The sequence below is a fragment of the Diadema antillarum genome, unplaced genomic scaffold, assembly GCF_040938485.1.
Source record: "Diadema antillarum isolate AM-2024a unplaced genomic scaffold, OU_Dant_1.0 scf00000089, whole genome shotgun sequence".
Classification (NCBI taxonomy): Eukaryota; Metazoa; Echinodermata; class Echinoidea; order Diadematoida; family Diadematidae; genus Diadema; species Diadema antillarum.
Genome location: NW_027270978.1, coordinates 695,283 through 910,646, shown reverse-complemented (window position 1 = coordinate 910,646; position 215,364 = coordinate 695,283). Strand labels below are relative to the sequence as shown.

The 215,364-nt window shown below is 39.8% G+C and overlaps 6 protein-coding genes across 6 annotated transcripts; 1 reads left to right on the top strand and 5 right to left on the bottom strand.

The window, feature by feature from the left end:
- Positions 1-1,064: 1,064 nt before the first annotated feature.
- LOC139718117 (monocarboxylate transporter 13-like) lies at positions 1,065-4,655 on the bottom strand. The gene is made up of 4 exons (XM_071629601.1): positions 4,466-4,655; positions 3,439-3,579; positions 1,779-2,642; positions 1,065-1,309 (listed from the first exon to the last, which is right to left on the bottom strand). The coding sequence occupies exons 1-4, from the start codon at positions 4,653-4,655 to the stop codon at positions 1,065-1,067; spliced, it is 1,440 nt and encodes a 479-aa protein (XP_071485702.1).
- Positions 4,656-11,863: 7,208 nt separating this feature from the next.
- On the bottom strand, positions 11,864-27,471 carry LOC139718133 (transmembrane protein 209-like). The gene is given in 15 exon segments (XM_071629617.1): positions 11,864-11,918; positions 12,577-12,650; positions 13,548-13,642; positions 14,253-14,367; positions 16,260-16,357; positions 17,190-17,315; positions 18,042-18,138; positions 19,369-19,610; positions 21,109-21,198; positions 22,341-22,470; positions 23,509-23,649; positions 23,652-23,773; positions 24,557-24,753; positions 25,839-25,986; positions 27,350-27,471. Coding segments are annotated over 14 exon segments (1,725 nt in total). The 5' UTR covers positions 25,982-25,986; positions 27,350-27,471.
- A 25,922-nt stretch (positions 27,472-53,393) lies between these two features.
- LOC139718143 (aqualysin-1-like) lies at positions 53,394-68,372 on the top strand. The gene is made up of 10 exons (XM_071629627.1): positions 53,394-53,437; positions 54,241-54,353; positions 54,791-54,913; positions 55,553-55,676; positions 55,986-56,125; positions 59,228-59,366; positions 63,639-63,823; positions 64,709-64,880; positions 67,562-67,691; positions 67,943-68,372. Exons 2-9 carry the CDS (start codon positions 54,246-54,248, stop codon positions 67,687-67,689), a joined length of 1,119 nt encoding a protein of 372 aa, XP_071485728.1. The 5' UTR covers positions 53,394-53,437; positions 54,241-54,245; the 3' UTR covers positions 67,690-67,691; positions 67,943-68,372.
- Positions 68,373-74,463: 6,091 nt separating this feature from the next.
- Positions 74,464-81,490, bottom strand: LOC139718132 (aqualysin-1-like). The gene is made up of 8 exons (XM_071629616.1): positions 81,383-81,490; positions 79,624-79,746; positions 79,099-79,222; positions 78,363-78,472; positions 77,570-77,708; positions 76,507-76,691; positions 75,906-76,077; positions 74,464-74,570 (listed from the first exon to the last, which is right to left on the bottom strand). Exons 1-8 carry the CDS (start codon positions 81,488-81,490, stop codon positions 74,464-74,466), a joined length of 1,068 nt encoding a protein of 355 aa, XP_071485717.1.
- A 9,845-nt stretch (positions 81,491-91,335) lies between these two features.
- On the bottom strand, positions 91,336-181,708 carry LOC139718115 (E3 ubiquitin-protein ligase HUWE1-like). Its single transcript, XM_071629600.1, has 79 exons — positions 181,626-181,708; positions 180,667-180,759; positions 168,375-168,581; positions 167,522-167,595; positions 167,220-167,361; positions 166,397-166,477; positions 165,704-165,751; positions 164,347-164,415; positions 163,522-163,621; positions 161,548-161,648; positions 160,714-160,775; positions 159,203-159,291; positions 156,934-157,014; positions 155,796-155,884; positions 155,154-155,255; positions 154,599-154,821; positions 153,914-154,015; positions 152,916-152,996; positions 151,854-151,960; positions 151,132-151,309; positions 150,147-150,238; positions 149,480-149,682; positions 148,609-148,666; positions 147,567-147,743; positions 146,951-147,196; positions 145,889-146,541; positions 145,441-145,563; positions 144,517-144,590; positions 143,891-144,048; positions 142,880-143,212; positions 141,243-141,353; positions 140,449-140,544; positions 139,591-139,787; positions 138,916-138,997; positions 138,166-138,306; positions 137,670-137,788; positions 137,222-137,300; positions 136,021-136,188; positions 134,535-134,691; positions 133,801-133,903; positions 132,336-132,576; positions 131,606-131,792; positions 130,849-131,010; positions 130,038-130,282; positions 129,221-129,478; positions 128,244-128,472; positions 127,345-127,680; positions 125,549-125,629; positions 123,618-123,682; positions 122,966-123,104; positions 122,124-122,240; positions 121,186-121,271; positions 120,550-120,766; positions 119,054-119,131; positions 117,821-118,031; positions 116,807-117,099; positions 114,696-114,904; positions 113,798-113,888; positions 113,224-113,440; positions 112,647-112,738; positions 111,896-112,210; positions 110,979-111,036; positions 109,933-109,973; positions 107,859-108,079; positions 107,136-107,445; positions 105,669-106,765; positions 104,138-104,336; positions 103,267-103,376; positions 102,263-102,411; positions 100,885-101,231; positions 99,828-99,967; positions 98,929-99,198; positions 97,878-98,301; positions 97,038-97,371; positions 96,211-96,423; positions 95,364-95,469; positions 93,930-94,229; positions 93,253-93,443; positions 91,336-92,088 (listed from the first exon to the last, which is right to left on the bottom strand). The coding sequence occupies exons 1-79, from the start codon at positions 181,668-181,670 to the stop codon at positions 91,986-91,988; spliced, it is 13,926 nt and encodes a 4,641-aa protein (XP_071485701.1). The 5' UTR covers positions 181,671-181,708; the 3' UTR covers positions 91,336-91,985.
- Positions 181,709-186,466: 4,758 nt separating this feature from the next.
- LOC139718114 (protein O-linked-mannose beta-1,2-N-acetylglucosaminyltransferase 1-like) lies at positions 186,467-214,952 on the bottom strand. Its single transcript, XM_071629599.1, has 16 exons — positions 214,839-214,952; positions 210,894-211,057; positions 207,837-207,961; positions 206,530-206,582; positions 205,049-205,099; positions 202,421-202,635; positions 201,710-201,782; positions 200,802-200,964; positions 199,448-199,569; positions 198,480-198,570; positions 197,609-197,802; positions 192,499-192,690; positions 191,813-191,983; positions 189,133-189,309; positions 187,768-187,831; positions 186,467-186,689 (listed from the first exon to the last, which is right to left on the bottom strand). The coding sequence occupies exons 1-16, from the start codon at positions 214,885-214,887 to the stop codon at positions 186,467-186,469; spliced, it is 2,127 nt and encodes a 708-aa protein (XP_071485700.1). The 5' UTR covers positions 214,888-214,952.
- Positions 214,953-215,364: the final 412 nt, after the last annotated feature.

The following is a 215,364-nucleotide window of genomic DNA, read 5'->3' as shown; positions in this document are numbered from 1 at the left end:
CGATCGTTTCACACCATCATTCCATAATCCATGTAAGGAAAACTTACAATGTTCCTCAATGACTGCGTTGTTGAATGTATCACATTCCGTAATGTATTGTAGTCCCATTATTGCTCACGCACACACGCACAAGTATACAAACCGTCAAAATTACTTTATGGTTCCCCCCATGTTTCGACCCACCGTACGCCACTTTACATATAATAATAATAATAATAATAATAATAATATATATATATATATATATATATATATATATATATATATAGATGTGTGTGTGTGTGTGTGTGTGTGTATGTGTATATTGTGTAACATATGCATGGTCTAATCTTGAGCCCCCTCCAATGTTTGCCCCCCCAATCCAAAACTGCTTCCGGCGCGCCTGGCGTATTGCACGTATAGTGCGCAGGTACCTATGATAAAAACTTAATTCAATCAACACTCTAATGATGGTGATTGGGTACTATCAAATAACCAGGTACACTGTAGTAATTTGATGTTGCATCATTACCGTAATATTTTTGTTTTTCGTGAAGGTTGCGCAACGTTCAACTATTACTGATAATGTGTTTATGCTTTTATATCCCTCCACTGTGTGCACGCATGACCTGCATCTGATAGGTAGCAATCTCGACAAACAAAGTAACATGATATATCTTTTACTTGACTTGTCATTATTGAATTAGCCTTCGCCGCATGTTTGTATACGGAATCTTGCTATTGGGCGTGTGGACGAATCTAATTACCGGTATGCGCTACACAGTGTAGATTCCTAAACTACGAACGCAGGCTTACGGGAGTTACATGGTAAAACCCGTGAAATAAAAGCGTTTATATTTCTGCTGCTAACGTCCAAATCACAAGCTATGTCACTATTAATATGTTTATTTCTATAATCCTTCGAAATATTCTTTAAAAATCCAACAATGTTTCCAAAAAATTATGAAATCGAAGCCACTTCGCACACAAACAACACACACGTCATATGCGTATGTCTGTCATCTTAATCAGATATCAACATATAACATGATAATTACACATTGTAGGTCTACTTTCTGCTTGACTTAACTTTGAGTGGGAATTAGTTCTACAGACGGAACGTAATCGTACAACTTGTCGGTGTAATCGCTTGGCCGCGGGGTGTTTGCGCCTTCGCTCGTTCCTCCGTTCTGATTTGGCGCCTTCTCTCTTGGTCTTTCCCATCTGAAGCACCTGGTCAGCAAGATCAAAATCAGGACCCCCAACCACTGGACACAACCAGCGAGGATAAACGGTAGGTCGTAAGAGCCCGTCTTGTCATACAATAACCCTGTACACGACAAGAAGGTTAAAAAAACACACAGAAAGACGATCCCCATCAATTTGATGAAATTAACTGAAATGTTGAGATTAAGCCCTCAAAATCTCGACTTTAACATTCATCCACCATTTTTCTATTATTTCTGAGATTAACGTCAGCAGAAAATACATTGTGTATTTGATATTAACCCGACCGTGTGTAATTGACGTTGATTCTCTGTTAGGCCTATTACTACTCTGTTATAGCTTCATTTAAAAAATGATTTGATTTGAATTTTTGTTAGCCCTAGAAATCATTTCATACATGCTTGATTATGTCATAATTGCTGATTTTGCAAACCATTTTATAAACTGGGTTTTGCTGAGTAGTGCCTACTCGGATAAACTGACATGAGAACAGGAAATTGGTTTCCAAGATTGAATGTATTCAGAAATATCCTTAATATTAGTATTCATCGATAATTAAATTTCATTTTTACCCATCAGTTGAATGCCAATTAGCGCGCCGAAACCTCCTAGACCGACCACCATCCCAATGGCGAGCGGTAGCTGGGATATACGGACAAACTCGAGACAGACCAGATTGAACATGGGGAAAACTATTCCCTGTCCAGTCCCGAACAGCGCCACCAAGACAAGCTGCCCGGCGTAGCTCTTCGCAAGGGGACTTATGAGGGCGCTAGTTCCCATGGCGCCCACGGAGAAGATGAAAAGCGTTATGGAAGAAATGGACCCGCAGTCCAGAAGCGGTCCGTGAAGCAGGCTAGATACTGTGATGCAGATACCCATGACAGTTAGTCCAAAGCTAGCTCGGATGTTGGATACATTTAAATCGCATACAAGCTTTGAAGGGATAAACATTACACATGCCGCTTGACCGGTAAACACGAGAAATGTGCTGAGGAGATAAATGTCGAAGTGAATGTTGCGTAATAATTCCTTCAGCCCGAAGGTACGACTAACATTTACAAAAGATGACAGGCACAGGCAACGTCGTTGCGAACGGGGTCGATCGCTGTCAACTTTGGAATCGTTTCTGTCATGTTTTACGAGTTTCTTCCTCCTACTTTTTGATTGCAACGTCCTGAGCAATAACTGCTTTTCCAACTTCGACGGTCTGAACAGAGCGCCGCAAACGAGAGTATTTGCTGTGAGTGCGGAATGTACTAGGAGCGCACCCTCCCAGCCATAAGTCTTGCACAGCACTGCGAGGAGGGGCCCCATGGCCAATATTCCTACGCCTATGCCCGTGTAGAGGAGGCCGTTCGCCAGACCAAGCCGCTTCTTGAAGTAGAGACTGATGATAGCAATTGGAGGTGGGAACGCCATTCCGTAGCCAATGCCTGGAAATAGGAATAAACTCCATTAGTCATCATGTCACTTTGATTCACCTCTTTACCATCTTTTCAATATGCAACCATAAAAATACAAAGACATGATAACATACATGAAAAAAAGGCCCATGCGTTCGAAACCAGGCAAACAAGGCCTCCGAGTTCGACACTAAGCAAAACACAAAACGACACAAACAAACAAACAAACAAACAAACAGACCCACGAGACCTACAAGCCTCGTGATCTAATGTCGGTCTCATGGGCCTTATTTATTGCCAAGTGTAATGACTCGAGGACTGTATGACTCATGGACTTTTTTTCCAAAGTCGACACTAGACAAATATAGAGGGCGCTGTGGCGTAGTGGATAAGACTCCCGACTTCCAGTCGGAGGCTTGTTGCTTCCGGTCACCCACCGAAGTGTATCGGATCGCAGTCTGATGAATCCGACTTGTGATGGTCGACTATCAGTTCAGTGTCAGCCATGTACGTTGTGCATGATCCTCATCGGACGATCTTGCCTCATCGGATCGCGCCCGGCATGTCTGATACTGACTTCTTTAGTCGACCAACACAAGTCGGATTCATCAGACTGGCATTCGATATACTTCGGTGGGTGGCCGGAGGCAACAAACTTTGCTTCCGATGAAAGACCGATGAAAACAAATCTCTGTAAAACGGGGGTATGAGTTGTATTGACCAAACTGCTCTTCTTTAGAACCCAACTAAAAATCCCTCTCTGTCATCCATGTATTTCCCTATACACGAATACTCCCAAAAACATGACATGTGTCTGTTCTTATACCGGTAAATATGGCGAAAAGGTGCAGATGCCAGAGCTTTGTTGCGAACGCTCCGAGAAATGTTGCTAATGTGGCGATGAAACCAGACAATAATTCGACTCGCCGGCAACCATAACGGCTGCACAGGGCTCCTGCTGGGATGCCTGTCAATGGAAGCCAAAGAAAACAAAAATAAAAACAACCAATAACGAACCGAAGTCAACGTGATTGAAAGACGGAGACAACGAACATCATATTATCGAGTATACCTTGTTTGGAATGCCATGGTTTGTATTTTCATTCTCTTCAATGCTCTGCAATTACTTTAATCTAAGATTTCATTCAACCCCTTTTGACATTGACGTAATCCCAGAATTTGGTGCTTTCATGTACCATATACGTAAATTGAATTTCTACTAATCTATATTGTAGATTTCACATTATCCATTAACGCTCATCGAAATATTGAGTGGATTTTCACACTAAAGGGCCACCAACATACAATGGGCCTATAATCAAACAAGTTGGGATACCTGGATCCCTAACACTGAATCAATAGTGATTTTATGATATTTATTCATTCAATTCAGTTGAATTGAATTGAATTGAATTGAATTCAATTCAATTCAATTCAATTCAATTATGCTTTCATCCAACAAAAAGGTAAATGAAAATACAAGAATACTTACAGTAAAAGTAATTACAGAAAATGGAAAAGAACGATCTACAGAATAGCGGAACTGGTAAGACATAGATCCCTTGAAAGACAAACTGCCAAATCATGGTATATGTACATATCTAAATCAGTGGCGGATCTAGGGGGGCACCAGGCGCGCGCCCCCTCTTTATTTTTTGTTAAAACAAAAGAAATAAAGAGAAAAAATGGCGGGGGAGGCGTGCGCCCCCTTTTAATTCTATAAAGGCGCCTCCCCTTTACGGAATTCCTGGATCCGCCCCTGTAAATCAATTATGTCCTGTACTTTGTTTGTTTCATTACATGTATCTGGCGAATTTCTTTACATTGGGCGTATGTGTGAGAATTTAGCCTACCGACTAGATGACTGATACAGCTGAATTCGCTGGAGATCGCAGCCAACGCCCCCGCCCCCACTCCGAAGTGGTCCTGCCACTCGACCAGGTAGACGCCGAGCGTCTGCACAAAGCCCGCGTTGAGGAAGTTGCAGAAAAAGCCCGCCAACACCACCATCCAGCCCCACCCTCCGTCAGGCACGGACGTCATAGTAGGGGGGGGGGGGGGTAAGGTCACTTAATTCACTTAGGTAAAAAACAAAACAAATCATGAATGAAATTATATATATATATATATATATATATATATATATATATTCATATTATGTATACATATTATTATCATATGTATACGTATTATATAATATATGTATATATATATATATGTATATATATATATATATATATATATATATATATATATATATATATATATACATGACGTGTGTGTGTGTGTGTGTGTGATATTAGGGCCTACATGAATAGTTTTTTTTTTTAATGGAAAGATAGAGTAAGAGAGAGAGAAAGGGGGGGGGGGGGCAAGCCGGGGAGATTGACCGGAAAGGGAGAGAGACAGAGAGAAAAAACAACACTTTTTGTTCATGTTAGTGCCAGAGAGATGACTCTGAGGTATAGAAATGGCAAAACACCTGTACTTCAAATAACTGAAACGATATATCGTCAAACTTGACGAGTAAATCTACGCGCAGGAGTTGAAAATAAACGTCCCTTTGCAAGTTACTCCTCACGACTTCTAAGTGTCTGACTGCCAGAAATTGTCCATTACGAACTCGGAAATTTCAGATTACAATTTATCACTCGAACGCCGCAATTTCTTAAATCGACATGTTACTTAACAACTTGCAGTGATGACATGAAACATATGAAATTGATGGCTATATCACCAATATCGTCCCTCATGTTACTTTCCCGGTCGTCTGCACGCACCAGTTAACCCTTTCAGTGCTTTGAGTACCAATTGACAGAGGAAACTCCATAGCGTTGTACACACTGTTTGAAGTCCCTGGCACAGATAGAGTTAATCACCAAAGAAGAGCTTGCAGCAGTCACTATGGATTCTGAGAATCGACAGCGTGTTTCATGTCATGTACAACATGTAAGGATGAGAAGAAAATCTAAATGTGTCACATTCCATATGTCATGGTAAACAGCAAAACATTATCTTGATATACGTTTACTACTAAGAATGTCTGCACGCACACGGGCTTCTGCGTAGTAAACCTTTATACGACCTGTCAAACTTGAAAGGCAGTTGTGCTTGTAATGGTATCATATGACCAAAGTACCTGATAAGAAGCGATCTCCACTCACCTTGCCTATTATATTATCTGTGCGAGATATGCACAATGCACTGCAATGACGATGATACAGTCGATCCCACTATGGTTTGATGTATCGAGTATTCATAATACAGTCTGTACCTCCACTGTCAACGCCACTACTTCAGTCAAGCAACTTTAGTCAGGAAGGCGCCACACATGTACCGTAATTGGTTTTATGTCCCCGACTGACCTCTTATGTGAAGTAGGGCCTACATCCCTACGGCTACATGTAATACACGTACAACCTGTAACCAGTTGCTACCTGCAGCCACTTTAGTAACTATTATTATTGAGTTACATTTCCTTTAATCGTTCCTATAAAAGATTATTAATATGGCGACGATAATAGCATATATTTTTCTACGGTGTTCGTGCATATTTTACAAGATTTAAAAGCAACGCTGGTTTAATAGTCCAGTGGAAAGCGGAAATAACGGAACTATAACGCACAAAGAAAATATTTTGTTTTCTTTGAAGTGAGGCTATGATTTATGACTGATCCAGTGCGTTGACCCTGTACGTTCACAAATCATATTATTCTTCAACACGGTTGTTCCTATGATAGGCTCGGTCTGTATTATATGTAAAATGTGAAGTTGCGCTTTACAGTTCACGCAGATCAGGATATACTGCAAAGGTATATGTCATGCATTGCAAATGATTTGCAGTTAATGAACTTTACTATACTTTGTCTTAGTAGGCCTACCTTTGACAGAATTACTTTTAGGCCTATGTATAAAATCACGCTCCATTGATAATGATGATAATTAACAGTGGTTATAAAGCGCATAACACATAGTGCATAATATGTCCCAATGCGCTCAAAATGGAAAGATTATACAAAACCATACAATTCTAATTACATTGATGGTACCGAGGTTCATGAAACTTTCTTAAGGACACATAACATACCTTGTATCTAAAATTCGTTAGCTATAGTTAATTACCATTATTATTGGCCATATTTGGGAATGACAGTTGGTAGACTGGTAACAAATATACTTTCGTCGAACATCCTCAATACACAACGGGAGGTACGACGTTCATTACTACAGTTGTATCTTTGTTTGGTAACGTCTGTATTATATACAAACGAAGGTTTGCTTTAGAATCGGAAGACTGACTGAGTGGTTGGAGCGTCGATGCCATACGTGATGGTTTCCAATTCACCAACAAATCATTTACTACTAGTACCTTGCTGAGTGTATACAAGGCACTTATTGGTCAAGACATTCGTTGTTTGTTTAACAGAACTATTACTACTAATATCTCGCTAACACACTCACAGTAGCCCTACGTGTATACCTGCAAAACTTTTTAAAGATATTCTTCTTCTGCAAATCCCAGCACGTGAAACAAAAATGAATAACATTAGGAGACCGAGCATTCACCAGTGCAACTCCTATATCATGGAGTATTACTGTAGCAGAGACTCCAACCCCAAGCACCTTCTGATCTGGAGATTCTCCCGCCCGAAACCCCTAGCAAACGGGAGACTCCAAGTTGATGTGTGCGAAGCGCGAAGTTCCCAGGATTCTAGATGTTCTCTGGTGCTATCTAAGGCTTATTTTTTCAACATACGATAGAAATAAGTAAGAAATCCTTTCCACCGGGAGACACAGAGCCAGGGCGGGAGAAATCAAATCTCAAACGGGAGAACGGGAGATTGTGCAAAAATGGGCTTTCGGCGGGAGATCTCCCGTCGAAAACGGGAGAGTTGGAGTCTCTGCTGTAGGCCTATACCATTAGACATTAGAGCATTTCTTGTAGCATCATTCAAAGACCTACAAACGCATCTTGTCATTCAGCTGTTCACTGTACTATGTTTAAAAGCTTCTCTGGGGGTGTTTCACAAGATTTGAAGTCGATCTCAAATGTTAAGATTGACTGAAAATTATGGTATGCCATTGGTTTCCCTCTTCAGTTTCATTGGATTTTATTTTTGGTAGAATCCATTTCAAATTATGATAAAATTTACAGAAAATTCCTCTGTCTCTTATTTTATTTTGTTGTACATTGTATTTCAAATACCTGCATGAAAAATTCTCAAAAATTGTCAGTTTCATCTGGAAGTTATAATATATCATTGAAGACACACGCAGCATACCATGATTTTAAGTTAATCTCAAAATTTAAAATCGACTTGTGTAACAAATTCCAGTTCTTGCAGCGCAATAGAATAAACTTGATATAGGCCTACATAACTTACTAGTAGGTTCTGTGTTTATCAATGAATATATCACATTAACCTTATCTGTAACCAGATTTGTGATCTGCCGAAATTGGTTCATTGATTTCGTTATACTGTAGGTAAAAGATCTTGAACTATATTTTTGATTCTTGGACGTGTAAAAATAATTGGAAGGACAAAGTCATCTTGTTTAGTTGCGTCTGTTATCACTTGCAATTGACATTTTTCTTTCCAAGCGATAGATTTATCCACAGTTGATTATGGACAGGAGCTAATGTGGTTTAGGCCCATATCTATTGTATTTCATAAGCACGATAATGAAGAGAGACATTGCACCATCGGTTAGGTTAACTGATATCCCCAAAGTGGCTTTGATGTACAGCTGTACATCTAAATACATCTATGGGTACAAGTGTATCTATAGCCTAGACAAATCATTATGGATATACTTTGTTTACTATAATTGGTGCAATTCAGACAAGATTTATGATATTAGTATATAGCCAATATACACCCTAAATGTATAATATGAAAATAAATTGCACTTGGGCTAATCATGCATTTGTCGTGCATTAACACCCACACACCCACATAATGCTCACATTCACCCGATCACTCTGTGAACATCCGCTCCCGTTCGACGTACAAAAAACATGACAAATCAAAAACACACACATACAGTCCATTGTCGTTTTCATGTTTTTTGAAGAATCAGGTCTCATATCAGACATTAAAAAAATAAAGGTCAGAGATACTTTTTAGCATGCTTCAAACAGGATTGGCCTGAAATATCTATGGAGTACAAATCTACAAACTTCACCCTGCAGTGGAGTATAATAATGCTCTTCGAATTTTCAAGTACAGAGTACACGTACCCATTTTAAGCACGGATGACAAATCGCTGCACGTTTACGCTCAGCCGATACAGATCGTAGCTCAGAACAGTTCTCCAATTGACTCACTTTTTTAAAGCATGCAGGGTTTTAACCTTCGAGCTTTATCTTCACGTAATTAGCTAGGCCTATAAGTGATGTGTGTCGACAAACACGAGCCATATATTTCTGTTAGATGTACTTCTGCTGGATGTGATACTGTGTCATGATTTGTGCATCTTATATAATTGAGAAATAAAGACATGTAATAAGGTTAGTGAACAATGAAGTCATGTACAATGTACTTCCAAATACATGTACACGTTGTACATGTTTACCCGAGCAAATCCTTACACACACTTGGTTTGTTCCTCAAAGAAATGAACCTGTGGGCCAAGATCAAACTTGTTTTCCATGCTCAGTACAGTACATGTACTTGTACTCCAATTGTGGCTAAATTCAAAAATTCAAATCCAACAAGATTTTGCACAGGAACATAACTGATTTCAAGAGTGTTTCAAGACTGAAAACAGAATCCACATTTACAAGTCATGCTTTGAGTCCAGTTTAGAATTTATTGACAAAAGTACAATGAAATTCATTTGTAAAAAAAACCAAAACAAAACCTGATGACACAATCAAAACACAATGACAAAAATGGACTCCATTCACTCACGACGAAAAGTACATTACACATACAAATTCACAAATGTTGGCCTCTTCTCAGGGATGTTTGACAATTCTAACTTTACAATTTTCTCATTTATCTGCAGTCGGCAGATCATAACATCACGCACCTTTCACTATTTTTAAACAGACAAGCAATCATCCTGCCTATATAAGACACCATGTTATTAGCCACGTATGAAGTTTGTGGGAATTCTCCCCATCGCATATAACTACAAAATCTCAAACAGCAGCACTGGGGCTATCTACTTTCTGTAACAATGTTTCAACAACGTTGTGCCCGTGCACGCTCAGCGCGAGCTCTATTTGATTATGCCCAAAATACATGGAGCACTTTCTTAATCTCCAAACTACCCATAGTTTGACAACTTTTCTCAGGAGTTATTAAGTGTTGGTGAAATAAATACATGTATCAAGTTATAAGCTCTAAAAGTGCTTTTTTTTTTAAATCATAAAGTGACAATGCTTTAGTCATGATAAAAATGGAAAAATTAGATGCGATTACAGCATACGTGTACATGTACTAACATTCAGTAGGCACAATGAAAAGGTCCAAACTTTTTATTAAATTTCTTTTGATATTTTGTTGACTTCCACATAAGTAGGTCCACATACATGTATTTCCTCTAGTCCCATGCATATTCTCTTATGTGAGTTTTACTGTTATATTTGCCCACTGGGGGAGTCAGTCTACCGTTTCCACATCGAAAGTTTGTCAGTTTGTTCGATAAAAATATCCAAGAAATCTGTTTTGAAGGTGGGAATCATGAACAATCTCTGCAATTGCCTCGCAGCTCTGAAAATATGAATGTCACGACTTTCCATGGTCTTTTTCCATACAGGTGATCATTGTGTGAAATCTCCAGAACAATAATTCCAGCAAGATAGTATAATGACCTCAACAGTGCATACTTTGCATAACTTTCGCTCTCAGTTGCCATGTCAATCAAAATAAGAATAAGGAAGACAAGGAGATCACTACTTGAAGATAAACTGATGAACATATGAGCTGTGATGCGAGAAACCGGCCCTCAAGGCCATAAAATACCGACAATGAGTTTTTACCGCCATATTGTGGAATGAACTCTGACACATTTAGATATGTAAACTGTTTTCTGAAATTCTACTCCTAAATGCCTCGATTACTGCATTAAAAAAAAGCACGTTTTGCCCAAATGCTGCAACTTTTTTGATGCGACTATGCATTCACACTCAGCTATCTAGTTGATAACACTTTTTTTTTTGCGTGTATTGGTTTGTCAAACTTCCGCGCTGTTTTATGGTGTTTATGCACAACAGCACTAAACGGCCCTTTTCTCGCGTCATGGCCCATTAACATGTATATTTTTTTTCTTGGTCCTGTCCACACAGGGATATCTTCAGAGACTCCAACTCTCCCGTTTTCGACGGGAGATCTCCTGCCGAAAACCCATTTTTGCAAAATCTCCCGTTCTCCCGTTTGAGATTTAATTTCTCCCGCCCTGGCTCTTTGTCTCCCATTGGAAAGGATTTCTTACTTTATTTCTATCGTGTGTTGAAAAAAATAAGCCTTAGATAGCACAAGAGAGCATCTAGAACCCTAGGAACTTCGCGCTTCGCACACATCAAGTTGGAGTCTCCCGTTTGCTAGGGGTTTCAGGCGGGAGAATCTCCAGATCAGAAGTTGCTTTGGGTTGGAGTCTCTGTATCTTCATCACAAATTCAGGGCAACTGTCAATTTCAATAAATTTAATGCACAGTTGCCATGGCTACATCTGCCTATCAAGGTCACTGGGAAGCATTTACAGTGGACTCCCGTTATAACAAAGTCCTTGGGACCTGCAGTTTTCTTTGGTTATATCAAAATCAAAACAAATAGACAACAAAAAAACAACCATAGATCGGATAATGTTACGGCCTGAATTTTCACTTCGTTGCAACTGGAATTTTGTGTATATACTCGTGTCCGTTATAACGGGAGTGCACTGTATTTAAAGTTGCTGACAGTATTCTTGGAAATGGCACACTGGCTGATACTGGGAGGCTGATACCAGTATCACTTGCGACAAAGGATTACACTTTTTCATCTTTATTGATGGATATACTATTCACAGTTGCTATCGGCAATGACAGATGCCACAGATCATCGACCGCCCCTTTCTTTCCTTGACTTTTGTTACCGTCACATTTCTTTCTTTACATCACATTACTCATGTTTCTCTAAACCTCAAAACTTTTCCATCAAGTTCATGGTTTTCTTTTCAAACGAGTCCATTGTATGAGATGGATCATTTGCGTCCCTCGACGTGGCCCTTGCTTTGGTAGTCCTGTTTCCGACTGGCCAGTTTCAGCTGTCAATCACCCACAGAATATTCACCCCCGATGGACCCAGGTTGACTCTCCTGTGCAGAAAACAAAGAAATATTGACATGGAAAAGACTTTCACATAATATTTCTAAGGATACATACTACTTCTCAAAAGGAGATTAACGGTGCACTGGAAAACAACTTAGCTGTGGTACATAGACTGCTAATATACTGTGGATGAAAATTACTTGTAAAATACCAGGTTATAAAGCGAGTTGATAACCTACGACTTTTCAGCGAGTATTTTGATGACTCAGATCAATTGCCAAGGACTTGAAAAGGGGTTTTCACATCAAGAGTGTTTTGAAAACACACTGTTGATGAAAAATAAATCTGGAAGGAACAGATTTTTGTATGACAAGGGAAATGCTAGAACAGACACACATTACTATGACAGTAGAGTCATGGCAGTGGAATAATCTCCAGCATGAACATTTTTGCAAACTTGACTCTATTGAATTATGGCAACCCACCATCCCCTCAAAATGCAAATATTACTTGAAATATCAACATCCACTATGCACAAAAATAATCTTATGAATAAAAATAGAGTCAAATTCATTAAAATTGGTTCAGCATGGTAAAATCAGCTGCATGGAACTTTTCACAGAACGGTTTTGTAGGAACCTTAGAGTATGGAAAATGGACACAGGACAAAGGAATCAAATCGGACACAGGAGGATTTAGACTCACCCGAGCATTCCATTCTCCTTCGTCTTGATGTGATGCAGAAAGAGGAGGATGGCCTGAAACATGTTGCTTCTTCCCTGCATGGAGTCAAGAATACGACATGTTTACTATTGTTGTTCGTATTTTTATTTTTCCATGGGGGGGTTACATACCTCAAAATTTTCAAATTCTCAGAACATCACACAAGCATTACTGTTAAAGTGTAAATTTCCATGCCTTTCGGGTGACAAAAGACTAGTGCTAAAATTAAAGTACACAAAATTCTTGGCTTGGTATAAACAATTCATCAAAGGAAAATTTTCACTTTTACAGTAATACACAATATGGTCATCTTTTTTTTTCTTTTCTTTTCAAAACCTACAACAGCCTCTTCAATGGTCCATCCTGCTCTGCCAAAGGGCCCTTGCCACTAATATTACCCAAAAGCATTGCATGGTACCCATTTATACACTTAGGTCAAGAGAAGCACTTGAGGCCAAACATGTTGTCCAAGGATAGAAGCGCTAGGCAGGATTTGAACCCCGAACCGTATTGTCTACAAATCCAGAGCCTTCTCCATCATATCACAGCACTCACACGTAAGGACACTATACTGAAATGTCATTTGAATAATCAGAGAAAGAGAGAGAAAAGAAGATGTAATCTAAATGCTTGTTTAAGATACTGTACACACCAAATATTTCGTGAGGTTTTAATATTTTGCAAATTTCATGTTATTTGCAAAATTAAAACCACATGGAAATATGAACTTTGATACCGACATAAACGTGACGTGCACGCATACATTTCTCCGGTCAGTGTTGTGCTCACCAATCCCAAATTTAACCACTCGCAAAATTGTTGGGAAGTCCGACTTGCGAAAAAATTAGACTCGCTAAATATATGGCATATACGGTAACCATGTCCAAACTATTGTCACCGTTTACAATGAGTACACATGTGGCCACTGGAAGGTGGAGAGAAAAATATGTTACCATTGGAATGTCCCACGTGTCATCACCGAGGATCACTTTGAAGTGCGGTGGGTCGACCTTCGACTGGTAGAGCAGCAAGTTCTCCCTCTTCAAGTCTGCACGAAGGATAATTGCTTCGAAATTCATCATTTGCTCTTCAGTTTTGTCAGATCTTCATAACATTTTACCTGATTTTGTTGATTAAGGCCAATTTGACCCTGATGACTTGTTTATTTGTTTTAATAGTCAATTTACTGCAAGATGTCAACATTAAGTCACATGATCTACAAATCCCCTCCCCCCATTAGTCATAAAACACCTTCCAAAAGTGAAAATCAGACTAAATTTCTATAATCTTGAGTGTGGGGATGAGACTCCCTTATTTGAAAAACTTGTACACCATTCCATTACTAAAACAAAAAAGACTGTTTTATTCTTAATACAGTCTTGTAAGAAAAGGCTTTAAAGTGTTAAACTGAAACAAAACATTCACAGAATACAAAATGGGAAAGCAAATTAAGATGTATGCTACTTACATTATCATAAAGCATTCATTTGATTTGGGTATATTGAATGAAAACCTACACTTAAATATATTCAAAGAAAGTGAAAAATCATGTGTGTATATCTGAATGCAGAACCAACTATGCACAAACAGACAGACATACACACATACTAGTTATACACACAGACAGAGATGAAACAAACGAATGCAGAATGTGGTACCAGGTTTGTCTGGCGTCTTCATGAAGTACTGGTCGGTGAATGTCTTGCCGTCTGGGTGCTTCGGGTGGGGTGGCAGGCAGGAATCCAAATAGGTACACAGAGCATGTAGAACCAGCTGAAAGCATAACCAGGAAAAAAATACAGGGAGATCTCGTTATAAAACGACCTAAAAACCATGACAATAACTTTGATATATCAGGTTTCTCACTATATCAGTGCACAAACACACAAAAACATCATCAAAATATGACAAACTCGAAGCTTCAAAATCATCTTGCTATAAAAGGGCTTTGCTATATCCAACTTCTTCATTATGAGGTTCCACTGTACAGGTAAAGGTCACTTTAAACTAGTTGCTTTTTAAAAGCAATTTAAACACAAATCAACCACAGCTGATTGAATTAGTGCAAAGTTTTGCTCAACAGGATGACAATAACATATTTCAATAACTGGTTTGAACCTACCTGGCTAGCCAAATACTGGGACAGATTTATAGTGGGTCTGCCCAAATGCCAGCTAATATCTAATCTAGCCTCTTTGGCTCAGCCAAACTATCAAATTACTATCAGATCATTTCAAAATATACTACTATACATTATGGTGCAACTACTAGTGGCCAACTGACCATACTTTTTCTTTTTTGCAAAGTAAAACTATTTGGGGGCTGTGAGAATTTATGGCAGTAATGGAATCATTCATAAAAGAGTTTCCGCCTTTCCATCTGCTCTGTTTTCATCCCAGGATAATTATTTTTCTTAAAAGATTACATAAGAGATACCATGTATCCAAGAACAAAGTCATCACAGTAAACAACCTGACCAACAACCTGTATGTCAGAGTTATCAATCCAACATTTCATTAAAGGTACTGTTGTCACACTCTGTAATTCCATAATTTAAGCCGTCTTTTATTTACCAAGGTATTGCAGAACTCTAGAAATTTGTACAGTAGCTCATTGATTTTCACTGGTGATCTGAAACATACACCAGTCCAGTGAATAGCCCCTCCTTATCTCCAACTCCTCATTACCTTCCGCCAAGGGAGGAGGTTATGTTTCCGTCAGTGTTTGTTTGTTTATTGGTTTGTTTGTTTGTTTGTCAGTATGCAAAATAAATCAAACATTTGAGAACGGATTGGGATGAAACTTACAGGAAAGGGTGAGAATGACACAAGGAACGGATGATTAGATTTTGGTAGTGGTCCGGGAATTTTTTTATGGATTCTATGAAGGATTTTCGATATGTTGGCAGGTAGGGCCAATGAACTTGGAGTTCAAGCTTCACATTTATTGAGGGTTGCATTTGCACACTAAAGTGCATGCTCTAGTTTTTGCTGGGGCGAGGCGCGCCGCGGAGCCAGAAATTGAGGACATAACAAAAGGCTTCAATATTGGAAAATCAGGCAATTTTCAGCATATATATGTAAGTATAGGTGGAAATCACTGATTTCTACGGAAGAACAAGATCAGGGGTGGAAATGACCTGCTTTGTGGAGGTCTGCGCTCTCAGAGTGTTTCTCTAGTTGATTGGGTGTTGTGGCTCATCTATTTTTTTTTTCCAAGCAGCAGCAAGTACTCTAAATGACATTAACTTCAACCCTGTCCATTTCCTGTGTTGTCCATTTCCTGTGTTGGTGATCACCACTATAAAAGATCTGAATTAACATTTTCAAATCTTAATGAATTACAGCTCAAATTGGGCAAATTCAGAAACAAACCTTGTTGCCATGGCATTTGATGTCATTCTCTCTAAACAAACAAACTACAACCAAACGACTCATCAGTTCATCTTTATAAAAAGCATTCAAAGTTACTGCATCAAGTTTCAACCTGCTTCACTGGGTGCTCACATAATCGCTGTTGAACGTACAAACAGCGTAAGAAGGGATCATAGACCAAATTGGTTAAACTTAGCCCTCACTGCATTGACTTCAGCCTTATCACTGGCATGAGATATGGAGGATGGGGTAATAAAACGATTCTGTCGATGAACAAGTCAAGGGACTCACCACGCAGTCAGTAGGAAGGTCTTTGTGCCACTTACGGCCTTTCTGCTCTCCCCCTTGGTCCCATCTGAACTCGCATAGGTAGCCTCCTCGCGCCAATTCTGGACATGGGATAATATGCAAGTACACCAAACTGAATGCTCCAGCTAGACTGGTCTACACCAGACCAAATATGTGACACACACAAAACTGCAATGCACTGTCAATCTGACATCACAGCCTGTCAAAAAATTCACACTAATTCTTTTCGGGACAAAGTGGAGCCAAGACACAATGGGAGATATGGTTTGTGATTGACTTTTTCTCTTTTTCTTAAGGGGGAGGGGGGGGGGGGGGCAACAGTCAGTAACCTTTGACCTTGGACTTTGAGGCATTTTGCCTGGGACAAGGTGTTACAAAATCCACCGACAGCTTTTCTTTCTTGTCTTGCCTTTTCTTGGGATTGCCTTTCCTTTGACATGCCATGATGGCTTTATTTTCTTTTTCTGGTAAGACAGCTAAGATTTGGACAGGTCATCAATTAACTGATTACCTGGCAATTAATGAAATAAGGTGATTTTCACCCAAATTTGAGAAACAAGGATAGTTCTGAAATGTGAGTTACGGATAGAAACAACCAATGTAAAAATTTGATTCAGTATAATCAATGTTGAGGATTGTTGGATATACAAAATGTGAACAACAGTTATGATGAAAAATTTTTCTAGACTAAACTGTCTAAAGTTATGGTATAGTGGGAAAAACAGTGATATCTCCTTATATTTTAGTCTTCATCACCAAACGTTTATATGGTAGGATGTCTTGTGAGACAACTGACCTACACATACGCATCAAATGTGATATCTCAAACATTTTTCAAATTACGGCTCCCAATGGTAAACAGTGCCTCTAAAAGGCAAGAGAAAGAGAAGAAAATGAAAATGGATGCACTACCTTTGTATCTCTGGATGACATATTCCTGATTGGGCGAGACATCGAGATAGGACAACAGCATGTTGAGGGAGGGCACGTGCTGGCTTTTGAGGATGGCTATCTGTCGAAGGGCCGATATACTTGTATCTGGGTAAACAAAAAAAAGATATGGGGATAGGGGAGGGCAATATTCTTAAGATGCTATGAGGGGCTCAGTAATAACCAAATGCCTCAATATTCTTTTAATGAGTAAGCCCTGCACCATGTCTCTATCACATAATATATCATATATCACATATATATCACATATATATTATATATAACATATATATCATATATATATTATATATCACATTTATATCACATATATATTATATATCACATATATATCCCATATATATTATATATCACATATACATTAAATATCACACATATATCCACCAATATATCACATATACACGTATCAGCCACAATACAGATATCATAGTCAACAACAATGGAGTGAAGTGCATGATGGCTTGCACATTAGGGATTCACTGCTGTAATATTTCATATGATAACCATTTTGATTTCTACATCTCTAGTTGGTTCATCTCATATCAAAAACTTTTGTGACTTGGACATCTGTGACTTTATAGACAGACAGGTTTTGTCATCCATTTCAGCTCAATCAGCAATGAAGGCATACACATCTTTCATTTTGACAGAATGCTTTTACACAACACTTGCAGACCAGTAATCTACTTAGTTTTATTGGTAAATGCTTTACCTTATGGTGTGATAACCAACTGCTGAGAGGGTGACTTATTTTTGGTGTTGTGTTTATGAGAAAAAAAGGATTGTAGGGTGAAGAAGTATCCGCTATGGTCTTACCTCCTACTTGAAGGTCCCCATGGCCAAGTCTCTGCAGGCCTTTGTTGACTTTGCCTATCTCCTTGACGACGGGAACCAAGACAGTCTGGCTCAGCCACTAATAACAGTCACATTGAAAGACAGCAGAGCACAGAGTTCAGGTCTGTTTTCGCAACATTCTTCAACATTCCAAGAAACCTCATCCTGGTACATTCTAGATCATGACTGGCAGCGAATGGAATATTGCAAATGCGCCACAACAGACTTGAAGATCTTGACAACTATGAACATCTTAAAAGAGCACACGAAATTGTCGCATTTGCTGCAGGCCCACTTACTGTACAAACTGCCAAAGGAACAACCAGAGGGTAACTATGGAAGGCCAGTCAAGCCATAATAGCAAGATACAGAGTGTCTATCTGTTCAATATCATTATGCACGTATACAAATGCAGCATTAAAGTAATGCATTTTAAAAAAAAGTACAAAAAGTCGGGAAATGAGACTTAATTTCTAGACAGGATCAAATTCTGGGAGAGGAGATTTTCAGTTTGAAATGACATATTATGACTTGCCAAAATTGGATGTTCCTATTAAAGTGGCATAGCAAAAGAGGGAGGAAAGTTTCAACACAAGAGAATGCTACTTCTGAGAAAAGGGGCTTTGAATTTAAAGCCCACGGAAGCAAAGAGTTATCTTTACTTATGTGTAGAACAAAATGGAGGCTTCCAACTCCCAAAGCAGTCACTGCTACAGCATTATCATATGACAATAAATACAGTCTATTTAAGATGTAAACACTCAAACCATAAGTATATTGTATGTTGTTTTTGAATGCTCATCATACACTGAAAAACAATCATGGTAAATGCAATACTACAGCTCATTCATTTCCTGTATATTTTGCATTTAAGAAAGAGCATGAAATTGTTTCTACTTTCATGCTTAGTTTGAAAATGCAGTATGAAAAGTAATGGTTTAGGGTTCATTTACATATTGTAAATCCAAAGTTTTGTTATTATGAATACAAGGGGCTTTATTCTAAAGGTTGAACATTGCAAAGGTTCAATATTTCAAGATTTGTTACTTGAAAAGTTTGTAATTTTGATTATGAAATAAAATGAAGTAAGATTTATTGTTCTGAAGGTTTGTTGATCCAAAACTGCAATGAGGTTTATTTCAAAGATTAATTAATCATAAGGTTTATGATAATATATGAATTATATCTATGGACCTGAGGTTTTATTTTTTTGCTAAGAAATTTTATTATAAACCTTGATCGTTATAATGGGAGTGTGATGTATGGGCAACATTACGTCACACTTAGGTGATTCTGGTGCAAAACTCACCTGTCTTAGATTGGCTATCCACCGGTCAAGGGTTTCTCGGTCAACCTCCAGCCTGTCCCACACTTCTTCTGCTCCGTATGTGGCCGGGCAGTCCTGGTCATCCTTGCCACGAGAGGCCGGTGACTGTGGTGACCGACTGGCCAGCTGATATTGGTACTTGCCCAAGAGGTAGGTGAAATCGGCGGCAGACCGATTGTACGCCCAGTAGGAGGGGCTGCTGCCGGGGGAGTGGTCAGGTGTTCCTAGGAATGCAGGATATAAATCGTTTCAAACATTGTTGAATATCCAGCCATATAATTTCAATCAAATGGGAACCGAAAAGATCTTTAACATTTGACTGTGATGCTATACTGTCAAATACTTCATCATGCCAGGCAATATAACATGAACTTTTGAATGAACAGTTATGACACAGAGATCATATCTACAGGAAGTTCCCTGTGTTACAGGTAGAAATTTTGAGCATGTCACCAATACTACAAAGAATGCACACAAATTGCCACATGTTTCACTATTTCACCAAGTACAGAAACACACTACTACATATTATTATTACTACTACTACTACTACTACTACTACTACTACTACTACTACTACTACTACTACTACTACTACTACTACTACTACTACTACTTCTACAATTACTATACTTTTACTGCCATTTCTTCCAAAGCTACCACTATATAGATGATGACTGGCGGGGGGAGGGAACATACCGAATGTTCCACCCGAAGGGTTTGAAATTCTATTGAGGGAGGTTATAAGTCCCAAAACGAAGTCGCGGGACTTATAGCCTCCCGAAATAGCATTTCAAACCCTGAGGGTAGAACGTTTGGTACATGTTCCAGACAACAAAAGTCATCATATATTATATGGGTTAGTCAAATACGTCAACATCAACGTAACTACCCACCAGCACAATGCACTCGATCGCTCACTCGCGCAGAGCCAAATTCACTGTGTGCGCGGTCCTATAGGCCTTTTGTCATTTGTTACGTGAAAATGTTTTCCCATGGGTGAACATTACAAAGAATGTTTGCCCATGGGAGGAACATACCGAATGTGCCTCCATCACGTGACTGTGTTTAGCCAATCACTAACCGGTATTTGACTAACCCATTTAATATTTTTATTTGTAACACTACTCCTCTCACTATCAATATATTACTACATATTGCACTTTCAGCAGGGTCACTTGAAGCCTGCACATATACTGTGACTAAAGTTTGCAAAAATTTGGTGTTTGGTCTTTTTCTTTTTTCCCCCTGAGATTGTACATTAACAGAGTATGAATGTATCCCCAAAATGGCTTCGACCAAGTGACCCACTTCTCATGATTGGGTATACACCACTTTCGATATACCAAGAATGACAACAAACAACTTGTGCGAAGCTGGCTTGTGAATCGGTGTGAATGCTTTGCATGTGCACAAGCCTTTAGTGTACAAATCTAAGTGGTGATACAGACAGCACCTAGTCAGCATTAAAAATTCACTCGCACTTCACTGTTCTTTGTGAATGACATTTCTTGTGTCCATCAAAAGGTAAAGAAGGACTATATCTGATAGTTTCATAAAATTTCAAAGCCAATAATGGAAGGAAAGCAGATAATTTTGTCTCAAAGATATGTCGACCATGGAGTATCGTGGGTTTGTTTTTACCCCAACCCCAACTACATACCAGGATGTCCGACCATGAGAATAGTCAGCTCATCATGGCTCACTTAAAATCCTTCTCACCGAGGATATTTCTCCTCTCCTTGTCTTCATACGACTTCAGATAGCTGCTCAGTGACGCTTCGTCTGATATGGTAGTCTCTGGGGTCATCACTGTGATATGTGGGAAAAGAAAATGTCAGGCAAACAATTTTCGAGCCTCATTACGGCAATACTACAACGATGTCAAAGGAAGGATGCTCAGGCCTGAAGGATGAAAACCCCCATTAAAAAAAGAAGAAAGAACAACTCTATCGGTGCATTTTGTAATGTGTGAAGTAGAAGACACACGAAAACGTCTCCTCTGCATCTATAAGCTATTAACCCGTTGAGGACGGGCCAATTTTGCGCTAACACATATTTCCCATAGACACCTGCCTGAGTATACTCGAGACTGGTCTTCAACGGGTTAAAACGAGAAATAAATTCATGAAATTTGTGGTAGACTCTCTCACACCTGTACCATTCTCACAAGAGACTTGGACATCATAGAAGAGGCTTTTAGACATTCTGAACTGGGGCTTGCTCGAGAATGCACAAACCCTCTAAGAGGGCAGCTCATTTATCCCAAATGCAGTGAAATTGTACAAGCAAACTTTGCATTAAGCCCAGAAGCTCTGACTAATCTGGATATTTTAGATCCAGACTACAGCCGATAATGCAGATCACATTTTGTAGTGTTAGAAAAGCAGTTGAGAGCTTGGTATGTATTCCTGCAACTAAGCACTCTAGGTCCTGCTATTTTAACCCTTAGTTTTGCAGTAGAAGAGTAGATATACCCCATTTCTTGTCTTATATGGAATTCTTTAAAAAAAAAAAGATTTCTGGATCTAAAATGGCAAGACCCCCTGCCATAACACTCCTCACCCCCACCAAAAAAAAAAGAAGAACAAAAAAAAAAGAAAGAAGAGGAAAAGAAAAATAAGCATACACTGCATATTCCTTTTTTCAATGCTGCTATTTCCTAAAATGTGTAAAAATCCACACACTTCTTTGCATAACTTAGGAACAGACTATAAATCCCTCAAAAAAACAACAGAACAGACAAATCGATACTATCAAAAGCAAGTCCTTATTGGTGGATTTCATAAATTGAAAAAAAAAGAAGTCAGCATAAAGTGAGCATCAAAAAGATGGAAAGAATACCCCCACCCCCACCCCCCCCCCCCCCCAAAAAAAAAAAAACTAAGATCATGCACTTTTCTATAATGTTATTCAAAACTGCACACAGGCCCTTCTGTGATACTTGGTCATACTTGGGGAGTGTCTCGCTGGTGAGGATCTATGCCTCGGTCGGAGCAGACTTCCCCCACTACCACTGGCATCACGGAGGAGGACGGACGATGACATGTTCTGGGTTGGCGTTTGAGAGGCTGCGCCGAGGGTCTGCAGTGTACAACAAGGCACGGTACAAATAAAAACAGAAGACAAATTGTCACGCACTGAAAGTCTGCTTACTGTGAGAAGTAGAAGGTCTTACATCCAGGTCAGACAAAGGTCAGACAATATTTGGACAACAACAGAGCACTATGCCAAGCAAGCTTCTTGCTGAGCCAAAACATCCTACTTTTCAAAGATTTTTTTTTTTTAAATTGTGACAGGATGTTATGACATGCTATATATGACATTTCGCTGATATGGTGACTGAGACAATAACTCTTTGTGCCATGTTCGCACGCCTGACTCAGTCAACGGCGTGCCAACTTCGCACATTCTGCTCAAACGCACAAAGCCACTAAAACTGATCAATAAATCGCCAAATGCCACAGTACAATGAAAGCACTTCTCATGATTTCATTCCTGTCACAGGTAGCTTGATTTTATGTGGTGACTCTGGCTATCAAGCAGTGTTCCCTATTGGATTTGTGAATAAATTTTAAGTGTTTGGCACTGTTTTGTGTGGAAAAGTAATGCCTCTACAATAATCAAGCTACTGGTCAGTTGAAAGAAAAACGATCATAGATTTGTCATACAATTTATATCAAAGCAAAGCTTGGCATATTCTCTACAACTTCGCTCATTGCATGTCCAGGGTAACAAAAATCCATATTTAATTTACAGATATTTGAAAAGCAGACTGTTTCTCTAAAACATGACTACATCGCTGTCTCAGAATAATGTGGCACTCAGGGGTTTACACCATGGCACATAAAGAGTAAATACACTGTAGATGGACCTTGGACAACACATGCCCCTGCCTGCCACTTGGATATGCAGCACTAGCAATGAACCATAACATGCACACATTAGAAACAACAGCCAAGAGGGGGGGGGGGGGGGGGGGGGAAGCAATAATATCATTAAAGGAAGGTTAACTCAATGTACATGCATAATCACCTGGCTGAATGACTGCCCAGATGGAGATTAGGGGGAGGGGGGAGTAATTGATATTTTTAAAACAGGATTAACTCATTGTACAATCACCTGGTTGAATGACTGCCCAGACGGAGACAAAATGCTCCCCTGAGATGAGGGGGAGGCACTGGGGGAGAACTGGCTGGGGAAACTGCGGTTGAGGCCCAGCTGTCCGCCCACGGGACTGCCGCCCAGTGCGGCTGATAGGGTGGAGGGGTGGAGTAGAGGTAATGGCTGGGTGGTTTGAGAGATGGTGAGGAGGATGGCGTGTGCGGCGCCGAAAGGCTGGCGGGCGCTGAGGCGATCCTCTGGCGAGAGACTTTGAAGCCAACCGCTGCAGCAGTGGAAATGAAAATGGTACACAAAAGGCACTGCCTGGAAGGGTCTGGGATGCCTCAAAGAGCACTACTGTATATCCACACACATATTTTTTTCGTACAGTACTGCTTCCGGGGAGGGGGCATTTTATCAAGTGTCAGTTATTTCCAAATGGCAATTTGCTCTCAGCCAATCAGATGCAAGGATTTCAGTAGCTTGAAACAGTTGTCAGTGAGTGACAAATGCCCTGAGCTTGTACTACAATTATAATATCAGGAACGACTGCACTTGTGATTAAGAATCACTGTGGCAAATGAGAAATTCATTTTCTTATTTTGAAGAAAAGCTAGTGATTTCTCACCTCTGGAGACAACACACAGCACACTCATACTACGGACAGGAGGCACCAGTACTTTCTTCAGCTGCTAATCTCACAAATTTCAGTCATCTCACAAAATGTGTCCATGGTAGATAAAAACACTGTGAAACATATTGTAAATACAGTATTAGAAATCAATGGTTGCTTCTGAATTTGATTTGAACTGGTGCCTCAACTACAAATAGGAAATTTAGGAGCATCACAAAAATATACCCCTGATGATTGATAAATAGAATTCATTGAAACCTGAACAGACAAGATGAATGGTATTAAACTGTAATGACATCTGAGTACAAGAAGATTTTACTGGTACACTGTAACGTGTGAATAACTCTAGCCGATAAGATTAATATATGGTACCCTATTACGGACACACTGCAAGCAAGACAGTCCTCATTACAAAATAGTCAAACGAAATACCATGGTCATGCACTCCAAGGAGACTCTTCTCGCTGGGAGACAAGGAGATCGGCTGGCTGACTGCTTCGAGGGTGGGCACGACGTACCGCCACAGATCCACCAGAGCGTTGAGGGTGAAGAGCAGGCTAAGCGTGCATGTGACGTACCACAGAGATGGGTGAGTCACATCGAAGAAGGCTGCCGTGGAGTGGTAGGTCCTGAAGGGAATGCAGACAGTAATTGTTTTGGATCCAAAGTGATCACCAAAATGACCATAGTTTGTCTGAAAACAACCAGCATCTTGTTTGTAACCCCAATGGTGAATGGGCTAACCAGTACTCATTTATTGCTCCATGCTGTATGGGGGGGGGGGGGGGGGGGGACCACCAAAGGGAAGAAAAAATACACCACCAACATGTCATCACCACGCAGAAGATCTTTCATGATCAGCCCTACTTAAAACCATAGGTTTTAACACCTTTTTAGCATGCTATTTTCACACTTCTATCTAAATACAACTGAACTGTATAATTACCACAACACGATGATAAGACATGATTCTCATGCATGATGACGCATGTGCGGTAGGGAAAATAACTGATTGTAGGCAATAAGTCTGTTTTCAGGACAGTGCAGTTGGACATACATGTACATGTACATGTAGACTGGATACTAGTAGAAATCACTTTGCTTCTTTGCTTGGAAGAATAGCAGCAGATCACAGCAAGTCCTACCTGTTCAAACATTGCCCTAGGGAACAGTAATACTGTATTTCAAGTGATAAAAATTTCACGTTTGTCTCATCAAAAACCAATTTTCCACACAAATGAAATGCATGTTTTGTTTATCTTATTTCGAGCTAAGATAAAGAGAGTGTGTGCGTTTGTGCGTGAAAGTTCACTGCAATATCTATCAATATTTAGAGCAATATGTGCATTATTTCTTACTACATGCAATTTGTAATGAGCAGCGTGGTTCGGGACTAAAGTAGGTTTGATACTTATATGTATGCAGAATACCTGTACAGTACATTCTTATGCCCAGTAAACCATGGCCCCATTTCATAAAAAGTTGCTATGATAGCAACTCTTTCTGGAATGACAATTGTCATGGAAACGACAAGAATCCAGCTTCCTGATTGGCTGTTGCCATTTGAAGAGCCATTCCAGCAAGAGTTGCTAACCTAACTTCTTTTATGAAATGGGGCCAAGATGTGTGAGTCTGGTGGCTGAAACTACGTACACTGTATGTATTGAAGATTATGACATAAAAATTGAATGGCAAAGGGGGCTTTGGGGCTTACATTTCCAAGAAGCACACGACAGCCAGAAAGAGGTTGATGCCAAACCAGATGAGCGCTCTCTTGGCCGATTTGTTGCTGAGCTTACGCTTGAGGGTGTCCCTGGCGATGGGAGTGGTGGCGTTTCCTATCCCCGTTGGCATCATCTTGGCTGCAACAGACAAGAAACAAATTTTGCATGCATTGTTTAACCAACAGAATACCACAATAATTTTGCTCCAGAAGTCATTGTCTCAAAAAATTATGTAAACATTTCCAAAACTGACATAGAACTACCTATGTGTTGCCAATTTAAGGATCAATTACATGATTTTGCAATTGAATATAAGGGATTAAATAATTTGGTGATCTAAGTGAACAATGTTATAAGACCAGAACAGGGCTCAAATGGGAGTGATTCTAATCTATGTCATGAAGTAACAAGAATACATGACCATAACAAAAATAGAAGGAACACATAGGTCTATGTTTTTTTTTTCTTTTTTTGAGACTCAGTGCCAGTGGGTTAACATCACATATCCAGGGATGCTCACAGTGAGGATTGAGACTATGAATGCAATGTGATTTCAAAAACAACTTATTCTATTAGTGAGAACATAAATTCTGGATGTAACTTGCTACCACCATTATCAAATCTGGTATTCACTGCCACTGGTAACAATACTAACATGGCCTTCATTTCACTCTAATAACAGGTTTAATAGACCTCTAAAAAGTTACTACAGAAATCGAAGAGAAGATCACAGAGACTCCAACTCTCCCGCTTTCGACAGGAGATCTCCCGCTTTTGACAGGAGATCTCCCGCCGAAAGCCCATTTTTGCAAAATCTCCCATTCTCCCGCAATCCCGCTTGAGATTTAATTTCTCTCGCCCTGGATCTGTGTCTTTTTTGTCTTCGTATGTTGAAAAATGAGCCTTACTTTTAGATAGCACAAACCCCAAGAGAGCATCAAGAACCCTAATTTATTTCAGAGCTTTCAGGGCCCAAGTGGGCCCTCGACCCCAGCCCCAAGGAACTTCGCGCTCATGATACGCGCTTCGCGCACATCAAAATTGGAGTCTCCCGTTTGGGGTTTCAGGCGGGAGAATCTCCAGTCCCAGATCAGAATAGAAGGTGCCTGGGCCCTGGCCCTGGCTGGGGTTGGAGTCTCCGAGATCATTTGTGAAAAATACATTCTTGTTTCTTATTTCTATACTGGTATTCATGCAAAGTACTTTGCCAATTTATGCCGTAAATTTAATGGCTTACGCGCTAACGTTAGTGCTTGTGATGTGACGTGTGACCAGATATCAGATCACGGACACGGTTTGAAAATAGCGCGTCTACGACCAGTACCAGCTAGATCTACGTTAAATAATGGACAAACGTAAAATGACTCTAACCAACGTGTATACAAATAGGTGGGACAATGTTGATGCAAACAAACGGAAGTTTTTTCGGTTAAACTAGCGCTGTGAACAGTCAGTATCAACACAACTCTTTACTTCAACATTAAGTCATATAAATACCTACCAATTGTATGGTATTAACCTAAAGCCACTCGAAGAAATACAGCACCACTACGATATCGAGAATGATCAAAAATATCAGAAATTCAAATGCAAAGGTGAGGTACCGGAACACTTGCAACATTCCGCACGTGAAACGAAAGTAAAGAGTATGGAAGGCCATCGGGCAAAATTAATTGTAAAACGCCATGGTAAGAACCAAAATCTCTCTGCACAGAACAGTGATGTCCTATATCCTGCCCATATTACATTGTATGTTGAATGTCATTGATAGATAATGTTAGACCAGAAAGTTCCATCAATATTGGACTATGAATGTAAGAAAGTTTAGTATGACAGTGATTTTCTTTTTCTTTTTTTAATGATGAGCATGGTCACTAGTTCACAACTCCATTTAATTCAGTTGAGATGATGGCGTCATCGCCTTTTTGCTTTTGTTGTGCGATTGATTCGCAAGTCACGTGAATGAATGAATGAATGAATGAATGAATAAATGAATCTGTATAAATAGATAAGTTGATAGATATAAATTGATAAATAAATACAATAAATAAATATAGATAAATGAATAAATGAATAGAATGTGGCGAACTGATCACTGTTAAAGAATCATACATCCAGTTAGGTATTCATGGAGTAGAACAAAAAGAAATAAAAATGAATTAGGCTCAACTATCTCGATGTTTTGTGTATAAGCATTCAATCAGTCCCTCAAAGTTAATGCTTTGGTCATAATAAGTAGCAACTCCAGCCCCTTTTAACAAAAAAACAGCACCACTGCTATAGAGTATTGTCACAAACCAGCATTTGACGCCGCCAGGATAGGCCTACAGCCCCACAACTCTTCCTTCTGATGTCACTGAGTGGCAAAAACGAAACTGGGTGAGGATTTCTTTTAGTCAGTGGGAGGACTAGGCGGCCACATCATCTTCGTTCCAGGGATGCGTAGTGATTTTCACCTCCATCGATCTGGAAACTTTGCGTTTAAACGCAGCTCCAAAAATCAAACGCAAGTCCTCCAAATCTCATGCAACTTTGCTTTTTAAAAACGCAATTTGAATTTCTATAGCAACGGGACCGGGATCTCCACATGCAGTGTCTATCCTGGAGTGAAGCAAAGTTATAATACATGTATCTATAATAATAATAATATTTTTTTTAGTTCATTTACACTCATTTTTAATTCCTACTTTCATTTTCATGAAGCGTCAATCACTCTTTAAATCACTTGGCATACTGTTCTATTGCTTAAGGGCCTATTCTATAAAATGAACCTGGTTCGATAGTGAGGATAACAAAGTACATTGTTAATGAAGCAAAACACCATAAAGCTAACAATTGGAACTTAAACTTTAAGTTCCTAGTTTGTTACCTTACTGCTACTAATGTGCATCACCTCCGTCTTACCATCATTGTCATACTGTAAACGTGGAAATTTTCTTGGTGTTGAAATTGCCGGTCGCGTATTTCGCACAACCAGAAAATAAAAGTGCGCGAATATTTTCGCTTGCCATTATGTTACGATAGTTGAAAACTCTTCGTCTTATCCGGCCGAGCGCTAAAAAAAAGAAGAAGAAGATTATGATAACTCGCGCTAAAATAACGACTTTTACACTATACGATGCTACTCCATAGTTAGAATGACGATGACTGTTTTTTTTTTTTAATGTAGAAAACATTATTATGGAAACCTTATCGAGTGCTTTTTGATTTATCATGACCAACGTCTCAAGAGTTGATACATTTTTGACATTAAAGACGATACGTAAACAGGTCATGATTGTGTTCAATGTTTTGAGGATAGAGTACTGAAACTGTGATTAATGTGAACGTAGAGGAGCAGTACAGCAAGACTTCAACGTGTCCAACCCAGCAGCTTGTGCTGAGCTTGGAGCATGTAGGCGCATTTATACTATGTATAAATTTCAAGTTGCAATTTTTATGTATTCTTGTCAAAATAATTTATTACCAAAGTTTCTTTTAGAGTGTTTTAACTGAATAAAAGTGTTCATAGTTATAATACAAGAAATTTACATTATTTTCATTTGCCACAAATTAGAACATCTGTGTATAAGAGATCTGTATTTTTCTCAGGACCGCTTATTTGGAATCATTTGCCAGAAATTATCCAGAAAAGTCAAACTTTAAACTGTTTTAAAAGGAGATATAAACAATATTTGTTGAATAATGTGTAATAATTTTCATAGGAAACTATATCATTTATCAAATTGGAACATTGCGTGTATTATCAGGTATTTTGTACATTGTAATTCCATCCAGGTATAGTGTTATGTGATTACTGCATGTGTGTGTGTGTGTGTGTGTGTGTGTGTGTGTGTGTATTATACGTTTAGGTTATAAGTGTTATGATTATCTCAGGGTCTCAGCTTATAAAGGCCTCGGCCTTTCTGCTGATTCCTTAACACTTGCATAATTTCTCCTTTTTCTGCACAAGTGTCATGATCTTTGTATTGCCTTATTTTGCGATGTATCTTTGTATGTTTTATGCCAAGTGTTAAATAAAAGAACTGAACTGAACTGAATTGAACTGAACTGATGTGCATCATCACCGCTCAATTACACTGGTTGCCTGTATAATTGACAAAAGAGCCGCATATGAGATATATATTTACTGGTTTTTCATTGCCAACACATTCTGCTCCTAAAATTTTCCTGTCTTCCTATGCCGTTCATCTTATAAATGCGCTCGGCCATGGATACTATAAATCTAAGGTGCACAAAATACCAAGTATAACTATAGACTGGTGGACGAATAGTTTTTTTATATTGTGGGACAAAGACATGGAATACCTTGCTAAAGGAACTCGTTAATCGCCCTTATTGGTTTTAATATTTATCAAGGTTTTTTTTTTTTTAATATTCGGTCTATAAAAATATTGTTTTGACTTTGTCATTGGGGCGAATCTTGATGTAAAGCGCATTGATCAGTTTATTTGAAATGCACTATTAAAAGACCACTTATTATCACAATGAATTTATTAACATAAACAGTCTATAATGTACAATAATTTGCCCAGCAGTCGAGATAACACTACGCGAAACTTAGTTTTGTTTCCGGATAACTTCCAGAACTTAGAGAACACAGTCACACTATACAGATAAAACTATACGCGTTTCATTCACGTGATTCAAAGCTGCCCGAATACAGTAGTTTCGGTCTCGCACAAGAAAAACAAACAAGCAAACCAATGTCATCGATTTTTCACTCTATGTGCATTCAAATTCGTTTCTTTGCACCTGTGGAAAAACTTGGGTAAAACGATTTCATGTTTAGGACTCTCCAAATTAGTGTTTGATAATATGCCTCGAAATGAAAAGTCAAAAGTTCAAATTCAAGTTCAAGTTCAAGTTCAAGTTCATATTCATTCGTGTTTTCCACAATATACAAACATGAATCTCACTTTCTTAAGTGACAAAAACAATGCATACAATTGTACAGAGAAGACAACAATAATAGGAAAAAAAAACGAACAGTAGCGATACATTGCAATAGTTGCTAAGATAACGAAAGTGAAATAGTTTTCAATATATGCACTGTGTGAAATAGTTTTCAATATATGCACTGTGTGAAAAAAAAAAAAAACGTAAGAATGAAGTTCAAATGTAAGCATGAAGTTCCAAATCTCTGCATTTAAGATTCAAGATATCTTATTGTCGTGTAAAAATATACATAAAATTTGTTCTCGGACATTGGTCATAGGTGTTGCAAACAGAACGGCAATCAAAAGTATACAGAACCACATGCAAAATATTCACGATGAAAGTCATTACATGATACATGCATAACAACAAAAATACTGAAGATATTACACAAGATATTTCCTGAAAAAAAAAATATATGGATAGAAGAGCATAGGCGGAAGAGTAAATAATACAATTTATTCTTTTCAGAGGAAGTTTTCAAAATAGCTCACTTTTAATCTGGTATTACATCTTGTTACGTGCGTTGATGTGTATATTAAAAAATAATCTTCAGAATGGTAATTGATACTGTTACCAGTGATCCCTCTGGTGTAATTTATTTGCTTTTAAATGTATATCGTAAACATGTTCACAATATTATTATCTGTACATATTGCATACTGGAAATAAATGTCAGCGAATAGAATTTGAAGCAGAATGAGAAGAAAAGACGAAATTCATTCTTATGGAAACTGACAAAATAATTATTTCATTAACGACATGCAAGAACAGCCTCTGCCAAGAAACTGATCGAGTATTACATGTACCAAGGTAAAATTTTGCTGCACTCACCGAGAGAAAAGGGATAAAGACCACACCCAGTGTACGCTTTGATGGTAAACAGGCCACGCCTTCGTCCGATGCTTTCAATGCAGCAAACGTTAGTGATTGGCTGCACCGATCGCTGCAATCATCACATGCTCTCGCGACGTCATCATGACTAGACAAAACTAGGGTCATTTGCATACTAATATCTCTGTTCATTCCAGAAGACAGAATGAATCGCATTTGTGGATACGTAATATGATAGTATTATTCGGTATTCATTAAAGTTATACATTTTGTGTTACTGTTATACCGACATTATGAGCTAGTGATGTACATTCTTAATTGCTGAATAAAGCATGGGGTGAGAAGGGAAAATACGTAGAAAATAAAGTTAAAAGACCATATAGACGTTACAATAGAGTTCACAGACTTGGATCCCAGGAGCGTCCTTTGTGGAATAATGTTGATAAAACTCATGGCGTGGGAATTTAAACAGCTTGAATGTCATGATAATTATTTTCTGGCTGGAAGATAATATGACTCTTCATTAGCATAGAATAACAGGCAGTTTCTTGCTGGAAGGTTGTACGTGCAATTTTTATCGGAATAAGCAGACAAAGTTCACCAAAGTAACGTGGCGATTCTAGACAAAGCACAAAACGAAGGAAGCTTTGGCTTGACACCCAGGCACCCATAAGTCCCTACATGTCAATGAACTTTTCTTTAAGCATTACTGATGAGTTCCATTCCGCTTTCTTTATGCTCAGCATTCAAAATTACACTTAAAACACTAACAGTTCGTTTAATTTTTTGGCATTTTTTTTTCTTGTATCAGGGAAATGGCTCGATATCTCCTTTCACCACACTCCGTTTCCATGTCTTCTTGAGAATGATGATAATGACAGTGACGACACCACCACCACCACCAACAACAACAACAATAATAACTCTATTCAGTGTTAGTAAAAGTTGTAAAAGTAAAAGTGTTAGTAAAAGTTAAAAAAAAATTCCTGAAGATTGTCATCGGTTGTCATTTTACGCGCATTCCATTTCGTGTGTTTGCATTGGTAGAAAGAAATTGATCAAACGATATCATGTTTAGAGCTTTCAAATTCGTTTCCATATGCCTCAAAATCGATTTTCTGATGTTCAAATTCGAAGGTAGCTATTCAATTTTGTGGATGGGAATGAATTTTCAAATGTAATAATGCATTCACTCAAACAAATTATCCTTATCAACGAACGTTTTCAAAACAGCTAACTTATTGTGGTATTACATGTTATAAGTGCACTGGTGTGTGCAATCACAAATCAATTATGGGATAGATTTGCAAGAAATAGAACAAATGATTTCTGTGGTGCAATTTCTTTGCTTTTAGATATAGGCCACGTGCACGTTCAAAATTATTACAAACTGTTGCTATCTGTATTTTGTATACTGGAAATATATGTCACTGAGCTATTGAATTTTGAGTAGAGTGAGAAGAAACAACGAAATTCATTCTTATGGAAACTGACAGAGTAATTATTTCATTAACGACATGTAAGAACAGCCTCTGCCCAGAAACTGATCGAGTATTACCAGGATAAAATTTTGCTGCACTCACCGAGGGAAAAGGGATAAAGACCACACCCAGTGTACTCCGTGATGGTAAACAGGCCACTCCCACGTCGGATACGCTCATTGCAGCAAACGTTTGTGATAGGCTACGCCGATCGCTGTGGACTGCGCGACATCATCAATGCGCTCTCGACGTCATGACGCGTCATTAATTGTCTACACAAAACTGGCGTGATTTGCATATTATTATCTGTGTTATAGCCAGAAGACCTACGTAGTAATGAATCGTATTTATGGATACGTACTATGTAATTGTATAATTGTCCGGTATTTCTGAAAGGTATACTTCTTATGTTATTATCGACATTATGAGTTAGTGCTGTAATATAGCATGGGATGAGAAGGAAAAATAAGTAAAAAATAAAGTCAACAGACTGAAAACAATACAACTGGATTCACAGTTTCTGAGCGTCCTCTGTGGAATAATATTGATAAAACTCATGGCGTGGGAATTTAAACAGCTTGAATGTCATGATAATTATTTTCTGGCTGGAAGATAATATGACTCTTCATTAGCATAGAGTAACAGGCAGTACCTTGCCTGGAGGTGGTACGTGCAATTTTGATCGGAATAAGCAGACGAAGTTCACCAAACGTGGCAATTCTAGACCAAGCACAAAACGAAGGAAGCTTGGCTTGACTCCCAGGCACATATATTCCCATGAACTTTTCTTAAGCATTACGGTTGGGTTCCATTCTGCTTTCTTCATACTCGGTATTCAAAATTACACCAAAAGCACTAAAATTTCGTTTAATTTTATAATCATGCATTTATTCTTTTCTGGCATCAGGGAAATGGATCGGTATCTCCTTTCACCACCTTCCGTTTCCATACGTCTTCTTGAGGATAATACAAAGCTTATATTGCACATATCACTACCTTAGTGTCTCTATGAGCTTTAAGGAAGAGGGATGAAAATGGAAAAAGAAATATACTCTACAATGTACGTACCGTAGATGCAAACCAAAACTCATTCATAATTCTGTTTAAACAGAAATGTCTCGAGAACAGTTTTAAACTTAAGCACTGTGGAAGCTTCCTCTATACAACACAAAGTGTGGGAACAGCATGAGCGAAAGTTCGCTCACCATAAAACTTGGTTGTGATAACAGGACATTTGAGAATTACGATGATGACAGTAACGACACCACCACCACCAACAACAACAACAACAATAATAACTCTATTCAGTGCTAGTAAAAGATGTAATTCCTGAAGATTGTTATCGATTGTCATTTTACGTGCATTCCAATTCGTGTGTTTGCATCAGTGGAGAGACATTGGTCAAACGATTTCATGTTTAGGGAATTCCAAATTCGTTTTCATAGGTTTAGACATCGATTTTCAGATGTTCAAATTCGAATGTAGCCATTCTATTTTGTGTATGGGAATGAATTCTCAAATCTAATAAATCATTCACACAAACAATTTATCCTTATGAACGAAAGTTTTCAAAACAGCTGGCTTATTGTGGTATGACATGTTTTTAAGTGCACTGGTGTGTATTCACAAATCAATAATAGGATGAATTTACAATACGTATAACAGATGATTTCTGTGGTGTAATTTGTTTGCTTTTAGATGTATGTCACTTGCATGTTCAAAATCATTAATGTTGCTATCTGTATTTTGAATACTGGAAATATATGTCACTGAGCTATTGAATGTTGAGTAGAGTGAGAAGAAACGATGAAATTCATTCTTATGAAAACTGACAGAGCAATTATTTCATTAACGACATGCAAGAACAGCCTCTGCCCAGAAACTGATCGAGTATTACCAAGGTAAAATTTTGCTGCACTCACCGAGGGAAAAGGGATAAAGACCACACCCAGTGTACCCCGTGATGGTAAACAGGCCACTCCCACGTCGGATACGCTCAGTGCAGCAAACGTTTGTGATAGGCTACGCCTATTGCTGTGGACTGCGGGACATCCGTTGCGCTCTCGACGTCATGACGCGTCATTTTGTCTACACAGAACTGGCGTGATTTGCATATTATTATCTGTGTTATATAGCCAGAAGACCTACGTAGTAATGAATCGTATTTATTGATACGTATTATGTTATTATAGTATTATCCGGTATTTCTGAAAGCTATACTTCTTATGTTATTATTGACATTATGAGCTAGTGCTGTAATATAGCATGGGATGAGAAGAAAAAATAAGTAAAAAATAAAGTCAAAAGACTGAAAACGATGCAACTAGATTCACAGTTTCTGAGCGTCCTCTGTGGAATAATGTTGATAAAACTCATGGCGTGAGAGTTTATACAGCTTGACTGTCTTGATAATTATTATCTTTCTGGCTGGAAGATATGACTACTCATTAGCATAGAGTAACAGGCAGTACCTTGCCTGGAGGTGGTACGTGCAATTTTTATCGGAATAAGCAGACAAAGTTCACCAAACGTTGCAATTCTAGACCAAACACAAAACAAAGGAAGCTTGGGTTTGACGCCCGGCCACATACATGTCAATTAACTTTTCTTTGTACACTGACGCGCTCCATTCCGCTTACTTTATACTCGGCATTCAAAATTACACCTGAAAATGTGAAAGTTAGTTGAACCTGCAGATGCAGGTAATTTTTCTTGCATTGGGAAATGGATCGACATCTCGTTTTCCCCACCTTCCTTTTACCGGAGTGTAATTTTTACTGAAAACCATGAATTCATTTGCATGTATTGTGGTTCGTACGAAGTGTACATCCGTTATGCTGTCAATCAAAAACAGAGATCATAAATCAACTTCCATTTCGTTAGTATGAAACGAATTGTCGACATTTTCATAATTCTCCTTCATTTAGAGTAAACTAGGAAAATGGCATTGAGGAATCATGTTTGTGAACCTTATGGAAGTCAGTTAATGATTTCTGTCTATTCAAGCAAAATCAAATCAAGTCTATGTCATTACGTCCAATACCATGTTACATGCCTTTTTTTCTTGAAGTTGCTCAATAAATATCTCTTTAGGAGGGATTTTGTATTATATACCATCGTTTCTTTGGTATGTAAGAGTGAAGTAAGAAAAAACACACAGAAGAGATGGAGGAGACACCAGCTAGATGGTGTAAGAACAGCACGAAGTGTTTGGGGGGTCATCCCACAAGACCGACACCCACGAGTCATGCATCCCACGAGTTCGACACTGAAAACAGGTCCATGAGTCCTGCAGCTCTCTAGTCATACAGCCCATGAGTTCGACACTAGGCAAATAAAGCCCATGAGACCAACAATATAAAGTGAAAACAGCCCATGAGTTCGACAGATACAACACGGGGATTAATGTGTCGGTCTCGTGGGCCTTGTTAGCTTATTGTCGAACTAATAAGCTGTATGACTCGTGAGCTGTATGACTCGTGAGCTGTACTACTCATGGACCGTATGACTTGTGAGATGTATTACTTGTGGGCTGTATGACTCGTGGGTGTCGGTCTCGTGACGTGCACCCGTGTTTGGTTGTTTGGTGGTCCTGTTAGACGCATCCTTTCGAGCTTCTTCCCCCTGAAGTGAAGCTGAAGTGAAGTATGAGTATGTTGAGTTTCCTAAACAGAAGACACACTTTATTCATACCTGATCAGTGAGGTATAGAATACTCCAAGGTAATCTTTAAAAGCAGTTTTGATCAAATCTATGGTTTTAATCTAAAATTCGTTTGTGGACTTTGTGGATATACCTTGCACTCTCACGCGTCTGAATGTCTGCTTGCGTTGTGTTTATGGGAACCCAATGAATTCAGTAAAGGCGTCAAAAATGGGAGGCATTTATGATGAAGCAATGTTTAAATCGTTTCCCTAATACATCGGGGTCCTCCCATGAGCTCAACATTCACTAGTGAAACGGCCCACGAGCTCATGGGGTCATCCAATCTATGAGTTCGATACTAGAGGAAAATAAGGTCCATGGATTTAGTCCGACACTAAGCAAATAAGGCTCAGGAGCCTGACACTGCCTATGATGCATTAAGCCCCACGATAAAATGCCTGTCTCATGAGCTTTTTTGTCTCGTGTCGGACTCATGGGCCATGTTTACCAATAGTGTCGAGCTCGTGGGCCTTGCTTATGTCTGACTCATAGGCCTCAGGTGCTTATTGTCGGGCTGATGGACCGTCTTGATCGCGAGTCTATTTTCCTGATGTGGATCTCGTGGCCTTATTCATTGGTGTCTAGCTCTATAGGGTTGTACGACTCGTGAGTTGTATGTCTCGTGGGCTGTATCAAGATGATTCGTGGGTTGTACTGGACTTGTGGGCTGTTTGACTCATCGACGTATACTCTTGGCTGTCGGACTCGTGACGTGCACCGGCCTGTATGTCTTATGCTACTCTCCACATAGGCAAAATGTACTGTGATTTACGAATATTACACATTTCATGTATGAATATAAGATTACGAAATAAGCAGTCAAAAGATTGAAAACGTTTCATATTCATCACAGTCAGTGGAGCAAGGAAAATTATCTGAGAAATATTGTTGATGAACTCGTGCGTGGGAATTAAGACAGCTTGACTGTCATGATAATTGTTTCTACTGGCTCGAAGATATGATTCCTCATTTACATAAAGTAACAGTCAGTACCTTGCAGAGTTTGGTCAGGAAGGAGCGGTAGGTGCAATCTTTATTGGTAGAAGCAGATAAGTTCGTCAAAATGTGACAGATCCAGGTCAAAACAAAAAATTGAAGAAAAGAAAATGCTCCCGGAGCAACTGCATATCAACGAACTAATATCTTTAAAAATGCTGATGAGGTCCATGCCCCTTTGAGGAAAGGAATTATTAATTTACAGACACAAGTCATTTTTTCCCGAGTAACACTGACATCGAAAGATACCTGCTTGCCTTTTTCTATCGAGTGATATTTTACAGAAAAAATGAATTGACTAAAAGCATTTATGAAATGAAAGTCACCATTTCTTAGTTCTCTTGTGTCATTATGTGTAGCGTAATGTTACATGTTATGAAAGGTAAAGTGTTACATGCTTGTCTTGAAGTTGCTGAATTGGCTCAATAACATCTGGAATATGGTCTTACAATGATGTAAGATGTAAAAGAAGAACAGAACAGATGGGTCAAGGACCAGTGTTATAGCATTAATCCGAAGGGTATGTTTTGCGGACTGTTGGTTCTGTTAGACAGATCCTCTTTCGATTCAACGACTCTTCCATTTCCACTGAAGTGGTATAACGAAGATATTATAGGCCCCGTCACACTTCAGCGTATAAATCAGCGAATGCCTAGCGGATGGACAAAATTTGGCAAGGTCCAGATACGCTCAAATCCGCTCGAATTCGCAAGCAAAATGTGGTTTTCGAACGTTCGCCGAACGAAGGATGAGCATATGCTATCCGTGTTGCGAGCGGATAAAGTAACGAATGGAAGCGAATGCGTAGGCCCTACAGTCCATCCAACGGATGCTGAGCGGACAAAGCGAATGAGCAGCGAATGCCCAACATATGCAGAGCGATACTGCGGCGATCACGTGACGGATTTCGGCTGACGCACACTTCACCAAATCATTTTGAACAGTGACAGTGTCAAGTAATGTTGTGACTGTGAAAATGGCCCCAAAAAGAAGGAAGCAGAAGTAACCACCAAGTACTAGTACTCCTGATGTCACTACCCTCGACAATCCTCAAGATTCCCCTATTAAAGTGCACTTCCTTCTGATGATCACGTTGACGCATGATGTTGGTAGTCCAACATCCTCGATCGCGTCTGGTGCCTCCAACTGGAGTAGAACTTTCACAATTCCCAAATTCCACGCAGAGATTCCCATTTCCTACAGGTACGTGACTTTTATAGCAGCGGTTTACAATAATGTTCTCGATACAAGCACTGCAAGTGCGGTTATTATCTACCATTTATTACTTAATGCCAGAATACGTTTAATGTCATGTAGGGGGTGTGCCATAGTGGATAAGACTCCCGACTCCCAAACCGAGGACCCGGGTTCGAATACCGCCTAGTGCTTACATCCTTGGGCAAGATTTTTTACCTACGATATCCTTCTCGACCCAGGTGTAAATGGGTACCTGGCAACGCTAGGGTAATAATAGCAGGGCCCTCTGGTAGAGACAGTGGCAACACTGAAGAGGCTACAGGCTGGGTAAATAATACCTTTTTCTTCTTGTTGTTATTATTGTTATCATTATCATTATAATCATTATGTGTGCTATGAATATCTATTTGTTTTTTTTCCTACTTCATTTAATTAACGTGTGTTGCTGTGCAGATTTGATGGGCGAATTTGGACGAACGGCGGACGAATAAGAAACGAACGCAGAGCGACCAAAACTTTCGATCAGCGGATGCTAAGCGAACATTGAGCGGATTGTCATTCCGTTCGTCATCCGCTCAAGATTTTGGACATGTCCAAAATCAAAATTTGGCTCCGGCGGATCTCTGCGAATCTCTGCGAACAGCTAGCGGATACAGCGAACGTCAAGCGGGTCACGAACGACGAGCAACGGATGTGAGCGTATCTCCAAATTTTCGGATCCGCTGGGCATTCGTTGGCTCGATCCGCTCTAGTGTGACGGGGGCTTTAAGTAGCATATCCATTAGAATAACTTCGAGTCATGTATAATACCGGGTTACTTGGTCCAAATTTATACATCTTAATATGAGTAATGTGACCTTATAGTCATACCCAGGATTTGAAATTCATGGAATGTGTCAGGCACAGCTATACACAATCAAAATTTGCATATAACATCGGCAAGTGAGTCCTTGCACGTTATGGATTCCAGATCATTCATGAAAGATAAATGGGATGCAGTCACAATGAAGCAATGAATTAAATACATACAAGCGGCCAGCACAATGTATGGCACACATGTACATGTGTAATAACTATTGTCGGATATCAAGGTGAAGGTTAGGGCTATAATTATGTCTATGCTATTACTGACATGATCAAACGTACCGTCATCATGGAAAATTAAAAATTTGATGTATGCATGATGTATGGATAAAATAAGCTATTAAAATGTTGAAAACGTTCCAACAGGAATCACAGTCGTGGAGCAAGGGACGTTCTCTGTGGAATATTGTTGATGAATTCCTCGTGCATGGGAATCTAGACAGCTTAACTATCATGATAATAATTCTCGAGCTGTAAGATATTGACTTCTCATTATAGCATAGACTGGCAGTCAGTATGGTTTGGCGTGGAAGGTGCAATGTACGTTCATGGCACGCGTGTGTGTGTAAGCAGATAAGTTCATGAAATGTGACAGATTCAGGTCAAGAAGAAAATGGCTGGATGAAGGAAGACATTGTCCGGCAATAGACACCTGCATGTCAGTGAAATAATATTTCTCAAATAGTGATGAGGTCCATTCCGCTTCATACTGAAAAGGAAATCATTAAACTTGCAGGCACAAGTTATTTTTTCCTCGTAAGGAATTTGCATTCCAAATCCATATTTTCGTGAGTTTACTGCTCTGTATTTCACAGAAATCATAACGTTTGTGTTATTTAAACTTAGTTTGGAATGTATTTTCCATTTCCTATGGTTCTTTAGATTGTTTCATTACGTGTAACGAAATACATACATTTGTTTTGAAGTTGATGACTTGGCTCATTGAATACGTCTGTTGTGAACGGGATATTTACACCGATATGACTTGTGTGGGAAGTTAGAAAAGGAGAGAAGATAATATGAATCAGAGACCAGCTGGGGGATGTATAGCAACAATCCGATTGTTTTATGGTCTGTTGATACTGTTAGACCGTTCCTTCTCGAGTCTTCCACTGTCATTCAAGAGGTATTATTATGGTGACTAGATTTTGTTTCAGAAACGGCATACTGTGTTCATGAATTCACGAAGCAAGTATACCTGTGGATATCTGTGGGACAGAAATCACTTAGGTCAATTTAAAAAGGGGTCTTATTCAAATCCATGGTTTCAATTTAAAATTCGTTCGTGGACTAAAACAAGCCAGAGAAATTAGAAAATAATTTATGAAAGGCGCGCCTAAACAATGGCGTACAGTTATAATGAAGCAACCAATGAGTAGTGTTTCTTTATTTCTTTCTTAATTCGTAATAATGTATATGTATAATTATACTGGCAGATAGATGTAAGGGGACAGACCGGTATGTCTAATGCTATTATCGATACAAGCCAAATGTACTGTAATTATGGAATACTGGGCATTGTATGAAAAATGTATTATCAATTAGTTAAAAGACAAAAAGCGATAAACCATGTTTCACAGTCTAGTAGCAATTCACTCTAAAAACACCCGGGTCAGAACTGACCCGGAAAGGGTCCGTTGGGGTCACACACCGTTCCGGGTCAGAAATGACAGGGAATGGGGTCAGATGAGACCACATTCAGAGTCACGAATTGGCTCAGGATGAGCCCATTCCGGGTCTTCATGACCAAATTCCAAATCATTTTTTTTTTGACCAGGAACGGGGTTTGACCCCAACGGAACCTTTCCGGTGAGTTCTGACCCTGATGTTTTTAGAGTGAAGGAACATTCTCTGTGGAGTACTCGTGATCGATTGGGAGTTTAGACAGCATGACTATCATACAAACCCTGCTCGTACTTATGTCCTACCTAGAATATTAACTTCCTCTAACGAAAAAAAAAAATTAGCAGATTCGGCTGGATGGTCTTTGCCTCGGCAAAGGCAGGAGTACAGTTAGCGAAAGATCTGGAAACCAGACTGTACAGACCCGTAGCCGGGGGAGGGGGGGGGGGGGGGGAGGGGGGGAGATAGGGGATTGAGGGGGGAGGGGGAGCGGGGAGTGCGTCGGATGCGTATGCACCCCCTCCTATCGGAAAGGCCCGCTTTTTCAAATGAATATATTAAAGGACGTGATAAGCCTCATCACAAACACACTAGTTTAATGTGTAACTTTATTATTAACCGTTACTGATTCATTGTTCCATATTCCACATTTACACAGAACTTTACATTCCATCTGACTACAAGATTGAAGATAGTAGTTCAATACAAGATAGTCAATTCGGAATAATACCAAAGATCCTATACACTAAAGTAAGATCTTTCATAATACCAATAACGTTATATGAGGAACCCATAATAAAAACCAAAAACTTGTAAAATGTATGCTCCACAGTAATTATTCAAGAGTTCAGTACAATATGTCAAGGATAAACAACTGTGTAACTTGAAAGATGAATAAAATGAACTCATATAAAAGAAAAATTAAACTCATACAAATATTCACACTTACTCTGATGCCCGCATCAATCGAGAGCTGACCTTTGCCCTGAAATAGCACATCTCAATCCGCCTCTGGCAAGAGTGTTGTGCGAATATTGAACCGTAGTATTTACCAGCCTGCTGAATTTCAATTCTAAAAATGTAAAAAGCTTCCTCATGTGGGAGGAGACCACACACCCCTTCCCAAACCTGGTCCATAGCCTTTGGTCCACCTGAATAAACTTATAGTATGTAAGTGAACATACATGAGAAAAAAGTGAAAACACGCATACAGCTGACCAAGCAGTAAAAGATGACACGATTTAGCCATTCAAATTGTTCCTGAATATTGCTTCTCTTTACTTTAAGTTAAGGGCTGCAAATTTGCGAATTTTTCACCAAAGCAAACACAAGATCGTTGAAATAAAGTAAAGCAGTCTGGAGTTAGCTCATAGGCACATTGGTACGAATGACCTTCCTCTTTTCTCAGTCGGTTATTCATTCATTCATGTTTTTATTTTCATTTCCATCCAATATACATAGGTAATACAAATGTCAAATGATAACATATCTTGTAACATATAATGCATCTTGTTTCGTAGAGGACTTCGAGGAAATGAAAATTGAGGGGCTGCTAAAAAAAACGAACTTGTATAGTGCAATCCCCTCACTAATACTCACGTTACATTACTACATAGCTTACAAAACTACAATACGTGTACCATACAAGTTAATCACTGGAAGTATACACTTTTCATTACATCGACGGTAACATGAAGCATACGCATTCACACACACACACACACACACACACACACACACACACACACACAGAGAGAGAGAGAGAGAGAGAGAGAGAGAGAGACACACACACACACACACAAGAGAGTATCATAGGGAGATAGAGGGAGGGACGGAGAGAGGGGGAGTAGAGAGAGCGAAGGGCAGGTCAGTATTCTCGATGCAGGGAGAAGAAAAAAGAACAACAATTCCAAAACAGGCAAACTAATCATGGGGTACATATAAACTAATCACATATTTCTTTAAATTACTGGAAAATAATTTCAAACTAGTAGAATCTTTTATATTTTTCTCGAGGGAATTCCATGATTTTGGGCCACTGTAAATAAACGTAGATTTTACTGAAGAAAAAAAAAAAAGTTCGAGTAAGGGGCAAATGATACTCATCTGTTTGACGAGTGGGGTATTTATGAATATTGTTGTTATTATTATGAACATTTTTATTCTTCTTATTAAAAATAATATTCATATTTGGAGCACCTCACTCGTTTTCAGAGGGACAAAATGCATATCACAATTTATGGGATTCATCAATCCTGTTCAAACAAAGAATGAACTTGAGTAGACCACATGACCAGAATGAACAATTTACACTTCGAAAAGCATCAATTTCATTATTTTGCATTAGTTGTATTTACAAGCTTTTTTTATCGATAGGGCAAATACCACTTTTGTTGTCAGGGGGATGTGCTGGCAAGCAGCATGTGTAGGTATTACAATCATGAATAATCATTACATCATAGATGCTTATCCCAGTGAATTTAAAGGGGACCTCCAGACGATTTTCAGACTTATACATTTAACCAACTATACAGTTAAACTGATTACAGAGTTTCAGAATTTATAGCGACTGGGATAAGGAATGAGAATGTTTTCAAAATTATAAGAAATTGTAATGAACAAGGATGATGACATGGTAACCTCACCATAAGAATGCATGAGTTGGGTCTCAAGGAAGCAGAACACAAGAAGAAGGCATGCACAGATTTTTCAAAGGTGAACTTTTTGAGCAAGCGGTATTGTAATGAAATTACACTGCTGCATTTGTGAAATATGTGAGGCTCTGATGTCATCAACACTGGTTAGTGGTATTTGTTTAAAATTGTCAGGTATTATTGCTTTCTCTTCTCAAGGACCATAATAAATTCCACGAATTTATACATAGAGCTGCCGATTTATGCACTACATCAGAACCGGCGGAGCGTTTTCAAAAGTGTGTGTGTGTGTGGGGGGGGGGGGGGGGACCACTTCCTGGTTTCATGAGCTAACAAGCAAAAAATAATGTCCTCAGCTCATCTTTAACCTTTCATTTTCGGGTTTCTTCAGCTGACAAGCACAAAAAGAAAGGTCTTCAGCAGAAAAACAACCTTACTGTGCTCACACATCTCTATCTATTTCTTTTTAGTACAGTTGTACCACTTACGTACTTCTGGGTTTAAAAAAAAGTGGGGGAGGTCCCAAAGCGATGACACCTTATGTATTCCTTTGTATATTTATGATGCACAAAGGGGGGGGGGGGGGGGCTCCCCCCCCCCCCCCCCCGCTTCCATCAGCCATGTACATGAAATGAAAATCGTCTGGAATGCCCCTTTAAAAAACAACATACCTGTTTGTACGAGTGACCATTTACACGTATTCTGTCCATGCCGAAAGTGGAACTGCGAACTTAAGACGTACTTGAGAGAGTGAAACATCCTCCATCTTCTCTTCATCTCCCTAAATTTGATTACCAGTGAAGTCGCACATGCCGATCAAGAAGTGCCAGATACCATGATTTATATAGCCATTGAAATTCCATCTGAATATTTGATTGTCTCACTTTCTTGAGAATATTCCAACATGTGAAAAGCACTCCCCTGTTGAAGGGGGACACCTCCCCCTCCTATGTGGTCCACTAGAAGTTCCATAAAGTCGTAGTGCATAGTGAAAAGATGCGTACAATTGATCACAATGAATGTGCCACGATTTAGCCATTGAAATCGTTTCTGAATATTGATTTTCCTTACTTTTGGATTGAAATATATTTCATAAAAGTGAACACCAGACTGTTCAAATTGATTACAGGGGGAGGGGGCGGGGGGGGGGGGAAGCGGGGGACACCTTCCCTTTCTTTCTACCTCCATGATCCACTCTTTATACAAAGTAAAGACGCACAAGCGAATTACGAGGTGACGTCATGATTTAGAAACATGGTCAAGAAACATGAACAAATTTCACTAGTTCTGATAAGCTTACACTGGTTTCCAGTCCAAAGTCGGATTCAATTTAAGATAATTGCTGTTAGCATTTGAATGCTTCTGAATGTCTGCTCTACATCATTTGAGAGAGCTGCTTTAATCTACTCACCAGAGAGAACACTTCTTTCGAAAAGCAAAGATTTGATTGTTCTTTCGAACAGAAGAACCAAATTTTATGGAGAACGAACATTTGATTTTGCTTCTAACGCTTCTACTCTATGGAATAATCTTCCTCAGAATTTAAGACAAATTAGTGATATCAATAGATTCAAGTCTGCTTTGAAAACGCACTTCTTTACAGAGTAGGCTAACATGAAGCTTGGTACCATTACGGTGATTGGAATTGTAAGTTTTGGCATAATTGTTCCGTGTTTTTGAGCACACAGGGACAAGAAAGATTTATTAAACAATGTGTGTTATGCGCTATACATGCACTGTTAATTATCATTACTATTGTTATCATTACTTAGCCATTCGTTTTTTTATCAAATTTGGTCGTCACATAAATAATCAAAGAAAATACTATGCATATTTTTAGATACATAAATGATGGTGTTTGAATAAAAAAAAATAGAGAATACGAAACAGTTCATCGTGTATAAACACATGTTCCTTCATACAAAATCAAATGGGAAGGAACAACTGTTAAAAATGCATGACTTAAACCGACGCTGTTGGCATATAATAATCGTGATAAAAAACTCCAGGAATCTTGCTCCTGTTGCCTACACAATAGTTCCCATCACTCCCATTTCCCCTCCTCTCAACCTACGATGAACTAATTTAAAAAAAATATAACCCAACAAATATACAAACTTGCTTAGCGGCATTGACATGAAAAAAACAATTTAGAACCTGCGAAAATACAATAGCAGAAAATGCACCAGCAATGAGAATATCTTAATGAAATAAAGAAAAAATATTGCGCATAATCATTTTATAAATCATCCTTGGCATAATTATGATATTGAGTGTAATTGTTACAATGTCTAAGATTTCAAACATGCCAGGTAAAACCCTGTTAACCCTATATAGCCCAAGCTATTTTGACCCTTCCCAGGCCCAAGGGGAGGCACATTGTGCCCCCCCCCCATATAACTTTGTTATTGTTTGATGTTTCATCGTCATATTTGGCACATGGGTAGAGCAACTCATACTCTACATGACAGCATACTTGAATTTTTTCAAGGTCACCCATAGAGGGCGCTATTTACCAAACTATAAAGAAATACATAGGCAATATGCTAAAAACATGATTTTTCTGTATAATTTCTTTATCCCCAGTATATATGTCTTATCATAGACCAACATTTTTCATATTTGCCATAAATGATGTGCAAGTCAAAGCTCACTATTTGTTATGGTTGAAATTTCTCAAGGTCACCACATGGGGGCGCTATTCATAACAAAATAAAGAAATACATTATGAGACCTGTGATGTATTGTTTGGGATAGGTACATGCATAGTTATCATATTTCATATTCCCATAAAATTGGGATTTTAAGTTTGCAGATTGATAATGTGATAAACAAATGATATTAGGTGTAACTTGGGTGAAGGAATCAAAATGACACAAAATAGAACAGCAATCTTTGGAAAATACTGTTATTTTCAAGTATCTCTATTATATCTATTGTTTTATTGTTATATTATTCTATTGGGGACCCTATCCCTAAACCTAACCCTAATCCTAATCCTAACCCTAACCATCAAACCCTAACCCTAACCCTAACCCCAACCCTAACCCTAACCATAACCATAACCAAAAACCCTAACCCAACGTTTTTCCCATAGGTTTAACACGCGCCATGCCCCAATCTGTGCCGTCTTTAAAAAAAAAAAATGCTTCCGGGTAAGCTACGTGGGCTTGTTGCGAGTAGGGATTTTGTAATTCCTCCACGCAAGAGAATTTTCTGAGTGCGAACAAGGATGTTGGCGAGTTCCGTACTTGCGTCTTACGGCTGGACGCGTGCTATTTACCTGTTACTTGCGTGTATTCCATGTGACCTGCGTGCTTTGAAACTGATCCATTTTCAGGAAGCCTTGCGGGTTGACTTGGAAAAAAAATGCTACCCGGACCTCCCAGCAGCTGGTCCGCACCTGACAGTATCTATCACGTATCTTGCCAGTAGTTGCCCGGAGGTGCGCACACAAGTCCGATTTACCCGCAGCCAAGTTTTGAGCATGACCAAAACTTTTCCGGGTGAGTCGCGGGGATTTCAACGCAGGTACTTCGCAGTCCATGTGTATTTGCGGCCAAGATAATGACATTCTGTGGGTTTTCTGCCATATCAAATTCCTTCAGAGGGATTCCTTCACCGATTTGTCAGCCCTCACTCGCCACCCATGTGCTTTACACACAGGTCACACGGAAGTAAAACGTAAGTAGCACGGGTCCAGCAGGTAAGACGCATGCGAATCTTGCCCAAAATCTTGTGTCCCTGCAAAAAAAATAATAATAATAACTGTCCTCATGCGTGCTGGAAAATCCCCAAACGCAACAAACCCGCCGAGCTTGCCCGGAAAGGTGTGACAGGGCCTAAACTTGGCTGCGTGTGAATAGGACTTGCGTGAGCAACTCTTGGTAACTACGGGCGAGATACGTGCTAGGTACTGTCATGTGCGGGTCATCTGCGGGGACCTTCGGGTAGTAAGCATTGTTCTTCGCAAGTCGCACGCAAGGCTTGCCCGGAAAAGTGTGACAGGGCCCTAAAGGCCGTGTCACACCTTTCCGAGCACGCGGGATTGTTACGAGGAGGGATTTTCCAGCACGCAGGAGAATTTTCCGCGGCGGACAAGAATGTTTGCGAGATTCGCACTTGTTTCTGACCTGCTAGATGCCTGCTACTTACCTTCTACTTGCGTGTATTCCATGTGACCTGCGTGAGAGCTTTGAAAGCAATCCGTTTTCTGTTACAAACAACTTACGGGTACTGAGAAGTACCTGCAATGGATTTGCCTGCGAGGTGCAGCTGGTAAGGGTCTCCTAATGATGTTCTGCGTGTAGGCCTACCTCTGCGAGCAAACCCCTACGACTCACTCGGAACAAGTTTGGCGCATGCTCACAGCCTTGTCATACCGTATCTAGAGAAGTTTTGCGGTTTGACTTGCGGGTAAACAAATTTGCTATCCGGAGTTCTCTGCAGTTGGTCCGCACCTGACAGTAACTAGCGCGTATCTCGCCTGCAGTTGTCCGGAGGTGCGCACGCAAGTCCGATTTAACCGCAGCTAAGTTTTGAGCGCGACCAAAACTTTTTCCGGGTGAGTCGCGGGGATCCCCGGAGAGGTTCACGCAGAACGTCAGTAGGAGGCCCTTAGCGGCAGCACCTCGCAGGCAACTCCCACGCAGGTACTTCGCAGTCCCCGTATGCAGCCAAGATAATGATGTTCTTTGGAATTTCTGCCATTCCTTCAGACGAATTTCTTCTCTGACTTGTCAGCCCTTAAGCAACTGGCACACAGGTCACACAGTATACCCGCAAGTAGAATTTTAAGTAGAACGCGTCCGGCAAGTAAGACACATGCACTGACTCGCCCAAATCCTTGTCCGCCCTCAGAAATTGCCCGGTATGCTTGCCCGGGCGACTACGGGTGAGGTACGTACTATAGGTACTGTCATGTGCGGGTCATGTGCGGGGACCTCCGGGTATTTAAAATTGTTCTTTGCAAGTCGCACGCAAGGCTTGCCCGGAAAGGTGTGACAGGGCCGTAAGAATATTGATATGAAAGACGATTGAAAGGAAAGAAGAGGGAAAAAAAAACACCCAAGACAGAGTGAAACGGGAGCTTAATAACAGTTTATAAATAAGATAACATGTTTAGCATCAACAACACTATGTGACACTATGAGATTCCAAGATGAAGCAATGATGATAACTGCGACTATGAATATAAATTTATGACCATGACGATTACAATGATTATGGTGGTGAAGCTGATAATTATGAAGATGGTCATCATGTTCAAATTGACGAAATTCTTGTGCCGACTGGTTTGTATAAGGCGCCTGTCCGGTGATTAAAAGGTCGTAGGCATATTGTAAGTAGACGAAGTTTTGCCAATTCAATTCAAGTTGCATATGTTTAAGGTCAAAGGTCAGGGTCAGTTTCACTTTATATTTCCCATATTTAGGTGCCTATGCATATCTGAAAGTATTTTCTCGAAATTTAGTGTAGGCGTACAATTACATTATTATGTATCAATTACCAGAAAAAGATTCTCTAGGAAAAGTGTTGGGAAAGGGGTCACTGGTCAAAGGTGAAAGGGTCTAGTGAAATTGTTCAAATGTCACTTTTTTCTTGGGTGACACTTCGTGGTAGATGGTATGGTATGGTATGGTATGGTATGGTATGGTAATTTCCGTAAATATAAAAATCAACATTACAAATCATGTGATACAAAAAAGGAAAAGTGTTGGGAAAGGGGGTCACTGGTCAAAGGTGAAAGGGTCCAGTGAAATTGTTCAAATGTCACTTTTTTTTTCTTGTGACACTTCGTGGTAGATGCGTATGGTATGGTAATTTATTTCCGTAAGTATAAAAATCAACATTACAAATCATGTGATACAAAAAAAAGGAAAAGTGTTGGGAAAGGGGGTCACTGGTCACTTCGTGGTAGATGTATGACAAGTGTCGGGTTGTCCGTTTGTCCTTATGTCCATAATCACTATTTTGGTTACAATCGCCGGGAAATGTACAAACATTTCGGCGAAAAATGTACAAACGTCTAGCAGGGAAATTTAAAAATCTCTAAAACTGTGTCAACGGGAAATGTACAAAAGCAAGCGCACAAAACATTTACTTCAACGTTACTACGTTCTGATGGTAGACAAACGCGATCTGTATCAAATCTTTGCCGTTTACATTTTCCTGCAAACCCCACAATGGACTTTTATCAAATCTTGCAGATAGCATCCTTAAGATGATAGGATCTCAATCCGTTGAATGGGGGGGGGGGGGGGGGGAGTGGAGTCTCAAAGTCACAAGATTATGGATTTTCTATCGTTTTCCTTACCTCAGCTCTTTCTTAAAAACCCTGACAGCGAAAACCCCACAACGGAATTCACCAATTTGCCAGTTATGTCCTAGTATCTTACTTTTTTAAACCTCCGCCACGAAGTGTCGTCGGAGGCATTATATGTTTTATAGTTGTCCGTCTTTCCGTCCGTCCGTCCGTCCTTTCGTTCTTCCGTCAGCCCGTTTGCCCGTCCGTTTTGAATTTTGTCGAGGTATCCAAATGAAACTTGGCATGTGTATGTATGAGTAGATGAAGTTGTACCTATCAACTTTAGGAGACACAGACTCAAGATCAAAGGTCAAAAGGTCACGGTCAAATGCTCAAAATTTCACTATTTTCCCATACATATACAATGCCTGAAGGTATTTTCTTGAAACTTAGTGTGTACATGAACTACCAAATAAACATTCTCCAGAAAGAGTTTCGGGTCATGAGGTCAAAGCTCAAAGCTCAAGACTCAAAGCTCAAGATAAAATGTTAACATTTCACTTTTATTCTCCATAGGCGCCTATATCTTGCAAATGGTTCAAGGTGCATTCATGGAACTAAGTACATAAAATGGACAGTGATTATGCAGGGAATGGGGGTCACGGGTCAAAGGTCATGGGGTCAAAGGTCAAGGCCAACTCCTCATTTCAATATTTCCCTTATATCTGTGCAATGCCTGCAGGATATTTCTTGTAACTTAATACATGTATTACCCAATAAAGACTCTCTGGGAAGTTTCTTGCCAAAAGCCAAAGGTCGAAAGGTCAAAAGTTAAGTGAAACTTGCTAAATTTCACTTCTTCCTCTATATCTTGAAAGTGACTCAGAGTATCATCATGAAACTTAGTACATATTTATGCATTTGTATATCTGACAGTGATTCTCTCAGGAATTTTAGGGTGACAGGGTCAAAGGTCAAGGGTCAAAGGCTAGGTTAAAATGCTGAAATTTTCCTATTTAATACTGAATTTATACCTTTTCTCCAATCCTTGAAAATTACTTATTGCATAAACTTATAAAAGTGTCAAAAGTCGAGTGGGAATTCTCAAATCCCCAAATACCTACACTCTTAGACAACATACATGAAAGTAAACATTCAACACAGATGTGACAAACCTGTTATTTAGATTTAATTATGCCAATTACATGAAACTGTCGTCACACATTGTCAAGAGACGTACCATAGACCTAAAGGGAGAATCATGCATTATGGTGGAGGCACACCAGTCGCCATAGCGACATTTCTTGTTTTCAAAGAGCATCCCATTAGCATGGGGAGATGCAGCGGGGCGTCCCACGAGACCGACACCATGAGTCATACAGCCCACGAGTTCGACGTTGAAAACAGGTTCATGGGTCATACAGCTCACGAGTCATACTGCCAACGAGTTCGACACTTGGCAAATTAAAAGCCCATGAGTTCGACACTAGGTAAAAACAGCCCACGGGTTCGACAGATACAACGCGGGGCTTAATTTGTCGATCTCGTGCGCCTTGTTAGCTGAGGTTACGGTCACAGCTCAGAGCGGCGACCGACCGAATTGTAGCCTGCTCGGCCGCCGCTGAAATTCTGGCACTGCCCGGCAGTTTTTGGAGATGTCGAGCAGGCTATAAAATCCCAGCGATGCCCGAGCGGTGCCCTGTCGATTTCCCGTCGGTCACCGGTCGATTGTTGTTGTTGTTGTTGTTGTTTTTGTTGTGTATTTCTTGGGGGAAAGATCTTCACGAAACACAATTAATTAACAGACTCTAATATACATATATATATATATATATATATATATATATATATATATATATATATATAAAGTAGTCAATTCTAGTTGTCAAGTTTCCATCAATAATGTAGGCCTATACTCTCAAGCATATTGCATTAAAAAAATGGTGATAGATAATTTCTGATCATGTTAATGTCGGGGTATTCCATTTCATTGGCTATGTGTCTTTGTAGTTTCTTGAGTCCCTTTTGCGTTTGTGTGTGTGTTTTTTTTCTTTTACAGATATACATACATAAATACATACGTACATACACACACACATACATACATACATACACACATACATACATACATACATACATACATACATGTAATAAAAAGTGTGAGGGTGCGCGTATATGAGATATTTTCATCTGTTGCCCCAAGACTCCTACGGCGTTTTGAGAAACGAAAAGGAAAGACATGAAGTATTTATGGTCTTGACGATTTTGTCTGGAAGTTTACATGCTTTTCTCGTGAAAGAAACTGAAATTAATTTCTACAAACGACAAGAGCTTGCAATATAATCATGCCATCAGATCAGTGGTGTGGATCCTATTTCTACTCATCTGAGGATCAATATACATGTATCTTCGAAACGAATCGAATTGTCTTTCCTTTCCTCTTCATCTCCATAATGATCCGTCCACCAAGCAACATCGAGTTGCAGTATGAGCTGTGATTATCTGGATTCTGATGTGCACTGTTTGTCCTTCGTTGATGGCGCTATTTCTTCGGAGGCAGCTGGCACCGGCTACCGGTGCCAGATAATGATGTGCACAAGAGGTCTTTGACTTCTTGTCAGGCACTTAAGAAATACAAAACGATCCTGCTATTGGTAACATGCCAGTAATTTTCCATGCGTGACGTGAAACGTTACCTTTGAAACATTTACACTTTGATACTTGTAGGCGTAAAGGTTAGTTAAGGTAGATCAAAAAGGCGATTGTCAGCAGGACACCGACCAATCATGTAATCGAAAGCTGCCAATTTTCCACGCTAGACCTGGATATTGCTTTTAACTCTTCTATTGAATGATATTTACTCCATCGCTAAAAAAAGACTGAACTTTTTTTCATCCCTTTGATGCAGAACATCAGATAAAGACGTGAGTCAACAGGAAAGCGATGATGTTATTCCATGGTTCGAAAAGTATAAATACGGCAGATTATTGCACACACATCATCAGCTTCAATCATCGAGCTTCAGAATCTACTTCTGCTTTACATCAACGGTGAGTTTGAAGTTTGCTTGTTTATCTCTCCATATTATCACAATACAGTTTTGATGTATAGGCATTCTCATACTATTTCCTTTGCAGTGGGGCGTCTGTGCCATCAAATCCATCCTCCTTTCAGGAGGCTTTTCATCTTTATCCATTGTACATGTTTTTCTTTTCTTTTCTATCAGAAGAGATAAGTAAGTTAGTGTTCTGTCTGTTTGCATTTGTTGCATACTCAGAAAGCCGCATCACTTCGGTGATCCTCATATTTTATTCCCATGTTGAATTCTCATATTTTATTCCCACGTTGAATTATCATTCGGATCTATATCAGGTTTAAGTGTGTGCGTGTGTGTCACATATACACACACACCCACACGCACACTGCTATAGCTTCTGACCACACAAGTATTGAGAATTAAGGGTTTCTGGGACAAAAAACGCACTCGGGCTTTCTATGGCTCCGTCAGTATATAGAGAGCATCGGACCAGCAATCCGGAGGTCTCGGCCTCGAATCCCGATGGAATCTCATTTTCTTTGCTCATTTTCCACCAAAAAGAAGTAAGAGAAGAAAGCAATTTTCTCCAAACACATGCTAACAGAGCGTCGATTCTTGCCACACATTAGAATCCTAGTCCTCACTCCATATCGCTGCTCCTTTTGTTGAAACGTATTACAAGAGCATACGATTAGCATCCTATTAGCAGCAATAATTGTTTTTATCTGTTAGATTTTACGAGCACTAAACAACACGAATCATCGGCCTTTGTACCGGAAAGCTAATAATATTCACTGCATATTTGGCTGTCCCCAGACAAGATGCGTGCTTTTCTCGCTCTCCTCCTTGTGGCTGCTGCCACAGCCGAGCTGGCCCCACTCCTCAAGAACTCGGAACCCATCCCGGGCAAGTACATCATCAAACTCAAGGTCAGTATATAGAGAATGTGACTGACTTTTTTTCCTGCTCAACATCTTTTTTTTCTTTTTCAAATTTGAATGTCTCCTGTATGATTCATCCCAATTCACCTTTGATGGATTCTGTTTGACGATCGAAATGATGTGGCGTAGCATTTATTACTGTGTACTTAGTCATCCCAGTGTCTACGTACAGTTTACAGATCAGGGGCCATGATAAGTATTGTTCTTTGTTTGTTTGTTTGTTTGTTTGTTTGTTTGTTTGTTTGTTTGTAAGTTTAGGGGTGGGAAGCTGGTTGTTGTTTTCTTTAGGAGTAAAAAAAGCCCGGGGGTGGGGGGATTGGGACGGTCTCGGTCCCCTCCCCGCTTGCAGGTAAGTCATTGCTGACCAGAGGTTGACTCAAGACTCTTTAGTACAGTTTGTCTTCATGATTTCACTCTCCTCATAGGATGAGTTCGACGTAGACGAAATCGCTAGTACCGTGAGACTCACCGGCGGTCGTGTTGGACACAAGTACCGTCACGTCCTGAACGGATTCGCCGCGGAGCTTTCGGACAAGGTTCTTGATATCGTAAGTCTGATACAAAAAAGAGACACCTTGGATTTGTATCCATTATGTAGGTATTAGCCTTAAAACCATTTTCTTGCTGATGCAAACACTGAATGCACTTTGTTAAAAGTATTCCGATAAATATATTTTTAAGTGTAACTCAGATCGATGCACTTGTTAAGCCAGCAAAGACGTTTGATAGTCTCTATACCAGTGTTTGAGAAAGTAAAAATAAATTGTAACATTGCTTTTATTAGTAAAATACTATATTAAACATGTATTACTGAGGCGGTCCTCCGATCTTCCTGATTGCATATTCTGTATAATCCTGCCGAGAGTTGTACTTATTTTTCATAGCTCGTCCTACTGAAAAAAAAAAAAATGTGATGACACATGCCGGGGTTTATACATTGCAGAGTTATTGCATTTGATCGTGTTCTTTTCTCCATAAACTTTGTCGGGTCTGGTATCAGAAACTCCCCCATCCCCATTCCATCTCCTCACCCTCTCCCATCCACTTAATATCAACCTCCCTTTAACCTCCCTTGTCCCAGTCCGCTCTTCCGTTCCTCCTCCACGAGTCCTTTTCAAAGAGAAACACTGCTGGCATCACTTCAGTGAGTGGTTCTCAACTCGATGTTGCCATGAATACCCTTACAGGTCCGCAGCCTTGCCGCCGTTGAGTACGTGGAGCAGGACGGTGTCTACCGCACTCAGGTGACCTGGGGTCTGGACCGTATCGACCAGAGGGACCTGCCACTGGATGATACCTACACGACGACTAGTAAGCAAGACTTGTAATGCAATTGACTCGTCTGAGAGCGATGGGCTGTAGAGAAACTAAATTCAGACATTCCATTCCGTTTCAAAACCGATTTTCATCAAATGAACTATAAATTCCTCTTATAGAATTGTATGTTTATGACGTTTCATACACTGGTCGTTAAAGTATCTCGCAAAAAAAAAGTTGAAAGCTGAATTCTCACCTCAACCAATACTATACCATCCCTTTAAACATCAACCCTATCATCATAAATAAGATAAAATTAGATGGTCGTTGATTTTTTATGTTGATTTTCAAATGGCCCCACAGAAACCGGAAGTGGCTACACCGTCTGGGTGATCGATACCGGAGTTCACGATACTCACATCAACTTTGGGGGCCGCGCTGAGCAGGTGGTTGATTGTACTGATGCTAGTTCCCAAACTTCAGAAGGTTGTATAGTCGGTGGCGTAAGTTTTCAGCTTCGATGTATTACTAGTAGTAACCAGCCCCTCTCATATGTTTGTCTGTTGTTGTTGTTTTTTTTTTTTTTGGGGGGGGAGGGGGGAGGAATCACCTTTGTTCTGAAGTTCAGTTTAAAACCTAATTTCAACTATTTTCAGTCCATGTCCTTTTCTGGACTTCTTTCCATGACGTTACTGACCAGTAGGCTCCTACTGATTTTTTGTCAGTAGTCACTTTCCCATTCAGGTGTTCAACAAGACCACTCTCAGCAATTGTTACCTCCTCCAAACAATCTGTTATCATTGTGCATGCAAAATGTGTTACTGTAGTGTGTTCAACCGTTCTCTACAATTTGTTATCTGCTTGCCCTATAGCTGTTGCCTTCCTCTTTAAACTGTTTTTACCTCCATTCCACAGAGATTCCTGCTCATCAGTCACTCGTCATGAAGCGAAGTTTGTTGCTTCCGACCACCCATTGAAGTGTATCGGATAGCAATCTGATGAATGCCACGAGTGCTTGTCGAGTATCGAGTCAGTGTCGGACATGTCAGGCATGATCCTCACCAGACGATCTCGCCTCACCAGATCACACCCGACATGTCTTACACTGACATGATAGTCGACCAACACAATTCGGATTCGGACTGCTATCAAATACATTTCGGTGGGTGGCCAGAAGCAACAAACTAAAACGCAGCATTCTTTTGCTTGCTTTACTTAGAGCAAAAAGGTTTGAGAAACGGAGTCACAACAGTCTTATTCGCTTTGATCCCATGCTCGAAGCCGCCACTCAAAAATATTTGAAGTATGTGTCAAACTGGATCTGCCACCCCCCCCCTCCCCAGATTCACGTCTCATTACATGATGACCAGTCACTGTCTAAGGAAGATATGATATGTCTTTATGATGGTAATTACTTTTCGCTATCCCTACTTACAAACGATGGGCGGTAGACTATGGTAAAGGCACGGGGGTGTGCGAATAGAAATTACTCAAATATTGCTTAAATAAATATCAAAATTTCTCGACTGTACGTGTTTGTACGCTAATCTGACATATTAATCTATAATGAACTATACTTGTAGATGATACCATATTAGTTTCATATGGCGGAAATTGGCGGAAAGTGATAAAACCGGCTTTCCATGAGGGTAAAATTTCAAACACTTTCACAAAATACAGCTCAGATGTACACTTTTCCGATGTGTTGGCTCAGTGAGTAGAGCGGCTGCCCTCACAATCGGGAGGTCGTGGGTTCAAATCCCGGCCGCGTCATACCAAAAGACGTTAAAAGATGGGAGTTGCTGCTACCTTGTTTGCCGTTTAACAGTTGAAAAGGTTAGAGCAACGTCGATCTGGCGCTGCTCAGTGGCTGCCGGGCCCACGATCAATTGGGCAAAAAGAATTTCAATTCTTGGACAATAAAATTTGGAGTTTCTATCCAAAACAATTATTATTATTATTATTATTATTATTATTATTATTATTATCATTATCATTATCATTATTATTATTTTCGAACGGAATTGACTTTTGTTTTATATACTTTATCATTAGGTGAAATTTCATTGCATTTGATAAATATAAGAGCAGCATATACCCGATATTATGTTAGCGTTAAAAATAAATCTTCAGATTGCTCAGAAAGATGGCGGCTTTAAGCATCGAACATCAAAGGCACAATGCACTTGTGGAATTCTTTTGTCCATCCATAGAAAACTAACAGCTGATTGAATAATTACAGTCAGTTGTAACTTCATCTCTCGAACCTCCTTGCTTAGATGGTGAAGTGGAGTGTTTGTGTCCGTTGTGCATGTGGTTTCGACCGTGTTCAATACTTTGTTAACATCCCTAACATGTCCCATCCGCTTGCGTTTGTATACTTGAGTAAGGGCTGGCAGCATTCCTCTTTGAGAATCCGTCATATCTTCCAATATTCTCGACCTTATTGTTGTTGTTTTTTCTTCAGAAAACTCGACTTCATTTCGCGATGCTTCCATATCTCCCCTGATCCGTTCATTTCCCGCAACCTCGGCGTGTAGTTTAGTGTTGGGTGTATAGTTACCATTCGGAGGTCTATCATTCTGAAATGTGTCGTCATTATTGTATTTCTTCCCTGCTCCACCTTCTCTTTATCTCTTCCAACTCGACTTCAGAAATCATCGATTTACCCTTATAGCTCTGGCTTGGTCAGCTAATCTCTGCACTGATTGCAAACAGTTCTTCTTCGTCCCAAAGGCGCTTCTTGCGCTGACGATAACCTCTCTTTCTCGACTCGCTTTTGAAGCAACACTTCATTACAATTTTACTGGTCGTTCTACTCCACTTTCGTCTCTGCACATTGTCAATCATTTCCTCATGTGGATCATGGCAAGTGTATTTGGTTAAGTCCAGGAGACGCCTGACCATCCACGTTTCTCCTGACGGGCGAGAGTCGGTTCATAGAACTCATATCCACCATTAGATTAATTTTCTTTTACATCCTTTATATCCATCACTGTTATCGAGTGAGATTAAATAGGTGTGGACTCACCTAACTCAGGCATGAATTGGGGTCCATTCTGTCCGCAGACAGGATACAGTAGGCAACTTTCAGCAATCTGCTGTTTCATGTTCGTGTGATTATTATCACCAAATCTTTTTGTTACTTGTTATCGTCGATTGTGAATCACACAGAACCTGCGTCTCCAGTTCTCTTCCCGGGTGTCAAATATTATATTATTATTATTATGGTTATTATGATTATTATTGTTATTGTTATTAGTAATATTATTATTATTATCATCATTATTATCATTATTATCATTATTATTATTATTATCATCATCATCATTATCATTATCAATACTTACCGTAAATAGATATTGGCAGACACATATGAATTTACCAACAATCTACAAAACTAGCAATCGATTAAACGTTATATTTTCTTCAAGTTTCTTGTGGATATGGCAGCGACAAATTACATTTTTTAGTTCTTCTTTTATATTCCATGTACGCGTGTAGGCATTATTCAAGAGGAAAAGTCTTACTGCATGAATGAATTACCCGTAATATTATCTTCGTGTCCGCTACACCATGACTTTTTTTTTTTCACGACACATCAGTCTGATGAGAACGGTCATGGCACCCACTGCGCTGGTACCGTGGGATCGAACACATACGGCGTGGCCACGGGGGTTTCTATCAAGGGTGTCAGGGTGCTCGGGAGATTTGGCGCTGGTTCCACCAATAGCATCATGGCAGGTATTCTTTCATCTGTTCAAACAGCACTTCAACTATACATAATTTCGTCTTGACATCTGTATCCGAATGTATCAGCCCAAACTGAGCTTTGTCTTTTCAGTGGGTCCCTCCCTTTTTTTCACCCAATGCATATTGACAATTATTTCACTTTCGTTACTTAAGCAATCATTGTAATGTAGTCTATATTGTAAATTTTTGATTATTGTTTTCTTTGTGTAAATTGACATGTATCATTTTTGTCATAGAAGAAAGTGAGATTTATGTTTATATATTATCTTATTGTGGAAATAACGAACTGAATTTGAACTGAACTGTCGTTCGACAAAAGGCTCTTGAAAGGGGTACACAAAAATCATCATTATGCAAGAAATTCAAAAGGTCTCTGAGGAGATTTTAAAGTTTGATCTGCGAGGCTCCGTCAGGCCCATGATTCTTGGCTAATCTCTTTGTTGCGCGTCATCAAATTTCACTCAACTGCCTTTCTCTTAAAAAAGTTTAATCCCATTACGTTAGACATCTGATCATTCACTCACGTTTCGGTCTATTGCTGTTTCTCCCTCTTGCTTACCGTCGTTCAAAAAAACCCCAAAAAAACAAAAAAACAAAAAACAACGGATGATCGACATGCATCATTTCTATATGGTCCATAATCCCAGCTGACGAGCAACAAAGAGAAATACGAATCATGCGTCCTATATCTTTTTTTTTTAATTCAAGTTTCATATTCCACATTCTACATTCAAGTTTCATATTCCATTTGATTTCGGAGTAAAATATGTATAACACAACATTCAATTTTAGACATAATTTCACAAATGTATAAGGACATGTAATAATGATGTGTAAATATGAGGAACCTTCTAAAAAGCAATGCTTGCAGGATGTGGGTTCCAAAGAAATAATATAAGCGTTAAGTACAACATGCTAATTACGAAAGATGACGAAACACAAGCGAAAATCGGTAAGTCGAGATTATAATAATAATCATTATATCTGAAAGGAATAAACCAAAAAAAAAAAAAAAAAGGAAAGAAAAAAAGATGAACTTTAGGTCTACACTGCCAGAGATTATAGTTTGGCTCTTTTCTCACTTTGCCATCACACGCAAATTTCCTGCACGATTATATGCATTGTACTAGGTGTTTCAAAAAACATTTTCCACTTTTGATTCATAATAATTCATAAACTATGTATCAGATAACACTGTCATTGATATGAGTAATATCTGAATAGTGTACAATTTGGTTGGAGGTGGTTTGAATATGAGAACATAAATCAGTTTCATGAAATCCATGATTAATTTCACAGTTAGGTTCCAGATTTTGCTCTATTTTCAACCCTCTGTACAAAATTTCACTTTGCACAGGGGTCAATGGGTGTGTATGGGAGTGTGTGGTTAACACCCTGACAATAGTCCTAAACAATGGTTAGGGTTTGAATGCTTCATTATTTATTCATGAGAAATTCCACTATCACAACTAGTCTTTATTCAGCCTCTAGCAGTATCTGTGTTAAGTCAAACGCCTGCCGATACTGTCGTTGGGTCTCGACAGTGCTCTCCCTACTTCTGAAAAACGAAATTACAATGAATACCTTCTGTTCTATCGTAAACATGGTGACAGGAAGCAAAGAAAATCAATTAGAGTATACACTTGTGTAAATGGAGCCTTAAATACTGTGAAACATATCGCCCCAATGATAAATGCTGCTGAACTCTTTACCAAAAATGATTTCTTTTTATCAAAAAGCGAAAAATTTGTCAGACTATTCAAGTTATAGTAGACAGTATTAAAATGAGGAATTTAAATCCTTTATGCTTATTTATATCCCAAATTTAGTGATATGTGAAGCAAAAATTGAAAATGATTGCCAGCTAGAATGGAATGTGGTGTTTGCAAGCACATAGAAACGTGTGCTTCCTTTTTCCATGTGCATGCAGGTTACCCTTTACCGTGCATGAATCCAGACTAGCAGTGCCCAGGGCAATCCACATGAATTATTGATCAAGCATTCATGTGCCTGGGAGCACGAGACTGACGCCTAGTCAACAGGTGGTTCAGGCATGTCCATTGTTCAGGGCCATTGTCAGCACACACTCGCATACACATCATTGGTTCCTGTGCAAGGTTCAATTTTTGTACAGAGGGTTAAAATTTGACCAAAATCTGAAACCTTGCTTCAAAATCAATCTTAGATTTAATGAAACTAATATATGCTTTCACATCCAAATTACCTCCAACCAAATTGTACACTATTCAGCTATTATCTATATCAATAACAGTTTTATCGGATGAATTGTTTTTGAGCTATTAATGATCAAAAGTGGGAAATGTTTTTTGAAACACCTAGTATGTCAGGGATATCACTATCATAACAACTGGTCCTAAGAATGGAAAAATCTCTTTAAATCTACTATTCTTTTGTACCCATTAGTATATTCTATATGCTCTAAATATTTATGGAATAGGCCCCTATGTTATGTTTGAAGATATGATATCATATGAATATATAATTGATTTACAAATGTTTGCGAACATTTGTGTGTGTGTGTGTGTGTGTGATTTTGAGTTAAAGTCCGGTAAATCGATTAGAAAAGTGTTTAGTAGATGCTGTTTATAGTACAGTCCGACTTCTGTTATCCAGCCATGATGGGACAGGCGGTCATTAGGATTTAAGCAATTTGGCCCATTATAAACGATATCTTTATATGTGTACGTGCAGGTTTAACCCATAAGGTAGGTAGTCTTCACCTCAACAGTGGTGTAATTTATTAGTAGGCTCTACAGGATGCTTAGACCTAATTTATGTTACAGTTTGTTTGGGGTTTTTTTTCATGGAAATTCTTATTCAATTCATAAAAATAATGTTTAAGTTGGGAAAATAGGTGAATCGTGTGCGTTTCGTAGAAATTTTAACTGAGTTTGAAATCACTTTTTTTTTTCGTGTTCACTGCGTGAACATGTCCTGCGAGAACAATACATGGCCGGATAATAGAGGTCGGACTGGTATTATAATTGCATCACACGTGATTTTCCTTCACGATTATGCATTATATTTCAGGGATGTCATGATCTGTAACAACTGGCCATAAGATTGAAAAAAAAATCTCTCAAAGTGTCTATACGCATTTGATATGAGTGTATCAACCCGTTCTCTTGTAATTGTGTTTGTAGATATTTATAAATATTTGTTTTGCAGTGATATCTAGTTATTTGTTCAAAAATTTGTTTTGTAACCTGTTGAGTGAATATTGTTTATTGTATATGATCGTGTATTATGTTTTTAATTTTGCTGCGTACATTCTCTGTTAGTCACTATAATAAAACAGCTTCCCAGTTGAAAGCATCCTTTTGAATCCTTTCACAAAATAAGATAAACTCATACTAAAACTAAAACACCCTATCAGCAGGTTTACCGTACATTCATGCTAAACCAGTCCCAGCCCCAATAAACATAATATTTAAGTTTTTGTTATCTTAAAAGGCATGTATAGTACCGCGCGCCTCCCGGGCTCATTCACTTGCACCAGCACTCACCTCACTCACCTCATTCTCTGTACATAATCAGTGTCTATACAATTTTTGTCTTTTCTTTTGTTTTCCATAAGTATACATGATGTTTGTTTTGCCCATTTTCTTTTTTTCTTCTCTTTTAAGGCTGTCGTATCTTCAAGCTATATGCTTTTTTTACGACTGTCTTCTGCATTCACTCTCCCAATGCATGCGCCATAATTCAGTCAGATCATTTGATCCATTTTATCCCGAGTGGTTCCTAATTGACGAGTTGTCTTATTCTTTTCTTCAATCTATACGCGTATATTTCAGTTATGTTCGGATGTACACACTGTATGTTTTATTGTCTTGAATATAAAAAAGAAATGACTGTATTTCATTTGTAATACATATTAAATGCAGAAAATTCCCAATGAATTCATTTGAATAGAATAGAATTGAATTGAAATAAGTCATTTACCTTAACTCAATCCTCATACTCATATGTTTTTAAATGATGGACCGTTTACTCATGCCTCCAAAAGATTTCCAGAAATTAACTGATTTTTTTTTTTCTTGATGGTCATAAATTCTACTCGGGCCTCTTCAAAACTTAAATAATACCCTAGTATGCCTTTTCTACATGTATGTATTAAAATGATTTTGTGGGTGGCAGTAAGAATTACAAGTGAACGCATTGCCGGGATCTGGCTAAAGTTCAGATTTGACTCAAGTTTTCTACAATTCCGTGTGCTCTCTCGTCTTCTGGTGTAAACCACAGGATGCGACTACGTCGTAGAGAATGCTGTAGGCAACGACGTTGCATCCATGTCTCTTGGAGGAGGTGCATCCACTTCTCTCGACAGTGCTGTCGCGGCCATGGTCTCAGCGGGTGTCCCGACGGCCGTTGCCGCTGGCAACAGCAACGAAGATGCATGCAGCACTTCTCCAGCACGCGAAAGTTCGGTGAGGATTCTTCACCATATACCAGCTGGCCAACACTTTCGAACGTTAGCTGAGAACAGATGATTGAAGCACTTCCACTATGGTTTTTTTAATATATTCCAGTACACAAAAATGTTCAGCATTGCATTTTTAACATTATCTTCCAAAGTCCTTCCCAACGATGAAAACTGCTTAAAAGTAGCTGCAGACATAATTATTTCTTCATTTAGACTAGGATTTGATTCTATTATGGGGTTTTTAAAAAATCGCTTCACAAGAAATATTTTTTATGTCTGTGCACCTTTAAATTTTTGGCCGGCTTACATGCATAATCAATGTTATTATTATTTTTACTTTTTCATATTCTCCTATTTTTTTCTAAACCTTATAGAATCTAAAGAGCTATTTTGAAAGTGGAGTGATCATGGTGCTTTTACTTCATTATATTTTTTTTCGACTGAAATCTTTGTTGTTTATTGTTGATATAAGCAAATATGTTGCATCTTTGTTTTCATGGCTAGTTTTGTTTTCTATTATATATTGTGAAACGCATTCAACCTTAGGAACCAACTAGTATCATACAAGCATTGATTGCTTTTAGTTGGTGCCATCGTAATTATTTCACACTCTTATTCGTAATGGACCTAAGCCTTGGTGCCATCAGTTACTTCAAGATAGCATGTGTTGTCTGTTTGCTTTTATTACATTGCATTTATTTTTTGAAGGTGTACGTTTCTATGTCTTAAATTGTGATATGATGATTTTAGTATTGTTTTGTCCAGTGATATGCATGGTATTTGGTTTTGTCTTGATACATGAGAATTCAGTACAATTCAATTCAATTATGAGTTTCACTGTTTCCAGATATTTTAAGACATCGTTCTGTTTATTTCCCTCGTGCTCTAGGCCATCACCGTCGGCGCCACGGACAACTCCGATAGGCGCTCCTCCTTCTCCAACTACGGCTCCTGCGTCGACATCTTCGCTCCTGGTACAGACATCACCTCCACGTGGAACAGCGGCAACACGGCGACCAACACTATCAGCGGAACCTCCATGGCTTGCCCGCACGTCGCAGGTACGAAATATGGTTAGCCTTTTTGTGGTATACTAAGTACTTAGAAATAATTGCAAATTGATATCAAACCCCCTTAAAGGCATTTTCACATTTCATTTGAAATAGATACTGTACCTATCTTCACCAGAGTCGCGATGATGATTGAATTTAAAGGCTTGCTGTTTGGCAGGAATTGAGAGAGGATGTTGTGTTCTACTTCATTCTTCCCGCAGCACATTCGAAATCAAGAACTTGGTTGACCTTCTGAGCTACATTGTCCCACGTGTCTGGCATTGTGAGAAATTAAAGCTAGGGGATAACTTCGCTGTCAGATTATTGTGACATGCTCAAAGAGAGGGAAAGAAAGAAATAGATAGTGCAAAAGAGAAAGAGAAAGAGACACTTTGTGAGTGACTGGCCGTATTATTTTCAATATTTTTCATTGGTATTAATGATGCTTTCCATAGATAATTTTAAACGTGACAGCAAATTTCAAAACATTTGTATACTTGGGTCATTCTTTTTGTCTCGCCCACCGGAGGTGAAGGCGAGACTAAGGGATCCAAATGGCGTCCGTCCGTCGTCCGTCGTCCGTCCGTCGTCCGTCCGTCGTCCGTCACAAATGTTAAAGTTTACCTGCAAGACTCTCTTATGATGCATAACTTGGTAACTGTTACAGCAATGGCAGCCACACTTTGGTGATAGAAGCACTAGGGGTATCTTCATGTTATGGTGTTGTCAGAGGTCATGTGATGATGTCAAAGGTCATTTGAGGTCATATATTAAAGAGTATGTGCAAGACTCTCTTTTCTATGTTAACGTTTACCTGCAAGACTCTCTTTTGACAAATAACTTCACATAGGTTGCTTGGATTACAACATAACTTGGGTCATAGATGCACTAGGGGTACCTTCATGTTATGGTGTCGTTGCAGGTCACAGGATAAGGTCAAAGGTCATTTGAGGTCATACGTTAAAGTTTACTTGCAAGACTCTCTTATCACACGTAACTCCGCACATGTTGCTACAATGGCAATCAAACTTGGGTGATGGTAGATGTCTCTTGGGAAATTGAAGGTAACCACAAGGTCAAAGGTTACAGACAGGGGTCAACGAACTTTTAGGGCCCAATGTTAAGTTTTTAGGGCGCATTTCGTTAATGGCTCATAACTTTTGATCCCTTTGTCCGTTTGTCACCAAACTTAGATGGAAGATGTCCCTTGGGGAGGTGAAGGTCGTCACAAGGTCAAAGGTCACAAACAGGGGTCAACAAACTTTTAGGGCCCAATGTTATGTTTTTAGGGCGCGTTTTGATTGTGGCTCATAACTTTTGATCCCTATGTCCGTTTGTGACCAAACTTGGATGGTAGATGTCCCTTGGGGAGTTAAAGGTCACAGAAAGGGGTCAACAAATTTTTCGGGCCCAATGTTAAGTTTTTATGGCGCGTTTCGATTATGACTCATTACTTTTGATCCCTTTGTCCGTTTGTGACCAAACTTGGATGGTAAATGTCCCTTAGGGTGTTGAAGGTCACCACAAGGTCAAAGGTCATAAGCAGGTCAATTAACTTCTGGGAGTTATTAAAAATATTAATTCCTTGTACGCGAATGGGCGAGACACAATTTGGTGATTGCCTTGTTTATTTGTATAGACATCTTTCTTTTTTTTTTAGCCAAGCCTCCACAACGTTGCAACTAAATTCATCGTGAATTCATCGTGGATTCATCGTGGATTCATCTAAACAGCTTATGCAATCTCATTTCCTCGCTGCAGTGTGTTGACTCTGCCCAGGATTACTAAAACAAAAGAAAAAAAAACACAAACTGACCCTAATATCATCCCTATCAGCATTCGATCAGTTATAGTTGTCACTCGTTTTCATGTAGGCCTATTTCATATTTCTAGTGTGTCCATTCCCAGCAACCATGAACGATGTCAATGACTATACACAAACACCACGTTTTGTTGTGTTTGTGTTACCATCGTGATTATGATTAAAGGGATAGTACAGTATTGGTGGAGATGAGAATTGGGCTTTTAACTTTTTGCGAGATACCAAGAAAACACTTATGATATAGTACAGAGCATACCATTTTAAGAGGAATTCAAAGTTTATTTGATGAAAATCGGGTTTGGAATGAATGAACCATCCAAAAACAAAGTAAAACAAAGGGATCGTAATAAAGTGTGGGTCCCACACTTTATTAGAATCGCTTTTTTTGGATATCTCAGCCATTTCAAAACCAATTTTCATCAAATAAACGTTGAATTCCTCATAGAATTACATGCTCTTTCATATTTCATAAGAGGTTTCTCATTATCTTATCAAAAAAGTTAGAAACCTGAAATTATGTCTCAACCAAAACTGTACGATCCCTTTAACATAAGAAGTCTCTACAGATCTCGTCATAACCATTATTTGATCCTACGCAATGTATAGCTACTTCCATGGTCATTATTCTCAAACTGTACGCTTAATACTGAATGAACTGAGACATTAGTTTTTCGTGGTCATTAGACAGAGTGACTCCAATAGCTGTCTAGTACATACAGTGACATACGATGAATGATTACTCTCATCTCTGCCCCTTCTCTCTCTCTCTCTTTACGTTATTTTTAAAGAATATTGTATGGCAATGATACATAACTTTAAAGGAACACAGAGCAACTAACACATCTTCTCATGTCACCCTCGTTTACAGGAGCTATCGCCCTCTACAGCGGTAATACCGCCGACATGCTGTCCGGCGCATCTGATGACAAGATCGCCGATACTACTCTGAGGCCCATCGGAAGCGGATCTCCCAACAAACTTCTCTACGTTTCGTAGAGGTACAGGCATATTCTCTTTCCTGTCAATATAGACAAGAAAATAGTTAGAAAATAGATCAACCCCAGGAATCCTCAATCATCATGGTTATGTAAGAACGCATTTGTACACAGCATTGTTACTGAAAAAACAGTCAACCAAACTTACCATAAGACAGACTTCTACCTTATAGGCCCTATTTGTATGACTTGTTCAGTCACATCGATATGACGTCATCGACGATATCAAACTACCTATTGATTTCGTCTTGCAGATGCAGATGCAGATGCAGAAAAGACGGGATGTGTCAACTGGACCGTGACGTAAACAATGGACGCTGATCTCTCTCCGACACAGATTTGATGAAACAATCATAATGATGTTCGAATTCAAGTTCAAGTTCATAATTCATTTTTCCTCCATCTCCAAAATGATCAATACAGTACATACGTACCGTGTGAATAAAAGGAACGAGATGTCAACGTAAGCGATCAAAAAGAAGGGAGCATCGTACTTTTGATGAGATTAAAGAAGTGGAACATGTGAGCGTTGAATAATTGAGGTAGAAATGGGAGACCCACTAAAAAAACAGAGATTGATGATTTATAGTTCTATGGGTTATGGGTTCAAAGCATATTGGAAGGATTGAAAAGGATCCTTGAAAAGATGAAAAGATATTGAATGAACTTAAAGAAAATTAGAGAAATAGGATAGAAAATGAGACCAAATCATGATTTAAGAAAAAAGATAAGAACAGTTTTGCTGTGCAGACTGGTCTGATTGAAAAGAAATAAAGTCACAATTCCCAAGTAGTGGTAACTGATGGCGGATGTTTTCGTTTCGTTTTGTCGTGTACTCCCTTTAACCAAATACACGCCATGGATGTTGTCTGATGTGCATTGTACAACCATTGTGTTGAAAGCATGGGTGAATAGGGAGTGTGTTTGCTCTGGTGCATACGAAGAGCTTGCTTCCAAAAGGCGTAAAATCCACTAAAAAAGATGATGGATTTAGCACCTTCTGGAACCAAGCTCTTCGTATAGTCCTTTAAGAGGGAGATGCCAGTGGGGGCAAATACTATTAAAGGTAAAAGAATGTGACGCATGAGGAAAATCCACATCAAACTGAGAATAAAACATCCGATCCAACGATTCCATTAAGATCATCTAACAAAAATAGAGACATTCACTCGCATGCAAGCATACACACAAACACACACACACACACACACACACACACACACACACACACACACACACTTCTCGACTCTCATGCAGGAACGCCCATTATTTTGTTTTTCAATACCACCAGTGGTGGATTGTGCGCTTGCTCCATTCTTAATGGTATCATTGATTAGCACGTGACGTTTTTCACCAATAATGAAAACAAAACAAAACAAAACAAATCAGACTTTGTTTTATGATGTGCATTGGATGAGCTACCCATACTCGTTGAGAGAAGCCCATAACATGAAAATCAATGCAACGAGATCCTTATTATGGGCTAATTGCATCCTAATTGGGGCATATTATCGATTGATTTATATTACACTGCAGTAGTTAACCAGAAGGATGGAGGGCTAGTATACGCGCACGGTTGTGAGCACGTATACATGCATGACTGTGTGTATGAAGAACGAGGTTACATTATTCAGTACAAGTATATAAAACTGGACCCATGGAAGACCATCTAGCGCAACTGAATTCCAACCATTTAGTCAGTTGGAAAATGAAAAAAAAAAACAAAACAAAACAAAACAAAGAAAAAAAAGCAGATAAGCAAACAGGCAAGCAATGAAAGAAACCAACCTACCACTTATAGTATCGTTGTGTAACTTCTCTGGTGTGTTCTAATACCGTGTGAAGAGTGCGTAAATGTCTGTTGTTTGTGCATATAAGTTTGTTTGTTTGTTTGTTTGTTTGTTTGTTTGTTTGGTTTGTTTGGTGGGAGCAAATTATTGTTGTTCCAAGATTCATAAATCATAAATTCTGTTATTATCCTAGGTAATGCCCACGATCACGAGATCAATGCAGATCAGACCAAAATTGCTATATCATGCACAGGAACACCACATCAGGACTGGTATACGTTTCCAGAATTGGATTAGCTAGCTAGAATTAAATGTGTGTCAATGTATACCATTATTATTATAACAAAATATTGACTTAAATAGATAAAGCAGACAGAGAAATTTCGTTACATTGACGGATCAAAATTTCAACCACAAATTCATGCAAATTACGATCCAAGACAAATATTTCATCTCCTAGTCCGTGCAACTCTCATGTTGGTTCTTACACATACATCCATATATACAGTGTATATTATACATGTATAAATAAACATACATGTAAATATATACATATATATATATATATATACATTTTTTTCAATAATCTTTATTTGTTAACATTCAAATCAATGCAAATATGATATTATCAGCTGATTCTGTTTAAAATAGAAAAAATACACCATTTTTACCCAAATTACAACAATGCTTTACTCAAGAGGTACCAAGAGGTTCTACTTTTCTTGCATAAATATTACTTTCTTAAAGATTAAAATTAGTCGTCAAACATAAATACACCCATATCTAGTTACTCGATTATAAGAAACGATCGAAATCGAAACGGTGGAAGTGTAGCCATTTATATTCGGAATAGCATTTGTTAAAAAGAAGAAATTTTAATCTCGAAAATCTGGGAAATTCTCAATCCATTCTCTTTTTGAATTGGTACAGGCCGCCTAATTCTGGACGTGCAGTTTTAGATACGCACGAAGATTTTGCTTACATTCATGGGAAATTTCAACTGCCATTCAATTATCATGGGTGATACAAATTAGGATATTTATAGAAAACCGCATACAATAGTGTATGAATATAATCAGATAATCAGATTAATATCATTTACCGATTCTATCATGCTGATAGTACGAAATGCACCAGAGTTACTGAAGAGACAGCCACTCTTATTGATCGTAATTATGCTGACAAAAAAACTGTGACTGTGTAAAGACCTCGGGTGTTCTTGAGTAACCAGTAACCATGGGCGATCATTTTATGAACTATCTGAACTGGGAAACATAGGGTTTAAACCACCAATGACCACAATTATGCAACCTTTAGGAAGTCAAAGAATATTGACTGTAATACACTTCAAAAAGATCTCATGGAGCAAGACTGAAATTGGAACTTGCCATAATTTAGATGACGCTGTTTAGAAATGGGAAGAAAAGGTATTGCTAGTTATCAACAAGCACATGCCTATAAAGACAAAGTGTGTGCGTAAGAAGTACTCTCCTGGCTAAAATGAACCAATTTTACGTTGATGAGGAAAGGGACAAAGTTAAAAACAATTATACAAAATAACGAAAAGTTGTGGAAGGAATATCGACTGCTGAGAAATGAAATCACAAATGCTAATAGGAAACTAAAAAACAAACAAACAAACAACACCAGTATAATATAGAATAAAATTGTCTGAATGTTCTAGAAGAAATCTGTTTGTGTTTTCATTAATGACCTACCTCCCATTTTCCAGTCATGTCGTGTTCAACTTTATGCGGAGGAGACAGTTATTTACTAATCCAACAATGATGTTACAGTTTTGGAGTTCATTTTAAACAGACAAATGCAAGTTTTGGATCAAAGGATGTCACATAACAAAATTATTGGTATGAGATTTTAGTACGAGATTTATGCTATCTATGCTAGACGTAAAAATAAGAGATACCCAAATTCGAAATGTTGAAACGACAAAATACCTTGAAATTTATATTGACGCTGAGTTGAAATGGAATATTCATGAGGATAAAATGTGCCAGAAATCAGAGGATTAATTGGTTTTCTTGGAAAGTCAAGACATGTTGTAAATGAATCAGACTTGAATTTGATACACAAATCCGTTATTCTGCCACATTTTGATTACGGAAACGTTATCTGGCATTCCGCTCCACAAGGTTCTCTGTCAGCCCTTCAAAAACAGAATAGATCTGATGGTCCCATATCGTGCAAGCTTTGCTTCTTAGTGGGACCCTCCATTTCCATCTTCATCCTTGTTGACTTGTATTACATGCTTTATGTATATATTAAAAAAGATATAATTGTGTTTTTTTTTTCATCTGTTACTCATTTTCATATGTACTTTGTTAAATCACATTTTGCAATTATTACAAATACCCTGTGCATATACATTGTAAATAATCTATTTGATTATTTGATGGAAGTGAAACATAAATTTGAATCTTGAATCGCTTTGTGAATGGATAATCTATTGCCCAATGAAATTCATAATGCGTCAATGTTAAGATCTTTTCAAATGCTGCTATCTGATCATTTTGAAAGAGCATTGTAGAAAAAAAAGAAAAACAGACACAATGGAGTATCAAACGAAAAAGCCGCTTTTATATTTGTGGGGAGGGGGTAGGCCTTTTATGAGTCATACTTCCTTTTTGTAGGTTTATTCTCTTTCTCTTCTATTCTTTTCCTTGCGTTGCTTTTCTGTACCTATCTCTGATTATTGTTGACTCTCACTGTACCAGTCCCGTAAATGATTTTCATTAAGGATTTTTTTTCTTTTATAGTTTTGTGTATACAGCGTATTATTCTTGTATTGTAAATACGGGACCCTGTGGAAGCACAGTCATACTTTGCAGATACGGCTGAACGGGCAAACCTCCATTTCTTCATGCTGTACGTAAATGCAGTGTATATCTGCAGAGACACACACAAACACATATTGGGAAAACTACAACTACAAGTTATATATATATATATATATATATATATATATATATATATATATAACGTGAATTTCTGTTCAAATGCATGCATATTGGTTGCTATTTTGCTTTTATGTTTATGTCTCATCAAGCCCTTGAAAAAGGCTGGTGAAACAGCCGAAAGCTTGGGGAATAAAGGCAAGAGTGAACATCACTGCAACGTCTATACTGCAAGTTTTCTTCCGTCACACACACACACACACACACACACACACACACACACACACACACACACACACACACATATATATATATATATATATATATATATATATATATATATGTATATATATTTGTGTGTATGAGCTTGTGTGTGCTATACTTACATAATAATATTTCTGTATAACGTGTGTATGCATGTGTGTGGAATTGACTGCTTGGCATCAAATTTCAGATTTTGACTCCTCGCAATGAACAATTACAAACGCAAGTACGCACATAAAGGAAAGTATACGTCATGTTTACGTATGCACGCTCATACCACACTCATCCTCCTTCATTAAAGGATCATGCCGGACAATTGTGACACAAATTGGTCGGAATTTTGTCAAACAGATGAACTATTTTACGAAATTATCTTCAAAACAGTCAGATTCATTTTTGAAACCTCAACCATCATTCGGAATTTCCGAGGCATCTCGGGTTTATGGTTATAGGTCTCCGATCTCGACCGAGTCTAACAGAAATCGAATAATAATATATGATATGTTTTTTCTTTTGTTTTAATATTTTTATGGGAGATGGTTGTTGCCACTTTCCTCAGACTTTATGATGTTGACGGGAAAATGGCTACATATTAAATTCTGTTCTCAGTTTGATGTTTGATTTCCTCGCGGGGGTATATCATTCTGCTTTAGCTTTTCTTCATACTTAAGTGGACGTGACGCCTTCTAAGACTACTAGGGCCTACAGCGCATCATGTGAAACACATGTGCAAAACAAAACACACTCATCTGTTCTCTCACATGGTTGTTAAAATAATTCACACCAAACAATCTCCTCAATTTTTTGGGTCAGAGACAGTACACGTACCGTAAAGAGACAAACATTCAGCCATCAGATACCACTACTTTGGAAATGTGAATTTATTTTCATACCCAGTTTGTTCGAATGGCAACACTATGCATCTTATGCTACTTTTATCATGGTTTTATAGATTCTGATTACGTTGTATTTGAGTTAAGAATTATCATTGGCTCTGTCACATCAAATCTGTGTCGGAGAGGGATCAGTGTCCATTGTTTACGTCACGTTCCGATTGTTACATCACGTCTTTTCTTTTCTGCATCTGGAAGAAGAAGTTAAAAGATAGTAGTTACATATCATTAATGACGCCACAGACGAACTCGGACAACACATTTACACAAGTCGTACAAATATGAGGTAGAAGTATGTCTTAATTATATCAAGTTTGGTTGACTACTTTCTTATAACAATGCTTTGAACGACACATTTACACAAGACAAACAAGTACGTGCTAGAAGTCGTAATTAAAGGAGCATTCCAAAAGATTTAATGATATTACATCATGTAGTACATCAATGAACATCTCCATGGAAGATTTGTGGAATTCATTGAGGTCCTTGAGCGGAGAAATCAATGGGGCTTACTCTGAAAATCAATTACAAATTACGCTGAACACAGATGATGACACTAGGAGCCTCACATATTCCAACAATGTAGCAACGCAATTCATATACAATGCCACGTCCTTAACAAGTTCACCTGTGTAGAATTCAATCATGCTTTCTTCTTTTGTTCTGATTGCTCGAGACCCTACACATGCATTCTTCCAGTGAGGCTGCCATGTCATCATCCCTGTTCATTGCGATTTGTTATAAATTTTGACAACACTCCTAATCCTCATCCAAATCACTGCGAATTCTGAGACTCAGAACCCAGTATAACGAATTTATAGTTACCCATACGTAAAAGTCTGAAAATCATCCGGAGGTGTCATTTAATGTCATTTGATATCAAGTTTGGTGATATTTGGAGAAAAATAACCTACCTCTACACGTAGAGAAGTTTGTTGAGAGATCCTCCGTCATTAGAGATCTTGTTATTGGACGTGTTGGCCAGCATGGCAGAAGTGCTCTTGCCGTAGAGGGCAATAGCACCTGTATAAATGACAGAAGAAAGTGATTATTGACAATCATTTTTTTTTTCTCTCAATTAGTTACGAAGAGAGAGATAGAGGCTGATAAAAGCGAGTGCAAATTATTCAAAGTGTACTGTGGATGTATGTCATCAGTAAAAGTAGAAACATTGCCTATGATCATAAACAATTTGTTATAATGAGGAGAATGCACTTTTGAAACGTCTTACATTAGTTATGACATTGTTACTATAGAAAACTTGGTGACACGCTCACAATTTTCTGCAACTTTTTGTTTTTAAGAAGAATATACTGTACTAACATGAATACAATAACAACACAGAGATTTTGGTAAACTAGATAATTACAATTATTTTTGGTAAAATAATGCAATGCTTCTGTAAGTGTAATCATTACCGCTTTTCATGACGACTGGAAATGAGCACAAAGAATGTATATGACAAAGATCAGCTGATCGAATAGCGATAAGCGTCCAGATTATTGCCTATAGGAAGACACTGGGCACCGTCGATGCACTGCATCAGGTATAATAGATTGCTTCAACTGTTTGAATAAATGAATTTACGAAACATTTAATATCAGTTAGATTTCAAAGACCGATATCTGAAGTCTTTATCCTAACATTGTGATGGCGAAGAAAGTGGACTTCTCCTGATTGCTCACTGATGACGTTTATACAGATGAATGAAAAAAACACTCACGCATACAAACATTTTAAGATAATATGCTGTCGAGATGAAAAACTTCTAATCTAGTGGCAAACATTAAAATGAAATTATAAAAAAGCATTGATCGTGGTAAATTTAGTCCCGTACAACGTTGTCACATTCCACAACTATTCTAGCAAGAAGTTGTTTCTTTTTCACAGCTCTATTTTCACAATATACGTAAAAAAAGAAACAACAACTGGCAGCCTATACAGGACCACGCAGCACAGATATCCCACCAAAATGAAATACAAGTGTACTTGATTTCCGATGCGTTGATGTAGAGCACAATATCCTCTCGCAATTTCCATCAAAGTGCGAACTTTTACATTAATCATCACCACGACAACAGTAATTCCAATTTCCATATTTCATTTGAAATGAAATATATAATAATACTTGATATTACATTATATATTTTGTTTGGAATGAAATGTAATGATACTTGATATTACAGTATATTACACTGCACCTTCCCTAAAGGTAAGTGCAATGTAATATACTATCATAAAATCAAATAGTATAGTATCAAATCATTTTTTATTTACAATGAAATGTGAAAATTGAGGTTGGATATCTGTCAGCAGTTGACCCAAAGTAACATAGAAACCGAGATCCTAGCTATGTACCTGCGACGTGCGGGCAAGCCATGGAGGTTCCGCTGATAGTCTTGGTCGCCGAGTCACTGTTGTGCCACGTTGAGGTGATGTAGGTACCAGGAGCGAAGATGTCGAGGCAGGAGCCGTAGTTGGAGAAGGTGGAGCGGACATCGGAGCTGTCCGTGGCGCCGACGGTGATGGCCTGCAGCATGAGGGGAAAAAAAAGAAGAAGAAAGAAAGAAAGAAAGAAAGAAAGAAAGAAAGAAAGAAAGAAAGAAAGAAAGAAATGTCATAAACATTTGAATTGACAATTACAGAAGTCTGCATGATGTTGTATTCACAAAGCCGGCCGTAAAATGGCATGGATACTCTACAGACATTGACAGATGCAACATCTTTCTGTCGATATAATGAATATTATTCAACTGTTTGTTTAGCTTTGCAGAGCCAAATTCCAACATTATTGTTGCGGTACCGCAACTGGTTTTGAGTTATTCTCGTAAAGTTTGAATGTAAACTTAAATAATTTTAACATTGTGAAGCTTGGAATTTATATGTATCTCCCCGAACAGATACACTACGGAAGTATCTAATCTCAGCTAACTCCTTAAGGCATATAGTAAAGCCTCACCGTCGAGGTGCGAGCGGGGGAATAGTTGCACGCATCAGCGTCGTCGTTGCCAGCGGCAACGGCCGTCGGGATACCCGCTGAGATCATGCTCCTGACAGCCCTGTCAAGAGAGCTGGATGCGCCTCCTCCCAGAGACATGGACGCGATGGAATTGCCGTCAGCATTGGCTACGACGTAGTCGCATCCTGCGGTTTATACAAGATAAGAGGAGAGAACACGGGATTATAGAAAACTTGAGTCCCAACTTTATACCAACCAGATCCCGACACTGCGTTCACTTGTGATTCTTAGTGCCATCTACAACACTATTTCGAACACATACGTGGGAAAACCGTAAAATTTTCTAATGTTTTGAAGAGGCAAAAGAGTTAGGTTCATACACATAAGGAGAGACAATTATTTATGAATTTCTAAAAATCTCGTAAAGGGTTTAGGAATTGATTCATCATTTCCAAAGATACGAGTGTTGGGATAGATTTGAGGTAAATATCTTGATGAACACAAAATGAGTGATACTCCTTAAATGCTGTGTAGGTTGTTATTCGTTAGAGCTGGGCCCTGTTTCATAAAGCTGTTCGTAAAGTTACGAACAACTTACGAGCGACTGGTGATCAGTTCTGATGTGCTATACTTATCAGAATTTCCATAATTCTGCACAAGAACTGATCACCAGTCGCTCGTAAGTCGTTCGTAACTTTACGAACAGCTTTATGAAACACCCCCCAGTTGTCAGAGATTAAGACATCCCTGAAAGACAGTGCACATTAAAGCTTGCAAGAAAGTACTTGTGGTGGCGAGGCTCAAAAAAACAAACAAACTTTCGATTTAGATTTAGATATGGAACGAAAAGACAAACGATGAAACACATAAAGCCGAGAACTGTAAAGGCTTCGGCAGATTCCTTTTGAATTTCTTGCACATGTTTTGGGTTTCGTTGAAATCTTTCGACATACTTTTTTCTTCGCCCGATGTGCTCTGCTTGTCATCTGGACATTCTGAACAGATATTGATATAGTCCAGATTATTACGTTAAAATGATATCAAAAGAGGGGACGGTGTGTACCGCTGATGATGCCACTGGTACTGCCGCTGCCAAGGCAACCGAGTGTCTTGATACCCCTGATCTGAACTCCGGTGGCCACACCGTAGGAGTCTGATCCCACGGTACCAGCGCAGTGGGTGCCATGACCGTTGCAGTCTTCCTGCGGTGTGATTATCATCAAAGAGGAGAGGTGTGTCCATAAAATTTGGTGTTGCGGACTGTTATGATGTATTTCGAATGTAAATATTTTTGTTTCGTTGTAATTCTTTATCCATAACTCTGAAAGAGGAAATATCTCCATCTTTAACTTGTTGAAATATACCTAGGTCTTAAAATGTAATGTAAGAAATGCAACAAGTGTCATCTCTCGCCGCCAAATCCGCAAGGAGTTTGAAGAAAGATTTGTCCGTTGCCAGTATCACATATTGCTGTAGTGAACATAACATGTGTTTGCCAAAGAGGAATGCGCATTGCGATTAGCTATGGAGTAATGGCGAATTTATAAAGTCGATAGAAATTATACAAATTCCCTCCCAAGAAGGAAGTTTGAAATTGGAACGAATATTCAAATTTATTGACTCCATAAATCTCACTTTATTAGTATGTCATTTTAAGATAAACACCTTAATTCTATATTACTCATTAAACCCTTTGAATACTGGTAAGTATTGGCATGGAAAGTATCAGGAAAAGACATCAATGACTAAAAAAAAAACCCAGAAAAAGACGAATCTCCGATTAAACTTCCTATTTCATTTTGCTGTTCTGTGTAGTTGTTCTGCACATTTATAGATAGACCAACTCGGAAACTTACGTTGACACCTCCGGCAAAGTTAGCCACCTGCTGAGCGCGGCCTGAAAATTCGTTGTGAGTATCGCGAACTCCGGTATCGATCACCCAGACAGTGTAGCCACTTCCGGTGCCTGTGGGGTCATTCCAAAATCAATGTCTTGGGTCAATTACTTCCCGTGTCAACATTTTGTTATATACAGATCCTCATGACATGATCTAGGTAATTCATCAAGATTTTATTTTACTTTATTTATGACCTCGAAGTGTTCTCACTTCATTTCAGTGTTCCACGTCGTACAAGCTTGGCTTTTTAGTGGAACACTCTTTTCCATCGTAATTCAATTCAATTCAATTCAGTTCAATTCAATTCAATTCAATTCAATTCATCGTAATGATTACTTCCTTCTTTTTTTTGTTAAATGACAACGTGTCCATATTTTGTTTATGTATCATTCGTGCACATATCTTATATTGTGTTAAATGAAATACCCTTATCATCTGAATGAAAAGCAATTAAACTGGCACATGTACCGCTTTCAATCATGTGTTTGTTTTTTGTTTTTTGGAAATAAACTATTGAACTGAATTATTGTAGTGATGATGTTGTTTACATTTCAAGATCCTAAGTTTGCTTCGGGAGTCTATGATTAAGCTCCTTGTGTGAACTGGATCAGTCTCTTGCGTGTTTTGTTTCGATGAAAATGTTTGGTCGCTGTTTTGCTCCCACTTTGCAACCCTCACAAGTAGTCTCTCTTACCCCTCGGTCCATAGTAGTTGTTCAGAGGCAGATTCCTCTGGTCGATACGGTCCAGACCCCAGGTCACCTGAGTGCGGTAGACACCTTCCTGCTCCACGTACTCAACGGCGGCAAGGCTGCGGACCTGCACGGGTAGCGACATCAAACATGCGTTGGGAAACTTAACAAATTAATATATTATCAGTCAAAGTGCCGTGTTAATTCATGAAATGCCTCTGGCAAGCATACCTCTGACTCATTCATTGCTGACAATCTTACACCAGGTATTCTTGTATCACGAAATATCACAATATCAGAATACTGTATCACGAATCAGGCCCATTAACGCTCTGTGTTTGAGTGCACAAGACCTACACATGCAGGCATTCTTGTATATCACGTCTATATCATAAATCAGGCCAATTAATCATCTGTGTGTTTGAGTGCACAAAACCTCCACAGTGTTGTACATAGGTGCCTATATTGCCCAAAGTCCCTGTTACTGATAGGGTTAAGGGAGTGTTTTAGCATGTTTCTTCAACTTACGACTCGAAGAATCTTGTCAGACAGCTCCGCGGCGAATCCGTTCAGGACGTGACGGAACTTGTTTCCAACACGACCGCCAGAGAGACTGACGGTAGAGGCGATATCGTCGACGTCGTACTCGTCCTAAGAGATTCAGGAGGGAGAGGTCGAATACGTGATAGATAAGACGTGAAGAATTTTCCAGAGTACGATCGTGAAACAGTTGTACTGTAGTTTTACTGTAGTCCAGAAGGTGAAAGTAAGGTCTATGTTGTTCAATCTAAGTCAAAATCTTGAGATTAAATTCTCGAGATTAAAATGTCGCCTCCACAGATTTTGCCATGTCCAGCACGGCCGGGAAGGGGAAGGGTGTCAGCCACAAAATTCCAAAGCATGATTCGGAAGGTCATGTAAAACTATACGTACATCATTGCGAGAGGTTATGAATCTTGCAATCACAATATTATTGTAGTTTTTTTTTTTCGTGTGGCGCCGATCATTTTTGATGCATTTTTCATCGCCATTGTCCCTTCCACTTAACCACTTCAAGCAAACCTCAAGAGTGACATTGCACTCAAGTCATTCATGTGGCAAAAATATAACAGTAGTTCATCTTTAGGATAATTTTGTGATAGCTTCTTCTCTAAAAAGTCTTCAATGTGTGAACATATAGATTTTCGTCAGTTTCAAAGACTACACTAAAAAAAAAATGTCACAGGTTGATTTCAAGGAAAAAAAACCCCACACCAATATATCCATATAACAATACCAGAAACTACGTCTGGCGAGATAAAGTGTATCATCAAGAACATATATATACCTGCAAACCTTCCTTCACAAACTGACTGAAATTCATTATCACTGGTACAAATTATTTGTAACAGAATGATGCGATATTAACAGTTTATTCATGGAGTAAAGAAGAAGCAATCAAATTATTAGGAATGATGCATATCTTATTTACATGATGACCCAAGAAATACAGGTCTCGAGACATTTGAATCTCTTGTCTACAACGAGTAGGCCTAAGGTGTCGTGTTTGTTTACAGAATATGTCAGCATACAAGAAATAAATATTATGAGCACAGCACGCATACACACAAGCGCCCATTTATACTGAGACTATCGTGCAGCATATACAAAAAAAAATTACAACGGGACCCCCCGCAATGATATCTTTAAAAATAGTGAATCAATCTAAACACAAATTCAGGGTATGAAACTATAACTCATTGCCCACATCTTACAGAGAACCCCTTTCGATTTGCTTCAGTGGTCAAAGAGAAATGAGGAATTTTGTAGAGGATGTCGGGAATCCCTTTTGTCCAAGTTCTATCTATTATTCACGCACTAGAGCATTGAATTGCTAAAATTGGAAAAATTAGACTCATGACATGCTTTACAACAATCTACATTTCTCTGTGACCGCTTAACCAAATTGAATGAGGTTTTCTGCAAAATAGAGCTAGGATGTTATATTCTAAGGCCCCGAGGTACCACTTAGACAGGTCGATCATTTGGATGTTATCAATTCGAAAATTTGATTGTAATTTGTTGAGGGACATACTGCAGTATGTCCCACAAAAATTACAATCAGATTTTCGCATTGATAACATCCAATATTATTATTTTTTTTCAATTGTGTTTGCATTCATTGCATTATTTCGTGCAATTATGTATCTTCAGGTATACAAATCTCTCTCTTTTTCCCCTATCCCTTTCTATATGTTTAGTACAATCAGAATTAATGAAAGAGAAAACTGCGCTCTGCAGCACTGACCTTGAGTTTGATGATGTACTTGCCCTGGATGGGTTCCGAGTGTTTGAGGAGCGGGGCCAACTCGGCTGTGGCAGCAGCCACAAGGAGGAGAGCGAGAAAAGCACGCATCTTGTCTGGTGACGAACCCCAAGGGAGAAAGACATCGATTTCACAGTAAAAATTAAACATATTCACAATGACAAGAAAGACATATCTTGCTTACAGATTGATTTCTTAAGAACCTGCTTATATTTGTTTGCTGGATTTGTGATGCTCCCAGCCGGTAGTGCTAAATGATTACTATTCGAATCACGAGAGGTTGTGGAAATTTTGGCTAGTGAACACGTGCTAGAAAAAGTATATGATTTACTTGCGAGACACGTTAAGTCGAAGGTTATACACGCTATATATGCGGTCTTGTGTATACATGATGCGTCTATTGGTAGCGTAAGAGGTTATCTATTACGGGCACCACTTCACAAGTGGTGGGCTGTCACACTTTTGACAACAAGGATTTTGTTATTTATTAGAGGCATTGAAAAGATCCAGGCGGCTTTTTGAAAGGGGAAGCCGCAGATCGGGCCAAAGTGAGAATACGTATGAGTACTCCGGGCTCCTCAGCGGGCTTTTCAAAGGACCGCTCAAAGGGCAGGTGAACGGCGGCGCCGCGGTTGGGCCGCAGAATGTAATCTGTCAAGGCGCCTAAAACGGCTGCGATGCAGGCTATCCGTGAGGTTGGACCGTCCATTTATTTCCCCCTATTCCTTGGTCGGTAAAAAACGAAAGCACATGCTACTCGACGACGAGCTTCCCCTAGCAATGGATACTCACCTGGGACTTGAAGTTCACAGCCGAAGTGTTCAGAAGACTCTAAGGAGACACAAGACGGGTTTGGATGTCTGAGCGAGAGAAGAAGGCAGCTTATATAGAAAATTTCGACCCTTCTAATTTTTGAGCTTCTCGTCTTTACCTCTGCCTTATCACTGAGCTGAATGTTTAAAGGAAAGATTAGTGAGCTTTTCCAAGATGATTATTATGATGAAACGGTACAAGGTAACATTATTGTCTCTTGTCAAAGGAAAGAAAAATTAAGTAAGAACAAAAATAACAAAGGAATACAGAATGTACACAAAACACGTCTGTGTTCAGAAATTATAAAAAAAAATGTAGACAGGCAAATAATTATTGCGTAACATCGTCACTCCTAATCATAGTAAAATACGACACAGGTGAACGTGTTCACAAAGATGTACGACCTCAGTGGCGGATCGGGGGCGCAACCGGCGCCCCCTTTATTTTCCGTTAAAACAGAAGAAATAAAAAGAAAAAATGAAATGAAACCCGGAAGTGGCACCAGAAATATTAGTTGCGCCCCCTTTTACAGAATTCCTGGATCTGCCCCTGCGACCTTCATATGTATTCACCTATATATGAAACGTTAGATTCGGTCACTGGGCTTGATGGAACAGTCAGTCCTTTTGGGCAAGACTTCCACACCGTGGCAAATTATATACATCTTCATCAAATTTGTTGTGTTTGAATGAATTCAGAACAATATACAATAATTTTACCAACATTTTTTTTAATCAAGAAATTATGTTAGCTTTGTGATAACTTATAGCAATCGGGGTTGGAAGGAGCTTTGTTGTCGAGTACAGCGTGTTTGCAGTTTCTTTGTGTGTGTGTGTGTGTGTTTGTTTGTCTGTCTGTCTGTCTCCGTGTGTCTGTTTGTCTGTCTATGTGTACGTGTGAGGGAGAAAACTTTATGTAACATTTATCTGTTGTGGTTCATTATCATTCATCCGCGTCATCCACATAAATGTTCAATGATTTCATAGGGTTTTTATAATACCGCTATCTACTAATGATCTCCCAATTACAAAAACCCATGGAGCTACAACGTGTGTGTTATAGCTCCATGCAGAAACGTAGCGTTTGGATAATCACACACTCACATTTGTTTTCTAATCAACTTCATTTCTAGAATGGGAATTTAATGTGGATCGATGTGTTTATGCCTTCGACACGAAGTTCTGCCGGAGGCAATGTGTTTGTCTGTCCTTCCGTCCGTCTGTAATCCGTTGTGTGGATTACGTAACAACAGCAATTCGAGGTACACGCATGAAACTTGGCATTAAGTAAAAAAGAGAAGGTCATATATGCAAGCTGTGTCTAGTGCACGTCACGAGTCTGGCACCCACGAGTAACATTTATTCTCACGAGTTAGACAATCCACGAGTCATGCCGCCCACGAGCTCGACACGAGGCAAACAAGCCCCGTGAGTAGACCCGTGTGACCCAATTCTGTAATGTAATAGTTATGTAACCATTGAAATACACACCAAAAGCGAATTTTAATTAAGTAAGAAACGATATAAAACCTATTTGAAAATTGATTGATAATATTCTGAATGAAATTGATAATATCTAGCTGATTATTTTTATCTTTGAAATGAAAACATACCCAACAGTCAAGATAAAGGAAATCTATCGAATGCAAGACTTAAATAACAGAGAATAGAATATTTTAAAGATGAGTTATAAATGTCTATTAATGACACTGCCGAAACAAATAAGAAAATAACAATTATCGTTGATAGTGAAAATGTGCATTAGGTCTGATGTTGATGATAGAACGTTTAAGTATAGAGGCAGTAAAGACAAAAAAAAATTAACAATTGCTTACGTGTTTTTACCTTTCCTGATAAAACTAGGAATGCGGTTATACCGACCGGTATGTCTCGGCCATAATGCATAGTTCTCCTTATAGGTCTATAGTACATCATGACAATGTGTGATGACAGTTTCACAAATTAGCAAAAAATAAAAAATAAAATGACACGTTTGACACAATGTGTTGAATGTTCACTTTCCTTGAATTATATAGGTTTATTTGGATGAATGACCATATTTTCTAAGAGTGCAGGTACATGTATTTTGGGATTTGAGGATTTTTACTTTAGTTTATGCATTGAGTAATTTTCTAGGTATGGAGGAAAAAAGCGTAATTTCAGTAATAAACACTAATATTTAAGCATTTTAACCCGGCATTTGACCCTTGAACTTTGACCCTATGACTCTAAAATTTCCAAGAGAATCACTGTCAGACAGAACATGTATAAATATACTAAGTTTCAGGACGATACCTTGAACCACTTCCGAGATATGGAGGAAGGAGTGATATTTAGCTCATTCACATGACCTTTGACCTTTTGCCCCCCTCCCCCCCAAAAAAAAAATAAGGTTAAAAAACAAACATAGAATCTCTACTGGGTAATACATGTATGCACTAAGTTTCAAGAAAAATCCTGCAGGCATTGTATAAATATGAGGGGGGGGGGGGGAAAGTGTTCTAGAAAAACTGCAAACAAGACACTTTCCGAGTTTCCGTACGTTTTATGATCCAAAACTTCGGAATTATATAGAAGAAAGATTGCTCTTTCAGAAAATGTGAAAAACTTAAAGATTGACTAGGTTGACTTATTTCACCTATTTCTAGTCCTCACGTACAATCGGGTTGTGCGACTTTTTGTTCGTTTTGTGATGCACGGTCACAAATATGAGGGAAACGGGAAAATTTGTGGAGTTGACCTTGACCTTTGACCTCATTACCTAAACTCCCTCTAGAGGGTCTTTATTAGGTAATACATGTACACACTAAGTTTTAAAAAAAATACCTCCAGGCATTGCATAGATATAGATATGGGGGAAATAGTGAAATTTTGAGCATTTGACCTTGACCTTTGACCGTGAGCATGTGCACCCAAAATTTGACAGGCACAACTTACCCACTCATACAAATACATGCCACGTTTCATAAGGATAACTCGAATGACTTTTTAGTTACGCTGTCTACAAAAAAAAAAAAAAAAAAAGTTTACGGACGGACGGACAATCTACCGAAAACATAAAGTGTCTCCGGAGGCATGATAAAAACTTCATCAGTTACAACCATTCACAAAAAAAAGGAACACTGATTTACCATATTGTCGAGTATCAGTATTGAATATATTTTCTCGAATGTCAAAATTTTGTATTTATAGCAGATTAATAGAATTTTATTTTGACATACTTATTAAGAATCAATTTGAATTTAGCCAAAGCAATCCAACAGAAACAGCAATTGAATAAAAGAAATGGTTCTATAGATGAAAAAAGAATAAAGCGTTACCTGCTTTCATTAATTTCATTAATTCTCATTAATTCAACTGTAGTGTTTAATATCATAGATCAATTCAATTTGTTACAAAATGTGTTGTTACAGTATAAGAACTAGGCTCATTTAAATTAATTATAAACAAGATATCTCACAAATCATTAACAACTATGAAACAATACAACGGTCTCTCCTTGGGCCTCCCTTTTTGAATATGTATTTAATGATTTATGGAATGAATGTTCAACTTGGTAGAAGTAATTGTATATTCTGAATGTTGATAAAGCTATCTACATTATTTGGAACAAAAACAATTGAAATTGACAGCAATTTGAATTTTAAGGAACAGAGGTAAGGAAATAAAACGTTTGAAATATTAAATTTTCAGGAGTCTTTATTGATACGTAATTATCTTGGGACCCCCATGACGATCACATATGTTCAACCATATCTCAAAGTATTGGTGTTCTTTATCAGCTACAATCCCTTCCCCCCCCCCCAAAAAAAAAGTATTCTTTTGTTTCATCCCACATAAAGTTTGGGAGTACTGTTTGGGGCTGCACTGCATGGACAACCATTGCTCGCATTCATAAAATTTAGAAACGAAGTATTCTTTGGACGATCAATTCGTCATATCCAGCCCTCGGTAAACTTTTGTATTTCTTCAGATGCAAAATTCTACCCGTTCAAGAATTTCATAATCATTCTAAATTGAATTATTCCATTCGTGATTCTAAGATCGGGAAATGCCCCAAAATATTTATATGATATACTTCTCTCTCTCTCCCCCCCTCTCTCTCTCTCTCTTTCTCTCTCTCTCTCTCTCTCTCTTGATAATTATTGTATCATGCAAATATAAATATCTCAATAAACCGGACTTTTTACTTTTACAATTACCCTAATCTTTGGAAGACCCTTTTCCATCAATCCAGAGCAGCATGACTAATTTGATCTATCAAAAATGATAGGGTGTATAATTATGTTTATATATTATAATCATAATTATAATAAATATTCATATATACATACATGTTGAGATTTTTACGTATTGGCTCCACGAAGAAATGAAGAAACAAACTGGTAATGCATTTTTGGCCAATAGAGAATGAGTTTATTCGACTCAAATTTTCGGCGTCCTATGCCTTCTTCAGAAAAAAAAAAAATATATATATATATATATGAATTTTTCTTCATCCTTTTTCTTTGTCAAGACTCCTGAAGAAGGCGTAGGACGCCAAAAATTCGAGTCGAATAAACTCATTTTTATCTATATATATAAATATTTTGTACTTTATGACAGAGACCGTACTTCAAAATCTTCAAAAATGGACTTATTCGGTCTTTGCGAACAAACTCTTCATATATATATACAATGTATATATATATATATATATGTATATATATACACACACACGCGCATAGGACTGATCTATTTTCATTTATATCATACCGTTTTGACGAAATGTAACTAAGGTTGTATGTTTGACTCAGGCATGCTTCCTCCTCTGTCTTTGTTCTCTTTTCATTGTTTCTTGCACCTTTGTTTTATCACATGTGTGAATTTGTTTGATGATTGCCTTCGTTGAAATGTAATATTCGTTTGTGAGGGATCATTTCCAACAAGCCATGTATTGTGTGACAAATGTATTTTGAATTGTACAAATGTCATTATGTGAAATAGAAATCCCCTCCCCCCCCCCCAAAAAAAAGAGAAAAAATATTGCCACATAGTAACATGACAGGCAAAAGTGGGTGACCTTTGACCTTGACTCGACATTTTAGGACTTTTTTTATTATTATTAACTTTTCTATTCTTCTAACTAACTGATATTCCCTAAGTAGAGAAATGACTCGACATTTCAGGATTTTTTTAAACTTATTTCTTTTGTTCTAACTAAATGATATTCCCAAAATAGATTGACCCAGACTCAACATTTCAGGATTTTTTTTTCAAAATTATTTCTATTGTTCTGAATTATATTTCCAAAGTAAGGTGACCAGTGACCTTGACCTTTAACAACTGTCACTTTCAAACAATTATTTCTACCCTGACAGCTATCTTCCATTATCACTACCATGCACCACTACCTGAAGAAATTCCATTATTTTTTATTTATTTATTTATTTATTTTTTTTTTTTTGGGGGGGGGGGAGGGGATGGTGCAGCACAGAAAGTACAATGACCTTTGACTTTCTTAATCATTTCACGAAAATAACAAACTATTTTTGTCCTTCCACCAAATTATCACAACTACAGTGGACTCCCGTTATAACAAAGTCCTCGGGACCAGCAATTTTTTTTTTGTCGTATCAAAATTTCTTTATAACTGAACAAATTAACAATAAAAAACACAGAGCAGAGAATGTTGCGATCCTGAATTTTACTTCGTTATAACCGGAATTTATTTATAACCGTGTTCGTTATAACAGGAGTGCACTGTATTATCTTATTCTTATCACAACTGGACAGTCCTAAATGAAGATACAGTTGAAAATTGCTAGTTTAGCCCAAGTTCTATGATCTTTGACCATAAGGGATTTTTCCCAAACTCTACTCAGCACACCTATACACCACCTAAAAGAGCACATCGGGGCCAGGTGTAGAACAAAGGAAATTCAAGTGACTTTCTGAAATCACGATAACAAGATGTGGGATGGATGGACGGATGACAAAACGAAAACAAACACAGACAGAATGGCAGACATAAATCCCCATACACAATGCCACTGTTACCTTTTGAAGGGAAGGGAAAAAAAAACACCAACACACATGCATGCATGAAGACTACTCAACGCAAATCAAATAAACGTTTGTAAAATCAAAATAATCACAGCGAAATCGGTTACCTTCTTTCAATAATTCATATTTAATTGGCAATGACCACTGAGTTCTCTTTCACATTTGGCATTGGCCAGAGAAACAACTTAATTTCTTTTTAATCATTCTTCATCAACTACCCTTGAATACAGGTAAGTGAAAGATGAGACGTCTGTACAAAGTCCTCGTCCAGAACAATAACAACAAAGCAATAAACTTTCAAATCTTGACTAGAGATAACTTTTTGTTTGTTTACCAAAGTGCATTGTTAACTGATGCAATAACTTTATTGCTTCAAAATGCTTACACACCATCCCTTAAAATATCATACCATAGTCCTTGTCAACATACAAGGAAATTTACAAGTGCTCTTAAATCTACACCATCAGAAACCATCATTTCAACCTAGTGGTTTCATTTCTCTCTCTTTGATATATTGAGCCATTTCACCACGCCCAATGCTTGAATGTATGTTAACAATCTCCTCGAAAAAAAAGAAGAAAATGTACACTTGCTTAATTCATGTGCAGTGTATCACAGCACTGTCAATTTAAAGGCTGATAAGGAATATACGACATAATGACCAAGCCATTTCCGAGAGAAAAAACAGGTAGGCCTACAGGGCTTCCACAAATTAGACAAATTGTTTGAGTAATCAATATCCCGTCTTTCTGCATTTACAAATTCTCACGCATGGAAACACCTCCAACAAGGAACACGTACGTGACACATCACTGTTTTGTCACGGGACGCCGCTGGCTCGATAAGATGCACTGCTATGACACAAGGCATTCGCCAAGATGCGTCTCTGCTGTGTGCAACCAGTGTGCTCTTGACAGTCACGCCCTCGCGCAATAACGTTATGTGGGCAATGATACAAGACGTCTGTCATAGAATAGAACGAAGAACTAGCTGGCAATAGAATTGCGTGTGAAGACTGCATGGCAAGAAAGGTTTCACTCCAAACATTGAGTGAAGACTCGAGTCCTTTCAAACAGCATCAGGTTCACATTATAAATAGAACTACTGAGAGCCTTGGCACTAGCTATATGACATATAGAACCAACGTAGCATCGGTAACCATAGTAACAATTAGGCAGTCACATTTATCCTACTTCCATTGTCAAATAATTGAGTACCATTAGTGGGGTTTTCTTTGTGTGTGAGTGTCCTCCCAATGAAAAGTACAATGGTGAGAAGCAACTACGCAACTTGCAAGCATGAGCAGTGCATTTGTTTCTTTTTAATTATTAGAAGGCATCTGCATTAAACTGGAATTACTGGTTTCTCATCAGCTTCATAGATGCATGTCTTGGGTCCCATGGCATAGACAGTGACATGACATTTGCTCCTGCGACAATTGCTCCGGTCCTATTTTCTCCAAGGACCTAGGATTGAGGTTAGGGTTATGTTTGTGTGTAGAATTACTGTTTGGCTTAGCACGTAAACACTTGATGGGAGCAATGATTATTGTCGCAGGAGCACATGTCATGGAACCGGCATTAACAAACTTGCAATAATTATGATCTACAATAAGTGAGGTACATGTACATGTACTATGGCAACCCTAAAAGCCCAGACTGCTCACTGTCCATAGCCCTGCTGTTGCCCAAAAACATAATAATTATGTTAGTGCCAAATGTGGTTATTACCAGTATTTCATTTCTGTCAAATTCTACCAGGCTCGTATATAAATGTTCTATATGTATATGGAGAAATAGTCAAGGAAGCTTTTCTGATACAACTTGTGGGGCACATATCCGTTGGGGGCCAGTTGGACTGATTCACATGACCTTGCGTGGCCTTCCATGCCTTTTCCAGACTGACTAATGCCGAATATAGATAAAAGAATATCATCACAGTTTGCCCCTTTGACGAAGGCTTAAACAAGGAGATTTCGCCGATAATCATGAGATCTATTCGCCTATTATACATATCAGACTTAATCATCTTACCAACGCATGTTTCAAGTTGCATATAAAGTAGTTACATAAGTATCAATATCATTATCAGAAACTGAATTATATTCTTCAAGACCACTCGTAAAGTCTTTTCAATATTTGCTCCAATCATGCCTACCACGCTTTCAATGTCAAACGCCCCAAACCAGCCACTGCCCCGATTGTTGCCCTCATATCCAAAGCTGTGCACAATGCCTCTTTGCTCAGTGACGTGTATCTGAAGGTACACTGACGACACAGCACTTATGGAATTCGTAACTTTCCCGTTTCGTTTGTTCCCTCATGGCAAAAAAAAAAAATACAACCCCCCCTAAAAAAAACAACAACAAACAAACAAACCAAGATGAAATATCAGACACTTAACAATAAGTCAGGTATTAATCTGCAGCTCTCTTCATGCATGCACTGTTGCAACGCAACACAGATGAGATAAAAAGCAACGTTTTTCAGTAAAGCGTATCCAACCTTTGAGAGGATGCAAAAACAATGCTGGCGCTTCCTTGTCACAAGAGCATACAGTAACAGCTGCTGTGTTCTCAGAGTATTCTCAGGCCTAATCTACAGCTTTGGCGAATTCAAAGATAGGATATCACGAGTGGTCCAAAAATACCGCGGACACACACAAGTGCCGACAGATGGTAGTCTCTTATACGTTTGCCCGCAAATAGGACCAATCTTTCCTTCACATGGGCAACAACAGTGAGACATTTATGATAATGTGTAATAACATAGAGATATATGTATATTTTCAACAATTGCAACTACGCACCAAAATCGAGTATAGTGGAAGCACCCTGAAGCTTGCCTTTTCAAGTAAAACCCTGCCTTCTTGTATTTCTCACACCTTAACATATACAAAAGATTGCAGTCTCGGGACTTTCTATCTATGCCTTGCACCCATGTACATGGCAGTCTGACTTGATACTATATTTTTCTCTCTCAGCATTTAGTATAAACAAAAACAAACATTCACAATCAATGATTCAGCATATTCACTCCCTTCTCTCCCCCCCGCCCCCCATCCACCCCCACCCACTCTCCAAAATTCTTAGTTTCAAACATGCACAGTTCCACTGCAGCTCAATCACGTTTATTGGCAGTAAACATAGCACAATAGGCCTTGGACTCGCTAATTACCACTTGATGGTCTCTTTCCTGTGTTCATCACATATTTGTGCATATCACTGGCAATAGCAAGCTGCCCGTTCACCATGAGAATTATACACCCCAAATTCTTTATTCTGAACTGGTGTACCTTTCAGCGTCAACAGGTGACTGATTTCTTGCAAACCTCTGACAATAGGCTTTGTATGAGAAAGCGGTCAGATGCACTACGCATTGCCTTGCTCAAAGTGAACCTCGCACCGAACTTCCCTTAGCCAAGGACGTAGTCATTTGGGTTTTTCAACATGCTATTAAGATTTTTTCGTGGAGATTTAATGAAGAAAATGCCTAAAACAAAGTCAAGAAACATAAATGACTCCAAAAGCGTTCAGAACTAGTTGCCCTTTGCCGTCTCACAACTTGATTGCGTTGGCCTCGGTGAACAATTCCAATCAAAAGACGTTTTCCTTTGCGCATCTACAACCGTCTGGATAATAAGTAGACTTGATTGAGTTAGGATGTCCCAGTCAAGATGTACTTCAAGATGAGCCATAAAAAGTTCAGCATGCAGGAACCGGGCCAGCCTCAGGCGAGTCCAAATCCCTCGGTGCACTCCTCAATGGCGAGAAGGAGCATGCGTCGTAGCTTGTCGTACGTTTCATAGGCCGGCAAATCAAGCTGGTTGAAGCTGTGGTGGGTGAGGGGAGGGAGGGAAAGCAGACACAGGAAAATTTGCGATAATTGGCATGTATTTTTCCTCTTTGTCCGTAATACTTCAAATCCGGTGTGAGATTGTCTTACAGTATTTTGTGAGATGGTAACAGTAACATTTACTGGTTTTCTCCGGTATTTTCCTCTGCACTCACTTCTGGAAAAAAAACTGTTTATATAATTTTTCTAAGACATAAGTATACAAGACATATTTACATATACATGCACAAAAACATACAAAAGAAAATAATATGAAGCATCAATATAGAATTGGGGACATCTAAAATCATAATAAAACATTTGAAAGAATTTTTTTCCACTGATGTGGAAGAAAACATTGAAGTACAGATCTGCAATTAGGGCTTGCATAAATTCATGAAATATTTGTTTTGAAAAGAAAAAAAAAATCATCCTGCCTGTCTACGTTTCATGAGAAGTCTTTTAGTGTACATACTGTACCCGCTGAAATTTTCGCGTACAGATATTTTCACGAATTGCTACTTGGAGGACATTTTCGCATGTTGTTAATTTCGTGGTTGCGAGGGTCTAACTGAACTTAGTCATTTGCGCATTGTTATTTTCGCGATTCAAAGGTGATTCATAAAATTCACGAAAATAAAACCACAGCGAAAATTTCAGCTCGTACAGTAGTCTTCAGCAGGACCTTATGATATGCTGTTTTTGCTGATGTACAAAGGGGCATATACATTTAATGCACTATGTAAGCACCGTTCATCATCATTATGGAGTCAGATATGCAACAAAATTTGGTGCAATCCAAACTCGTGAGACGGAGATGTCCTAGAGACTGGTAAATGTGACTTATCACGTCCAACATGTAAGATATGGGTATGGGGAGCCTGTTGTCTATTAATATATGCCATGAGAAAACTGTAGTGTGTGTGTGTATGTGTGTGTGTATGTAGGGGATGAGTGGGGGGGAGGGGCAGTGATGTCCTAGAGAAGGGTTGGTGTAACTTACATTGTAACATGTCTGACTTGCAATATGTGGGCTATGAGAAGCCTGTAGTGTATTACTGATAATATGAGCCATGAAAAGCCTGTAGCAAGTGGGGGGGGGGGGGGGGGGGGGGAGGCAGAAGGGGCAGAAATTTCCCAAAGACAAGAAGATGTTACTTACCACGTGTGCGCTGTGGGCAGCCTGTCGGTGGAGCGGTCATCCCTGTGGATCTGGAACTTCTGTGGCCCATTCATGCCCTCCAGTGAGGAGAAGCCTTGGAGGGGCACCTTGGACGTACCCGTCACAAACTGCACAAACTTGGCACGGGTGGCCTGGTCGAAGGAGCGAAGGGCCCTCCAGAACCACTGAATCTATAGCAATTTAAAAACACACGGAAATGCAGTATGGTAAGCCAAGGAAGTTTGTTTGCTTGGTTTTTTTTTCAGAGTTCCTTATCTTCTCAACTTTTACAAAGACTTCATCCTGTTACTCGATCCAATTTACTTGAATACGTTCCAGACTTTGTAATGCCTCGCCTACGCACCTCAAAACTGTGAAATATAATCCGAAATCAAGCTTACTGAAATAATTTCCTTATGCTCTTATTGCAATTTTCGTAAGGAAACTTTTGAGCATAGACTGCAATGAAAAAGAGAGAAAAAAAAACCACATTACGACAGTACAGAATTTATTCCCCTTTAAAATGCAAAATATGGTGTTTGCATGAATGAAGTAAATATAAACATGCAAAGAACCGTTGGGGAGAGAGCCAGTTTAATTTCTAGTCTTGTTGGTGGACGTAAGGGCAGATAAACTATTATGAGCCCACATCCCCTTTTCCTCTCCTCTCTGATTACCTGTAGCGAGTTGCTCTGGTACTTGTGGTACTCCGTGTTGGCCTTGAGGTCGTCGACGTCGATGGTCGGAAGGCCGGCGATGAGGAGCTCCATCTCCTGCTCGTTGAAGATGCCGATGAGCTTCTTGGGGATGATGTCGTAGAAGCCCTCCAGGAAGCTGTCGATCTGCTTGCGGATCGCGCCCGTCATCTTCATCTGGCACACCAGGTGCACATACTCGTGCTTGTTCTCTTCCGTCACCATGATGTTGCTGCCGTTGAACTTGAGGTCCCGCGCCTCCGTCACTCCAAACTCTTCGATCTGTCGGGCGAGAGCGGCAATGGGTCTCATCAAAGGGAGGACACTTGACACAGGTTCAACGACACGCTTAAATTCCCTATTCTGAATCTTCTTTCTATTCACTGCCTTTACCCTCTCCCCCTCTACTGTGTCAAATCTATGACTATTTCCTCCACAAACGTTGCAACACGTCAACATTTCCAAATAGAAAAGCACTCCGAGAGCGCAGACCTCCGCCAAGCAGTTACTTTCCATCGATGATCTTGCTCTTCCATAGAGATCAGTGATTTCCACCCACTGAAAAATTGCCTGAGATCCCCAATATAGAAGCCACTGTTACGTCATAAACCCTCAGATGCGCGGTGCGCCTCGCCCTAGCAGAAACTAGGGCACACACTTTAGTGCGCGCATGCAAACCTCAAATACGCTCAGCCTGAACTCCCAAGTTCATTGACCCTACCTGCCAAAATATCAAAAATCCTTCATAAATTCCCTAAAAATTCTTGGATCATTACCATAAGTTAATCGTTTGGTACTTGTGTCATTCTCAACCTTTCCTGCAAGTTTCATCCCAATCCGTTCAATACTTTTTGAGTTATTTTGCACACAGACAAACGAACGAACCAACCAACCAACCAACCAACCAACCAACCATCGGTAACGAAAACATAACCTCCTCTCTTGGCGGAGGTAATAATGAAAATGAAATAAAGTAGAGGATTTGGGAAGATAACTATCATTCACTTCTGCAAGATTTTGTCTGACCCCTGTTCCAATCTAACAACTATCAACACCTTACAGCACAACAAACTATATCACAAACGTTGCAAAAGAATGAGTGAACAGCATGTACATAAAAAAAAAAAATAATAATATGGGAGACTAGACAATAACATTTTCCCTGGGTCAATACACTTTTTCCCTGGGTCAATATACTCTTTCCCTGGGTCAGTACACTTCACATTTCCATAAAAATCACATGGGTCTAACTGTGTTGACAAATTAGCTCTGACGGTCCAACAGGAACCCAAGATCCCATTCATTCCAGGCTTGTTTGGGCAATATGTCAGCAGGAGGTGGGGGGTGTTGGGCAGCTAATTTTTTGATAGCCTTAATATCAATTCCCTCGGGCCCCTGCTTGCTGCAGCCACGTACCTCAGTGCTGAAGGAGAGGTCGTAGCCTAGGTCAGAGACATCATGCTCCAGGAGAAACACGAGTCCCTGATAGAAGGCATAGTCTTCACTCTCCATGTCCGTGTATCTGGGGATCAGAAAGAGAACGACAGATTCGTCACTCACAAACGCTCATCATTTCAAGTAAATCAAAGCAGCCCCGCAGAAGAGTCCAAGCATCAAATTTCGACCCCCAAATTGAATTGTGGTTTGTGACATAATTCGGCAGAGTTTAAAACCTCTTTCATTTGATGTAACCATTTTTTTTTCTTTTTTTCTTTTTTGGTGTGATTTTTTGAGCACACAAGCCTTAGGGCCCTTCTGCTGAGCAGGTGAAGATTTTCTGTGGAAAGCGCAATACCATGAAATGTCCAAACTGAATACTGTAAAAGTGGAAATTTTCGCTGTGTTGAAATTTTCGCGCATTTCGCGCAACCAGAAACTAGCACGAAAATACAGATTAGAAGACATAAGTCTTGGTGTGCCCAATGTGTGAATGGATGAATGCACTTCTTCCTGAAATTATGAGTATATAATACCAATTTCTCCGTCCATTGCTATATTTTGTGATTGCAAATTCAACCACTTGCAAAATTGTTGGGAAGTCTAGATTTGCAAAAAATTTGATTCGCTTAATATATGACATATGCAGTAGTTAAACCCGTCTGCATGTTCAAGAAGTGCTCTGCAAGGTCTATCATTATTTCACAAAAAAGTTGGAAACTTGATGCCCCATCACAACCATAACTGCACCATCCCTTTGTAAATAATCAACACAAGTGGAAACTTCCAACTGGTTCAATGACGAGCACAGAGAAGAGAAACTCACTTGACAGACTTTCCGAGGATGTGCTTGTAGAACGACCGCGAGAAGTAGCACTCCAGGAGCTTGTTGTCGTAGATGGCCTTGGCGATGATGCGGCCCACAAACTTGAAGTAGCTGAGGTGGTTGGAGTTGCAGTGGGAGGATGGGTTCGGAATGTAGGTCACGCGATCACCCGGGGAGGTGCGGAACAGGGCGTACATTGGGTTGAAGATTTCTCTGTTGGTGCCAAATGTTACAAATCAATTGAAGTGTCAATTCCAATTCCAATTCATTTCAACAACTTAAAAAGGAAACACAACAGTAATATAGAAATTCTGGCAAAGCTAAATTTTCTATGAAAAATGCAGTTTTACAAACAGATTGAAAGGATGACAGTCTTTCCAACAGCAGTTCTCTTTGCTTGCATGCCTTAGTTTTGACATATCAGTCTGGGGAAATGCTTCAAGAATTTGGTTTATTGTCAAACAATTATACGACAAATTTTCATTTAATTACTATAACACGATGGATACATTATACGTTTGAGGACAAATGGTTAGAAAGTACCAAGAGTCACGTGAGTGCTCTACAACTCCATTAGCTAGGATATAATGGCTGAATAAAGAACCCCCCATGCACTTACATGTATAATAGCCTTGATGTCAAATCATGAAAACATCATCTCACAAAAATGTCTGTGACCTTCTCATTTGCCAAAACATCTGTATGCAAATATAGCAGCTTTTACAGTACTTCAGTCAGACATTGCTCTCAAGATGAGCTCTGCACCATTTTTTCTCAATACATTGAGAAAAACAGAGAAACTTAGTTTAAGTAGACATGACACTCACTTGGAGATGATGAGATACCACTCCCTGAGGAGACCACCGGCATCCTGCCCCTCCTCCCCTTCAAAGACCACGTAGAAGCGGTTCTTCCACTGCTCGGGGGTGCGCCGGTGGAGCTCGCGGTACGAGTCCTCAAACACGTGCTCCCGCCTCACGTGGATGGCCATGTCCTCGCGGCGCACGCCCTCGTCCGCCCGCTCCAGCTCTTGCCGGAAGTAGCGGCGCTTGACGTCAAAGTCCAGGATGCGGACGTGGTTGACCAGCACGGAGAAGGGCCCCTCCGAGAGATGGACGGTGGACTGCCGGAGAATCTGGTTCAGCACATTGCGGTGTTTTTCTACATGCAAAAGCACAACATGAGTAACAGAGAAACAATGGAAGATAGGTATTAAATCCACTTTGACTGAAGGTACCCATAGAGGTTAGTACAAGCAACTCTTGTTTTTACAAAGTCCTTGGGACTGGCAGTTTTCTTTCCTTGTGTCAAAAATTCCTTTTCACCAAAAAAGTCAAGTTTATAAAGATATATAGAAAATAATGTTGGGTCTGCATTTTTAACTTCATTGTAAAGAAATTTTGTGTCTGTTATAACGGCAGTGTCAGTCACGGCAAACAATGATAAATCTAAATGAAGATGACACGGTGAAAAGCAATGACCCGGCAGTCATAGCATAAATCATTAAAAACTCTTCATATTCCCATGTTGCCATGAAAAAAAAAAATCATGTGATCAATAATTAAGAAGCAAAAAAAAGACAAAAACAAAACAAATCAAAACAAAAGGATTTGGAATGGTTATTATGCCTTCCCATTCTTCAAGAGTTCAACGAGTGATCTCCCTACCTGCAAATCGGAGGAACTTCTGCGTGTCGTTTGGCATGTTCGGGGTGACGATGGACGTGACTGAGCTCTCCCGGGTGAAGAACCCGGGTGGGATGATGCCAGAAGCTGGAGTGCTGGGCACCGGGGAGATGGGGCCAGTATCCGAGGCGCTGGTCGTCAGCCCCTCCCTGGCGGGGTGTGAGGAGGAGGAGGAGGACGAGGAGGAGGCGGTAGCCGCGGCGGGATGGGAGGAAGACTCCGCCCCTGCCTTGGTGGCATCCTTGTCGGAGGCGTGCACGAGGAAGAAGGCCTCCACTGCCGGCTGCAGGACCAGGACTGCATGGGGGTCGGGTGTGAGGGATAGCTCCGTCAGGCAGGTGCTCAGGGTCTCCCACAGATCCTCCAGCCCCAGGAGATCACTGAGGCGTGGACCATCTTCCTCCTCCTATAGGGATAATGATGCAGATTAGATACATTTTTTCCCTATCAGCAAAGCTGCTGCCTGACACCACATAGTGTATGGCATCAACACGCATTCCTATATTCCATATCCAAAACTGCTTAACACACCTGATCACACAAAGGAATGTTATATCTGTCTATCTGTACAACTTTTCTTCCCAATGCTTCTCTTCTCACTATTGTTTATTAAACCTCTACATATCTTTATTTGGGTAAGGGGGCAGGGTGGTGTGCAAACAACTTTCTTACTTCCTCTGCAGAATTCAGACCATAGCATACATGCCACTTAGCCAGACACCAAAGCCCGCTATCATATTTGATGTTTAGATGCAGAGAACATGAATGCCAGAGTGGAAAGATGAGGCTATTTTGTTTTTCTTCCTTGAGTCATTCATGACAACATATGTTTCCTCATCTCAGAAGTCTGAAGTAGCTACAGGGTCTGCTGGCATGTAAATCCTACCAAGAAGACAATCAATTAGTGATACAACAGTGTGAAACTGCTCATTAACCCTTTCTTTGCCAATGAGTCAAATGTGCACAAACATCACAGGCAAATCTATGGACAGGAAAATCATTTTGACATGCAGAGGGTTAAAGAGAGACCAACCTCCTGCTTTTGACTGGCCTGACCACTGGTCGATGCCTGCCGCTCCAGCTGGGGAGAAAGAGTCCCTTCTGGCGGCTGGACACTCTGGTCCACCTCCATGGGGGTTTCCGTGGGCCCACTGAGGGCACCCCCAGATGGCGTGGTGTCGGCCACCCCTGGTGGCTGGGCGGCACCAGTTGGCACGGTGGAGGGGAGCTGCTCTGACACTGGGGTGGTATTGGCCGTACCAGAAGGGGTGGTGGCGGCTGAACTGCTCTCAGCACCAGATGCCTACAAGACCACAGTGGATTGCATTGTTATCAGAGGCAAAACGTTGATTTGCCAACTTGCTCATGTAGAATCATAGCTACCCAGTGTCACTTGTGCTGGATTGTTTTCCAGCATGCCACATGACACATTTCAGTAACAAGCTTCATTTCAGCTAGGTGGCATTTGACATATAATAACATTTATAATCTCCAAAAGCTTTATTCATAAGCAGAGCCTACTTGTGCATTCCCCTATGTCCATTACTTGCAACTGTAAAACTTGAACATAGAATACATAATTTCAATTTTATTTCCATATGGTAAATCTGTGAAAATGATATAAATCACCAATGACTTAATGTCACTCCACTTGTTACTCACTGAAACGATATCTCAAGAATTAAACCCCACACAGGCACAAACTATTTATATAATGTGAGCTTGGTGATTTTCATCTGGTATTGCACAAACCAGCAACAAGTTTTCACCTTTTTGTTTTCATGTGTGATGATCCAACATCTCCTCCAAGTCAGAAATAAATTTTGTACATTCAGGGATACTACACTATGCACGGTACTACAGAACATTTCAGTCCATATGCAGGTTGCATTACAAACAGATGTGTGCAATTGATGCAGTCACTCCACTCACCCCCTGCGATGTCTGGCTGTTCTGCCGATCTGTCTGTCGGCTGCTGGCGGACACCGTGCTGCGTCGGCTCATCATCTGCATCAGCTCGCTGGCGTTGGTCTCCAGGGCAGCCACTGCTGCGGCTATGTTCGGTCCTCCCACTGCAAAACGAGGGGAAATGGTGGACTGACTTGTGAAAACCATGTTCAATGTCATCACACAACACATTAAACCTGCTTGAATGGATGGCCAATTACGTCATGTGAACATTTCATTTCACAATCACGAGAAAGCACCATTCCATAGATTTGAATTCACTGAAAATGCTAGCCTCTAAGAAAGGTTACACAATGCCACCAACTCCAACAAAGCAAATCCTGCTGAAAGCAATTACAACAAAAATGATACTGAAAGGGTTGTTTCAAGTCATAATACTACTCAAAATGAAACATCCTCCTCAGTATGTGCCTCGGCGCAGACTTCAAAACAGCAGAGACTCCAACCCAAAGCACCTTCTGATCTGGAGATTCTCCCGCCTGAAATCCCTAGCAAACGGGAGACTCCAAGTTGATGTGCGCGAAGCACACATCACGAGCGCAAAGTGCAAAGTTCCTTGCGGCCGGGGTCCAAGCTCTAGGGTTCTAGATGCTCTCTCGTGCTATCTACAGCTTATTTTTCAATATACGATGGCAATAATTAAGAAATCCTTTCCAACGGGAGACACACAGCCAGGGCGGGAGAAATTAAATCTCAGGCGGGAGAATGGGAGATTTTGCAAAAATGGGCTTTCGGCGGGAGATCTCCCGTCGAAAGCGGGAGAGTTGGAGTCTCTGAAACAGATATCTGAAAAAGTCTTAAAAATATAGAGCAGATAATAGAATAGATCTAACAACTAAAGTGTGTACATCTAACTCACAAAATATCAATGTCCAGCTGAAACAACTCAATAAAGCCACATGTCAACATACACAAGAACAGGGTTTGGGCCTCTATTGTAGAAAGTCATTATGTGCACTTAAACTTTGAGTGACATGTAGAAATAAAGACCATCACAGATTTGGGTTTTAGGAATACTCACGTCTCTGGATGTCAGCCACCCGCTTGGCTTTCTTGGCCACCTCCCGCAGCTGTATGATGACCTTCAACATGCGCAGGAGGAAGTTCTGGTTGGACGTCTTGCCCGTGAAGAGCCCCATGGACTGGAGCCGCAGCTCGAAGCCAGACCGCTTGGTGCCCGTGGCCGGGGCGGTGATGACGATGTTGGCCGCCGGGTTGTAGCGGTCCGCCACCGCGCCCTGCTTTGGCATCTGGCCGGATGTGGAGGCCTCGGTCACGGGGCTGTCATCGGAGTCATCCGAGGAGGTGTCGGCTTGCTGCTGGCGAGACCTGTACTCCTGTACTTGCCCCAGCAGCTTCACGATGTCTCTGCCATTGAGGAAAACAAATGACATTTTAAAGCAAAATTCAGTATACAATGTCAGGAGAATCCAAATGTCCATGCACAACAAAATTACCAGTGACAGAAATGCATGAACTGAAAGTCTGAGGCAATTATTCAAAATGGTGTCTTTACGCTTTCTGACATACTATTGAGTGTTGTAAATCCTGTCACATCATCTGTGTTTGGCTTTTTTCCAATCAAACCTAAAGGATTACATCAATAGTCTTTATTTAGATGAGATAACAAAACATGAAAAAAAAACTGTAAATGCAAACAAATTGATACTGTAGCTGCAATTCTTTTTTTTTTTTTTTTGGGGGGGGGGGGGGGGGGGGGCAACTGCACACAGCACATATATCATAGAGTGCACAGAGCACACACAGATATATTTCAGGGTGCCTTTATTTCAGGAATTTCCAGAGTCAACTGATTTCTTCCAAATCAGCAAACCTAAATCTTGCCTTCTCCCCCAAGTGGGGAATTACTAACTATGCTTCTTAAACAACAAAGCATTCCCTTTTCTTTTTACACATAACACTGTTTCTCAATCACAAATTTAACCACTTTAACACAATACTAATGAAATTATTGCATTTCTAATTTTCTTCCTAGAGTGCAAATGGATGTCTAGAATGTCCATAGTCAGATGCACGAAGACTAAGCAGTACTGGGTGCTGTGCAGCAATAATTTGCAACGGTTGCATTTTGAGCATTCCCTGGTATCTGTCGAAGGCAGTACAACACAACCACCACAAAAATGTTACACACAAATTCTGGGAGGCTTGAGCTCACATCTACACACGTCTACCAAAGTGCAAAGCTGTGACTGATAATAAAGAATGTATCAAATTATAAAGTGCATGTACGTGTAAATAGAATAGTGAAGAGTTATGTGCTGTAAGTCTGAATTCCAATGATGATATGGCTGGAGATTTCCTGACATCTATTGAAATGGAAAGTTCTTCCAGTTTGGGGGCTGCCAAAGGCAAATGCTCAGTCCCCATGACGGCCTCACCTGCACAGGGTCTGTCCCAGCTCTTGGGCCCCTTGCAGTAGGAGTCTAAGAACTGCCTCCCGCGTGCTGCCGTGCCCCCGGGACAGCTGCATCAGCATGGTGGTGGCATCCTCCAGACCATCCTCAGAGCAGGTGTGTGCCGTCAAGACCTGCAAGGGAGAGGCAGGGGTGTAAACCGAGGGGAACCAACATTCATAGGGGGGAGGGGGAGCCTAGTGGTTGTAAACTCTACAAGTGATTTGCAGATTAAGAATCTTTCCAAATGTGGGACACACAATAACTGGATAAAAGGTTAGCTGGTTGAAACCCTTTATTTTTTTCTCTCTCTCTCTTTTGACCTTGTAATCAGGTCTCAACGCATAAAGCTTCGAAAGTCAAGCCAGTTAATAACATTTATTCCTATTTCCTTTGGAAACATTACAGCAACATTGTCGCATAAGCATTCTACAATCAAGCCATTCCCTGTGTGATTCTTAAATCACACTATGCTTTCCACAGGGCCTACCAAGCTCCCCGAGTCAGGGGTCATAGGATCAGACACACAACACTTTTTAATGGCTTGATCTGCAAACAGCCGACTTCCAGCGAACATCATGGCTACAATCTGACAAACATGCCTTTGCAAAGAATTTCCTCTGCAAAATTACCATGCTGACCTTGGTTAGACAGCAAAAGTAATTGGATTCCACCTTTTACAGGATGGAAGTGTCACAGCAGACAGCAGTAGAGTAACCCCCCCCCCCTTTTTTCCCCTTTTTTTTTGCCATCTGGCTGGATGTCTTAAGCTCTCTACGTGGATAGAGGGATGTTTCATCAAAAACAATTTGTTCAATTCTTAAGTCAGTACTGCAGTGTATGTGCTGACACATGCCTTTTGATACCACATACCAACCACATTTGCCTAGAATTGATCAGGACTTTTAGAATGGGTTGACATCTCCTCCTACACAATAACAAACAACAAACAAACGGTCAAGAAATCCTCGATAGGAGAGTACACAAACCTCGACAGCCAATTGCAGCAAGTTTTCGTCTATCAAGGTTTTCTCTGGTGCGGCAGGCTCTGCCTTGCTCGTTGACTCTTCCTCCGGAACGGATTGAGTGTCTGGTAGCTCTACAGAGATAAAACAAATATTGTTGCAGAGTTGTTATCTCGCAGCTCTACACCGTAACCTCCACAAGATACTGACAACATAGACATGATTGAACATGGGACCTCCTCTCACCTAGAGATTAATTGTACTAATACAGTGCACTCCTGTTACAACGAACACGGTTATAACAAAATTCCAGTTACAACAAAGTAAAAATACAGGCCGCAACATTATCCACTCCATGTATTTTTATCGTTTATTAGTTCGGTTATTACGAAATTTCGATATAACAAAAGAAACTGCCGGTCCCGAGGACTTCGTTATAACGGGAGTTCACGGTATAAATAATGTATCACAGATCATTTTATACCAATATATAAAACTAGAATGCAATGATACACTGGTATGGGCTTTTCAAAAAGAAAGATAAAACAAACATTTCCATTTCAGCATCCACTTAATGCAAGTATCAAATATCTAATATAAAACAAAAATTCCCATGAATAATATCATTATGGAACCATTTAATTTTCCTCACAGCTACGCTGTTCTATCAGCTACCAATTTTACTCAACATTTATATTCTTGAGATATGATTCTTGTCTAGGGAGATTTTTCAGTTCCCACCCACACCATTATTTATAATAATATTATCATCATCATCATATCATCATCAGCAACAGCAGCATCATCATCATTATTATCATCATCATCATTATCATTATCATTATCATATGTCTGTCACTACTCCAGGGGCATCACCTTAAGTCACTGCACATACCTTGTGATGCTGTGTCCATTGGACTGCCGACAGGGGCGGAGTTTGGTGACTCGCTGGGCTCGCCGCCACTCTGGCTCCTGTTGTTCGACTGGTCGCCACACGAGGGAGCTGCCACGGCAAGAGCCGATGATCTGTTCGAGGAAGCCCTCATGGCAGAGGAAATGGATTGGTTGGCTTGACGGATGGCAGCAATGGCCGTCTGTAAATGGACAGAGCATTTCATTCAGGCTGATCATCAAAACTTCCTTTCCAGAGTAATGGAGCGGTAGGGTGCAAAAGTTATTGAAGAACTACACTTCAAACTCAAAACATTTCTCAATCAAGATACAAATACAAATACATTCATTAATAACTCACTGAAGTGTATCCTGGATAAGATTCATCTGATTTGTGATTTCATAGAAATTTGTTCTTCTTTCACATGATTGTGAAAGAAGAATATATTCTTATCACTTAAGTGTAATCTTATATGAAACCAATCATCAACTGTGAATCAATTTTTAAAGTGACTACGCCTCTGTGATTCCGATTACTCGATGCATTAGCTCCTAGCAAGTCAACATGATTATGAAACAATGACACTTTAATATCTACCACTAGTTACAAGTCTGTTAATTTGCTTGTGTTCTGAGTGGATTATAAGATATAAAAGCAACTGAATGCAATTCAGTTCAGTTAAATCATTTTTTTTTTACATGTTTTCAATGCACACGGGCATCAGTCACAGCCAGAAATTAAAATTTGATGATGTGATGGCATCTTTGCCTGACAACTTTTGCAGCTCTTCTAACAGCATGCAAGGATGCTCGATCCATGATCTAGTAACAATCGTTACTTCGTGTTGATACAGTCACCTCAGAGGGCACTGCACTGTAGCAGCCAGTTTGCATATCATTTCGTCTCCGGATGTGACATCTGTTTTTCACATATTGTGTAATTTCATGGAGTATATGTGCTGGCAAAAACGGATGTGCAAACTTTATTCAGTTTGATGATACATTTTCCGATATTCTTGACGATGTCTACCATATCTACATAAGTGTATCTATGTTTATTGCTCTGTATGTATGCATTCTATGTATGTACCGATGTAATATGTATGCACGCAAACAAAACAAATTTCTGTAAATGGACAATAAAATAGAATTAAAATGAATTGAATTGAATTGAATTGTTAAGTTTACTAAACCTTTCCAGTATTTTGAAGTGAATTCAATACAAATGTGTTTTTAAGTGAGGTTTAAATTCCAAGGAGGAAATTTCTCTGACTTCAAAGTCAACTTGAGCACTTCACTTCACACAAAATAATAACACACCATGCTGGGAGAAGTTAAGTGGGAATTTCTCAAGAAGTAGGAGATGGATGCGGTAGGGGAATACGCTTTTAGGTGATTTAACAGGTAATGCTGGGATGCACAACATGGAACCATTTCTGTAGGACCATTTGCCAATCTAAAATCAAACAAGCACACAAAAACCCAAACCCCAAACTTTCAGATAATCTGAAAAAAAAAAGGCAGGGTAGACTTACTCCAGGGCCTGTCCTGGACTGCTGGCTGCTGCCTTTGTCTTTCTCTCCGTCCGGTAAGGAGCTGGTCACCATGGACAGGAGGTGAAGCAACTTGTCCGTGAGGGCCGTGCTTCGTTTGACCACAGGGTGCGACAGCATGGCCATGAGCTTTGACAGGGCCGAGTTGCTTGTGTCTGGGTCCTGGCCCTCTTTCGCTGCGGGGACGGTGGACACGCGGGAAGTCACCTTGCCTTTTCGGCCTTGGCTCGTGTTGTCCAGCCGCACCAGCAGGTCCCAAAAGTCAAGTTCTAGTTTGCTGCCTGCTTTCGCATCACTCTGACCGGCGACAGTCTTGCCATCATCAGCTGTTTCTTGGCTTGCTCCAGTTGCTGCTTTGCGATCGCTACTGCTGCCCGTACTACTACCGCTCGTTAGATTCAACAGATTCCCTGGAGGATTTTTCTTGGAGTCTTTCTTGCTGGATACTGGAATAAACTGGTACGGGAATTCTTTTGCTAAAGCTAGGAGTGCATCCAGGACGTGCCTGCACACCATGGGGGCAACCTGAGGGTGGATGCAAACGAGGGACCCCTGCTTGTCCGAGCTCTTCTTGCTTGAGCGCTGCACCTTGAAGACGCTGGCACGGCATCCCAGTGCTGCGTCCATACTGATCGACAGCCAGGATGGCTGCTGGTACGCCTTGCCCGACATAGAGTCCATTCTCTGCACGGAGGCCAGCGGGTCACCTTCGGCAATGCTGTGTTTGCCGTCGGCCTGCGCCCTGCAGGACTTGGTGCGCTCCATGATGCTGAGCAGTGCCTGGAGGATCCACTGGCGGGTGGGCTGGTGGAAGCTCAGGTTGCGCAGCACCCTCAGAAGCCGCACCAAGTTCAGCTTGGGCTCGTTGACAAAGAGCAGCACCAGGAGACACGTCAGGGCCTCCAGGTCCACCAACTGCCTGCCCTGGTTCTGGGGGGCAGCGCTGGAGACCCCCTGCCTGGATTGACTCCCGCCGCTACGGTTTGACCCGCTGTTGCCCCAGCCCCATGACTGCCCTGTCTGCCGCGGCACCGACAAACGGTAGTAGTTCATTCCATGGCCAAGTCTGCCTTGCAAACCTGTAAGACATAAAGAATTGCAGCAACATTAGACCACAACCATCAAATCCTAAATAAGACGTGAGATGCATGGGAGACTAATGACATGCCTTAGCTTGCAAACATCTGGAACATTATAACATGACAAAACTTGTTACTAAGAGCAGATTCCAAATGAATATCCTCCGATAAACATATAGGATACAGTCATAAAAGGAGAGGAACAAAAGTCACTTATACTGACTGGATTTAGAGATGTAGGGTTGGTGAAAAGTGTTGGGTAATATCTATATATACTCTCAAGTCTCTCAGTGAGAATGAAATTAGGAGGATGATAGGGTGACGACCCACGAGAGTGGGGGCGCTACCACTCCATCCTCCTGTGAAGCACCTGAATAGCGGAGGATAGCACTCAGCATACCGGTCTCCCTCAGAAGTCTCTCCTGCATGAGTTGGCGGTGGCGCAGCACGCGGTCCAGCCGCAGCGCCTGGGCCTCGGCCGCGATGTCGGCGGGCAGCACGGCCAGGACGCTGTCATCCATGTCAGCGAGCACCGTCTGGCGCAGTCCCGGGGGAAGGTTCTGGATGAAGGCGGCGGGGTCCACGGGCTCCGCCGGCACCACGGAGGCTGACGGGGTGGAGGCGGCAGTGGCTGCAGCTAGCGTACGCCGCTGCTGCTCTGCACGCTCTTGGGCAAGCACCTGTTGGCAGACGCAGTCGACTCATTAATGTTAATTTCCACATCATTATTACCAAAAGTTTACAACATTCCAAAGGACGAAAAAGTTACAAAATCTAATGACTAGGTCAACATTTTTGAGCATCATTAATGCTGGTTGCAATGGTATCAGAGAAGTGCAACAAGCACAAAGCACCCTGTAGCCAGTTCAGTAGGGATTTGTATATTCATCATCTCTTTTACATCTTGAGGGCAGACAAAGCTACTTCTTGCTGAAAGCAACTTCTTGCTGAAAGCAATAACATACTTTTGCAAAAACAAAAACAAAATAAAAGAGAAATAATAAAAGGAGAGTTTCATGCTGTGTGATGGCTTGCACTTGCCAGGATAATATGACATCACAATTAAGACTCTTTGTGATGTCTACAAACTGACCTCTTCTTGTATGTGGGGAGGGAGGGCAGCCAGGAACTCTGGGTTGACCTGGCTGAGGGAGCTGGTGGAGGGGTCTGCCTGCGAGGAGGGCGGATTGGAGGAGGGGGCCGACGGAGGTGGCTGATTGCGTATCCCAAGATGCTCCTGGAGGACTTCCTGCCGGATGTTCTCCGGGAGAGCGGCCAGGAAGGACGGATCCACACCCTCCGGCAGCTGGAGACCTGACACAGCAGAGGAGGAAGGACATGATCTACCCATTCATATACAACAAGCCCCATCGGTACAATCGTTCAAGGCACTTCTTAAAACTCACCCTTTTCCATATCGATTCCTTCCCCGAGTTAATGCGCTGAGTGTAACCCAATTATTGTATGTGTTTATTTACTGGTACACACGTTGTACATTGATGTATGTCATGTTATTCTTACTTGTATTTTGACTTGTCTGTTATCCCTCGTTTTTCATTATTCTTTTCATCTTTTCCCTTTGCGCTTAGAAACATTGTATTAAGTGCATTACAAATGTAATGTACTGTAAAAGTGGAAATTTTCGCGGTGTTGAAATTTTCGCGCATTTCGCGCAACCAGAAACTAGCGCGAAAATAAAAGCACGCGAATATTTTTGCCTGCCATACGTTCCTGTGCGTGATGTCTTGATTCTGCGGAATTAAAAACACGCAAAACTCTTCTGACCCGGCCAAGCGCGAAAAATTAGTCACGCGAAAATATCCACTTTTACAGTATTATTTATCTATTGATTTATTATAAAAAATGCACAGAAGAGATGTGGTCATAGCTCTCCCTGCTGTGCAAAGAGGAAATCCCCCCATATGCGCCTATTCCACTTCTCATGGCCATATACAGGACTCAACATTAGTGGAGCCTTGTGGCCCAGGACCACTAAACATTTACATAGGGCCACCAAGTATCCAAGAAGGCTATTTGTTGATGGTCCAATTGGGCACTTACGATTCAACTGGATGATTATGTCCCTGTTTATTACTGGCCACAGCATTTCTTTTGTGGGCAACTTAAATTTCATATTTAAAGATTTCAGTAGGTGTAACAGGCCACCCGAGAAAAAAAAAGTTCAGCGTCGAGTCCTGCATATGTGACCCTGCACCACAAAACCAACAAAAAGTCGCCAGACATGGATTTTCAGTTAAGGGCAGATTCTGAAAGAGCAGACTCTAAGCTTTAAAATGATGTATTGCTCAATTCAAATGGACTCCCCTAACCTACCTAAATACTGGAAAGAAAGCAAACACTCTGGAAAAGTGTGAACTGAGAAAAGAGGCTCTGAAGTACACGGTCTATTTAAGCGTTTAATCTTTACCAAGCCGTGCTAGCTGTGCCATAAAAGGGACAAAACACTGGATGTAAACAACCGGAGCATCAACAATAAAGGGATTATCAGATTAAGCTGAAATTGAGCATGTTCTATTAGCACATTCTGTCCGTGATTAATGCTAACTTTCAAAGCAGTAGCGTCATCCTTTCAAAAGTTATTAGACTTGAAAGTGAAGAGTGTGCAAAGGATTTTAAGACATGAAAAGTGGCCACTAAGACAAGCCTGTTCATTCTACTCTTTCCCAAAAAAGAGTTGTAGACAAACTGCTAAAAACACACTTTACCATTTATGTTATGATACCAAACTGAAGAATAATATAGAAGAAGGATAGCTCTTTAAGAAAATATGAAAAACTCATGATTGACTTGGTTGAACCATTTCACCTTTTTTGAGTACTCCCTCAAAATCAAGGGATGCGACTTTTTGTTTGTTTTGTGGTGCACGGTCACAAATATGCACATAAATGTCCACATACACTGAACAAACATCCACTGTTTTCTCTTTATGGGGTGCATAAAGCCACATAATCACACAAAGAAATTTCAACAGACATCCAAAGATACAGCAATGTTCACCACGTAAATGAAATCATAGAAATAAACTATTATTTCCCCGAATTTGCTTTGGCTCGGTAGCAGTAAAAGGCAACACAATAATGAGACTATAAACTCCATCATATCAGCCATAAACACATTAGCAGAGATAAGGGGATGAAGATACATACCTGTCACAGCGCTATCTGGTCTACCGGACGATGAGGCAGGCCTATAAGATGCGAGAGACAATAATTCAATTGCTTTTATTTTTCATGCATGAAAATTTCATATTCATTTCTCCCCTTACCATGCAAAACAGGTTTGTATTAAATATGCAAATCAATCATCCATCAATCAATCAATCATGATAACATGACACAGGCTGCTGTTGGAAAACTTCACAATCTGTCAGAATATTGCTGCTCCCTAAGCAAGTCCCTCTTGAGGTAATATCAAAGCTCAAGTACAGCTGTACAAGAACACAGGCTGAGACACACCCAACAGAGAACTAGTGTAAAACTGTGCCTTTCTCTCATAATCATAGAGAATAAGTGCATATAAACATGAACATCCTCCCAACAACCCACAACTTAAACTCTGACGTTCAAAGTACTGACAAAGTACATTTCATTGAAAAAAAAAAAATATCACAACATACTGTAAATGCAGAAATTTCATGGTACATTGATTTTTGCGCAATTTGCCCTACTTCAGGCTAGAGTGAATTCTAAAACCTGTGAAAGTGTCTCTTCACAATTTTCTCTGCACATTTTGAATGGGTTGACAACTGCGCAGCACCAATTCAAGAACCTGCAAACATGTTTTTGAGTCGCTCAGCACGAAACATTAATCACACGAAAATATTGATGTTTACAGTACTTTCATTATTCTCAAAAAATCATACTGGCAGTTAGAGGCATGAATATTTATAAAAAAAGTTTGAAGAACTTCCTTTTCACAACTGTGCTCCTCCCATGACCTGGAATGTACAGGTATATGCAGGTTCAGGCATGAAGAGCAGACTACAGCTGATTTCTTCCCACATATTTGTCTCTGTTTTTTAATAGAAAGTTATAGTAATTCACTGATGCCGGGATAGTTATTTCAAGACAACAAGATCCCAGCAAAAGCTTCGTGATGACAATTAGGATAATGCTATGCTGGGGCTCTCACAGACAAAAGTTCTGCCATGGTAAAAGGTAGATGAATAAAGCAATATCTCAGTGCAGCTCACCTTTCACTGCTCATGCTGACTACTGGCGAGGAGGTACCCTGTGGGGCAGCCATGGTGGCTGGAGAGAGCGTCAGAGAAGGAGAGAATGAATGAGACAGAGAAAGAATGCATTAGAAGAATGCAAACAATTAGAAGGTAAGTGAAGTCACATATAACACAATCCCACGGTCACAATTATGTCACAACCATTTTTTTGGAAACTCAACTATGAAAATTCCCATTCATATGGTCTTGAAAGAAAATGCTCTTCCATTGCCTGCTCCTGACTGGCATGTATTGAAACATGAAGAAAAATAAAAATGTTACGAATTCAACAAGGAATATTTCTCCGTTGAGTGCCGTATAAGCTGTTATTTTCACATACACATATTTTCGCGAATGAGGTCATGGACATTTTTATGAGATGTTGCTTTTGCGAATCGACATGGAAGCTGTCATAAGTGCACTACTACACCAGCGCATGGCTGACATTTTCGCGAGTTGTTAACTTTGTGCGAAAGAGCTGAAGATTAAACCCTTGCGAAAATAACAGCTTATACAGAAGTACTATCTTGGCAACAGAGCTTATGGCATTCAAGAGATAGCACACAGACATGTAGTCATTCACCATCTTTTTCATTCATTGACATCTACAGACTGAAAATAAAGGTTCATTTCAACTTGAGAGGGAATAAATGTAACCTTAATGATGATGAAATATTCATGACAGATAAAACACTTGAACACACAATTTACTGATGACTACAGAGTGAAAGCCGGTTGTGACTACAGAGTGAAAGCCAGTCCCTGTGTGAGATGATAAAGCCAGTGAAACTTCCAACAGGCGCATGTCAAAGAATGTCAGCTGAGAAAAAATTGGCAGACTTATGGGGAGGGGGAATGCACAAATGTGTGAGAGGGGGGTTGATATGGCTTACTTATGGGAGCAGCCATCGGGTCAGACTCGTCAAGAGAGGCGAAGATCGATGAGGAGGTCTGTTGCGATGGCTGAGGCACTGATGCGGGGCTGGTGAAAGAGGTGGTGGTGGCGGCGGCCGATGCCGCCGTGGCCAGGGCAGTGGTGGCCACGGTAGGGGTGGTGGTGGTGGACATGGTGGTGGCGATGGTGGTGAGTCGCGTGGTGGCCGTGGCCACAGAGGCAGTGTTGGTGGTAAGGGTGGCGGTGACGGACGGGAAGGCATCACTTTGGGGTGTGGCCCGCATGGATTGGGGAAGGACTGATGACCCAGATGCTAGGATAAAGAAGGTAGCAGTGTGCCCTTGATAAAATCACTAGTACATTGAGAGCGAACAGATATGCAATCCAAAATTCCATCAATGCTGCCAGCCCTCGCGTAGATGAATGCCATGATCAAACAAACGTAGCACAGACTAATGACTTTTCACAAACTTCCATTGTTGTCAATAAAGTCGCTGTAGGGCATATCATCAGTATCTTCATCATCACACAATTAATGACAATATCCTGAAAAGGTACAGTGCTGACAGACAGAAAAACGAATTTAGAGGAATGAGGCAACTGCGTGGATATTCATATACTGAACATTACAATGAATAAAACTATATAGTTCCTGTTTGAATGAAGTGGAGACAAGACATAAAGGATGTAGGAAGAGGTAACCTTCTGATGGAAGAAGTGATTAAAAACAATCTCATCGTCAGGCTTACCTGATACAGTGGATGTTGGAGCGGAGGTCGATGCAGTGACGGTCACTAGCTGGGGCATGCGGGACAGCTCAGCGGGAGCCGCGGGCGACGAGCTGGGGAAAGATGGAGTTTGTTTTGTTATCATCCACACATCTACCCATCTGATAGCATTCTATATCAGGGCAGCCACTATTCCCGCAAATGAAATCAGGAAAATTCTTGTAGACTACACATATCTCACTGCATCAAACGTCATTCCAAAGTCATTGAGAGTTTCGCATCCTCTCCAGTATCACAAAAGTGAAAGATTTTTATGTGTCCCCACACAGCAATTAACTCTTTTCGCACCACAGTGCAAAAAAATGTTGTTGCAAAAATTGATTTTCAAAACTGCTATTTTCTTGTATGTGAACAGGACTCTGCTGATAAATAGGTGCAACAGCAAGCACTTGGTTTTTTACTTTCACACTTCATGGTCTTGTGAAGCATTTGTTTTATGATTGTGATGTGTTCACACTTGTCAGGTTCGACACACCTTTCTAGCTATTTACACGACACTAGCCAATGGCTACCGGGCTGCTCCAAATAACGATGTTACCTTGAGACTGCGCCACTTGCATAGGATGACAAAGCCTCAGCCTGCTGACTGCCTGCCGGCGTGGCTGACGGCATTGCAGCGACAGTGGTGGTAGTGGAGCTTGTGGTGGTGGCCGCAGCAGTTGAAGCGGTGCTGCTGAGCGTCGCTGCCGAGAGTGCCGAGGAGATGGCGGTGCCAAGGGCAGACTCGGCCACGCTGGCAACAAGTTGACCCATGTCTACATCCGTGTGGAGAAACAAACAAAATACAAAGATTGACGAGAGAGTACAATGGCTTCTGTAAAGGTACTGTACATCCAGAAATATTCACGGCAAGATATTTCTGTGAACTGGACCCGATAGCCTTTCTTGTGGCATGAAATTCTGGAAATTTTGGAAATAACATTGATAATTAGAATGTTTTTTAAACTCAAATCAGTATTTTGGATACTCAACATCAATGAATTTGGAGGTTTTTGAATGTATGCCAATTGAGATGCGGGGTCTTGTCACCCAAGGGACAGTATGCTGCATTCTTTTCAAATATTTGATACCATCAGTTCTGGGACCACTACAAATATGGGGGGAAGTCATACCTCTTCCAGAGCTGCTCGCTTGAGAAGACTCAGTGGTGGACAGGTTCTCGGCGCCTTCTGCTTCTTGAGCTTGTTCACTGCTCTCTCCAACCTGCCCATCAAAACATAAAATAGACATATTGAAAATGAAGGTCACTTCTCTATTTTGGATCTAGGAGGCTGTTTATCAAAAAAAAAAAAAAGATTTAACACAGTGTGCCCCATTGTGTGTTCCTATGAGGTTGGTTCAACCCACAAGAAGTTGCATACCATGCTGTTTTTCTGTCAGACACAGACAAAACTACCATTTTAACGCAAAGATCTCTGTCGATGGGATATAAATCTTCATGAATTTCACTAGCAGCCAACTTAACTCATATTTCCTTGAAAATCTCATCATCATTCCACATTTTCTGCAAAACTCACTGGACACTGTGCTTTGGTGGCAGTTGCTTCTTATCATTAAGTACAGGACAGGCATAAAACTGCTCAAGTTATCAATTAAAGGGGAAGACTAGTAACTGATCAGTGGGAATCAGTGGGAATGCTGGGGGATGATTGTTCCAATCCTTGTGGATTCATTTTAGAGTACATTATATATCAATCATTGTGTGAGAATTATTTGCTTCAGAACGGTCTCATATTCAAATAATGTGCAGTTTAATGTTTCCAGGTTGGCATGCCTGTACAGTGACGGGGCATTAAATTGCACATTACTTGAATATGAGACCGTTCTGAAGCAAATCATTTTCACACAACAATAGATATATAATGTACTCTAAAATGAATCCCACAAGGATTGGAACAATCATCCCCCAGCATTCCCACTGATTCCCACTGATCAGTTACTAGCCATCCCCTTTAATGCCACAGTCCTTTTGCACAGCACGTCCCCAAAAACATAATCCAAACAACTGACCTCCATGTTTTCTTCCTTTTCCTTGCTCTCCTCTGGAGTCTTCATGGCGGAGTCCTTGGTCTTCTTTGTCTCTTCTTCCGCTTTCTTGGCCTCCTCCTCGGCCTTCTTCTTCGCCTCCTCCTCTGCCTGTTTCTTCCTCTTCTCCTTGCGCTCTGCCAACTCCTCGTCCCGATGCTTCTCCAGAACCTCAATGATCTCTGGCTTCAATGCTGAAGGAGGAACAGAGAGGGGATCGAGGTGCTACCAATTTGGCTTCACTTGTATGGAATCAGCAAATTATCTTATCATTATTTTTTTTTTCTTGTCGTAGCAAATGTCTCACAGTGTCAATCAAACTTTCTGTGAGTCACTGTGCCATTTCTCTATCCCTCTAATGATACGCTTTTTAACCAAAGAAATCACATATGCAGTAACTGAATTTTGCAAACCATTTTTTAACATTTTCATCTACATTCTTTTTCACATACTGTAAAAGTGGAAATTTTCGCAGTGTAGAAATTTTTGGCATTTCACACAACCAGAAACTAGCGTGAAAATAAAAGCGCATAAATATTTTTGTTTACAATGTGTTCAAGTACTTGATGTCTTGATTCAGCAGAATTAAAAACACATGAAACTCATCTTACCTGGTCGAGCGCGAAAAATTACCGACACAAAAATATTCAGTTTTACAGTATTACAAGTATCAAACAAGGAAAAGTAGAAATTACGCGGTGCGTAATATATGTCCCCGCCGGAAGTAGCATTTTGTAGCAAAATGTGTAATGTAAGTCAACAATCAAGGTCAAAGGTCAAAGAAGTCAAAGGTCAAAATTCTGTGTGGAAGTTTTGAAGCCCTCACCTAGTGCCATCACATAAAGCAAACGGAATCGAAATTGGGTTAGAAATGGCGAAGGAGTAGCATTCTGTAGCAAAATGTACAAGCTAGGTCAAAAATAAAGGTCAAAGAAGTCAAAGGTCAACATTCTGTGTAGATGTTTTGAAGCCCTCACCTAGTGCCATCACATAAAGCAAACGGAATCAAAATCGGGTTAGAAATGGCGAAGGAGTAGCATTTTGTAGCAAAATGTACAATATAGGTCAAAAATCAAGGTCAAAGGTCAAAGAAGTCAAAAGTCAAAATTCTGTGTAGAAGTTTTGAAGCCCTCACCTAGTGCCATCACATAAAGCAAACGGAATCGAAATCGGGTTAGAAATGGCGAAGGAGTAGCATTTTGTAGCAAAATGTACAATATAGGTCAAAAATCAAGGTCAAAGGTCAAAGAAGTCAAAAGTCAAAATTCTGTGTAGAAGTTTTGAAGCCCTCACCTAGTGCCATCACATAAAGCAAACGGAATCGAAATCGGGTTAGAAATGGCGAAGGAGTAGCATTTTGTAGCAAAATGTACAATATAGGTCAAAAATCAAGGTCAAAGGTCAAAGAAGTCAAAGGTCAAAATTCTGTGTAGAAGTTTTGAAGCCCTCACCTAGTGCCATCACATAAAGCAAACTGAATCGAAATCGGGTTAGAAATGGCGAAGGAGTAGCATTTTGTAGCAAAATGTACAATATAGGTCAAAGGTCAAGGTCAAAGGTCACGACTGAAATTCTGTGTAGAAGTTTCAAAGCTCCCATGTAGTGCTATCATATAAAGCAAACAGAATCAAAATTGGCTCATTAATGACAGAGAAGTAGCAAATTGAACATTTTGATCACACACGGACGCACACACGGACGGACGGACGCACGGACGGACGCACGGACGGACGCACGGACGGACGCACAGACACACACACGTACGGAGCCCGTTTCATAGTCCCCTGCTCGAACTCGTTCGGCGGGGACAAAAATGCCCACATTTCCTGAAACAGTTCACAAAAATTATTAAAGAACAAGTCCAACCTCATCTAATCCGGCCATTACTTTTGCAGATCTCTTTATTATTTGGATATGGACTGTTACATAAAAGTCTTCATGCTTGAGCAAAGCTCACTCATTCAGCAATATCACTTAACCAGATGGCCGCCAGTCCCAACATGACCACACAAAAGAAGATGGACCGTAGACAAGAATTACGTTAGCTCAATTACAACACTGCTACCCCAAACAGTCAAACTGAGCCAGCTCTTTACCTTGCACACAGTCGTGCATGCTGCGTCCATCCAGTACCTTACTCTCCTCGTCCCAGCGCCGATAGACGGGTGGAACGACGGAGAGAAAGTTGGAGGCGCTGAAGTAGCCAAGGCTGTACCCCTCCTCGAAGATGTCTGACACCTCCTCCCGGTGATTCTGGTTGATGTCGTCACCGGAGTTGGCGACATAGACGCGTGTCTGGTTGCCCTGGCTGGTGCTGGAGGTGGTGAGCTGGACGATGTCGGTGGACGACGACAGGCCGAGCAGCCTAGGGAGGGAGGAAGTGTATTGCCTGCTGGTCATTAGGGGGCCCCCATTATGTGTGTGCGTGTTAAGTGTGTGATGAGTGTGATGGAGAAAATATGTATGGTTGTTTGTTGGGTATCCGTGGGGTTATTCCATTGTTGAAGGGCATGTGTTTGTTTGTCAGTGTGTGTTAGATGTGTGCATTCAAGCACGTGTGGAAGGGTATAAAAAGATAAGGACAGCTCTTTTTAAAGGGACTGCTTATCAAACAAACAGAAAACATTCCAAACACAAATGAACTTTAATGACAGTTGCAATTTCAACAAAAACAGAAATCAACAATATTTCTTCTTGTTTACATATTTCACACATCGCTGCATAAGGGTGTCAAATATTCATCAACACTTTTAAAACAACCAAACAGAAAAGAAACAATATTGTATATCCAACATTAAAATGAGATGTACAAAATGTCTATTTATACATTGCAAGTCTTACTGAATGATTTTCCTTCACCTTCTTTACTGTCATGAATGACAGTATACTCTGGATTAATAAAACAAAACAAAAGTTCTATCCTATCTACAGGCACCAGTACACCCAACCATTCAAAATGAGAATGCAAATTACAGTAATGCTCATCATATCATATCAAACTTAAACTTCATATTTTCCATGACATACACACAAACACACACAAACAGACAAATACACACATATCAGAGCCCATCAAAACACTGACGGACAGGGACACATGTTCAGATTACCTCAAGACATTCTGCACGTTGGGCGGCCGCGAGGAACCGGAGTGGTAAATGTGCACCGTCTGGGTGGTGCCTCGGTTGACCCTCTGCCTGCTCGCCCGCTGGTTGCGGTTGGACTGGCTCACGCCGTGGGTCAGGTTGGTGTGGTCGCCGTGCCTGACCAGTAGTGGATGGCTGGCCGAAATGACGCTGGGTGGCACCGGGATGTTGGGGGCTGGATGGCAAAGGAGTATGTGATGACACATTTTGGATCGCAAACAAAATGGTGGACTATCACTGCTTTCGATCATCAACAGTCGTTAATGACACATGAGAAAACATATCAATTCCTTTGAGCCAAACACTACAGTCACTTTTTCTCCATCACTTTGAGTGACAGTTGTTCTGTCACTATGCTCTGAAGGATTTAACTTGTCTCTACACTGGCTGGATGACTCATGCTTAGAATGCTACCAAAATATCAACCCATGCTACGCAAAACACAACATCCTGGATGCTCATTTGTTCGTTACAATACTCTCACACGAAGTGCAGTCTCATACGAGAACCGAACACATACAGAGAATCTATTCTTTACTAGATAATTATTATTAGATTAGAGCTTATTAGATAACTCTAAAAAGCTAATGTCCAAATGCCCAGCATCTGTGAACCACGGGAATGAGGAGGCAAACAGACTAGCGCTGTGCTTTGGTTTACTTTAGCACCACCAAGAAGCCCTGAGTAAATCGGCATTATCACAAGGTTTTTCAATGGTGCAACCTGAACACATTGTCAAATATATATACCTTCAATTTAGGAATGCTTATGTGTATAATGTGGATTAACTGCATGGATACTTGTCATGTGTATTTCAGTGTACTGTCATAAACAGAAGCTCCAATAACAAGAACTGAACGATTCTAAGGAGTGCCTGTCACTGAATATTTCTGTGTATTCCCAGATGAGTACATTATGGCTGTTGAATCCTGGGGGGCATTTCATCAAGCATTTTGTCAGATATTTTTGTTGTTGTTCTGACGAACAGTTATAAGCTACTGAAATATTTACATGTGATTGGCTGAGAGCAAATCTGTCAGAAAAAACATATCTGACAAAGCACTTGATGAAATGCCCCCACATAAATTGAAATTAAACAAATCAATACATACAACAAACAGATGTAACAGTAAAGTACATCAAGAAATGATTCAGAATTAGATGGGCAAATGATCAGACAATTAAAGAGGGGATTACCCGACACATCATTGGCATTCCTGGCGTCATCATGGATGGCAACAGGAAGCTGGTACGTCCTGATGGAGGCAGGCACACCTGGCAAGAAAAGAAGAGGACAACATACAGCTACATGCATTTCTATTCCTTTGTAGGAGTCCTTCACATTCACACACAAATGCACACCAACGCAAAAAGGGACATTAGCCTACTGTAGCCAGGACACAGTCACCAGAATTATCACATGTAATTTCGATTTTTCAGGAAGCTTATTTTCACCTGCCTCTCTATCTTTTCAATGTCACACAGAAGCACCTCAAATTTGAAGACCTCAATTCCAAAGGCACCCTCATAATCAATGAGGAAGAGCAATATACATGCCCTCCTTCATGACAATCGCCAGGGCAGCCTTCCTTATCCTGATGTCAGGGTCTACAGATACTGTATACGCCAAATATTTTGCAAGGTTTTTACTTTCGATAATTTTGCGAGTTGGTGTGATTTGCGTATTTAAACACATGCACAAATATTAACGCTCATCCAAGACATGAATATGACATGCATGAATACATTTCTCTGTTCAGTATCCCACAAACGTGAATTAAATCGCGATACTGTCGGTAAGTCCTGATTCGCACACAAATTAGACTCCTTTAATATATGGCATACACAGTAAGCCCTAACTCTTGTTCCTCAGTTTTATATTTGAGTCATCAGCACCTATTTCCTTTCTATTTTTCACAACCTTGTCTTCTTCTTGTTGTGGGTAAAACACTGTAAAACAATGGTGGCATCAGTGATCTGGCAGTACTTTTCGCAGTCCTTAGGCCCTGTTTCACTAACACAGGAACTAAATCATGCCTAACAATGAACTTAAACTTGGAGCATATTTAGATCAAATCTATTTGGGAAGGATACATCTATGTAGACATTCAAGATGTACTCAGTATTCTAGAACATGGTGAGGTGAGGGCAAGATATGGTTCCCAAATGGCTTAGATAAACAGTTGTTAACCGATTAATGATCTCAAAATTGTTCATAAGATCAGTTGAGGTTCGCCCAGGTGACTAGAGATAATCTGCAAACAGTCAACCAGGCACACTGTGCCATACTCTTGAATGAACTTGAACTTAAGATTGATTTTAGAGCCTTGTGAAACAGCCCCAAGGTTTTAGTGTAAGCAGTAGTGGCATCAACCACAGAAAGTCTTCAACTGAAAGACTAACCAGCTCTACTTATGGTGCTGTCAACACAGGGAACAGCGAAGTTCGAAACAGCAAATCTTGTGCAAGTCTTGTGTTTCAGGTGCATTTCAATGGGTGCCAACAATCACAAAAATTATAATGGCTTTTATATTCTCTCATCAGGACATGAAGGGATATCTAATCTTTCATCAAGCCTACTGCAGATTTTGGAACGACCTGGCAGCTCTCGAGGTGTAATCCTCTTCCCTGCCATCCCCCCTTCCCCTCCCTCAAGCTGTCCTCCCAAGGATGTTGGAAGGGCGGTGCCTCACCAGAGAAGACAGGGTCCAGCTGGATCAGCATGTCTTCGTCCGTCTCCCCCATCCACATGTCCTCGTCGCGGTCCCCGACCCGGAAGTAGTCCAAGTCCTCGGTGATGTCGTAATCCTCGGCGTCCATCTCCGAGCCATCGTCGTGGTCCTCTTCGTCCTCCTCCTCCTCCTCCTCGTCCTCTTCCTCCTCGTCTTCCTCATCCTCCTCTCCCTCATCCTGCCAACAAACATAGAGGATATTCAGTCACTGGATGTGCTTCACATAAATTTGTAAATGATGAGCAGACCACATAAAATTGAATGCTAAATCACTAAATGTTCTCTTTGCGACTTTCTCTATTTCTAAGTTAATGCAGCACATCTGTCACCAGTGCATGTGCTCAAATGTGCTCGAGCAGCAATTGCAAGTAGCACAGAAAAAATATAAACTCAATGCGAAACAGCACTCACCAATGAGATGACCTGAAAACATTACTTGATACAAAGAGCACAACTGATTACTATCAGACACACAACAAAAGGACGCACAAATCTCAAATGAACCCAAATTTTTATCCCGTATGGACATCGATGTCATGAGAAACCTGACCTACCCTAGATACATGTCATACGAGGGAAAGAACACTGTAAACTCACTTGTCTGTCTTCATTGCCATCATCTGAGTCACTCTCAGCTGCTGAGTCCTCATCCTGGACACTGTCATCATCTGCATCAATGTCTGCTGTTGGAAAGAAAGAAAAAGGTTGTTCTCTGTAATACATGAAAATTGCTTGAAACACCGTTCGAAAATCAAGACCCAAATGAACAAAAGAACCCGAGTATCGCACGTTCACTTTCCACACAGTCACTAATCTAAATTGCACATAGCACTACTGCAGCTTATCGCTTCCAATTTGAGAAAAGAAGATTTTCAAAGATTCCTCAATTTTGGTGAAAATTGGTCATGGGGTTTTAAAGAAGATGAAATTTTACAATTAAGGCCCCCATTAGGACCCCTCCCCCGGGTCGGGATGGGGGGGGGGGGCACCCTGATTCCGGCATGAATGAACTTGAAACTATAGCCATCAATGTGCTAAATCATAGTATGAACTTAGCTCTATCACTTCTGGTTCTAGAGAAGAAGATTTTTCAAGATGCCTTAATTTTGGTGGGCTTGGGCCCACCTGGGGCCCCCCAAGTGGGACATGGTGCCCATTTGAACAAATTGAGATCCTATCCCGCTGAGGGATGATACCTGCTAAGTTAAGTGAAAATCGGTCATGGGGTTGTCAAGAAGATGAACATGTAAAAAGTTTACACACGACACACAACAGACGACGCACCACGCATGATAGATGCTGGACGCCGGACGAAGAGCAATCGCAATGGCTCACTTGAGCATTTGGCTCAGGCTAGCTAAAAATGTATACTAACATTCACTTCAAACGAATATTTACATAGTGGATCTATATGTCTCCTAATAATGATGATGATGATGATGATGATGATGATGACGACGATGACCACAACAGCAACATGTTTCTTTGTTTTAAAGTTGAAGTGGCCATCTGCGACTTGTTCCATTATTACCAACCTGTTCGGACACCTTCGTGGCTGTGCTGGCTTCTCATCTCTGCATCTCCCAGTGACTGCTCCATCTCTTCCCCGTCGTCCGTCATGGTGATCACCATCTCGTCCTGGGAAGCCTCACCTGCAGCGAACGGAAACCATCCCAAGCTCATTGGACCAGAGAACCAATGACATCACACCAGCAATTATGATTTAAAACAAGCAAAAGGCACAAATTCTAATCTTGACATATTTTGTAGTCATTTCTCGACTGTCACTGATGCCAACAAACAAGTGAACGCAATAGTTCCCAGAAAAAGCAAATTCTTCATTACTCACTAAACATGGCATTTTGTGTTCGCAACTTTTCATCAAAAATTTCAATTTAAGCATCTTCTTACAGTATTGGATCTTATAAACAAAAGAACAAGCAAAAAAGAGCAATTTTGTCGATCAGCAAATTCCAAATACTTTTCATTATCAACAAAATGTTTACCAATGCTTGTATCTTGCAGATAACCAAGTGTATGTGTCCACCAGCTAGATACTGTATTATGCCATATATTTTTGCGGGCTTTTAATTTTCACAAATTTCACAGGTTGGTGCAATTTGGTAATTCAACAACACACAAAGTATCAACTCTGATCCCGACATGAATGCAACATGCACATGTACATTGCTCTGTTAATCTCTGTACTCCACGATCGCGAATTAAACCACTCTCAAAATAGTTACGTAGTCCCGATTAACTGAAAAATTAGACTCATTTGATATAGGGCGTACACAGTAATGCAGTGAATCAGGTGTCAAGCGAATGTTGACAGCTGCATCTCAATGTTTAGATGAGTAAAGACAAGAGCTGTTACCTGCTTGGTCCACAAACGCAGACCGCAGTGATCCCAGCCGCTCTGGCCCAGTGGCGATCAGGGTCTCCCCGAGGACACCCGCCCCACCGCTTGTTCTGTCTAGAAGCTCATCAACTATGCAGTCCAGGTCAGATGGTTCCTGTCACACAAAGAATGAAACGGTCTCCTCCAATTTCTGTCTGTGTCTTGTTTTGTTTTTTGTTTTTGTTTCTTTTTTTTTGTGGGGGAAAATCCTGGTAACCACTAATTATACATACGTACTTAGTCTATTCTATAAACATCCTTTGCTTCATAAAAGACAACTTGTACATCTGACTCACAAAAGAGCCAACAATGCAATGCACAAATCTTTCATGCTACAAGTAAAAATGTGACAAAAAATAATGACAGACATTTCAACGGACAGACAGACAAACCCACACACCTAGATATATACATAGTACTTTCACCTAGACAAGAAAATCATGTGTTTAGTATCTCCAACTAAAGTTAATAATCAAATTGAAGGGTTCATCTGCACACTTCAGGAACAAATTTCTAGCACTGTGCTCCGCCTAGAGTTGTAGTTGAGGAAGACACATTTTGGCGAGTCTATGCACTCTGTGATATTCCGACACTACCCGGTTGTTCTGAAATTGATGTTGATACTTACATCGAGATCTGTCGAGTCCTGCGTGTCTCCCGTCAGTCCCAGAGCGCTGGCGCTCGATTCTCTTTCTGAATGTGGACATGAAAAACGAGAGAGGTGCGATTACTCCCAGTATCCAAAGAAATTATAATGCATTCAGATGAATTAAGTCATCAAAAAAATACATGGTTACTCCAATGTTTATCTTTATTTACCACTAATAATGGACATCATGCCACAGGTAGTGAACACTAACACTTTCCACATCGCTTGCTTGCACACACTGAAACTGACTCGTGCACATGAATCGAGGCACAGTATCTCATCTGAAGCATGGAGCGGGTGAATGCAGTGACATGAAGGATGGGAAAATAGCAGGCAGTGATTTTCTTCCATTTTATCAATGATCATGGACGCACAACGCAATTGGGGCGAGGCAGACACAAGTGTTCCTGCGACATGGCATCATTCTCATGCGGGAACTACTGTCAAGACAGTCTTTCTACTCAGCTCTCAGAAAAATTCACAAATCATAAAATTCAACAAAAAATGTGCATTCACTATCATACAGAACCCTGAGCAGGTTTAGTAGTAACGCACAGCCCCGTTAACAACGTTGCAAAAACTAAAACAAAAATTTGACCTGCACAAAAGGACTGCAGCATATCAGACAAAACTTATTCTGCTAGTGAGAAGTATACCACAATCATGCTCAAGCCGCAAAGGAAACACAAAACTAAAGGAAATATAATACACAAATGAATATACAGGGAATAGACTGAGGCAGACTTCTTGTATTTGCATGTGCCTCTTTTTCTCTGTGTCTGTATGTGTTCATCTAAAGGGAACTGGACTTGCAGTGCAGACACAAACTGTAAATGCTGAAACGTCATGCGATGACACTTTTGAAAAGGAAAATTCACATGAACTTTCCTTGTTAAAATTCTTGAGGAATTTTTGTGGCAAAAATCAAAATCTCAAAAAAATGTCTGCATGCTTTTAATTTTCTTGCTATTTCAGTTTAATAAGCACATAACGTGTGCCACATTGCGACATATTCCACGTTTACAGCATACTCATTATCCACTGGAATGGACATGACCTGATTGATTAATTTTCTATCAGTCTGTTTCCCCCCATTTTGAATTCCAGAACTTGCACACTATAATATGACATATGGAATAACCAAAGAGCAGAATGCAGGATGAAATATTTTTAGCAGACACTGAAATTTTCTGAATTGATATTGTTAGGCTTTTGGATGTTGACACGCAAACGAGTCAAGATCTCTACAATGAAGGTGAAGTAGTTACTGTATGACTGATGTTAAAACCCAAGGCCATCTAAAGGGACAGAGGATTTATACCGACATAACCACTATCATACTGTAGCTCACCTAGAGACTACTTTTGCAATTCATATTGTAACTAACTGTGCTGTTGCAGCCGGATGAAGGGGATGTACGTCAAGCCAAAATATCAAATACGACAGAAAAAAAGAAGAAAAGAAATAAAAAAGAAAGGGCTTCCACTATTAAAAGGGTTAACCTCAAAAAGAAACAACCACTAAGCCTAGAAACAACCACTAAGCCTGCATAGCCACAGAGAAGCACAACTTCCCGCAGTGACATCTAAGCATAACAGTCAACACTTTAAGCTGGATGCATGGATGCGTGGGATCACAGGTACAAGAAATCAAGGTCTGGGGGAGAAGATGGTGTGCAAAAAAGAAAAAAACCAAAAAGTGCTCAACATGACACAACTGTCATTCATGTGTTTTGGGGTCTGATCGTTTTGCATGATGATGTCAAATGAAGATATTGATGCGAAATCATAAAATGATGACGGGATAGTTAGTTGTGCGACAACTGCACGATGCCATGGCTATTAAAACAGATGCAGGTGCCCTTTGCGAGAGTGCACATGTAATGCTGATCAGAGTTTGACGAGTCTGACCTGTGCTCGTACGGCCACCACCGCCCTGAGCCGTGTGCTGGGAAGGCGATGCGTCCATGTTACGACGCAACACGGCGCCCCCTGAGCAACAAAGAAGCCAACATGACACTGTACATCATGGTGGTGGTGGTGCCAGCAGGGATGGGGTCATGGGTATTATGACTTATTTTGAACAATTCAAGTTCCCTTTAGATCTGCTGAGGGGCAGATTCCTGAATTATAGCTTAACCAAGCCCTGGGATAATTTTGCAGCAGAAAATATCATGTTGACATCACTACAATGGCAACTCTGAATTTCACTGAGAAAGATAACATGGATCTAGTTAAGTTAATCAAATGTGCATTAAATCAGAAGCATTTTTTTTTAAACATAAAAACTGCCAATTTGTAAGAGCACAGAAACTATAATCTTCTAAAACATGGCACCAATTCAAGAATCAGCCATAGATTTAGCAAATTAGTTAACAGAAGCAAATGATATATGAACAACAAAGGGCTCATACGATAAAGAATTATTGACTCTACCTGATCATACATTATGAATGAATAGTACAAATTATGATATACAGCACCAAACCCAAAAATATGATTTCTGGAAATTGACAAATTGAGGCCATTAAATATTCCAAAGAGAATTTATGATTGGGACTTTTTATTGACGATGTCAACACAAGGTGGAGCTGCCTCACAGTGAGCATTCCACAGCATATTTACGATGTCACTGCGCATGTCTGCACATTGTGACTTGATTATCCATCAGTTAAGAGATTGGGGTCGTTACTTCATGATGGGGTAAATCACACTAACGATCTCACTTCATTTGCAGCCAACAAATGTTCTCTATTCTATGTTTTGCTGGGGGGGGGGGAGGGTGAGAGCGAAGGAGGGAGAGCATTATCTCTGTTGTTCAGACATGTCTCGAGATAGTGAGAGAGTGTGTTCAAATAACAAATTACATGTTCAAACTGATTGGGGGGGGGGTATTGGAAAGAGAAGTTAACACAAGAAACCTGAATTAAGAGACATATTGTGGGCACTTCACACAGCACTGCAAGAGAGGCCACACACAGGAGTAATGTCCACATGTCAATTGATCACCACTCAATCCTTTGTGCAGGGGTCAGTAGTTGATGGGTATGAGCACTATGCAGATTTCCATGAACCGGTAATGAGTTTGGCTCAAAGAAAGACTTTTGGATGCACAAATGGAATACATGGCTATTGCACCTCAACAATGATGGTCTTGCATCACTTCGACAGTGACAACCGGTTATGGTACCCATCTCTGTTTCCTCATGACAGCCCTCTTTGGGCAAGGCAATGACTGATGGAATGAGTGTCACATGGGTTGTAAGGGTATCATGATTTACGTTTTACCACATTTAATGCAGCAAAATTCATTCCATCGTCACACTGTGACACCTAACATAGTAGGTGCCATCGTTGCCACAAAAGATATGTGCATACGTTTGCATGATCTCAATGACCTCACTACTGGGACAAACACAACATGAGAGAGTTCTTAAATCATGACCTTCTCCATTTCAATGACAGAATGTCAAGCAAAGTGATGAGAAAAAAAAAAAAATAGTGGAATTGTGCCAGAATGATGATAAACATCACTTCATACGGAATATTCTGATGAACTCTGACAAAGTCAAAGCTCAGGACAATTGCTTGCATTGGTAACATAAATTTGATGCTATGCATTCAGTTTCTTTCCTATTAGGAGAGGGGCTGGGGAGGAGGGCAGGTATTCGGAAGGAAGAATCCCATTTGACCATGATCAAACTGACCTGCACTATCGGCGCCCGATGCGGACCGCTGGTTGATGTACTGTGTCACATTGCGGATGTTGCTGAGGCCGCGCAGCCGGACGTGTGGGTGGTTGACGATGCGGGAGAGCGTCTCTAGGGGCTTGAGGGCCGAGTTGACGGTAGAGGCCATGTTGGGGCTGGACAGGTCCAGGCTGTGGGGGACGCGGGCCAGGTCGGTCACCAGACCCTTGCGCAGTAGCAGCCGGGTGATGTTGTTCATGCCGCCAAGCTGGTTCTTGTAGGAGGAGCTCACGACGGCCGACTGGTAGGCGGACGTGGAGAAAGTGCATGCCTCAATCATGATGCTGATGAGCACTGCTCGGCAAGAAACACAAGCAAGAGGTTGAGAGAATGAATGAGTAAGAAAGCTCTTTCATGCATACAGCACTGATATATACATTTATATGTCACGAATGGAAGCCCTTATAGCCTTCCTTTGAAATATCTTTGATGTTCTCTCATGAAATGCTCCCATAAGTTTGTTTCGATCTAATCACTTTGTGTCTTTCCTTAAAGACGTGCATGAACAGTGAATGTGATACTAGGTAGAATCAATCACCTGATGTATGCACTATTCATACAACACATTCACTCAATCTTTTCACTAATGAGCAAGAAGTATTGACAAACTTGATACCATAGCCTCATTCGAGGCCTCTACAAGCTTCGATTTCTAAAAACTAACATACTTTTCATAATTCTTATGTCAGATATATATTTCTCACACATTTGGGACATTTTCGTTCTAGGTATAAAGTGCACCATTATGTCAAACTACTTGATACTTTCACAAAACCTAAGCAACAGAAAAGTGGTTGAACCATAAGGAACTAAACACATTTCTTTTGAATTTTCAAACACTTGATCGAACAACTCACTCGTCAGGGCCTGGATTCTTGAGTGCTTCTCGCTGCTCTCTGGCATGGCCAACGTCCTGCCGAGGGCCGACTTGATCTCTGTGACGAGAAACATCTGGGCGTCGGGGCTGTGGTTGCTGGCCGCTATGCTGGCGAGCAGGACCTGGGCCAGACCGGGGCAGTCCTTGTCTCCGCCCTTCTGGCACTGCGGCAGGAGCTGGTCCAAGATGTAGGCCAGGGCCGGACCATCCTGCATATCCAACACACAAGTTGAGATCTCATGCTACTTGGTTTTATAATCACATTCAACTTCACGAACGGTCATTTTGGGGATGACAACAAAGTTAAAATGGGACGCATGAATGACATGATAGTAATGTAAAAAACTAAGTAACAAAGAATATAGGTATCATTATGTATATTCACTGATATCTCACACATGAGAAAGAATGCAGCATACAGATATGACAACCTTTGCACTCAACACAAACATTCCAAAGTTGAATCATGTGCTGAGTTCTGCTTCCCTACAAATGAAAGAAAGCACTGAAGAAATAATGCACACTCACTCTGTGAAAATAAAAATAACCTTATAAAGATTAGGCACGGTAATAGTATTGTGACATTTGTGTCTGTCTCGTGTCACGTGAAGGGAGGGACACATGGTGTTAGACACAGATGGAGCAGCCTCTCAGTCACGACCAAATGAGGCTCATTTAATCCATCAGTGACTCTTTCATATGGCACAAGGATGAAACCTTACTTCTACTTGAAAGCAGCAAGGGCACTTTCTTGTGCGGTAAAGAAACGGATGAAAAAAACAACAATTTGTCCACAAATCTTGTTATATTTTGGAAGAAAACAAAAACCCCTTCTAAATATTGTAAGAACATGCTCATGGGCAGCTCTGGATATTCCTAGATGGTGAGTCAACGTTTTCAAAATGGGCGCTTCCACTTTCGTGTGGCAAGTCAGAATTTTCAAGTCGGGGTACAAACCTCTTTAATATGCTTGGTCTGACCAGCCGAGTAGTGGTATTGAGCCACAGCCTGCGCGATGCCAGCGTAGGACATCACCAGCTCGGCCAGGAGCCGCAGGATGGCTGACTTGGGGATGAGCAGCTTGTTCTTCGACGCCTCGTCCTTCGTCGATGCCGCCGTCGCCGATCCTGCTCCGGCAGCTGGCGAGGATTTCTTTGCACTGCTGGAACCCTGGGAGCTGCTCACCCCACTGGAGGATGACGCCTGGTCTGTTGCCTACAGTGAGGAGTGAAACATTTTTAAGCAGTGCCTGAATTAATTCTGCTCGTTTCTCCCCCAATTTTTCTACAACTTTGACTACAAAGAATCCACTAAGGAGATGTACAAGAATTCATTGGACATCAAACTGATGTTATTCTCCAAAGCCGACAGGAATCAACACCAAGAACTAGATTCTAGTTTCTAAAAGTATACTTGCGAGAGGACATCATTCCCAACAATATTATCACTTAACAATTCAATTGCTAACTCTCTTGCAGGAGTCTACGCCGTTGAATGTTTCTGCAACAGATATATGGCGTTATACAAATGCTGTGGATCATCATTATCATCAATGTCAGTGATTAGCCACAGCAATTATATTCTTAATAATGCACGACATTATGTATCACACACTTTCTCCTTGATTGGCCAATTCAGCTTCTTTCATCATTTCCTCAGCCAAGAGAGAGCAAATTCAAACTTTCCCCTTCCTTAATCACAGCTACAGTGTGTTTTCCATTTTGAATGTTATAAAATTGTAAACATGAAAAAACGCGAAAGTGGCAGGCCATACGTCGTCTTCTTGCACAGCACCATCCGGCACGCTGTTGAGTCTGTCGGCTGTCCTGGGTGGGCCTCTGGTCCCGCTGTAGATGCCCAGCAGTCTGTCTCCGATCTCCCTCAGTCCCATGCCAATGTCCTCCGAGGTCTGGAGCTCAGAGGCCATGGCTCCCTCTGAGGTGCCAGGGGGGACTTGGGCCGCTGCTGCAGCAGCAGCAGGAGTAGGCTGGCTCTCTGGAACCTTCGCTTTGGCTTCGTCTGAGAAGAGAAGTTTTTGAGATGAAACAAATGAGCCAATAAATAGAACACTAAATTACTGAATTATTGATTTTATTGTCTTGTTTAGGGGATTTGCTCTCAAAGCATGCCTGTTTGTCATATCCATTCAGACTATTCTTTGCTGGCTAGGATTTGTCAAACATCAAATTCCACCAAGGTTGTTTTTCTCCCTTACATACCATGAAATAATACACAAAATAATGTATACAAAATTGAAATATAGATATATACATAATACAATTAAGCAAAAGTGAAACCTTTTGGAAAGAAAGGTATCATCAACATAAACATCAACTGTGTGAGTCTGTTTATTTGTGGAAGTGCCTGTGAGTATGAGTGTGTGTACAAATGTATGTAACATACACGCTACATTTCAATAGAGATGAGGTAGATAAAGTTAAATAGATAGATAGAACTCATACATTTAAGTGCATATGTGAGAAGGTAAGGAGGTAAATACGTATGACCAACACTGCCTCTTTCAATTTCAGTCCCTACTGATCAGCTGAATACTACAACAAGTGACATCCTCCATGGACTCTCACCGCTGTGTGTGGCTTCCACGGGAGCAACCAGTGCGTCTAGAAGCTCACAGAGGACCTGTAGCATGGGCCCCTTCAGGGCCGGCGGGGAGAACGTCTTGGGGGCAGAGGCCGTCAGGAGCTGAAGGGCATTGGGCCCCGTATACCTCGATTCGTCCTCCTCGCCTGCGAAGTGGGCGCACACGAGAAACAGGAGTGTCGACCGTAAGTGATTGGTTAGTGTAATACAACAGCTCTATGCAACAGGGGATGTCGAATATGTCTGAAATGGGAAATTCTGGTCTTGAAGTGATCACCACTGCTGAGTCTATTTGATCTCTTTTGATTATGTGGATTCTGCATCATTCTGATATGAAATCACCTCTGTTCAATCCTGAAGACTAAAGAGAATATTTAATTTGTGGATACTCCACAGGGGTTCTTCAAAAACTAGTCTCTTTACAAATTAATTAGCTTCAAACATTACTTGAAATGCTGCATTTACCAAAGTCATGCCAGTAATTGAGATGTTTCTGCTATCGCATTGCATGAAAGAGGATAACCTATCACATCACATAAATGTGAAGTACATTACCAAAAGTATTACAGTTCCAAATATTAATTTTGATAACCTATTCATAAATCAAATGTTGCATTAAAAATTCAATCCTGCAATGCTACACTTTGATTAAAGGTGGCAGACAGAGATTTTGAGATTAAGTAAATTGTGTAAGGAAGTGTACTTGTTCCCATGAGCATTGATGACTGGCGAGATACCCACCTCTCTTGGCCGGAAGCAGCGCGATCTTGAGGTTGTTCTTGGCCGAGTTGATGAAGAGCTCCTGGTTCCTGCAGGCCAGGGGTCCAAGCTTCCTCAGGACAAAGTTCATCTCCCGGCAGCCCACGCTGCCCAGGGTCACGTTACAGGTGTTGCAGCCGACGCCCTTGCTGGCCACCGCACAGATCAACTGTGTGAGAACATCCCAAAACAATCGGAGTGTCAATACTAATCATTAACTCTGCAAAAAAATTTCTACTTTTAGGCTAGAATTTTTCCGTTCATGATTGCCTTTGCCCGCATGACAAATGAAATCACCCAAAATACAGTTTACCCTCGTCCATTTCCAAGACACCAATATTTTTTGTCCCATCATACGTTATACACATCAAAACATTAACACACTAATTTTCAGGAAGGATCAAGTCTACATGAAATAGCTGACAAAATTTCTCAGTGGCGAAAACCTTCTGAGATCACATGACAATTATGTTTTGAGTCACTCTGAATCTGAGGAGACAAATATGTTTTTTTTTTTTTTTTTTACATTTTTATCAATCCAAGTCCAGAACATCACTTGGCTCTGTCATTCTAAGAAGTCAATCGAACTCATTAATTACTAGTAACCCTCTGCATGCCAACGTTCATTTCCTGCCCATAGGTATGTTTGTGAAATTTGTGCATATTTTGACCGCCTGGCACAGAGAGGGTTAAAGCTGGTTGTTCCACTCACCTTGTCCATGGTGTTTTGGAGGACGGCTTTCTCCTCGAAGACGTGCCTGAGGAGGAGGTTGGCCAAGATGGGGAAGCTGTTGAAGGAGGAGGCCTGGGTGAGGGACAGGAGGAGGCGCGGCCCGCCCAGCTCGGCGAACAGCAGCGCCGTCTTGTGGTCTCGGGTGAAGCGCAGGCAAATCCGCAGGACGGCGTGCATTGTGTCTGGGTCTACCGGTACGCCAATCAGACCAACACATGCCCTGAAAGCATATACACACATTCATGTAAAATTGTATGTATTTCGCACACTAGTTCCATTTCCTTCACCGTTCATCAGTTGATCATTCCCACCGTACCATACCCCCCTCTCCCCCCACCCCCATAGTGCTGACAGTTTTCTTTCCATGCTCCTTGAACTTTGGCCTACATATTTCATTGTATAGCTTATACATTTCAGGGAATAATTTTCCTGGTATCACATCGCAATTTGTTCAATTCAATTCAATTCAATCATAGTTTATTTCCAATCAACGAAAATCAAAAACATAGTACAATGTATACATGTCATTAAATGATATTGTTCAAACGCTTGCAAAAAATTCATGTAATATACGAGACAAATTATAGAACAACATATATGTACAATAATAAAGAGGAACACTGTACAAATACTACGTGGGCGAGCGGAAAATAAATTCGATCATGGAAAATAGTGATCCACTAAAAAGCAAAGCTTGTCGGACGTGGATCGCTAGATAAATAATGAGTGAATGATATACTATTCTATAACAATATACATGTAGTTATTTTGAGATACACAGGTCGGGAAAAAAATATAGAATACCAATGCTATAGTGCCCGGACACTGTTCATTGAACCACGTGTACCGGGGAAATATGACAAGGACAATACATTCGTACACACATTCAATTACCCACACGCATATACACTGTTGGACGCGAGACAGTACCGAGAGGAGAGAAGACGGTAACAATATACAAGTCTACGAAGAATTTGCTATGCATTTTTACAACATTGCTACACAAGCTAACTTTTGTGTAGCAGTTTTCTTCCATAGAAGTGTACAGGATAACATTAAAAATATTGTTCATCAGCTGAAATTGCTAATCAAATTTGAATTGGAAAATTATTTCCTGCATTTCTATATCACAGTCTAATTGTAATGCATGATGTTATCAAATTATGCATTTTTTCACATGATACACTTTCCTATCACACAGTACCTCCCCTCACATGGTCCATTGAAATAAACAAGATTTTATAAAAATAGTTTCTCTAAATATTGTGATCAAACTACCTCCAACTTGACACAACAGAATTCTTCCATGTCTCATCTTATCTTTTTTCTTTATCCCTCTGATAGCAAGCTTCTCTTATTCTCTTTGAATATTCTATATTTTATGGGTAAATGCAAAGTATTGTCATAAGGGAAAATTGAGAAGGGAAAAGTGCAATCTACTCACCTTATAAGAGTGGGGATCTCCTTGTCCCCAAGTCCCTGAATTTCAACAATTTCTGGTTCTTTGGCAACTGAATCGTCCTTGCTTTCCTGACTTGTCCCGGCAACTGGTTAAACATAACAGGTTGAAGCTATACAGTGATCAACAATGCTACAAACGAACTTACAGTGCATGTTAGTGCAAATTGAAAAAAAAAAAAATCCTCTTGTATTGATTACTTCTTAAAAGAGAAAAAGGGGAGAAATTAATACATAGATTAACATTAATCTTGTTCTTTCCATTCTAAAATCACGCATAGCTGCAAAGGTGTCTTCTCTATGTCTTTTGTCACATCAAGATAAATATTGAAGGAATGGTTGATTACCAATTTGGGCATGGGTAGAAACACTTCTCACATTTAAAAACAAACAAACAAACACACAAACAAAGCATCTAGAGTAGGGGCTGCAACTGCACTGGACTTCTCCTGTGCATATTGGCAGGGGTTCCATGACATTCGCTAATACGACAATTGCTCCCATTAAATACTTGCTAACTAAATCAAACATAAATTCTACCCACAATTATAACTGTAAAACTAATCCAAATATCAAACTAAACCTAAAACTCTATCACAACCCTAACCCTAACCCTAAATCCTTGGAGAAAATAATACCCTGAACAACTGTCGTAGGAGCAAATGTCATGTCACCATTGGCAGGATACATAAAAAGTGTTGAAGAACTCTATAAACTTACCATCTGTCTTTGGCACTGCCCCCAGACTCTCACTGGTCTTGAGTTTCTTGGCCTCCCTTTCCCCGTCGTCCTCTTTCTTCTCGCCCTTGTCCTCTTCAGCCTTCGGTGTCGGCAGAGCTTGCATGATGGGTCTCTTGTTCATTGTCTCTTCATTGACCTGGATTGTACGGCACAGCACGATGGCACAGTAATTAGTAACTGTCTATGTTTCCATATCAAGTCTGTTGACAACAATTCTAAAATCATTTTTTTTCTCTTTCTCTTAGTGTTTGTCTATCCATTTGTCCCTCTTTCTATCTGTCTCTACCACTCTCTCCTCTCTGTCACTCCTTTTTCTTTCTATCTTTCTTTCTTTCTTTCTTTCTTTCTTTCTGTCTGTCTGTCTGTCTGTCAGTCAGTCACATGTTTCTTTCTCTCTTCTTACTAACTCAATGTCTGGCTGATTACTTCTGTCCCTACTTTGACTGTCCGTCTGTCTGTGTGTCTTTCTCTCTCTCCCTTCACTCTTTCTTTGTTTTGTATCTTCTGTCTCTCTTTCTCTCTTTTCTCTCACTTCTTACTTGCTCACTTTCTCCAACCCCCTCCCCCCCCCCAAAAAAAAAAAAAAAAAGGGAAAAATTCTTACTATGCAACTGCAATAGCAAATTTACTTTGGTATTTTTTCATGAAACCTGCGTTTACAAGCTTTGCTTTTGAGGTTCCATCATATTTCACAAGTTATAGAGAATTGTCTTATGTACATTATGCATGCCGACACACTTTCTATTCATGACCCGATTTATATTACATTTTGTATCTTGCTTGGTTTGTTTTCTGTTTTTTATGTATCTCGATGTCAAGTTTAGCGAAATATGAAAATAAACATGCTGGAACTGTTAATGATAATGATAATGAATAACATTTATATAGCGCTTGATACTGATGTTTCTAAGCGCATTGATCCGGGAAAAAAAGAAGAAAAAAAGAAGAAGTATGACATTAAAATAAAATACAGCATTATGTAAATATACGTATTATGATATAACATGCAGCAGCAAAACAACATAATTAAAGTTGAGTAAACAGATAAGTTTTCAACGATGACTTGAACTTATCAACGTTATCAGCATTACGAATATGGAGAGGAAGTTTATTCCAGAGAGACGGGGAAATAACAGAAAAAGCCCTATCACCATAGCGGGTGCAGGTGCGGGGACCATGTGATAGTTGGAGAGTGGAGGAAGAACGAAGAGAACTGTTCACTGTGTCTCGAGTGTAAGACCAGTGCAGTTTCAGTTATTCAATTCAATTCAATTCAATATCTCTAGCTTGGCCTATCCCAGTATGGTAAGAAACACTTAAGAGAATTACCACACTCCATTGAGGGGATGACCCCCCCCCCCCCAAACAAAACAAAACAAAAAAAAAAAAACCACACACAAAAAAGAGAGAAAGGCTCAAACACATCTTGCATTCATAAAACTTTGAGAGGTGGCATAGTGCTTACCTGAATCATGGTGTTGAAGTGTACAATGTATCTCCTCCGTGCTGCAGTGAAGCGGACGCTTGGCTTGCCGGCCCAGTAGGCATCGTCGATGGTCTTGTTGTTGCTGCGGCTGTAGGTGCACCAGCGGCCGGTGGAATCGTCAAACCACTTCCACGTGTGCGAAGCCCCCTAGAGAGGTTACAAAAATGAGTATGAAAGATGAATACATCTTGATGTTAATCAAACACTCACATCATCTCAATAAGGTACATGTAATATTCATATCACTCATTAGGAGAGAGAGCAAGAGTAGTCTCATGTCTTCAACAATTTTACGATATCAAAATATTATTGTTAATCACCACTACTCTAGTATAGTCAATGTTTCATGACATTTTACAGATAGCATGGCAATGTGTTGAAATGTATGGATGTTTCTAACCTACCTGTCCCATAAAATGCATTCTTATGAACTTCAAATATGTATATACAGTCTCAAATTCAGAGGTCAATCGCAGATTGCATATCTTTATTGTTCCTAAGTCATACAAGACTATAATGGCATCATTTGATCATCTCTGTGGTTGTCATCGTAGCCCTGGGAGTTCTTTGTGATGAAAGACACAGCGTAAATTGTAGTTTGCTCAACTATGAGAAGCGATATCGCTACCCCTACCACACAGTTGCAACCAAAAAAGAAAGTCTGTCCTTGACACCATACAAACATTGCTTTTCAACGCTTACAGCTACACTTTAGTCTATGCATAATTCACAGACACTGAGCTCCACGTCATATATTAACAAATTCACTCCTTTGCAAATTCCTGAAAAACTGTTTGCTAGTGAATATTGCTTCATGCCAGTAAAAACTATCTGTTCTTTTTCCATTTTACAGTAAGTCTCATTTCATGAAAATGAAAAGGGAAATGTCATCCCTGTGTTAACAAGGCCTTGCATCTTAGAGCAATGAATTTCCAAGAGAGCGAAAAACTTTTTAATTTTCGCAACATTTTCGAAAAATCACATCAATGTTGATGTCATATAATAAAGAAATATTGTGTCGGATTACATTATTAATAACTGTTCAGTTTTAAAAGTTTTAAAACTCAAATCAGCACTCTTGATATTCAAAATTGAGATGGGAGATTTTTTGATATATGTCATTTGAGATACAAGGTCTCGTCATCTCGGGACGATATGCTTCGTTTCCTGATGACGATACCTTTTGAGCCAGCTTCCTTTTGCAGGTCAGAACAGTCTTCTCTGATAGGTCAATCAGCAGCATGGCAGGACCCATCCATCTAGAGAGACCACAGGAAAAATAGAGAGGGGAAAGAAGTCAGAACATAGTTCTTAATCAAATTACCAATAACATGAATACACGTGTACTATACAACCACAAAAGAAGTCATGAATGGAATGAATAATGTACTAAAACAGAATAGGGCAAACAAAAGAACAATCCCATCATTTACTAATTTTGTTCTATGAACAAACAGTGACAATTTGGCTCAGAAACTGCTAACATTATTGTATTCATGTATCATACGGAGGGATTAAGTAGTTTGTGTAAAGGATGGTTAAATGTGTCATTATTCAGGGTAAAAGAGAAAAGAGAATGGTATGTTTCTGAAGGTGGTGAGAGAGACAGATGGTCTCTTGGTCCTTACTTTGGTGTCTTGGTTTGTTTCATCTTGGCCATCCATCGCTGTGCTGTGTCCAGCAGTTCGATCAACGTATGTAGGATGTTTGACACTTCCACCCTTTGGGCACAGGCCATTCTGATTTCCTGTAATGGGGCAAAGCATCAAAAGTTGTTATTACCACTGTGAAAACAACTCATACGTCACAATAACAAGACTAAAATAAAATCTGGAAGATGCAGTTTGCACTCTCACCTATCTTCAAGCAAGCTTTATGGTATTGTTACATAATTACTACTATGCATGACAGACTGTGTTAAACACATCATTCACTTTGGCTGTATGGGCATGAGGCTTCACAGCACTCTTCACAGCATGAATTATCATGAGTGAGCAAATTCTTACAACAAATCAAATACCACTCACTCTCTTGTTATAGTATACATGTTTATTCACTTCCAAAAGGAGGGACCCATGTTCCAGCCACACTCAATTGGATGAGATTCTTACAACCCCAGCTTACCTCAAAGAGAAGACAGAGCAGGTGGATCCTAGAGGCCAGGCAGCATGACAAGCTGTCGATAACTTTTGTGTCTGTCACTGCCGACGGGTCCACCAGCATACTGGCAAAGTTATTGCACAACATCACGGCATTCTCCGAAATCTGAAAGATACAATGTTCACTTTATGTCTGTAATTGTGTAGCTTCTACCTTCCACTCTATTGCTTTATGTTCAAATAGTTACCTTGCATGAGCATAATATCAGGACAATGTACTGCTGCAGGGCAACATGACTTGTCATCTTATATAAAAACAAAAATTGGACTCCATGCACACAGTACTGTTCCTTGTAAAACCATCTGTTCAGGTTAACATTAAGCATCAAATACTGATGCAACACGAACAAGGTGTTCCTTTCAACTGAAACATGCAACAGAGGAGATAAGCTAAATCTGCAAAAGATGGCTGCACCCAAGACTAGCGGTCAAACTTCAGTTTGGTTAAGTAAATCATTTAGGTACATTAGAGGACGCTTTGAAAAGCATGGCACATGTACAAAATGAAGATCCTGCTCACAAACACTTGGGAGCCTTCTCTGATTGCATACTACTTTGCCAGAAACCTGAAATACACCTACAGACTTGACAGTCAAGTGCAACCTTGTACCACTGTTATTTTGATAACTGTAAATCCTTTAGCTAATTGAGCGGCCATAGCTTGGGCCAGATGACCGCCAATGGACAATGAACACCAAAAAGTGACCAGCCTTACCTGACTGATGACCATTTCCAGCATCTTGTCTCTCCACTCCTCACCATTCCTGTTGTTGGCTACCACCAGCAGGTCACATACTCTGTGGGAGAAAGACAGAGTGCAACATGTAAGTTCTCACAAGCAACTTACAAAGAGTTCATATCAATATATTACCTACTTCATCTTGCTTTACTTACCTATACATCTAACATTTGCCATTCAAATGCAGGACAGAATCAACCGCAGCAGAAGAAAGCTCACTTGTAGATAAAATGTTCCATTGCCAAACATAGATTTCTCTCTTACTCTAACACACCATATATTTTTTTTAAAAATGCCTTTGTATGTGATATACTATGCTAATACCCGATTACTGCTTTAATCTCAACTGGACCATCCCAATGACAAATGTTACAAATTCCAGAGCAATATATGTAAATCCACAAGTACATCATGTGCTTACAGTGTACCTCAACATTGATATGCCATTCCACTATGACATTGACAAAGGTAAATTTAGCCTCTGGCAACAAAATTATGTTTAAAACCAATCTTTGATGGAAGTGAGAGTAACGTGATCATACATTCGGTGAAACTTCACAGCAGAGTGGAATGTTTGTACAAACAAGCCTTGCAAACTATGAATCTTCTTTGGCATCGGGGCGGGGTGGAGTACAGGGTCAGAGCCCTCACCTGTAGACCGTCTCCGGGATGTCGTCGAGGAGCTTGAGGCATCCCGGAAGCATGGAGTCCACAAAGTCGTTGAGGATGGCCTTGTCTAGAGGGGCCTCCTCCGGGATCTTGTCCTGCTCCTCCATCTGCTTCAGCTTCCTCTCCTCTTCCTCCTTCTTCTTCCGTTCTTCCTCTTCCTTCTTCTTTCTCTCCTCCTCCTGTGCATCCGTGAGAAGGTCGAACAGGAACAATATCACTCTCCTTTCAATCTATTTCTCTTTTTATTCTATTGCTTATGTCATTAACTTGCATAAATAAACTTTGGGAAGACAGGACAAGCTCCACAATTTTTCCTTTGAAACTTTGCTCACTTAAACACAAACTGAAAAGCCCTTCAATCAATGGTTCCATTTCAGTCCCATTTAGGAAATTCTTGCTGGTCTGTAAATAGGGAAAGTCTCTTTTTTACATTTGTCTGTAAATGCTACATACTAAGTATACCTGTGTAACACTGTGTGCCAGTTTTTGTCAGTTTGAAGTATGGTTTACAATTTTTTCTGACTTCAAACCTTCAAACACATCTGGAAAATGGGTCAAACCTTGAATATCTAATTCACATAATGTTTGGCATCAAGAACGTCATACCCCAGTTGCTCATGAATTATATCAATATGATTTTCCACACCACACTACTACACAGATGTACTGAAAGCTATATCTATGATGAGCTTACGAGATGACAGACTGTTTATGTGTCTATTTATCATGCTTTGCATCTGACAGTGCAATGGAAACATCTTCCAACTAATCAAAGGGTCAACTTGTTGGGGGGAAAACCCTATTACATCATCAACATCATTATCTTGAAGTCATTGATACCTGTTGGTCCACAGGAGGTTGGATGGCTTCCCCGAGTGACATGGCAATGGCTTGCATCATCTCCTCCTCCTCACTCAGGCCTGTCCCACCAAAGCTCTGTCAAGAGAAAAACAGACCAAATTCACTCATACATTCCTCAATTCTTTCATTCTAAGACTTCTTTAATTGTATCTCGCCCCCCAAAAAACAACAACAAAAAAAAAAACAAAAAAAAACAAAAAAAAATCCAAGTTGTAGGAAACTGACTGATTATAGTCAACTGGATTTGTACACAATAGTTCTCTGAATGGACTGGTCCGTTGTTTGTCTTCAATACATACATGACACTCTCGTTAAGATGGGAAATTTACACAGTGAAATGTAGTGACAAATGCTGAGAACCATATCAGGACAATTACCACCCCTAGGACAATTACCATCCGGCTAAATTCCAGTTTGTGATAGGGTTAAAGTTAAGGTACGGTTTAGGGTTAAAATTTGGGTTAGGGTCACAGGAATGGTGGGGTATAATTGTCCAGAGGGTAATTGTCCTAGAACACTGAGAACCATCTAGAGAAACTGACAGCAGTTGTAATAGCTGTCTTTTCATTCAAACATGTAACATTTCGACATGTTTCTCTCATCAACTTATGAACATCTTGTTTTGATAAAGATACCAAATTATGGCTATGAATATCAAAATGCGATTTGGCATTTACATTTCTTAGAATATTATATAAGCAGCCAGCAATGAAGTCTTTGGCTATAATCCATGTGTGAGAGTTCAGAGGTCAAGGCTCGAGATGTCAACTGACCTGTGGTAGCCGTGGGGGATGGGTCAGCGCCCATTCAGCAGCTCTCTCAAGTGATGTGGAATGCTGTAGAGCTTCTACGGCATGTTCCCTTGGAAAACCCATGTCCATCAGCTGACACACAAACAAGGAAAAGTAGAAATTACGCGGTGCGTAATATATGTCCCCGCCAGGAAGTAGCATTTAGTAGCAAAATGTACAATATAGGTAAAAAGATGAAGGTCAAAGGTCAAAGAAGTCAAAGGTCAAAATTCTATGTAGAAGTTTTGAAGCCCTCACCTAGTGCCATCACATAAAGCAAACGGAATCGAAATCGGGTTAGAAATGGCGAAGGAGTAGCATTTTGTAGCCAATGTACAATATAGGTAAAAAAATCAAGGTCAAAGGTCAAAGAAGTCAAAGGTCAAAATTCTGTGTAGAAGTTTTGAAGCCCTCACCTAGTGCCATCACATAAAGCAAACGGAATCGAAATCGGGTTAGAAATGGCGAAGGAGTAGCATTTGGTAGCAAAATGTACAATACAGGTCAAAAATCAAGGTCAAAGGTCAAAGAAGTCAAAGGTCAAATTTCTGTGTAGAAGTTTTGAAGCCCTCACCTAGTGCCATCACTTAAAGCAAACGGAATTGAAATCGGGTTACAAATGGCGAAGGAGTAGCATTTTGTAGCAAAATGTACAATATAGGTCAAAAATCAAGGTCAAAGGTCAAAGAAGTCAAAGGTCAAAATTCTGTGTACAAGTTTTGAAGCCCTCACCTAGTGCCATCACATTAAGCAAACGGAATCAAAATCGGGTTAGAAATGGCGAAGGAGTAGCATTTTGTAGGCAATGTACAATATAGGTCAAAAATCAAGGTCAAAGGTCAAAGAAGTCAAAGGTCAAAATTCTGTGTAGAAGTTTTGAAGCCCTCACCTAGTGCCATCACATTAAGCAAACGGAATCAAAATCGGGTTAGAAATGGCGAAGGAGTAGCATTTTGAAGCAAAATGTACAATATAGGTCAAAGGTCAAGGTCAAAGGTCACAACTGAAATTCTGTATAGAAGTTTCAAAGCTCCCATGTAGTGCTATCATATAAAGCAAACAGAATCAAAATCGGGTTAGAAATGGCGAAGGAGTAGCATTTTGAACATTTTGATCACACACGGACGCACACACGGACGCACACACGGACGGACACACGGACGTACGGACGGACGGACGGACGGACACACGGACGGACACACGTACGGAGCCCGTTTCATAGTCCCCTGCTCGAACTCGTTCGGCGGGGACAACAAACAAACGAGACAGACAGAATCAATACAAATCTCACTAAAATCTAAACATCATCATATACCCTACAAACTTCTTTTTCAAGCACAGAAAACTTCAATCACATTCTTGTAAAGATTTGACAACAGTGCATTCAGAATATATCTTCCTTTTTTGTGAGTGTAAACTCCACATCTCTTGTTTGTAGGTCTTTTAAGGGAAAGTACATTTGGTGAAAACTTTTTCTGCTGCCAGAGAAGATGATACTACATACCTAAGTCACCAACAAATGCATATACATCCCCTCTAATACGACTGATAGTGACACACTCAAACACCGTTGCCCTAATGACAAACAGTGATCGATTCATTCATGGAGGTCAGCTCACCTGCGTCACATGTTCCTCGTTGGGTTCCGTCCGGGGCCAGCTGTTCCGGCTCAGCCCCGTCAGGAAGCCCGACTCAAACAGCCCCCTCGTGGCCCGGCCGAAGCTGGACGAGCCCGACGACGACGTGCCGGCGCCTCCCGACGACGTCCCCTCGCCGGCAGCGGTGCTGGAGCCCCCCGCCTCGTCACTCTTGGCCTGCTTGACGCGCTCGGCGATGACGGACTCGCCGCGCAGGATGTGGCAGAGGATGGCGAGCAGGCTCTCAGCCGTGCGGCTTCCCAGGGACTTCAGGGAGCGGCAGCCCCACAGATTCATGATTACGCTGAAGGCAGCCTGGTGGGGTTAATGTCAAGAGAAATGAGGACAATGCGACATTAAGAAGAGACTATATGGGACACTGCGCCAACCATGCCGCAAGGACCTAGGAAAAAACGTACATAAACCTTGCTTAAGTTTTATCACGATGTGAATAGATTTGGAGTACTATAACAGTGGAAATTTTTGCGATGTGGAAAATTTTGAGCATTTCGCACAACCTGAAACTAGCTTTTGCTTGCTACGTGTACCACTCTTTAATGTCTCGATTCTGTAGAATTAAAAACAAATGGGAGTCATCTTACCCAGCCTAGCGCAAAAAAAAAATACTCAAACATTCCACATTTACAAGTACCTCTACAAAAATTCTACGTATATGATGATGGAGACACCTTTACAAAATTACAAAGTGGAGAAGCAATGGATCATGGGAGGACTTTAGCCTGATATTCAAAATTACGGTCGTGCCAAGGCATGCTAGTCTCACACACACATGTAAATATCAAAATCCTGTGCAGACGAAAAGGAAAATCTTTATTCAACAATCGACTAGGAACATCTGTCGGTCGCATATTTCAACAAACTAATCACATACCAACCTTACATCTGCTAAAATAATTACCTTTGTAGAGCTGTTAACTTTTGACTGAGTACAATTGACTAATAAGATACTCTTTAAAGTGAATACGCTCTTACCTTGTGCGTGTTGATGAGAAACTGGACGGGGTTGAAAGGCGTGTAGCCAGGAACGCTAGCCTTCATGGGCATGGAGTGGGGGGAGTCTAGCACCGCTTCTGGGTTGACCAGCTTCTCAATGAGGGACAGCCAGGCATCGATGAACTCGCCCGTACCCTCTGGAAGAAACAAAAATGATCTTGAATTACAATTCCGGACAAATCACATGCATATCTAAGCTGACCTTGGATCTATCTTGTAATGATACCTGTGGTATGTCTTGCAAATGTCCTCAAAAAATACAATTCTGGTGTGCCTAAAAGCTCAAAGAAAATCATGCAAGTACAACATATTCCACATTACACTTACATAACATATTCCACATTACACTTACATAACATATTCATGATTCTCAGTTGTTGGGAACCAGCGTTCCTTTGGCATGACTAAATTTTCTATTAATTTTCAAATTTTCTGTGTGCGATTCCACATTTCATCTTCCTAAAGCTTCAACCAGTGCATTGGCTCATTCACAATCATTCACTTGGGATGAAATATGGGTGCTGTACGACTTATTGATAATGACGATGATGAAGATAACCTAAACTCACAATAATTGATCTTTAGTCACTGTGATTGGCACTAACCTGGTAGGTCTGGGTGTTCCATACACTCGGATGCTCTCATCTTTCCTCCCATCGTCACTGCCCAGTGGAATGCACTGTACACAAGAATGCAGCCATTATTGAAAATTTGTTGATATTTTTTTTTTCCACACCTCCATCACTAACTGCAAACATGACATATTTCATGGTATGGAAATTTGTGTGAATTTTGCTACGTACTGAAGTCGCACAAAAATTTGAACACACCAACCAATATCTACATGGAAATATCAAACCATGTACAGATATAATCTTATACATAGCATTATAACCAAATGAGGTTGGCTAAAATTGACCAAACAGGAACACTTATCCATGCAAAAAGTATCTACTTCTACACCAATCTGGCTTTACACACCTAAACAAATTGCATCAAATGCCCACTGCTACAAACATAAATGAAAAGGTGATGGACACATGCATACATTGCACGATAGTATCAAGGGTAATGCTGGCCCTACTTATACTAGATAATTTAAAATTAGGTGTTAAAGCACCAGTGCCTCTATTCACGAGGTTAACCTGTCTGGATTTTATTGGCTAGTCTGAACTTTTGCTTCAGCAGCGGCCATATTCGGTCTTCAATGCACTTGATGTACACATTTCCACATTTTACAATATATTTCTACATATATTTATGAGCCACTTTGTTCTGAATAAGACCAGACATGAAGAATATCAACATGTTCATTCTTGAATACTGTTCAGTTCCGTACATTCAAAATGACTTACAGGGCAACTGCCATAGACAAAACATTTGCTATAAAAGAACATCATTTATCTACTCACTGACTTGCAGACTTGTGTGCCAATTACAAGACGAAAGAAGAGCTCTTTTAACCTTAAAATTTTCTAGTGCAACTCACGAAGTGTTGTTTCTCAGGTGAGAATTTGTGAAAAACTTACTCGAAAAGAGCCGTGTGCGCCCCTGTGCTCACAAACTTCTGCAACATGAGGTGATACGGATTCTTCTTGTCGTCGAACAGCATGGGTGATGCAAAGCTCACAGCGCATATGTAGAATGTCACTCTGCATCATGAAAGTCGGGATGACAAAATGTTATTATTCTTCTAAACAAATAGGACTAAGCACACAGGAACTCAGCAAAACCCAGAAACCTGGTTAACTGCAGAAGCCAATAACACGGTTTACTACACAAATCCTGAGAAACTGACTAAATGGGATTTGAAATGGTAGAATTTAGCATTTATGATTGTGGCAGTTTAAAAGCAAAACAGGGACTCGATTGAAGACACATAATTTGGATGGGTAACATAACTTAAAGACATCCAATCATATCTTATTGATAACAGCTCTGAAGGGCAGGAAGGGTTGTGAAGTCCAGCTACCACACCTGAACTTTGGCAGTGGGGATGCAGGTGGAGGGGTCCACGACAGACTCTGCAACAGCAACTCCATGAGCACTTTGGCAGTGTTCCTGGCCGCTTCTGACGGGGGTGTCAGGTTCGGATGCAGGTGCTGTCTGCTTCGCTGCCTGACCGATGATCCCACGCACAGCTTGACCAGCAGCCCGAACAGCTCGGACAGAGCCTTACCCAGCCGCGAGGGGGCGTAGAGCACCGGCATGGCCTGCTTGACCGTCTGTAGCATCTGGGCATTGGGCTTGGGCCTGGCTCTCAAGTCCTTGGCATCCCCCTTGGTGTCATCCACCTCCATGGTAGACAAGGCATCACTAACATCCATAAGCGTGCTCCCAGATCCCGCACCAGGATCGAGCTCACTAGTCCTTGCGCTCGCATCGCCCTTGCTGCTCCCTGCTGCAGATGTGGACGCGGCATCCGCATCCTTGGGGAAATCCTTAGGGAGGAGCTTCTCCCGCTCCAGCTTGCCCAGCTGGCAGCCCTCGGGGAGCGTGCCGGGGGTGAAGAGGGCCAGGAGAACAATGCTCTCCCAGACCAGAGAGATGTAGAGGTGGCTCAGCTGGCGTAGCACCTCCTGGCCGAGTTCCGACCCCCACTGCTTGACGGAGATGGTCCTCACATCAGTCTGGTGGTGGCATGCAAGGGAAGGAAAGTGAGGATATCAACTGAAGTCAATCCTCTACTACGAATTGACATCACAAAGCCATAAAAAACACAGAAATGCAATCCTTTTATTTCTGCAATCTAACCATAGCAGAGTACAACAATCAACACACAACTGGGGAAAGGCTGCACTTCTCTTAGAAGTATTATAGAGAATATTTGTCAACAGAGCATGTGGGCCATAAGGAATAGACATACAATGCAAATATATCCATAGAGAACAAATTGGTTATCAATGCACAATAAAACAATATTTTCATACTTCAAAGATGAGACATAATGCCAGAAAATGGATTACTGTGCCAGCCTTGGAGTATGAAGTTGGACAGATTTGAGTCTACGTGGACAAGATGCAAAAGATCATAATTCACCTGTCCAACTCTGCACACATGTACCAGCATGGTGACGTAGGAGTGAGCCGAAACCATGGCCCTCAGCAGCGGGGTGCTGGGGGCTCCCAGGGGGGCGTTGGTGAAGTTTGGCGAGTTGACCAGCTCCCGCAGGAGTATGGACCCTCCGGGGGGCTCCAGGGGAAGTTGCAAGGGCTTGAGGGCAGTGAGTTCTTCCTTCAACATCAGCAAGCCTTCCGTCAGCACACCCGATTCTCTGGCGAGTGACTGCAACAAGGTTACAAGTAACTCCACTCAAACAAAGATCATGAGAGATGTTGCTAGGTGCCCAGGTTACAGAGTTCTCATGCGCTAACGTGAAAGCACCATAACAGCGGCGAGTATTTGTAATATTTAACACACTTCGTCATTCTCAATCAAATACATAATAGACTGGTACTCTGTGATACTAATAGCTGTCTTGATTACTTTACGATTCCCATGCAAGAATTGAAATGTATGTTGTATAATTCATGACCATAAACTATAACAAAATCACTGAATGGCACATGGTAGCAATTTCACCAATCACAAGTCTTGTTATGAATACACTATTTGCTATATATTTTATATGTTGCAGATGTTGCTCTGGTCTTACCAGGATGGCCTTGCAGACACTGGCAACGGACTGGCAGGCACTACTGGTGGGAAAGTCAATGGGTAGGTTAGGCAGTCGCAGGAATTTGAGCAGGGGCTCCAGTCCCCGGTGGCTCACAAACTCCCAGCAGTGATCGTCGGTAGCGTTGTTACACAGGATGGCTTCCACAAACTTCATCTGAAAGGGTCGCAACATGGTGACAAGAAAGTATGATAAACTGTTGAATATTGAAATGCCCTTGGTCAAAGAATTCAATTCAGTTCAACTTTCATTTCCAGTTTGAGATATATACAAAAAATACATGTAAATATGAGCAATTTACACCAAAGTATAGATATGAAACACTAAAGACATTGAAAGAACAAAGCAAGATTATGACGGGAAAAAAAAAACCCAGGAGAAAAACAGATAGGCTAACAACAGGTACATATAAAACACAAGCTCAACATCAAAGTTCTGTGTGTGAAGACGATCAGAAAATGGTATGTATATAGAAAGCCAAAATAGACTTGTGGTGTAACACATACCCCAAAATATAATCATTATATATAATTCATAAAAATGATTAATACCAAATTATTTCTGATAATCATTCAGACACAGAAGAGCACTTTAGCAACAGTGCAAGTCCGATGCATGATGCGCTGCCTGATCACAGCAACTCAAAAGAGCACCGTGACAGCACAATTCACAGATGCACAAACTTTGCAAACACTGCAAAAACTGCCTTAACAATATGCCAGATATAGAATGATTAATTGAACAAACAGGTGACCTTTTGCAAAAGGACACTATGTTCACTTGTAACACACTGTAAAACCTAACTTTTTATGCGCATGAAACTTTCGCGAATTTCGCGAGGAGCAAAGATTCACAAAGTAAAATGCACATAAAAGTTTTGTCTACAAAATGCAATGAATGCCAGTGGCAATTTGCAAAAGTTTCATGCCACGAAAAGAATGTCGACTGGTTTTACAGTATGAAAATGCTACAACGTCTACATCACAACAGGGGCTTGCCACTGGCTATGTATACTACTCACCACGTTGAGAATGTAGTCCATTAGAGGCACTGGGATTTTGTCACTTGGGTCAGAGGACCTGGTCAGACAAGCAATAAGCACAAAAATCATTTAACTAGCTGTCCCAACTTATCATGTAATCAAAACAGGACTGATAAGGTAAGACAGTATGAAAACAATTCACAATTAGTGTCACACAAAATACATTTCATGGCTGAAATACTAAATCCAACCAGAAGTGCAGGACTTTGTGTGTTTTGTATAGCATCGCCTTTTATCCTGACAGCCTTGAGAATTCGACTGCAAGGGGAACAACAATGCATTTTTGTTTTTAAAGTACTATATTGCAGCTTTAAATTATCATCTACATGGTTACATGTTAATGACTGAGTATCTTGATATCCCTGTGATACAAATGTCAGCTTCTTGAGAACACATCACTTGAGGTTGCTGAACACACTGACACAACATTTATATGCTAGAGGAACTTCACCCTAACTTTGTAAATGCATCAAATTATTAGTTGTTCCTTTATGCTCCAAAACTGTAGCTGGATTTGTCCAACACATGTTGAATTGAAACACGAAAGACAGCTCACAAAGTTTTGGACTAAAGATCAAGTTGAGGTCACTTCACACTAGTTTACCATAGACATTATGTACACATCACCAACACTTGCCAGTAAAATGACATAGGGACATTTTTATTTATTTGTTGTTTTTTTCTTCTTTTTTTTTGGGGGGGGGGGGGGTTGGCCTTACTACAAGGCAGTTTAGTCTACAGGTTCATTTTGCATATGTTCAGTAATGGCAAGAGCAACTGATTTGGTGGGAAGTGGAATCAGCAATTAAGACAGCCAACTAGCATCAATCAAGCAACTTGGGGGTCTTACTGGGGTTGGATGGGAGTGACCAGCTTGGCCTCCTGCTCCCTGACCGACGTGGGCACCTCATCCTCCTCGTCCTCATCGTCGCTGGACGTGTCGTCACCGTTGGTCGCCTGGGACTGGCTGGAGGCGGGCGTCTTGCTCTTGACCGCTGACCGACTGCACACGATGTTGGGGTCGTGGCCCATGGTGCAGATGTCCTCCATGAGCTGCCATGAACAAAATGATACATCCAAACATAAGGGAGGAATTACCCTTGAGCACTACACACCGAAATGACACGCAACACACTCACACAGGCAATGAACTTTATGTGTAAAGGCCACTGAATTTCACCATGTGCAACTAGCTATAGGAATACATCCGTACAGAAGATCAATGAACACGATTTAAAAGAACATCTTCCACAATGGCATATATTGAATCACAGAGATGTTTGCTACACTTATTCCGTGGAAGCATATTCGGAAAACACAATTCTTATCTCCGTCCAAACACAACTCCTTGCATTTGAGACAAAGAATGTCTGCATCTTGTGTCATTCAAAGTTTATATCTCATTGTTTAATGTGATAAAGTCCATAAGTACAGCCATATTGAGAATAACTGCAACTGTGATTTCAGCCAATGAGATTATTAAAATAATGGAAATGATTACAAGTACTAATAGTTACCTTGATGATAGCCATCATTGCATGGTCCTTGAGGGATGGCTGGTGCCGCATGAGTTCATCCATGGCGCTGCCCAATGATGATGCGGTGTCTCCTAGCAACACCATCCCAAAAAGAAGACAAAAGGAAAATCAGTGCATGCCACAAATGATTAATCATCAGGAAGTCACCTATAAACAACATCCACAGAGCATTGTGGAATGGGTGTCTGTTTACAACATTGCAAGAACTTCGGTTTTTGTATACAAATCACTCACAGCCACAAATATAAATGAAAATCAGGATTACTTTTCATTTCACCTCATGGATAAACTTGGGATGCTTCGGTGCACTTCGTTAAAAATATATCTACACCGGAATCAAAACTGGGAAATATTTGCCATTCCAGGTAATAAACATGTTATGTTCTGACAGGTTTGACACAAGCAACATTCAAGTCACACAATCATAGAATTTATTTCAAAGTTCCCATTTAATGCCAGATTAAACTGATTACTTTCTCTCAAATGCATACAACTAAAAGCAGCACATATGAGTTTATAGTCCATGACAATTGCCCGCACTTCCTTTCACAGCAACCAAATGCCCCTCTGATCATTCGTGAGCTAAATTTCTACTGCCAGCAGAAGTTAACTGCTTCTCATTCTATATAGATAGGCACACGGCATACATTATAGCAATTTTTTATCATACGGTGTGCCAAAAAAACTACAAAATATCAACGTCTGGGTCTAGTGAGAGCAGCTTTGCATCTTGTTTCCAGGGTCTGAAGCACATAAACTCAGCACCACTTGGCTCAAACTGCCCCTAAGGACACTTTGTGCCGGTGATTTCAAGAACATATCGAAGCATGTCACCTTCACCCATTCAAGTCGGTTGAGAGCAAGATCGCTTCAAAATGGTTCTAGGCATCATATGAACGAACTTTCATCTTGTATGAATGGGGCATCGAGAGTGACGGGGTGATAAGATTTAAAAATGGGGTACCTATTGCATCATTCGTCCGCCGCCTCCTCATAGCTGGGAGGTAGACAGGGGAGAGGAGCACCTTGAAGAGCTTCTCAAACGGCTTGCACTGGTTGAAGGCATCCAGCCCTCTGGAGTTGAGGCACAGGGCACTAAAGATGTTTGGGAGGGAACCAAGCACCTCCTTGGTGGCTGGGACCTGGTAAAAAGAGGATGCATTGGTCACGCAAAGATTACGGTCATACACAATCATAGAATATGACAATATCATAACAGTGCAAGGTATTGGTTTATATGAACATGGGAATGTAATTCTACACTCTTGGGGATATGACTGTGCTGTAAGCTCCTAAAATTAGCTGCACTATTTTACAATGTTACCTTGCTAGACACCAAGAAACTTACTTGAATTTGTTTCTTGTCATTCCCTTAACAGTCTAATAACTACTGCATCTTATACTCACAGAGATAAACTGTTTTGTATGTTGCATAATTCCCCCAATTATTTTTGCTGGTTTCTTTCATGCCTGCTCACGATGATAAATCTTCAAACATACACTAAGTAAATCTCGGTTTTTATTTCACTACCTCACAAGTGCAGTTAAAAAATAAATATAGTCAATATAAGAAAGAACTATGTTTTAATTCGTACAACCTAATACAAAATCAGCCCGCATGCCTAAATCCTTACAATGTCCAGGGGTTGAATATTCAGATTTTGCAAGGAGAAGGGAGATATTTACATCTTTGATGAGAAGTGCATGAAGCATGACATCAGTAAGACCGGTGTCTTGAAGTGAGGAGAGAAGTGACGGCTCCTGAAACACGTAGACAGTCACCAGCTCACATGCTGTGGGTGAATGACATTATTAAATGGCAGTTAGATGACTGGACAGCACTGCCCTCATATGACAAAAAAGGTTGAATCTGGGTAAAATGTAGGTTTTATAAATTTTTCCATTAGGGGGAACTTTGAGGTTGAAAATTTCCCACACAAAGCTGTACACCAACTCTAAGGAAGGGCTATAGCTGAGGCAAGGTTTGATGCATTTGCAGCCCTCTAGACACACATATCAATTTCATAAATCTGACATCGATATTGGTGACTTACTTCAGAGTAGAGGAGGCAAAAAAGAAAGAATGTGTACTGCATTTGTCTAGGAGGTTAGGATAGAGGTTTGGAGATTTTCACACCAGCATAATGTGGTGTCCGTTGACAACTTTGGCACTAGGTTTTGGACAATAATGCACGCTTTATATAAATGAAAGTGAGGAGCACTTCAGGCTTTTTGTTCAATACACATTTTACACACATTGACTATTATTATTGAGCATGATAACACACTAGATATGGTCACTATCATACAGTCAAGTTTTCGGTCACATTTCATTCTCTAAAGGAGATTAACCTCCAAGGTGAAGTTGTTTTAAGTCAAGGTGCTAATATTAAAGGAAGTGATTAGGGCAACTTCGGACCATTATGTCCCGCTAAATAATTGGAAAGTTACCATGGTTTCAATGCTGTGAATCATCAGTCATGGTATCCCGTGGGAAAATCAACTTTCTTAATAGTGTGATTACAGCATTTGTGATGATTCTATGAGTATCTGCTTTTTGCCAACTATACAACTGTTTTACTTCCTACAACCAAGACATCCCAATTTGAAGAATCAATCAGCTGGAATTGGACAAAGGTTTAATATTAACTGCTATGACATGCGATGATTTGAGACAGACAGACTGAGTCATTACTGACGTATGGAACACCACAGAAATCTGACACCGGATTGAAAACACCGACTTACCAAGAAGAAACAGTGATGCACTGTAATACTCTGCATTGCTTATGATGTGTTTCAGGGAGCTCGGTAACGAACCATCCATCACTGTGTAGAACAAACCAAAACACCACAGATAGCACTCAAGCTCACAGTCTATATGAGACAAAAATGTGCTGGGCCCCGTTTTATCAAAAGATAAAATCTATTTTAAATTTCCTTACCACACAGGCTCCCATAGACTTATAGTTGAAATCAACTACATAATAAACTTCAACTCTTCATAAAACAGGGCCCTGGAGACATGATTTAAAAAAAAAGACATGCTTACATGCTTAGCCCTAGCCCATGTATTGCTTCCCTGTTCATATTTTGTGTTATACGTCAACTGTACCATTTCTGTGTGCATGTATGTTTTGTTAATGTTATTGTCACTTAGCTGAATAAATGATAAATAATAACAATAATAACAATGAAAAAAAAATAATAATAACAATAATAATAAAAGAAACTTTACTTAACTTCAACTACTGCTACTGAGCATGTATTCCAGTCATTGATACGGGCATAATTCCTCATTAGCAATCAGTTCAATTCAATTCAATTCACACATTTAGTCAGCAATAAAAATCGTTTGGATATACAGTATAGAATGTTTACAAAATACAACAGGTACAATTCAGCGAAAGCCAGAGGCTTGTTAAAACAGAATGTACCTTTAAAATCAAATCATACACATATTGCAATTTAAACACTAAATATTATATCAGAACACAATCGAGATTAAAAACACAAAAGACTAAATCTTAACTTGCCACAGAAGAAAAATAGACGGGGAAGGGGTGGCTTGCCCTTATAAAATGCATATCTGTTCATCATATTCCTGGGCCACTTATGACGGTCACATGGGTCTAAGTTACCAGAGTAAGAAAAAGTCTACAAAAGGGTCATGGTGTGGAACTAGGACCAAATAAATAGGGAACAATATTGTTAGGAGAACAAAAAACAGTAAGTGATATACTCACCATGTCTTATACTGTCTGAGAAGGAAGGATCTTGGATGGCCTTTTTGAGAAAGTTCAGCATTGACTTTAGGAGAGCAGCTCTCTGGGGAAAACACTGGGATGCTGTAGGAAAGAGATGCATTTCAACACGTAAGTGTGACAAAACAGCTTGTTATCTATCCCCTACTCCATGAAAATACTCTGAACATTCTCCCCCAATTAATAATATTCTAAACTTTCCAAAAGTAATTTTTGCCCCAATGATGACTCTAGACAGAAACTGTACATTCAAAAGTACTGGAAAGTCTAACTTTATTAAAAAACAAAACAAAACAAAACAAAGAGAGGAGATGCCAGCAATTTGCTTAATCATACCATGTCTCTCCCACCTGTGCCTCCAATGAACAAACCTCAAAAAAAGCATTTCACCTCATTCCCCATTACATTTCCTGAAGAAAAGTCCTCTCCAGAGGTATGAAGTTTGATTGCCTTTAATTTCTGAGTCATTTCTATCTGAAGTCTTTCAAACTTTCAAGACACTTTCCTACTTGCAAATCCAAAGTTTGAAGAGTTACAATAGATGAATTTGTATGCTTGATATCTCTCATTAGTTGGAGTGGAAATAAATGACATGAGAGATGCAAACATCAAGTATCCAAGTATCCAAGTATCCTCGGCACGAAAATTGCATCATGCAACTACCCACCGGGTCTGGACTTCTTGGGTCTCGCGCCCTCGTCCTTGCCGGCCCCTGAGCTGGACGATGCCCCCTCGTTGACCCGCTGACCGTCTGAGGGGCTGTCTGTCTCCATGGCCGTGCTGTCCTCAGAAAATGGAGAGGGAGGAGCAGAGTGGACATTGTCCTGGGATGTCCGGATGGTTGGCTTGATGACAAAGGGGACATCTCGCCGACAGATACTGATTTCGTGCTGTCAGTGAAGGAATTATTCATTTGAAATTTTTTCTTGATATGATAACAAAAAGAAATGATTCAAACAACCATCACAATTTTGTTTCGCTGCTATGAAAAACTTGAATTGAAATTGATCTAGGTAATAATGTAAAGGAATGTGAAGACATCATGGCAAAATAGAATAACTCATTTCATTTCAATGATTATGTTTAAAATGAATGTTGCTACTACTAACCTCCCCCCCCCAAAAAAAAAAAAAAATGCACATATGATACAGTTGAAAGCATTGGTAAATCAAATCCCATCATTCATTTTGCCAAAGGAATTCTGCTTTGCATCTGATCTTACCTCAAGGCGATTGATGAACGTAGACAGTCCCCCGTGTGTTTGGAAGGCAGCCATGTCCAGATTGGTGATCAAATCCACCACACGAACTGCCCGCGTGACAAACTGGAAAATGGGGGAAAGCGGAAAAACAATGTAAACATAAATTCAAAGTGCTTTATGGTAATTCCCCCCCCCCCCCACATCACACACTGAAACTATGTCCTAGTAGCATATGGCGAGCTGGAGAAGTAGAATGGTTTTTTACTTTAACATAATCCTACCTCAATACCAATGGCAGTATGGTTCTGAGTTAGGTCTATATACTCCTTGCACGTAGAGAAAACCCATTTTAACGAGCTCGCCTACAATGAGGTACTCTTTTTAACAAGATGAATTTGGCGCTCCCAATTATCTATTACTGTGTTGAGCTGGTCACTTCTTAGTACCTTTACAATGAGGCACCGCCTATAACGCAATATAATAAGCAATCTCCATGACCTTATTTTGACAGGGTTTCCCTGTAGTACATTAGCGGAAAACTAGTTGTTATTGCAATTAACCCCTTCTATGCCAATGAGTTATATGCGCACAAATTTCACAACAAACGTATGGCCAGGAAATTGATGCAGCCCGCAGAGGGTTAATTGGATGACCAAAGCTTACCGTTGTATGGAGTTGTTCGTCTTCTCCCGGCCATTTGATGACTTTGAGGAGGGATTCCATCATACCACATGACACTAATGCCTCACCTCCTTAGGAAGAACACAAGGAGGGAAAGAAAAAGCTGCAATTTCATGGGCCCATGCAATAAATACCTTCAATATACACAGTTTAACTGTATCAGATGATATGCATAATGGCCCACATTAGTGTCACTTCAAAGGTCTAAACAATCCACAAGGAATGAAAAAGATATACATTACTACTTTTTCACCCTCTACAAACACAGGCGTGAGGTATGATCATACAAAATTCTCAACATTTTTTTTTTCCATATACATGTTCATACTCTAAAAAACAATTCTCACATTACCAATAGCTCTAACCAACAAGGCTAAGGATGGTGATTCTAGATTTGGATCAATGAAGGGGGCAGAGATCACATGATCAAGGGACAATAATCTCTAGAGCCACTCTGAATACATCAGTGCCTACTGTGCCCTAAAAAATAAAAATGGGATTACTATCTTCGGTGTTGACCTAATGCGGTCACATTTATCATCTCAATAGGTCTTGCATCTGGACATGTACCAAATAATGTTGATTACGGTCAAGATACATGTACCTACACCTAATGGCCCGAATTCACGAAGGTGGTACAATCTTTGTCCATGGTTGAAACCATGGACAAAGACCGTAGTTTTGCATGGGGCGGCAAGTGTCGCATGGCGTATTTCGTTACGAAATCAGTCATTTCGTCAAACATTTTGGTGCCCCATACGTTTGTCCACAGTTTAAATCATGGACAAAGATTGTACCATCATCGTGAATTCGGGCCAATGTGTATACAGTGTTCAAATGTTCCTCCAAGTGACAAATTTCACGTTGTTGCAGCTGCACCGTGTGCAAAACATGTATTGTAACTGTTGTAATTGTAAATACAGAATGTTGCTCACTAACATGAAACTTTGGAGAAGACATCACCGTGAAGAAGCAAATGTCCCCGGTGTCCATTCAATACTTGTCAAACCTCCTTTCCCACCCCACCCCCAACAAACACGAGAACAAAGCGAATACAAATTCTTGTATCTGTATCATATGCAAGTGCAGTACAACAGCATCAACAAAGAGAAAAACTTACCAGTTTCATAACTAGCTAGGTGATACAAGAAGGAAAAGAGGGATGTGGCAAGGCTGTGAGGGAAGGATTCCATGTCAGGATCTGGAACAACAACAAAAAAGAACAAAACAAATGCACAAAGACAAGATTACTAGATATCATAGGTCCTTCCTGTGATCAGAGATTAGTGCTTCACTGCATACAACATGACCCCTCAAAGGTCATAGTTACATGAAGAGAAGAAGAAAGCCACATTAACATGGGCATCTTGATTTCTCTCATTCTGAATATGACATAGTAAAAGTGAAAGTGAATGACTAGAAAAATGCCTATTCATGTATACAGTGTAGACTGCATTAGCACAAAGGGCAAGAAAATAATTTCATGCTAAGTGCAAACAACTACAAAAGATGCACTGAACAGAAGCTGTTCAATAAAAGGTATTCTCTTAGTAAAATTGTAAATACAGAGGACCTGAGGATTAAAGGGTTATCAAAAGGAAACTGCAATTTGAGAAGGGTCTACAAAATAGCTTACAATGAAAAGGTTATAGAAACTGTTGTCCAAAATGAAAGGGTGTATGGAGGTATTGAGAATTAAAGGGTGATCAAAGAGAAACTGCACTTTCAAAGGAGCTATAAAGACACTATTATCCAAAATGAAGGGGTGTATGGAGGTTCTGAGAAGGAACTTATTAGGGATATCACAGGGAAACTGCAATTTGAAAGGAGTTACAAAAGAGCTTGGAATAACAGGGTTATAGACACTGTTCTCCAAAATCAATGGGTGTATACAGATCTTGAGAATGAAAGGGGTAACTAAAGGTAACAGCTATTTCAAAAGGTGTACAACATAGCTGGCAATGAAGGATTATACACACTGTTCTCCAAAAGGAGGTACTGAGAATGAAAAGCATATCAATGGGGTACTGCAATTTGAAAGGATGAACAAAAGAGCTGGGAATAAAAGGGTTATAGACACTGTTCCCCAAAATGAATGGATGTATAGAGATCTTGAGAATGAAAAGGTTAATTAAAGGTAACTGCTATTTCAGAAGGTCTCAAACATAGCTGGGAATGAAAGGCTTATCAACAGGGAAACTGCAATTTGAAAGGGGCTACAAAGGAGCTGGTAATGAAAGGGTTATAGAAATTTTTCTCCAAGATGAAAAAGTGTAAAGAGGTCCTGAGAATGAAAAGGTTATCAAAGGGTTCCTGCACTTGAAAGGGACTGCAAAAGAGCTGGTAATGAAAGGGCTTTAGAAACTTTTCTCCAAGATGAAAGGGTGTATGGAGGTACTGACAATGAAAGGGTTATCAAAGGGAAACTACAATCTGAAAGGAGCTACAAAAGAGCTGGGAATGAAAGGGTTATAGACACTGTTCCCCAAAATGAATGGGTGTTTAGAGATCTTGAGAAGGGAAGGGATATCTAAAGGAACTGCTATTTCAAAAGGTCTAAAAAATTGCTGGGAATGAAAGGGTTATACATACTGTTCTCCAGATGGAGGTACTGAGGATGAAAGGCATTTTAAAGGGGGAACTGCAATTTGAAAGGAGCTACAAAAGAGCTGGGAATGAAAGGATTATAGACACTGTTCTCCAAAATGAATGGATGCATAGAGATCTTGAGAATGAAAGGGGTAATAAAGGTAACTGCTATATCAAAAGGTCTAAAACATAGCTGGGAATGAAAGGGTTATAAACACTGAGAAAAAGGTAGTACTTAACCTTAGGGAGTTTTGGGGGACCTCCATGAGGGCATGGTGTCCATTTGCATATTCTATGACCAGAATACCTGCCATAATGTTTGTACAAAATCTGACTATGCGTTAAAAAAAATGTGAGATCAAAATGTGAAAACTGACCACAAATTTGGTCCTGGCTCCAAAGGGGCCAACTCCTGGAACTGCTATGAACAAGCTTGAAATTGCAGTCACCAATCTACTCACTCATAACATCAACTTAGCTCTATCACTTCTGGTTCTAGAGGAGAATTTTTTTTTTTTTTTAAAATTAGTATTCTTAAATTGGGGGGGGGGGGGGGGGGGGGGGGGAGCACCCAGGGGGAGCATGGTGCCAATTTTGACAAATTGAGATCCTATCAGGGAGGGCATCCAATAGGGATGCTACCTGACAAGTTTGGTGAAAATTTGTTTGGGGATTTTTAAGAAGAAACTTAAAACATAAAAAGTTTATGCACACCAGACGATGAACAATCCCAATAGCTCATTTTTAGCTCTCGGCTCAGGCGAGCTAAAAATATAAACATAGTGGACGACTGGACTTACTGATCATGGCCTGGATGCACTGTCTGACCATTACGGGTAGAAAGCCGTGGTACGAGGCAGCACCTGTCGCATCTATGATGGTTACAAGCCTGCTGAGAGTAAGGGATACACCTTGCATCAGTTCCCACAATGTTACTTCAGGGTTCGAAATTGGCGATGGTCCGCTGGCCATTGGCCACCCAAAATCACGTCGGACTAGCCAAAAATCATAAAATTCTGAAGTTACTAGTCCGTCTGGCTAGCCAAAATATTGCTTTAGTGTCAAAATTGGTTCTAAGTAGTCCGCCTGGCTAGTTCAAAAAAAAGTTAAGTGCGACCAATGTACTTGCCCCTGGGAAACGACGTAGCACCTATTAGTGGTAAAGCTTATGAGGCACCAACAGGCCAAATACACACCTTAGACATACACATGCTGTATGTATGCACTCACACATACACATAAGAAACTATAGTGCTAAGCCCTGTGGGGTACACTCCAGATCACTAGGAACCTATCAAAATGTTATCTGCTCAGTCGTAAGCAGCTTCTCATCACACCTTGAGGCAATTACTGATTTAATTAATTGGTCCATGTAAGATAATGAAATTTGGCCTTCACTGGCAAATTAATACTACACAACATTGAAATAGAAATCATTTTAACTTTCACTTGAAGAAAAGTCATACAAGAGTATAGAGTAAATCACAAATATGACACAGTCGCACTTCAAACATTGTCTGCATCCACTGCATATTTACAAAATGGAAGAGACTGTAGTCTGGCTATCGAGTTATGGAACGGTTCTTTTCCATTATCCCCTCACACAGAGAGAATACCCGAGAATACACCTCTACCACTCTTATCCTAGCCAGCGTAAGATACTAATTTTGATTTTGCACGTACATGTATTTTCGCTGTCATTCTATTTTGCACATGTTGCAGTCTCTAACTTATTGGGGATCACACGCCTATTGAAAACTGTAACAAGGACCTTTGAATCAATTAGTATATAGCAGGGAATTGCTCTGCAATCTGTTGTTTTCGTTTTCAAATGTAGATAACTTGAGGAGGACTAAACCCCATCATTTCATCAAAAACATTGACACTCCATCCTCATGCCATGGCCATAAATGTCCGTTGAGGATGAGTCCTGAGTATACTGAGGCATGTGCCTATGGGAAATGCGTGTTGTAGCTAAATTAGCCCGTCCACAACAGGTTAAGGCTTTGCTATCTCTTCATTTCAATGCTCACATTAACAGCATAAGGTATAACATAGACCGTGTATATTCATGAAGGATATTGCATACTTTACATGCCATAGTGCTCTTATGTGATCTATTGCCCCCCCCCCCCCCAAAAAAAAGAGGAATTTTAAATGCAAATTCGCAAAGCCAAACCCTGTATGAAGTGTGTTCACTTTGAATAGTGGGATGTCAACCGAATGGATTGAGCAGAAAAATACACTTCATTCACTCGGAAATAAATGACATATCATACTATTAGAAACATGATACAAAAGAATTACTTACTCGGGATTTCTATCTAGGTGAATGATTGATGTAAGAGTTCTAAGTGATGCAGACTTTATGTCCTGAAAACAAAAGGAAACAGTCAAACACCCAATAAATGCCACATATACAAGTCATGAGAAACGTCAAGTAGAGCTAGATGCATCAATAAAGCAAAGATGATTACGCAACTCTGTATAGGTTTACAAGTACTCTCATTAACTGCTGACAGCACACTTTCAATTGTACTCGCATTTTCGGAGCATACTGTAGCATCATGCAATATTCAAGAGTGTCAACACATCCAAGTTGGCCAGTACAAAGGCACTAAAGGTACATATGAACAGTCAAGTCAAGAAAGAATAATAATAAAAAGAATATGTCTGCGCTCATTTCCGCAAGGGCAGAGTATTTGCATTTTCCCTTGTACATGAGAAAAACAAGGTTGATGAAACAGCTTATTTTTGCTTCAAGATAGTAACCAGTACTTCTTTTTCAGCATCTGTGTGATTATGCGCACCACTTGTGTGGTGATTTATGCCCATAATTCAGTGACATACTTTTTTTTTAAATGAATAAGCTTGGATGAAGTGATAAGGAAAGCAAAATATTAATAAAATATTCTGAATTTTTCTTAGGAGGTTTGAGGTATCCTCACGCCACCTCATGATGAAAGCATTTAAATTCATAGGGAAAAACATTCCATCAAGGTTGAATACTATCAAAAGACTTTCTATGATGACACATTACTTGAAATTACAACAAGTATGCTCTTTCTATATCTTTCAGGATGTTGTCATGTCAAGAGTCTCTACGTCAAAATGGTTTGATCCCTGGAGTAGACAAAATACTCACCACTAGCTTTGCATCTTCAAGTTGCAGGACATCTACTAATTCCTCTATGAGGCCACTGTACAATAATGAACTGGAGATTTCTTGGATTGCACTTGAATAAACTGCAGCAGGGCCAATAGTATGAGAAAGAACAGAGAAATGCACTTTACACCCATTCCTTGTGAGCAAAACCATATCAACATTTGAAAACTTCTCCATCAACAACTTACATAAACAAAACAAGACAATTCTCAATGGTTCTTTACAGCTTTTAACCGAGTTTACTATGTTCTGTCACATCTGTAATGTAAGCTGATTAATATTTGTTATTAGTTTTGTATTCAATGCATCTCTAATATCTCCTGGGGCAAGGGCACAAGTATGCCTCTGGCACCCTTTGGGGAGGAGACATGAATATGAAGTGAGAATTACAACAGTACTGTGCGAACAAGTTTGACTGCTACACAACAAACTACCACGCAACACCAATAATCTCTTCATCATTGTTACATGGGCTACGTAAATGAATGAATGACCAAAAAAATAAAAAATAAAAAAATAGTGTGAGATCTATACCGTATGTCAGCCATCATTGCATGCTAATACTGCAAGATGTGATTTTTTTTTTCCCCAGAGCAATATCATTGTCTAAGCAAAAAAATTTACAACTCAAGAACTTCAAGGAAGCAAAGCATCTGTCAACTTAAAGAGGAAATCAAGTCCAAACATAAGTTATTCTGATAAAAAAAGAGTAAAATCTTACGAGTTCAATGGTAAAAATTTGACTGAAATTGGATGAAAAATAAGAAGTTATGACATTTTGAAGTTTTGCTAATTTCTGCAAAACAGTTCTTGTACAGTGGATATGAATATGCAAATGAGTTAGCTATGAAACCATGTCATAACCTCACAATTTTGCACTGATTGTGTAAAAAAAAAAAATGATGAACATTCAATCTTTCTGTCATTGAAGTCTGAAACATGATGTTATTCCTGGTTGAATAGCTTCAGAATAGTGATCAGTTAGATATACAATGTTTGAGCCTCGGTCATAATTGCATTTGAATGAAAAACTGGAAATTTCAAAATTTTATGCACAAACTGTATGACAAGTTGTGAGCGGATGACATGCTCACTTTGCCATTTGCATATTCATATTGACCATTCAAGAACTGTTTCCAAAAAAATTGCGAAACTTCAAAATGCCGTGACTTCCTTATTTTTCATCCGATTTCGATCACACTTACACCGATGAACTCGTAATGTTTTACTCTTTCTTATCAGACTAACTTATATTGGGACTGGATTTTCCCGTTAAGTTACAACCTCCACCAAAAGTAGACCACTATCTCATTGCATACCAACTACTACTATCATATCATCAGGTTCCAAACTTTGAAAAAGAATTTTTTTAAAATCAAAACCTAAATGAAATTTCACATTCTTCATCGCTATGTACTATGATATCTATAACTCCCAATGCATAGGTACAAATACGAGCACGACAATCACAAAACGAGTTGTGACCCAGGTTGATGTGTGTGTGTGTGTGTGTGTGTGTGTGTGTGTGTGTGTTAGTGTGTGCAGGTGTGTAGATGCGTGTGAGTGTGGATGCGTGTGTCTGTAAGATGGATTTAATCAGACTGGAATTGCATTGCAATATCATCTCAATTGACGGGACACATACATTTCTTGGCTCTGAAACATTTAAGCTGCTCATTTAGATGGCAACTGCTTCTGGCAGATGCATTAGTATTTCTCACATCACCATCACAAGGATACCGGTTAGAGTGAAAAAAGAGGGTCTGAAATACATTTACACGTCTACATGAAAAGCCTGAACTTTGAAACTGCCAGTGCCTGAAATCAGGCTTTTGCCTAAAAACTGTCATCCCTATATATACAACAAAAAAATGGCTCCATGTATCTTTTTTCTCTTTTTTTTCCCAAGGGGAGGGGAGGGGGCAAAGGTCAACATTCTCCAGGGCACCTCACCTAGGACAGACAAAGCTTGAAGCCTGGCCTGTACACACTGTAACCTCTTCTGGTGGTTGGAGAAGCAATGCGCCAGACGGATGTGCGTAAAGAGAAGCATCTGTGCGGGGATAAAACAGGAAACAGTTCCTGGTATGAAATGTCATATCAAAACCAAACAATACCAGTTATGGTGCATGGTTATTTCCTGCATACTTTCGCTGGAGGGGGAAAAAAAAAACAACAACACTACAAGGAATCTAGGTGTTGACTATCTTCACCCAGAGTTGTCAGCAGGAAAGACGGCTTGATAGGATTTATGCCAAGATAATATTCCTTCCCACCATGAATTAAAATTTCAGATAAACACACACACACACATATATGCATATATATATACATATACAAAATTACTATACAATCTAATACATAGTCTATCAAGTTTCAGATGCAATTCCAAAAGGTATTCTATGGGAAGATAAGCCAAAATCATTTACTTGATATAAACACATAATGTTGCAAAAACTTTTTTCCTCTCTCTCTCTCTCTCTCTTTTTGGTTTTGTTTTGTTTTTTGTTTTTTGCTCTATTATAAAATTGAGGATTGGTGAGACTCTAAATTAAATCAGCCACAAGAAAATTAAAAATATATTTATGAGAGCAACCTTTGGGTGATCCATCATCAGCTTGTCTTTCAATACACTGAGAATTATGTATAGAGTAACTGTCAATGTTGTTTTTTGGCTTGCTCGCACAATCTAAGCATGGTGGGAATCAAATTAGCAACAAAAATATACATGATATACTTATTTATAACATATGACAGGAAATTTGGGTGATTCTTCACCTGCTTGTCTTTCGGCACACTGTGTTGAGACAGCAGATCCTCCATCACATCCACCGGATCATGTGACAGCTGAAAAGAAGAAAAGCCCTCCACATTTACCTTCAGTCCCTTCCGTACACCACAAGCGTTTATCACATCCACATTATTTGCAGATTCCTGCCTGAGGCTATTAGCAAAAGTGCATTGGAATTCTATGCGACCCCAACATAATCCAGAAAGGATTAAGATGGAATTAAGAAAGGATTAAGATGGGGTCAGCCTGTTTAGTCCTCACATTAATACAACCTATATAATTGTAGAAAATTTTGTCAAATTAGACATTTTCATTCAATTTCTGCCAGGCTATCCACTCTTCATACCAATGTCACTATGGCTGACAAAACAAAATTATATGAAATGGGTGAATAAGAGAAGCATTTAAGAGTCATGTTAATTACAACGAAATAATTAATTTCTATATACAGTTGAACCTCTCGTATCCGGACAAGTCGGGACCGGGGCTCATCCGGATAAGGGATTTGGCCGGATACGGGAGACTCAATGCTTTATACATGTTCATATACATACACATGTACTGATGTAGCCCATTGTAGTACCACATATAGTAATGTGTATACTGCAACCTTTTCATTGTTACATTTGGGGATGTTTGGGGATGTTAAAATGTCTGAAGGTAAGCAATTTGGAAGGAAATTTGATGTAATGTATGTTAATCATGTTGGAAGTAATATGTAATTCATGTGTGTTTGTGTAGGAGTTTTCAAGGAGTTGGGAATCCCCCTTTCCTCCCGTAATTATTTTTTAAAAATCACGGCGAGATTGCGTCCGTATAATAGAGAGATCCGGATAAAGGGAGGCTGGATAAGAGAGGTTCAACTGTATATATATATATTTTTTTTTTTGGTATCAGCATTACTGCATGTAATAGGAAAAGAAAACGAGAGGAGACCCTTTATCAGTGATTCATATGAAAGGCACTCGCAAAATTTTGTATAATTGGATAGCAAATGGAGAAGTGTTTGCTACCAATACATCTCACACATTCCTGCTGCCACGAATTATGTCCTGCAGAGCTTACAAAATAGATAGGTGGACATATAACAGCAGCCAGGACACTTCTTTCTTAAACATTAAGTCTCTCTGTATAGTCTTTCTACAACACTTGTGCTCTTATCACTGAAAACGAGATAACATTATAAATACATCCCCATGCCATCACCACCACCACCCATCAACAAGAACCCTCAATAAATATCAAAGAACTTGACAAATTACTGCCCCTTTCCCCAATCTTATCATATAGATTATGGGTGAATATTCACATTGGTTTAAAGAAGCAAAAGAACACGAGACTTACTCTGTCCACATTTTCCAGGTGAAGAACAGTGACAGCCTGGACAGCATGCTGTCAAACGAAATGGGGAGAGGAAGAAACGATAAAATGCAAATCAAGCTTCAGTGTCTCCTTTCTTACAGGATGGATCACAGGATCAGCACAAACATGTACAATGATTACATCACAATATGCTTCAGTTTTCATCAATGGCCTTTTCTAATGTTTACTGATAATGAAAAAGTCAAAACTGTTTCCCAATAAATGTCTATTCGCACTTAACCTAATGATGATAATCTGGGGGGTGTTTCATCAACGTTTGTCGGCGCTAACAACTTGAATCACCATAGTAACAGTCAGTGACCAGAGCATCTCAGCCAATCAAAACCAAGGATTTTGCTGAAATTGGTCAGCGCCGACGCTGACAAGCATTGATGAAACACCCCCCTGATGGGAGATTATTACATGAGCTGACAATATTGACAGAGAGGCAGCCTAAACACATCATGGCAGACATGACACCATTGCACAGACATAACAGAGGATATACAGGAACACATGCCTACCATGCAAGTTACATAGTAAGCATTACCCCCCCCCCCCCACACACACATACATACACACATACACACACACAAATACCTTCTTTGATTACACTGTCATGCCCACACGGCGTGAGATATTAATATGACGTAAGCGTTATCTCTCTTAACTTACCTTCTTGACGCTAACTTTTTCTTCCGACGTGTTCTCAGAGTAGAACTCAAAATGAAGAGTTGTTGCACTGGGTGGAATTCCCTGTCAGAGAAAGGGGTCAGCAAATATTCAGTTCAGCAATTTCAATGCCACTGCAAGCTCAAAGTACTTTGCACCTTATGCTCAAGCTGACTTTAGAAACTAAAGAAAAAAGAATGATAGAGGCTTATCAAAACGTGGACCTTCAATATGGTCGACAAGGAATCTAAAGTTTCAGGTTTTCAAAAAGCAGTGTCACCAGAACACAGATACACAAACTAGATTGGGCAATGATGTCATCACTTCAAAACTCTCCCACTAACCTGTTCACAAAAAGTGTAAAAATAAGGTTTCACGTCAATGACATCTCCTACAACTCTTTCCCCCTACAATTCATCATTGCTACATCATTACAAGACTATAACAATTTGAGTTGTGGCATAGAACTCATTTTTATTGAATCGAAGTCAAAAAGGGGGAATTTAATGAAGATTTGTGAGCAGGTCATTATGAGATGACATCATCATGTTGTGTACAAGATTTCGATCACAGTTTCTTTTTTGAACTCACTGTTTTGATTGAGAACACCAGTTTTGCTCAAAGCATGATTTCATATAATGTCATTCGATACTTTGGAAACCATAATATTTTTATGTTTTGATGAACCAACAATGACATGGACATTACGAGCCATGATCTCTGTGTGGCAAACTGTACCTAGAGAGGAGCAAATTTCCGAGCAGTGATAAACGTATAATAAAAGCAGAAACCATCCATTCTGATGAAAAGTTAGGCTGCCCATTACCTGCTTGGCTGCATTCTTGCAGCACTCTGCCAGCCCGAAGCCATTCTCCTTCCCTCCCCAGCTCTCGGCCAGGTACGTCAGCCGACTGAACAGCTCCTGGCGCTTCTCTGCGGCCAGCTTTATCAGGAAGTTGGATCGCTTGCTGCAGATTCGACAAGATTTAAAAGAGCACTCTTGATTTGTGTATTGTGCTTGATGCCCAAACTAAAACAATGGCTAAAATTTTGGCAGATCAGTTGCTTCTCCAGAAAATGCATCAGAAAACTGATGACTTTTGGTTCCTCAGCAATTATTTTGCTTACCTGAAAACGTAGACAAGATTGAGAACAGCCAGCACAGTATTCATATCACTGGATGCCAGAAGAGTTGTAAGGTGCTGTGGAAGAGAAACAGCAAACACTGTTATTGGTAAGTGTATCTTGTCTATTTTTGAACAACCCAAACTTAGGAAATAATTTGATGGTAATCATCAAGTAATGATTTGTTGGTATACTGCAGGCTTGGTTATACTTCTATTGAATGATGCTTAATGTTAAAACTCTTGGCTTATAGCAAAAAGGCAGCTGAGTTAATATCAACAGGGCAGCATTTTATAGTTTCAGCAGTTTTGGTTGAATTCCAACAGGCTGCAAAGACATCTCCACCACTGACATAACAGTTACAGACTTCCCTCTTGTCACCTGCTCCTCACTAGGTTGGAAAAAAAAAATGTCCCAAAGTTAATCAAAAGAAATCATAGTATGGCTGCATAAAGGGAGAGTGGAATGGAAAAGAAAACTCGGAGATATACAGCAAAACAGCAGCAATGATAAAAGGACATGTCCATGAGTTTCAGAATAACAGTTAACCCTTACTGAGCTTTGTGCGTTGATTGGTATGCAGGCTGGAGTGCTTTCTTTACAGAATGGCACAGATGTCTAGACACTAAATTGGCAATGAATAGAGATTACCTAATCCCCTTAATCCCTTTTGTGTCACCATGGCCTCCTTGTTTGACAGAGACACATGGCTACACCTGAGTAGGCTCTTTAACATTAAAAGTAGGTCAAGTTTGAATGGGATTACTGAAAGCTGATACAAAAAACTTGACAAGATAATATAAGCTAAGTGCATGGGCACATAAAGGGATAATCTGGCCTATCAACTACAACGTACCTCAACAGAGCTGTAGAGATGCCTCGAGAAGCTGTGCTCGATGAGCAGGGCGGTGAAGGTCAGCACGCTGTGCACGGACTCCTTGAGGCGAACATTCTGGGGGTGGTCACATGACAGGCGCCACAGCTGGTCAGGTGACGCCGCGCATCCCTCCTCCAAAATGCCATCAAACCGGTCGAGGACGTCCACCCAGTGGTACAGCTCACACTAGAAAGTAAAGCAACAGCAGATTCCAAGCTTAAGGAAGTGATCTCAACTAATATCATGGTAACTCTTCATAAATTAATCAAAATGGCAATAATGAACTCAGAGTAATCTTCGTGATACTCGACATAAAGCTGCAAATCAGCATTCCAGGCTTTTTCTGTCAGGATTATTTGATTATCACAACACATAGAAGACTTTGCAATAACAGGGACTAAAAGGGGAAAATGCATTCTAAATTAGTAACATTAATAGAGATTATGTTTGTTTGTATTCTTGAAGATAAGCACAGGCTGAATTCCCATTTCATCATCATTCAACATTGTTGCATGAATGGCAGTGTTTCCTCTTTGAAAAAGGAAATGTGCAGCCTTTCTTGCTCACCTCACTGAATCAGGCCAAACTTCTGTGACTGCATTGACACTTAAAAGCTTGACGTCCTAGACTTTACTGCACAAAGTTTGTGCCATAAATTGCATCATTCATGGCAACAATCACTACACAGTAATGAATGCTATATGTGCCCACACGAGATCCACTTAGAGCCATATCATTCACAATCATCTTTGGAGCTTCCTCCTAAAAGGGATGTATATTCAGTGTAAACAGAAAGAGCATAGATTTTTCATTTTCTTTGGCACAAATTTTCAGAGGCATATTTTAGTTCCAATGTATATGTAGTCCAACACCTTAACTATCTTGCATTTTATCTTGGCACAGCCGATCTGCATAAAATATGTAGTAGTGTTCAAGTAGGATTTCAAGTGTAATTGCTCATGGAGGATAGCTTAAACAAATGAAATGGGACCCTTTGTTTTGCATTTTACTGTATAACTTGCACATGATTTTACACTGGAATTCAGGAGGTCAATCCCGAACGTACACATTCAATGCACTGAAATTTTCAGGTGAAGATGATAGGCCATTTCCTACAAAAACCTGGTGAGTCTGAATAAAGACTACAGGGATTTCAGACACGTGTGGGGAATGATGTACTGTATGTATGTGGTATCTAACTGTCTGTTTCCATATGAAGGAGAGGGAAACTGGATCTACATTGTACATGTACATACTGGTACACCTGTATTATTTCCCAAGAGGACAGCACACATGTATCTTTTACAGTAATAAAAGCCTGCTGGTTATACAGAAATGGATACTTCTGCACAAACTGAGGCTTCCCAACAATTACAAAGCACTACAGATGAAGTACAGTCATCGATTCAAAAGTTTACAAACATCTGCAGGTGCATGTCTTCCAAGTACCTGTACCTGCAGTATACACAGTATATTATGCACTTCCTATACACAACTGCAGGTACATGTATTTTTCTCAGGTACTGTAAAACACACACACACACACACACACACACACACACACAGAGGCATGGAACATTTACATTTTGTATGTAAAGTACACTGACTTCCTGAAATGCTTGACATTCGCAGGCACACACACACACACACACACACAAAAACTGTAGGTAATATGATAGTGTACATGTATGTACACACAGCCATTGAGTGGCAGTTCTGTTTTCTTTTGTTTGCTTTTGTTTTTCATTCACGGTGGGGTGTGAATGCATGTACATGTACAGTATACCACATAAGTCTTTCACACTTCAGTAGATTACGATACACTCCAGGTCCTCCACAGTATGACATATGTATGCTTTCAACAATGTGCACTCACCAAGCAAAGAACAGATATTTTTTTTTTTTCTAAGTCTCATTTAAATACACTTTGATGCTCAAAGTGAACCCTGGGACACTGACAGATATATCAAGAGAGACAAGCTTCCGCGCAATCTTCAGCAATACTCAAGGTGAGAGCAGTGGTAATGGCTTAAACACCTGACTGCATTAGTACGGGGCAAAGTTGTGCGCTATTTAAACTGCATGTGGTGCAGGTACTCTGGATAAAATCTAAATACTCTCTTGAGCTTTTGCAATGGCATGCTTGCAACGTTTTATGAAACCAATTTACTATACATAGAAGGATGACATTTAAGTGTGTGAATCCTACAGCAGTGGTGGATCCAGGAGGGCACACCGGGCACGCACTCCCTTTATTTTTTTGTTGAAATAAAAGAAATAAAAAGAAAAAAATGAAAGGGGGCGTGTGCGCCCCCCTCCCTTTCCGGAATTCCTAAATCCGCCCCTGTACAATGCCAATAAACATGCTAATTATCCAATCTCAATATGATGTGATGTGTTGCTTGTTGCAAATGTACTGTACATATTAAACACATACACATACGTACGGTACATGTACAGGTATATAATACATAATAAAAGTGATTTAAGCAACTTTTTTATATCTTATGAAATGTACAATGTACTTCCTGGCATTTAAAAAAAAAAAAAAATCTCAGTTTTAGATTCAGGCTGATTGTGCAAGATTCAAAGTGACATCATCTTCGCAGGAATTGCAAAAATTATGTATTGTCAGTTTAATTGTCCAGTCTAGTGACTTTTGCAGCAGAGGATAATTATCCTTTGTTGGCATCCCAATCAACAAAAATAACTGTTGCATTACCTCGTGCCTCAAGAACATTCTCTGCATAATCTGCTGCCTTTGATAAGTGGAGTTATCAAGATTAGTTTTTTTTAATAGCCATTACCTGCTTTTGCAGAGTGTGTTTACTTGCTGAGTGTATTAACACAAAGTATATGAGACAAGCAAATTGTATCTTACATCTCATACATAGGGCTTAACATCATTAAGAATGCACATGAGCATTTGAATTGTAGGTAATGTCAAGTAAAAGGTATCCCCCCCCCCCCTTTTAGAATGTTATCCTAAAGATCTCATTAGGGGTGACTACACGTATAAAAATAATGCAACCACTCGATGTGTGTCCTTCTAAAATGTCCTTCACTGTGACATATAATGTCAAAAGCACAGGATCATTGGGCTCAATCACAGCGCATCTCAATTAGCATCGACAGCAGGAAATGAACGTTCATGGGAGCTTTACATGATAAAGAATGTACATGTACGTCAGTAGTAAAGGCAGTGTGTATTATGTATAACATGTAGAGCTAATGCAAATGACACACCGTTCAGGATTGCCATCACATGCATAAAAACAAAATCAGGAAAATTCTGAAGAGTTATATGCAGGGAGTACTGTTGTACCATGTACTTGTGTAGTGCATGACTACTGACAGGCAAAAATAATTCCCAAATCAGGGAGATTCTGATATTCTCCTGTCAAGACAGGAATACATTAATTTTTTTCAGGGAGAACCATGCAGAGTCAGGAAGACAATGTGTACAGTGTAGAAGTGCTGTGGTTTACACATACCACATTATCAAAATTGGGCCTTATTTGGGTTCTCTTTTGGCTGAACATTTCTATACATGAAAAACTTCAATTTTTATACTGCATATATGCATGTATGCACAGACAGTAAAACCATCAAAAAATGAAGAAAAAAATCATGAAGCACATACAGTGATTTTGTTTTGTTACTCTGATATTACAAAAGGATGGCATACATAATTGTACATGCACTACACACTACTGCATAATGTATTACTGAAAAGTTTTCTAAAGATGCTGTGTAGGCCCTTCACTAAATAAGTTTCATTATAGCCCAGTTACCATGGTGTACAGTTTTCTGCAGTAATACTTTTCATTAAAAATACACCAGCAAAGCTACTTTGCACAGCATTACCAAACAAGAGACCCGGGGGTCACGCGCTCACCTGAGTATCGCAATTTCACCTTCCATGCATTCTTGCACACTCTTACCCGAGAACATTGGAAACTCAGGTCTGCATATGGATCCCCCCCCACCCCCCCCCCCCCCCCCAACTCCAGGGTGGGGGGCAGGCAGCCCTGGATCTGCAATGAACAAACTTGGAACTAAAGTATTCAATGTACAAACTCATGGTATTAACTTTGCTTTATCATTTCTGGTTGTAGAGTAGAAGATTTTGAATTATTCCTTAATGTGGGGGGGGGGGGGGGGGGGGGGGGGTGGGCCCCCTAGGGGCCCCCCAAGAGGGACATGGTGCCCATTTGAAGGAATTGAGATTCTATCCCCCTAGGGATGCTACCTGCTAAGTTTGGTGAAAATCAGACATGGCAATCTCAAAGTGAAGATGAAAATGTACAATTAAGGCCCCATTAGGACCCCTCCCCACCCCCTCCCCTGGGTCCCAAGAGAAGCACCCCTGATTCCGCCATGAACAAACTTGAAACTACAGTCATCAATGTACTTACTCATAGTATCAACTAAGCCCTATCACTTCTGGTTCTAGAGAAGAAGATTTTTAAAGATTCCTTAATTTTAGGGTGTTTGGGCCCCCCTGGGGCCCCCCAGTGGGCCATGGTGCCCATTTGAACAAATTGAGATCCTATTCCCCTAGGCATGCTACCTGCCAAGTTTGGTGAAAATCGGTCATGGGGTTCTCAAGAAGAAGATGAAAATGTAAAAAGTTTACGCACAACGGACGCCGGACGCCGGGGACGCCGGGCGAAGAGCGATCACAATAGCTCACTTGAGCCTTCGGCTCAGGTGAGCTAAAAATATATAAATTCAAATTCTAAAGCTACATTAGGGAAAAAGGCAGATAACACAATATAGAATAGGTAGCGAGAATCCTGCGATCTCATTGGTCGAGAGCTACACATTATGTGTTGATTTTGTACTGGCCGCACACTGAGTCACAGTGGTAAATATGTTATCTCGCACTTGTAGCAAGAATATGCGCACTTGTAACAAAGGTTCGCGCACTAAGCAAGCGTTCGCGCACTCAGGAACGAGACGCCTATTGGCCAAAAAAATCATGCATCCAGTAGACACTGGATGCATGATTTTTGGGCTCTTGTCTATGGCAAACCAAAATGAAATGCATACAGTAAATTTGTCATCGGGTAACATGATAGAAAAATGGATTTTGGGCAAGAAAATTACCCATTCTATAACACAGATGACGCACATGTCTTTTCGTGCGTCAGTCGGAATATAGAGTGTATGCGGTAACTATGGAATTTAGCCTAAACCCACTTGGCTTCGCCTCGTGGGTAAAATATTCCATAGTTACCTTACGCACACAATTCCGACTGACGCACTCAGACCTGTGCATTATTTGTATACTGTGTACAATATACAAAATATAGTACGTGTGGTTCTGATGTCACTGACACTACGAATACTTTATATGTGACCTGCTACATTACAACAAAAGGATCCGAAAGTCGGGGGGAGGACAATTTTCTTAAAATGACATGACATCATTCCCTTACTCTTCCACTTTAATTTCATATACAATGTATAACACGACTCATAAAAGTACTCGGTTACGGAGATATCAATGATTTTATTAGTGCATGTTGAGTGGTTCAAGAAATCAGCATTTAGAGAAAACGGCCTTCAAAGTTTTCTTTCTGACACTATCATGATCGAGGGGAGGCAAGACAGTTTTCACCGCTTGACAATAGAAGGCATGCTCCTACAATGTAGCAACCTCTGCGATGTTCATTCAAGCTTAATAGCACCAGCGGTCTATGCACGACCAATCAGTAACCAGGATGCCACGCACTGACCAATAACATCGCTCTTTCATTGCTAGGGGTGGAGTCTAGCTGCGGCACTAAATTCAAATCTTCGGACATGTTTCTGTTCCGTTGAAAGGCGGATAATCATAGTCCAGAAAAATGCCAATTTCTTGCCTTTCCTTTGATCATTTAGCTTCGAAATTTTGGCAAATGATAGACGATACATTAGACTACAAAATTTTGCCAAAAACAGAAATCCAATCATTTCGATGGATTTTGATGATCTGACTTCAAACTTGATTTTCTCGGCTCAGTCGTCAGCGATTTTAGGATCCTTTTGTTGTGGCAGGTCACATACACATACGTTTGTATGGTTCACTGTAATCAGATTGTGATTTAGCCAGGGCAGCCTCTTCAGTACTAGCACTGATCTCACAAAGGGGCCCCCTACACTGTCATTACCCCCATCTCTACTACACACAAGAGGAACGCACTTCCACACTTGCATTTAAGAGGTATGCGGCAAGGGCAAAAGCAGCTTGATCGAAAATATCTACTAACGACATCATTATGTGCACTGTACAGATTGTATGCGCAAACAGAATTACATACGGATGCACGACTGTTGATGCTTCAGTAATACTGTACATCAGGAAATTGTCAGCATCAACTAAAACAGCCACGGTCACATCTGAATACAAATGCCTAGTGTAGTTCTAATACAACAGCAAGTGTGTCCAGGCCAGTTTTTCTTAGAAAGGTCTTACATAGTACATACTTTTATAATGATTACTAATCACTTTTTGTCATTTTCTATTACACTGTTTTGAATGTCATGTGCTCAGTAGCTGAATTCCTTAATATTATCTTATTCATCTTCTGACAATTAGATATCAAGAAGACCTCAAACAACAACAACAACAAAATTGTTTAATTGTAACATTGCTCACATAAAATTGTTGTTTTCACTACACAACTATCCAAAAGTAATTTCCTTAAATTTTTATGATGGAATAAATTTTACTTGGGCTAAAGAATTTGTCAAAGTATTCCATACGAATCTTGTACAACGTAGTACTCATGCAATAAAATATATCACATGCAATTTTATGGAATAACAAGGAAAAGTAGAAATTACGCGGTGCGTAACATATGTCCCCGCCGGAAGTAGCATTTTGTAACAAAATGTGCAATATAGGTAAAAAATCAAGGTCAAAGGTCAAAGAAGTCAAAGGTCAAAATTCTGTGTAGAAGTTTTGAAGCCCTCACCTAGTGCCATCACATAAAGCAAATGGAATCGAAATTGGGTTAGAAATGGCGAAGGAGTAGCATTTTGTAGCCAATGTACAATATAGGTCAAAAATCAAGGTCAAAGGTCAACGAAGACAAAGGTCAAAATTCTGTGTAGAAGTTTTGAAGCCCTCACCTAGTGCTATCACATAAAGCAAACGGAATCGAAATCGGGTTAGAAATGGCGCAGGAGTAGCATTTTGTAGCAAAATGCACAATATAGGTCAAAAATCAAGGTCAAAGGTCAAAGAAGTCAAAGGTCAAAATTCCGTGTAGAAGTTTTGAAGCCCTCAACTAGTGCCATCATATAAAGCAAACGGAATCGAAATCGGGTTAAAAATGGCGAAGGAGTAGCATTTCGTAGCAAAATGTACAATATAGGTCAAAAATCAAGGTCAAAGGTCAAAGAAGTCAAAGGTCAAAATTCTGTGTAGAAGTTTTGAAGCCCTCACCTAGTGCCATCACATAAAGCAAACGGAATCGAAATCGGGTTAGAAATGGCGAAGGAGTAGCATTTTGTAGCAAAATGTACAATATAGGTCAAAAAATCAAGGTCAAAGGTCAAAGAAGTCAAAGGTCAAAATTCTGTGCAGAAGTTTTGAAGCCCTCACCTAGTGCCATCACATAAAGCAAACGGAATCGAAATCGGGTTAGAAATGGCAAAGGAGTAGCATTTTGTAGCAAAATGTACAATATAGGTCAAAGGTCAAGGTCAAAGGTCACGACTGAAATTCTGTGTAGAAGTTTCAAAGCTCCCATGTAGTGCTATCATATAAAGCAAACAGAATCAAAATTGGCTCATAAATGACAGAGAAGTAGCAAATTGAAGATTTTGATCACACACGGACGCACACACGGACACACGGACACACGGACGGACGGACGGACGGACACACGGACACACACACGTACGGAGCCCGTTTCATAGTCCCCTGCTCGAACTCGTTCGGCGGGGACAAAAAAGACAAGAACAACTCATTAGTATCACATCAGATGATTCTGTAGCATCTATTTGATCAGGATTTTAAGATCTACAGTGTCCAGGTGTATTATCTCACAGACCGTTTTCATTATTGCATTTAATAACTCAACACATTCATCAGAAATATGAATTTCTTCCTCGGCTACAGCTGCACAACCTTTTCACAATTTGGTAGGAAACCAGGGGGAAAAAAAAGAAAAGAAGAAGAATACAGCGTATGTTCTATACATTTGGAGAATTCATCGGCGCAGAGAAAACATCCCCAAGTAGCACACAGGAAAATAGGCTTTCGCAGACATAGTGTAGTACAGGAAATGGGCTGTCTTTCAGTCAGAACATTGCCTTACTTTGTTTGGCAAACTCCTCTTATCAATCGCTGCAGACTGCACAAGTGGATGAGTCATTGCTTCACACGAGCAAGGACAGTGTCGACAACTACATTTTAACACGTCATATCTAGAGTAGCATTTACAATCAAAACGGTCTCACATCCACGCGGACATTCTCCATTGCCTTCGTTTGTACACCTTTGAAAAAGATTAAATTCTGACAGTATTCTACTTGCTTTTCTTTCTTAGACTGTCTAAGCATGTACATTGTACTCAGTTCAGTTAAGTTCATTTTTTTTCCCCCATTGGCTGATCAGCTGAAGTTCAAATCTGGCCTTTTTTGTTCTGTTGCAACATTTACATTACTTCCACATCCAGAATGCTCACATTACTGCATATGATATAAATTTTGACTGCAGATAGACATCATTCACTTCAGTTAATGCCTTGCTTTCCTTTGCCTGTTGTTATTTCTGGTTCTACTGATAATTTTGCACGGCATGACTGTATGCAAGCTTTTTGATATTTTGTCAGAATGGGGCATGTTCCTGAAACAAGACTATGAGCTCGTTATCATCACAACAAAATTTGTAGCTACCATCAGTAAAGATACATTGTAGCAATATACAACAATGCAGCAAATCAAGATCCCTTGAATTGCATGTAATGGAATAAAACAATCAATTTGTGGACACATAACATAAACATGTGCAACAAGTTTGATATTTAAAGGGATGGTACAGTATTGGTGGGAATGAGAATTGGGCTTTTAACTTTTTGTGAGATACCAAGAAAACACTTACAATGTGTATGATGTAGTACAGAGCATACCATTTTAAGAGGAATTCAAAGTTTATTTGATGAAAATTGGGTTTGGAATGACTGAAACATCAAAAAACAAAGTAAAACAAAGCGATCGTAATAGTCCCACACTTTATTAGAGTCACTCTTTTTTGGATATCTCAGCCATTTCAAAACCAATTTCCATCAAATAAACGTTGAATTCCTCATAGAATTACATGTTCTTTCATATTTCATAAGAAGTTTCTCATTATTTCAACAAAAAATGTTAGAAACCTGAAAATAGGTCTCAACCAAAACTGCATGATCCCTTTAAAGGATCAATATGTCCTACTCTTTTGTTGGGAGGGGGGGGGGGGGGAGGTTGGAATACTTGTAATATGTTGCAGGGAATACCCTTTTTAATACCAATAATACAATGTTCTCATCCACCAAGAGTCGAGAGAATGTGGATTTTTTTGTTGTTCCACACCAATTGAATAATGTGATCAGAATGAGTTAAGTTCAACTTTCAATATTTTGTAATGCAGACTAGCACATAATCTACTGGAAATTGTAATGCATTTTTTCTTTAAATCTTATGTTAAACTTACAGTAACTACTGATCCTGCTGAAACAATACACTATTAGGGAAACAAGTTCCCTACAAAATTAGATTAATCACCATCTATCTTTAAAAATAATGAAATAGAAATTATCAAAACTATTCAATAACAGTATTTCCAGTTAACACCTTTTCATCATATACATGCTATGACAAAATCAACACACACACACACACACACACACACACACACGTACACACACACACGCACACTATACATTATATGCACACACACACACACACACCGAGTCAACAAAATTCTAGTGTAAGAGTAAACGTCTAGGTTCTAGTGTAAACTTCAGGTCAAACGGCTCTTGAATGCACTCATGAGGAACGGAATTTTAGCAGGACAATCAACATTTTCCCAGACAAATAAATGCTGCAGTACCTCAATTCCATACAGTAGGAATGTAGGTAATCTACAGCATCCCTCCCTCAGGGCTCAGTTTGTTGTGAGAAATTATCAGCTCACTTACACAGCACAAATGCAAGAGAACCTGACACCAAATACTGCATTTGCATGAAACCAGATCAGTTCAAAGCTTTTAGCATATATAAAGTGTAGAACCTTTTTTTTTCCATTTTTTTTTTTTTTTGGGGGGGGGGGGGGGGGAGATCAGTCAGGGTTAGGCAGATCAATCGATCTTTAAGAAAAATGCGGCCCAACATACTAACGTATTACCACACATTGAATGAACGAAAAGCTACAGATGAAATAAAAATTGGAGTAGAATACATTTGTTATACCAAAATCACACAAGATGAGACCGAAATATTGTCTTTGCTTCATTCAATGTGGCATTTAAGGGGCATAAAAGAATTGAATACAATACACTTGCTTGAACGACATCCTTTGTATCATAAACTTCATCTGTTTCATGTCTGCAATGATGTTGCATTCATATTTTCTAATAATGTTTGAAAAGCCAGTTTTTAAAGTGCAATATTTGAAATAACGAAGTCTACTCAAAATGTAGGACTGAATTTACATTATCCAACGTCTTCAAAAGACCACATGGGTTTGATCCTTCAAAGAAACCTTCTAAAAGAAGCATAGTTTAGGCTTGTTCGTGTAAATACTAACCAGGACTACTAGCACTTTGCGAGTGATGGTACTCAAACACTTGAGAGTGCTTTTTTTGAGGTTGCCAAAGGATATCCAAGAAAGTGTTTATCAACTCACTTCTGGTGCAGAATTATGGTTTCCAAACAACTTTCACAGAGTTTTTGGCAGTTGATAAAAGCAAAGCTGTTTTAATCATGGAGTTAGAAACGTGTTTCTAAAATGTCAAAAAAAAAGTACACTCCCAAACACGTTTGAGTCAGAAAGGCATATCAGTAGAGTTGATAAATGCAAAGTCGTTTTGAAACCATTCATAGCTCGGACCTGCCTACGCAAATCACTGCCAACCACACATCTACGCTCTTCGGGTCAAACTGCGCAGTGACAACGGTCTCCCAATCGACTCCCAACAGAGTTGATAAACACAACAACTCAAGAAACATGATCAGAAAGGCATTTGCAAAATTGCTTTGATAGCATGGGTATTAAAACGTGTTTCATACATGGCAAATTTACTAAATGAAGCCGAATTGTCATTACCTTCCAAATACTGTTCTTACATTATTTACACGTTTGCTGATCTGCTAACCTTTCTTTTCATGGCTTTGGGTTAAAACCATTTTCCTTTTTTATTTTTTTTAGCAAAGTCATTGCAATCCAGTGAAGGTGATGCACATGACAGCATGATTCATCTGCAGGAGATGCACAACTCTTCTTCCAACCACATGAGGCAGCATACTTACAGTTTCCCTGATTTACTTTAAGAAATAATAATAATAATATTCATGTGTCACCCAGTGGCCATCAAAAGAATTGTCTATTTTTTCAAAGATAAGACACAATGGGGTATTTACAGTTCTACCGTTAAATCTAAACAAGAATACTGATTCTACTCCGTGCAAAAAGCATTCAGGATTCATTACAATCATCACAATCATGATTATCCTTGTGCATATTATCACTTGATCACTTTTATTATTCTGAATGGCCCAAAGTCATACTGGCAATTGGACACACATACACACACACACGCACACACACATACACACACACACACATATATACGCGTCTATGCTGGAAACCGAGGACCTGTTTTACCCAGAAGAATTTTACCACATACCCCGAGGACCTGTGTGTTAGTAGGACTCTTGTCAACCGAGGACTCATTCGTATATTACCATCCAACCGAGGACTTGTTACAATAATGCTAATCGAGGACCTGCAAACATGTACCCCTACATGCAAAAGCAGACCATTTGGAATGGTCTGCGTACCAAGGACGTCCTAAGTTTTCTGTGTGTCCTCGGTTTAAATGTAAAGTTCGTATGTGTGTCCTCGTTTTACACCATGGGTGAGTGCACACACACACACACACACACTTTTTTTTTTTTTTTTCAACGATGTTTATTCTGTTCCATTCAAAGTAATAGAAAAAAAAAATAACACACACACACACACACACACACACACACACAATAATGCATAGTAAACATCAGCATTCATTACCTTGCCATAGTTCCAAGACTTGATTCCCTGAAGCTCTGCAAGCAGATCGGGACTGGTTTTCAATCGCTCTATCAGGGCCTGACAGTCAAATGGCTGAAGAGAGGAAAGCATTCACAGCATGATGCAATAGAAATTGGAATAATTACGAACAATCCAACAACGTCCTCTAATTCTTTAATCTTTTTCTATTACTGTTACTTTGGGTTTGCAATGTCCTTGAGTAATCATCCTTACAAACTAGTTTCCTTGTATAGATAGCACCATCGCGTTTATAAACGTCAGTATAAAGCGCCAAAATGCAATTATTATTATCATTAGAAAGAATTCCAACTGTAATTTGTTTCAAAACTCAAAAGAAAATGGAGCTGCTGATATGTGATTCTCTGAATCCACGACTTTCATACGCAACTCCAAATTTCACATTTGCATGCTTTGGGATACTGCTACAGTTTTTTACAATGTACTAACAGGTCATTTTGATTTGACCTGACTGAATAATCTAGACATATACCTCACCTCATGAAACCACAAAAAAGTAATTCTTGGATTAATGAACAAACACAGACTAAAGAGCTGAATTTGAACGTAACCTTTGGCCCTAAATTTACTAAATCTTGTCAACAAATATCATCTTCTCAATATAATTATGACATACCAAATACAAAAAGAGTAGTACAATTCAATACTAACATAACTAATTTGACAGTCAAGACTTTGACCCTGGTCCCTATCTTCACAGCACTGGAATCTGCAATTACTCAGCAATTTGCTCTTTCAAAATCTGCACACTAATTTTGATGAAATGAGGTCAATGAATCTACTGTATTAAGTTATGTATATGAAAGATAAATATTGCTATGAAGAATGAACTCACAGAAATTTCTCTGCTTGACACGTAATGAGACCATAAGCTGGGCAAAAAAGTTCTACTAGTGTATTATGTAAAAAACTTCATTTACCACTTCTGAGGTGCTCTTCTTCAGTTTGCTTCTGTCAATCTTCATGATCAATCTTCTTCAAAGCAGACACAATCAGGAAACTGGGAGGACAAATTTGGTCATGGGAGAACAAAACAAAATTACTAGTTTCATCTGCAAAATTAATAAAAGGTATGGAAATAACTTACAACTTTTTGTTCAAAGGCGAATGCAAAGTACATGCAGTCAGCCAAACAAATTACACAAGTACATTATACGAGTGAAGGAGCCAAGATAATGATACTAATATCTAACATACAATGTATATCTGTACATGCAGTCAGCCAAACAAATGACACAAGTACGAGTGAAGGAGCCATAATGATACTGATATTAATAACATTTAACAAATATCTCCACGTCATCAATGATGCTTACACGTGTATTCTACTGAGGATCCAACTGTACCTTACAAAAAATGTGACATACAAATGTACGTAGATCATGAAGAAATGCTGTAAGAAGCATTGCATTGATTTCTCTGCCAAAAGCATGTTGTCAACACACATTGTGCATAGTCAACAGAATGTATTGAGTACTTTAGCAGATACCACACACTCTCTGTTCCTAGTAGATCAAGTTCTATATCTAATCATGGAGCTGACTATGGAATCTAAACTTTGCATACTCTAAGCCACAGCTAGTTCGCTCTGCGCAAACTGCTTTGCACAGGAGCAAATGGCACAGGGAAATATAAAAAACACAGCAAGCGCAGCAATTCTCGCTATCGCCAATGACGTAAAAAGTACCCGGATGTTGATTTAAGCGTCATTTACGGTGCATTATGGGATAGTCCGGTAGCAAAATCACTTCCGTTCGTACGCGCGTGATACGTGACTAATGCGATTTACACACACAACCGACTGTATTCTACGTGTACTTCCGGTTTTCTCGACTTGAATTACAGCTTTAATATGATTTGAAATTTCTCCATTCTTAAGAAATTGCTGTTACTACAACTATTGGTTGTTGCTGCGAAGCTGCCATGTGTTGTTCGCACGACAATAAATGAAAAAAATCTGCAGAAATAGGACCCTTACTGGCATGCGAGACGTGACGTGGCAGCGTGGGTGAAGTTTGCGGGTGACTCCACAGCGCAGTACGTGCACGCGCGACTTACTAGTAGTGGTATAATAGTAGCACTAGGTACTAGTAGTAGACCTAGTACAGTGCCTACGTACATTGTACGTACGTGTACTTACTTGGAAGAAATTGCTTTGGAGACAGGATAAGTTCGAGATTACTGTTCGTTCCCGATTGTGTTCGCGACATTTCGACAGAGAACAAATAAAGAAAAAAGATGGGCATTCCATGACGATATACTGTATATCCAGGTGGGTGAATATTTTCCAGCATATTTTCAGCGTATGCAGAGATGACTGATCTGTGATGTACGCCGTACCGGTATGTGTTAGCTTATGCGCTGCATGTTCGCGTGCAGTGAGTGCACATGGTGCATGCTAGCAAGAAAGGCCGGCCGCCGGCGGCGGGGACTACAGTGTACGAGTATGCATGACAGGCCTGGCCACTCGCTGGCTCGGGCAGTACAGCGGCCTACTGTACTAGTATCCGACGGCGTGGTCGGCGCTGCGCTATAGGTAAGGTACACGTACGCGCACGCTAGCGTTGTGCAAATTATGCCCCGCGCCGGAAGTGCCCTTGCTACCAAGTGAACTAAATCTTGACGAGAAAGCCACATCCGGGTACTTTTTACGTCATTGGCGATAGCGAGAATTGATTTGAACGTAGCGATCTCATACATGTAGCGATTACAGTTCATCTATCAAGTTCTATGGTATCTTTAAAAAGATAATTTTTCCTGCCTTTACAGTACCTCAGCTTGCAGAAGTGATTGAGGGAGGTTTGGGGTTGCTGTTCATGTTGTCATGTGTGTGTGTGTGTGTGTGTGTGTGTGTGTGTGTGTTTGTAGGTGTACGTGTGTGTTTGAATGAAATCAGAATGTGAAAAAATGTGGAGTGAAAAAATATATAAAGAGAAAGGATGGGAAAAGGGCAACAGGAAATGAATGAAAAGATATTACAAAGAGAAACCTAGAAAAATAAAACAAAAGATTTACCACATAGAAGATAGAAAGAAGGGGAGAGATGTTGGAAAAGAAAAGATAAATAGAGAGGAAAAAAAATTATACAGGTTGAAAAGGAAATAAGGAAAAAGACAGGCCCTATATCAGAAGGAAACAAAAAAAAATATTCTAAAGGAAAAAAGGAAAGGTAGATGGAGGGAAAAATACATGTAACTAGCAGTTCTACGGAAATAAATAAATGAAAATGAGATTGAAAGGGAAATTATGAAAAGTTACACAAGAAACTCACAAAGAAACAGTTAATTGGAAAGGGAAAAGTTAGGACCCCCTGAAAATGAAAGGAGCAAAGAAGCAAAGATGAAAAAGAGAAATTAAATGGAATGCACACACACGCACGTGCTCAACCACTTTGTATACAAGCCAGACTTGGCTGAGGAAAAGGACAAAACAAATTTTACCTTTTCAAAGACACCACAGAAAAGCAGAGACTCTAACTCTCCCGCTTTTGACGGGAGATCTCCCGCCGAAAGCCCATTTTTGCAGAATCTCCCGTTCTCCCGCTTGAGATTTAATTTCTCCCGCTTGAAATGATTTCTTACTTAATTTCATTGTATGTTGAAAAATAAGCCTTAAAGAGCGGCTGTGATCGCTACCTTTCAGATCACATGATTGACCCTTTAATACTGCAATACATTCATACTGTAAGTACAGATTGCTTGCTATGTGTGCAGAGCAGCATTTCAAGCCATCAAGATTTTCCAACACCTGTAGTCATAACATAATCAGTGTTAAAACGTAACTTCTAAGTTCTATTTGACTTTGGAAATTCAGATGCAGTTATTTTAGTTACCAAATAACTAGGGCGAGCTTGTGCATGTTTAGAAATCATTTGATGGAGATGACGCAGCCGAGGTGTGCGAAAGTACACCAGCATCGGAATCCCACTTTCACTCATCATAAATATCGGGTTTATTTATCTCTCTGGAATTCTCATGTCATGATTATGCTTCTTCTGCAAATTCAGATATAGATCTAGCTGAAGTTTTTACCAACAACTCAGAATCAGGAACTGAGTGGGAAGTTGATTGGGTTACACTAGTAAAATAGATGGGAGAGCAGAAGGTACAGAAACTCCAGCCCGGATAGACAGTGATAGAAGGGGAATGCTGTTTTTTAGCTGCACTTAGTTATCACGTACGCGTGTAGAATTTAGACCTAGTTATTTTATATCGCACTGTACATATGATAGAATCTACATCACACCAGACCCGCCAAACAGTGCAAAAATACACCAGATGGTGGACTGCACTTACTCGGAAGAAGAAGAAAAGAGATGGGGTCTAACTCGTTAGATCGAGAACCAGCAAGACCTAACCCCGGAGCGCTCCTTGTACACAGACAGTGCTGTGGGAGCTACGCGTTGGGGCTGGTCGCAGTTACAGCAAGACCTAGATCTCGAGCCTAGCGCACAGACACAGTACGTAGCAGATGCAGATGTAGACAGAAAGATCCATCTGTCCGGAGGACTCTTTTATATTTTGCCATTAACGCTGTCCTCCGTAGACAGACGGAAGGTACCAGTACCCATTGCTGTGTGGATGTTCTTAACCACTGTCTCTATGGAAAATTGGGTGAGGTACCTCACCCTTCTCGATTGCGTCTAATTCACGGCCCTAGGTCGGCAAATTTAAGCTTGAATAGTTAAATCAACTATTCAAGAATAGACTACACTCACCAGATTAATGAATAATCCAATATTTCGGTAGAATTTTTAACGCAAAACACACATCAACCAGCCCATCACGTCGTCACGTTCAAACTGCAGAAACATACAGTATGAAGCTATTAGCCAATCACATGCGAGGTAGTTTCTACGTGTTTTTTTTACTAAAACATGTACCTCGCATGTGATTGGTTTACAGATTCAAAATGGCGACCTACGGTTAGCGAACGGCGATGTTGCGATATGGATAAAATTTCTGCATTATAACCGAGTTACTGTGAGTATTTCGATTGAACAACAATGTGAGAAATTAACCCCAAATATTGCTGCATAATGTGTCATGTCATGTCAAACTTGTTTGAATGTAAAAAAGCTGTCTGAAATTTGGTTTATCGTAACGTTTGATCTGTGCGCGTTGCTCCACACAGGAGCTGGGATCATTGACTTCAGTCTGTATACGGAGGGGATCCGTGAAGCCAGACGCAGTCTCCGCGGAACATTCCCCGACGGACAGATACAGACCGATCTTTCGGTCAAATGCAGACTATGTACATGATGTAAATTAAATTAAAACAGAATTGCGGTAAATATCCCCATTCCTCTGTTCCTAGTCTACAGGTCATAATACATGCAGCTGCATAGTATTTCTAAGAGAGTTATAGTGAGTGCGACTCGAAGAAAACAGGGCAGTACAAGGGAATCCAAATAGAACACTAACACTAAGCACGATCTCGAGTGTCCAGTGTGCGCTGGTGTGGCGGCAGCAATCAATGCACTAGCTAGCCTACGTACAATAAATTATCGTATGGTCCTGTTGCAAGCAATCCCACCGTTTTGACCCAACATTTTAGCACATCATCGCACCTTGTTTAAAACCTGTTCAATGAATTACTAGCACCATATTTCAGATTGGCTACACATAGATGGAAGTATCATCCCATCCCATCCCCCCCCACTTCTATAAAATCAACAACAACCACATGCTGAAGTACAGAATGAGTAATTTTATTTCTTTGAAGCTGTTAAACTACATACAGACACCCAGAAATCCACCTCCTACCTTGTAATTGTCCTATTTGAGAGATACTCCTCCATGAACGGCCGATCCTCGTAGATGCCCGGCTTGATGGCTCTCTTGACCCTTGACACGTCGGGCACGATGGACTCACGGCCCTTCCTGTAGTCATCCCTCAGCCACTCCCTCCATGTCTGGTCGGCGCAACACTTCAACTCATTCTTCTGCACCTGACTCTTCCAGATGCTCCTTCTCATTATCCACCTGGACACGAGTAGCGGTGGAAAAAGAAAATTCAGTCTCAGATTCATTACTGTACTCCATGATAGCAAATTTAACCACTTGCAAAATTTTCAGTAATTCCTAATCCATGAAAGATTAGATTTGCTAAATATACGGCATACACAGTAACCCATGTCAGCCAATCATTGCTAGCATCCTGTACTAAATATATAAATAGCACATTATTGATAACAGCTTCTTACGTACATAACTGATGGCATTCGAACGGAGATGACAATGTAACAACAAAGAAAGTGAGATTTTCAATTATCATTTTTAGATAGATACTAGATGGCCAGATAGCTAGATAGCCACTAGATATTAAGATATCTATAATGGCTCTATATTAACTCATCTGAAAGAAATTTGTGAAAAATTTAATATCCTTACTTGTGCATGGAGACTGATTTAATTTAGAATTGTCAATAAAGAGTAAAATGTTCATGCCAAACATGATCTATCTTCCATGAAGTAGGGGTACCTGACTGTAGATCACTGCATCTGGGGTCAATGTCTTCGGTTTGTTAACTCATACAATATTTGAAAATAATTTCTGTGACTTTTAAGGGATCCAAGACCAGGTGATCTGATACTAAAATCACTGTGCTGTCCTTCTCCTTAAATTGGCAACAGTCCCACATCCAAATTGTACTTTCACTTCATTCACAGTACCTAATGCTCTGCAAGGCCTTTGATATATTGACTGTAATACATCACTCCTCCAACAGTGCACCCTGGAGCTACAGAAAGCAAAAGATATCATGGTTGCTTCTCTTTGCCGTGTAAAATACCTAATTATACATGACTATGAAACAGGCTTATTTATTGATAAACTGGAGTCAGTTGGTAAGTTGCCACATACTAAGAAGTCAAAAGCTGCAATCATTTTCTTGCTTACAAGAGCATGAAGAATTACATATAGGTGCACATGATGTGCCACCATTGCCCATGTTGTCAATTTGATAACTTGGATACTTGATAAAGAAGTGATCTCTAGTAGTATATTGCAGTTTTGCCCAATTCTGGGTGCCACAAATATATAACAGAACAAATGGCATACCCATATCCAGGAAAGATATCAACTCTGTATAGTAAGTCCACATCACCAGATGTATGCTTGAAACCTACAAGAGAGAGAGAGAGAGAGAGAGAAAGATACCAACACTACATATGAAGCAACGATCACAGTTAGCATTATACACCACAGTTCATTTTTCATATAGCTTATATTGCCGATTACATTGGTATACTACACAGTACAGTGTGGTTGAAGACCTAGCCCCGGTAAAGAAATGTCTCCATAATTCTTTTTAAGCATGGATCCATGTTGGTAATCAAATCAATGTAAATTAAAGAGTACGGTACAAAGCAATAAGCCTTTTCCTTCTTGGCACAAAACATGCTTGGCAGTTCATTTTCACACAGGGTATACTGCCAATTACACCTCACAAATGCAGCAGTATACTCTGAAACTGCCTACACCCATAAACCAAAACCAAACGCTTGCAATATAGTTTGAAATTGCACTGTTTTGGAGACCAAGTGGTGTCAAAACTAGCTTCAACTACATCATGGGTGCATGGCATGATGCTATTTTTGCACAACTGACGCTTGGCCATATGAATTCAGCGTCAAAGCATGACTTGTGATATGTTTCTTCTTCAAGGGCTCTCCATCTAAAGTGCAAAGCAAGGGTAATCAAAAGTATTCCTACTTCTGCAGTTCTTTCATTTAGCGAGAAGATTACAGTTCTCACAGGGTGGGAAGAAGTGAGAATAAGATTAAGTGTTTCCATTATACTGTCAATGATATATGAACTATGATCTAATAACACAATGATGTACATCTCTCACAATGAAACTTGAGGGAGAGAGAGAGAGAGAGGAGACATCTTCGAAATGACCCACACCCAGACAATACAGGCCACTTGGATACAACCGTAGGTTTTCCTTTGAGCACGTGAGTGGCTAATAGCACCCACAAGTGTCACAGAAAGTAAAACTGTCTTGAATCTATATACATACCATGACGTTAATCCTCCCTCTCCCTCTCCCTCTCTATAACATTCTTTCTCTCTGTAGCTTGCTCTCCTTTTTCTGTGCATTTTGAGTGCAATGCTCCTTACCTCCCTTGTTGTACATACTCTTGCAATACTCATACAATTTGCTTTTACAATTTTGAACTCAAAATACTCCAAAACAATTTATTATCACGGCAAATCACTCCAGCCAGACATGTTTCTTTCTTGGCAGACCATTTTGGCATACTGCAAGCAAAGTCCATAGGGTGGAAGATGAATTTTGAGCCCTTCTTGAGAACGTTTTCTTGCCTTCAAGCTACCACACAAGAATATGGCAGAAACAAAAGTTATCCTGTATTCTAGCAAATATTCAAGGTTTGTAGAAGGTAATCGCAGAAAACGCACCATGCTCATTCCACGCCGAAATCGTCATGAGGGTATCGTCTTGCTCCAGGAGGTGCATCGTCTGTGAGAAATAGCGCAGGAAATCTGGCGCCACCTCCACGTACTCCTCGATGATGATGAAGAATTCGCTTTTGGGGAAGAGGGCCATTCCTTCCTCAATGCCGGATTGGAGGGCATCTACATCAACACACAATCACAGAAGCAGATATTCATTTCCCACATATTGTATACGGCATATTTCACAGGTTTGAATTTTCACTAGGATGGGTGCTCTTTGCGAATGCGGAAAATGAAAAACATCAATCTCAACTTGAAGTTGTTAATACTATGTGCGAATGTAACAATGAAAAACATCAAAATCAACTTGAAGTTAATACTATGTGCACGCATAAATATACTGGTTACACACTACATAAATAAGGTGCGTGCTAACACAGTTTGGTAGGCCTTAGTCAAAGAGTGCAAACTGTGTGAATAGACAAGTGCATTTAACCACACGTGAATTTGACAGCAAGTCTCCATTCTCAAAAAAAAAAAAAAAAAAAATTAGACTGGCTAATTATGCTGCCCATACAGTAGATTCCAGAACAGCTGAATCTTAATGATGCATTACTTTTTTCTCACAATTATCAAGTTCAAAGCTACGCCAATTTTTGAATTACCTTAGACCCCGTTTACAGTGAGTGAAAAGGCCAAATGCGGTACCAAAATCGGCCGCGCATTTGGCCACGCTCTGGAGGTAGTCTCGGCCGTGGCTTGGCCGTGGCTGAGCCCAGCCTCTTCTCACTGTAAACGTAAACTGGGCCAAATGTGGTACCAAATTGCGACCAGCATGCTCCCAATAATAGTCGTTTGTTTACAAGCAGAGGGCCACTACGACAAAATATTGAAAGGTTTGAATTAACAGCCCGGGCCGAGCCTGGCACTGTAAATGGACAAAATTGCGGGGCCGAGTACTGCAATTGAGGCCGGGCTCAGCCGCGGCTCGGCTGTGGCTCGGCCCAGCCCTGCACTGTAAACAAGGAGAGTGAAACTAATCTATCAGGATGGTAGAATTTTCTACCATGGTTTTGTTAAATTTACTGTTTATCAAATATAATTTGAAGATGAAACTGCATGGCACTTTTAAGAACTGACGGCGGGTGAAAAGGGAAGAGCCTAGCACCATTTTGTAATAGTGTAAAACATCACTTTATTACTAATCTTGTACAAAAAAAAATTCCAAATCTACAATCAATTTTCGCCCTGCATAATGATGGACAAAATCTGATATTGCTAGCCACATAATTCACTGCATAACATATTGTCACCTATATCATGTGTTACCTTATAAATCTTCATTCATGAAATGTCATGCCTGTTTTAACACTGGGCTCATGTAGCTTCATATTTTGACATCCTGTTTGTAAGAGGGTATTAAATTTCTTCTTGAAAATCATGTTTCATTATACAATATCCATGTTGACAAACCTGCCTATTACTTATGAGGTACCAGATACAGTAAACCTTGGATAAGTCCACGTCGAGTGAGTCGAAAATCACTTAACTCGAAGCAAAATAAAAAGTCCTGATTTTTCCCTATTTATTTTCTCTAAGAAATATGTGGATAAGCTTAAGTACGAGAGTCGAATTTCGGCTGTGTCGAAGTAAAACATTCGGTCCCTTTTGTACAAAATACACGTAGTTTACGTCACTTGAGCCGAAGAAGATTTGTCCGGCATTCTCATTACATTTAGAGGAGAACAAAAAAATCGGCATGTCGCAGAACCCCGTCCCTGACCTGCTGCAGGTAAGCATGCACACCGCTCCGCACGCATGTCGAATACATACACATGTATACATGTATACACACAGCACATCGATCCATACTGTATCCATACACACAGCACATCCATACTTTATCCATGTCAAGCTAGAACTCCTTGGTCAAGCCAATCGCTGCTTTAATATCTTAGTGACAGGCCAAGTGGGCGGAGCTTGTTTGTGCATGACCGGCTGGCTGTATAGTTTTGTTCAATGGAGGTGGGATGGGCCTGGGAGAGTGTTTGTCTCAGGTACGGGGTAGGTTGACAGATCGAGATGAAAGCACGCAGCTGAGAGAATGTCTGCCAGCAATGGCTACCTATGTTGCACCATAGACATAGCACATGCACATTGCCACATTAGCGCAGACATTCTCAGAACTACGTTTAACTACTAGTATTGATACAAATTCCATGTTCAATTTAGAACAAAATAAGAACATTATCTTCCAGAACAGACAAATTTGAATGCAAACACACACATGCACGCACACACACACATGCATGTAAATGTACTATAATACATGTACATAACTGTGAGTCGAAAAAAAATTGACTCTCGCGAGAGTCGAAGTTCACTTAAGTCGATGCATTTTTTTCAGTCCCGAGAGCTTCGACTCATGCGAGGTTTACTGTATGTTCAAAACTGTACATGTTGTAAATTGTTCACGCTCAAACGATACTGGAGTAATTTTTACATTTTTATTTTCACAATTTACATTAGACAATTTACTTTACGACACAAATGAGATATATAACATTTGGAAAGTCCATCTCACACTTGCAAAATTGGACCACTGTCCACAACAAACATTTCAAACCCATAAAAGGTTAAGTTTATTCACGACAAGTTGAAGGGTCTAAACGTTTTTACTCACACAGGTACTGCGACTTGGCCTTAATGTAGTGTGCTCGGAACCCGTAGACAGCCACCAGCTCATTGGGCTGGGCAAAGTTCCCCTCCAGGATCACCACCACCATCTGTGGGTTCAAGCCTGGGATCGCCACGAGGGACTCCAGGGTGCGCTGGAGGGCCTCCAGGTCCGAACCTACATGTAGCAGCCGGAACAGACACTGTTAGTGAAGTCCAGGGGCGGATCCAGGAATTCTGTAAAAAGGGGGGGGGGGGCACCTTTACAAAATTACAGGGGGAGGGGGTGCATGCACCACCTCTCCATTTTTTCCTTTTTATTTCTTTTGTTTGAAAATAAATGAATAAAGGGGGGGGGGCGCCCGGTGCTCCCCCACCTGGATCTGCCACTGTATGAAGTGCTGTTAGAGAGGAGTCATCGATTCCACAGACCATTTCATCATGGGGCACTTACAATCATTGCAATATTCTGCAGTAGCAACATCAACAGCTAGAATATTCAAGGTAGATTGGCTTTTTGTAGCTGTTGCCATGGTAACTGCAATTATTAGAACATGCAGTTGTGATACAACGTTGTATGAAATCGGACTTTGGATTATTGATAGGTGATAGGTCAGTTTGAAAGACATCACTGCAGTACTGAGTAGTGTGATAAAGAGGGTAAAAGAATGCTGCCTGCTGGGCCGAGCGTACCTGGTACGACGATGATGGGTGTGGCGTAGGCAGGGTTCGCCCGGAGACTCTCGTCGTCGAGGTCAAGGGGAATGATGGGCCGGTGGACGTTGACCGGGGAGCACATGTCGCGGAAGCTGTGGAGGTACTTCTGGCAGAACTCCGTCTTCTTCTTCAGACCAATCACTGCCCCGCGGACTGACGACCCATTGACTGCAAGAAGAGAATGCATTGAAGACAAATGAATGACTGACCCCCAAAGAAACTAAAACACTCTGGATAATCCATGTATATGTCAAACTTGCATGCACGATACTCATCTGAATCACACTCCATTCCTAGAAATGTATTCCATGGAAGAATGGAATAAAGAGAATGGTAGGTGGTATTGAAAGCAGTTGCCATGGCAACATACGAACTGCGATGGCTGGGCAGTTAAGACTACAAGTTTCCATGCAAGCCCAGTTTTTGAGCTCCAGCCTAGCAGTAGTGCCCTTTGGCACAACACATTATCCTCGTTGCCAAGTCTACTGAAGGAGACTTACAAACATCAGTAGAAGAGTCATACCCTGTGACAAACCAACTTCACTTCACTCGTATCACTTTGGTGATCAGCTTGTAATTATTAACTATGTAAATGGCCCCATGTTGCAATGACAAGATTCAGTCATGGTCCCAAACCTTGGCGATAAGCTGGTAGTTACTAACGATCTAAATTGCTCCTTGTAGCTCAGGGGATTCCTGTAGATATCAACGCATACAGCATTCCACGCGAGAGTAGAATTTGCATCTTGCTATATGACCAAAGCACGGTTACCAAGGAGATGGCACTGAATGTGAGTTTTAGACTTTGAGATTACAGAAACTGCATGCCACAATAATGCACTCTATTCCAACCCACAGGGATACAAATTTCAACAGTTGGATCTTAGCACTGCTACGTATCACTAAATGATGCTACGCTTGGCACGATCCATGAACATTCTGCACATATTCCACGCTGCATTATGGTAAACTCTGCACAGGAGAATAGGAAATGCACACACAGGCGCAGGCACACACACACACACTCATACTTTGTAGTCTGAGTGCAAACAATACGTGAAAATGAAAACAAACTTTGCAGAATGATGAATTTGAATTTTTGTGACATTTAAATTCATGGTTAAGGTGTTGCAATTACACAATTCTATGTTGTTTTCCAGTAAATGTATCATTATATCAAAAAGTGCTCTACACTTTTTCCAATACAATGGGAAAGGGAAAAAAGTGCCTTGCAAAATCAATGCACAGAACAGGCAGACAGTTTGCAATAAACCAATAGACCGTTTCTGTCGTGTATAAAAAATTAATGGATGTTTCTTTTCCAACAGCCTCATTACAACCATTTTATTCACCTGCTGCTGCTTTCAGTTAAGTTTCTCTGGCAGAAGTTTACTTAGCATTCATCAGTTGTTGCTAGGTAAGGCAAGCCCTGTGGTTGCTAAGGCAATCTTTTGTGAGCAAAGCATGCATAGAATTTGAATACATTACAGAAATGGTCTGTTGCACAACAGAGTACTGCAGGCAGTATTCACACCCAAACACCTGTTAATGCACCAGCTCCAGTGACACCATGACAGAGGTGGGGTGGGGTGGGGGGGGGGGGGGGGGGTCAAAAAGTCATGTGGGATAGGGAAGGGGAGGGGACCAGATGACACATAAATATGTCACAGGATCAGATGGGGGGGGGCAGTGACGGAACAATCAAAATCAGTGACAAAATTAAGATTGTAAGAAATTTACCTCATTATTTGTGTACAAATTACTGAGGTGATCTGACAAATATTTCTTTTTTATTCACTAGAAAGTCTTGCATGCCCGCAATGGACCATCAACGTCAAAATTCGCATATAGATTTACTGGTAGTCCTCCTCTCAAAAGTTCTGAAACTTTTCTACCAATTCCATTTTCTGACTCTGAATCTCATGCACGTTTCTTAATCATCAGATTTTGCAATTAAAAAGGAACGCTCTTCTCTTAAGAACATGGGAGAGTCTATTTAATCATGATACATATCTTGTCACAGGTGAAGGACAATCTTTTAACAAGGATTCATCAGAAACTTGTTCAATGATCCAACAATCACTTCATCATACCTGGCATACAACGTAAAGAAAGAGAAAATAAAACCAAATCTTGAGCAAGTGAACTCCATGACACCACAAAGAATTGTTTGTGAGTCTATCAGCAAGGGAAAAAAAAATAATTCAAGAGCTGTTATGCAAAACCATATGCCTCGAGCGAAACTGAAATGCAAAGAAAGAAATCGATTTTGGATCAGGGGCAATTATACTTACACACTTTCATATAATTACTGCGAATGGGTCTGATGATCTCTTTAGGATCGCGACCCTGAACTATTTTTGGAAGAATACAACATTGAATTCTTTCAATTTTACATTTTTACAACAGTTAGAAACCATGATCACATAAGTACGATGAGTGAAGCAGTCACATAGCAAGGTCTACATAAATAAGAAAATGATTAATGAAATAGAATGAAATAAATAAATACATACATGTACCTAGATTGATAACAAACAAATGTCGTATGCATCAAAAAATTTCCTAAGGTTTTACTTTTCACAAATTCTGCAAGTCAGGTGCTATTCGCAAATTTAAAGACGTGAAAATATTGACTCTGATCCCCCCATGAATGTGATGTGCACGTATACATGTCTCCATTCAGTACTGTACTCCAAGATGGCAAATTCAACCACTGGCGAAATCATCGGGAAGTCCCAATTCCCGAAAAATTAGACTTGCTAAATATATGGCCTACACAGTACATAAATAAAGTCATCAATGAACAGATAAACTCTTTTGGCAAATATTCTTATCATTTTCACTAATAGACCGTTTCTGTAATGCATTCAAATTCTGTGCATGCTTTGTTAATAAAGGATCACCTTAACAACCACAGAGTTTGCTAGAGTCTTGCCCTACCTAACAACAACTGATGAATGCTAAGTAATTCCTACCTAAGAAACTTAATTGAAGGGAGCAGGTGAATACAATGGTTTGTTACTAGGCTGCAGGAAAAGAAATATCCCTTTTAATACAGTATGTCCCCAAAAAAATTACCATCAGATTTTCACATTGATAACACCCAATATGATTAAACTGTCTAAATGCTACTTCAAGGTCTTAAAATATAACATCTTAGTTCTATTTTGCAGAAAACCCCATTCAATTTGGTTAAGTGGTCACAGAGAAATGGGGATTGTTGTAAAGCATGCCATGAGTCTGATTCTTCCAAGTTTAGCACTTCGATGCTCTTGTGTGTGAATACAATAGACAAAACTTGGAGGGAAGAGATTCCTGACATCCTCTACAAAATTCCTCATTTCTCTTTGACCACTGAAGCAAATCGAATGGGGTTTTCTGTAAGATGTGGGCGATGAGTTATAGTTTCATACCCCAAATTTGTATTTAGATTGATTCACTATTTTTAAAGACATCATTGCAGAGCTCCCGTTGTAATTCTTTTTGGACATACGGTACATTACAGAAATGGTCTCTTGCTCTTGGAAGCTCTTTATACTATTTTGCTGCTTTGTGGAATGGTCTCCACAAACACACTACTCAAACGCTTTCTTAGCGGTCAGGTGAGAACAAATTAATTCAATCATTGAATTGAATAAAATAGTTCATTCCCAAGGCTGGGGTAGAAGTGGTCTCTTGCTTGTGGAAGCTCTTTATATATTTTGGTGCTTTGTGGAATAGTCTCCACAAATACCTTACTCAAATCCTTATTGAAAAACATACATTTATTTGTGTATCTACGTAGAGTTGAGTCAATCCTTCACAGACTGCACTATATTGTTCCAACACATTCACATCATTTTCCTTTGTGTAATTGTCAGATGCACATTCAGTGCATTCTCCTTGGGAAACTAAAGAAATTAATATTGGTAGCGGAGCCATAAAGACAGGGAGCTGGAATAACATTCTAAACTTGTAGGAAACTGCTGTATCACAAATGTTCATCATAAGCTCTCTAAACTACAAAATGAATATTTTTGTGCTCCGTGGAACAGTCAACTTCACAAAATTGCCCCATCAAAACCAGATTGTGCGGTCACGTCTCATCACCCCAGATCAATGTCACAACATATCTCTGACTTGATTACTTCTTCAAATTTGTCAAATCTTTATTCACTCAGTTTTACAGGTCACATGAAATGCTATGAAGCAAACATTTGGCCAACAAGTGATGTACAGGAGAAATAGAAAGATCTTTTCCAAACTCGCAGCAAATTTCATTGTGATCCACGAATGATCACAATTTTAAACGATAATGTCTTTCATTCCAAATAGAGCACTAAAAGCTACTGCACTGTTAAAACACTAGGGTATTTTCTTTTTCATTTCTTTTTTTAAAAAAAGGCAAACACACTAATGGAATCATTACTTTGAACAAATATGCAGTACCCACTGCTACAAGGGATTAGAACCATCACTGGCTGACGGGCAGAAGCTCAGTGGATACGACGCCTGTCTAGCAATCAGGAGGTCCTGGCTTTGAATCTCATCTGATTATGTATGTCCATGAATTTCATCAAGGCTATCACTCACAACACAGAATAATCAGTGTTTATCTATGCCAACTAAGGGCTATTTGTCAATAAGTTGCAGTAGAACTCACTACTTCCACTATTCTATGTAAATATAATATCACTGTTGGGGCGACAAAACCTGGTATCTCAAAAATGTCAAATGTTCAGGAGAGTGACAAAACATGGCAGCCAAAGCATTATAACAAATGGGATCACCTTTCCTTTGACATACCATGTGGGTACCATTTTGGGGGTATTAAAGACAGCTAGGATTTGGACAGGACATCACTTAACTGATTATATGACAATTATTTAAAAAAAAAAAGTGATCTTCACCAAAATTTGAGATACAAAGTTTTGTCACCCAAGGGACGATATGTGAAGCCAATTATACGGTTCACTTTGAGTTCTGAATTCTAGAAATGCATCTGCAGTTCCGCATGACTGATATTTGTCCATCTGTGTGTACACTTCCACTGCAAACTCTTGTCTGTTAATCTTTTTAAATTTCTTCGTTTACTGCTACTCACTGTATTTAGGGATGCAATCCCAGATCTCTGCCTTGGTGCCCCAACCGTCGATGACGTCCTCGCTGACCTTCTCGTATGGGGTCAGGCCCTGGATCCCCTTCTGGCCCACAAAGGCCCACATCTCTCGGTAGTCCAGGTCCTGGATCATGGAGCTGCCCAGTTTCTGCAGCTCCCTTCTCGTGTTCTGACCCAGTCTGGATTACATGGTAAAAAAAATGGAAACGGAAGTATTGAAATCACTACTTCACACACAAAAGATTTTTGCAATCAAACAACGAAAAGAACCCCCCCCCCCCAAAAAAAAAAAAAAGAGAAGAGAATATGAAATATAACTTCATTGATATATTCATGTCATCGCTGTGACAAGGATGTATGTAACTTACGGCATGAAATCTACAAATTAGAAATGCTCCATGCAACTTTAAGGATGAGTGCAAAAACTTAGATACTTCCATTTCATTTTCAAATCTTGCTCTGGTGTGTACACAAGTAGCCCTTTTCCTATCTCTCTTATGTTTCCTCAATAGTTACTGGCATAATTGTTTCACGCAAGTAAATCAATGAGATCAATGATGCATAAGTCTCACATACGTGTATATTCTTTGCCTAGATAGAGGTATGAGATCATAATAATTCAATTCAATTAAGTCCATTTCAATTTATCTAAATTTTTTCTTCAGCTTGTTACAGTTCATTTCATGAGAAATTGATAGCTTAATTTTAAAATAGCCCATCAGTAAAATCTTAAGTATGAAGAAATGTAAAGTGAAATATTCAAAAAAAGCTTAACCCCAAACTGAATATACAATTACCTGTCTGAACCAACATACAAAACAGCCCCCCCCCCCATTAATTTTTTTTTTCCACTCACTTTCGTGAAGCCTCATCGAATGTTGATCCAATCACCATCATACCACTGGACACAGATCTGAGGAAGTCTGCACAGGCCAGGTCCTGGGTATCTGTCAAAGTGACAACCAAATCATGCAAAAAGCTCACCAACAACCATATACAACTCCATGTCAACATCCATTACAACCATGCCGTTACATAATTCTGCATAACCTAGATATTCTGTAATTATGACCATGAAAAAATTTGACATAACAGGCCAAATACTGTATAATTCACAATTACCACCATAAGGTGTTGTTCGAAAAGATTAAAGTCGAAGTATTAAAGGCCTATCATGGGAAATTTGGTAACAATTCTGATCGCGGATGAAGAAATACATTGTACTGATGTATTCAGCAGATTTTCTTATATCTGACCTTACAAATATAATGTAACAAGCTTCAAATCTGATCAACACATGAACAGCTTTGTCACAACATATCCTTACATCTAATGTGACAACATTTTGCATATTTACAGAGATGCCAACCCCAAAGGATGCTATTCAGGAACATTTGCCAAATCTGTCAGTAACAAATGGGTGGCTTTCAGTAACACTACACAGTACGCGGCGGTGCAGCATTGTTGTCAAACACAAGCACCTACTCTTTTTTTTTAATTCTAAGTCCACCATTTTAACCTAGTTTGACCAACTTCAAGATTCTACAGGAGAATAAAAGTTTCTTTAAATGCTCTCATCCTCATTGATGACTCACATCAATGAGCCATATTGATGAGCCTTTAGGTTACTGCATTCCCAATATTTCATGATTTTCCTTTAAGCTTCTGAAGTCAATCAGTGCTTAAAGGACAACTTCACCTTCATATACATGTGCATTGAGTGAATGTCCAATGAAACTGTCATTTTATGTAAACTACTCCCCTAAAAAAAAAAAAGAAGAGAAAATAAGTAAATCACTACCACATTTGAATCAATTCACTCACCTGACGAGTATGTATCGAAATTGCCCGAGCTGACGACTTGTCCGGTGTTGGGGTTCATCACGAGGAAGTTGAGGCCTCGCTTGGCTGGTTTGACCTCATCAATCCAGTAGTTACTTAGTACTCTGCAAAGATTGTCAGTATGAGATCATATTTAATTACAAAACCCTAAAGGTCGTCAAGTATATCCCTCTTGCAAACATCAAGAAATTTTGCATGGTTCAAGAATAATGTCTCCCAACATCTTGCATGAAATCTTTTGTCTGCTTTTTGTTTTTTAAGAAATTAATACCAACCCCATGTCACTTTATACTTCCCTTTTGTAAAAAGAATACTGACTGGAATTTTTTAGGGTCCGAATAAATTCACTGGAAATCTATCGTTGCTGGAGTGACAAGACCTTGTATCTCAAATTTTGGTGAAAATGAATTTCTTTGATTAGTGGCCAGATAATTGGTTCGGTGATGTCCTGTCCAAATCCTAACTGTCTTACCCCCAAAAATGAAGCCACTATAGCATGTCAAATGAATGGCTATCTCATTTGATATAGTGCTTTGGCTGCCATGTATTTTTGCTCCCTGAACATTTGACGTTTTGCAGATACGAGGTCTTGTAGCCTCAGCAATGCTACAGCATTGTTTTCCCCTCCATCATAAAGAAGTCTAGCAGTTTTATCATTCTGAGGAAGGGTCTTAATTACATACCTTTACAATATTACAGCTTATGACAGGAATCTAATTTTTAGGGCTGCAAAAGGGAAATACAAGTTTTGTATCCCCAGAAAAAATATACAGTCAAACCTGTCTACAGCAGCCACCCAAGGGAGACCAAAAAAAAAAGGGGGGGGCTGTTATAGATAGGTGGCTGCTATGGCAGGTTTGACTGCAATGTGGTGCATCTTTCATTTTTCACTGTAACTTATCTCCTCCTGAACACAATGACTTGATGATTTGTGTTTGTTTGTTTGTTTGTTTTTTTTCATGAGTAATTTTTTCATGGATTTTTTCCTGCGGAATCAGGACATTATCTACTGGAACATATGGCATGCAAAAATATTCATGTGCTTTTATTTTTGCGTGAGCTTCTGGTTGCGCAAATTTGCGAAAGTTTCCACTTTTACAGTAAATGATACTAGACTGTTGTGCATCGTTGCTGTCCCTGTTGCTGCAACTTTATATTTTGTAATGAAATAACGAGTTTGACTGCTAACTGATGAAAGAAAGAAAATCATATAAGCAGTCGGGACCATTTCATCAAAGCCTACAATGGTAACTGATGATGGTAAAACATTATCTACAGGTGGCAGCCATGATTTCACATTTTGTGCCAAACGGGAGTTTTGAAGACTGCAACTCACGTTTTGCCCTCAAAGCAGACCTTGGGGTAGATCTTCATTCCCTGAGACGTTCGCCCCGACTCCACATGGACGGCCACCTCATTGGATTCACACACCCGGCTGACCATGCATAAGTTCTGCTGGGGTTTGTCCTCAAATATCGATGGCTCTCGATTCTCGCCCACTGCAATTTTTGTACAAATATCATCATTTTTCCTGTACTCATTTATTCAAAACCCATTTATCTTAAGAACAGAACTGATGATTATGAAATTGTGAATTATTTGTACTCATAGTCAACTTATATGTTTGTTTTCTTTTGGTAATCGTAAAGCACTTAGAAACATTTTCATCATAAGCGCTATTGAAATTTTCCATATTCTTCTTATTATTATTATTACCCAATGCATTCATACGATTTTTGACATCTCACAAGCGGGATGAGTTAGTAAAGTTGACTAACATTTTACCAACATAAAGCACAATAAAGCTAGATACAGATATTAGAATGGGAAATTCAAAATTTTTTTCTTATGGAAACTGGGGTTTGCTTTTTTCTAATGAAAGTGGAAATGTAGGAAAGTTTCTGGTACACAAAGAAGAACAAAACCCAAATATACACGTGGATTAAGCAAATGCAACAAAATTTAATAGTAGAACACATCAGTGAAAGTTTGAGGAAAATCGGGCAATCCATTGAAAAGTTAGTTTTTGAATTTTTAGTTTCGGTGCAGCCATCGCTGGATGAGAAGACCACTACAGTTTGTGACTTCATGTATGGATGTGATATAAAGAGAATTCCACAAAATTAATTTCTATTACATTCTTAATATGAACGATACACATCCCCTTGACCCATGACTCATGACATTTCCTAATTCGACTTAATGAGCAATGTCACACATTGCAAAACGACAACCCATACTCACGCGGTATAGAAAAACATCCCTTGATTTCCGTCTGCACTCCCCACTCACTCTCAGGTTTTTTCATTTGGGTCATCTGCAGATAAAAATGAGACGACGCTGACCATAGCACTGTGATCAATCAACATATCAGCCTGATAAAATGACCACATATTGTTTAATAACTTTCGGTACTATAAAGCTTCCCACATTCTAAGCTCTCCACTGATACATAATATGTGGCTTGAAACACACCAGGACTGCAGCTTGGTTCTCTATTATAAACCACGCTGAAACTCTGACAATAATCTTCTCTGCTTTCCATTTTCTTCTGAAGTTATTTTACTACTTTTAATCAGTTCAGCTAAGGTATGTCTCTCATGAAAAGTGCCAATGTTTTTATGAATATGTTTACACTTGAAATAGGGAGAATTTGTATCATACAAAGCCTTGAACAACAAATATTCTGTCTTCTGCCTGAAACTACCAGACTGGGGGTCCCTTTCATGAAGTCATCACAGAGAAGTCTTTACACAAATCTCAGAAATGACCAAAGTCGCTCATATGTAGCTAGGAGAGACTTTACAAAGAGAAGCAAATTCCATTTCATGAAGTCTCTCCTCAGTATGAGCGAAACGTCTCTCATAAAAATTTCATGAAACGGACCTCAGGTCACCAACGATGAATAAACAACTCTACTCTGAATAAACTGAATCTGTGAGATGGGATTCCTACCATTTCATGGCTGCCATCATGCTGGGTGTACTTCTGGCCGATGAAAGCCCACATGGAGCGGTAGCTGAGGAGGTGGGCCTGGCGACTGCCGTAGATGTCCTCAAACATCTTGACGGCCTGCGGTGACAGCCTGTTGGTGGCGTCGTCGAAGGTGACGATGAGGAGGATGTCGCCCGCGGAGACAGAGTTGAGAAACGCCACCAGGTCTTCGCTGTCTGTGATGTTGTAGAAAGGAAAAGAGGATCGATAATCTGACAAAACACAATCCTGTGTTCAAAGACTCAAGCCAAAGCACCTTTTCCTGTACATGTACATGTACAATGTAGTGTAAGCCAGTTCGGAGTTCCACTTTGCGCATGAGCAGAAACAAGGTCATTCGGACCAACAGGCATGTTGGTTTTTGAATTTACTGGGATAAGCATCTGTCATGTAATGATTATTCATGTAATCCTTATAAATGCCGCTTGCCAGCACATCCACCTGACAGCAAAAGTGGTATTTGGCAATATCAATAGAAAGAGATTGTCAATACATCCAATGCAAAATAATGAAATGGATGCTTTCTCAAGTGTGAATTGACAGATCATTCTGCTCATCTGGTCTACGCAAGTTTATTCTTTGTTTGAACGAGATTGATGAATCCCATAAATTGTTACGTAAAGCTTATGCATTATGTCGCTCTGAAAACGAGTGAAGTGCCCCTAATCAACTGAGAAAAAAGAAAGGTCATTCGTACCAATGTGCCCATGAGCTAACTCCGAACTGGCTTATTTTCATGGTGTTCTTATGTTTGTGAATTTCCCCGGTCCACTAGCATACTTGCACAGAGTTGTATCCTGTAAAACAATAAGTTGTATATCACCTCGGAAGTGGGAAATCATCAACTTTTCTTCCCAAATGGGAAAATTCTTATTTTGCCAATGTGAATCTCAATTGTGAATTCAACCACTCGCAAATTTGTCTCAAAATTCCAAATTTGCCAAATATATTTATGATGTATACAGTATGAAGCCATCCTAGTCACATCTTACCACTGCATAAGAATTGAAGGGACACTCCATTAAACTGGCTCCTCCAACTCTTATCACGGCTGGGACTAAGAGATATTTTAACTGTGGGCTCAAAAAACTTATCTTGCCTGAGACTGCTTAGGTTTAACTCTACTTTTTGAAGCTGTAGTTTGAATGATGACATTGTCTGTATGACAGTCATAAAAATAAGGTTAAAGTATGTGTGTCCCTTTTGTAACCCTGGAAAAAAAAAATTCCTTTCATAAGCTGGTACATTGTAGAGGTATAGATAATTAAAAGCTTTCCTCAGAATGATAAAACTGGAAACATCTTTATGATAGAGAGAGAATTACATCTACATGTCTTTTTAGGAGACAGCCAAGAACATTGGCCACTTAACAGGGAAGTGTTCTGCATGGATAAACATTTTTATGACGGTGGAACACAATGTCGCTACATGAGGCGGCACATTCTACCAGAATAATTCCTTTTCCGTGTCAAGGCACACATAAGGCTGGTAGTACTTCAACTAATCTATAAATGCATAGATAATATGTCTGAAGAACATTACTTCACACCGACATTGATATGCATAACGTCTTTGTTACATCATTACACGACTTGTGTCAGCTGCATGTCTGAAGTCTAACCTCACCAAGAGGAGATGGGTGTTCATGTAGAAGTAGTGTGCTATGACTTTGCAGGCACACATTTATGATCATTAATGGTTCATTGTCTCATAAAAATCACCTTTTGGATATTCACACCCCTAACATTTTCTGAATTTTATGTGGACTGGTTGATCCATAAATAGCAGCTTTATCACATTATTCCATGTTGTTCAAAAAACCAAAACTAAAAACAACGACAACACTTGCACCCAATCCTTCTGTGAGAATTAATTGTATACGATTGTTTACCAAATCTTCCGACTTGGCAGTTGTGATGACACAAAGCAAGTAGGCATTTCATAGATTACTAGATTGTAACAGCCCACATCACAAAATATTATTGTGTGTCCTCAATGGATACATACAACCACAGAACTTGAGGCAAAGTGCATATACTTTATGCTAAAGAAGAATCATTTCATTACGCAAGATAGGTTAGATATATCTGTGTGTGTATGTCTCTATCTGTGACATCTCACAAAAACAACAACTGTGGATGCAGAATTCTTCAACAGGGCATGGCCTAACAGCCTATTCCCTTTTCTCACCTATTCCAGTAAATATTCCCCATCAAAAGATTTATACTGCTCATTTTCATGATTTCAATTGTATCTTGCATCCTCTCTGTTCCTTCATCCCAGGAGTAAGGTTGTCTCTTACAAGAGGTATTTATCCAGTATCAAACAATACACCCACAACAATGAAAGCACACATTCAATATAATCTAACCTTCATCACACAGTTGTTCAAACAACAGAGGAATTATAAACATCTTTAGATACAACACAATCATAGACAAAACACACACACATACACATCTGTTCACTCCGATGAGGATACTGAAAATGATGAATGAACTGCATTAGTTACAACCAAATACAATGTCAACCATACCACAGTCTTCAAAACAGCTCTAAAATTCAACAAGTGTGAGAGCTAAAACTCACCATGTGCGTATGTGTCGAAAGACCGCTTTGTCGTTACTCTCCTAGTTTTTGCTGCACAAAAAGGAGATAAGACCAAATAACATTAGGAGTAAATTAGACATGCTCTGTTTAATGCAGGATCTATGACTCAATGCCCATTCAAAGGTAGGTAATTATCCCCATCAACCTTTTCTGTAAAACTGGGTAAGAGCGAAGCCCACCAAATCGCACTTACCTGACAAATTTGTGAAGCCATTAGCAGTGCAATCAATAACAAATTTTAAATTGTGATTGTCCACTTTCAGATACAATAAGAAAATATGGATGAGTAGATTCCCGAAAGATTAGTTGATACTGCGTACTCAACCAAATGCACTCTTCTTTTCATTAATACATGGCATTTATTAAACTCAAATCAAGTGAAAGACAAAATTTATTGGCATTAAGTTATCATAACTTTGTTTTTATGTTATCGTGGCATCTAATGTAGCAGAAATGTAATTCAATGACCCTGCTAGATAGAAACGTGAATATTGCAATAATTCATAGTACCTAACCTTTCATGCAGATATGTAGACACAAAATATCAGTTATATTTGAGAAGAAATTGATGCAAGGATCATCTGGATTACTTTATACCGTGTGGCAATGAAAGGGTTATTAGGAAAAATTGTACGAGCAAGGGCCACCTACTGTAGATGAGTTAAATACTTGAATGTACATTAGTTCATCATCATTCAGCCATTACAGTCATTAGCCATTAACATTGATAATGTAATTTTTGATTGCCAATTTGCTAATAACCACTCTGTATGATTCTATGTTATAAAATGGGTTCAAGAATGTAGCCAATTGGAAGCGCTGAAATGAGTCACGTGTGCGTGCATTAATTTCTTAGTAAATGCACGGCTGGGGCCTGACGTACGTCACAATGTTTACACTAGCAGTGCGCACTCAATCAGTTGTTACAAGTGCGTCACGCGCTACTATACGCGCTGTCAATCCTGTAAACAACTTCTAGTTCGGGCTGCCACAACAGCCGGCGGCCTTTCTTGTGCATAACACGTGGCGTACGTATACTCTTATACGTACGTACAGTACTTATGTGCGGGATTTCCGAGCGCGACGTGCGTAAATGTTTGGGACGAACATCTTCGGACATCTTGACTTTTGAGCGAGTGCTACATGTAGCTGACTGGTATTGACCCACAAAGGTACGTGAATAATGCTGTTAGTTTTCGACCCATTTTATAAAACAAATGATGCATGGGATTATTTTGTGGAGTTAGTGAAGGTGCGGCTCACTCTCGAGTATTGACAACGGTTGCAAACATGCACTCGGCTGCGCCTCGTGCATGTCGCACCATTGTCAATACTCTCGAGCGCGCCGCACCTTCACTAACACACTCTATCCTGTGCATCATTTGTATATTGAAAGCTCCCATGAATTATTTCCTTATAATAATTATGATTTCATCCTTGTCTCATGCTGCCCATCTCACCTTCAATCTGAAGTACATTTAATCCTCGTCCCATTTCTATCTGTGGAAAAATACTGCGAAGGAAAACACAAATATATATAACAGTGGCAGTAAATACATTAATAGCACATCAAAACAGCATAAGGAGAGCTTCATTTTTCTCTTCAACACAGATAGTAAAAGCAGAGGCAAACATGGTTGGATCAAGGGCACTATTTCCGTAACAGAATTTCATTTAGCTTATTTCTGAGATGCTTAAGTGGAGGCTGTACAACACACAACAAAGGAACCCTGATCTGATTATTTGCTCAGAGTACATTGCATCTTTTCCACCGACATTCAATAAATCAAAGAAAAAAGAATAAGGGGGGGGGGGGGAGATGTTCACACTTTGTCCTTAACAATGTAAGAACAGTTCAAAGAGATATTGTGAGCTAACATTGGGTATTGGGTACGAAGGTTAGCTCAAGAAAAAAAAGAAAAAGAATAAGAAGAAAATGTTTTTTAGGAAAATTGCATGGTATTGTGAAGTAACAGAGCAAAACAATGAATTCCATCACACCATTGCCTCTGCTTGAGATTGCAGTTTGTTAGCATTAATGCATCGCCTGCAATTGTATTTAAAATCTATATCATAATAATATACTTAATAGTGAGCAGCCAACTGTGAAAGCTGGATATCCATGTAGTCATAAGGAACTAAGAGGCAACAGGGCAATGTCCGGAATGCCACATCTAATATTCCTCGTTTGTCTCACCTTCCCTCTTTTTTTCCGTTTCTTTGACAATTTCTAAATGCCATGATATGCATGATTGATATCACACAATAATCAAGGCTTAGCACTGAACATGTTGCTGATTTTGTACAAATACATAATGTGGCTCTCTGTGACTTCCAACAGACAGAATACTTTGGTCTCTTTTGAAAAAAAGGGGGGGTATACTCATACTCTATTTGGTTCACAGACACCCCTAACAATATATCAAGGAAACGGTGTGGCCCACTGACACACAGAAAATGCTGAACTTGTCTACTTCATGTGCTGCACCTTTTAGAACATCCTTCCTACACATAAAGGTAATTACCAGGGCTTGATGTGTGCCAATTGATCCCACAGAAAATGGAGTTGAATGATCAAAGACACACTTAAGCAGATGCCATATCAATGTTTTAAAAAAATCAAACAAACAAACAAACAACAAACAAACCTTCTCCGAACTGCCTTTTTCTTGCCCTTTTTATATGTTAACTTTCTACTGATTTTTGTTTGACAAATGATCTGACTTCAAAACTTGTGTGATGGCATTAGTAAGATGTCAGAACTCACTTTTCATCTCCCTCAAGGCACATCTCTGGACGGTGCTTGTTCTGGAACCCGCTCTTTACCCGGTAGGCAAACTGACCAGCTGGGCACGGATCATAGTTTCCACACATCGCCTTACCCTCCACAGGCTTATCTTGGGGGGGCCTCTGAAGCTCTGTACATCAGTGACAAAACAACAAGGACCACATTTAAATACTACTAATCACAGATTTTCATTGCAACTGATTGACAAATTGCCCTACACTGAATTGACCAGTGTTTTCATTTCAGGGCGTATTTACGTCGATGTAGGGCAATTTGTCAATCAGTGGCATGAAAAAACATCTCGACGAAAGAATTTCATGAATTTGATTACGCAGTACCCGCTGCATGCTGTAGGGATTAGAACCAACACTTGCTGTCGTGCGAAAGCTCGGTGGTCTAGAGGAGTTGAGGCCTGTCCGGAGATCAGGAGGTCGTAGGTTCGAATCCTGCTCGAGTATGTACGCCCATGATTTTTTATCATGGCTACTACTAAAACACTGATCAATTCAGTGCTAATCTACGTCAATGTAGGGCAATTTGTCGATCAGTTGCAATGAAAAAACATCTCGACGGAAGAATTTCATGAATTTGAATAATCACAGATTGCAAACACTTTTGCAGCACACTTCATGAATGATCTCGTAGGCCCTGTTTTAACAGACTTTACCTGACAAAGTCAGGACAACGTCCGGAGAACAAAATTCCTTGCCTCGGGCAATAAAACTGCATGAGAGAGCAAGGGGTACTGTTGTAACAGACCACAAGGAAAAATCTTCTCTTGGCAGGTTTCCATAACAACCTACCTGTTCATGCGCGAAGGTGGTGTGGTTACAATCCATGCGCGTGATTGGCGAGCGTTGTGTTATTTTGTTCGGACTATTGTGCATGCGTGTTGAGTGTATCAAGGGAATGTTACTGCAAGAGCGTTCTAACAGAAGGAAAATGTCAGGGTAAAGTTGGGGTAATTACCCTCGCTGGCCAGGGTGGAATTTGGCAGAAGTTACCATGACAACATCCGAGCAATATTTTGCAGGGACCATTTTAACAGGTGGGGCAAAAATAAAGATTGCCCGGACATTGTCACGGTAACTCTTGTTTGAAAGGCTCTGTCAAAACGGGGCTTAAGCAACCTGGAACTCACTCAAAACTGGAACAAAGGGAATATCATCAAGGTCTCATCATTCACTATTCTGATACGAATTTCAATTGTGCTTTTCGGAAGCAATCATTTTGTGTGGAGGACATAGAGAAAATTTAGCCAAATGTTTGCTTCCCGTGTAAGATTTCTATAAGCTAACTGACAAAAGGCCTTCATATGTCTGTACGAGAAAAAATTGGAAAGATGATAAGAGAACAATAACACATGGAGCAGAAACAGCCGACAGAATCAATAAAAACAAAATTCCAGCAGAAAGGGGATGACAAGGAGAAGTAGGTGGACTAACTAACAAAGTAAGATGGGACAAAGTGAAAACTAGAAATGTCGCTAAGGCAACTGCTATGCCTCCGCCATAATGCATGATTCTCCTAATAGGTCTATAGTACATGTGGACAATGTATAATTACATTTTCACAATACTGGCAAAATATTGAAATTACATGTTTGTCACAAATGTGTTGGATGTTCACCTTCCTTTACCTAGGTTTAATTAGATGAATAGGAGAGCATGTATTTGGGGATTCAAGGACTTTAACTTAACTTTGACCCATTCATAAGTGTATGAATACTGTCATTTTCAAGGTATGGAGAAAAAGTGTAATTTCTGTATTGAAAAGTACACTGTTACCATTTTCTTTTGGCCTTTGACCCTAAAATTCATAGGATAATCACTGTCAGGCAGAACATGCATAAATATGTAGTAAGTTTCAAGATAACTTGAGCCACTTCTGAGATATGGAGGAAAAAGTTAGTTCAGCACTTTCAATTGATCTTTGACCTTTTGACCTTTGAGGCAAACCCCCGCCCCCCCCCCCCCCCCCAAAAAAAAAAAAAGAGAGAAAAAGAAAATTTCCAGATAATCTAGGTTATACATGCATACACCAAGTGTGAAAAAAATTGCTGGCATTACATAAATACATGTATGAGGGAAATAGTAAAAATTTGAAGTGTTGCACTTGACCTTTGACCCCTGACCTTTGACCCTATGAACCCTAGATTCTCTAGTTAATAACTGCCAGTCAGTACATGTATATATACTATGTTCCATGAGGATACCTTGAACAATTTCCAAGGTACGAGAAAAAAGCGAAGTTTTAATATTTTAACTTGACCTTTTGACCTTTGACCTTTGACCTCATGACCCAAAACTTTCACCAGAGAATCTTAATTGGGTAATACATGTATACACTAAGTTTCAAGAAAATATCTTCAGGCATTGCATAGATATGGAGGAAATAGTGAAATTTTACGTATTTGACCTTGACCTTTTGACCTTTGACCTTGACCATGTGCACCCAAAAGTTGATAGGCACAACTTCACCCCCTAATACACATACATGCCAAGTTTCATTAGGATACCTTAAAAGGTTTTGATAGTTACCCTGTCCACAAAATTTATTACGGACGGACGGAAGGACGGACGGACGGACAGACGGAAGGACGGACGGACGGACGGACAACCCGAAAACATAATGCCTCCGGCACCACTTCGTGGCGGAGGCATAAAAAAAAGTAAGGTTAGAAGACCTGGAAGAAAAGAAAAGAAAAGAGGATGTGAAGAAAATGACAACAAGCAAATGAAAAAAATCTGTTTATCATCATCATGTTTTCTTTTTCATCTACTTCTTCTATTATGGGTATATGTATTTTCAGTCTTTTTACTTTGGTGTAAAGCGCCTTGAGCATTCAATCTGAATGGAAAATGGCACTATAAAAATTGTATGTATTATCATATTATTATCATTATCACTACATTGTCATCATTCTTATCATTATGATCATCATCATCAAAATTTTCATCATCATAATCATCATCAGTTTAAGGAGAAGGAAAAGAAGAGAGGCAACACACAAAAAAAAACACAAAAAAAGTAGACAAACTCTTTGCAATCACCTTGGCTGAGCTCTGCTGCATCTCTGTGTAACTCTTTCTTCAAGTTCTGCAGAAGGAGCGCCTCTTCCATCGAGTCTGATCGTAGGTGTGTGCTGAGGACAACGATGATTAGAGCCAGCAGCCCAATCACTGCTATCTGGAAAGGTACTGCACAAGAGAAACATTCAAAGAAATATGTTTAATGATCACAGCAGCCCTTCAAATTCATTTAATCTTTTTAGTATACCATTCATCAAAATCATATCGATTTACAAACATAGTGCTGTATTGACCTTGGAGTGTAATTCTGCACTGTGTCCAATTTGACTTTAATAAGTAAAACAAGACAAACAAATGATAGACATTTCACAAAAAATGGACATAGAATAAGAAAGTTACTGGAATTTTAGAGATTCCCATGTTTTCATCAAACACACATAAATTGTAAAAGGCCATATTGTCATCACCTCATACCTCTCCCACATGGCTTTGGACATTGAAAAAAAAAATGATTACTAAAATAATATTTTAAGATTAATAATTGCACAACTACAACCTCGTCCCCCCTTGAAAATCATTGTTAGCAAGTTACTACATGCCCTACATTAATTTGATGTGAGGCGCTCTTATATAAAATATATACTACTTTTATTGATTTCACATCAGAAGAAGGGTATGTACAATGTAGTAAAGATTTACAGCCCACAGTTCAATAGGAGACTTGCAAGTTGATTACATTACCACCTTTGCTAGTTCATATGGTTGTGACTACCGGGTAATATCACTGAATCATGGTAGATTGATAAATTCCCAAAACCTTCTCATTGGAAGTTCTATTATGATAAAACAACCACCATTCTGTTTTGCTCTGATTTTGCTCTATTCATGAGAGACAATTTGAAAGTGACGTTGAGTTCCACTATTCACTATCTGGACTGACACACAACCCATAAACAGTGGGCCTCCTGTACCCTTGGCCTGAAAGCAGGCCTGAAAGGAAGTGACCGGCAAACTTTCCACACACTTGGGTATATAAGGCAAACTTACAGCTTGCATGTGATGGACAAATTGCACTTCCTCAACATATCAAAATAAGCACTAATTATACACTGCTTTTATAGTAGGAGCCATGATATAAAAATCACGGGCATACATGTACATACTTGGCATGGACTCAAAGCAACAATCTCCTGATTTCTATACAGGTGTCGTATCCACTAGACCAGTGCACTAGACTACCAGTATTGAGCTTCTACACAGAAGTTAATCCTCCAGAGTTATCTTGCTTGAAAATGTCATTTTTGACTGAAAAAAACCCCCAAACCAACAACTAACAAACAAACATTGCTTTTATCATAAATGAAACAGGCAACCTTTTTTATTTTGTCAGGTGTTTCCAATTTCCCAAATGGCTAAATTCCATATGGTTAATTTGCTAATTGGGTTACTTATAAATATGAGGAGAGCAAACATACAAATGCATCATGTTCTTTCATGTAAAATTATTGACATCCTCAAAGCAATATAAAGTACACGTTGATGTGCTCCCCACCCCCCCCTTCCCACAATGAAGACACGTCAGTACGTCAACACACGTCTTGTCATTCACCCTTCTTGCGTGCTAAATGGCGTTGGCATTAGCCCAACCTGATCTTTCAGTTAAATGGGGGGGGGGGGGGGGGTCCCTAAAGGAAAGCAGCTATTTAAACTCTCCTTTGGAATCACTTCCGCTTGATGGACAGGCCAGAAGTAGCCTTGCATGCCACACAAATTACAGAGAGTTTTGATTACAGAGCTACACATGGCACAGCACCAGTGTACATACAGGATCTTGTCACTGTAAAAATCATGTACTACTGATTATATTTAGATCCAAGATACAGAAGTTATCACCTTTAATATAAAATAAACTCAATGTAGTCTTAAAATGTTTTCTTCTTTAAATAATATTGATCTCAAATGATAGCAAAAGTAAACAAATGACTCCTCTTGTATTTGCATGTATTAATGCACTGGATTCCTCTTTCCAAAATTAATGGTACAGGGTATGGCCATGCCCTATCATTTGACGCAATCTAACCAATCATAACTCATTATTTATTTTATGATTGACATACATCTACTATGGCATGAGATAATTCTGGTTGTGCAATATAAATAATCCTTTATTATTATTATTATTATCATAATTATTATCATTTTAATTTGTGTCATGAGCCAAAGCAATACTTTCACCATGTTCCAGAGGATGTACATAAAGGAATAAAGTCAGACAAACTTAAAGGTGGAATATCAAAATAACACTCAAGATAACAAAATCATTGAATATCAAAGGTTAACATCGTAGGATTCACACTGATGCAAAGTAGTGGGATACAAATCTCGATATTTGCATCACGTTCCAAATCTTAATATTTTTGCCACTGGTGCGGGGGAAAAAGTGTCACAATAAATAGTGCAATTAGCATCACAATCTAAATCCCGAAAAATCTTGAGATTAGTTTGGAATTATTGCCATGATTTGAGAAATGGGGCGTGTGTGAAAACCAGAGCAAATAATCATGTATTCTTGCCCACAGGATTAGAGTTTAATCAATTAGTGCTGTTACTGGTGAATTTCAAATGGTGTATCTTTTTTCTTCAAATCATTAGACTCACCTAGGTAGGTGAAAGATGGGATTCGATGGCATTTGGTGGCTTGCTCCCTTTAGTTTACCTTGGGGGATTTATAGCGATACTAATATTATTACTACAACAAAATCACTGCTAATGCTAAGGCTATTGCAACCTGAAACAAGAGTTTCCATTAATGATATGTAACAAATATACCTGGCCTAGGAGGTTCTGGTTAAAAGTACAACCTATGTGCATGAGGTGACTTCAATAGCACTATTTTCAGAGGGGCGCAGCCATGAAGAAAATGCAGTACTACAGTTGAACCTCTCGTATCCGGACAAGTCGGGACCGGGGCTCATCCGGATAAGGGATTTGGCCGGATACGGGAGACTCGATGCTTTATACATGTACACATACACATGTACTGATGTAGCCCATTGTAGTACCACATGTAGTAATGTGTATACTGCAACCTTTTCATTGTTACATTTGGGGATGTTTCGGGATGTTGAAATGTCTGAAGGTAAGCAATTTGGAAGGAAATTTGATGCAATGTATGTTAATCATATTGGAAGTAATATGTAATTCATGTGTGTTTGGGTAGGAGTTCTCAAGGAGTTGGGAATCCCCCTTTCTTCCCGTAATCATTAAAAAAAAAATCACGGCGAGATTGTGTCCGGATAATAGAGAGATCCGGATAACGGGAGGCCAGATAATAGAGGTTCAACTGTATTTAAGTCACCGAAGGCACATATCTTAAACAATGCCTGGTATTCTTGTTTATACCCCTCACTAATTATTTCAGTGGCTGAGTAACTGCAAAAAAAGTGGGATTTACTCACTGTTTACAGTTTGCGGATGACCGATCACCCAAGTTCACATTTTCCTTGCACAAATTTACACAGTAAGTGTAGGACCCTACGCATGGTCTGCAGTGCGCAATACACATTCATTTGTCTGTGAAAACCTAATCTAACTTCTTGCAAAGTGAAGATGCCATGTGTAGTGGAAAAACCGTACTGTTTACTCGCGATGTTCAGAGATAATCAAGTCGAGCGGTGTGCGATATTGTCTCACGCACTAAAATACGCACTCCTGATGGATTAGTGGTACATTTAGCAAAGGTTGCAAGCGGAATTTTTTAAAACTACTTCCTAGGAGAAATAGTTGAACTCTGACGGGATAAGGATTTTTAAAGTGGAAATGCGTTTTGTCACTTTCAATGCCCTCGTCCAACCGGTAAACAAGAGATACATTGTAATTTGTGAGGGATATCATAATGAATGAAACTCTGCTCTCTATAATTCATCATAAGGCTTGATCTACAACTCACAGCTGGTTCTTCTGAACCTCCTGCAGAAGCGCATACTGAGTTCCCGCATCTGTACTTCTCAACCAAGAAAAAAAAATACACTCCTCTAACCAACACGGAGGATAGATCTTTTTTCTGTTTCTTTGCTCAACAGGTCACTGTCAGTCGTGTCATCTTTCAGCCACTATGTGAATTACCGATACCTGAAAGTAACAACAAGAAGAAGAAAGATAATGTGTAATCAAGCTTTGAAAACAATAAAGAGATGCAATATCCTATGAAATATAAAAAAATTTTTCTGATGTATTGCCACTTCACTCTGTGCACTTTGTAACAGATAGCACAACTACCAATTTAAGAGTACAAATTACCATTGAATATATCATAAACCAAACTTCACTTTCCAGATATTTGAGGATATGGTCACAGAACTAGCATACAATTTACAGAATAAAATATTAGAACACAAAAGTTGAATAACAGCATACATGCTTGTACATGTTTGAAGAATGCAAATATGTGTACGATCCCTGTCTCAATGTTACAT

Excerpts from the sequence above, each read along its gene's own strand:
- LOC139718117 (XM_071629601.1), bottom strand. The coding sequence starts at position 4,655 with ATGACGTCCGTGCCTGACGGAGGGTGGGGCTGGATGGTGGTGTTGGCG. Across the intron at positions 3,580-4,465 it reads CTGTATCAGTCATCTAGTCG|GCATCCCAGCAGGAGCCCTG; the intron begins GTAGGCTAAATT and ends TTCCATTGACAG. Across the intron at positions 1,310-1,778 it reads AATTGGCATTCAACTGATGG|GGTTATTGTATGACAAGACG; the intron begins GTAAAAATGAAA and ends TGTCGTGTACAG.
- LOC139718132 (XM_071629616.1), bottom strand. The coding sequence starts at position 81,490 with ATGCGTGCTTTTCTCGCTCTCCTCCTTGTGGCTGCTGCCACAGCCGAG. Across the intron at positions 79,223-79,623 it reads CTGACAAGATTCTTCGAGTC|GTCCGCAGCCTTGCCGCCGT; the intron begins GTAAGTTGAAGA and ends CTACCCGTGCAG. Across the intron at positions 74,571-75,905 it reads GGCTTGCCCGCACGTCGCAG|GTGCTATTGCCCTCTACGGC; the intron begins GTACATAGCTAG and ends TCATTTATACAG.
- LOC139718115 (XM_071629600.1), bottom strand. The coding sequence starts at position 181,670 with ATGAAGATTGACAGAAGCAAACTGAAGAAGAGCACCTCAGAAGTG. Across the intron at positions 152,997-153,913 it reads CTCAGACAGTATAAGACATG|TGATGGATGGTTCGTTACCG; the intron begins GTGAGTATATCA and ends TGTTCTACACAG. Across the intron at positions 111,037-111,895 it reads CCCGATGGCTGCTCCCATAA|CCACCATGGCTGCCCCACAG; the intron begins GTAAGCCATATC and ends CGCTCTCTCCAG.
- LOC139718114 (XM_071629599.1), bottom strand. The coding sequence starts at position 214,887 with ATGCGGGAACTCAGTATGCGCTTCTGCAGGAGGTTCAGAAGAACCAGC. Across the intron at positions 200,965-201,709 it reads GGGATGTTTTTCTATACCGC|TGGGCGAGAATCGAGAGCCA; the intron begins GTGAGTATGGGT and ends CAAAAATTGCAG. Across the intron at positions 187,832-189,132 it reads TTCGGCGTGGAATGAGCATG|GTTTCAAGCATACATCTGGT; the intron begins GTGCGTTTTCTG and ends TCTCTCTTGTAG.
- LOC139718143 (XM_071629627.1), top strand. The coding sequence starts at position 54,246 with ATGCGTGCTTTTCTCGCTCTCCTCCTTGTGGCTGCTGCCACAGCCGAG. Across the intron at positions 54,354-54,790 it reads AGTACATCATCAAACTCAAG|GATGAGTTCGACGTAGACGA; the intron begins GTCAGTATATAG and ends CTCTCCTCATAG. Across the intron at positions 59,367-63,638 it reads CACCAATAGCATCATGGCAG|GATGCGACTACGTCGTAGAG; the intron begins GTATTCTTTCAT and ends TGTAAACCACAG.